The sequence below is a fragment of the Drosophila obscura genome, unplaced genomic scaffold (genome assembly GCF_018151105.1).
Source record: "Drosophila obscura isolate BZ-5 IFL unplaced genomic scaffold, ASM1815110v1 contig_186, whole genome shotgun sequence".
In the NCBI taxonomy this organism is placed as follows: domain Eukaryota; kingdom Metazoa; phylum Arthropoda; class Insecta; order Diptera; family Drosophilidae; genus Drosophila; species Drosophila obscura.
The window spans coordinates 9564366-9769722 of record NW_024542774.1 but is presented as its reverse complement, the minus strand read 5'-3'; the positions used below and the strand labels follow the sequence as shown (position 1 = coordinate 9769722).

Genomic DNA, 205357 nt, shown 5'->3' with positions numbered 1-205357 from the left:
GGGCGTGGGCCTGACGCTCAGCGGCGGCTCTGTGGCTCTGTGGCCCTGGGGCGTGGGTGGAAGTTGTCACAATTTTGATTTTGAGTCGGTCTGACAGGTTGCCCGACTGTGGACTGTGGAGCGGCATTAATTACGCTGCATTCGCGCTCTCGTGGGGCATGGCATTCTAATTCGCAATTACAATGCGGATATATCTATGGGGACAGCAGCAGCTCCAGCTCCAGCTCCAGCTCCAGCTCTAGCTCCACCTCCAATCCCTTATCTTGTGTAATATTTTCATGTACGTGCCAGAGATTCTTGCAGAGGCAGAGGCAGAGGCTTTACATGTTACACGTGTTCTGCAGCGCGGTCTCTGCGGTCTCTCTGCACTTGTGCTGCGGGCACAGGTTGTTCTTCAGTCCTTAGATTGTGCACTTAACATCGATGAGCACACCACACTTCCTGGGTAGAGGTTGGGGCAGGCCCTGCTGCCCCTGCCCCCAGGCAGGCTATGCAGTAATGGAGATTCGCGGGAAACGATCGTCGCCGCGTCGCAACTTGAGTAGCCATAGTTTAATTGATTTATTAAAATGCCTGCCATCTACCATTATTTATGATGTGAACTATGCTGCAGAGTCTTCGATTTCAGGGCCCCTCTTCTACGCCCAACGATCCTGCTCTCTGGCTCTCTGTCTGGCCCTCTGATCGGCCGCTGATTGGTTCTGAAATGTGTGTGGAAAATTAGAGCAAGTGCCAGTCGAGTGGCGGCACTCGGAATCAACCATGAAAACATTCCGCCCCACCCCCACTTGGCAGCGGCGTTAGCAATAAATTAAAGGCAATTTTAGCCAAATAAAATGCTAACGGTCCAACGGCCAGCAGCCGTTGCAAGCAGGCAGTCAGTCGTCTGTCGCTGTCGCTGTGGCTGTGGCATGCTTTGCCCTTTTTCAACTCGGTCTCGCAGCACCAGACCCACTCCCACTCCCACTCCGAGACCTGATATGATGGACAATGTTGTGTTAGTGCCTGTTGTTGGCAACACAAACATTTTGGCCAGCCTGAAATGCACTGAGGCGACCAAGCAGGCCATGCAGACAGGCCATGCAATGACTTGCGTTAGAAGTTCGATTCTAGATGGCATATTCTCGCAGTGTAGGGGCCAAATGCAGATGCCTTCTTGGTATTTGTCACGTTCATCCATTTTGAGAGGAACACGTACATGCCTGAGGCATTGTTAATAACTTTATTCGTCGTCGTCCGCGTTTGCGTTCGCGTCCGTGTCCGCGTCCTACTTGTTGCTGACAACTGCTGCCTCTCCTGGCCGCGGATCACGGGAGGCACAACCGTTATTTATGAGGCATGCTCAATTATTGGCATTCGATTTTGGGGGCCAGCCTCGTGGCGCCCGCATCACAGACGCAGCACCATGTTTCTCCTACTCCGACTCCGACTCCGACTGCGACTCCTCCTTGTTGCCAGATGCTCACCTAATCAGGCAATCAGCTGGGCCTGGGCCTGGGCCTGGGCCTCCTCGTCTCTGAGTTCTCGAACCTCCCAAATCGTCGACTTTTGGGCCGGCAATTAAGTCACCGTTTGCCGTTATGCAAATAGCAACAAGGTCAGACAGACCCACCAGGAGGGCTGGTGCGGAGTGGGAGCTGAGCTGGAATGCGCTGCATCATCATGGTCATGGACCCAACCAACGAAGCCACAGCCACAGCCACAGCCACAGCCATAGCCGCTGCCCCAATGGGGTTTCCTGTTTTGTGTGCAAAATTAGAACAAATTGTTCATGATCAATGCGGGGTCATTGTTGTGTACGAGAGAGTATTGGCAACACAACAACAAAAATCAACCATTCTGCTGTTGTAATCATTTGACTGCGACCTGATTCTGTGCGATTTAAAGCCACTAGCCCTGGGAAGTACACGAGGCGAGTCCACTCATTGAGTGGTTCTAACCACAAACCGTCAACAAGGCCACGTGAATACCCATTTAATTATGAGTTTTGCTCTGTGTATCTCCGTGTCTGAATCATCATCGCTTTTGAGGCCCGTGCTGGTGAAAGTTCTTATAAATATTTAACTTGCGATAAGCGACATCCCATCTAGATTTTGCATTATTCACAAGGTTCCGATTGGCCGAGGTACAGTGAAAACTCTACACAGAGATGAGGACGTAGAATGATTTTCTAGAATGCTTTTTGGAGACATTAAAGCCTCATTAAATGCCTTTTGAACCCACCCTTCCTTCAGTTTGAAGGACACTCCTGACACTCATCATTAACTTTTGTTTAAGGACAGGTTCGCGCTCAAAAATGCTATTGTTAGCCATCTTTTGGAGTGTTCGCCTGCGGGAACGTGCACTGTACATATTTTCAGTATTTTCAGCCTTTGTTAAGGTCGATTGTCAGCAGAAATCAAACCAATCTCTGACGCATTGATGCGTCCTTGGGCAGATGGAGAGCATAGTAGTGGTACAAGCACAGAATCACCACCAAGACAATGAAAAGTGAATGAAAAATTAAAGCATTATTAACACAAGTCGGGGAGCTAGGGGGAACTGCTGTGAGATCACACAAAGGCTGGCTAAACCATGCCATGCCATGCCATGCCATGCCAAGCTACGACTCGGACAAGCTGCCACAAGTGCAGCACACAAAAGCTGGCAAGCTCGGCCAGTAATTATTATTATTTGTGAATACATATATTCGTATATATTTCCGAGCTGTGGAGCTACTATTCCATTATTTTGCGCATGACTAACCAAATGCAATTTGAGATTCCATTCTATTTTTTCTTTTGCTATTTTTGATTTGGTTTTTTGTTTTGGTTTTTCCTTCTGGCACTTCTGTGCCATTGAATTCCTTTTGTTCCACTTGGTGGCATGGCAGCTCTTAGCTGCTGCTGCTGCTGCTGCTGCTGCTGGGCCTGTGGTGCTGTGGTGTTGCAATAAAAAAAAGCGCATTAAAAAAATAAACTCGGGCAAAATGAAACAAAAATCGACAGTAATCGTAAATTTGTAAATCGGTTGCAAGAACATGTGTTTACACAGTCACTGGGCCAGAGCCCATCCAATGCGGGTCATCAGTTAATTGAATCGTTCTTAAATGCTCCGAAGGGGGGCCTTTTAAAAATAATCTGACACACTTTGGCTGTTTACGCACTCTTCAGGTTCTTATTTACCATCCATATTCCGCCTTCGCCACTTGCATTCTTGGACTGATATTAGAAAGCGACAGGTCCCAGTCCGACGAAAGCGAAATGGAGGGCAGCTCTGGACAAGATCGTTCGAGTGGCTTGAGGATGAGTCTGAGTCTGAGTCTGAGAAGTGGTTCCAGGCCAATCGATGCATATAAAATAAAAAATGATCTTCAATAATCTTGAATTTATCGTGAGAGAAATCAGCTGTGCAGCAGGAGAATCAACTGGAATATATAAGGGCTCAAGGAAGGAAATGCTGAGTATTTAGTGGATGATTAATTCGATTGCAATCCCGTCGGATTACTTTACTTCATCGAATATATTTATCATAATTACTAAGTATCTCATGTTTGGTATATCGGTAGAATATTTTTTAAAACGATTCGTTAATCAATTTTCGATTCATTATATCTTCACTTACAATCTCCGAATGTTTTTTCTCTATTACTATACATAAATTTCAGACCATACTTGAACTGGTTTCTACAATCCACATTGGATTATAATGAACTATTTCACATTGAAGCACACTAAATACATGTAAAGATACCCTTTCCCTTTGTATATATTCCTGCACCCGTCAAGCGCACACACACCCAAAACAACAAACAAGTCCAATCCGATTAAGCTTCCCATTGCACACAAAATCGAGCCCCGCCTAAAACTATGCAAAGCTTAAAAGCCCGACCATGCGATCACCAGGTTACTTCTCGCGTGCAGCAATTAAACACACAAAAACAATTCACAAACTATATGCAGCGAGTGCAGTGAAGCTTAAGAGCGCGCGCAGCTGAAGAGAGAGAAGTAAAGTCAGAGAGAATGAGCGAGAGTGAGAGTGGAAGCTTTGGGCGTGCGCTGTTATATGGCTGGGGCCAAAGCTTTAGTTCCCGTTGTCGCCGACTCCACTTTACACTGCGCTGGATCTGCGCTTTGGCAGCTCGTTTTACCTGTTTCTGTTATGGGCCTTAACATTATCGATTTGATATTAATTTTTGCGTTTTTTTATTCGCTATTTCGTTTTGTGATTTTGCAATGCACATGCCACAGCAAACAGCCATAAACACAGCCACAGCCAGAGGCAGAGGCACCGCCAATGCTTGGCTCCGAGAAATTGTCTGCGCTGTAATTCCGTCTGGTCTGCGATCGCTAATTAAATGCCAAAACAAAGGCGAGTGCGGCAATTAATTGCCGCCCCTCGTTCTTGTGATTATATATGGTTGTCGCTAGCAAAGATATGCAGATATGTAGATAATACATAGCACAGCAGATAAATTAGCATAGCACTGATATGCCGCCTTGAACTTATGCTGCTTTGAGCTAGTTCCAGTGCGAGATAGATTGAAATTAAGACTAAAAGTAGTTCAAGAGATTAAATGAGGCTTAAAGTTATGGGACTAGAGCGAAGAGCTTAGCACGATTTAATTTTTGTATTCCCTTAGAACTGTCAACTCAATTCAAGATCAATCCTTAAAGTTTTTGTGGGTTTTTGTTAGTTTTATTTAGGTTTCCTCTCCTTAAAGGTCACCTTTGCTTGGTTCTGGAACTAGTTCCAGGTGAAGTCCGCTCAGCACTGATCCAACTCCACTCCACTCCAGCTGCAGCCCCTACCCCCAACCAAAGCTCACCCACCCAACCGCAGCAACGGGGTGACATGGGCTGACAGCCTGACAGTTGCCTGTGTGTGTGTTTGGACTCGCCCGCCACATCCCATTGACAGTCACCGATAGTGGCAGGTCAGCATGGCAAATGCTGCTGCTGCCCACGCTAACGACCCCCTGTCCACAGTCCCGCTGCGTCCCCCCGCTGATGGATTACTTGGTAGCCGAGTGCATCGGTGGCCTCACATGAATTCGACATTAGTCGGCGATTAATCACGCGGGGAGGCACAATCAAATTCCAGGGAAGCTCTCATTTCTTCCCAGGACACAGCAGCAACTGAGATGGCAAGCAACCGAAACCGCAGCCGTCGTAACCATCAAAGCGGAGACATTCGAACGAGTTCCATGGGATGGACTCAAGGTCAGGCAGCGGGAGATTTATGAGCCAGATGACACCCGCATTCACATGGAAACTGGAAACGGGTTTGTTGCCTCCTTTTGGTCGAGAGAACCTGCAGCTTCTCTTCAGCTCGGTTTTGGCTACGACTTGGTCGCTGCGACCGACACGTTTATCGGCATTAATTAAAGATGGGAGGGAGCGAGATTTGATTAATTTTAAATAGCAAATAGCGAACCTGTGTGTGTGTGTGTGGGGTATTCGTTAATTTATCTTCATTAGGATGCGCTGCAGCTCGAGCTAAAGCAAACAAATGGCAAAGTGTGCTGCAAGTCGCTCTAATTAACTAATTTGTTTGCGCAGAAACAAAAGACTTTGGCAACGAACTTGACTCTGACACGGACACAAGAGAAATATGTATATACGACGATTATGTTTGCAAAAAGCAAGAGATCAATCCACAGAGATCTGGCATCCATCAAGCTGTGTGAAATGAACACATCAATGACCATTTTCGGGTGGGTGCCTGAAAGGCCTGAAAGCCAGAGATCACCGCCCAAGCCAAAAAAAAAAAACCTTGGCGGCCGGCACAGAATAAATTAACAAAACTCCGCTGTCTGTGAACGCATTTCTGTGAGCGCGAAATTTTCACATGACGATGATGATTATACGATTACGCCATCGCCACATAAATTAGGCGACTATTTAGCTCAGATCTGGCCCCCGTCCCGATCTCTGGGGTCCGTCCTGTCCAGCTCTAATCAGAGACGAGATCAAGCGTGGCAAATTGGAGCAGACACAAGTGCCGATCGCTGCTAACCGCCAAGACGGTAACCACTAAGACGGCAACCACTAAGACGACGACGGACAGTTGGCTAGAAGCGAAAGCAAAAGTATTGCCGCTGAAAAGACCGCAACGAGAGGAAGGCAAACAGACAGACAGACAGACAGCTGCTGGACAGCTTTTTGTTTTTTTTTCTGGTTTTCTGTTTTATTTTGCACATGGTTTTTGTGTCTCTTTAAGGGGCCAATAATTGCGCAAAAATAACTGAACAAGGCGAGCTCCAATCCAGCACGGGTTAGTGGTAGTACATTATATATAGTCCAGTCCAGTTCAGTTCAGTCCACAATACCCAGTCCCCAGACCGGATCGAACCCCTGGCCGATCCATACCATGCCATACCCCGCCCTGACATATCCGCCAAGCAGCAGTTACGGCTCGTATCTCGTACTCGTGATGCCAGACAATGGAGCGGTGGATGGAAAATATTGAGTTTTATTTTGGGTCCGCAGTTGATTAAAGCAAAATTATTTGACTTTGGGGCTTCGAACTCCTGCGCTGCCTGCGCTGCCTGGGATTTTGGTTCGGATTGGGTCCGATGGGGTCGGGATTGGGTCAGCAGGTTAAATTTGATATAAATTGATTGTCCAAAGGCGGATATTTTGGGGCGATTTGCGGGGCCTACTACACTAAGGTCGGGTCGTCCATAACCATGTGGATTTACTTTCTAATTACAGACAAACAGCGGCAGTTAGGAGCTTTTGTTGCCTGCCTGCCTGCCTGGCTGGCTAATTTACGGCACGTCCAAAGTGCTCCGAATAGCAACTTTGGGGGCAGCCGACTCAATTTCAAATTAAATTTGTATTCAAATAGACCACAGACGCCTGCTGCTGCCTGCCTGCCTGCCACTGCCACTGCTGCTGCTGCTGCTGCTGCTCCCTCAACCACTCAACTGGGCAATGACAAGCAAATTAACCGCAACTGCCGCTGCCTGCCGCTCCATGTTGCACCATCGCACCCTGCTCTAAGTCTGGACAATCAGCAAACTGTCGGCTCTGGTGGCTGTCTCTACTGGCGCTGCCGCTGCCGCTGCTGCTGCTGCTGCTGCTGCTGGTTAACTACTTCTCGCGCCCAACCCAACTTCTGCCTCGTTGGGGCATATAATTTTCTTGCACACGTAACCTTGAGCAAAAAGAAATATACGAAAGAGATTCAAATTAATTTATCAGTGGAGTGCACTATGGGCATGCATGTATGTGCAAAGCTACAGTAAACATTCAATTCATGGCCAGCTGCTCCAACAGCTCCAACAGAGAGAGATCCCCCATAAAGGGAGTTCTATTATTTGCAGCTTTTCAATCAAAGATTAATGAAAGTCTGGCCACCCCAACAAAGCTCCCCAGAAACGCAGATCATAGAGTGGTACTTCCCTTCACCTGTTGCGGCCCCTTTAATGAGTGCCATTTCGTGGCAACAATTGGAGCTGCATAATTATTATTAAAAGCCATATTCGGTCGCTGATTATTGGCAAATTAATTGGCTTCGGCTTCGGCTTCGACATCAACATCGACTTGGACTGAAATTGGAACTGAAATTGCAGCTGCAGTGAGTCCATTGTGGTCTGTGGCAGGCACCCGCCACCCGCACATTGTTGTACGCCAAAATGTTAAATTCCAATAAAAATTTGTAGAAACTGGCGCCGCCGCCACATGGAATGGAATGGATCGGGTCATGCTGTCCCGTCTCGTCCCGTCCCGTCCGGCTGCCCGAGTTATTTCCCCTCCGGATTAGGTAATAGCTGGGGGTGCCTTTCACTCGCTGCCGCCACACACAAAAGACCAGCAGACACTCATTTTGGTCTGTAATTTATTTGTATAGGCCATAGAAATTAGTTCAACAAAACCAGCAGCACCAGCAGCAGCACCACCAGCAGAAAAAAAAGGCAAAGTAATTCCCGCCCACTGCCAAAATGTGAGTGCCAGGGCACTTGACTCCAGATCGGGGGGGTCTCTCTTTCCTTGCCCGATCTCCCCACTGCATCCAGAGGCAGTTGTGCAACAATTAGTGCAATTGCAGGTGAAAGGCAGTCGCACGGGCACAAATCCTGGCCCAAAATGCACGCGCTATATGCAGTCAATCATGCCCCCCTCTAACGCCAACTAGATACCCCTCTGATTGCGGCTTTAAATCTATTGAATATCACTTAACAAGGCGCAGCTGTCAGCGGTTTTTATAATGAATTGTTCCACAGCCGCATTGTCTCTCAAATTACATGATATCATTCCCCAAACGCAACAGCCAACGGACAACAGCATTTTTCGGGGGCACGTGACAAGGCTTTGGATCAGATAGCAATTTACATAGATACATATATTGAGATCTCTGACGTGCCACCAGCAATGTTTTTGGGCTGCCCAAAAACAGCAGTAGCCAGAGATCAGAGATCGGATACAGACACAATCCAAGCAGGAACTGAAAACTCGAAAGATTATCTATTGGTTGGACCCTGGAATGTTATAAATTAATTCTTCTCCAGACAGGTCTAACATTGCCTCTGCCCCAAAATAAAAAACAGGGAAAGTCTCTTCCGTTGAAGCCTCGAACTTTGTGGCCACAAGTTGCAGCCGCTTGTCAAAGGTCGCGGCAAGCGAAAGTAACTTTGCTACGCCCTGTATTTTTTTCTGCAGGCGAACCAAACCCGTTTCCTGCGGTTGCGGCATGCCACAGCTGCATCGAGAGGAATAAAAGAGAGAGAGAGAGAGAGAGAGAGAGAGAGAGATGCGCAGGCCACATTAGTAGGTTCGCACTGACCTACATCCCAGGCGTTCCCCGGCGGCATGGATTCAGCTGAAGGGGCGCAGTTCCAGGTTGCGCAATCTCGGCGAGAAATGTCAATAAAAATGTATGTGCAGAGTTAACCTTCGCATTGAGGCAGATACTCGTTCATGGGAGAGCCAATGAGATCAAGAAAAATAGCTACAAAATAGCGCACAATCATTTCGGTAAATGATTTAATTAAACTAAACAGTCGAACAACACATTTGTCCAAGAGCCAGAGCCCAAGCCCAGAGCCCAGTGCGGACTACAATTTCAATTCCAATTCCCATTCCGATTCGGAATTGTGGCTGAGCTCGATTCGAATTGGTTCGAGTGCTTTTCAAGTGTGTGACATATTGGCGTCAAGTTCATAATTCACAATTTATTTCATTCCGATTTGAACAAAAGGCGACCAAGTGGCGCTGATCGGGCGACATTGATTGCGATGATCTGGAGCCAAGAGACTTATGGCCACAGCAGAACTCTCCTCCACACAGGCCATTGGCCAATGGCAGGGCATTAGATTCCATTCGATTGTGCAGAAACTGGTCTGCTCTGCTCTCTGATCACTGATCTGCGAGTGTTTCCGTTTTGTTTCTCAAGTTTTTTGTTTGTTTTTGGTTCAAGAATAAAAAGGGAATTTTTTTTATGCCAATTGAATGATTATGCCATACACTTACGTATGGCTTGAATGAGTTTTGCGAATGAGTCAACAGCGAAGGTTAGCTGTTGTTTTGTAGACCAGGGCAGTACGCTGTACCTTTTCTGCCTTCTGGAAAGCTTCTCTGAATATCTCTCTCTCTCTGTCTCTCGCTGGGAAAAGCCTTTTCTTGGGCTTGATTTTATGCTTCCTTTGGCTCTCTTTTTGGGCATGGAAACCCAGCTGATTGCTTCCCTCCTAAGCATTTACCCTTTGTTTGTGTTTCATTGTTTGCTCTTCTCTGTTGTTTTTGTTTTCCACTCATCTTTCAGTTTCTTGTTCCATCCAAATCGTATCTTCTGTTGCCCCCTGGTTGGACTTGAACTTTGTGCGTGTGTTTTTTGTTTTGTTTTTTCTCATCGTTTTGTATACGAGTATTTCATGTTTCGTGTTTGTCAAGGCTCTGGCTCTCATCTCGGTTACCAAGCGATGTACAGTAACTACTCGTAGAGGCGGGAGGCTACAGTGAAACTTAAGTGGGATTGTCGCGGCCGCCCCCCTATATCAACAGGTGGTTTCGTATCCACAAAAAAAAATTGTTGACCCCAAGGCATTTTATCTGGTTAGCAAATTGGCAACGCTCGATTGGAGGCCCTAATAATTTTTAATTACCAAGCAAAAATACAAACACATGCCAGATGGAGGTGCGGCTGTGTGAACTTGACTTTAATTGGCTTTCCTTTCATTATAAAATAATGGTAATAAAATGCTCGTAAAACAGGGCACACGAGAGTACCAACAATGAAGATTGTGTTCTCTCTCTCTCTGTCCTTTTGGGCGTCTTTCACTTTTCATTAACGTGTCGAATGGCAGCTTCGTTATGCAATGCCGCATGCCACACATGCTTATGAGGGCTAATCTCCCCTCCCCACCATCTCATTGAATATGGATTACCAAACTGTAACAAGTGCAAAACGAAATCCCCCAACCCCCACATGGGCTGCATACTAAATTATTTTTTTTTGGGTGGGGGGAGTTTCCTCCCTCCTACGACAACAAAAGTCGACCTGCTACGCCCACGCCCACGCACTGTGGGACTGTTCGACTGTGGGGCCACCACTTGGCAGTGCCATCAGCTTTTATGATGCCATCTGCCCGGACAGTGGGCAAGTGTTCATAATTTGATAATGGCATCAATTAAACTTGATTGCTGGCTGCTTTGTTGCTCATAATTAGCACCCAACTGAAACTGAAATGTTTACAAGGCAGCAGTCAAAACTTCTAATGTACAGACAGACAGTGCCATTTAGTTGGGGGATGAGCTATGCGAATACTGAAATTTGGGCAACATTCTTCAAAGAAATGAAGTCATATTCGTTTCAACAAATTAAGTGGCGGATAATGCAGGAGATATACATAAACTATGGACTAGCGAAGTACGAATACTCTTCATAATACCATAATACCCTCTGCTCATTCATTTCGAATTAAACTGTACAGAATTGTGTGGATTTCTGATCAAAGAAAAACTAAATTTTCCCATAGAAATAGAAATTGTTAGTGTGCCTTGATCTGACTGATTTTTGTACATAATATGCCTGCATATAAAAGTACATAGCAAGTTACAGGCAGATATCTTTCAAGCTTATGCATTAAATCGCCTAAAAACAGACAAATTAGCATAGCTTTATGTATACTCTTCCTTCTGTACGTTCCAAAAATGTAACTAAAACTAGAATACCCTCTGAAAATTATCTCTCAATCATTCTCTATCTATTTGGATTGACAAGAGAACGTCAAAAAGTGTCAGAAGGTAACCAATTTTCGTACCAAACAAAAGACTTAGGCAACGAACTTTGCCTCAGTGGCCCGCACTGAGTCCATCATTTTACGCGCCGCAGATTTCTAGACAGCAGCATTCCCATCATTGTTGCTGGATGCGTCAATCATAATGCTGACGATGATGATGATCATCATCAACGGAGAGGAGCAGTGCGAACATTTTCATTTCATTTTGATGGAATCGGTGCACTTTTGCTTCGCTGTCAGTTTCGATTGCGGTTTCGGTTTCGGTTTCGCTTCGAGCCGGGGGGTGGGCGCGCATTTTTATTTGTGCAGTCAAACAGGTTCGGACATGTTCTTCGCCCCCGGAGTGGGGCGTGGCGTGCACTTGCTGCATTCAACATTCAAGCGTTATTTATTTCTTACACGTTTTTAATTGCCTGTCACATAAGTTTCCATGGACAGATCTCTGCGCAAATCGAGGTGGAAGCGGAGGCGGTGGCCTGCCCTGGCCTGGCCTGGCCTGGCCGGGCAGGCACTCTGACATTTGGCATGACCTTCAGAATGCCATTAGAATAAGCAGCGCATCGTCCATTAAAAAAATCAGCATCCAAATATAGACAGATAAAGCACCGTTATTCGGTTGGGATGTCTGTCGGCGAATCGAGCTTTCAAGCTACCAAATGATAAATAAAACCAAATTAATTTGTTTAAACGATCAAAAAAGGAAGACCCGGGAGAGATGTGTGCTGATGATGTAATTAAGGCGTAGAAAGCTAAGCTCATAAAAAGAGTTATGCAGAGAGAAAGAGACGTGAGAGAGAGAGAGAGAGAGATTGATGACCGCCGAAATGTAAATGAGATTCGATGAGAATTATGGCCTGTCAGTGTCAGTGGAAAAAGGTTCCTTGACCACAAGCACTGCACCACATACCGCTGCTTAAGAGAGCCGAAACGAAACGTAACGAAACGAAACGAAACGAAACGAAAAGAGAGCAAAAGCGAGAGACAGACCGACCACTCTTAAGCCCCACACCAAGAGCTTTCGATCGCAGCAAGCTTTGGACACGCTAAATGCTATTAAGCCAACTTAGCCATGAAGCGGCAAGGCGACGAAAAACCAGCAACAAAAGCACATACAGCACAGAGAAAAGAAATACCGAAGCTGGCAGCAGGCAGGCAGGCAGGCAGGGCACAGCAACGTAACCAAACTTACGGTTAGCTTGGAGCCAGTGCCAACTTCAGCTCCATTCAGGTCTTCAGTCGAGTCGCGACAGTCCCCGAGTGCGTTTGTGGGTTCCCCCGTTCGATCGATCGTCGTCGTCCGTCGGGCCAGCAGCAGCAAAGCAGCACTCTACCCCCACCCCTCTCTCTCTCTCACTCTCTCTACGTGTGGGCAAAGCAAAACAAAGTCAAAGAGCAGAAGAAGAAGGCCAAAACAAAGTCAAAGAGAAAGAAGTAGCAGATAAAAAGCAGAAGGTGAACAACAAAAACAAAAACAAGCAACCATCATTATCATAATCATCATCATCATCATCGCCATCGTCATTCCACATTCACGAAATCTTGTGCGCGATCGTTATGCAATTGAAGTGCGTTCAAACGAAAAAGCTTCGATAGCAACCATCAAAAACAAAAACAACAACGAAAAACCAACAAAACTTTTGATTTAATTAATATTTGGAAATTAGAAATTTTCGTGTTTGTGTGCGTTTGTGCCAGCCACGGATTCGAACTGCTCCAATCCGATCCGGGCAACGGTAAATAACGAACATCAGGCGGGTTTAATAGACCTATAAATACTGTTGGTAATTCGCGTTTCTGGCTGTCCAAAATTAAATGCCAAATTAAATATTAAAAATTATTGCAAACTCGTTTTTTTTTTGTCCAACAAAATTTCAAGCTAAAAGCTAAAGAAACGACAAACAGCAAAAAAAAAAAACAACAACAAAAAAAACAAAAACAACACGAGAAAAGTGAAATTAACAAAGTGAAAAGCAGAAACGCGTTTGGCATTATAAAATCGTTATAAAATGAAATTGTAGCAATATTACAAAATCGATATAAATAAAAATAAAAATAATAATAGCAAAATCATTATTACAGCAATATAAAAAATAAAAAATAAAATAAACTGCATACCAATAAGAGCAACTGTTGGGGGGCAAACACTTTTCCTCAAACTCATTTGGCAACGCAGCTCCCTCCTGTCCACCAGTCCGTCTCTGTCGTCTGTCTACCACGGCTACGTAATCATTGGGAAAATATCAGCAATTTTGCAACAGTTTCAACACAACAACAACAACAGCAGCAACGGCAACAGCAGCAGCGGCAGGGGCAGGGACAACAGCAACAAAAGTAATTGAGCAAAACAAAAAACAAAAAAGTAAGGTGAGTACAAGAGAGAGAAAGATCCCAAGATCCCAAGACCCACGACGACCCACGACACGCATGCAAAGCAGAGATCAGAAACCCTAGCCCTGGAACCACCTGCACACACCTGCACACACCTGCCCACCTTCACAGCCTTCGGTTCCCTCCTTCCGACCAACCAGGAAGAGCCAAGAGAGAATGCCATTCATAATCGCACTTTTTTCGCTCTCTCACTTTTAATGGTCTAACTGTTGTGCATGGCTCTGGACTTCCTGCTTACGCGTTTTTGTCTTTTCCATACCCTAGCAGCGGCCGATTCGAGAGTATTGAGACGCAGAAAGAGAAGCATATCCGAATCTAAAAAGCTTTTGATGCACAGTCAAATATCCAAATCGACTGACTATATCGTATAGTAATACCGGATCTGCCAGAGTATTCAAAGTTTCACCCCTTCCACTCTTTTCGAGCTGCTTCTGATACACTTCAGGCCATGTTTCAGACTCAGCCTGAGCCTCAGCCTCTGCTTCGGGGTTTCATTTTCATTTAAATGCGAACAGAAAACATAAAACAGAAACAGAGCCCTAAACTACAACTTAAAGCTGGCTCCCTCAAGGTTGACAACGTTTCTTTTTGTGTGTGTTTCGTGTTTCCTCGCTTTTGATTGCGTATTCTCATATTGTATTTGAATATGATAATGCTTTAAGCTTCCAAAATAGTTCCGATTTGCGACCAATTAAAACGATTAGTGCAGAATTAGCGGCACAATGTCATATGGACCTCGGCTCTATCTCTCTCTCCCTCTGTCGATCAGGAGATCTGTGATGTCTGGGGTGTCTCTCTGGTGTAGATGGCCCTGAATTTCAGCCAGACACATCCAGATGGATGAGCTGTCTTGTCTTGCAAGCAGTCAGCACGCCTTCGAAAGCGAATGCATTACAAAAATTCAGCTAAAAAGTGCAGTAGGTGTTGCCATTCCGATTTCGATTGCGACAATTGCCCCGACACTCGGCGGGGCTCGAAGCATGCAGCTTGCAGCTTGAAGCTCGAAGAAGGGAGGAAGGAAGTCGATGTCGGAATGAGTTGGCAGTTCCACATTGGCTTTTGGCTGCCTTCGGAGGCTTCAGTTACAGCTTCTCATCATCATCGTTGTATCTCTGTAGTTTTTGTTGTGGGAGTCAATTAGTGTGCAAAAACGATGGAGAAGAGGAGAGGAGAGGAGATGATGCTGCTGCTGCCGCTGCTGCTGCTGCCATGGCACCCAATTATGCAGCCATAAATGTAAACAATCGCGTAAAAGACCTCTAAAATGAGGTGTTTCTCGGATGCTGCTGGCCCCAAAGAATTGCTGAAATCTGTCTGGGCAAAAGTTCAGCAGAACCTGCAGACAATATAACCGTGATGGCATACCTAATGGGAAATGTCAGTCAGTCAGTCAGTCACTCATTCAGCCAGTCAGGCCAGAGACCAGACTAGACCAGACCATTCGCGTTCGCAGTTGACTTCATTTACATTTTCCCAACACCAGCAACCAGCAACAAACAAATGAATGAACAAATGAGTTTGAGCCGAAAACCCCCACCGAATAAGTAAAAAAAGGTCGCGCAATAGTAGATTTCATTTTGTGCAACTTTGTAAAAATCCAAAAAAAGAAGGGATTGTGCCCTACATCGATTAACCAACTCAATCTAGGGAACTATACGCTACATAGATTCGCCAAAATTCCGATCGGCAGTAATCAGAATTAGCATGTGACCGATTAACCGTTTCTACACTCTCTTTGTCGTCGCACCTCCACCGCCACTCAGCATTTCTTTTCACGCTGTGCATATTTCATGAGCAGAGCTGTCAATGGCTCTCTTCCATTGTTTTTCAATCTATTGGAATTCCCTTCCCCTTCCCCACTATTTATATTTATATTCCTATTTCCAAAATGGGAACTGTTCGTTAGCCGTAAAAGTGGGTTAATGTCATGCAGTCAACATTCTTTATAGAGGGAAAGAGAGACTTATGGCCACAAAAGTGTTTCGTTGGAGTGCTAATATTCAGCAACGATGGATGATGAGAATGAAGCACTATTTCCACCACATACGTATATTAAGCTAAGAGATCTATTACCCACAGTAAGGGCTAATAAACTCGTTAATGTTGTGGCGCCACAAAAGTGTGAAAGAAACATTAAAGTTGATACTGAGAGCACGTGTCGGTGCTTGTAGGTGATTAGCCAGGCAGACGGATAGACACAACGATGGATAGATATTCGTAGATAGATAGACAGATATATAGATACATCGGCGATGATGGCCTTTAACGCCTCGGCTGCAACCACACAGCGGCCCCAAAAGAGCCAGAGAGTGCCAAGCCAGAGCCCAAAGCAGACAAAGGCATCTATCTTTATTAAAACATTATTTCGTTTTGCCATTGTTGAAAATTGTTGGAAAATAAATTGCATTTTAAATACGGATAGATTTTTTTTCGTAGCCACTCTCGCGTAGGCAGTAGGCAGCTTCTATGGATGGATGGATGGATGAATGAATGGATGGATGGTATTGGGATGCCCTGACTCAATCATCTGAACAAAACACTTTAATGAAAATATTATGATCTTTCTGATTGTTGTAACACACAAAACTTCCGCTCGACATCATCATCATTATCATTATCATCATCATCAGAGCAGCAGCAGCAGCAGCAACGGCAGAAACGGCAGCTGAAAAGTGAAAACTTGGATGATTTGTTGATTGCAAACATTTGATAAGTCCTAAACTGAATGAAGAAAGAAATGGTAGAAAGGTTGAGAGACCACAGCGACTGAGTGGAGTGGTAGATAGAGTAAGAGCTTTTGTCGTTTATTAAGCCAACTAATGATGGTCAACGTAACGCAAGTACAACTCTCATTCTCTCCTCTCTCTCTCTCTCTCTCTCTCAGCCAGCTAGCTGGCTGCTAAAAGAAATCGAGTTTCAGTTTCATTTTCAGTTTCAGTTTCGGTTTCAGTTTCGGTTTCAAACTCACTCGCTTGTGGAAAATGTAGTGCAATGGCGCTGTCATAGGTCTGCCGCAAATTGCTTCGTTTACAGAGCAAGAGACCAGACTGACTTTTCTCCGCTCTCCTCCCACGGGTAGGTAGGCTTTTGGGGAGAGACAGAGAGCGAGAGGGGAAAGCATTTTGGAGCAGTTGAAGCGTGCAGGCGAAAACGAAAGCAGAAGCAAGCGGCGCAAAAAAAAAAGTTGCAGTTGCTTTGCTTCTTCTACTCCTTTTCTGTATGTTGGTAGAGGGTACTACACATCGGGGTATGTGCACTTTGATTATAAGTTTGTAATGGGGAGAACGAAAGCATCTGACGATATCTAAGTATAAATTTATTTTGGAGAATTAGTCCCTTAGTTGGGAGCCTAATAAAGCTTCCTATATACCTTAAAACAAATCAGACAGGTGCTGAAATATGAAAGATCGGTCGCAAAAAAGGTTTAATAATATTTTCTGGAACTTAAATTTACATCGATAAGCTTATATATTTTCAAGGGTATCGCATCTTTCGGCCACCCTGGAATAAGCCTTTCTTTCTTTGCCTTTTTTATTTGTTGAATTTCGTGTTTTTCCGTTGAATTTTTTTGGTTTTTGTTTTCAGTTGTTGTTGTTGTGTTGTTTGTTGCTGTCTCTTCTTTTCACTCCTCTAGTTGAAGCTGTACATGTTTTCTCCAGGCTGTTTTAGCCATGTTTTCGACCAGCGGAATTGTTGCACTGGTCTCGCATTTTGGTCAGGCCAACAAGTTGGAACGTAACGAAAACATGCGGAAAAAATGCACTAAAATTAAATGAAAGTGTCAACTTGTTTTTATCGCATTTTGCTCGAATGAAAACCGAAAACAAATTAGGATGGATTTGCCATACTATGGCATTATGGCCAACAAAATCAGGAAATAATCAAATTTTATAATCCATTTACAAGTCCTTATTCAACATTATTACATTATCTTTTCCCATTTATTTTACTACGATTTTTTTTCCCACATCTGTGCTGAAGAGTTTTCTGTTAATTTTCAGTGTACATTTTGGTTATATCGAATCATTTGATTTAATGCCCTAAGACGATTTCAAAAGGTGTCAAGCGATTTGTAAATTTACATTTTGAAAGTGCCTGCAACGGCAAGCAGCAACAGCCGCAGCTGTAAAAATCAATCAAAACCCACCAGAGAGAGAGAGAGAGAGAGAGACGAACAAAACTCAACATTCGAATATCTACCAAAATTGAAATGTTAATTTTTAGTTTTTTTTTTTGAGGCTTTTCGTCTCCATCCATCTATCCATCCATTCATGTATGCATCCGTTCGTTCGTTTGGTTTTTTTTTGGGATTGCGCAAAGCGCTGACAGTTACATGACTTTGAAAAGTATCTCATGAATGCATATACGATATGATTTAACATATTTTGGGTTCAATAATTGCCCGAATGATGAGCACGGCGCACAGATGTGATGTGCGTGCCATGGATGGGAAATATTTGCGAAATCGAAATGCAACAGGTGGCTGGTTATAAAGTTAAAGTTACTGTTGTGTTGTGTTGTTACCGTTGTGTTGTTGATGGTTTTTGATGATGATATTCCGATACTCAGGCGATGCGCTGAGGTGTTAAATGCCTGGCCAACAAGTTCCGCAATGCGATTCCAAAGTTAAGTGCTTTGATTTTTGCATTATTAGCTTCGCTTCCCGATTTGAGCAATTTTGCATAATTTGCATCGCAGCGCAGCGCAGCACATAATGAAAACCTTAACCCCAAACGAGGAACTGAACCGTGGCCGAGTGCACGGCACGGGTACGGCTCACTCCACGCCACTTTCACGGTATGCAAATTGAGGCATTGCCGCGTGCAGACAAGTGTTGAAGAAATATGATTAACTGCTTTGGGCGAAAAGGGTGTGTATACCATGATATATATATTGAAAGAAAAGTCTGGAAGCATATCATATTGAAATGTATGTGTATCTACTATGATATATGTATGTACATAAGTGCCGACACATTCCTTATGTAAAATTAAGCGGATCATGAGACTCTGTTGAAGTCTTCCCAGCATGGCTATTATTTCAACACACATATCGATTCCATTCCCCCCACAGAGCCAGAAGAACCGCAGCTCTGTCTTCGTCTCCTTTCCAGCCAAAAGTCAATGACTGCTTAATTTAATTTGGCCACAAATCAATGGCCAACGATATATATTTTTCAGTTCTCGCTTGACCCCTGTGAAAGCAATTTCGTTTTGGGCTCTATTCTCTGTTGGCCTCTCTGCCGCTTTGGCCAATCAATCAAGCCGCTCTACACGCATTCTTGGTCCGAAATCTTTGGTTCTTCGGGTCCTCTTCGCTTCATCTGCGAAAGTATCAAATGTTTTGTTATTTTTTCGTTGCTTCATTAGGTCTAGCGACTTTCATGTAGTTTCTGGTTACATAATGGGATCCATTAGGGGTGCCAAAAATACTTTCTAGCCTAAAAAAAAAAACAACAAAACACACACGCACAGAAAAAAGAAATAAAGGAAAGCAAATTTATCATGTCTGACCCTGACATTTGTGTGAGGCAGCTACAAAAAATTTGGCAAATGAATTTGCAGATCTGTGGCCCCACAGTCGTTGAGATAACATCAAACAAATCATCCACTAACGATTCACACTCTAACTACTGAAGCAGCTGCTGATGGGGGCCAGACACTTCATACAATATTTGCAGTTTCGTGACGCACTCGCCAATTGATGAACTCCACGGCTCGAACAATGCAATCGGCGGGGGGTAAACGAACTGAAAACTATTTGCACTCCGGAGACGTCTCAGACAGCAGCAGCAGCCAACGACCTCTTGACAGGCAATGCACACCGTTTGAGGCAGCCTAGAGCTGCATTAGAATTACCAGACCCCAGGGCCCAGGCCCAGGCCCACTTCCATTTCTATTTACATTCGATTCAATTAATATGCAACTAGCGTTCTCGGTGCGATTGTCATCATCAAAATTCTTTATTGATTGCGCCCGAGAGCCGTACCGACTCGAGTCGTAAAAACTACAATAATTCATGACGTTGACTTTCATTCATAAAGTGCGCTGTCTGTCGTTCCGTCTGGCTTGTAGTTGAATATGCAGTGAATGTTGCCATTAAGCTATGCATATTTTCATTTACTTACCACCTCGTGGAGGAAAGTTCTGTAGAAAGTTTTTGAAACGAGTTTTCCGCTTGTCAATCAGGGAAGCAGCAACAACAGAACACAACAGACATTATTACTCATCATTGATAGAAACGTAGGTGAGTTCTCTCACAGAGGTATGCATGTGAACATGCACATGCAAAGCCGCTGCTGGCTCGTTTAGTCAGTATTCAAGATACAGAGAGTGGGCATTGAGGGAGAGGAGCAACGGTTAAAGCATGCAGGCGGCACACTGCCTGTGTTCCTAAAGGTGAACAAGAAATAACAAATGTTATTGCTCATCAAAGCTGAGAGAGAGAGGGTGTGGGTGTGTGTGCGCTCTCACGCATGCGGTTGCAGCAGACGCAGAGAGAGATGCGGAAACACGTAAACTGCGTAAGGTGTATTTATACATATTAAATATGTATGTACATACACTAACGCTGCTGAGAGAGATCTGACAAGTAGAAGAGAGATCTTTTGCGTACTGGGAGTGGGAGAGTGTTCTCGCAAGTAGTATGTGAAGCAGTGTATTTGTAAAGGATGAAGAAAAAGCAGGGCGAGAGAGGCGACAACATTAGAGCGAGCGTGCATTCTTCAAGGTGACGCAAAGAAAAGAAAAATTAATGTCGCCTGTCGTCAGAGGTTCATAATTGGTGTTTAAGCAGCAACAAAAAATAATTTTCATCTAAAAACAAATTCTTATCACATAGGTACATATATATGTATATATATACATTTGTATATAACTTATGAGAACACCAAACAACAATTTTGAACGTATTGCGTCACCACAGAGATTATTTCTGCAGTGTGTGGGCAGCCTCAATGACGATCGTTTCGAAGATCTCGCAAGCAGAAGAGAGAAGCGATCTATTGTTGAAATACCTAATAGAGTTGTTTTGCGGGAAGTACACAAACATAGAAATAAAACAAATAATAATACTTCAACTTTGGTGAACTCCACTCTCAGTCAATAATGCTACTTAATTTGTGCAATTTGCTACGTTCCACAGATGTTTGGAATCCACTTATCCATCGAAATTATCGTAAATTTTACTTTCTACGGGTATTTTTCGTATTTCAATTCGTTTGGCAAAATGTCAAACGCAGGCCAAGTTATTGAACCCATCGGAAATCGTTGGAAAATCTCTGCTTATAATTCAATATCAATTTGTTGGACAATTGTGAAAGTTCAACGAATTTGAAATTTAAATTTGAGTTCATCGGATGATGCGCCCCTCCCCCTTCCCCATCTTCACAACGTTTGTAAGGTATTAAGAAATAATCATCAATTGGATTGGCATTATTTAAATGATTTCAAGTAGCAGTTTTCTGCCAGCAGATTGATATTTAGTTGTGTTTTGTTTTTTTCGTTGTTGTTCGTTGTTTTTGTGAAAGTTGTTGAACATTTTTGCGTGCGCGAGGGAAATATTTTATTAGTTTTGCTTGGAAAGTGAATGCTGGATGGCTGAAAATTGCTATACTAACGGTCACACACGCACACACACGCACACACACAGACATACAGTTTCTCACATCAGTCATCCAATCGTAGATTGATGTTTGCTTTGGCAAAGTGCCAACCTGCATAACTGTAAAAGATCATGGAAATTATCATGCAGACAAATCAGCAAAGTCAACACGCAGACAAATGCAGCAAGATACACTTGATGACTTTATTTTACGGCATCAAGTGGCATCCACAGACGGTGGACGGCCTCTCAGTCCCAGCCCCAGCTCCAGGGCACATCCACATCTGCAGCTCCATCTCCTTTTTCATCTTTGGCTACAGTCAACCAGGCAAACGGCAGTTGGTCTGTTTTCAAAAGTCCAGTAACGAAAACACAAAGCCTCATTCCGTCTCTGTCCCGTTCCATGGGCTATGAGTGTGCAGGATATTCGAGCACCACTTGGACGCCACTCCACACCACTGCACTCCACTTCAGCTGCAGTTTCAGCTGAGACTGTTTGTGGGCCGTTAATTGTCCATCATATAAAGAAACTTTCTTGATATGTCAGCGTTATTTAGCCAGAATTGTTCCGAGAACACTGAGAAATGCCGTTTAAGTGTTTTAATTTGACGTGCCCCATAAAGAATGCGCCGGCATAAGGGTTTCCTTTTCCTTTCTTTTTTTTTGGGTTTTCGTTTGGTATTTATAATTGGATAAAAGCATATCCGTGTGTGTGTGGGGGGGGGGGGGGGACTAATGCAATAATGAATATCCAGTGGATTAAGATGGCTGCCAGGAATGTTTTTAATTTACCTTTTTGTAAAGCAAAACTAATACTTTCTCTCAGCAACCAGACATTGATTGATCATTAGGTCTGGCTTTAGCTTATTCTAGCCTTAGGTATGCTGTTGCTTGCCCCAGGCACTCTCATACCTAAAGGAATCTTCTCTGCTTGCATACTCTGCTTGTCAGAGAGGCTCTTTTTTCGCATTCGCGCATCCGTGTGGATCATCCATGAGGCACTATCCCCATATGTGTGGCACTCAAAATGCACTACACGTAATTACGCGACTCCTCGCCTCCGAAGACCGAAGAACTAGAACACGTCTGTCTCCGAGGTACGTGCTGAGCCTAAGGAACTCTTCGTTTTGGGCGGGGGGTTAGGCGAGTACGTACATATGCTATGTGTTCTATATACACAGCAGATACACTGATTTCTGGGCTCGTTTTTGTGTCGCCCTTTGTTGGCTATAAATAACAATGCTCGTACTTACGGGGGGGGTGGGGGGCAGACACAAAAGAAAATGCAACTCAATAATGGCGACAAGGCGGACAGCAGCAGGAGAGTCGCGGTCTCAATCCCAGAGCTGATACTCTATACAATTTAACGGCTTTTGTTGCATAAACCGATCTGCAGCAAGAGGCACAAACATTTGTTATGCGATTGCAATCTTTTTGTTGGCAAGCAACAAAAAATGGCGTCGATCGTTGACAATTGTGCAAAAGGCGATGAATATTTATGGCCAGGCCCAGGCCCTTGCAGCAGCATCCCACCCCGCACTCCAGCACTCCAGCACTGCATGCCGGCAGTCAGTCAGTCAATCAGACACTCTGGCTGTCAATCAGTCATTCACACAGTTTCTGCCAAAAAGAAAGCCAACAATTATAGACACTAATAACACAAAATACAAAAAAAAACAAAGACGGCCAAAGATATGACAACAGGTTAGCGAACCTCCTACCGAAAACATTTGCATGCCAAGGCACACGAGCGACAAAGACAAAGAGATGTGAGGGAGAGTGAAAGACAGAAAGAAGGAAAGAGAGAGAGAGAGAGGGGGAGAGAGAGAGGGCACTTTCTTGTCGCTACACGCGTCGCCTGCCAAGCGTCCCCAGAGAGCGACAGAGCTCCATGGCCCCCTCCGCCCCAATAGATGTTTATTATGCAATGAGCGTTTTTTTTCCAACAACTTGACAAACTGAGCCGTGAAAAAACACAAACGACTTGAATCTGTACACACTTGCTGCCAAATAGGGTATATATACAGCTAGACAAGCAGTGTAAGCAGTAGAAAACAGAACTGCATCAAGGAAATTCATTTATTTTTATCATTATTATCATTACTATATTGGAGAATTTCTGCACTCGCGTTCTCAATAAGCGGAACAACTTTAGGTATAAATACAAGAGCATTTAGTGGACTAATATTACTACTCTTCAAAGTAAGGGTATTCAATGTGTCAGCTCAAGTCCAAGTTCCTTATTGCAGCTTTACAGGTGATTTTTTTTCATTATTTACCTTTATTGCGGCTCTTGTCAACGTGCTTTGGATGGTATCTCTTCCGCGCTCTCTCCCTCTCTCTCTCTCTCTCTCTCTGGCTCTTTGTCGAATCTGTGTCTGAATCATAGCCCCGTCCGAGTGATCGGATAGGAATGGGGATCTGAAACCACGATGCGTAGTTCACAAACAAGTAATTTCAATATAAATTGCATGTTTTACACATAAATTCGTACTCTAAAGCAACATCAATTTATGAATTTAGCGACATGGCCACGGATAACTGGCTTATACATACATATTGCATTCGTAAATGTCCGTTGAGGTGGGAATACGCAGAGATTTCTCTGCAGGCGGGATGACTTGTGAAAAGGAAGTCCAGGTCATAAACAATTTGGCAGGGGAATGAGCGGAGTGCGTTGAACCCTCCCATCATCGTTGGGTTACGAGGGATGCCATAATTCTGTTTGCTTTGCAATTTGGGGTTTTTTTTTTTAATTTTTATTTTGGGGCCTGTCAGAAACTGCTGATATGTTTGCCGTTACTTACAGTTAGGTGGCGGTTCCTTCAGAACTTTTGAGTTTCTTTCAAATAATGCGAGAATATTCACAACCTTTTATGACTCGAGATCTCTTCTCATTTTCTCTCTCTCTCTCTCTCTACCTTTGCAGAACCACAAAGATGGTATCGCGACGTAAAATTCTATCACGTTCACGCGACGATCTTAATCTTGACCAGACATTCACCCAGCAGGAGGAGGAGGAAGATGTCTGGTATCAGAAGGATAAACTCTACAAGGTAAGTCCACACAAATCACGCAAATCTTCAACTGAAAAGAACCCAAAAATATACCAAAAAAAAAAAAAAAAAAAAACAAAAAATAACAAAAACAAAAAGAGCTGCAACATACATTTGGCCCTGGCACGACCATCGCTGCTGACTGACTTCCGCCTGACAGTTGGGGCTTCTATGATTTGCTTCTATTTTCCTGTGGCTGCCTCATTCTCAACACGTGCGCGACGACGGCTGTCCAGCCCGTCGAAGCCACCGCATTGAGGTCAGCATGAAACGCACTATACTGCTGAGGTTTTGCCTTTGCTGTTGGCTTTGGTGTTTCTCGTTGTTTTTGTTTTTTTTTGTTGTTGTTGTATTGACCAATTGCATTAATTACCGTTAGGCCATCGCATTGCGTTGTGCATTTTTAATTTGCCTATGGGCCAAGGCAGTAAAAAACACAGCTAAAGGCGAACAGCTCACAGCAAATGGCCAACGGCCAACGGCAAACAGCTAACGGCCAGTGGGCTGTAGCAGCAGTAACTATAAAAAAAAAAAGTAGTTATGGGTAGCGTAGCCCTAATGTTGGGACAAGCCCAGCGCACGAGCTCAGCTCAGCGCCAGGCCCCACACACAGGCAGCTGAAAGCATTGCCAGCAGACACACCAAAGAGCCAGAGACAGATTCAGACAGACTATTGCCAGTAGGAAAAGATAAGAGAGAGGAGCATCAGATCAGGGTATTGCCAGCACAAGCCGAATAGGGATAGGACAGAGCACACAAAAAGAGCAACAAAAGGACTTCATAGTGCTGCCAGAACACCCCGTTAATGCATGTCCTGATGGAACTATTGCCAGCTGAAACAGAAGAGAGAGGATAGCACTTAGTTGAGAGGAAGATAGCAGGCCATAGCATTGCCAGCACGCACCGAAGAGAGAAGCTCTCGCTTCGATATCTCGCATCTTCGACTTCGACTACGACTACGATTACTAGGTCTTTTTATTATTACTTGATTTTGTTTTGTGTGTGGGAATTCCATTGATGAAACTTTTAACGTGTGTGTGAGTGAGCATAACAGTTTTCTGTCTGCGTGTGGGTTTTTGAGCCCAAGCCCATTTCCAGCAGGGAGAGATGCTTCTGCGCTCTCTTAGCCGTTTATTTTTACAGGCCAGAAGCAAGTTAACGTATTGAACCTTTTAATTTCCTAGTACCCAAAGCTTTATTGATAGTTTTGGCTATTTGGAAGCATTCTCAAATGATCTGTATACTCTTTATCCTAACTTTTAGCTATTTCGTTAGCGTTTCGTTATTTTCCAGCTGCATGTGAGTTTCGCTAACTGATTTGCTCTCTGATTTTCTTCGCTTTTTGGCAAGCAGTCACGGCCCACACACACACCATCCCATCATCGGGTTAGCTGCACTTTATTCACTCGAGCAGCAAGAAAAATACGAGAAAAAAAAAACACCCATCCAAAAGGCTGCCCATTAAATTGATGTTTTATTTCTAATGGAGATTTGCATAAATTTTGGTTGGCTTGCATCAGCGATTCCAGAGCCAGAGGTGGCCCCAGCCTCACCCCAAAAGTGAAAAGCGTGTGTCTGCTGCCTCATGCCTCTTGCATCTGTCTCACCATCTCTCTCTCTCTCTCTCTGTCTCTCTCGTGAAGTCTCTGTGTTGCAATTAGCGTGAGCGTGGCATCTATATAATTCCGTTTAGCCTGAGCCCCTGCCACACACACAAAGGCGTCTCACAAAATTTTGTATTTCCCATGATGGAAACGGCAACAAATTATGTCTGAATTTTCCTTTTGTCGTTGCTCCCCTTTCAAGAGGCAGCCCTTTTGATTTGGTTTTTGCTCGGGGGCACTTATTGGGCAATCCCCTGTATTTGTCGTTGTCGCTGTCGTTTCTTGTTGCTTGTTTCTCGTTTCGTTTCTGTGCTATTTTCAATATTGCTTACAAATTTATTATCTGGGAAATCCCCCCCCCCAGATCCCCCACTCCACCGACACTCGTACCGCCAATAGACATCTCCATAAGAAGACAAAACAAAAGACTTGGGCAACGAACTGCTGCCGCATGCTGCATGCTGCCGCCATGCAGAATAGAATTATCTGCGTCTGGGTCTTATTTTTTGTGAAAATGAAAGTTTTTCTTTGGCTGGTTTTCGCTTTTGTTTCCCCCACATTCACATTCACATCCACATCCACTTCCATGCCGCATGTTGGCTTTTCCTTTTGTTTTCCTTTTCCTTTGCGTTGTTTTGCTGCTGAACGGCACCCGTTCACCTGGTTTCGGTGTCGCTTTTGGCCAGGCCTGAACAACAGGATTTTTTTGTTGGCGTTGGCTCAACGCCTGAGCAGGAAAAACCACTAAAACGAGACACACACACACACACACACACACACTCTAATGTACATATGTGAGGCTTGAAATTCGAATAAATTCAATGGAAACGTTGCTGCTGCTGCTGTTTATTTGTTGTTGTAGTTTCTTTCTGGTTTCGGTTTTCTATGGATGGCCGCACTTCATCAATGTCCCAGGACCAATTGAATTTCCTGCTCAATTATTGATTGATTTACCTTTTGACGGAAGAGCCGCCTCTGGCAAAAAGCCATTCCAACTCTGCTTTTGCCTGCTTTGGCATGAAATTTGCATAAATTATATAAGGGTTTTTTTGGCTCTGTCCCCTCCCCCGCCAATTGACATTAGACATCGGGGGCGCCTATCAAGTGGCCAGGGGTGAAAATGTGGGTTAACCAAACAGAGACCCACAGTATGGGGGGTGGGGGAATAATAAACACATCAATGAACTTTCGGACATGATTCGTTCGGGCATGAAGATGCAACCTGTCACAAGTCAACAAAAAATGAATCTATCAAGACCATAATAATTTGAGGCGATTGTATCTATTAGTGCCCCGACACAAAGCGAACCGAACAGAGAGAAAAAAACCCCAACTATAGAAATCATTTTATTAAATGTCAACTCTGATCCACCAGCAGCAGCGGGTCTCGGAGACTCCGCTCGAGAGTCGTGACTGCAAAAGTTCAACAACATTTTACACGAAAAGGTGCAAGCAGCAAAACAAAACAAAAAACCACAAAGATTCTCAGCATCATCTTCTTCTTCGGTGGTGGTGTTGCACGTGTTGCAAGCCGATCAGTGCGATCCATTAGAGCTCTTGCAACAGAATAAATAGACTTTAATTACGCCCCAAAAAATAAAAATGCGGTCTGCCGTATTCAAACAAAAATTCTTCTACACACGAGTATGTATCATATTTATGAAGGGTATTTGTAGGGTATTTGCAGCCATAGGCTGGCTGGCATATCTCCGTAACGGGTAGCATACGCTCGATATATCTTCTACTTATGCGCGTATCTCGTTCTTGCTTGTTTCTGGCCTTAATCTCTTTCATATGCTAATGGGTACGCCCGAATAATGAATAATATGAATGCAAACCCGTTCGTTTGGGGTTCTCGCTTTAGATCATGAATCGAATGCCATACGAAACTTGTTCCCAGACTGTCCAAAAAATCAGCATTAAGTATACGTATAGGAGACCACGCGCTGGGCATGTGGCGTGGCGTGGCATGGCATGGCAGTGGCTGCCGCTGTTGCTGCAACTCAGGACTAATTAAAAGCCACAAACAACTTCAAATGAACTTCGGCATTTTGAGGTCGTCTGTTTTTTTGGGGGTGGGGAGCTCTGCACACTGCCTAGAAATATGAGCTTTAACCAGTTTGGCCGACACTTGAGCCTACAAGATTCTTGGCAAAGTGAAAACCTGAAGTGAATCTGCCCAAAGAACACAGCACAACGAAATGAAATCAAAAGTGCTTCCAAGCTCTGGCAGCAACAGCAGCAGCAGCAGCTCTCGTCTCAATCCAAGTACGCAAACGCAGAGCATCTGAAAAGGTTAACAAGTTTTACTACATGATTTATTTGCATTTTTAATGTGTGTGCGCGCCTCTGATCATGAAGCTCTGATGCTGCTGCTGCTGCTGCTGTTGCTGGATCTGACTCTCAAGAGACGCAGACGCAGACCAAAAGCCAAAGACTGAGCCGCAGCTCGAGAGCTGCCTAGACAAGTTTTGCCCAAAACAAATGAGTGCCTGTAGAATTGTGGCCAAAAGCCAAAGCCAAAGCCAAAAATTTGATGTTTACTTGTGCTTGGCTTTTCATATTTAATTTTTATTATAACCCAAAAAACCCCAACAACAAAAAAACACCGAAATTGTGGGCATGTTGGTTACTGGGCTAATGGCTTTGTTTATGACGGTTCTTTGTTCGGGTTAATTGAGCGTCAGCCAGGCCAGGCTGTTCGCTACAGAGAAAGGGGAAACCGCCAGCTGTTAGATTTGGCTTTTTCCTTTGAATATTGCATACAGTGCGTTTCAGCATCATATGTGTGGGACATACATATGTGGTAATGAAAGTGAAGGAACGCTGCTAAGTTTTCAACGCATTCAAAGAGTATCTGTCTATGTAGATGTTGATCAAGTTATTGGAATAGTATTCATGGAATTCAGTCACAAATACATGCTCTTTTATACATATTTCTAAGCCCGGTTTATACGAGTATATACACAGATCTAAAGCAGAAATGTAAAATATTTTCAAAGTGCACTTAAGCATGACGCAAGCCTGGAGGAGAGCATAGCCAGACAAAGCTGCAATCAAAAGCAGCTTGCAGCACTTGAAATATCTATGCATATATAGTAAGTACTCGACTCGACGATATTGTTGGGCTATACATATAAAAAGAGACTTCAAACAGAGCAGAGCAGAGCAAAGCAGAGCTGAGTTGAGCTGAACCAACCCAACCAACCACCTAACTAAAATGCAGTGCAGCGGCCACCAACGAAAAGCCGTATCGTTGTCTATAATTTTATATGTCTTACTGCAACACGAATCGAGCTATGGCTGGAGCTCTGGCTCTGGCTCTGGCTCTGGCTTGCTGTTCGTGTCAGCATTTGCTCCGATTTGATTTTAACTTTTATTTAACAAACTGCAAACACACACACAACCACAGCACAAAACGCAAACACAGACTGATGCTTGTAATGGCATGGCAGCCAGCGACAAAAGCAACAACAAAATAAGTAAAAGTAAAGTGAGTGCAAAATAACAACAACAACAACAACAACGACAAAATACAAACTTAAAACGCAAGCGCCCAACAAGGCCGTTCACTTTGGCAAACACACACAACGATAGACAGACAGACAGACAGACAGACAGACAAACAGACAGACAGAGAGAGAGATAGATCACGATGGAAAGTGAAAATTGGCAGCATTAGTGACTATCGGGCATGTTTTTCTTTCATTTTTTGAGTTTGCCGCTGCTCAAAAAGCTGTTAAAATTCCATTGGAAACAGTTTTTGGGGGATTTGCTGAAGGATTTGCTGTATCATTAATCGTCTTTAGTAGAATCCTTTGCGACATATTCCATTTCGTTTGTTGAAGAACTTTCATTAGAGCTTCTGTTCGATCCCTAACTATCGTTCTATCTTCTATACATGCATTTGTAATTTGTTCCCTACTTTACTTTCAGGAACACATACAGGAAGTGCTGGATAAATGGACCCAAATCGATGACGAGATCTGGGCCAAAGTAATTGTCTTTGAGCGGAATCGACGTGTGGCCAAGGCATACGCACGTGCCCCGGTGCTGACCATCAATGGGTCCGACGACGGTTTCGACGGCATGCGGTGAGTAGTCAGTCCACACCATTTGCCCATCCATATCCATAATTAACGGTCATTGCAAGGTGTACAAACAGGGGGGCACACACACACACACACACACACACAAGCCACAGTGCCACAGAGCAGTGACAGTGGCAGTGGCAGAAACAAAAACCAACAAAAACTCGCCAAAACGAAAACATATTAAACATGAGCATACTCGTACACAATGCCTTTGAACTTTGCTAAAAACAAAACAAAATGCGATGGGATGGAAAAATAAACATAAATAATTATGGAACTGGCCAAAGTATGTGACGCGTGCCCTTGACCCACTGGCAAAGAAAATCCCCCAGCAGGAGCCCTTGCTGCCGCCTCATCTTCTTTCTCTTTTACGGTGACTGAGTGGGTGAGGGTATGATGTGTTTGTTGCTTAGTTTGTCACTGATACGAGTAAAGAGATCCCGCCGCATATTGATGTAATTTGTAGGGCATGCACAGCTGCGATGCTTCGATGGTTTTGGCCTTCCCCTTTAGACTGCGATTTTTGCTGTAATACGCGTAAAGTAATTAATTGCTGTTGATGTGCTCTCGAATGAGCAATGAATGAAACGCCCATCAAATTGATGGGCATGCGATTAAAATTTAATTCCCCAGATGAACTTCACTTCACCGCCAAGATGCTGTCCGCTGGAGAAGAGAACCTTCAGGCATGGAGCATGGAGCATGGAGCATGGAGCACGGACAGGGGCATTGCAAAATGCCGACCTTAGTGGAAACAATTTGTAGCATGTGAAAAAGCAAAGTGAAAAAGCCGAGTGAAAATGCTATAATAATTGCACGGTTACTCCGTACTCCTCGTGGGGTTATTTCTTTTATTTTTCTTCTTCTCTTTTTTTTTTTTTGTTTGAAATGAGCGATTTCCGTTTTCGACCAAAAGCAATTTATGCCAAGAATTTGGGTTTTTTTTGTTTTGTTTTTGGTTGGAGGTCTTCCGAGTGGTTCTTCGAGGGGCGGTGGAGGGGGCATGCAATTGTCGGCGCTGCAGCAGCAAGGGGCCTAATTAACATATTCCGTTCAAAACAAAAAAAAAAAACCATATTGCTGTTGCGTGCCACCAAATGGCGGAAAATGCCAAATGCCGTACGCTCAATTGTGTCTGTGGCAATTTTGGGCTGTGCCACGGCCTCAACCACAGCCCACAGCTTCATCTTCGTCTCTGCGCCACGCCACAGCCCCCCAAAATAATCGCAAATGTCAAGAAGTTTTGGGAGCATAAACTCTATTGAATGGATCCTACGTATGCATAATGCATTGGGCCCCACATACATATGTGGCTCTGAATGTGCCGATTATACAGTGCACAAATATTGAGATCTAACAGGGCGGAGTGGAGTCTAAGAGACGCCACAAAGAGATGGGATGGCCAAAAAAGGGCATCAAGTGCCGGGCATCATGGCAGCGGCAGCGGCAGTGGCAGTGGCGGCTTCCTTTGTGGATTTGGCTGCCGCCAAACCAAATGTCAACCACACAAAAACCCCCCCCCAGAGGGGGTGGTGGCAAGAAGGGGCTGGAGGATTGGTTCGCCGGAGAGAAGAGAAGACAATGAAGATGGAGATGGCGATGGCGATGGAGAAGGGGGGGGGGGGGAAACAAATGAAATTGAAAATAATAACGAAAGTCATTCCATTCAATTCGTTTTCATTTGTTTTCATTCGTGACGAGGTCATCACAGATTGCCAATGCAAATTGCTCTTGTCATTGCACATCTTTCCAACGGTCTCTCTCTCTCTTGCTCCATCTATGGCTCTCCCACTCTTTTTGATTGCTCTCCCGCAAGGTGTTTAAAGGTGAGGTGAGACGTAACAGAAGATGGCTCTCTATGTTGCTTTGCCTCAAGACAGAGAGAGAGAGAGAGAGCGAAAGATATAATAAACTTTTAGTCTTCCTCTCGCATGGCTATGGTTGGATCCTTCTCTCTGGTCTCCCCTGCCTACTTTGCAAATGTTTTTGCTTGTTCATGTCAATTGGAGGTTAAATATGCCTGGAAAAATCACGAAAAACAGGCAGCAGCAGCAGCAGCAGGAAAATTGAAAAGTGCTTTTGCATGCTGCTGCTGCGGCTCGGCAGCGGCTAGTGGACAGAGTGTCAGGTTAATCAATTGTCGATTGCCGCCGAGACTTCAAACATCCCCACAGCATATACAAACAAACAAATAAACAGCACAGGCGAAAGATAATTTATGGCGATGCACAGGCCTGTGGTCCAACAGACCCGACCCTTGTAGTTGTCATTGCCATTGTCTTTGGTTTATCGCCTGTCCTGGGGGCCAACAGCAGTGGCAGTGGCAGTGGCAGTAGCAGCAGAAGCAGCATCTTGTTTGTTTAATTAGCCGCTGTCAGTGCTTGTTAGTTGGTGCCACTACCACTCGTATCTTTCGGTCTGCCCCAGCCCCAGCTCAGCTGCCATTTGAATGTGTCGACCGACTGGCAGGCAGGCAGGAGACATCATCTCCGCCATGCATACAGAATTTTAATTCACACGCAATGCTTTTCATTGGAAATCTAGCAGATATGCAAATGGATAGAAGGGTGAAAAGCACACAGAGGAGACGACCCTCGACACTCGACTCCGATGAGAAGTTGGAGTCGCTTGTGACTACTTGTGACACATAGAAAATAACCATAACAATGAGCATAAATTTTACTGTGAACAATGCCAAGCGTGGTTGGGCACTGCAAGGAGTTCTCCCATTCTCCCATTCTCCCCCTTCTTCCTCTCTCTTTTGCCCACAGAGTTACTTTTCCCCTTGCCGATAGCAATCACTTAACTTCAGTGAACCTGCTTGGGGCCTATCGATAGGATTGCAAATACTGATTGCTAATTAAACACGAGGCTTTGGTTATGTACTTCCATTTTTGTGTTGCATGCTGCACATAGACCAAAAATTACCATTTGCAGCCATCTATCGGCAGTTGCTGCTGCTGCTGCTGCTGCTGCTGCTACATGTAAATTAATTAATTAGACTGATGCTGGCACAGACTGCGGCTGTGGCTGTGGCTGGTTGGCGTGGGCTGCCATGTGGCGGAGAGAGACGAGACCGACCCCACACGCACAGACAATCCAGCGATCAATGAACACTTTGAGTTGGAACAAGCGCATTTAATTAATGGCCAATCCTTTGTGTAGTCATTGTCGGACCACTTAAGCACAACCCCCCCCAAGTCCCCTCCGACTGCACATTTTGGCCACAATTGAAATGGCGCCAATATACAATTTGCAGTTTATGACAGTTTCAGTTGGTTTTTGTATACTACCCTTATAGAGACGGGGTATACGTATTTTGAAGATCTATATGTAGAAGAATGTACTGTAATCGGGGAGCTGGCATAGGTCATTGATCCAGTCGAAAGGGTATTCAAAGCATCGGTGCCTTCCGGCCTTCCTTTCTTGCGAGTATAATATTTGTGTTGCTTTTATTTGCGAAACACTTTTGTGGCGTGGGCATGGCCAATCAAATTTGCATGTTGCTGGGAACTGCTGGCTGAGCGGGGTGGTGGTGGGGGCGTGAACCGGGCTGGACAAATGAAATGAAATCAAATGGAAATCAAATCATAACATCAAGCTGTGCTGTGCTGTGCTGTGCTGCTGCGCTGCTCCGATTGCAACATACACACACACTTTATTTGCTGTGCTGCCTGCATGTTTCGTGCAGAAAAAAAAGAAACTAAGGCAAAAAAAGGCGCGACCCGGAGGCGAGCCAAGGTTGGAGCGCACTCGGGAGAGCTTTTGATCGCTATTTTTTGTGGGGGCCCAGACAAAAGACAGTTTTCGGCTTGGCAGCAGTTGCACAACTAACAGTTTCCTAGTCATTGTAGCAGCAGTCGCACACGTGCCACATTTGTCAGTCCAGGGCAAAGAACAATAGTCAAATTGTGGCGGCCTTCGAAGTACAATTTAAGGTGTGACCGTAACTGGAGCTCTGAACTGAAACTGAAACTTAAACTGGAGCGGGAAATGATCGAGCTGTGGCTGTGGCTGGAGCTGTGGCTGGAGCTGTTGGCAGGGCAATGCCATAAATCTTGCCTATAATTAGCCATAATCTAATTAAAGCCAAATCGAGCCAAACTAGTTAGTCGATCGCTGGAAAGTGTCGATTGGTTGCTTGCTCAATGGTTGGCTTTGTCTTTCCTTTGGTTATTACTTTTACTAAAACATATCACAATATATGTACATACATATATCTACAAATATATAACTTGATCCATGCATACATATGTATGTAGTTATGTCTTTGCTATGGTATTTTTATCTGAACCGGTTGGACATTTTTTTTTTTGCTTACACTAGCCCCAGCCGCAGGTCAAAAGCTGTTACCAACGCTTTCAGTTCGAAACCAGTTGCCGTTAACTGCAGTTTGCTGCTGCTACAACAGTTACTGCAACGACATGGACATGGAAATGGAAATGGAGGATGGAGGATGGAGGATGGTTGGTGGTGGTTTTGCCGCTTCCTCGAAGAAGCCACAGCCACAGCTCGTCCTCCAGCTTGACCCACTGCACACGTTTAACTTGAACTCCAAACATCGAAACAGTTTCCAGTTTTGTTGGGTCCAACTCGACTCGTACTACCACTCTCGCTTTCAGGCGCCGCTGCCTTTCGCATTTTCAGCTCATTTAGGCGTGTCAAGTCAGGTCCAGTCCTGAGACCAGACGACCTTGCAACCGATATGTACTTACAATATATATACATACATACATACATACATAAGATATCAGCATGCATATAGACAATATCGAAGTGAATGTTGAACGGACAAGACATGCTCTGAATATATGTACATGCATACATACATATGTATGTATGGTACTGCTATATATATTTATTCAACTGACAGTGGGTTTGGCTCTAGTTCTGGTCTGATATTGGCATTCCTTATGCTTCTAGCCCCCCTTTTTTGGCATTCAATTTTAATAACATTTCGGTGTTTTTTGTTGTTGTTTTGTTTTTTGTTTGATGGCTTGAATTTAACGAAGCATTTACTAAACAAAGAACTGCAAATCCGCTTTTGGCAGATACTCGAACTGTGTGGCAGTCCACCACCACTGACTGGTGGTGGCAAGGCAACCTTGAAAGGCATACAACATACATCAGCAAGCGGTAAGCAGCAAGTAGTAAGAGGCAGCACCCAGCACAAGCACCAGCACCCGTCCATGTCGATTTCATTTCATGGAAAACTTTGACACACATTTCAACGGTTTTTACAAGCATTTAGCCAATAAATCAACGCCAGAGCGGCAGACGTTACGGGCAGAACTAAAGCACATGGCCAAATGCCAGCGTCAGTGCGCGATGCTAACGGCGATTGTTGCTGCCTGTTTTGTGGTTCTTACTGCTGCTGCTGCTGCTGCTGCTGCTGCTGCTGCTAGCTGCTTCTGATGTTGCGCTTTGCTGGCTTGGCAGCGCTTCATTATACAAATTAACATAAAACATAATAGTGACAGAGCGGCGTCAAGTGAGTTGGCCAGAAATAGAGGCAGAATAGAGGCAGCCACAGCAGCAGCAGCAGAAGCAGACAGGAGCAGCAGCAGCAGCATCATCATCATCATCTTCTTGCCGTGGCCTTTTATGCAAACGACAATTACAATTAGCTTGGTTTCATTGTCTTGCCGCTGGGGTCTGCCTGCTCCGTGCTGCCTGCTGCTGGGTTTACCTTTGCGGCTTCCTCTTGCCGCTTCTTGTTAGCATTTTCTGCCGACATTTTCGGCGACGCGACCTTAGGCAGGCAGCAAAGGAAAAAACAAAGATGAAGATAGGGGAGAGGTAAGCCAGAGCCAGTGCCAGAGCCAGAGCCAGTGCCAGAGCCAGGGCGACATTCATCATTCGGATTGGCAAAAGCTGCAGTTGGTGCAGTTCCAATACGATTCATACCAGTTAGAGAGGGATTCCATCATCATCATCATCAGCATCATCCTGAGAGGCGTCTATCGATCAGTGAACTATTGGTAAACCAATCCACTAATGACTCAGCTCTTTTTGTTGGCAGACAAAATTAGAAGAAAAGTTAAGGCCTTGGGGGGTACAGTACAAAATATGAAATGTTCATTATGAACATTTTCGGCAAGCAGCTGCCACACTTTGCAGCATGTACAAAGTACGAGTATGTGGCATAAATCATTGTCAGGCGATTGAACGTTCTGTTCGGGTCCCGGGCCAAGACCAGACCAGGCCAGACCAGGCCACACCAGACCCATGGCCAATTCAATGTTTTGTCAAACGTTTAATGGAACAAAATGCGGCACAGACACGACAGTGAGTCACCTCTTCAGCATGGGCCACCAACCAGCGAGCCAACCTCAATTCCAGAAAGTGAATGGCGCCGCAGCGCGTTGCCGCCGTAAAGTGGCAAGAGTTTTGGCAACATTTTGCTGCCTTGCCGCCTGCCACATGCCCATGCCGCCTGCTGGTTTTTAATTCTGTTTCGTGTGTGTGTGTGTGTGTTGTCTCTTGGCTAATGCGGCAGCTGATTGATTTGCAATTAATAAAATGTGGTTATGATTGTCTAATGATTGCCCAACTGGGTCTCCCCCTCCCCTCCCCTCCTCTCCCCACAGAATCGGCCTGTGCGGCTTCGACAATCCGATGCGGGACCAAAAGACGGACGAAATGAAGCGCGTCATCGGGCAGGTAAGAATGAAATGATATTTTACGGCACAATTAAGCGACAACGGCTTAATTAAATTAGCTTGTGCGATCGACCGATCGACCATAAACAAATAAACCAAATGTGTGACAAGAAACATCCATTAGCCGAAGATGGGAGAGTCAAGAATAAAGATTTCAAAAGTACTTAAGCAACTTTCGTTTCGTGGTTTTTCCTCTAATGCAGGGCGTTAAGATCAAAATGGACGACGCTGGCAACATACTCGTCCGCCGCTATGCCAAGAGCAATGTGTACGTCAAGAGCACCGCCAGCAGTCCCAATGAGGAGACCTCCATCGGTGCCGAAATCTTGAAGCTGCCCAATCAGGCGCTCGAATCCGAAAAAATAGTCAAGGTGAGGATCGGAGCCACTTACATGCCATAAATCCGTTTCATTTCGTTCATCTACGAGTGCAACAAACTGCAACGGCAAACTGCAACTGGCAAATGCTAATTTTGGTCTGTCTGCATTGTTTTGTATTTTCCAGCTCTTCGATATGAAGAAGTTCCAATCGAACGTAAATCGTGAGCTGCGCCGTGCCTATCCAGATCGACGACGCTTGGAGACGCAGTGCCTGTCGGCCGTGGCCTTTGTCAAATCGGAGAGCGATGTCTTGGAGTGCCCCATTTGGGTGCTCATTGTGAATGTGGTAGCCATGGATATGCTTAAGAGCAAGCTGCCACCAGGTGAGTGAACACACAATACACATTTACATACATATGCCGTAAGCACTCACACCACAAACTTTGCCGCCAAACACTATTTGCCCGCCGAGAACTCACTATTTTGCGCCGCGTCCTGCATTGTCAGTGCTAGGAAACTATTGAAGGCTTAGACTTGTGATTTAGCCATGTTGTTTCGGGATATGCAGCACATTTTCATTTACATTTAATAAGCCAACAACAAAAACAAAACAAAAAGTGAATCTTATATTGGTTCGCTCCTCAGAGGAAGAAGAACTAGTTCCGATACTCCTTGTGCTGAACGATAAGTTAAGTTCTATCAGCTGCTTGGTCCCGTTATAAACTGTTGCTGTGCGAAACACTCGGAACACTCTAACACTATTCTCCTTTTAATTACCCTCTAGTTCAACGCCCCATTGTGGACATTAAGAATCGCCCGCGCATACCCATACCCGATGAGGATCCCTACAGCGTGGCCGGCAATGGCAGCGGCGGCAGTTCGGGCAGCTCCGGATTTGGCAGCGGCCACCAGCAGCAGGCGCATGCACAGCAGCTGGGGAAGCACCTGAATAACGGCAATAACGGACATGTGGCAGCCACGCGGGAACAGCTGCTGCTGCAGACGCAACAATTGGCCCACAAACGCAGCGAGAAGCCGCCCAAGCTGCCGCCCAGGGACAATGTCTATGCACACGATTTGATTCCAAAGGTAAGAGAGGGATGGGATCCCCCAACTGATTGCCCAAGCAGAGTCGTTTGCTATCAAGTGTTGGGTACAAATTTGGCAGCGTTAAAACACAAATAAAGCAAACCGTAGAGAAGTGTGGCAACTTGGTTAGCAGTGGAACCGCGCCACAACGAGGCTAGTTAGCCAGCCAGCCAGTCAGCCACCCTGCCTGCCTGCCCCCATGCTTGGTTACATGCACAACGCGGCCACTTGCAAAATGGGTCTCCGATTCCACACAGCTCCCGCTACGGCTCCAGTTCTGTCCTCTGTCTGGTGTCCGGTGTCTGCTGGTCGGCGGGCAGGTGGTTAGACGTAGACATACCAGGCCACTGGCGAAGATTTCGCCGTTGAGCTTCACTGGCCAATGGCCGTTTCGTTGCATTCAATAATATTCGGATTTCAGCACTTGGGCTCCGTCGACCAACAAATAACTGCAAACGAATCGCGTGTAATTAATATGCGCGGAATGCTGTTGCCGCTGCTCGATTGCTCGCATTGCTCGACTGGTGGATTGCCAATCGGGCCCAACGACCGCGTCAGTGCCAACAGCAAAAGGGGCACGGAGTTATGCGGAGTTTTTGAGCCACCTTGCGCAATTTGGAGCTGCATTTGAGGTCTTTAGCCAGCGGAATATACATATGATTGTCTACATAATAACCGAAGTACCATGGAAAATATCATTCTGATTCTGATTCCACTTTCCATTCATTTCACAGCCGGACTATGATGACATTGATTTGGAGACACGCATCAAATTGTCGCGCGGCAAATCGGACAAGGGCAAGGACAACAAGAAATACGGTAAGAGCCCAGCACCCCCACTCCACGAATAGCAAACAAAACTGAGCCGCACTTTCCAATTCCACAGATGATCCCTACTATTGTGGACTGCGGGCACGAGTGCCCAACTTTGTCAAGTCGGGCAAGAAGGGCTCGGGCCAAGGACTCAAGGATCAACGGGATGGCAATGGCAACAACATTAACATCATTAACAATAACAACAACAGCAACGGAGGCATGAGCACGCTCAGCCAGAAGAAGACCTCGATGATACACAACCATTTGGCGGGCATGCATCCACATCACATACAGCAGCAGCAGCAACTGATGGCCGCCGCGGCAGCCGCCCATGCTGTGCACCACCATCCTGGTCATCAGCAGCAGCAGCAGCAGCAGAATCATCACCATCAGATCTGGCAGACGCGCAGCTATGAGAGTGGCATAGGTATTTATAAACAGGGCGTGGCTAGCACGCCGCACCACAAAACGCACGCAATGCAAATGCAACTGCAACTGCAACAACATCAGCAACAACAACAACAACCACAGTCACTGCCGACGGACCTAACAACAGCAACAACAGCCAAGACACAAAGCACACCCCACAAAGCACGTAGCCAGCAGCAGCAGCAGCACCACCACCACCACCAACACAACTTGCCACCGCAGACCCGCACTCCGCACTCGTATCCGCACGCACATCCGCATCATAAGCACCATCACAATCACAGTCACATGCATCAGTGCGAGCGGCATGCGCGCCACCTGCCGCCTAGCCAGCCCACCCTTCCACCCTTCTATGATAATCTGGAGGAGTCTGTGGGTCGCCGTCTCTCCACCCGCCGCCCGGTGGCTGAGAGCGCGGCCGGTGCACCCTGCAACTGTGTGAGCTGTTATGCATTGGCCCCGCTCTGCGGATCCGTGCCGCCGCCACGTCCCCAGCGAAGTCTCAGCCAGCAGCAGCTGCGCCGGCATCAGCAGCTGAGCGGCAGTCTGGTGGAGAAGCAGACCGGTGTGGTCAAGTGGTGCAGCGAGAGCGACATATCGGTGCTGGAGCATGTGCAGGAAGAAGACCCGGCGGCGACAATGACGGCCAACACACTGCTGACCCAGGACGAGCGGTACGATGACTGCTACGAGTACGACGACTTCGACATGGACTTTGACATTGACGACGACCTTACAGCTCGCATGGGCTACAGCCGGGGAACGGAGACGGTGGACATGTACGTGGATCGGGCACAACTGCGCCAGATCCAAGCGCCCGCCGTGCTGGCCAGCTCGCGCAACAAGTCCCAGTCCACCGAGAGCTTCTTCGAGCAGCCGAACGAAGAGGGCTCCCTTTATATGTACGGCGGACGCAAGCGCATTGTGGCCAAGGCACCGTCGGCAGCCAACATCTATGATCGGGTGCGCGGCTCAATGGATCCCGACAGGGGCTATGCGAATGGCAGGTTCAATTTGGCAGCCAGGACACAACAGTACCACAACAGGAGCAGCCACAAGGCGCCGGTACTGCCATCGCCCAGTTGGCGGGGCGGCAAGCGACAGCAGCAGGAGGCAAAACATTTTCAAAACTCTGACAAACGACGATATGACAATGCAACGAACAACAGCAGCAACAACAACAGCCACAACAACATCTGCAGCAGTAGCAGCAGCAGCAACAAGAACAAAAGACAGTTAACGAACAGCAACAAAAACAATGACGACATCTTGAAAAGCAAAAATAATTTCAATAGTAAAACCAAAAGTATAGCAACATCAGCATCAGCCCAAGCCCAAGCAGCGAAAGCGACCACAACAACAGCATCTAGCGGTGGAGCAGTAGCAGCAGCATCAGCATCAGCAACAATGACCACTAATGCCAGTGGAGGAGCAGTAGTTGCAGCAGTAGCAACAGCAGCATCAAAAAAAGCATCACCAATACATGACCCACCAACAATAGTGAACAATGCCCAGGCGGCGGCAAATGGACTGCATGGGCTGCCACCTCCCCCAGCTGCCAGAACTGGGCGCAGTGCCAGCCGCCTTGACATCAGCGACATGGAGTCCATTTATGGCTACCTGAAGCCACGCAAGCCGCGCAGTCTCAGCCTGAAGAAAATTCAAATACTCGACTATTGAACGAACGCATACGCATACGTTTACTGAAAGAAAAAACAAATGAGGTTATTTTGGCATAGACAACGTCGATTTCTCTTATTGTTTTTTGTGGGTTACCCCTTCGGATTGGTTGCTGTACATATAAATACCATACCATAGATAATATATAGTTTTTATGTTGCCCAATCAACCAACCTACCCACCAGAAACCTTGAGAACCCGGTGAACAGAACTAAACTGTACGAAATGTTTACTAACTCTTACCTGGACTCCTTGACTCCTGGACAGACACAGCTACAACCATTGTACATACACACACACACACACACAAACATTAATATCTGCTTAAATGATATAGGGAATGCTTATTATATTTGGTGTCTGTATCGCTTTGTAATATTTGATCTCTGTGCTTCTTGTAGATTCGGAGCTTGTTGAATCACCATACAATCACATCTATGGCCGCCATTTACCGCTGCCCACGCGCGGATATGTGCCCACACCACGCATGTTTATCGGGGAATGGGACTGATGCGATTTATGGCACCCGGCGAGAGACCGACACGACACACATTTGCACATGAGCAGCCGCCGCCGCCGTCTAGGAGTGGAGCAGCAGCAGACCCAGCACAAGGCACAAAAAAAAAAACATTTCGATTAGTTGTACAGCTAAGCAATCCGCTGGATGCCTGCCAGGCGGCGGCGACAGCAGCACTAATTTAAGTCAACCCAGCAACAAGGAGCAAAAATTATAATATACATTACATTAATTTAGCAAAATATTAATGGTAATACTTATAATATTAGCCTAGGCGTAAGCAAAGCAAACCAAGCACAAACCATTCTAATGTTTAGTTATGCAACAGACATTTCGCCGTATGTGTTTTTTCTGTAGATGTTTTGAGATTATGCACTTCACATTTAACATTTGCAATCAACAAAAACATAAATTGTTTTTCTTCATGATACGAAATGAATAGCCATTACATAGCGTGGAGATCGTGGAGAGAGAGAGATCTTGAGCAGCAGTCTTTAAGTTCAGTTAAGAATTTTGTACATTTTTCGTTTGCCAGCAATCAATTCAGAAATGAATTATTTGAATTTGCAGGCTGAATTGAATTTTATTCTATATCAAAATATTCTGTATTGTGTACTATGAACAATAATAAAATTATCTTCAAGAAAATAAAGGTCCATTTCATTCTGATTTTCATTCCAAATGTTTAAAGTGTGTGTACTATGGATTATAAAATATTGATATATCTGGCACTGCACTGCGACGACTTCATTTACAAATAGTAATCGGAGTCCCAGTTGGGTGGGCGCATGTGATCTGGATTGGGACCGCGGTTTGGTATGTTCGGATCGTTGGGCCCGAACGGATCGAAGCGCGGAAATGGCATACCATTTCCAGGCAGACCGGGACGCGAGGGAAACGTGAATAGATTACCAGGACCACCGCGACCGAGTGGGTCCAGGTCCCCGCGACCGATGTCCGGGAAGCCAAAAGGACGAGGCTCATATCCTCCGGGCGTAAATGATCTGAGGACGAGGACAGACATTGTAATACGACTGCGGGACATCCAGCTATTTGCCAGTGCCTTACCCGCCACGTCTTGGTTCCCCTATGCGCAATGGATCCGCTCCATTGGATCGCTGTGGCTCTGTGCTGGTCTGAGTCGTCACTTCGCACGAATTACCTGTAAAAACCGGGTCCAACAACTCCTTGCGGAAGCGTTCGACAATCTCCGAAGCAGTTGGCATCAATGTACTAATGTTTCCCTTCACAGCGGCAACCAAGTTTTCCGGGTCGATGCAAATATTGGACACCTTCTTGGTATTGATGTCCAATAAATTGAGAAGCAAGTCTTCTTCGGTTATGTGTGCGATAAGCAGATAGAGAACCTTCTCGTGCTCATAGCGCAATGAGTACTTGGTGTCATCGTCGTTCCAGTTGTCGGGAAGCAGCTCACTTCCCACATCCTCCTCTGATAGTGTTTTCTAAACGAATCAACAGGCATCAAAGAAGCATTCATCAGGGTGAATAATACTCACATCATCGCCAATTCCCACGCAGCGAAATTTGTAGTGCTTGGTCAGCAGAAAATGCACCAGAGCTATCAAGACGTCGGACTTCTTGTTGACATCAGCCCGGATCGTCTTAAACAATAGATCCCACCCATAGAAAAAGTCGCCTGTCATTGAAGCTGCTTTGGCCTCCGGAGTTTCCATATTGTTTGGTTGGGCTAGAGTTGAATTTATTTCACATCTGTTCGTATTGATTTAGTTTAGTCACAGCAGATAGATATTACCAAATGCCCCTTTCTTTATTTACAGGTAGAGACGCAATTTGTGAATACTGCTTTGTTTTTTTTATTAATAACAAAGTAAATGTGACCCTCCCCTCAGAAATATACCGAAAGATACCTTATAATGGCAAAAAATACCGTAAATACACCGAGGAAAAATCCGCTATTTATATGCTCGTTATTTCCAAAATGAAAATTAACCATGTATTTTTGGTATGAACATGAACTTCCTTCAAGTTTCATCATTTTCGTAAGAATACTAAATACCCCTCTGGGCCAAACTTTCAAGGTGTGTTACCTAGATAAATGAACTTTTTGCACAAAAATACAACAAAATTTACTAACGCGTCGAATATTCGACATACGTTCATACGGTTAACTTTCGAAACATTTTTGGAACGCAAAAACTCAGGTTTGTAAAATCGTAATTTCCAAAATATATATTTAAAACCAAATATTTGCAACTAACTATAGTTTATATAAAGTAACGTTAAAGAAATATGTCCAGTTTAAAGTGAAGTGTACATATGTTGAAAATGAAATGTGCCAAATAATCGAATACGTTTTGTTTAGGGCAGCAGTTCCACGATCCAGCTCTTACGATCCACACGGCTTTCGAGCTTACCTTAGCAGGTAAGCTGAAAGCTGGAATTAATTACGTTCTTACCACCGAAGTGTACTGTACATTCTGTGAATATAAGTGAAATAATAGAATTGAGGTATTATAATGTGAATATATATATATTGCACCAAAGACTTCTTTTTCTCGTTCTCATCGTTGAATTATTTTCTTAAATCAAATCCACCTTCCCTCCTCCTACTACTTAATATTCCGATCATATCAAGTACAGTGGAATCTCAACAATTACAACAAAGTGTTCCTCGGGTTGTTCTAATTTCTCATTGCTGGACTTTTTTTTTTCACAGAAAAAGATAAAATAACAATAACATTTATTAATTAATTTATTTATTAATATTTAAATAATTAAACATATTCATTTCATAGCAAAACTTTTAAAGTATTTATACATTTTTTAGTCTTCACTTTGAATTTGAGTCAACAACTAACGAAAAATTCGTACAAGCATATCAAATTTCATATGCATATAACCATATACACACCACGAATTACTCGGTGATTCCCGGTTCTATTTTTACTTCAATGAGCAAAATGAGCAATTTTCTGGGCAGTTGAAATTTTTGAGATTCCACTGTATAGGAAATATGTACATATATGTATGTATGTATATACATATGTAAATACATATTTCCCATCATACATTATCTATTAGAGTTGACAACGTGTCGTTGTCGTTGTGTCGTTTGGCATAGAAACTAAGTTCGATCATGATCATTTGTATTCTAAAGTCGTCTTTAAATGTATTAAAAAATACTCTAGGCCCAGTGGGTTAAATTCGGAAGCCGTTAATGTTTGATCGTTTTACCGCGGTCCTTTAACTGTCATGTGAAAAGGGTGGGGCTCGTGTTTATATCGTTTACACACGCGTATATCTACTATGTACTTAAAGAACACTTGGAAAAAACAGCAATAAATAAAGCACAATGAATAAGCTTTGTTTAGATTTCCACATACAAATTTATGTACATACCTGTGTACAAAAAACGCTATCTGCTTTCCAGTCTTCGCACGTACACATCGCAATTAAATCAGTCAAAATACATTTATTAATAAATAACATATATACCAGAAAGTACATGTATGTATATAGACTGTATGGTTAGTGCCAGAACTCAGTGCCATCATTGATCGCTGATCAAGTTGTTCTGGTGAACGCAGCCATTGAAATTTAAAAACTGCTTGAAAACTCAAATACAATAAGCTATGAGTTGCTCAAAATATATGTAAGTAGTAACGATAATAGCAACAATTAAGATACAGAGGAAAAAAATGAAGAAGATCGGAAATCGGGAAGTTCCCGGTAATTCGGCACGGCGAGAATTCGAGATTATCAAGTAAAGATAATGGAAAGAGGATCGTAATATTGTATAACCTTTATGAAATTTAATTTTTTTTGTTTCAAAGTTTTTCGGCTTTATATGTACAATTGTTATCATTGAAATAATAGTGCCGCACCTCATCACTTACAAAACTCTTTTTGAGATATTTCTGTTTATCCAAATTGAACAAGTGATACCTTTACAGAAAGCCTGGCATTAGAAACCCCGTTACATTTGCATTCCATCTTCTTGTTTTTCACGACTTTAGACAACTTCCCATGATATCTGTTGTTAAATGAAATAGTAGTGCTGGTTCATAAAATTTAAAAAAAATGAAAGAAAAAAGCAAACTAATTTAATTTAATGGTCGAAGGCAAGTTCGTAGACGGTCGATTAAACTTTTTTTGAATGCAAGAAGTCCCAGAAAGCTCCGCGTTTCGATCTGAGAGTACATAGGTGCACGACTTCAGTTTGGAAAAACGCATGTGGAATGGTCTGTGTCACAGTGACAAAAATACTTTTGACTGATGATAGTAAAGTTGTATTATATGGTAAGATAGACTCAAAAGATTATGTTTCGCATTCACAGAAATCCGATTACCACCTAAAATCATGAAAAAAAAAAAATAGCATTGGGCATACTATGCTGAGCCTTATGGGGACCAGCTCATATGAGCTAGTACTAGCCTGGCGTTGGAGCATAGTATGGTATTGAGCGAAACAGTGTATGTAGACATACTTAAAAATACATTACATTCATATTACAGTTGAAAAGTTCCTGTTAAAAGTATCTTTCAACCGGATAATGACTTGAAACACCCAAAAAAGCTCGCTAGGAATTGATTTTAATAGGAAAAGATCGACGTTTTACCATGGCCAACTGTTAATCTCATCCAAATCTTATGCTGGAATACCAAATATATTGTTGCAAATGGAAATCCGTCAACCAGAGCAAAGTTTCAGCAAGTGGCTCAAGGATTGGCCAAATCCTATTGAAGCGTTGGCAAAAGATTAATGACCCATGTCCGGCCGATGCAAGTTCGCAATGAAAACCAAATTGATTAAAACCTAAAACTTAAAAATTAAAGCTCAAGAAACATGAAGAGCATGAAATATATGTTTTTATATCAGTTTCCTTTTTTTTCCATTTTCTAAAAAAACACTACTATTTCATTGAACAGTATAATTTCACGGGTATTTCGGCTAACATGACGTAAACAAGAATATGGAATTGAATATGGATATTTCTTCGGTTTTCTAATGCTAACATTCCACTCTATTTAAAAAATTATCACTCGATTTGGATAACTGGAAGTGTCTCAAAAAGAGTTTTGAAAGTGATGAGGTGCGGCACTACTATTTCATTGAACACAAGTGTATATAAAGTATAAAATTGCTGAAGTTGAGTCGTTGAAGATTTTTTCGTTGGTACAATTTTATGTTTGCTGATCAGAGTCCGCGACCCCTGTAGCTACGCATGCATTTGCGATTGGTTATTTTATTAATCGTCTTTGATCTGTTTATTCTATTTCTATATCTATATCATCGATCTGGCAACCTTGTAGGATCATATGTTCTTAGATATGGCTTCAAAACTTGAAAAAGAACCGGCCGGCCAGGTACTAACGGTGAGAAGCAAGAGAACGCGGGCTTTAAAAATGCTTGGCGATTACATAGGTGAGTAAAGATCAATCAATTAATGCACTTGGCGATCAACTTGAATCATTTTAGACACCTCCATACGCATTGTCGGCACGCTATTCCTGGCGGATGTGATTACGCGCCTGGCCCACAGTGTAATTGAGTATTTCAAGTTCCCTCGATACTATTTGCCAGACGATCGTCTGTCGACTATATTGCGGCGTTCCTGTACATACGATAAAAGAATCGCCGTTACATTACTGGGCTTTTTTGTACTGGGACTCATTCGATTGTCTGCAACCGGGAATGGCAGAGCGCTAATTCCAACAGTTGCGTACTTGGCCCAAATGCCGCTGTACTGGCTATTCACGGGACTTGGCAGAAGTACACTAAGCTCTTCCCACTGGATAAGGGAACCACATGGGCTTGACTATGCCTCTGGAATGGCATCGAATTACTTTCATGGCTATTTGAACCTTTCACTGCCCGAACGCAACGGCGACGGCCTCAAGCACCGCATGGCAGTCTATGAGGTAATAGTAGTGCAATCGCTTTTAAATGAATGTGAAACTATTAAACAGATATTCCCTTGCAGGAAACACATAAGATTACGTTCGGACTGGACCGACTGATCATTCTCATGCCAGACGAAATGTTTGTGAAGGGCGTCATCGATAGCGATTTGCTGGAGGAAGTCACAGTAATATGACAAGATATACTGAATTTTCCAACACAAGCTGATCACCTATCTTTTTTGTATAACCTATAGCCATTGGAAACGGTTCATATTCAACGTGCTGGTGTCAACCGACCCTATAAACATGCTGTCTACAAACTTAAACGCGAAATCAATGGTCAATTCTATTACTTTGCCATTGAGGGTGCCACACCAATGTTGTCCTTCTTCGAATCGATGCAGTCGCATATATCGGCCACCTGGCAAATGCATGAAATGAAGCGTGAGATCTGGCTTAAGTTTTACAGGCATTTAAAAGGGCTTTTGGAAACTTGGCCAGAGACCCGCAACTTAGTGGAGCCAATCATCTATAATTGTACGACGATTTTCGTAATTCAATTAAACATTTAATTATAAAAGTCCCATTCATTACAGCACATGATGATAATGATGATCTTGTCGACGTTGGCGAAATTATCATCGCCCACATGGAGAACAAAAAAAAGATCTACAAAAAGTCCGATTGACATAAAGTAACGAAAATCTCTTAGTTTTTAGTTTATGACTGAGCAATGTATCGACGCTCTGGATGACAATTTTCAGCATTTAAAACTAAAGTGAAAAGTTTATAAAATAAATTACTTTACTAACAAGTAGTACAACTGGCTTTCACATGGATATAAAAAGTTCACTCGGGAGGCGAACCAGCAAGGAAACTGTTTATACCTCTACTGGTTGTTCATTTGGTGCCTCCAATTCTCTCAGCTTTGCCTGAGCCATTGCCAGCATTCTCGATTTCCATTTCTCATAATCTTCGATCTCAGGCTTCTGGGACTTCTTCGACTCGCTCGTGAGATTCTCCTTCTGGCTTGCCTTAAGCTTTCCATCCAAATCAGGTGGGGAGACCACTTTGGTCTCCTTGTAATGCTTGGCTATCATGCGCTCCCACTGCTGTTCCAGCTGTTGCCATTGGGTTGGGCGCAGGTTGCTGAAGGGCATTAGTTTTGGCTTTGATACCTTCTTCTTTAGCAGGCGGCAGGCAAGGAAAACGGCCATTGCCGCGTATTGTGGATGAGCAGTGTCAATGTCGGTATCTTCAGAAGAAACTAAGCCCCTGAAGAGATTCATCAACTCCTCGGCTTTGCGAGACACCTCGTTGAGGCTTAGCTGCACACAAATGTCATTTACGCTGACCAATTTATTTAGATCCAGTAGCTTCTCAAACATGCGCTTGTTGTTAAGGTAATGGCTCTTCCGCAGGCCGGACAGCTTCAACGCCTGCTCCTTGTCAAAGCCAATGCCCAGCAGGCAGGATGCTAGATCAGCGCACAGGACGATTTTCCCATACTCGTTTATTTGCAGGGGCACATTTGTCGAACGCAGTTCCAGTAGGCGCACCAACTCCGTGGTTTTCCTGTAAAGGACTCTTTCAGTATTTATTCACAATAAATTGTAATTCTAACTCACTCCAAGACATTCGGCTCTTCCCGCAAGCCCATCTTTCCAATCAACTGTTCAATTAGTGTAGTCATTGCAGTTTACAAAGCGTTTTAAATTTTGTTGTTTATGTTTTCAGTTTGGTCGTAAGATTAGAGATGGGTTAATATTTCGCGCCAGAAACTGACGTCGTAGTCGCACTACGACGAAGCGTATCATAATATTTGTATGGCCTATCGATATAAAACACGCATCTCTATGAAGGTTGCAAGGGGAGTTACCTACAGGGGAGACAAATCAAATAAATAAAACAATCTTGCAAATAAAAGACAAGTTTTAACCCAAATATGTGTATTCATTACGCGAATAGAGAATATAAAATTAATGTTACATTTTTTGGGCCTAGAATTAGATTCACTGCCATACAAAAATTAATGCGCCTCATCGCCGCTGTCATCTTCCTCATTAGCATTTACTCCGGCATTGATGGCCTCCTGGGTCAATCTCTTGGGATTGATTTGATAAATGCCCTCGGTTTCTCTGCCCACTATACCCATTTCGAAACGGAATTCCTTGTCCTTAACGTCATCATGAACGCGGTAGATTCTGGAAAGTTAAGAGCGGTCAATATTGAGCGTATGCGTTGAAGGAAACGAGCAAGTTCTTACATTTCACCGGCCTTTTTAACGAGCTCATCAGTGCTCATATCGACAAATCGTGACTTTTCCATCTCGGTCTTGGCCTGCTGCTTGGCCTTTCCACTGGCGCAGGCAAAGTACCCAAAGTACGAGCCGGATGGCTCAATTTTGTAGAGCTGGGGCCCATCATTTTCATCCCACGAGGCAAGGATAATAGACAGTCCAAAGGGACGGACTGCACTGTACAAAGTGTAGGCATGGACATAGGCGGACACGCGGTCGCATAGGTGCTTCAAAGGAATCACTTGCTCAAACTGCTGACGGTAGTTTGCTGCCTCCTGGCGGGCAATATCAGCCACATAGTTTCCATCGGCCACCAGCCCAGCCACGGCCATGCCAATGTTTTTCTCAATGATGAAAATGCGTCCAGCGGCATCGGGCTCATATAATTTGCTGGTTATTATCTTCTCAACGGCAAGAATGACGCAGTCCTTGCCACGGATTCCTACAACGGTGCCACTCTTCTCCACGGCTTTGGAAGCATAGTCAATTTGGAAGACGCGACCGTCCGGCGAAAACTGCGATGCCGACAAGTCGTACTGCAATACAAGTGCATAAAAATAGAATCTGTCCATTCTAGACGCCATCTTCTACTTACACCAGTTCCAATTGTACTCATTGTGTTGATTTAAATTTTATATGCAAAAAATTAAATTAGAGAATGATTTGACGGCTTTTGCTTTGAGTGTGACCGCGGATTTATCGATCAAACATACCGCCCGACCCTCAGAAACATACCGAAATATACATTGTCATTATCAAAATATACCGTAAATATACCGAGGAAAACTAAACATCTTTAAAACTATCGTTTCTGGGCGATATATGTGAAACTAGTTCGGTTCGTTCATAGATTCAGTGCGCACGCGGTTTTATTTATAAACAACTAAAAACCATGCTTGCGAATATTTGTGAAAAAAGGTAAGTGAAAACTGCAGTAAATCAATGAAAACGTACCAATAAATCTGTGCTTTAGCTACGCGGCTGAGGCCCACTACACAAACTTCTATGGCGGCGGCGACATTGCGTGGAGTTCGGATGGCCAGCACTTTTATTGTCTGAACGGTGTCGCTGTCAACCAAGTCGACGTCCAGACCTCGCAAATCTTGCAGAGCTTCGGGGTAAGCTCCACCACGCCAGCGGAGAACAAAAAGCCGGCCAACTTGGGAGACATCGATGTGGATGAGGATGCGATCACCTGCTTTGCCCTGTCGCACGAGCATTTGGTAACGGCCCATCGCAGTGGATTGCTGCGCCTATGGCTGCTGAGCACCTGCAAACTTGTGAAGCTGTGGAAGGCGCAACACAAGGGGCCAGTCATCAAAATTGAGTTTAGCCCATGTGGAGGGCTTGTATGCACCAGCGGTGGAGCTGATGCCACACTGAGACTGTGGGATTTCGCCAACAACAGCTGCCTGTGCGCCCTAAAAGACTTTCCTGGCCCATGCTGGCTTCTGCGCTTCCATCCAAATGTCTTGCGAAAGGAGATCTTTGCTGTGGGTTCGGATAACACGATTTACTGCTGGAACTATCAGTCCAGGACGCTGCTGCACAAAATGCGCGGACATCTGTCGCAGGTGACCGGCCTGAGCTTCAAGAGTAACGAAGCAGACTGCAATGAGCTGGCTACCGTGAGCCGCGATAAGGTTTTGATCGTTTGGCGGCTAGAAGATCAGGGGGAAAGCAAACAATTAAAGGTGCTGCCGCTGTTTGATGAGCTGGAAGGAGTCGTCTACGCAAACGAGGGCCGGGAGATAATAGTGGCCAGTGGCACAGGAAATCTTCAGCAGGTGGATGCCGAATCCTGGAAGATAAAGAACCTTTTGGCACAGTCTGACTTTCAAATCAGCCGTCTGCTACATTGCAGCGACCTCAAACAATTGGCTTTGGTCACCACAGAACAGAATATAATCGTCTATGATGCGTCCAGTATTGAGCCTGTTAAGCACTTGGTTGGCTACAACGATGAGATTCCTGGACATGTGCTTTTTGGGAGACAACGATCGCTACTTGGCCGTGGCCACCAACAGCAAACACTTTAAGCTATACGATACGGAAAACGATATGAACTGCAAACTGATTGTCGGCCATTCCGACACCGTCATGGCTCTGGCAGCCTCCCACAATCTGCTCATTTCGGTGGGCAAGGATTGTAGCATTCGATTGTGGAAGCTCGAGCATGACAAGGCCTGCTCCTTGGAAGCGCTAACCCAGCAAACCAACTGCCATACCTCCACGATTGGATGTGTGGCCATGACGCACAACGGAGCCACGGGCTTCGCATCCGTGTGCCAAGACGGCAGCATGAAGGTCTGGAACTTGACCAGGGATAAGCAGGAGCGCAACTCGTACACATTCAACCTGCGATATTCAGCTCTGGCCCATGACAAGGAAGTCAATTGTGTTGCGTATGCCGTGAACAACAAAATCTTGGCTACCGCATCGCAGGACAAGACGGCAAAGCTGTGGATGGCCGACTCCAATTCGTTGCTGGGAGTGCTACGTGGGCACACCCGCGGCGTGTGGAGTGTCCGCTTCTCACCCGTCGATCAGGTCGTACTCACATCGTCCTCCGACTGCACGCTGCGTCTTTGGGCGATCAGCAATTTCAGTTGCATAAAACGCTTCGATCAGGAGTGCACAATTCTGCGAGCAGAGTTCCTGGACCACGGAAAGTTTATCATCTCGGCCGCCTCGGATGGCCTGCTCAAGCTGTGGAACATCAAGACCAACACTTGCCTGCAGTCCCTCGATGAGCATACCGATCGTGTCTGGGCTTTGGCGGTCTCTGGTAGAAGCAATCGCTTCTTTTACACGGGAGGAGCTGACTCCAAGCTGATACGCTTTGGCGACGTAACGCAGGCAACGCGCAACGAGGCTCTCGATCAGCGTCAGGAGACCCTGGAGCAGGAACAGACCTTGCACTCGCTCCTCCATGCACAGAAGCAGCTGCACAAGGCCTTTGTCCTGGCCCTGAACTTGAACAAACCAAAAACCACCTTCGACATAATAGTCCACTTTGTGCGAGAGCGTGATGAAGCCGGTCTCCGTCAGCTAGTGGATCAACTGAATGTGGACCAGCGTGTGGCGCTGCTTCAGCACGTTAAGGCCTGGACCACAAACTCGCGAAACTCGCACGCTGGCAATGTAATCCTAAAGCATCTGATTGGAGATGCTCTGCTGGATCCTAAGGCACGATTCTACAACAACGGCAACATGGTGGAGGTTCTCACGCCCTACGTTCAGAGGCATTTCAAGAGGGTCACCGAATTGAACAAGGACCTGGCGTTTCTGGAGTTCATTGTCAAGTGCATGTAGAGCCTAGGATCGAGGATGTGGTTCATTGGATTATATTCAAAATTGAAACTAATTGTATAAACCTTTTTTAAACCATGTAATAATTGCTACTCTGCAATCTGTTGCGACATTCTAGAGAAATTTCGTATGATGTTCTTTAAATAGAGTAGCGAAAAATCGTAGCACATAAGTTAGTTGGTAATGAATTCTGTTTAATTATTTATAAGCAATGAGAATCAAGCAAATATATTTTTGTTTAACATTTATTTCAATATAGATATTAACATTTATAACCACTTACGTACGTATTGGAGGAGGGGAATTTCGACAAATCTTAAATTCAAAAAGTCGTACAAAAATTTCATTTAAACGAAACTAAAAGTGCGTGTGTTGTGTGTGTGTGTGTGTTGGGGGATCAAAGAACAAGATGGTCTTGACGTTCCAAGAACTATCATGAATATACATACAACATACTCGTACACTTGGAGCGCCTGTGCTCCCTAACTATAGTTTCTCAGATACAGATATACTAGATACACATATAAAAAATAGATACACAGTCAGGGCAATAGGTGGTTTGGTGGCAACTGACGAGAATCCCTAAGATTATCACTGTTCGACTTAATGTTACAATAGGTGTGCGCTGGCAGCATGGACAATGGACATTCTGAGCCCTGGGCATCGGGCGCGATGAGAGATGGGGGATGTTTACTCAATGATCATAAGCAGATCATCGCCCTCGAGCTTCATGCCGTTTGCGATCTCCAGTTTCTTGACAATGCCCGCCTGTGGTGCCTGAACAACCATCTCCATCTTCATGGCGGAGAGCACAACCAGGGGTTGACCCTTCTCGACCTTATCGCCGACCGCAACGCGAATGTCAATGACGGTGCCGGGCATGGGGGCTCCCACCTCGCTCTTGACCGCCTTATTGGCCTTGGGATGAACGTGGATTTCCTGAAAAATACAAAAAGAGGTAAAATTAGTAAGATTCCAATATCTATTGGAGTCTTTACAAACTCACCTTGACCGCCTCCTTGTCGAGAATGTGAACTGTGCGCAGCTGGCCGTTCATCTCGAAGAAGACCTCGCGATCTCCATTGGGCTTGAGATCGGCGGCCATGGCCATGGCCTTCAGACTCAGCGTCTTGCCGCGCTCCAGCGTCACCTCGAACTCCTCGCCCACCTTCGGTCCGGTGAGGAAAATGCGCGTGTCCAGTTTGTCGACGGGTCCGAACTTCTCGCGGAAGAACAGGTACTCGTTGGTCACCTGGGGATAGAGAGCCGCCGACATGACGTCGCGCTCGGTGATATTGGCGTGAGATTCCTTCAGGTCCTCCTTCAGCTTGTCAAAGTCCAGTGGTTCCAGCTCGGCGCCTGGACGTCCCTCGATGCGTGGCATATCCTTGAGCACGCGGGAGCGCAGTGGTTCGGGGAATCCGCCATGGGGAATGCCAATGTGGCCCTGCAGGAACTCCACCACCGACTTGGGGAACGACAGCTCCTCAGCCCTCTCCAGCACCTGATCGGCGGTGAGGTTGTTCTGAACCATAAACTGGGCCAAGTCACCGACCACCTTGGACGAGGGAGTGACCTTGATAATGTCACCCAACAGCAAATTCGCCTCGCGATACGCCTTCTTCACATCCTCGAAGAAGTCGCCCAGACCCAGAGAGAAGGCCTGGAACTGCAGGTTGGTGTACTGACCGCCGGGTATCTCGTTCAGGTACACATCGGCATTGCCCGACCGCATGGTCGTGGTGCACTCAAAGGGTGCGTAGAGGGTGCGGGTCTGCTCCCAGTAAGCGGAGTACTCCGACACATCGCGCAGATCCACTCCGGTGTCCAGAGTTGTGCCCTGCAGCGAGGCCACCACAGCACCCATGCTCGGCTGAGAGGTCATGCCACTCATCGAGTCAACGGCCACATCGACCACATCAGCGCCAGCCTTGGCACAGGCCAGCATGGATGCCACTCCCGCTCCGGAGGTGTCGTGGGTGTGGATGTGGATTGGCACATCGGGATGCTTGTCACGAATGGCAGTGATGAGCAGTCTGAAATGGAGCAAAAGATAGGTCAACGTCCATGACTCGGGAAGGTTCCTCGACTTACTTGGCCGCCTCGGGCTTCAGAAGACCCGCCATATCCTTGATGCAGAGCACATGGGTGCCGGCCTTGACGAGCTCGTCGGCCAGATTGGTGTAGTACTTGAGGTCGTACTTGGTGCGCTTGGGATCGCTCACATCGCCGGTGTAGGAGATGGCCGCCTCGACCACACCGCCAGCCTTGCCGGCCGCCTCCATGCCAAGGATCAAGTTGGGCAGATAGTTGAGGGAATCGAACACTCGGAAGATGTCCATGCCGGTTTGAACCTGCGGGCCAAAAACAAAGGGCAGGATTTAGGAACAGTTGTGGGAGAGCGTTCCCAGAGAATTCCAGAGCCTTACCGCCAGTTCACAGAACTTGTAGACCACGTTGTCCGGATAGCTGGTGTAGCCGACGGCATTGGCTCCGCGCAACAGCATCTGGAATGGAATGTTCGGGATGCGCTTGCGCATCTCCTCCAAACGCTCCCAGGGGCATTCGTGCAGGAAGCGCAGGGCCACATCGAAGGTGGCGCCGCCCCAGTTCTCCAGCGCATACAGATTGTGGAACTTGTGGGCCACATAGGGCGAGATCTTCAGGAGATCGTGGGAGCGAACACGCGTGGCCAGCAGCGACTGGTGGGCATCACGGAAGGTGGTGTCCATCAGCATCAGGTTCTTGCGGGAGCGAACCTCCTTCGCAAAGGCCTCTGGGCCCTGGCGCACCAGAATATCACGGAGGCCGCAAGGTGGTTCCGTAACTGTGAAAGAGACTCAAAACATTACTGAAAGAATCACAATTCCATAACGAATCTAGTCTCGCATTCGGTTCATCGAGATGTGATTAATAAGCTAATTAAATATTGGAACAAGCCCATACAAACAGGGACGCTATGGGGACAGCATAACTTGAGCTGAACAATAAATAGGTAATGGGTATAAGTAAAATTTGCATTTCAACGGTTTAAATTAAGCAAAATATAATTTTTTTTTGTATATTGCTGAAATAATAGCTCTATTAAATGCGTTGCGAATGGTATACACATATTTATGTATCCCAAAAGAGATGGTAAAACAATTAACTTAATGCTACAAAAAAAAAACAAAGCAATTAAAAGCGCACTAAAGCTATAAAGCCCAAACACTTAATGAAATATGATATAATAATATTTGAACCCACTGCCAATGTTATATATTTTTTTTGTACTTTGTATGTGGAACTCGGTTTGTTTGGATGTTCGGGATAACTTAGGACATACCTTTGGCCTCGCCACGCTCTTCACGTTCTAATGCCTCCGGCGACAAGTCTTCGGTTGGTTTATGAGGAGGATCATGAGAACGTTTCATTTATGAACGGGTGTGGGGCACACGAGTATTGAATCATTGTTGTAGTTGTTGTAGTTGTTGTTGTTGTTTGTTGGTGAGTGATATTTGTTTGGTGTTTTTGTTTGTCCAATTGTTTGGATTGCGATTACGAATTGCATTACGTGCGATTCGGTATTTGGTCGATTAATAACAGATGTAACACAACAGTTGCAGTGCAGTTTTTTGAAAGAGTAAAAACATAAAGCTTGATTAAAGCATATAGTAGTAGGAGCAGCAAAGAAAAACATTTTACAAGAGGATACATAAAAGAAACGAAGAAAAGAAAACCACTATGCATGCCTTTGTCATTGACTCAATTTAAAGTAATATTTTTTGTTTGATTTTGTTTTTTTTTTTTTTTGATTGAAATTGAATATCAATTGAGTGACTTTTACATGATGCATTTCTCAAAGTGCAACTCTGTGTGTCAAAGTGCAACCCTGCTGTGAAAATGCTTCATACAAAAGCCCCTCCGTTGGACTTTGATTCCCTGTGGTAGCCACAAAAGCAAGCGTTAAGCCGAATAAAGCACATGCAAAGACCCAATGACCAAAGGGTCTTCTAGGACAGATCAGGCTAGAACTTACCCAGCGGAACCTCGGGCACATGAGGAGTGACCTCGGCGGGCTTCAGGGTGGTGGCCAGTGGGGTCTGTGGACCGTTGACCAGCACTTCACCCAAGTAGTTGAGCAATTTCTGGGCACGATTCTGGGTGGGACGGAATTTGAAGAGCTGCGGATGCTCGTCAATGAAGTAGGTGTCCAGGACGCCGTGCAGGAACTTCTGGTTCTCCAGCACGTTCAGAAGGAAGGGTATGTTGGTCTTGACACCACGGATGCGGAACTCACGCAGGGCACGGTTCATCTTGGCGGCGGAACTCTGCAGATCGGCTGCGTGCGAGATCACCTTGACCAGCAGGGAGTCGTAGTACGGGGAGATGATGGCGCCGGCGTAGGCCGAGGCACTGTCCAGACGAATGCCCATACCCTCGCCCGATCGGAACACCTCCAGGCGTCCGGTGCTGGGCTGAAAATCGTTGGCGGGATCCTCGGTCGTGACACGGCACTGGATGGCATAGCCGCGGGGCTGGATATTCTCCTGGGTGTAGCCCAGCTCTGGGAGGGTCATGCCCTCGGCAATGCGGATCTGCGACTGCACCAGATCGATGCCGGTGATCTCTTCTGTGACCGTGTGCTCTACCTGAAGACGGGCGTTCACCTCAATGAAATAGAAGTTTCCTGACTCGTCGCCCAGGAACTCCACAGTGCCTGCGTTCTCGTAGCCCACGTGCTTGGCCAGACGCACGGCCGCCTCTGTCATCTTGTCGCGCAACTCAACGGGCAGGCGGGGAGCGGGAGCGATTTCCACAACCTTCTGGTGGCGACGCTGCACCGAGCAGTCTCGCTCGTACAGGTGCACCACATTACCTGCCTTGTCGCCCAGCAGCTGCACCTCGATGTGACGCGGACGCTCGATGAACTTTTCGATGAACATGGCTCCGTTTCCGAAGGCTGCCTTGGCCTCGGAGCTGGCGCGCTGGAAATTCTCCTCGACCTCCTCCATTTTGCGCACAACACGCATGCCACGTCCGCCTCCGCCGTAGGCCGCCTTAAAGATGACTGGCAATCCGTGCTTCTTACAGAACTCGAGGGCCTCCTCCTTGGTGGTGACGGGACCATCTGTGCCGGGGACAATGGGCACACCTGCCTCGATGGCTGCCACACGGGCTGCCACCTTGTCGCCCATGTTCTGGACAACCTTGGGCGAGGGGCCGATGAACCGAAGACCAGCATCGATCACGGCCTGGGCAAAGTCACTGCGCTCGGAGAGGAAGCCGTAGCCGGGATGCACTGCATCCACGTCGTTCTCCTTGCACACGCGAATGATCTCTGGAATGTTGAGGTAGGCCTCCACCGGGGGCAGGCCCTTGCCAACCAGATAAGACTCGTCCGCCTTCTGGCGATGCATGTGCATCTTGTCCTGCTCCGAGTACACGGCCACCGACTTGATGCCCAGCTCTGTGCAGGCGCGAAACACGCGAATGGCAATCTCCCCTCGATTGGCCACCAGCACCGATCGAATGGGCTTGTACTCCACCTGGCGAGGACATACATACATACATACATACAATGTTGGTGACTCATTTAGAGCTGTGACCCACGGGGGGTTGGGGTCCTTTACTCACCTGACTCGAGTAGGCATTCTTGTTGACAAAGTAGAGGCGCACGCGCGGCTGCGCATTGCGCAGCGCTTTGAAGGCGGACTGGGCTACAGGTATGAACATGATGATCCGAGTGTTGCTGCAGGGGCGAGAGGAGAACAGAGCAATGTATTCCACTTAGTACTCGTAGTCGTTGTAGTCTGTTGTATTTTACGATCGAGAGATTGCATTTGGCGCTTCAATTAACTGCTAATAAGCTGATTTCGTGTGCTCGATTGCCAAATGCCTTAAGGTTATCGACTTTACTTTCGAATGCGCGAACAAACAGAACAACAAGCGAACAGGGGAGGGGACGGTGTCTCGCCGAAAATTATTGCAAACTCAAACTCAATGCTGAGTTGCCTTTTCATTCCTTCTGATCTATGAACAGTATGTTTGCTCAAGCTCCCAGCTGCAGCTCCAGCCAAATGTTTGGCTCAAAGTCCGCTGCTGATTTCCAAGCTGTCGGCGTAGTAAGCCCAGCCAATAAGTAGATTGACTCACGTGATCAAAATCCAAAGCGAGTTCTAACAATTGGAATGACAAACTTGAATATGTTAACCCGATTGTATGGTTAGAATCGGATGAACAATTTCCAAACATTTCCCTAATTGATGCATTCAAACTGACTACTTATTTTCTATTGCGTGATATAGTGAGCATATTGTCGTAATAGATGGGTAAATATTTAATATATGTATCACTCGATACCTAAAGGGTATGCCCTTCGTGGGTTTGCCCCACAAGTGAAACTGTTGGCTGCAATCAAATTAATTTTTGTAGCGAAATCACAGGGTATATTACAGTCGAGAACTGAAACTCAGACTAGTATATTAATTTATTTAACATTTGCATTATATATTAACACTTATGGGGTATACAAATTAGCATAGAGAATAAAAATAGCCCCAAAATGCGCAACACCCACTCGAAAGGCAACGCTTTGAATTTCGTCTGACTGTTCTTCTAAAGAGTATCCACAGTGCGTTGCCTCTTTTGGTTCTGCTTCTCTCCGCACATGCCATAACATTTTTATTTTTACATTTCTTTTTCCATTAACTTTTAGCTGAAAGCTTGTTTTGCTCATTATCAACGATTCATATGGGCTTTGTAGACAGACTACGGGATGGGGACGTTTGGGCACAGGGGTGCGTCAGTGACCGGCTTTGCTGCTGCTGCTGCTGCTGCTGCTGCTGTCTGGCCCAGACGGCAAAACACAAGCTTTTCAATTTCAGATTCAGGTCTCAAACAAGTTCAAATAGCCGACCCTGTCTGTACTCTGTCTGGGTGTCTGCCTATATCTCTCTTTCTCTCTCTTGTGCTCTGATTCTTCAAGTGGATCGTGGGGGCTCGTCTGCGTCAGACTGAAAGTGGGCCTCGTATGGGTCGCCAAAATATATGTATATATATAGTATGTATGTATGTGCTTTGAAGTGCATTTCGAACTGGAACAACTTGGCGCTCGAATATGGGGAGCCAGATGGTCAGGTGATTCTAGCGAAATGGGATTAAACATTGAAGTTTGCCTCTGTAGCTCCCTGTGGTCTGAGTTAATCTGATAAAGTTCCAATCTACATATTGTATTGGGCAAACAAAAAATAAAAGGGTATTTTCATCTACGGAGCGGACTGTGCCCGCACGTGAAGTGCATGCCTACTGGGAGAGGCTCATTATTGGGGGAATGGAGTGGCAAGTGAGAGCTCCAGAGGTTCATAGATTATCTAGAACCAATGTTGACACATGTATTGACTGTTTGCATACACATGAGGGGCAACACAGGTGAAGATAATGAGCGGTAGATAAGACTTCTTTATTAACACATCGGAGGTCTGGCCATTCCATCCATTTTTATCATTCCCAGTGGGAGTGCACTCCTGGGGGCCCCTCAACTGCTGGCACCCTATAAACCGTCATGACGGACGTGATCCGATGTTGATTGACAGCTCTAATTTAATTTCATCTCTTAACATTAATTTAATTTGCTAATTCCATTCATTTGTAAAGAATTAATTCACGATTATGCTATTAAAAATAGAATTAACAAGCAAATAAGATCCCGACCAGTTCTGGAACTTCTGCCCCAACTATCATCCCCATACCACACCCAGATAAGCCTCAATGTCACCTTGTGCTCGGTAGAACGGAACAGCCACTCGACTGCCGTTTTTATTAATGCTATAAATTTTTAATGAACAAAATATGTTGCTGCAAGTGTTTTGTAATGTTTTCTAAATGTTTTCTTATCAATGCAATGATTTTTATATAAGTATAACGCTGTCCAGGATTGCGTGGTGGTAGTCATATACGAGCAATTATATTGAGCGCGATATTCGAACATATGGAAGCGGTTTTAAACAGCAATCAGATCCAGACAGAATTATTGGGGCAGTAATTTCATAGCACTCAATCATTTCTATCGTTCGATATCTCTATAAGCGTGTTTATAAAGCCAACAGGTAAATTGTCCGTCTTATCTCTGAGGTTTCTTTTTATTGTTGAGGCTAAGAGGAAGCCATAATCTGAATTTCTTTCGCTTGGACATTCAGAGGAAGTGTGATAAGGAGTTTAAATATCGATCTGTGATAAAAAGTATGTGCATACTAATACATATATTTACTCTGCAAGCACACTAAAGCACCGGATTCCTCGATATTCCTTTGAATACTAGAGTTTCAAACCATTTTATCATCAGAAATAAACGCATGCCCAACAAATGGTTTAACATGCCGTGACAAAATGGAAATCACCGTACAGTGATAGCTCCCTTTGGCGAACCACTCTCACTGTAATTGGTTTCACGTGTTCCTTGTCTCTATCAATTTTGTGCTCAACTGTTGGACAATGTTTGCAGGCAGTTTCAATTATCCTGTTGCTTCTGTTTGTTGTGTGTAAATTACCATCGACTGGGTGTGCCCTTACAATTCTCGCGGCTGCGACATTCCCTTGGCGAGCCCAATCTCAAGAAATTATACGAAAACGCTGTTGACATGGCACACATACTCGTATCGTACCATACCCGACGCACCGAATGTGTTTACTCGCCGCCTGCCCACGGAACGGTCATCACACGATTATGTAATAGTATAATGATAATACAACAAACTATCTGTGTGAATTATATAATAATATTAATAATAATAATAATAATAATAGAATGGGCCACCGCCACTCAAACGATTTGTTTTTGTATCCCCACCCCACCACTTTTTGCTCGTAAACGTGCGTGCTTTTTTTTTGCTGCTTGAACATACGATCTTGAACGACAGTCCGCTAAGGTCAAAGTCGTTTTGAATGTGGGCCGGCCGGGCAATGCATTGATTTTCCGCAAAATATAGCCGGGCCGTGACAATAATTGCGCATAGATGGATGAGCCGGAATACTTAGTTCATACTTCCGAGAGTTGATACTTCCTTCCACCCATCGATTACATTTAGTTTCAATCCCCATGCCGAACTCTTAGTTGTTGGACTGTAACACTCGAAAGCTTTTATATATTTACTTGTGGTAACCGTCTAGAGTCTAGACCTTATCAAGTCGTCTAGCTGATAGACGCTTTGACATTGACTGGCCGCAGGTCCAGCTTTCTGTTCATATTTGATAGAGAGGAAAACGAAACCCAATTAGATTTGAACAGCTTCCACTAGTGAATGCTTGATATAGTTTGCCTCTATGTTTTCCTTTGGAAGGAGTGGGTGTCCACTCAACGGAACAATCACTGTACGAGTATATCCTCATTCTTAATTGCTTTCGCGTTGCACATTCGAATTCATTTCGAATAGAAGCATGTCCATGTATATAAATTTATTATATGTATGCCTTTGTCTGTCTGCCTGTTTGTCAAACACGTTTCGCCTCAATAGCGAAACCATAAGAAGGTCATAAATATTGGGCAGAAAGTAAAAAGAGGACAAAAATAAAACACAGCCAGCGCCGCTGCGTGTGTCCCTCTCTCTTTCTCACTCTAGCTCTATCGCTGCGATTGTGACTGTGTGTGCGTGTGTGTATGGAATAGAATAAAATGTAATTAACACATGTCTGCCAGAGAGGAAAGGAAAGCAGAGGGCGCTCATGTAAATTAAAGCAGATGGGCGGCTAGTGAGAGCCGGAGGGGCGAAGGGACAAGGCGTGAAAGAAAATTAAGCAAAATAATTATGCAATTGAATAAGATCGAATACAATTAGAAAGTGAAAACCACATCGACAAGCACATCCCTGGAGAGGCACACTCCAGTGTGGGTGTGGGTGGGGATGGGCGGGATAGGTGCCTGTCTGTCTGGCAGCGTGATTGGGGCCAGTGACCTTTTGACTTACATTTCCAAAAAAAATGCACAAAAAGCGGCCTGCGCTTATCCTGGATATCCTTGGGACTCCAAAGGGGAATGAGACTGTCCAAAAATCGCCGCTTCAGCACTCAAAACAAATTAAATCCGTTGGACAGCCTTTGATTGAAGCTCTGGGGACACAAATGCACACGGTTGCTATATGTGTTTTTTGTACACTCTTCCTCTTATCCTATTCTATTGGTAGGTAGAACACCGCGAAGTCGAATTCACTGAACTTTACAACGGCCTGCTTTTTGATTTCTTTCCCAGGCGAACCGCTCACGTCAACGTTGCACGACCAACTCAGCGGGCCGGTTGAGCTTCTCGCCAAAACTTGAAAGTCTCGCAGCTTCGACATTGGGGACATGGTACAATTATGTGGGGTATGGACATCCCGCTCTTCGAGGGCCCTAAGCCGACGACATAAGCTCCCACAGAGAGAGGCGGCGCTACCTTAAATATTTATATACCTAGTTGGTGGGGTGTTTGTGCTTATCTTCTCTGCCAATCTCTCTCCCCAATCACGGCGCCTCTCGTGAGTTCTTCTCTGCCTGCGCGTGTGTGCTCCTAACCGGTAATGAAATTTGTTCTTCACCATAGACACAACAACAAATCAAATTCTGAACTTTGTCCTAGCGTCAAACTTTTGGGTTGTATTATGTTGTTGTCACCGGATGCCGGCCGCCATTGGCCGCAACAGCTGTTCTCACCAGCCCCCAAAGCTGGGCTGGTTGCAAGAAGAAGGCCGATGATGAGTGGATTCGCATGGGAGAGAGAGTCGAGGCTCACGGAGCAGACTTTCCAGTATTTACTCTAGTCTGCCGTTCTCTATCAGTCGTAGTGCTGAGTGGCTTATTCCATTCTCATTGCTCCACTAACACACATAAGTAGGAAATTGTACTCCACGGCCTTTCTAGAAGTTGGACCACCCGCCTTTAGCTCAAGAAAAAGCTCTCTTGACAGACATGATCTTAATTCAGAAAACAAATGTTTATTCCTCATTTATGAACATTACATATTCTTTCCCAGCCATACTGGCAGGGTCTAGGGTCTTGGGCTCCTGGATCCGTTCTGCTCTAGGATTTATGTTCCTAGTCAATCCTCTCTAGATCTATTTCCAACTATGTCGCAATCTAATAAAAACCATTGAGCATCGGCACTATAATGACGCTCCCGCTCATATCAGTTCGATGTTAATGGAAACTTTTTGTAGAAAGACCATTGAGCTGTTGTTGTTATTTTTTTTTTTTGTTGTGGACGCGACTAGAATGCTTTGGCCATTTGAACTCGGCGCGTGTAGTCTGCTGATATTCACGAAGCTGAAGCTTATTATATTACCAGCCGGTGGGTCTACATCTAGATCGGGGGACCCGGGATCCATTGGAACAGACAAACGAATCGTATGACTCCAAAATGATGTGGCGGGCTGAAGATTGGGGCACTGATTTGGAGGAACGAGCCCGCCGACAACGATTCCTCTCTCTGTTATCGTCGCTATCAGCTGGATTTTCTGATTGCCTCTCGCTCTTAAAAACTATGTAGCTTTAGGGCATACATACATATGTATGTATATTCGAATATATGTATGTATCAGAGGCTTTCAGATTTTTATTTTTATATTACGGAACGCGCGACTGTGGCAATAGAAGGGGGCGCGTTATCTACTATACATGTTGGACGTGTCCGAATTCTAGAGGCCCAACCAGAACCATGTTGCGTATTAAAGAGGATTGTTTGTCTGAATGTGCAATTGTTTAGTAAAAGTTTAGATTTAGTAAGTGTCTAGGGTAAAACAGTGGGTGGTACTAATATAAAAAATCAGTATACTTTCAGCTTACAATCCTATAGATTAGATTGTGGAATATACGTGAGAGAAATATAAAAACATATTGGGCTTATATATTAGTAAACTCCAGACATTCTCAATATATTTGGGCATACATACCCACATATGTACATATGTACATACATAAGTGTTGATAAGAACTGCCACGCCTCCGTCTGAAAGCTATGGAAATCTTTCATAGTATATATAATCCTCGCTATCAACTAAATTTATCAATATTGCCAGTCACTTCAAGACTTTCCATATCTTATCAACATTAGAAGGGAGCACAATAAGGTTCACTTCTCTTTCCTATGGGATTTGTAACACTTTGGAGGTAATTCATTAATTTTATCAAGATGCTAGAGCTAGAACTGCTTGTAGGGTATTTAAGCGTCAGTAAGTTTTCGTTTGTTTTTAGGGATTTTTGATTTGCCGTATCAAAAAATGATCGCAGTCTACAGTGCTACACGTGCCGCTGTTGTTCATAATCATGGCTATTCCCCAATCAAAAATTTGTTGTAATTTTATTTGTGTCATTGGGCCAAAGTTACCTGCTCTATTTACCTGAGTGCTAAGGATAACTTAAGTTTTTCAATTCTGTAAACCATACAAAAAAGGTTATTATACAAAATTATCGCCCACCCTGGATTATAACCACTTCTTTGAATAGCACCAGCGGTTGTTAATTAAAAACTCATCCAATTAAACCTTCCAAGCGATATATCAGTTTCTATGAATGAATGAATCGAAGTTCAAAGTACAATACGATATTGAGGATGCAATAAATCGAAGATAGTTTTAATTATATTTGAAAAATATTTTGAATTAGTTGACAATATATTAGTATGTACATATTTAGAATAAAGTATGAGTGATCTTTTTTCATGGCCCTGTGCCAACACTCTCCTTGCGTTGTCTCTCCCTAAATATGGTACATGTTTGCCATATGAATGTTGTAATGCTTTTACTTTGGGTTGGGTATTTTGATTCGTCATTTATTTTATGTCTGGGCATCTAAGAAATCATAAATCAATCTTTTCATTTATTTTTTTTGTAAAACCGTTAAATCAATTCTACATTTTGTAGTTTGTTTTTCTACATTAGAATGTAGTTAATGTAGCCACTGGCGACAAAAGAAATACATCGATAGTATCGATTGTTTTAGTAGGGGTACTAATCTTACGTTTTGTGATTTTACCTCTCTTGTTTGTTTGTTTTGTTAACGAGCCAATAACAAAGAGTCCTAAAACTAACATATCTTGTAGAAAATTGATTTATCAATTGGGTAAAATTATATGTTCAATGCTGAGAGTCCTAGATGCCTAGTAATGTCAAACCGAATTTAAAAATCGAGAAATATGATTTCCGATCATTAACATTGAACGATTAACCCACTGTCGAATTTTTAAAATAACCGCCAAACTCCATTTATCGCACACAAAAATATCGATATTATTCGCTCCCAAATCGTGGTGATTTTTCAAAATTGATCTCTTTTTGGTGATGAAGAGAGAGTTTTCGTGGTGTGAGACACATTTTCCTAACGGGAACACGTAATGGAATGAAGATTCATTGCTGCGACGTTCCATACGTCCCGTAAGGTACAATTGATTTGTATGGGAACAATTTCAGCAGCATGGGGAAATTATTTGGCAGCATTGTTCTGCAACTTTGGCACGAAATGAGGAACAATCTGCACACCCTGGGAAAATGGATATTATGGACTTGAGATATTGTTTGTAATTACAGGCTCCAATTAATGCAGAAACTACTCAGTCTCTGTTTCAAAGATATTAACGAATTTTTGCAGCTCACGGGTACAAATAATAGGTACCAGATCGGTATAAATGTATATATAAAACACAAAACATTGGCATTAATAGGTAAAAAACATGTCAATCTAGGAAAAAATCATTATTAATGTTACAATAGAGCTTGAAACAAAAAATTTGACATCAATTAAAGGAAATAAGGTATACAAAAGTACATACGCATAGATGCAACTTTGTTGACCAGCAACAATGACGTCATATTTAGTCAACATTTACGTTTCATGCTTTGGCCGTTTTTGTTTGAACCGTTTAATGTAAACAATGCAATAAAAATATCTTCTGAAAACTAGCAAATCCTGTAGAAAATTGATGTATCTATCGGATAAAATTATATCTTTAGGCATGAGAGGGCTAACTAGCTAGTAATATCAAACCGAATATCAAAGTCGGGGAATACGACTTCATTTAATAAAATACAACGGTATTTAAATATTTCCACGAAAATTATGAAACTTTGAACATATTGTTCGCATTTCAGGTGAAAGGTATCATGGTTAAATTTTTTTTTAAATAACTTGAAAAGTTCTAGCGCAATTTAGGTGAAACAAGAAGAATAGAATTTCCAAACAATATTATTTTCCGCAGGTTAAATCCATATATTCAACTGTTTATGCTGAGCAGGGTTAATTTTTCTTATCGATAGTTTATCGATAGCAGTACAACACTCAAAATTATTTGTTACTCAAAATTAAATTTATTTGTTATTGCCTGCTCGCTTGGTGTTTTACACGTTTTTCGCGATGTCTATCTATGCAAAAGTTGAAAAAGGACCTGCAATTGAGGTTTTTGCCTTAACGCAAGCATTTAAAGACGATTCCAACCAAAACAAAGTCAATCTATCTGTGGGCGGTAAGTAAATGTAAATTGCTCGCGCGTATTTGTGCCTTGTTGTCTTTAGCACTTACATATGTACACGCATACTTGTGCAATCAAAGTACTGTGTAGTTATGTGTGTAGCCTAGGAGCACTTGTCCAATTTGTTAGCTGCCGCCCTTGCAGCCCGCCCGCCCCCCGCCTGGTCGCATGACTTGGTTTTCCCCCCTCTGCTGGAGGTCATTTGGAAGTCACTTGGCATATGAATTGTTGTGATTCTCCATCCATAGGGTGGGTTGTAACTTCCGCTTGCAATGCAATTTGTCACCTACACTATTTTATATGTATATCGTTTACATATTTACGCCACATTCCTGCAACGCAACTGATTGAAAGATGATAATGGGGCTTGATAGGTCCCATCACTTTCCTTATTTTCTCTTCTAATTGACGTCAGCTAGTATAGTATTTAGTTATGTACTAGTATGCATAATGATAAGCCGCTTAGATTCGACCTTTCTTTCCATCAGCTATGCACAACAAGCGGCAATCTCATCGTCAAGCAAGAGCCGGCCGCTGCTGATTTGGATGGATGCCATTTCACATTTTTTCTGTTCATGTGTATATTTGTGGATGTTTTTGGCTGATCCAGCAGCTCCCAATTTTCATATTTTTGGATGTTGTTGCATAATTTAAATAACAATTCCCCCCAGCAAATTTTTTGCTTATTTTGACTTTGTTTTGTTTAAACTTGAAAGTCAATAACCTTTGGCTCGTGTATTCTTATTCTCATGTTAATGAGACCTGTAGACATACATACATATGTAGGCTTGGAGCTATTATAAAGCCATACATAAAACCTATTTATATACTTTTACAATGCTAAAAGCAATAAAAATAAATATAAAACCAGCCAAACTGGTTTTACTGTCTATTTCAAAAATTATTGGTCCATTCCATCAGCTGTTGTTTTTTTCAGACGCTTTTTTATCACGCGCCACTAAAACAAACAATTTCAGAGCAATTACTTAAATTGGTTTCAAGTAACCGAACGAGCGTATACAAAATGGCCTAGAAACAAGTGCTTTCCCACTATCGGATTTCGTTCGGCATTAACCATTGATTACGCATACGAAGTCCATTAAGATAAGATTTCAGATAGTCCGAAATTCAGCACTTAAACAGTCACTGGGCTTTCTGTTAATATTATTACTAAGAACCTCTTTTACTTTAACTACAGCTTACAGGACAGATACTGGGGCGCCTTGGGTCCTGCCGGTGGTGCGAAAAACCGAAATATTAATCGCCAGCGATGAGTCTATTAACCATGAGTATTTGCCAGTGACTGGTGAGTAACTAAAGGATTTGATTCCATCTATTGTATCATTTTAACAAGAAGATATCTCTTATTCTCAAAGGTCTTGAATCATTCACAAATGCGGCAACGGAATTGGTGCTGGGTGCTGATTCCATAGCCATCAAGGAGAATCGCGTAAGTTGAACAAACTTCCAGTGGAACTTCTAGTTGAATTACTATTATTATTTGCAGGCTTTTGGCGTGCAGACTATATCCGGAACTGGTGCTCTGCGTGTGGCTGCCGAGTTCCTGCACACACAGTTGAACAGAAATGAAGTCTTTTACTCGAATCCAACATGGGAGAATCATCACAAGATTTTTGCCGATACTGGTTTCACCTCGTTGAACTCCTACCGCTACTGGGATCAATGCAAGCGTCAGCTGGACTTCAAGGGCATGATGGCTGATCTTGACCAGGCTCCTCCCGGAGCAGTGATAATCTTGCATGCGTGCGCACACAATCCCACTGGCATTGACCCCACCCAGGAACAGTGGAAGGAAATCGCCGATCTGATGGAGCACAAGAAACTCTTCCCGCTGTTCGATTCGGCGTACCAGGGCTTTGCCAGCGGTGACCCCGATCGCGATGCTTGGGCTGTGCGGTATTTCGTGTCGCGTGGCTTTGAACTCCTAACTTGCCAGTCGTTTGCAAAGAACTTTGGCCTGTATTGCGAAAGAGCTGGCAACTTGACGGTGGTGCAACAGCACGCATCCACTAAGGCTGCGGTACACTCCCAATTGACTTTGATTATCCGCGGCATGTACTCCAACCCACCAGCCTATGGCGCTCGCATTGTATCGACCGTGTTGAACAACCCGGCATTGCGTCAAGAATGGATGGACTGCATCAAGCTAATGTCGAGTCGCATCCGGGAGATGCGTTCACTGCTGCGGGACAAGCTCGTTGCACTGGGAACGCCTGGCAACTGGGACCATATTGTCAATCAAATCGGCATGTTCTCGTACACGGGCCTCAATGAGAACCAAGTTCGATACCTAATCAAGGAGTACCACATCTATCTCCTAAAGACAGGTCGCATCAACATGTGTGGCCTCAATACGGGCAACATTGAGTATGTGGCCAAGGCCATTAATGCCGCCGCCACTGCTGGATCGAACGTTTCCTGCCCCTGTGACAACAAATTGTAAAATGTAAAATGTATCTTGAGTAATTGAATGTGCACCGCATATACCAAAATCCACTGAATTATGTTAACCATAGGCATGCAAATTATTTTTGTCTGCACAATTAGCATTTAAATCCAACTGTTGTCCCAACAACAATCCAACTACGAAACATTTAGACCCGGCCTTTATATACACAATGTATACTCTTTACCTAATTTGATTATACAATTTACACGATTTTGCACATTTAGAGTTCCTTATATATTGGTTAAACAATGTTTAGCATAATAACTACTCTTTATTGACTTGTGTGTAGTACTTAGTTACAACGACAATAACATTACAAAAGTATTCAAAATGCGCGTTTCTTTTAAAGTTAACAAACACATTGTTTCATCATCTGTGAAAGGACCTTCTCCTTGACCATGTAGAATCAAAGCTTTGCATGTTGGGTGGAAACAACAAATGATACGCGCCAACAGTTTGGAATATCATCGATAGTTAGTTTTATAGTTAGTACGATAGTAAGTTAGATCTATCGATAGATAGAACAGCTGTAGCTGACAATCAACAACACAACAAATCTGATTTCCCGAAATGTTTACCAGTTAAAAACATCCCCTTGTAGGTAAAAATAGAATAAAAATCTTAATGGCGGGTAAGTAATCAAATAAAACAGCATTGGTTCTTCAATTATAAAGTATTGCCTCTGGACAGACGACCCAAACCAGCCCTCAACCTCGGCGAAAGCGGATAAAACGCCGCTGTTTCCACCCGCCAAGCCTGGCAAACGGATTGACTACGGTACAAATGATACACTGGAGCTGCTGGAGCGCATCCCCAGCCAGGTGGTGGATCTCAAATTGGACGATGTGCTAACCGCCGTTAAGGAGGTGGACAACCTCTGCGACTATGCGCGCTGCAAGACCAAAACGAGCCTAATGGGTCAGGACTGTCCGCACTGCAAGAAGCGGTTCTGCTTCAAGCATGGTCTTCCCGAGGTTCATGGCTGTGGGGAGGAAATCAAGCGGGATGAGCGCAAGAAGTTTCTACACCCCAAGCCGGCGAAGACAGTGCGTCATGAGGAGGATGTGAAACATGCTAAAAAGAGACTGGATGCCAAGTTGAAAGATATGCAAGTGGGGCGCATGCAGAAGGCAACCGGCGGTGGCTCCAAAAAGAAAGGAAAATAGTCTTTAAATTGAAAGTGTCTCCCCATCGCACAATGCAACACACATACACTTACATTTAATCAGCTGATGAAATCAGCTGTTTTCGCGTTCTAAAATCTTACAGTTCTTAAAAATATGATTAAAATACAGCCTAGACATTTAATAAACCTGAAAAACTTCGGCTTTAATCTGCTGTCTACCCGTGATTTGCATTATATTCAGGGTCAGTCGCCAGAGCCAAAAATACGCGAATATTTCTATTACATAGATCATGAAGGAATGGTAAGGCGCACTAAACATTAGTTGGCATTTAATTATTTATGATTTGCCGCTTCTCAGGTCTTCTTGGACGATGCTAAAATGAAAAACTTCACCAGTTGCTACAAGGAGAAGGATTTCCTCAGGTTCTTCTTTTTTCGCCTCCGTATTAACAAAACGCAGCGATATCTCAGCGACTTTCCGTACATTTCACTGTGCGGACGCGAACGCAACTTTATACGTTGCGACGACACGCCGCTTGTATTCACTGAACAATTAAAAAAGGCAGACGGCGGCGAGGAGGTTCTTAGCTATGCCCACGCTGGACAAGTCCTAACTTTGCCCTATGAACCACACAAATTATACATGGACCCCAAGAATGGGCGGGTTTATCATCCAGCAACGCCACAAGTGGGCGGCATTGGCCTGGTTCGTTCAAAATTGGCCATTGAACTCAGTCAACACTTTGAGTTTTCAGTCGGTGATGCGTCTCCAACACATTTTAAATGGCACGGGGAGCGGTTAAAGCTGGAAAACGATTGGGTTACCGGTACTCAAAGATTTCCCATGAGCGAGGAATGTAAATAGTTAAATAATATAACATTAAACTTTAATGGAATATAATTGCGACAACATTTTAACTACGATTAGTTACAGGAGTAATATATGTACACATAATTTTACTCAATGCTCAACGGCTTGAATTCTCCCTCCTTCACCCATGAAAGGCCTGTGGCAGCGCCACCATTAGTCTGTTGCAGACTGGAGTCAGTCGCATTACTCCTGCCCGCTTTGATTCGCTCCAAGACAGGCCCATGCACATCTGGCTGAAACTTTTCAAATACTATGTAATGCGGATCCTCCGTAGGTTGAGGGTCATAGATGTGCGCCTTGCTGTCCTTGATGTTCTCCAGAACGCGGGCCGCAAACTCCTCTCGATTGTTGAGCAGCAGCTCGGCGGCCTCAGGGTTCTTTAATTTGTCAAATTCAATGCCCCGAATGCTGTAAATGGGATCCAAAAATATCGCCTGCATGTACTTGAAGAGCTGCCAGAGGTGATCTTCGCCGCATCGCCATTCTGGAAAGGCATGACTAATGTCCAAGCTGTTGGTATAGGGGCACACATGGGGATGCAAGATATTTTGCTGAAAAATTACGGTCTGAAAGGGATTGATAAGTGAAAAACTTTCTGGACATAGAGCTGGCAGAACTAACTGGAAGACTTTTATCGTCGGGAAAACGATCGGGCAGCAGAAGAGAGAAACGAAATACGCTTTCTGAATAAAATCCCTGGCGTCCAAAGAAGACGCCAAACCATTCTGCAAGAAGTAAATGAGAGGAAAATTAAAGATATATGTACTTATGTTTGTACGTAGAATAGCTATACTAACGCAAGGAATTGGCTAAACTGGGTATTGTATATATGCCACCCAACTTCTCGGACTCAATCATTTTGCTAGAAATGGAAATAGTTAGATGGTTTGCTATGGACGAAAAGCAGGAGCTTACTATTCAGCCAGGATTTTGTACTCCTGCTGGATGGGTGTTAACAAAATCTTCTCGTCCTTTTTATTTGCATCCAAATCGAGTGTCATCATGCGAAGAATTTGTATTATTATTTTATTTTATTATTATTGTTTTGTTTTTTTGTTTCAACGATGTATCGATATGTGCGAGACACTATCGATTTTACTATATTCATAGAGATGAGTAACTAAGCATAAACTGAATTCCATGATGATAATTTGAATTTATTATTATCGAATCAATGTTTTAAATACAAATATATATTCTATGTTTGTTGAGAAGCGGGTTGGGACATTTTGGGAGAAAGATGTACCCGAAAACAACGAGACGTTTTTAAGTAAAGTTTTCTATAGCCATAGCATTGGGCTCTTTTTCTTAGTATAGAACAGTCCTTCCGGCCTTCCACCAACAGCGTGTGCAATATCCTGCATCAGTTTTGCAGAGCATTCATAAATGAGAGGATCCCAGAGGATAGTCCACAAACCGAGTTGTGGTTTTGGTCGCTGGTTTTTTTAATTTCTCGTTTTTTCTTGTTTCTCTTTGTATTTCGTTGCTCTCTTTTTTCGATCTAATTTCTCTCATTTTCTGTTTCCACTTTCCACCGCTCAAATGGCAGAAAACCGTTTAATTCAAATCTGAGATACCAGGCGCACAGAAATCAGCAGAAGGTAGCTGGTTTTTTTTATTTCTCGTTTTTTCTTGTTTCTCTTTGTATTTCGTTGCTCTCTTTTATCGCTCTCATTTTTCTCATTTTCTGCCTCCACTTTCCACCGCTCAAATGGCAGAAAACCGTTAAATTCAAATCTGAGATACCAGGCGCACAGAAATCAGCAGAAGGTCGCTGCTTTTTTTAAATTCTCTTTGTATTTCGTTGCTCTCTTTTATCGCTCTCATTTTTATCATTTTCTGCCTCCACTTTCCACCGCTCAAATGGCAGAAAACCGTTAAATTCAAATCTGAGATACCAGGCGCACAGAAATCAGCAGAAGGTCGCTACTTTTTTTAAATTCTCTTGTTTTCTTGTTTCTCTTTGTATTTCGTTGGTCTCTATTTTCGCTCTCATTTTTCTCATTTTCTGCCTACCACTTTCCACCGCTCAAATGGCAGAAAACCGTTAAATTCAAATCTGAGATACCAGGCGCACAGAAATCAGCAGAGGGTCGCTGCTTTTTTTAAATTCTCTTTTTTTCTTGTTTCTCTTTGTATTTCTTTGCTCTCTTTTTTCGCTCTCATTTTTCTCATTTTCTGCCTTCCTTTCCACCGCTCAAATGGCAGGAAACCGTAACATTCAAATCTGAGATACCAGGCGCACAGAAATCAGCAGAAGGTCGCTGCTTTTTTTAAATTCTCTTTTTTTCTTGTTTCTCTTTGTATTTCGTTGCTCTCTTTTATCGCTCTCATTTTTCTCATTTTCTGCCTACCACTTTCCACCGCTCAAATGGCAGAAAACCGTTAAATTCAAATCTGAGATACCAGGCGCACAGAAATCAGCAGAAGGTCGCTTCTATTTTTAAATTCTATTTTTTCTTGTTTCTCTTTGTATTTCGTTGCTCTCTTTTATCGATCTTATTATTCTCATTTTCTGCCTACCACTTTCCACCGCTCAAATGGCAGAAAACCGATAAATTCAAATCTGAGATACCAGGCGCACAGAAATCAGCAGAAGGTCGCTGCTTTTTTTAAATTTTCTTTTTTTCTTGTTTCTCTTTGTATTTAGTTGCTCTCTTTTATCGCTCTCATTTTTATCATTTTCTGCCTACCAATTTCCACCGCTCAAATGGCAGAAAACCGTTAAATTCAAATCTGAGATACCAGGCGCACAGAAATCAGCAGAAGGTCGCTGCTTTTTTTAAATTCTCTTTGTATTTCGTTGCTCTCTTTTATCGCTCTCATTTTTATCATTTTCTGCCTCCACTTTCCACCGCTCAAATGGCAGAAAACCGTTAAATTCAAATCTGAGATACCAGGCGCACAGAAATCAGCAGAAGGTCGCTACTTTCTTTAAATTCTCTTGTTTTCTTGTTTCTCCTTGAATTTCGTTGGTCTCTATTTTCGCTCTCATTATTCTCATTTTCTGCCTACCACTTTCCACCGCTCAAATGGCAGAAAACCGTTAAATTCAAATCTGAGATACCAGGCGCACAGAAATCAGCAGAGGGTCGCTGCTTTTTTTAAATTCTCTTTTTTTCTTGTTTCTCTTTGTATTTCGTTGCTCTCTTTTTTCGCTCTCATTTTTATCATTTTCTGCCTCCACTTTCCACCGCTCAAATGGCAGAAAACCGTTAAATTCAAATCTGAGATACCAGGCGCACAGAAATCAGCAGAAGGTCGCTGCTTTTTAAAATTCTCTTTTTTACTTGTTTCTCTTTGTATTTAGTTGCTCTCTTTTTTCGCCCTCAATTTTTCTCATTTTCTGCCTACCTTTCCACCGCTCAAATGGCAGGAAACCGTAACATTCAAATCTGAGATACCAGGCGCAAAGAAATCAGCAGAGGGTCGCTGCTTTTTTTAAATTCTCTTTTTTTCTTGTTTCTCTTTGTATTTCGTTGCTCTCTTTTATCGCTCTCATTTTTCTCATTTTCTGCCTCCACTTTCCACCGCTCAAATGGCAGAAAACCGTTAAATTCAAATCTGAGATACCAGGCGTACAGAAATCAGCAGAAGGTCGCTGCTTTTTTAAAATTCTCTTTTTTCTTGTTTCTCTTTGTATTTTGTTGCTCTCTTTTATCGCCCTAATTTTTCTCATTTTCTGCCTCCACTTTCCACCGGTCAAATGGCAAAAAACCGTTAAATTCAAATCTGAGATACCAGGCGCACAGAAACCAGCAGAAGGTCGCTGCTTTTTTTTAGTTCTCTTTTTTTCTTGTTTCTCTTTGTATTTAGTTGCTCTCTTTTTTCGCCCTAATTTTTCTCATTTTCTGCCTCCACTTTCCACCGCTCAAATGGCAGAAAACCGTTAAATTCAAATCTGAGATACCAGGCGCACAGAAATCAGCAGAAGGTCGCTGCTTTTTTTAAATTCTCTTTTTTTCTTGTTTCTCTTTGTATTTCGTTGCTCTCTTTTATCGCTCTCATTTTTCTCATTCTCTGCCTCCACTTTCCACCGCTCAAATGGCAGAAAACCGTTAAATTCAAATCTGAGATACCAGGCGCACAGAAATCAGCAGAAGGTCGCTGCTTTTTTTAAATTCTCTTTTTTTCTTGTTTCTCTTTGTATTTCGTTGCTCTCTTTTATCGCTCTCATTTTTCTCATTTTCTGCCTCCACTTTCCACCGCTCAAATGGCAGAAAACCGTTAAATTCAAATCTGAGATACCAGGCGCACAGAAATCAGACAGAAGGTCGCTGCTTTTTTTAAATTCTCTTTTGTACTTGTTTCTCTTTGTATTTAGTTGCTCTCTTTTTTCGCCCTAATTTTTCTCATTTTCTGCCTCCACTTTCCACCGCTCAAATGGCAAAAAACCGTTAAATTCAAATCTGAGATACCAGGCGCACAGAAATCAGCAGAAGGTCGCTGCTTTTTTTTAATTCTCTTTTTTTCTTGTTTCTCTTTGTATTTAGTTGCTCTCTTTTTTCGCCCTAATTTTTCTCATTTTCTGCCTCCACTTTCCACCGCTCAAAAGGCAGCAAACCGTTAAATTCAAATCTGAGATACCAGGCGAACAGAAATCAGCAGAAGGTTGCTGGTTTTTTTAAATTCTCGTTTTTTCTTGTTTCTCTTTGTTTTTCGTTGCTCTCTTTCTTCGATCTAATTTCTCTCATTTTCTGCCTCCACTTTCCACCTCTCCAATGGCAGAAAACGGGTAAATTCAAATCTGAGATACCAGGCGAACAGAAATCAGCAGAAGGTCGCTGCTTTTTGTAATTTCTGTTTTTTTCTTGTTTCTCTTTGTATTTCGATGCTCTCTTTTTTCGATCTACTTTTCCTCATTTTCTGCCGCCACTTTCCACCTCTCCAATGGCAGAAAACGGCTAAATTCAAATCTGAGATACCAGGCGAACAGAAATCAGCAGAAGGTCGCTGGTTTTTTTTTTATTCTCGTTTTTTTCTTGTTTCTCTCTTTATTTCGTTGTTATTTTTTTTCGATATAATTTCTCTCATTTTCTGCCTCCACTTTCCATCGCTCAAATGGCAGAAAACCGTTAAATTCAAATCTGAGATACCAGGCGAACAGAAATCAGCAGATTTCGATAGTAGATTTATGATTTACATAATACAATAAGATTGATAAGTGAATGTGTATGTGGCAGCAGATATCCGATATTTGACCTCATTCGATATGTGACCTCAGTCGAGATACGATTGAATTACCATGAAGGGGCTATTGAGTTCCAGATAATCATACGATCCTTATCTTGTAAGATTCCACATCTTATCTGTGCTCTACTTCGAGTCAAGTGGCCCTCTAGATATCTAAAAGATTTCTTCTTGGTAGCCTTGTCTGGCTTATGAATGGTCAGGGAAAGCTGTTTAAACAGCTGATGTGCGCAACCTATGCGTCAAGATAGTGGATATTACTTGTATTACACACATACATATGTACATATATACGAAAGTATATAGATACTGTATCCACTGCGTACTCGCAGACGTAATACTTTTTAAGTGGTATGTATGTTATTTGGCCTGTTCTAAATTTGGCACTACGTCAGACCATACTATATGTACAATGCATTATACTATTTTTTTTTATTTTTGTTCGGTGTCTCTTTTTTTACCACGCACTTGATTTGAGTTTTTTTTTTGCCTTTTTGCGATTGCAAAACGATTCCGTTCCGTGACAAAAATAAGCAATCGAAAATGGTTATCTAACCCGAAAGAGTCCCAATGGGTATTGGCTCCACCCTTGGGTGGCGCTATTTTAATTGTTTCAGATAAGGAATTTTGATTAGAAACTGGGTTTATCTAGGGCTTTCAGTGGAATGGGTTGACCTAGACTAAAAGTTGGATCCGTCTAGAACTTCTGTTGAAATTTTAGGATTAGTTTGCGTAATTTTTGCTTCCGCTTTGGCACACATCTATGAAAATACACACGCACATGCACACCTCCCAACACACACACACACACCCCCTATTGTAACAGTAAAAACTTAATTTAGCTCAAAGGAACAAATTTAACGTTAATTAATCAAAATTGGTAGATCAACAAAACAATGCCACAATCAAACAATTCAAATAGTTCCCATATCCTCCAGTATTCGATGTCTGTATATCCTTCAATGCCGATCGGCATTAACCGTAAAATTCTACATGTCGAAAGTACCGCTAGCAGTGCCAGAACTGTTCCCAGGCGCACGCTCGCCACCGCCATTGATGACACGAACCTGCACGCAAATTGGGGTCGGACGGGACCGTTCCTTGTCCCCAGCATTCTCGAGTGGCTCCATCTGTGGCGAGCTTTTGGCAGCATCGGAGCTTGTTTGATTGTGGCTGCTTCTTGCACACACATACACGTACAAATGCACATAGCGCACTCTAGAATACACACGCACACCTACGCACCTTAATCGCACTTTATGTTTGTATGTAATATCGAACTATCGGCTGAGATGTATGTAGAATACTTCCCGAAGGAAACATCCCAGACGATAGTTTGATTTTTGGTTGTGGTCTTGGCTTTAAAATTTTGTGTGTGTTTCATTGTTGTTGTTGGTAAAACTGCTGTTGGCTTAGACTTAATTTGAACACTGATCAATCCAAACTAAACTAATTAATATATATTTTCCCTTGTTATGCAGTATGTAGTGGTGCCTACGCGTCGCTCCACAGCGGAGGCCTTCCAAATACTCATCTCACACGCCCTGGGCGATGCGGGCAGTCCCTATCTGGTGGGAGCGGTAAGTTATTGGATCTCAAATCTGTGGAAATCCATTTTTTATACATACATATATCTTTGTTTGTGCCCTACGCAGATGTCGGAGGTGATCATGAAGCATCTGCGCAACCATCCGGGCGCTTCGGGCTTGACAAATGAACTGCAAAGCATGTCTCAGGTGCTGGAGTCGCAACTCCTCAATGCCACGGATGTGGCCACAAAAGTGGCCTCGGAGGCTATCCATTCGTTCCAAACGAATTTAACAAAATCAGCTGAACAGCTGGAAGGACAGGTGAGTCTTGGGAGTATTTTCTATGCTCGCCAATCTTAACTTTTGTATTTCACGCAGTTTACGGAAATCGAGCAGTTTGAGGGCCTTCAATACGCGCTGTTCTCCACCAGCTTTGTGGAGGTGCTGGGCGGCATCTTCTTCCTGTTCACCGCCTGCTTCATACTCAAGGACAAATACAAGGCCGCGCGAAGTGTAGCTGGTAAGGATCATCCATGAGTCCGAGTGCTATAGCGCATCCCTCTATCTATCAATATACATATCTATCTATCTCGTTGGCAATCTTCTGTCAATTTCGGTTCTTTTGTTTGATTCTGTTGGTTTCGGCAGGCGATAAGAGACTGACGTCAGTGGCCGCGAAAGACGTTGAATCTGTCAATTCGGAATGTTTCGTCCTGTGCACGGACATTGCCCTGCGAGAACGCGCGTGATAAGTTTAGGCGCTCTCAAAAGATAACTATTTTGGCCTCAGATCCCGCAAGGTGGGTTCCTCAAAATTCTCGTTTCGTTATGTACGTTCTGTTATCCGTGCGTTTCATCGTTCAGCGTTGCGTTCTATTAATCTGACATGCTCGCATGGCCCGCCCTAACATCGAAATTGTCCTCAGTCCTCTCAGACATGGCTTTACATAATTAAAACTATATATGTTCCTTTGCTTAATGGGATATATCTAATGAATTGCGTTTCTTTTCGGATTTTACAGATGCTCAGGAACAGCACCAGCAGCGGGGCAACCAGATTGCCTAATACCAGCCTATACTTGAGGTTATGCTGCGCACTCAGAGCACTGATGGCATTTTGGGTGAACTCATACTGACTGAAAATCATCTTTAATTTAATCTCCACACACACACACACACGAGCCCCTTCGGATTGGTTTCTTTTGGAATTTGGATCATAGGGAGGCATAGGGCTGGATACATGCTCAAGTTTTTATCAGAATGGAAAGGATAGAATAGCCCCGATATCCATACATGCCTAAACAGTTCAGCTATGTAGATATATATACATACATACATACTTACACTCTCAATCACCCACTCCCAAACTCGCGAGTCATATACATATACATTTTAATCGGTTCATTTTACCTGTAAACGCTAATTTACATAGTCGTAGATAGACCTAGTTCTGGTATTTTAGGCTAAAGAAAAATTAAAATGGAGAAAAAAAAATAAAGCAAGCAAAAACACTTCATGCGTTTTCGAGGATGTTCTCCATTAGGCGGCCACTCCTCTACTCCACTTCACCGCTCTCCAATCAAGACCCAGACTGTTGTAAATAGTTAAAGAAATCCTATCTTCAGTGGCAGGAGCAACGCTCGGATTATCTCAGGCAACGCATGGAACGCATGGAGTGTCAATTGTTGCTACATTTATGTGTGTTTAGATACACATATAAAGTATGAATACATATATACAGTATGAATACATACATATAGACAGTATGAATACATATGATTTGTAAATATTAATAAGCATTGGGCCATTGTATAAGTTCATAGTCTCTATCCATAATCAATCTAATCGTAATTCTGTAATTTTATGTTAACTAGAACTTTAATCGTAATCTTAACTCTAGTTAGAATCGCGTAACAAATTGAATGAAATGTCTGCACCCTCAACTATTACTGAATATTACAAGTTAACTATTTAAACAAACGAAAAAGCTGTATACCCTTTATACCCTACAGCATTAATCTGCTGGCATCATCTATGTTTTTTATGTTAACTCTTAGTCCAATGTTAGCCCCTTCAAAAACTGAAATTGAAAGCGACAAAAAGACTGCAAATAATCAAAATCGATATTCGTCTTAGGAATAACCAAAATATAGGGCAAACAAATATATATGAATATGATTTGGCAATTGATGATTACTGGGGCAATAAAGAATTTTTAAAAATAATCTGCAATAATTCTTTTATTTCGTTCGATATTTTTCAACGGAGGGAATCGGAAACAACTTACCCGGCTGATAAGCGAATTAGTCTGAGATTACGTACATATATTACGCATTCATATTTATATGTAAGTATATTTAGAATTCATAGATAAGAAATATTTATTTGCAAATATTTCCTCTTGATATGAAAATTTCAAAAAGGGCATGACTCGATCGTCGGCTCAAAGGCCTAATGTCTAATACTCTTTCTAAATAGAAAAGCAGAGAGTTTTGGAAAAAAAAATGTCGGCAAAAGACAACACATTCTAAAATTACAAAGCAGGTACAGGTTGAGGGCCGCATAGGCCTGAACCAATTGTTGGGCCATAGTTCGTTTTTGCGTTACCTAAGACCATGATCATTTTCTGGAAAATTCCATATCAGTTATTTGCATAAAGATAGATGCACATGATAAGGCTTAAAAATCCCTTATGAGAAATACAGGCAATATTTTACTCCTTCACTACAGAGTAAACATCAATTTTAAATCTTATCGACGCATCTAATCAACGAAGTACATACATATGTACGTATGTGTATGTAGGTTTTGCACGTTTGTTTGTTTGTTTGAACGATAACGAGGAATTCGAATCGAATGCAAAGCTTCATTCCAGCTAAGAAACGCCATACCAGAAGCTGTACTTAAATTCATACATGCATGGATGTGTACAAATGTATATATGTACATATGTATTTAGGTACAAATGTGTATGTATGTATGCAGTCCACAAATAAAACGGAGTACAAAAGAAAGGTAAAGAAAATAATACATTTGTACTTAAGGAACAAAAAACCGTATAATAAAGGACCTAAAGAAAGAAAACCAAAAAAAGGTTAAGGAAAACCGAAGATAAGAACAGAGTGACAAAAGGAATGTAAAGAGAAGAGAACACAAACAACGCTAACGTGACGTTCACCAGATACACACACACTCTCGAATATTAGAGGAAGAAAGGCGACGGCTTGAACACACATTTCGACAGCTTAGTTTTCAATTCTACAACTAAAATGAAGTAGGAAAATAAAGTTGAAGAAATAACGCAAAGTAAGTAGAAGGACCTGCAAAGAGATAACAAAAAAAGGTTAAAGAAAACTGAAGTCAAGAACACAGAGAGAATAGAGAATAGGTAAGAGAAGAGAAAAAACAACCCTAACCCACACACACACACACGTGAGCACATCATGATAAGCGAATATTAGCACAAGAGAGACGGCGGCTTAAAAATTCATTTCGATTTCGTCAGTGGCCGTGCGCGCATGAATTATTCTTAAAAAAAGAAAACAATGGAGCAGGTGGAAAGTTTTTTAGCTGATAAAACTGTGGAAGCTTGTTCTCAACACAATCATGTCCCCAATAAATCGAAACCCACTGAAAACGCTGACAAAAGCGACAGCGATGTGGAAATAGTCGAATGCTTCGGTCTGGATGAGCCAAATTCACAAAAAATAGGCGAAAATACACTCTTTCCTCCAGCGAAGAGGAATGTGACGCAAATTCCGTTGCCGTTGGCCACGCCGCCGTGGTCGCCCACAGACACTGCAATGCCTATCCTCACGAACCTGCTGAGCGGGAACGGACCCATCCAAATTCCACCTGGCATGGTACTTTGCATTCCGTGCTATCTGTGCCAGAAGCAGTTCTACGACGTTGATCTTCTCAAGGAGCACCTAAACCAACATGTCATGGAAATGTACCAAAATAGTTCGCAGCCGCAAGTCACGGGTCAGCCAACCATGCCACAGCCTTTCTTAAAACCGATTAAAATCCACTTTTCAAGTGAACAATCAAAACTACCGCGCGATCCATCATTTAATAACACATATTTACAACATATAAAAAAAAATAAAGACTCCGCCGAATGTTCGATTTGCAAGATCGTGCTAAGCTCTCGCCAGTGCCTGGATTTACACCATAGGCGCTTCCATAAGGAGAAACCACGCAAAAGGGAGAAGCGTTTCGCATGCATGTACTGCAACTTGCAGTACGTACACAAAGGCCACTTAAATCGACATATAAAAAAAGTCCACAATTTTCATGGTTTTGATCTTCCAAAAGAACCAGCGTGTCGGATTCCGTCCCCCTGTTCATCTTCAGCGTCCACATCGGAGTCAAATTCAACAGAAACTAGCACTGAATTGTTTATTGCAGAGCCAGCCGTCGACTATAATCCGACCAGCGGAGAGTTCATAGCGCCCTGGGAATTGGGCAATGGGGAGCCAACCGCTGAATATTGTCCTCCCATATTGCCCTCAGTAGAAGCGAGCCCTCAAACGATTAAAGCGGAGCCTGGCGTCAATTCATGTGCGGCAAGCGAATCGACTGAAGAGCTGGCAGCGAAGGCAGCCGCCCACTACTGTCCGCCCGCCCAGTGGGCCGCCATGGGCCTCCCGTTTGCAAATGGTTACTTCATTCCCATGGATCCCAATAAAATTTATCCACCACGACGGGACGATTGCTTCTTTCCGTATGTGTTTCTAGTCTTATATGTATGTAGCATCCGAAATAATTTTGTTTTATTTTTTCTAGTGAATTTAGCAACTGGATCAGCGAAGAAGATATGGAGAAGTATGCCGGACGGGGCCAGACCTGAAATGCACTCTAAGAAGGAGACTGAAGCCTTAATGGATATATGCAATTCCACTTTTAATTTTTGTCATTAATTATCAGCAAAGCTGATAGTCCGCTTTAACCGTTTGAGTGAATTCCACTCGTATCTGTCGGCACTCGTACGTAATAGAAGTGGTACTGGAGACCCAATCCAATACCAAAAACTAATAAAGAACTGAAATCCAAGAAATATTATTCCGAGTGTTTACAAAAATAAATTTTGGCGTGTTATACAAAGTAGATTTTAAGAGAAGTGAGAGGGACACTGTCAAGTGTAAACAATCTTGCCACAGAACTGAAAGATCGAATTAACTCATACATATTTGGCAAGTTTTATTTATGAGTACCATCGGAAATGCAATCCAAACGAGAAGGAACGTGGGAGTCGCTTCTGGGGACGCGACTCTACTTATACCCGTACTCATTTTTAGCTTATGATTTTATAATGTTAGAATTAAAACATGTACATTTTACCTTTTTTTTTGCTGCATCTTATCTACATCTACAATGTATATTCTACATCTAACATGTAGATTCTACATGTAGCATTTAGATTCTACATCTTTTTCGCTTAAGGGCGCTCGCGCACTGAACGCGGCCGAGTTTGCGAGCGAGAAAGAGAATGAGTAGCGGGTCTCTGGCTGAAGTAGGTGGGGGAGCAACTGAAAATTAATTTCGTCATTCTGGCTATAATTATGATCCGATCTGATTCATATTCGGCAAGCAGGTAGATATGGTCATTCTCTACGATACTGCGATTTATTCAGTTTTATTTTATCTTTAAAATTGTGCCTGCCACAGATTTTCGTCCTTTGTGGGGGCGGGTCGATATATTGAAATACACTTGTAGCAGTGTGATATCACATGAGTCTGGAAACCAAATTTGGTTGCCCTAACTCTTATAGTCTCTGAGATCCAGGCGCTCAACAAGACGGACGGACGGATCAAGAATATGATGAAGAATATATATACTTTATGGGGTCGGAAACGTTTCCTTCTCTGCGTTACACACATCCACTTTTACCACAAATCTAATATACCCCTTAACTCTTTTTTGAGTACGGGTATAATAAGCAGAGTTACTGTTAGAACAGTTATTTTGTAACTAAAACTAGCTAAAACACGATACTTGATACAGCGTTTTTTACACCGTTATATGGCGATAGATATAGAAACGACATAAAATTCATTCGAAACATTTAACTATAAAAAGGAGAATTAATATGAGTATATCTGAAGGTCGAAAATTACTTTTAGGGGAACCTAAGAATTCATTCTGCAATTAAAACTATAAAAAGGAGAAATGCTCTGAGTGTACATACATATGTATGTACCTATCTGAATTGAGTTAAGTGCATTTTCCGTTTTTATGCTTCCATAAGCTTAGCTTCTTTTATAGTTAAAGGTATTATGAGAATTATTTGACTTGATTAAATATTGTCGTCGTCTGGCCAATCAGTAAACACATTTTATAATCAGAAGAGTAACAATATACGAAGCTGGAGTTATAGGCACCACACAATTAACACATGTGGCAACACAGATGCATTTGCAAATATTAATAGGAAAATAATTAAATAAATAAGTTGAAAATGCACTTATTATAAGTACAGTCCCAGGATTGCTGAGCAATAAATTGCTGGCTGCCTCCCAATACACACAGCCATACTCCAGTAGAACTCCAACAAGCTCCCAGCCAGATTCAAGCGACGACGATGCTAAAAAGATACCGGAAATGTAACAGGAAACAAAATGACTTAATGGTCACGATTGGCGAAATGGCGAGCTGACTCCTGACACTTGACTCCCGACCATCGACAACCATCGCCCACCATCCCCACTGCCTGACTCCTGGTTCAATGGCGTCACTGAATTTGCACTTAAAAAGGCTGCAGCTGCAGGTGTGAGACTTGTCTTTTGATCGTTCTTGTGCCTGCATGAAGAGGTTATCATTTGTTATATGTATTTGGCTTCTGCTTTAAATGTGGGACCATTTTTGTTCGATATACTTTCTCCTTGTAATGGTTATTAGCGAATATAACCATCATGCTCGTTCAATAATATTCGAATAAAACAGAAATCATCTGGAGAATACATTTAAGCATGAAAAAACTTCAGAAAAATGTGTTGCATTGAAAGTGATTTTTATTATTTTGCAGCATATACATACATACCCCACACCAACTAATATTTACACGTAGTTATGTAGTGGTTGTTACCACTTCGGTGGAAGTGTCATCTTCAGAGGTAGAGCTCCTTTCGGAAGAATCCTCGTCGGAGGAAGAGCTCCCGTCGGAAGAAGAGTCCTTGTCGGAGGAAGAGCTCTCATCGGAGGAAGAGCTGTCTTCGGAAGAAGAGCTCTTATCGGAGGAAGCTTCCCGATAGCGCTCAATGATCTCCTCCAGCTGGCGCTGCACACTGGGCTTTTCAAGAGCATATTCGGCCACGGTCTGGCCTACACAGCTACTGGCATCGAGACCCACGCCCAGTAGTTGCAAGCCCTGCAGCTTTAGGCTGAGTAGTGCTCTGGGTGCATCCCTTAGCTGGTCGATGGCCTTATTGATGCCCCTGTGGCATGAGATGCTTTCGGAAGTGCGATTCAGGCAGATGTTGATTTGTCCAAGCAGATCATTGGTGGCGTTTTGGAACTGGGTGATGGTTTCGTGGACCTTCTGCTCGTACTGGCCCTGGCGAGCTTGCAACTCCTCCAGGCAGCTGTGCAGATAGGCCGTATAGCGATTCTGCAACTCGTTGATGATGTCTTCGGCCTCGGCGCGAAGCGCTCCAGCTGTTCGGCTGCCCAGTCGTTCCACTGTTCCTTGATTTCCCCGGCATACTTTTGCCTCTGCTCTTCCAGCTGCTCGTTATTTCGGCAATCGAGGCCTCCAGCTCTACGGCCGAGGCACTGATTCTTTCGAGAGTTTTTAGGGCCTCTTGCAGGGCGTTGCGCTTAACTCGGTCGGACACATTCCGTATAACACCACGCAGATTCTGCAGCGCAGCCTGCACATTCGAGGAGAAGTCTGAGAGTGCATCAGCGAAAGCCTTGTGGAGAGCTTGGGCGAGCTGTTCTCCAAAATTGGCAGCATCCTGGGCGAACTGACTGGTGGAGTTCTTCAGGCTATCCAAGAAGTCCTCAGCAATGGCCGATCCGTTTTTCCCGACACCAATGATACCGTCAACGATGTGCTGGCTCGCATTTCCCAATCGGTCCACAGCCCCTCAAGGAGGTTTGGCTCCGGCTTGGCCAGAACACATCCAGCGCTGACGGTTAGGACGAGCAAGAGTAGCGTTGTCTTGTTCAAATGCATCTTCTCGATCGACTGTTGGCCAAATGAAACTCTCTTACCGACAGTTCTCCCACATTTTATACCATTTCTGGGAGCTTGGTAAATAGGATTGCCGTCTACTAATTCAATATTGGATTAAAGATTACATCTATTTAATTAGTTTAAATCTATTAAGTTAGTTAATATTTGAGCAGCTGATTGCCCATGCTGACGTGCAACGCGGGAAAGTGCATGCGGGTTGGCTAATGATATAACGGATATATATCATATCAAATCAGATATACATAGATGAGTATGAATGGAGTTTTTGAGTGATTCTTTCGTATATATATGTACATGGGACACATTTGAGATCCACAATAATCGTATGGACTAATTTCAATTGCTGTACTTTTTAAATTGAATAAGCAAATTATTCGATAACGCGAATTCCGAGCTGCCAAACTGCTTTGATGCGGGTTCAGCAAACATTCCTTTATGTATCGCATGATATCACATGAGTCTGGAAACCAAATTTGGTTTCTCTAGCTCTTATAGTCTCTGAGATCTAGGCGCTCATCGAGGCGGACAGACGGACATGGCTATATCGACTCGGCTATTGATGATGATCAAGAATATATATACATACATACTTTATTGGGTCGGAAACATTTCCGTTCACATCCACTTTTACCACAAATCTAATATACCCCTTAACTCTTTAATGAGTACGGGTATAAAAATGATGACTCTCAAGTAATTGAAGACGGCAAGCTCAAAGTGCGGGGACAGTAATACAATGTCGTAGAGGTTCGGATCTTAACTCAGAGAAAGGGAAGCCACATTTAATAACGATATTATATTATAAGTCTGACAAAAATACCAGAATGTGGTTACATTTTTTTGCCGTTAGCAGCGTCGTCTGTTGTCAATCCAATTTGTTGCTGCATCTCCGCATTTATAACAAATCCATATGTACATTCATACATACATATATGTATATGTTTATGTACATATATTTTTAGTATATTCGCGTAAATTCTGACTTTTCTAGTAAATATGTATGTAAATACATATATACATACATGCCTGTGCTATTCTTTTTGATATTTCCACACTCCCGCGTTGCTGCATAGAATATGGCAGACAAAACAAAAACATATTTTATGTAGGTTGTTTGATATGTAGGTTCACACATACATACAAATGCTTGTATGCGTTTTGCGGCAATATTTTATAGATCATCCCATTATAGAAGAAACAAGGAGCAGGCAAGGAAGACCGTTTTGTTATTTTCCTTATTTCTCTTCTCTTCTATTCTTAAGAACTCGGCGCACTTGACACACAACATACATACATACACATGTGCCCATGCATTGCCATCTCGTTCATATTACGCCCCTCTTTTTCTCTTTCTTCCTCTGCCTTTTGTTTCTGCTCAGTTGCGCAGTTATTTTAGATTCAGTTGCTCGAAGGGGTCTGCAAGGGGAAGTCGAAACGCAGGCGCGCCGTTACAAGACAATGCTAAACGAAATGAAATAAGTTGAACACAATAACAAAGGAGATTGGAAAGCGAAACCACAATAGAACCGTATATTAGTGGAGAATTTGTGTCAGCAAGTAAGTGGACAGCTGGACATTCGTTTACTTCAAGATGGTAATGGTGAAATTCAGTTTCAGTGGTCAACAATGGACAAAGCATCCTCAGAGATGGAGACAGACTTGACTGGCCTCCACTTGGGTTGCTTGCTGTGCGATAAATGTTTCGTCGGCATAGATGCGCTCCAGGAGCATCACCTGTCCCACTTTCCGTCGGTCACCCAACCGATCCCCAAGAGTCATTCCTGTGACCTGTGTGGGCGCGCGCTGCACTCGCTGCAGCAGCTGAAGAATCACTACAAGCAATACCACGAGGCCCTGGTCAGTACGGAATCGAAAACGGGAGAGTTTTTTGAGTGCAATCGTTGCGCCAAATACTTCGTCCTTAAGGACTATCTCACCCTCCACATAAAGCTTAAGCATTCCGAGTGGGAGATAAAGAAACCAAATGATTCGAATCATCTGCCACGGAACCCCCAGCATCAAAAATATCCACCGCGCTTTGATTTCATCAACGGCGGGTAAGTTGAGTGATTGATTTTTCGGTTTAATTGATTAACTCTAACCCACACTTTTCCTATCCAGGACTGTGTGCTTGGACGACGACTATTAAGTCTCGGAGCCCACATCTCAATATTGCTATTGTGGAATATTTTTTGATTTTTGTAAAAAATCGCCGTTATGGTTCATGAATTGGACATTGTTGGCTCTGAGAGCTGAATTGCCGAAGTAGCTGAAATTAACCACAGATGCTATATAAGGAGAAAGAAGCGTGCCTGCATTTCTTAAAAATAAATTTTTTACTAAATACAAATGTACATATTATGCAATATCACACAGTTGATTTAATATCGCTGCCAAGTGGACAAAATTGGTTTAATCTCTTATATATAGTATGTATGTAAATAAATACGATTGAAAAAGAAGAACGTTTCCGTTTCAAACTATCACTAATGCGCAACGCTGAAAGATCTGTTGGAATTTCATGGCAATGATAAGAAGTTGACGCCAGCTGGTGCAATAGCTGTAGGATAGGATATGGTGTGTACAAGGGCTGGTATCGCCGGCAAAACGTTTGTTCGTTTTCAAATAAAATTCAACCCAGGCACCCTGTATCCGCATATGTTCTCATTTCACGACTTTTCGCTGACATGCGCATTTTTAACCCCCCAGCCAATGTCCCGGTCGGTCACGTCGCTCGCTTGGTCTCTGGTCTCTTCTGGCTCTCTCCGCCATGCTGGTGGTGAGCCCACAGAGCGGCGGCCATCTCCGTCGATTTTTGTCCATCGCTTGCTGCAGTCGTGCTTTTCGTTGTTCTTAAAATTAATTTCCCGTTGGCGTGCCGTTCCGCGTAGTCTTCGTTTTGGCTTCGCTGCGTCGACCTGCTGGCCCCCGGGCCTGTCGTCTGTTCAATTTGCAACCAACAAATAAAAAAGGTTATTGTTGAAAGTATTCTATTCCCAGCAACTGGCCACCACGACGTGGATCTGCCTAAAAATAGCGAATCACAGACACTGCACAGTCCCGTCCCAGTGAATCGTCGTGCCTCACATGTTGTCGGTGTATGTGTCTGCGTCTGCGAGTGAAGTGGATATCTGTTTAAAAATAAAACAACGCCGATACGGAAGAACAGTGCCAAGTGACATCCATCAGCATCAACGATAACAAAGCCCGCAACTGCCTCCAGTGGACGCAATCGCCAGGTGAGGGAGGACAGATTTTGTTAATCAAATTCATAAGGATTGTTTCCAACTGTAAATACTCTCACGCGCTGCTCTCTTGATTTGACCACTCTCTTTTGCTCGCTCTCTCTCTCTCGCTCTTGCTCTCCCGTTCTTTTCCCGCCACGCTCAGTGTGACCAGACGGTCGATGGTTCCGAGCCTGTAAACTCATTTTGTTCGAGTGTAGTTGCAATTACTTGAAGTTTTGAATCAACCCCAAGACGGCGGTGGTGTGGTCCTAGGGGTGAGTGGGTGGGTGTACCTGCCTTATCTTACGCTCGGAATGACTGCTATTGTTAGAGTGAAGTGCACATTCACCCTTTCCCAGCCCCCAAAGACATGCTATTGAGGGCATGTCTTCCAGACCACTTGGCAGACTTCAGCCAGTACTGCCCGTAATTAGTGTAATTGCAGCATGGCTCGGCTCGGGTGGACTTCTGGCCGCACTGCATTGACAGCAATTGCAACACTACACGCCCCCACGGTACCCTCGCTGCACAAACGGAAAATGCTCTCCGTATCCCCGCAACCGCCTGCTGAAACACGAACACACCCACCCACGGCGCTGACGTTGCTATATTTCGTTGTTGCACCGACAGGACGCTGTTGCCATGCTGCTGCAGCTGGTGCGTACGCACAAGTATGTAGTTCAAGGTCATTTGCTGGCCTCCAAGCCCACGGTGAGGGTGCAAGATCTCGCTTATTAGCGGCAATCGCCTAGGGAAATATGAACCGTATTGCAAGTTGAAGGACCTTCGGATCATGCGAATGTTGGGCCATCAACTTGAGACGCTATTTCTGTCGTGGCACTAATTTGCCCCCCTCCTCCACTGCCTGTTTCGTGTGAGAATAACTGTAAACGTGGCACTAATGAGCGGCTGGCATGCAACGCACGAGCCAGGTGGCGCGGCGACCCCATTACATGGGCAACGTGTTAGTGAACTCTGGCCCCCGACCTGGCACTTGGCCAAGACTTGGTCCTACAGCTACAGCTGCAGCTGCAGCTCCAGCTCGCATCCCCTGTCATGGCAGTGCAACAGGAAGCAAAGTCATTGAACACTTAATGGAATGCAGTTGCAAAACAGAAATAGTCGCCAATATTCTGGGCCACTGGGCTGCCCTTCCTTCCCGCAGATGAAAGTGACCATAAATTTTCCACTTGCACTAATCTTCTGACATCTGCCCCGTGGCCAGTGGCCAAATAAAGGGGGCAACCTACTTGGCTCTGCTTATTGCCAGCTAATTGCATTTTGCAGCTGGGACATAGAAGATAGAGAGAAAGAGAGAGCTCCGATTAGACAGAGTGTCGTCAGTTAGTCGCCATCTTAATATCCATCGCCATAGCCATAGCCATAGCCGTTGCCTTTGCCTTTGCCTCACCATCCAAGTTCAATGGAGCGCAAATTGTTGTTATGGCAACGAAATTCTACTGGCAACATTCTCCAGTGTCTGGCGGCGTTCCTTGTGGCGGGCGAATGACGTAAAAGAAGTCGCTGGTGGGGGAGGCTAAGAGGGTGCCATTATCCTTGGGCCTGGAATCACCATACAGCCATCCCCCACCACCACCCCCTGTTGACATGTTTATGCGCCAATTTACAAACCGTTTCCTTCGTTCCGTTAAAGCCAGCTTCGAGTATTGATTTTTGTTAACTCGATTACAGTGACAGCGCCGTGCCGAAAGGATAGCCAGCGATAGTGGTAGTGCTCTGTCAGCGTTTGAGTAGCATGCTAGCTGCAGTTATGGCATCGGACATCAATTGGGATCCAGGTGAGTGGCGTGCCAAGGATTTCAGCTGGAGGGCCTGACGCAAACGTTCTCCTTTGTTCCAGCTTTGTCTAAATTGTTTACCACGCTCAAGGAGTCAGAGAATCTGTCCAATGACCAGGAGATTGACTTTCTAAAGGCCCTCCTCGAGTCCAAGGAGCTCAATGCTCTGGTCAATGTGCACACAAAGGTGGCCAAAGTGGGCCGGGACGATCGCCTCGCCCCAGTGCTCTCCACCTCTGCCCAGGTGCTGTACGAGGTGCTGGAGCAACTGTCGCAACGCTGCCATCTGAGCGATGACTGCAAGGAGGTCTTCCACCTGCTGCAGGATGCACATGTTCAGGTGAGTGTGTCTCCTCCCAAAAGGACTAAAGCATGGGAAATGCAATATGCTGACCTTTCCACTCGTTGCAGCATTTACTGTTCGCGCACGATGCCATTGCCCAGAAGGACTTCTATCCGCATCTGCCCGAGGCACCCTTTGAGATTGACGAGGACGAGGAGACCATTAAGATTGTGCAGTTGGTGAAGAGCAACGAGCCACTGGTGAGCGCCTCTGCCCACACATCTCTCTCTCTCTCGCTTTCTCTCATTCCGCCGCTCCATTCCACTGTTCATCTGTCCACCGGTGGTTCATCCATGTCCGGAATGGCCATCGCCACTCTCATTGTGATCGTGACAGTGGTCTGCTCTGTGTTTGTCTCTCATATCCATACCCATACCCGCCACACCCCCTGCCTGTGTCTGCTCCTCCTCTATGCGCCTCCATTCATGCGTTCGTCGTATCATTCGTCTCATCCGTCTCATCCGTCCCATCTACATATTTCAATTCTTCTCAAAGCTAATCAATTTTGTAAATTTTGCTTTCGACCAAAATCGAATACGATCGACTCGATATCTCATTAAAAAAAAAAACCAAAAACCAACTAAAAAACATTTGCTAACAAAAAATATAATAATAAAAAAAATAAACACAGACAGGAGCACAGAGTGCGGAGCCAATTGTTGTAAGTAAACGAATGTCCATAGCATAGCTGTAAAAAGTTCCACCATAAACTACAACAAAAGAATTCCCGTTCCAAGCACCACTACAAGATGGATACGATACGCGTATTCCGACATAGAAAACTATACAAAACAAAAAAACGCACACCACACCACACACATTCTCGAACACAATTTGTTGGTTGTGTGCCGCCGCCCCCATTTGGTTGTTGTTGTCGCACATCCATCAAAACACACACATACATATAAACACACACACACATCGGAAACCGCACTCTCTCACTCACACACACACACACACACAGACATAAGTCGACTTGGAATTGGCGGCATATTGAAATTATTTTGCCTACTTTTAGGGGGCCACCATAAAGACGGACGAGGAGACGGGCAAGATAATCATAGCTCGAATCATGCATGGCGGTGCCGCCGATCGCTCTGGCCTGATACACGTCGGCGACGAGGTCATCGAGGTCAACAGCATTAATGTGGAGGGCAAGACACCCGGCGATGTGCTCACCATACTGGTAAGTGCCCAGAGACACCATAAACACCATAGAATCCATCCATAACACATCCACTTTCTTTGGCAGCAAAACTCTGAGGGCACCATCACCTTTAAGCTGGTGCCTGCCGACGCCAAAGGCGCCCAGCGGGAGTCAAAGGTGCGGGTGAGGGCCCATTTCGACTACAATCCCGATGTGGATCCGTATATACCCTGCAAGGAGGCGGGCCTGGCCTTTCAGCGCGGCGATGTCCTTCACATTGTGGCCCAGGACGATGCCTACTGGTGGCAGGCACGCAGAGAGCACGAGCGCACAGCCCGCGCTGGTCTCATCCCGAGTCGGGCTCTGCAGGAGCGCCGCATCATCCACGAGCGCACACAGCGGGATGGCAACGACTTGGACTCGAAGCGTAAGCATCCCATATTCCAGCTGGTTCATGACCATGTCCCCATATCGCTGCATGCCCAAGCCCCGACTGAAATTGATCTACTTCCATGTCGCCCCTTAATCCGCTCATCCGCAATCTGACTAACAATTGGCCACCGCCACTGACACCGCCACCTCCATCAACCATCAATCAGCCGGTTCATGCGCCTCACTCTGCAACACCACCCCACCCGGCTCCCCGCGACTGCACACGAGCAGCAGCAGCTCCTCGTGCCGCCAGCCCAAGACTAAAAAGATCATGTACGACTTGACAGAGAACGATGACTTTGATCGCGAGCAGATCGCCACCTACGAGGAGGTGGCCAAGCTCTATCCCCGGCCAGGCATCTTCAGGCCATTGGTGCTCATAGGTGCCCCCGGCGTGGGTCGGAATGAGCTGCGCCGCCGCCTGATAGCCCGTGATCCCGAGAAGTTCCGTAGCCCAGTGCCATGTAAGTCGCCCCATTTGTGTCCACCCCATCCATCTTTACAGAGGCATTTACAGAGAGTTTCTTCTTACAGACACCACCCGACCCATGCGCACCGGCGAGGTGGCTGGACGCGAGTACATATTTGTGCCGCGCGAAAAAATGGACGCCGATATCGAGGCCGGAAAGTTTGTGGAGCATGGCGAGTACAAGGGACATCTGTACGGCACCTCGGCGGAGAGCGTCAAGTCGATAGTGAATGCTGGCTGCGTCTGTGTGCTGAGTCCCCACTACCAGGCCATCAAGACGCTGCGCACGGCCCAGCTGAAACCGTTCCTCATACATATTAAGCCACCAGAGTTGGATGAGCTCAAATCATCGCGCACCGAGGCGCGGGCCAAGTCAACGTTCGATGAGGCGAACGCCAGGAGCTTCACCGACGAGGAATTCGACGATATGATTAAGTCGGCCGAGCGCATTGACTTTCTGTACGGCCACTTCTTCGATGTGGAGATCGTCAACGGCGAACTGATCACCGCCTTCGAACAGCTGGTCCAGAACGTGCAGCGGCTGGAGAATGAGCCGCTCTGGGCACCCTCGATCTGGGTGCAGTAGAAAGCCAAGCCAAGTAAACCAAACCAAACCGTAGATGCCCATCTATAGGTGCATTTCATGCAATTTGTTAAACCAAACACCAAACACCAAAGTATTTTTGCCATACGAATTTAGCGAACAGCTAACAAACATGTAGTTGAATAGTAGTTGAGGAGCGAATAGGAAGGAACGTTAGAGAGCCACCACTGCTCTATGAACCCGTAGGCGCGGTCCTGATGCTGCTGCTGCTGGGCTGGGGACACTACTCCCGTCCAGCTTTAGTCCTTTCACGACAAGTACCTTTTTTTGCGTAACAGTGAAAACAATGAAAAGAAAACAATAAAAAAACAAAAATTGAAAGAACTTAGAAACCAGCAACTACAATTTAGAACGGAATTACACTTGCAATTACAATTACAAATTATAAATTATAAATTACAAATTAAATTATGTGAAATTGTTGTATGTACAAAAATTATTTGTGTTCACATGGATTAAAATTATAAAATATATAATGTATTTATTAAACATGTTGTTAAAATCAAAAGAGTTAATCCTTCCCTAGCCCTACCTTTACCCCACCCCACCCCCGTTTAACTATAACTGTAACATTGACGCTAACTGTATTATATCTCAATTGTATATACAGGAGATCTACGTTCCACAAATAATATGTGAAATTTCTCTAATTTCCCAACTAATTTCATTTAACGAAAGGGTTTTTTGTGCGGCGATTCATTGTTAAAAACAAGTGAGAAATTAATAAAAAAAAACAAAACCCAATTTTAAAAGGAAATTTTTGAGGATTCCAAAGGGCGAGGAAATGTTTAAATTTTTCGATCACAAATAAAAGAAGACATAAACACAGCTTTATTGGGCAGCACATTTGTAGGTATACATATCGACACGACACTCACATATTAATATATATATATATATATAGCAGTATATAATCCTTCATCTAAGCATAGCCTATGTGGTACATTGTATATCTTATCCATATGAAAGTCTATCCAGGATGCGTCATCAGTTTTCTTGATTGATTGCTAATTGCAGATTGCAGATAAATTGCTATTGTAATACGAAGACAAAGACTAACGCCCATCCATATCCATTGCACTGGAATCATTGTCAGGTATCGCAGTCGCCCCATCAGTTCGCCCCTTTCTCTCTCTCTCTCACTATAGCTAAAGCTGCGACTTTGTAGCGTTTCGGGAAGCGGTCTGCCCGTAGAAATCTGCCAGGCGTTTGGCCTCACGCCAGCCAGCTTCGACAGCGCCATGAACCGTGGAGTAGTAGTGCTCACTGGACGCCTCGCCGGCAAACTGAACAATGGGCTTGTCGCAGCGGCTCTGCTGCAGCTCCTCCCTCGGCTCGCGCTCCCGCTCCGGCGTGGTGGACACCACGGTGAGTGGATGGGCGAGCTCGCGGGCTCCTGTGCCCAAGTTCTCCGTTTCCATTGAACGGTAGGAGTATGAGCCGCGGAAGTTCTCGTTTGTGTGCCAGGCAGAGGCGCGGAAGCTGCTTGGCTCGGGGATGTTCCAGTGCAGGAAGCGGCGGAAGAGGTACATGCAGCCAGCCAGAATCTCATCCTCAGGCAGGGTCTCCATGTGCCGGCCATTCACATTGGTTATCCAACCGGCCAGGATACGGGGTTGGTAGCTCACGCGATAGAAACCGAAGACGTCCTCCAGCCATGCCCGCGACGTCCCCCGTATGTCCTCCAGATCCTCACTCCGCCAGAGCAGCGTGAAGCCCGTCCAGTCGTCAGGCCAGAAGGCCACCGGGAACTCCACAAAGATCTTGTTGACGGTGCCAAAGGCCAGTCCGTCGATGGCCCGCTGCTTTTCCACTGGGAGCTTGGGCTCGAACAGACGCCAGTGTTGCTCCTTGAGCACGCCCAGGGAGACGGTGACCACCACATGATCGGCGATGCAGTTCTCGCCGTTGCTCAGCTGCAACTCCACGCGTCCATCGTTGCGGTTCCAGTTGAGCTTCAGTGCGCGGGTGCCGAGGAGCAGGCGCTGTTCCAGGACCCCCAACTCCGACTTGAGTTCGCGGGCGCGCATCAGCAGCTTCAGCAGCTCCACATAGCCCTTGTCCTTCCAGTTGAGCAGAATGTCGCCATCGCACTCCCAGTAGTCCAGGTAACCACGGCCCGACACCTGGTCCAGCGTGTCGGAGGCCTCCACCGAGTTCTCGAACTTCTGATAGTTGTCAAAGAACTCTCTGGCCACCACCGCATCGATGTCGGCGTTCTCCGGGCGGCGCAGGGTGTCATAGAACTTGTTGGTCAGGTAGCTGCCAAGGGATCCGCTGCAGTGGCGCAGCTCCAGTTGCCGCGACACCAGTGAATCCCCGACGATCGCCTTCAGGCGGCTGGCCACGTTGTCGGGCACCACTTCCCGGTTGGAGCGCACACACTGATAGTTCTCGTAGACGGGACCGGTGGACTCCAGCAGCTCCTCCTCCTGCCGCCTGGTCAGCTCGTACACAATATTATCGCGCTCGCCGTGACACCACTGGGCGCCCAGATCGATCACATTGTCCCCAAAGGGTATGGTGTGTATGCGTCCGCCCACCCGCTCCTCGGCCTCCACCACGAGCACGTTCTGAAAGCCGTACTCCAGCAGCTTGGTGGCACACGCAATCCCCGAGGCTCCGGCTCCAATGACAACGATCTTGCGCTCGAGATTCCGCTGCGCCTCGCTCATTCTGTGTAACTAAATCTGGGAATGGAATGGAATGAATGCACAAAAGCAAATCAAGGGGGAGGTAAGTAAGAATACTCGTGCCAATTGCTGGAAAATGTGCAAATGCACACCCCATGCATATCTGAGTGTGGGAGGGACGGTACGGTGTCAGTTGTGGAGGCAACCAGGAAACAGAGACCACCGTTAGTTCATTTTCCTACGAAATTGTTTACATTTAAATAGCAGGCTGTGTTGTAGTGCAATTGAAGGCACTTGAGCTTTATCAATTCCATGCGGCTGCACAGGGGCCGACACCTATAATACCCTAACAGACGCCTTCTAGAAATATTTACATTCTGCTGTTCACCATACCCTTTCATAGGGTATACATTTTGCACACAACAAACACTTTGATTAGAAAGAAATTGAAGCGCGCGCGCGGCAAACGTAACGGCATTTCAGACTCTGATAAGAGTCTCAAAAAAGCTCCCCTCAGCAATACTTTCAGCCACAAGTAGCGAGGGGGATGTATGTATGTATGTATGTATGTACGTATGTTTGGCCTTTGGCTGCATGAATTTATTAATAGTCGCCACATAGAGAGTGTTGCGAAAAGTGGGCAGGGGCAGGGGCCGTAACATAGCCATAGGAGCCTGCCTAGAGGAACCAGTGGCCGCACCAACCGGACCAGCGGCTTTTACTGCGGCAACATACCTTTGGATCTCCTCGAAAATGAATGCTCAGGGCGCTCCGCCACTCACTTCCTGGTCGCGAAAAGAAAGTGTGTGTGTGTGAGAGAGAGAGCGAAGCATTGATTTTATATTTGGCCACAAATGTTCAAGGTTTTTGTTTCGGCCCGGCAGGCGGCAACAAACCAAAATACAGCCACCCATTGACACCCCACAAACATGTGTGCGGAAATATATTTAACCAAAACAAATTCGTGTGTCTATCCAACTCAATCCACCCAACTCCACTCCAATCGAGCACTCACCGAAAACTCGTGACTTTGTATTTCAAAATCCCCGAATATATTCACAATCAAACATTTTGACTGCAACTCTCGAGGATTATGTGGCTCCAGTCCTATGTTGAGAAGTGGAAATCAAAGGAAAATTCTGACTGAAGCGGCTGCTGCGGCGGCGGACACACAAACAAAACTGAAATGCCGAGGAGCAAATAGCATATGGAAACGTGCTTCTTTGGCCATGCTTATGCTGTGCTGCGCAGTGGCGCTGTGGGGTTCTCCGTGGGGGCGCTGTCGCCTAGCAGTCCCCGTCAGATTGTTGACAACGTCTCTGCGCTACGCTCTGCGCAGACTTTAAGCTTACGAATAGCTTTGAGTGAAAGCTGTGCCGCTACAGCTGACTGACTGCCTGAGGGAATGATGGAGGGAGAAAGGTGCAGGGCGAGTGAATGTTGAGTTCTTTTAGGTTGGGTGGGAGATTGAGAAAGAAGGAACGTAAGTGAATGGGTGGATGGGACCCTTTGAGCCGCTATGGATGCAATTGGCGCCATTAGAAAGTGTTTTGGGTTTTGGTTTGGAATGATTCAATATAGTATATATATATATATTTACTCAACTGCATACAAGTTTTTGCTATATTAGTGGAATTGGCTAAAACTCTTCATTAAATAACTCGCTTGATATATGTTTGTTTGTGTAGGTGTGTGTATACGATATATTCTTCGATGTATGTACATGTTCCTTTGGCCAAATTGGGGAAATTACAGACAGGAAAATCTTGATTAATTCGTATACATATATATATATTTCTTTTTTATTACATGATCATCGGTTCGGTCTTTGTCTTTAACTTTGGAAATGCATATGTATTCAGAAATCAGTATAGATATAGATGTATGTATGCATGTGTGTGTAGAGGCATGTACACTTTGATTTAAAAGTTATGGTACGTGTATATACAGCAAGGGAGTTAGTTTACTTGGATTCTGCTGATAGTTCATTTGAATATAAAATATAGCATTTACTTGCGAATATCCAAACAAAGTGGAATCCAAAGCATTAACTAATAAAACTAATTTACACTAAATACCATTAAAAATAAGTGACTTGGAAACAATCGAAACAAAACGCAATTACAAAATAATAAATAGAATTATCACAAACAATAACAGCCCCGTTAGGATGAGAATGGCAGCCCACTGACGTTTATCTGCAACAGAGAATTACATATGTATATTATTAAATCTTTTTGAATATCATCATTGCACTCACCATTATTCATGTGCAACACTTTGGCAACCTTCTTCATGGTCGTGTCCAGCTTGGACTCTGTTGTGTCGAACTCGTTACCAAAATCATCCAACATCACAGCCTGCTCATCCAACTCGACGCCGATCTGCCGCGATACAGTCTTCAGGGTGCCAATGGAATCACTGATCATGTCGAGCTGCTCATCCTGGCCCTGGATCATGCGCTGCTGTATGGACACTGTCTCGCCCACATACTTGTGGCCGGGACTGTCCAGGCTGCTGGCTTGATGCTGCTGCCCATAATGACTGGGACTGTCCAGGGCATTCTCCAGCTTCGAGTACTTGGTACCGCTGTGGCGGGAAGCAGCTGCTGCCGCTGCTGACATGGTGCCGGCAATGGTATTGGCCACCGCCTGACTGCCGCTGTTGATCAGTGAGTTGCCGTTCAGGGCGCTGGGGCACTCCACCAGGTAAGTGCGATCGTTGTGCGGATGGAGATGGTACTCGTTTGAGTTGGTGTTGGTATTGGAGATGGTGTGATGATTTGGTTGATTCTGATTGGGATTGTTGCGATCGTTGTCGAGGAGCGGCTGATGTGCGGTTATGTCTCTGTCCCTGTTCCGGTTCAGGCTCATCTTATCCTTCATCTGCTTGACCTCATCGCGGGTGTTGTCGATGAAGTGGCGCCGGCTGGAGAGTTCGCGGTTGTCGATCCGAAACTTGGTCGGATTCTTCTCGACAATGCGTGCTAGTCGGTTTCCCAGGGTTAAGAAAAACCTCATAAAAAATGCAAAATTGTGTGAGCTAAGAGGGAAAGGTTAGGCAAAGCGAATTGATTTTTCGCAAATGTGACGTGACGTCGTTTTTGTCATCGTCGTCATTCTACAACACATTTTTAATGCAGTTTAGGAAAAGGATATTGATAGTGTCTTCGAGGTCCTCGAGATCCCATTCGATGCTCCGCAGCGAGTTACGCAGCTCGGTGGTGGTCCATTCAACCTCCGCTCCGCCGTCCTCCCCCAGCTCGCGCCAACGCAGGTAAAGGCCTCGTGTTTTGTTCAGAGCTTTGAATACCTCGCTGCATAGAGAGAAAGAGAGAAAAGCGAGAGTAAGAAGGAGATGTGGTAAGATGGGGGGGTAAGCTGGAGCGTAATGACGATGAAATTGCATTGCAATAAACCAAGCGGCGGCACCTACTCCTTGACTACGAAAAACGGATCCTCCAGAGACATTTTCACGTTCCTTGGCTAAATGGAAATTTACGGTTGCGGCAAGGGTAACAACGGTTATTTTTCACGTACGAGTACGAGTGTAACGGCTAGCGCACTCGACTTTTATATTCATGGATTTTTCTTCCTCTTTTGCGCTGCTCCACGGACGCGCACAAACACTGAGACACACGGGGAAAACCACCCCCGAAATTGGGGAAACTGCAAGTTGGAAAATGTACGAACATTCGTTTCTGCGGGGACGAGCTTGGACGAGACCGTTACATCAAAAAAAAAACATGGAAGCTACTATTTTTTTTAGCAGTTATTTCACAATCAACTGCGATCTAATCAAGCCATATACTCGTATTGCGGGAAGTGATGTTTGAATTGCACGTTTATTGATTATTGCCCTTTGACGAGCTGCTTATCTGCCCCGCGTCAGAGTTTCGTTACGGTTTCGGCCAGGCAATTGCGATGGCCCAGAGTACACTGGCGCTATTTCGCGCTCTGCTCCGGAACGACGGCAGCTGCTGCAGGTCGGCGAGAGTGAAGGCGAAGGTGAAGGCATTTGTTTATGCCACTCCAGCGGCTGCGCACTGGACGCCACCCCCAAGACGCCAACAAACCGAATCAAACTATAGTTTTCCAGCAGAAAGTGCCCCTTTTTGACAACAACTGGCCAGCACTTTTATTGCAACAACAAGAAACAGCTAAAGTGCCACCTCTGACCACAATGACACTGACCAAAACAAAAGTTCAGCTCACTCAACTCACCTTCTGCACGTTTCGACGTCATTGAGCAAAGCGCTTGTAGCAAACACTGTGACAAAATTCTATAGCAAATTGCACTAAAAATTAATAGATTAATATTTTTTTATTTTGCAACCAGGTGTTCTGCCCGATTGTTGATGCACTATGTATATCGATGTAGACGATATTTTTATACAATAGTATTGGTTCGATATACCGATATATAAAAAAATTGAAAAATATGGTCACACACTACGGCAGGCTATCGTTTTGGCCGTTGAGGCTGATTTCGTGTTCCGAATTAATTTGAAAACTTCACTTAAAATGCTCCAAAATGATGCGGTGCGAACACTGCAATACGATAGCGAAATACGCGTGGCACAGCAGCCAAGTCCCACAGAACCCAGAGGTAAGTGAATGAGACAATTTAACCAAGAAATATCAACCAAAACATGAATCACCGTGGGTGGACATTGGTAAATTTTTATTAACTGATAAGTGGTTTTGCGCCTGTGTTCGCCAGCCGCTGCATTCGGATTAATTGTTGTTGGGCTTACACGGCCCCTGTGTGCGGGAGTGTGCTGTGTTGTGTTAGTGCTCCAGTCCAAGAAATATGCGACATAAAATTAGCTATATCTTATCAGCAGAAGTTTTGTTATGGTATCATTATGGCCAACGGCGTACCTGTGTTACCTGTTCGCAGCAGTCGCCCCAGTGCCTTTGTTTCCAATCAAACTGAGATATTGACCAAGTATCGGCAAATAAGCGTACACCTATTCAAAGATATATATTAATTAATACAGCCTTGGTTTACTTGCAGTTTATGATTCCCATATTAGCATAACGTCACAGCCACGACCGGGGTCGGAGGCTCCCAGGATACCACTGCCCACAGTGACTGGCAGTCGAACGTTTATGCCCCTCTCCGGCTACGATTGCCTGGCGGACTTGCCCTCGGTCCACATTGAACAGACGTTCGAGTTGAATGAGTGTATGTGTAATGTCCATTTGTATATTCCAAATCAGAGATCCTCCAAAGCCATTTTCTTTCCCTGATAGCCCTGACAGCCGTCTCATCGGAGAACCGCTATGTGGTCCGATCGCCCCTGGGCGATGCCGTCTTTGCCGCCAGCGAGAGCTCCACGGAGAATAATCGACTCATTTGGGGCGCCGGGCGACCCTTCCAGATGCACTTGCTGGACAAGACACACCAGGAGGCTCTGGTATTCCGCAAGAAATTCGCCCTCGGTTCGATGTGCTGCCAGGCAAAGAGTCTGGAGATCTGGATACCGCCGGGCAATGTCATGGGCCGGGTGGTGCAGTCGCCCACGTTTATGCAGCCCGAGTTCTTCATCGAGGATGGAAATACGGGCCAGCCCGTCTTCTGTGTAGAGGGTCCAGCGAATTCCGGTTTCTGCTGCTTCTGTCTGCCCAAAGAGTGCTACTTTAAGGTAGAACACTCGCTACCCTCTCTGCCCGATTATCTAATTAACGTTGATCCACATGCAGGTACATTCGGGAGGTAACCTAAGGGCCTCCATCGATCACAAGTGGATGTCCAGCAAGTCCCAGTACACCACAAATATCTACTTTAGCGATGCCAAACTGACGGCCAAGGAGCGTGCCCTGATTTTAGGCTCAGCATTTCTGCTGGTAAGATGTATCCTAAATCTTGCAAAGCATCTTCCAATTCTCATCTGTTTTCCCCTTTCCAGGAATACATGTACTTCCAAACGCGCTTCTAAATGACGCGCAATCCAATGACAAAATACTTTTATCTTTCACATTGATTTCTTTATTTTTGTATTTTTTTTTTTGTATAAGTTTTCAAGTTTGTTGGTTTTGTTGTTTTTTTTTCGTTCAGTTTTTTTTTGATATATTTTACAATAATGTAATAGATCACTTCATTTTCTTGTTTTTTTATAACCACATGCATACACATTCAAATATACATATCCATATGTATATAGATATATCTATGCATGTATATTTATATATATACGTTGCTATAGCTCTTGCGCTGGTTAGCAGTTTTTTTGTACAATAATTTTCATTTATCTCTATCAATTTTTGTGTAGTTTGTGTTGAGTGTTGACTAACCTACAGCTTATAGCATATATGACAACATAATGATTATTTACAATTAGATTTATATTCATCTTATTCTTCATCCTCCATTCTCTCTCTCTCTCGGCCCCTTCTTTTACCCTTCGGCACACCAATAAAAGTAATTAATAAACAAACAATTAAAAGAGTCTCGTGGTCTCGTTGTTTTACAAAATTAGAAACAAAACTAAGGATATCACCTATTCTAAATTTCTCTTTTCAATTATCTCGTTGGTGTATGCTTAACAATTTGAAATAAGGAAGAGCTGCGTGATCTGCAGAGGATTTCGATTTGGGTATTTGGAAAACATGGTTCATTAGGGGAGGGGTTGGGTTGGGTTGTGTTGGATGGGGCTGGCTAGGCCTTATAAATTAAATACTCATCTCTCGTTCACTTCGGCTTCTTCTTGTTACCTTTCTGTAGATGGACGACTCACAGCACTTCAGGGAGTTTCATGCAATGCATTCATGCATTTTCGAAAAATAATCCATGAATCTATGGATATAATAATCTACCTACCGCATAGTATCTGCCTACCTACAGTACTCGAAGATTGTGGCTTATAACTAGAGCTAGCGTACATGGTACCTGGGTGTATACATAGTATTCATATACATATATACTTTATGGGTACTATACATATAATCATATATATATTTTTTAGATCAGAGCTGATGACGATTCCTTAAACTAGATACCTAAGAGGCAAATCGATCTGTTTCGGGGCTGCCCAGAGTATATCTCATACAGATATAAGAACTCCCACAAAATGACCGAGTTTATTACACTGGAATTGCTAATCGATCGATTGCAGGATTACCAAAATTCATTTTGGGTTCATCTGCGAGTGTGGTGGGGTGTTGGGGTGGCGGGGGGTTGTTGGTCTCTTAGAAGCTAGTGCTAACGTAAGTGTTGTGTGCCCAAATGCGATATGCTTAGACATTTGATATGCGCTCGTTGGCGGTTTGGTCATGGCTGCCTCCAACTCCAACGGCAACTCCAACTCCATTGTCGCATCCGGAATTGCAGGGGAACTGTGAACGGATGTCGGTGCTGGCGATGGTGGGCATGTGGTATCCCTGGTAGTGTCGATACTGTTCAGAGGACAACAGTTTGGGCGCCGCTGCAGTATTGGGCCACACTCAGGTGGGCTGCAGCATGTACATGTACTGTCAGTTGCTGGCCGCTGCCGAGGCGACCACGGGAACGGCAACCGGAACGGTAACGGGCAGAGGCAGAGCAGCATCCTGGGATGGTCGGGCACGCTTCTCGTTTGTGGCTGTGGTGGTGCCACCCTCCGGTGGATTGTCGCTCTCCTCGCCGCCCGTGCTGCTAAAGCTGCCGGGCAGACGACGCTTCAGGTTGTGGGTGAGCCCATTGGCCACGGTCTCATCTTCGGACATGGAGCTGGCACGCTTGGGCGTGTTGCCATCACTGTCATTGTCCAGCCTGGCAATGGCCGAGGCGATGGCCGCACTAAACCCATCCTCAGAGGCGCTATCCTGCGAGGTGGGCGTATCCTGGGCCAGCTGCATCATGCCCGAGGGCGTGGTGTAGCCGCTCAGCTTATTGGGATCCTTTTCCAGCAGCTTCTGGGCGAGCAGCTTCAGGGAGATGAGCGAGTTGTCGCAGTCGCTGGTGTCGATCTCAGTTAGGCTGATGCCGGCGCGCTCGATCTCCGCGTAGGTGCCGAACGGCAGCTTCTGCAGGCACTCCAGCTTCTGGACGTGTGTCTTGGAGCGCAGATGCTTGGCCAGATGGCCGTGTATGCGGAAGGCGATCTTGCAGTCGGTGCACTCGAATGGCCGCGGATTGGAGGTGGTCGGCACCCCAAACGTCGACGTCATCATCACCTTATTCTTGTGCGCCTCGGAGCGTTCGTGCTTCTGCAGGTGGCCCTGGGTGCGGAAGGATATGCCGCAGGGCTCGCACTTGAATTTCCGCTCCATGTAGTGGATGTTCATATGCAGCGTCAGCTGGTGCTGGCGCTGGAACGTCTTCGAGCAGATCAGGCACGTGGGCCGCGCATCGCTGGCAGTGGGGGGCGGCGGAGGCACGCCCCTTGGATATGTGGACACAGCTCCAGACTGTAGTTCGTTGTTGTTGTTGTTGTTGCTGCTATTATTGTTGTTGTTGTTGTTCTTGCTGCTTGCCGAGGCACTTTTAAGCCATCTTCGCCCACGATCACAGTGCGGGTGGGCGGTTGCGGCTGCTGCTGCGGCTGCTGCTGCAAGGATGCTGTGGATGAAACTGAAGGAGTTGCAGATGGAGTTGCAGCTGGTGCGGTTGTGGCAGTGGGGGATACTGCCACTGCTGCCACTGGTGGTGTCGCTGCTTTTGGGGACGTACCCAGGACACCGCTGAAGTCTGTGGCATCCGGCTGCTGCACTGCAGCAGGGAGATTCGCATTGTGCGCCGGCTCGCTGGCCCTCTCCTGATCCGACAGCGCCTCACTCTCCTCGCTCTCATCGTTGGCCGTTGCCTTCGAGGGGAGGATGCTGTTCGCAGCCTGGGCAGCCGTGACGGCTATCGTGGATGTCGATGGAAGCGAAACCTCGACCGCCTCCGGGGTCTTCACCTCATGCACCTCGATGCTGGGCACCTCATTGATGCTCATGATGGGCCTGCTGCTCACGGAGAGGAGGCTGCTGCTGCCGCTGCTGCTAGTGCTAGTGCTAGTGGTCATGACGGAGGAGGTGGTGGCGGTGTTGCTGGTGCTGGAGAAGAGCGTGCTGATCAGGTAGCTGCGACTGAATTGGCTCTGCTTCATCTTGGCATGCTGCAGGGCATGCTCCTTGCGGTACGTCTGCATCAGCACATCCTCGCCCTCCGCCGCCTCGTGCATGTCCTGCTCCTCCTCCTCCTTCAGCTCGGTGGAGATGCGCACCTTGTCCGACACCGAGATGAGGGTCTTCATGAAGCCACTGCCACTGCTGCCGGCGCTGCCGAAGATCACATCGTGCATCTGCTGTGCCTGCGATTTGGGCAGGTCCTGTACTAGTGCCACCGGGCAGGGGGAGACGGAGCCGGCAGCTGCCATGGATGTGCTGGGGCATCGTGGCTTGGTGAGATCCATGGGCGCACTCTCCTCGCTGGCCACGCTCCGCTTGGGCTTGGACTCCTCGGGATTCGAGTAATACTGTTCCTGCTTCTGGTAGTCGAACGGCGGCTTTGGCGATGTAAAGGAGCACACCACGCCACGTGGCTTGGGCTGCGACGATCCCGACGAGCCAATGCTGTTGGCCGGACTGCCAGCCGGAGCCGGTGTCTCCTGAAGCTGCGGATATGGCGAAACGCTCTGCGGTATGGGCGGTGTCATCGACAGCGACAGCAGGCAGCGAGCGGCCTCGTGTTCCTTCAGTCGCGACTTGGATTCATCGGTGTCTGCCCAAGGGATAAAAGGACCATCAATTAGAGGGATGCTCAACACAAAGGAAATGATTCTATGGTCTTGTCCACTTACCACTGCTCTCGGATTCATTGTCACTGAAATCATCCGAATCTGATTCACCATCGGCCATCGAGGAGGTGCGTCCGCCCGCAGAGGTAGACGACTGCTGATCAAAGTCCATGTCCACGTCGAGGAACTCGCCATCGGCGGGCATGGGACCGGGATTGATGCCCAGCTCTATGCATTTCTTGAAGTGCGTCTTCGATTGCATGTGCTTGGTGAGATTCCCCTTGGTCTTGAAGCTGCATTGGGGTGTCACAATTAAATGCTGTCGCAGCTGCAGACAAAGAGAAACACTCACCTGAAGTTACAGTGGCTGCAGGTGAACGGACGCACGTCCGTGTGGGTGCGTATGTGCTTCTTCAGCATCGATGGCTTCTTGCAGCGGATGCCGCACTCGGAGCACACATATCGGCCGCGACCCCGTCCCCGGATGTAGGTGTAGTCCTCGTGCGACTCATAGCCGCCCACCAGGGGCTGTCCCGAGGGGCTCACCTCCATCTTCTTGTCCTCGGCCGCCTCCTCGCAGGCCTTGGCCGCCACATTGGCCTCGCTGAGTGCTCCCACGGCCACCACCGGCAGTGGAGCGAGCGGATTCTGATGCAGTGCACTGCTTGACATTGTGGAAACCGAGCAGATGGTCTGCTGCGCGTTGACCACTTTGTAGTTGAGCAGCTTCCCTGTGCCTGTGCCTGTCCCTGTGCTCGCCATCGAGGTGCAGCTCCCATTGCCGAACATCTTCTGGCGTGAGTCGTACAGAGCCATCACCTGCTTCAGCTTGAATCCGAGCGGATGCGGCTGGTTCTCCTCGCACACCTGCCACACGCTGTACATCGACAGCTTGTGCATGCCCGCCACATACGACGGCTGCGGGCAGTTCACGGTGCAGTAGAACATCTTCGTGCTGCACTTCAGCCCCAAATAGGTGTAGGCGTGGCCGTTGAGATACAGCTGGACACACGACTTGGACGGCCGTGGCGTTTCCGGCGAGATCAGCGGCAGGGTGTTGGCTGTCGGTGTGATTCCATGATGGCGCTTCGGCGTGAAGGTGCCCGGCTTCAGGGGCAGACTCGTGGGGCGCAGAAACTTTGATTTGGCGGCGGTTAGCGCCTCCTCTCCAGCAACAGCCGCAGTCACTGCGGCGTCAGCAGCTCCTGCTGCACTCCCATTGGGCGTATCCACGTGCAGGGGCGCCAAGGGTGCCGCCTCCTGTGTCGGCTGCTTGACAGCGATCACATTGTCCAGGTTGAAGTGCCGCACCTCCGGTTCCGATGCCTTCACATTGTCCGCCATTCGCAGAAAGTTAAAGGGCGCCTTCTTCGGTGTCTCCTTGCTGTTGTTGTTCCACTGCAGGGCTTTCCTCTGGGCAGGCGTCGGCGGCTGGCGGCTGAACTCACTCGGGAGATTCTGGACGCCACCGAAGGGCGACAGCGACTTGAGTGACTCTCCGGCGCCTGCTGCTGCTACTGCTCCGCCCAACAGCAGCAGCGGACTCGGCTGCTTGCGATTGGGACTGCGGCCGCGACTGGCGGGTACCAGTGGCAATTGCAGCTGCTGCGGTGGCGGCGGCAGCAGGGACATCTGTGGCGTCAGGCTGCCGGGACCCGGAATTCCCGGCACATACGGAATGGGCGTGACGGGTGCCGTTTTATCCCCACCACCGCCGCCACTCATCGGCAGAGTGAGTGGATTGAAGGCAGTTATCGAGTTGATGGGCGGAAATTGGAAATGCTGTGCCCCTTGGGCACTGCTGACACCGAGCAACGGGTGGCCACCAAGGCCAGCAGCCAGCAGCTTTCGCTCATTACTGGCCGACGACTCGTGGTTTTTGGGCAGCACGTCCTGGAAGCTGCCACCCGAGAGCAGCGGTGTGCGTATCATCCTGGGGCTGTTCTCCAGTTCGGGGCACTCCGAAATGGGTATCATGCTCCCGCCAGAGGAGGTAAGCCTGCGCAGGCGCTCCTCCTTGCTGCTGGACTGCTGCTGCAGCTCCTGGACCAAGCCCATGTTGTGGTTGTGGTTGTGATTGCCAAAGAATTTGAACGTTGGCGTGTCGGTGGTCTTCGCACGCTTCGCTGGCGGTGCAGGCTGTGCAGCGTCCATGCCAATGCCCATTGAAAACTGCCGATCCTCGTGCATTTTGGTGATCACCACCGAATCGTGTGCCTTGCGGGGTGCATTCTGCTGGGCAAAATCCACCAGTGCTGTCTTGCCAAGCAAAGGACCAGGCGATGGCAGTGGCGCGTCCACAAAACGCATCGCTTCTACGGGAACAGAAATGGATTGGGCCTGAATGGGCACGGGGGCCTGCACCTGCACCTGAACCTGAACCTGGACAGGAGCAGCTGGCGTTGGAGCCGTCACCGTCGATGTCCTTGCGGGTGATTGTGCGGCACTGAGGCGACTCAGCACCAGACTGCTGCGCTTCGTCTTCAGCTGCGACCAGGCGAGCTTGGCCAGCGACAGCGGATTCTTCGAGTTGGCCATGTGGCACTTGAGCTCTGGGAGGCTCATCGAGATCGAATTGGAACGAAAGTACTTGGAGCTGGGGGACGAGGCCGGACTCATCGGTGCACTGGAGCTGGCGTCCTGGCAGTAGGTGCTGTTGTGCAGCTTCAGTTCGTCCGCGCTGCGGAATTCGCTGGCACAGATGGGACATGAGTAGAAGGCATCGTCGCCCTCGCCAATGGGCACGGCCAATCCTCGTGCATTCAGCAGCAGATTCTTGATGATTGAATTATTTGGCGTTTGGGGTGCAGCGGCTGAGGCAGTCTTTGTAGAACTCCCTCCTCCTCCTCCTACTCCTCCAGCTGCTGCTGCTGCACTCGTCGAGGGAGTGTTGCCCATTGATGTGGGCGCAGAGGCGGACGTAGGCGTGAGCATGGCAGTGGCCTGGGGTGTCGGCTGTTGTTGCTTTGGCTTGGCAGAAAGATTCAATGGCATGGCATTGACAGCGGCCGCTGGCTGCTCCATTTTGGGCACTGGCGTGGCCGGGTCCTGGCGATACTGCAGCGTCTGCATGGGCAGCGGTGAGGGTGGCGGTGGCAATTGTTGTTGCTGCAGTTGTTGTTGTTGTTGGTGCTGCTTGGCGGCTGTAGGCATGGCGGCAGTTGGCATGGCCGGTGTTGGCTTGTAGCTATAGTTTTTCCGCTTCACCACACCATTTGGTGGTTCGAGTGGTTGTTGTTGCTGCTGTTGCTGCTGCTGCACTTGTTGTTGCATATACATTTGATAGTGTTGCTGCTGCTGTTGCTGTATCTGCTGCTGCTGCTGCTGCTGTTGTTGTTGCTGTATCTGCTGCTGCTGCTGCTGCTGTTTCTGTACAATTGCCTGGGCCAGATTCACTTTCGTCTCTCGTTCGCTGGCACCGATGCCCAACATCTGTGGACTATTACTGTTGATAGCCGCATTGCTGGCATTCGCATTGGCATTGTTGAAGCTGCGCGAACGATTCAGCTGCTTTGGGTACTTCTTCTGCAGCAGAATCTCCTTGTTCTCCACAATCGCCTCGTTCTGCGAAATCAGCTTCGATATGTGCTCCTGCACCTTTTCCACATTCTGCAAAACGAAATTTCCCCACTGAATTAGTCGACCATTTCGTGTGCAGCTTCCATTCAAAGTACTTACCACTTGCATGCCGCCACTGGCACTGGCAAAGCTGCTCAGATTGGTGGCTGGCGTGGGGGTTTGGGGTGCTCCTGCTGCTGCTGCTACTGGCACCACAATCGCTGCCTGGCTATTGGCTCGCACCAACTGAAACGAGAGAAACCCCAGGCAGAGTTTGGATTAAAGATTCGCATGGGGATGGATGCTTTCGCATTACTCACCTGTTGGGGAGGAATATTCGGTGGATGCGGCTGCTGTTGCATCGGTGGCGGAGGAGCCTTTACCAGTGGAGAGTGTTGCTGCTGCTGTTGCTGTTGCTGCTGCTGTTGCTGCTGCTGCTGCTGCTGGTGCAGATGAATCTGTTGCATTTGCAATTGTTGAAAGACCATGGCCTGCTGATGCATGGCCGCCGCCGCTGCCGCCGCATCCTGATTGTAATACGATGGCTGCCCCAGATAGTAGACACCTGCTCCCGGTGGCAAAGCCCCAGGATTGGCAGCCAGCAGCAGGGACTGCTGGGCGTGTAGCTGCTGCTGCAACTGCAGCTGCATCTTGTGCGAAGTGATGTGATTGTTCAGCTTCATCTGCGTGCTGGGCGACAGGGTGGGATGGGTCAGCGCTGGCTGCTGCTGCTGCTGCACCAGAGGCAGCTGAATGGAAAGCTTCTGCTGCTGCTGTTGCTGCTGCTGCTGGACGAGATGATGCTGCTGCTGTTGCTGTTGTTGTTGCAACTGCAGCTCATTGCTGCCGCCAGGCGGCACATAGAGAGCTGCATTATGGAACTTGGGCTTGTATGGCTTGTAGTCGATGGACTGACGATGCTGGGCCGTGGCCGAGTGCAGGGTATCCGCGGTGGCAGGTGGCAGGGTGCCCGCAGCCGGCGACCCCAGCGGCAGTTGTTGCATGTGCTGCGGCAGCGTTGGCTGGTGCTGGATGTAGGCGCTTTTCGCTGCCGACAAAGTGGAGGGAGATGGCGTGGGCGAGGCCATGGGCTCGTCGTACGGCGAACCCGACCGACTTGGCTGCAAAAAGAAAGAAAACTCATTAAGTGGAACTTCTCGAGGATTATTTGATTCAATTGCTTACCAATTCGGAGCTACTGTTGCTCAGATCGGCATCCTGGTCGGACAGGCCATCGTCCGCATCTGCGGGCACCTCCAGGCCGCGGACTCGTGCCGCATGCGACCGGGAGCGGCAGTGCTTGTACAGGTTGCTCTTCGTCTTGAAGGCAATGCCGCAGGTGTCGCAGGGATAGGGACGCTCATTGGTGTGCGCACGTATATGCTTCTCCAGCACCGATGGCTTGGCACAAATCAAACTGCAATACGGGCACACATATCTGCCAGATTTCTCTGCTATTAGTGCTCCGGCGGCTGCTGCTGCTGCTGCTGTTGGTTGCGTCTGTTGCTGATGCTGGGCAAATGTTGCAGGCGTCAGTGTGGCATTGGCCGCATAGTTGCTGCTGTGGCTGTGGCTGCTGCTCAACGGTGTACGGTTTCTGGCCACGCTCACATTGTTGGCCATCTTCCCGCTGCCGCTGCCGCTCCCACTCCCACTGTGGCTGTTATTGTGAATGTTGTTGTTGCTGCTGCTGCTGCCCTCCTCATGGCTGATGGCATTGACATGATTGCTATTTACAAAATTGGCACTGAATTCATTCGTCGTCGTCGTCTGCTGCTGCTGCTGGTTCTGCTGCTGTTGGGTCAAATGATGACCGTTGGCCACCGCCACCGCCACTGGCACTGCCACTGGCACCATTGGCTGCGGCGGCGGTGAAAGTGAGCTATTTGAGGATAGCGATGTGGTGCGGCCGGCATCCCCGGCTGCAATGTGGCTGCCACTGCCACTGGCACTTCCGTTGCCACCACCCTCCACTTCTGTGGTGCTCGCCAAACGCTTGAACTTCTTGTGCAAATAGCGCGAGATATTCGGCCAATCCGCAATGGCAACAGCAGCAGCCTCATCTGTGGTGGCTGTGATGGTGCTGCTACTGCTGCTGCTGCTGGCGGGGGTAATGCTGCTGCTGATGCTGCTGTTGCTTGTAACAGTAGTGGCTGTGGCTGTGGCCAGTGGTGAATCCTTGTGGCTGCCGACTGCAGTAGACATTTGCTGTAGCGTCATTTTGCTATCACTTAGATTTGCTTTATCTTTATCTCTATTCTTATACTCATAACTATTCTCATTAATACTATTATCACTGTGGTGGTGGTGGTGGTGGTTGTTGTTGTTGTTGTTGCTGCTGCTGATGCTATTGTTATTGTTGCCACTATTATTACTGCTGCTGTGGTCGTCGCTCAGCTTATCTCGTGTGCTGCTTGTACTGGGTTTGCTGCCAGCAACATCGGCAATTGTTGCTGCTGCTGTTGCTGTTGCTGCTGCTGCTTGCTGCTGCTGCTGCTGCTCTGCTAGCTTTACTGTTGGCTGCTGTCTTCTGTGTGGCTGTTGCTGCTGCTGCTGCTGTTGTGGCAGCTTCCCGATATGTCTGCTTCTTTGTTGCTGGTGTGATTGGGGCTGCTGTTGCTGCTGCCGCCGCTGCTGCTGCCGCCGCCGCTGCTGTGGCACGTCGCGTATTATTATTCACCTTACTGTTTGTCTTGTACTGTTTTCCCGCCGTCTTGTAATGCTTGCCCGCCGTTGTGGTGCTTGCATTTTCCATATTATCATCAAATTTATTATTAGCCTGCGAGGAATTGGCAGCGGACTCATCTAAAGGGTACACAAGAGAGAGAGAGAGAAGATTAAAATTTCAGTTAGTAAATTCATAATTTAATTCATATACTAATGCTAATTTTGGTAAACAAAATTCAATATTAGGGCAGAAGATCAAACACGGTGGCGACACCTAATGTGGGTCTGGAATCGATTAACTTCCACCTGGGAGTATTGCGAACTTTTCTGCTATCCCCCACCACCGCTGCTGTCCACTGTCCACTCACTAATCCCAGCAGGTGAATACTAATTTGCGCGTGAATTTCCCATTTAATAAATATGAATTTTCGTTTTACTTTTTATTAACTTTCTATTTCAATCCAATCAGAAAACACCCCACCCCCAATCACCATCAAAAAGTGACTCTGTTATGGCCCCACCTGTTGCAAACACACACACACACACATACACAGTCTGCATACCCATGCACACATACACGAGCAGACACGAGGCAGACGACAGGCGACCGAAACGAAACGAAACAACACGACACGAAAAACGGTACGAAAATCCAAAAGAAGTGACAAGTGAAATGTAATGACTTTTTGTTGCTGCTGCTGCCTTATCAGTGGAGTGTACACTGTGCACTGTACATGTGCCCCTTCCACATACAGTACGTTTCGAAAGTAAACATTGGATAAGTATAAATTACATTTCAATAAGGGATTTTCACGAGAATTTCTATCATGTAGAGGTTTCCACGAACAAAGAAAAGACTGTAATATCGACGCATCTGTTCTATAAAAGTATTATATGATTGGCACTTTTCGAAATGATTAGTAAGCATGGTTGGGCTGGGGCAGGGGCAGGGACAGGGGCAGGGGCAGGGCCAGTACTCAAATCACAATCGCAAAGAAATCCCCTCGGGCACTACGCCACCGACTTTGCGGCTGGCGGCGTTAATTGACACTCGACTGCGAATGGCGATGGCGACTGTTTAACATTCAACGCTATTATTATACACATTATACGCGGCATTATGCGATACGTATTTGTAAACGTATGTATGTACAGTATGTATGTATGTATGTACACATGTCTAACCGATCCACGTCTCGCTGCTCGCTCGCGTGTTTACTCAATTCGTTATCAGCGCTTATAAGGCTTTTCGACTAAGGAATCGCCTAAAAAAATTCCATTGATAATGCCAAGCTCTATATAAAGATACGTTCGTATGTGTATTAAATGTGTTGTGTGTTTGTGTTTTATTATCGGCCATCAGGTTATCAGTGGTGGGTACTATAACTATCGTGTGTGTGTGACTGACTCAGAGAATCTAAGCCCACCCCCTTCCACTGTAATTTGAGTGATTTAAGGCACAGACGCTTTGACGTCAACGATCAACTATCCGTCGGTCAATTGAGCCATTTTAAGTAAGTGGTGCCATTCGACAGGGATTAGGCTCTCAAATTGAAATCTTGATTGCCTGATTGCCTGATTGCATAATAACGTGTAATGCCACTACATAAAGGAATATTTGTATGTATGTATTAATAGCAGTGAGCAGCTATAGGGTAGGCGGCAGCCTCAGTAGGTCAATTACAAGGCGCCAAATGCGGCACAATTAAAATGTTTATTTAGTATACTGAACGACGACAAAGATCTAGTTAAATGATTACATGGAATTTCTGTGAGAGCGAGAATCACGTTTTTAGTTGTAAATATAAATAGAAACACGCACAGATCATCTATAGCCCTTGCACTTCTCGAAAGCAACTACTTTCTGACCAATAACTATAAGTTTTTTATGCTTATTTGTCCACCATCTACTAATTTGACTCTTTGGCAAGTTTTCTATGCAAACCCGTTGCTTATGCCCTCTAAAAAGATTGTATAAGATATATGCAGATAAACAGCATCACAAGTTGCTATTCTATACACCCTTGTTCTATCGTTGTAAAAATCCCCATAAAGTGTACCACTGTACCCCGTAGACAAAGCTCAGATTTGGGGCTCCATAAAAGCATAAACAAGAGGCCAAAGCCTACGCGCTACCATGGGACTTAATCACCCAACCAGAAGGCGATAAGCTGTAATCAGCCGTAGAAGCCCAAACAATAATGAAGCAGAATACTCATACGCTATGCATACCCTGCAGCAGAGCAGCCGAGTACACGGGGTGGCTTGGTTCAATGGAAAGGTTGAATACTAGAATAGTTTCATTTCGCTGACTTTTAATCCATTTGCTACAGCAGCAGAAAATAAAATGAAAACTAATATTTAAATGGCATTTTGTTATCACGAATTTTTGTTTAACATTTGCTGGCATTGTTGTTTTTAGTTTACTTTATAAGTGTGTGTGTGTTTGTGTGTGTGTCTATTGAAGGCGTGAAGTGTTGTTCGGGCTATTCAGTTTTATATATAGTATATACGAGTATAAATGTAAATATGTACTTTGTTTGCATTTGCATGCAGTTTCATAGAGCCAGGCGGACCCCGAAGGCAGAGCCAAAGTGCAATACATGAAAATATCAGGCATTTTATCAGGCATGAAACGAGTGCAGTTGCAAGCAGTGCAGGTAAGTATTAAGCACACGCTGCTTCCCCAACCACACCGAGCCTGAGTCCGAGTCCACGACGTCATCAGAGCGCGCTTCGCAAATGACAGACTGACTAACTGACAGACTGATGGGTGAGCACACATGCACCCAACCACCCACGCACACACATAGGCACACAAACACTTGTACTTGTACAGCCTCACACGCGCACCCTCGCATACACGAATAAAGTCCAAGGTGCGGCCAACGGCGCCACAAAGTCCGTCTGGCAGTCGTCTCTGTCTCTCTGTCAGTCGCTTTGACCGTGTCAACCGATTGCAGTGCATGACTAGCCCTGATACAACGTCATCACGAGAACATGCACGGCGTATGTATGTGGGGATGTAGGTGTAGGTGTACTTGGCTGCAGCTGTGAAACGGCTAAAAACAACTTAGACCGCGCCACTTGACAATTGTTTATAATTTATAGGCTCACTACAACGAGCAATGTTAACGCTTTAAGTGCTGCTAGCGCGTAAAAGTACGTCAAATTCGCGGAAATGATACGAAATTCCAGCGAAAAGAAAAACTCCCGATAAAAGCAACACTGCAAAATTAACAACGCACACACACATGGGGATATCAAACGGTAAAGTGAGACGACACATACCCGTCTAATTGTGGCTACGCATGCTCTTACACGCACACGCACACACACTCATATTTGCATTGAATATCGTTTGTAAAACGCAACAAATGAAACGTATAGCGACAAAAAACGGTCCAACAATAGTCGCACGCGCGTGTCGACAACAGGCGGGCTACAAGCGACAACGACAACGACCGAATCGCCTGAAACATTTAAGGCGACTACAACTAGACGAGGCGAGCGGCAAAATTCATTCAGAGAGGAGTGTGCAAAAAGAAAACGAAGAAGCGACCCCGCCGCCGAGCAGTGCAAAAACAAAAAGCACAACCACTGGTGGCGGCAGCGACGACGTAAGCAGAAGCAGAAGCAAAAGCAACAGAAAAAAAAAACGTACAATAATCAAATAATTGCGGCAACGCTTGCTCTTCCCTCCTCCCGGTAATGACCGATTCAACGATCTCTCTCCTCTCCCATCGCCACCACAGTAAACACTCTTTTGCACTCTCTCGCACACGCACACTCACACACACACACAGTGAAATTGTCAATCAAAAGTAAGCACAGGGTCGCTTCTGATTTAGCTGCTGCTGCTGCTCTGTCTCTGCATGCGCTGAGAAATGATCAAATCGGGCAAAAACGTAGGCCCCCCAACAGGTGACGTGAAGTGGGGTATATGACTGTCGCCAGCCCAGCCGCCAGCCAGCCGCTATTGTTGATTACGTACACACTCGCACACACTCAAACAAGTCGAGAGCTTTACAAGCACGCGCACGCATACCAGTGCACATCCCCAGCGACATACCTAGCCTCACCTCCCCACCACCCATCCTCCACCAAAACCATTCCCATGAGTATGCGAAATTTTGCTGACTAAGGAAGGTCTGGGGAGCACCAGGCAACGGCAACGGCAGCAGCGACAGCGACGATACGATAACAACAAAAGCATTTAAAACGTAAAAGCAACAGCACAAAACGTAGCAACGAAAAGAAAAAAAAGTGATAATAAAATAATAATTGCTACACATACAACAAAGCAAGGCACTGATCAAGAGGAAGAGAGTGAGAGAGGGGAGCGGAGGAAGAGAGAGAGAGAGCACCAGCTAGAGCTGCCGCAGCTGTCTATACACACAATCAAGCAATACGAATGATACGCTGCTCCCCATCCCCATTCCTCGGCTCCCACAAGCCTCCACGAGTGGAGCACGATTTGCCATGTGGCCCAGCCTGTTCGTTCTCTCACTCACACTCACACTCACATACGAACAACATGACTAACTTGACAACACTGTCGGTCTGTTCGGTTTAGTTCGGCTCGTTTCGGTCGCTGCTTTGCTGTCTGCCTCTCTTCTCCATCCCCCCACCGACCCCCTGCTCTACTCTTGCTCTGCTCTTGTGTATTATATTGAGTCAATTCATAAGAAACGAGGAAACCCGCCGCCATATCGCCGTTTGTTGCTGAATACGTGTTTACATTTCTGTATGTGTGTATGTATGGGAGTGTGCTTGTGTGTAAGCCTGCCTGTGTGCGAGTGGCATGAGCATGAATCAAGTTAAAAATTTTAATAATTTGCCCGATGTTGATGTTGTGCCTGAAAACGAGTTTAGCTTGTTGAGCCACCAACTGTGTGTGTGTGTGTGTGTGTGTGGTTTAGGCTCCCCTGCAGCTACTTGTTTTCTTTCGTTTGCGTCGTTGTCTCCATCGTCTTCTTCTTGAACGCAACAGCAAAAGCAGGCTGGCAGCAAAGCCACAAAACTTTTTATATTGAAGCAGAGAAGAGGAGCTTTCTAGAGCGCTTGATAAGCGGTTTACTTCGTCTCTCTCTGTCTCTCACTGACTCTCCATCTTGCAGTTGTGTCGGCTGCGTGGGGGATGGGGAGGCTATGACGTACCGTACCCACTCAGCCGTTTGTGAAGTGTTGTAGGAAATCAAATTAAGGCGATTAAAGAGCGCGCGCGAGCACTCGTGAGTTGCGTGAGTCGTGCATATCGCTTACAATGGGCAGAAAGAAAGTGTCGACCGTGGGATACCCTAAAGGTGTGTTGATGATCAGATAATAACACAACAAAATAGAACACAAGATTTAAATATTTCAAGTCTAAACTGCCCAGGACCCAAGGGTAGAGTACATGTTTGTGAATGATAAGGCCAGACAAAGATATCTGTCCATATATTCGCATTTGTTTATATCATTCTATTCTATAAACATTGCCGTGAAAAATAAACGAAATTCCCAATAAATAGAATTGCGATAATGATTTCCACAAATTCGTCTGACGTTCAACTTGTTGGCTAATCGCGGAGCAGAGGCCAACTTTCGTTATGGTCTTGAAATAGATTTGGGGGTTTGGGGCTTATCATGGGGACCAACCGGCTTTCTGGCTTCTTTGTCAAGAGTGAAAGGTCAAGGTACGGCTTTAGCTACTGATAAACAGATAAGATAGTCGTCACATGTCATGTGACAAGTATTGCTGGGGTATGAGGTCTGGAGGTACCCCATTCCAATCTTTATTGCTAATGATTTATACTGTTTGTATTCCCCATTCATTCTATTATCATCTTTGCAGGAGACACAAAGCGTTCATCAGCATCCAACGGATGAGTAAGCAGACTTTTGGATAATTTAGCAAACAAAACAAAGTTCTGGGGAAAATATATGCAAATAATCTTTTGGCACGGAAATTCCCAAATTTGTTTGACGTCAGCCAAAGAAATGTTGTAAATTTTCTTTCAGGGAGAATCGTTTTCCGTTTCTACATATACAAACGAACAAATATTCTTTGAGAGTGCCAAGGTTCCCTGGGTTTACTTTACATATGCATAGATCGGATATATGTATGTATAAACAAATATTGGTTTTTGGCACGGCACAGCAGAGCCGAATCGTATGTTATATGGTGGTCTATAGTACTTATAGGAGCTTTCCCCCATATGGCTTAATAGATTGATATTTCGGGGCCTGTAGTTTTCTGAAATTTATGGCATCAATTAAGTGTTGAAATGGGCGAAAAGGCAAATTGTAGATCAAATAAATAAAAACACAATTTGCTGTGCGTTGCAGAACTATTATATCTATAAGATTTCAGATCAAACAGGTAAAGCCATAGCCAGAGAAAGGCCAATCAATAGCTACATATCCCTATAGAATTATAGCATTTATGGAGGGGCTATATTATCCAAGAGTCATCCAACACATAAACATGAATCAAGTTCAGAGAAAATATTAGATCCTCGTTCAGTAATTTCTGTACATTATCGAAAAATACGAATGAAAAATGTATATAGGTATATAGAAGAATTTCGTGGCCGAAAAGTGTTAAATAATTGCCAGTCCCGCAAATTTCATTTTTGTTTACACACAAAATAAGAAAATCCGAGGAAAACACACGAAAATCATTCGATAATTTTGTTTTTCTTTTTCTTTCCGTTCTGTCTTTGACTTTTGCCAGAATGTGTCTGATTTTATCTGATTTTTTGTTGTCTTTTGGCGCTGCGCTAGAAATGTATTTTTAAATGATCCAACTACGTAAGACGACATTCAAGTGTTTTATTTTAGACAGCAGACAAGTAGACAGCTCAATACATCCACACATCCGTATATTCATATGGACAGACGTATGGCATGGGTAGTTTTGTATATATACATATACATACATATGTATGTACTCGTATATGTATGTATTTTTAGTTTCAGTTATTGGCCTTTTTCGTTAGCACATTTTGTGTTGGAAATCTATCTATTTGCATTTAATTTATGAGAAGAAAATGGGAATTTCACATTGAATCGAATTGATCATCATCATGATCATCATCATTTCAGGCTAGAAAAAATTCTTTCAATTCCGCATTTTTATGGCCCCGTGCAAGTCAAAAAAGTTAATGAAAGTTTTCTTTTAATGTCACGTTATGGGGGTCTCTTTCGGGGTCCAATTAAATGTTTTCTATATATATTTCATCTTCGTCAAAACAAACAATTAGAGAACGTAGAGAACGGAGAAGAATCTCTGCCACCAAATCGTGCATTCAAGCGCAAAAAAAAAAATGTACAAAAATCCAAAAGACATTTTATAATAAATTTTTCACAGATTTTGCTGTTCTTCTTTTTTCCGCTTGTCTTGGCATTTTTCTGGCAGCTGAAGGACGGAAATACGTTGGCGGCATTTAGGAATTTTTGCATATTAGCAAAAATTAAAGACAAAAACCAAAAAAAAGACACACAAAATTCATAAATAAACACTAGAGGAGAAGATAAGGCAACGCTGGGCCGAAGCATTTGATACCCTTGCAGATTGATTGTTTACATGGTAGGCTAGACTATGATCTGATTTCGTTGAGCTATAAAATAACACGTAAAACTAACAATGGGTACGTTTCCATGAAAGCTATATGTATCATATGCCAGCAGGCTGTGCCAACATATGTTGGAAATCAGAACACCCTCTACAGAGAGAGGGTATACTAAAAGTTTGATATATTCAAAGAGCTTACGGAGGCCCCTCTGCGCTCGTCTGCCACCACGAGCAGGTGTGAAGAAGAGGAAGCAGAGCCAGCAGCAGCAGCAGCGTAAGCAGGGGAGAAGGTGAAGAAGAAACTGATTTGATTGGGATTTGATGGAGATTCGATTCAAAATGAAAATCAGAGCTTGTGGTGAGAAAATGTCAATTGATTTTGTGGCTGATGGCATTTCAGGCTGCGCCCACGCATTCCGAAAAACAAAAAAGTATTTGTATCTGTATCTGTTGCTGCTCTTTCTGTTGTCAAGGTCAGGGCATGCTCTTCGGGGGTTGCCTCTAAGCGTCAGCAGCCGATAAACATGTGTCGTCATTTCCCAGGGAGGGCATTCCTCAACACGCACACACACAAAAAAAAGAGGGAGGGAGAGAGAGAAACACGAAACACACGGACATAAGCGGAACGTATGATAACTGTTGCATGTTTAATTGTTCATACCACACTTGAGAGTGGCCATAAACTGCCAGGGGATGAGATACAGATACACGAATTCCATCTACAAACACACAAACACACACACACACACACACTGAGAACCCCCACTGGTGTGGCGGCTTTTGTGTGCCTCCTAAGTGGATTTCCACCTTTCCTCCGCCCATTGTTTGTTCTTGCTCTCACTCTTGTTGTTGTTGCAATGGGAATGACGTTGCAAGCCTTTTGTTTCGCTCTGCACGAACGCTGATGCCGATGCCGCTGCTGCTGCTGGCTGCGGCAGGTATCCTGGCGCCGGCTTAATTTACGTTGCGTTCCTTTTTAGTGCAGGTAAACGCCTCAAAGTAGTTCAAGTCCAATGCGCTGCCCTCTTATTGCTGCCTCTGCCAGCAACCCAGCATGACACATGCTTGCTCTCTCGCACACACTTATGCCGAGATTATCTCTATGCCTGCGCTGCTCACACTCACCCGCACACATTCGTTCCAACTAACACGAACACATCCACACAAATCTGACACACACACCCGGCCGCGGGGTTGCCCAAAGTGTGTGTGTGTGTGTATGGTTGTTTTTGTTGTTGTTGGTGCTGCTTGCTCGCCTGCTCTGCCGCTCTCTATTTTGTTCCCCTCTTCGGTTGTCTGTGTCTGCTGCTTCTTGACCGTTTCTGACTTTGTTTATTTTGAATTTTCACAGTTTTTCTTGGAATTCCTTCCACACTCCACTCCACTCCACACCACTCTATTTCTTTTCCACTCACACTATTTCCTAGCCGCTTTTGGAATTGAAATAATAATAATATCTTCTCTCGACGGCGATTTTTGCACTTTGATTTTTGGATTTCGACCAATTCGATTCGCACCGCACTCAATTAGCATACTATGACATTCGCTTCTGCCGTAACCTTTGCATGCTCACTTGCTTAAGGTTTTCCTTTGCTTTGCCTATGATCTAATTTGATTAATACAAAACTTGTTGTGGCGACGGCTGCACTCGCACTTCGCCCACACATACACACACGCACACACTACAGACTCACTGACTATTCGCGTATTCCGTTCTTTTGTGGTTTCTTTGCCTTTTGTTTATGTTCGCTTCGAGAGGCTAGCGGTTTTGCTTTGCGTTTCGTTATTTATTCCGTTTCATCGTCACGAGCACGACACACGAAGCCAACCTAACAGCGCAAAGTATGATCGTGGAATGGCAGAGCAGAGCAGACCAAGAGCGTCAGCGTCGGTGTCAGACCGGACGGGCAGAGTAACTAACCCTTGGGCGCCCAAATGTGTGTGTGTGTGTGTGTGTAGTCTGGCAACTACATTTGTAAAAAGATCAATATGATTCCGTGAGATTTACGACCTGAGCTCTCATTTAATTAAAGTCTCTTTTTAACAGAATTGTGTACAACTTTTGTTAAACACTATTATTATTACCATTATTAAATTGACTTTGCGCATCATCCAATCAGCTGAAACTGCTCTTAGTTAACCGCGGCCGTTCTGAACCGGCCCTGTTCATATGATTAACAATAACGACAGCAACAACAACTACAGCAACTACTTGGCGTCGTCAAGTCGTCGGCTGTTGCGCGTCGATGTGTGTCTATGTGTGAGTGTGCGTTCCTGTTCTTATGCCCCGTCTGGCTGCACGAAAGAGGCCCCCCACCACAGCTCCAAACGGCAGACATATGGCGCTCAAACAAGCCCCTTGCCACTGCTCTGCCTCTGCCTCTGCCACTACCACTGCCACGCCTCTGACGTTGCCATCGTTTTCTCAGTATTTTATGCCGCCCGCGAAATGTGCTATTGTTGCTGTTGTTTTTTCGCTGCTGAATTCTTGGCTTATTAGATCAATTGGGTCTGTTGGTTTTATTTTTTTTTCTATTTCGTTGGGTTTATTTTTATTCTTTCTATTTTATTTTTCTCGGTATGCGCCATTTTCGTTGGGGTTTTCGTATTGTTTTAGTTCGCTTATATTAGCCATTTTATTTTTGCGCTTTTGCTGTAATTTTTGCGCCTTTGCGGCATTGATTGACTTTTGTTGTTGCGAGTGCTGACATTGCCGTTGCATTTTGCACCCTGGCAGGACAATAATATGTCTGTATCCTAACAAAGTTTTTGGGAGAGAATCGAAGTGCATCTTAGCTTACCGCCAAACGATTATCAGTTGCTGCAGATTAATTACAAATTAAAGACTTCCTCCGATCGAAAGATTGCTTATCGACGGTTTGGACTGTCGCTGAGAACACGATATTAATTTGTTGCGGCTGTAAAACGCTAACAGTGCCTAATAAATCACTTGCCCCAGCTCACGCTCATTAAAACTCGATCTTCGATAAGAGGCTATCAGAATCAGCAATGGGGATTTCTACATACGAGCTTGACAACCCCGATTCCGATGGGCCTCAAACTTCAACGCATTCAATGTACATATGTACATATGTATGTATGTATGTAAATGTTTCTGTGCCAAATCGAACGGAAGCGAATCGATAAGAAATATACTCCACATACATACATACGTACATACATACATATGTATGTTTGTATTTATGTACATAGAAATAGTTTCAATTTTCTATTTGCCTCAATGTGCTGTGCCGTCTGTGGCTGTTCATATATTTAGACAGTTGACGTACGATAACGTTCAACACTTTGTCGCCGCTGATGATATCACAGAAAAGGTAAACAATCTAATCAATAAACACAATCAAGCGAGGACGAGTGGTACGCACTCGTCTATTGGACGACACGACGTATCTACCACATCTGTACGACTAAGCCATATGCATATGTGTATACAATCCGACACATTCGAATACGTCACTTAAAGTAAATAAGCAAAATATCATATTCCTATGCCAATAAAGCTTTAAACGTTGAAACAGTAGTAATGTTTATTAAACGCGGTCTACCAACCATGTCGCGGTTATATGTATGCCTGTAAATATGTAACGCCAGTTGTATATATGTATGTATGTCCTATTCGTCTATCACGGAGTGTATCCCCACATGCTTATGCACGCTATCTGTGTGTAATACTCGTACCAGTTGTGTGTACGATTAATCGAACAGGCGACGCTGCTCTGCCCCGACTACACGCGACGATTGATTACAGCAATAAAACGTCTATCGCATCGATTGATTTAAAAATAAAACTCACACATAGGCACATGCTCATGCTCATGCCCATACCTCTCTGACTCTGTGTCTCCCAGCCATCGTCAAATGATCGGCACAGCCACAATTAACTGTCTCTCTCTCTATCTCGGTCTGCCTCTCGCTCTCGCAAACATAAATAGGCACAAGTGGCTGGCCCCAAACTGCAGGCAACAGCAGCCAGCGACTGCAGCGACTGCAGAAGCAACAGCGTACGTCGCCCCCAAAGAGTTCTTACTCATTCACGCATTGGGTAATCAATACAAATACAATACACACACACACACACACATGTACACACCGGTAGAGAGCGAGAGAGGGCCGCCCAATGAAACCATTAAGCGCTACATAAAACAGTCGTCGTCGTTTTTAGTCGATTGCAGGGGGAGACGTTACGGCGGGTATACATTGCAACCAGAAGCTACGATCGCCAGTGCCGCCAAAGTGGCGACAATTGCAGCAGCGACAGCGACTGCTGCGGCGGCAGAAACATCGACAGAGGCTCCAACTTCAGCGCAGACAACACAAACAATCAGTGGGAGAGAGAGAGAGATAGAGAGAGAGGGAGAGCCAACAACAATCGACAAAGCGACGGCGACGTGATCATGTCTGGGCCGTTCAGCAATGTTGGCGACGTCGTCGTTTATACCCTTGCCCCCTGCCTAAGGTACATTGATTTTGATCAGGTGTTTGCCACAAACAGAAGAAAGAGTTCTCTATACTTCAATCCATTTATCTGATTCTCTCTCTCTCTCTGTTTCTAACATGGAAACGATCGATCTGTAAGGGTATCACAAAACCATCTACTCTCAAAGCTTGCCTCAGTCTCTTTTGTTTTTGTTGCATTCGGCGGCTCCAACTTTGTTATTATTACCGCTCGTGCACATGCCCCCAACTGCCCACGATGCCAGGCTGTTTGTTGCTGCTGTGGCAGCCCCGAAACAGGTTTGACCATTCACTTGAACTGCTTTAGCAAGCAAAACAGACAGACAGACAGACAGAGAGTGACAGAGGAAGGGGGGTGGTGGTGCCTGGGGGCTAGGTGGCGTCGTCTCCCATCTCCGTCTTCGTCATCGATATTAAGCGTAATCAATCGAGCGAACTTCTTTAATTGAGGAGAGCAGCATCGTCGTCAACGGGCGGGAGACAAAAGGCAAAGCGACAATCAAAACTAATTGAATGCGCAGCGAACAAAAAAAAAAGAGCATGGCAAAAAAAAAGCATCAAAGAGGAGTGCGAGTATGCGAATATTGGAGTGAAGAAGAGAGAATCATAATCATGAAAACAGATACTAGTGTTACGTATTCCATTCCCGAAACTGATATGGAATATATGTACATATGTATGTGTGTATCCGCAGAATTCAAATTCCCCCAACGGCTGATTGAAAATCAATTTACAGCACAGCATCAATAATTGTTTGCTCTTTCTGCAGCTAATGTGATGGTAGGACAGGAGGCAAAATTAATTTGACCGATTTACCGCTTCACATAATTATGGTACATTATCTGTAGTCGCAAAGCAAATATTGCTTGGGGTCCACATAATTATGCATTGCATAGTTATGGGCGTATCGATTCTGAAACCTAATGACAGATGGTTGGAGCTCACAGCCAAGTAAAACAGACAATTTGTGGCTGAATAGTAAGTACTCGTACGAGCATTAAGTGGCTATTAAGGTGGGCTGGAAGTCTCAAATGGGAGTGCCCCACCCGCCGTATTATTGTGCCTGCTGATCGATAAGTATCAGATTTGTATTGGTATTTATCGAGGTGTGTTTCTATTTTCAGACCAAAGACCAAAGCCACTGCCACTAATCGATAATGGATAAATGAAGTTACTCCCCATTTCTTTATTTATTTCCGTGCAGTCGCTCTATCATTCTGGTTGGCCTTTTAAATAGTATGCGCGGGTTATCGCTGATTTCTAGAATTTCTCAGTCTCAGTCAGACAGCCTGGTGATGGTGGTGGCAGCAGCACTACTACTACTACTACTACTACTACTACTACTGCTGCATGCGTCAGCGTTGAATAAATAAACGTTAGACGCCTAGACCTTAGTCAACCGACGACCTACACGCTTTAGGCATTATGAATAACCGAGTGCCGAATCTCAAATACCGAAATCCGAATGTCGCCCCGCCGAGCGTTCTGGGTGTCGAGTGTTTCAGGCCGCTTAACTTGGCTATTATAATATTGTTGATTGCTCATTTGTTGACACGCAACGCTTGCTCTGGGGCAAGAGGCAGTCAACAAAAGCGTAGGGTGGTCAACAAAAGGTACATATAGCGCTGCAGGGGGTGGGGGGTGAGCGTTGTGGCCAACAAACTACAACTAAAACAACAACATCACAGCCGAACACAACCCAACAACAATCACGTGTTTGGTTTCAGTTATTTTAGTTTATTTGCACAATTCATCAACAACCACAAACAGGAGAAGAGGAAGAAGAGGCTGTGGCTATGACGAATGCTCCTAGTCTCATAGCCACAGCCATAGCCATAGTCATAGCTATGTGGCCACAACACAACCAAAACCAAAGCCAAAGACACTGTCTAAGCCGGGTTAAAACGGAATTGGTAGTAGTAGAATTTCCATATTTTGTAGATATATTCTGTGGCATATTTTATTCTATTATTCTTGTACTTGTACTTGTGATTTTTGCTGTCTTAATTCAGATACTGTACTTGCATTAAAGTATTTCCATATTTACAACTGCATTTAATCCTTTAAAGACCACACGGATATGAGACCGTTAAAAAGCTAATTTCGTGTTGGTGCAATTTCTAATGAGGATTTACATCATGTTTAACTCTAACTTTGAATCAATATAGCAGCATATCCCACAACTTACAGATACTCCTAGAGTATTTCGCATTCGTTTAGTCATTCAACCATTCGATTGTCGTACTCCGTGTGCTGTGTTTTGTGTGTAAATAAAACTGACGATGTCGATGCTGATGCCGATGCCGATGTCGACTCTATCCGCCTCTGGCTGCTTGCTGTGGCTGATTGGGAATCGCCAGTTTGGCGACTTTTGCACACAAACACACACACACAGACACACGGATACAGCAACAGTCAGAGCCAGAGCCAGAGCAAGAGCTACAGATGCGGAGATACAGCGAGCAGACACGCAGATACTTTTATACACATTCTTTGCCCCGACGTTGTCCGACGTGCGAGTGTACTTGTAGCTTCTATGAAATCGCTTTAAATTAAGCACAGCACAGCACAACACAGCACAGCAGAGCTGAGAGCGCCAGAGCAGTAAATAAAACGATCGCAGACGCAGACGGAGGTGACGCCAACGAAAATATGCCGTGGAATGTTCAGCTGCCTCTTCTACTCTACGGATTCTCTGATTGTGTATCTGTATCTGCATCTGCAACTATCTGAAACTATCTGCAAGTGCAAGCGCTCTGGTTGTTCTTTTGTTGGCCGTGATGGCCGCATATTTGCATACGCCAGCCCAGCCGCCAGAGCAGCTGTTTATAGCCTCAGATGTCAAGCTAATTGAAACGGCTCAGTGCTGCAGATCTCTGGTTCGTTCCGTTCTGGCCCAGACAGCAACGAGACAGCTTAATCACATGCGTCAATGGATTTGCGCGACTGTGCCTGTTACCTGTTCAGGCCAAAAAGAACAGAAAAACATCAAGCAGACGGAATGGCATCATTACACGTACATAGAATGAGCGACGATAGCTTTTCCCGGGTAAAACCCATAAAAACATCAATGCAAAGGGAACTCGAGGATTATCCTGGGCTTACACTGCCACTTGACTTGAGGCACTTGAGCCTGGCGCTAGGCGGCCAACCCATCAAGATGCAGGCAGGCAGATCCTCAGTCAGATCCTCAGGCTGTCGGCAATTAAAAGTGGCAACACTTAAACGATTTGGCCCAAACAGGTAGAGCAGAGCCCATTGGCCTGTGCTCACTTCTGGTGAAAATCCCCTGGCTGCGTAAATGTATCTTTGAGCTGGCAAATGCTGAAGCAGATACCCTTATAATTAGTGACAGAAATGAACCCTAAAATTGATATGAACAACGGCTGTAAAACAAGGGAAATTTTATTACGATATCACACGGATACATATGTAGGTGGGGTGGGGTATCTGCATACGTCACGTATCAGCTTATCGGAATGAAAGTGAAATGCGGCTGACTGCCAAAAGTACGAGTATCTACATATATGTATGTAAGTATGCCCAGAAGCTCGTAATCTTTTCCGATACGCTTTGCACACATACAGATAGATACTGAGCTTATTGTTGGTATATAATTTACTTTATATACTATTTATTTATTTATTGGAATGTATGTGTGTGGAACTCTGTGGACATGAATCACGCCATTTGGCCTTATCAAAATGAAGCAGCTCTCAGCGGTTCCATTTGATTCGTATGTACCGGACACGCACTTTATCTATATTGCCAACCACTCTGCTGTGGCACTGTGCTGTGCTGGAGCCAGCCAGCCATATTAGCCCCCATCTTTATTTCCATTTCACTTTTCTTCTTTTTTTTTGGTGTTCCACAGCCCCCTGAAGGTCATTTCTATGCGCGTACCTTTCACATGAGGCACAGCTGCGACTGTCAAATATTTTTTATATTTCGCTTAATCGATTATAAACTTAACCTTTTCTTTGTTTTATGGTCTGTGATAGCGGCGCACTGATTGCCAGTTCTGCTGTGACTCACGACGACTGATGTATGTATTGATTAAATTATTAGTGATATAAATATACACATACCTACAAACATACATATGTACATATACTCTATGCTCATAGGCGAGATTACAGAGATTGGAATTTCCCAGGGGTGGTAATGGGGCGATTTATAATGGCGATTCTCAGTGATTTGTGGAGGCTTTTTAGACTAGTAATCATCGCTACCGATAAGTGTTAATTTTGGTATGTTCAATTAAGAATATTAACTTATCTATTTCGATGAGATACCGATAAAAATCGATTTTGTGTTCCAATTTTTTGTTCAGTCACAGATGACTAGTTATTATAGCGAATAATTGGAAATTAATCACAGAATAATTATTTATCGGTGAATAATTTAATTTGATATTAATTCGATTACTCTCATCGATAACTAGTATTTTATCAACACTTCTTTTCAATGCTAGGACTAATACTTTTGGGGGCTTCCCCTGCGCTTTTCGACCACTTACCTTTCAGCTTTTCACGAGCCGTTTCCAGAGCACTCTTGCGTGAGTTTACTGTGGATTCTGAAAGAAAGCAACAATTTGTTTTAATTAATTTCGATTGTTTTGGGAAAATTGAGATAAAGATGTTTGGTGGCAGGGAAAATTACGAGTAATCGAGTAATGCAATTTGCTTCAAGATCAAACCTCTGCCCCCACCCACGCTCTGACACTGACATTTCATTTGATGACGCCAGAGCCGATGGCCAAGCGAAAGCAAAAGAAAATGGGCGAAAATACATAGAGCACACACCTCCTACATAGTAAATAAAGAATTCGAATGGCACACAAAATGCGGAGGGGGGACGGACGCTAAGAGCAGCCGAATGTTGCCAATTTTCATGGGCCATGGAATAGCCAAAGCAGCGTCAGACAGAGGCCATCAAACCAAGCTGAAAATTCATTTCCACAAGAATGTTTACAAGCCAATTTTGTTGCGCTCTTTGCTAAATTTAAAAAAGCTATATCTTTTGGAGGGGTGTATCTGTGTTTATATATTGAAATATTTGCGCAAAATGAACGTGAAAAACGCATTTGATGAGTGTCTAAAAATAGCCTCTAAATATGTTTCTTGCCAAATTGTGGCGAAATTCCCTTTCGGAAGGCACTAAAAATACCAAGTAATCTACCAAGGAATTGTGGAAAGCACTCCACTCGTATTATATATATATATATACGTACATATGTACGTGTAGGAGCGAAGAATATTGTGGCATATTCTGGGTGACCACACAGGCACTCGAATGACGCACTTTACCGCGATTGATAAGCCGCAGGCAGAGTGTGTGGCAATAACAACGAACCGAAATCAGTTGTATGGAGGGGGCAGTGACGAAGGGAATACCCTAACCAAATATAAACCGATGTAATGGTAACTTTATTTGGGATATAGTAATTTTTTAATGCCACAAATCGTACATCTAGGCTTAGACCTAATGTACGTCGCATGCTGTCCCTTGTAATAGGTAACACCCAATTATAGCTAGGGGAGTCGTATGACTATAAAACAAAGGCGATTAAGGGGCGCTCAATGGGGCCGGGGGATTCTTATCAACACTTGCCATGGTGGAAACAGTGAATAGTCAATTCGGTCGGTCAGCGAGATGTTGTAAAGCACTCGGGCTTAATCGCTTCGAGTGGCTGCACTTTGAACGAATCATCGATAAGCCGTGGCCCCTACACTGCTGCCCCAGCGCCCGCCTCTACCACGGGATGAAGTCGTCGAATAGGAGACGCCCCCAAGTATGCAATGAACGCGTGCGGCGGAACTCAGGCAGAACTCAAGAGAGAACGAGAGTTAGATTAGAGCGAGTGAGAGAGGAAAAAACCTGCATGCAAATTAAAGCAGCAACCAGGCAAACAGCAAAAGATGGAGGCAGGCAGCCACAGCGTCAGGCAGCTGGCCAACTGCTTGACTCAGCAGCAGCAGCAGCAGCCAACAGCCAACAGCATAAGCCGCAGCCATAGCCTGATGCCAAGTGCAGAAAAGAAGTTGCCACAGGTAGCCGAGAAGATGAGAACACGGCCCCGATTGCGCACGCACCGAGCCACGGCACTGGGGAGACACACCACACCACACCACCACCTCTGCGGCGGCTCCTTCACCTTCTCCTTGGCTCTGGTTTTTGTTATTTCTTACCACCTGCCGCACTTGTTTATGGCCGCGACTTGTTGGCGACCAACTTTGTCTGCTGCTTGCTCTTCCCAAAGCGGAAACATGCGCGCATCCAAGCCACAACCAGATTGAAATTGGCAATGTCGTCGTCGCCGTCATCATCAGGCCATCCCGCCAGGCCTATTCAGCCTCTTTCTTTGGGGTTTTGGCATCAGTAAAACTGGTTAGCAGAATGCCTCGCTGCAACCAGTTTATCTGCCCTCTCTTTCTGTGCGGGGAAGCCGCAATGTCGTTGTTGTTGTTGCTGTAGTTGTTGCTGTTGCCTTACTAATTGCTGGCTCGAATGTTTATAGAACAATTAACATTTGCGGCTCATTACGCATTCGCTCTCGGCATGAGCTCAGCTCGGAACTGCTGCTGCTGCTGATGCCATCATAGCGATCTACCCTGGCACCGGGGCGTATGAGTAATGTCTCTAGAGAGGGAGCCAATAAAATGATTCAGAAATTGCGCGCTTATTATTTTTAGAGATTTTGTTTGATGTAAACAAACTGGGAAGAGCGTTTCCAGATGATTTCATTTTTGTTTTCTTTTTGTTTTGTACGTTTGCGGTTTATTAGGCGTTTATCAACACTGCAATAATTTATAGGTAGATCGAAGACTGAGAATTAAAGGTAAACAGTTTATCCCTATGATTTAGAGACAAAGAAAGAATTAAGGGGAAGTGGACAGAGGAGGCACGTACAGAGAAGTTTATTGGGCAAACCTACCCCCAGGAGTTAAAAAAAAGAACCCCTCATGCCCGAAGATCGTCCACAAGTTGAGCCATGAAAAAAGCGTCGCAGACATAAATTTTAAAAGGAAGAAAAACCGTTAATCCACAATCTACATTCATTTGTATACAAACTCCGATATCTGCCCATTTTGTTGTACTTTGCCTGCCGTTTCTCGTTTTCGATTTCATTAGCAATTAAATTGTTTTTTTTTTTTTGGTGACGTATGCGGTCTGTTTTGTTGATTGCGTAATTACGATGCAGTTTCTTGATTTATTTTCGCCCAAAGTTTTTGGCAAATTGTTTCGGTTTGCTTGCGGCGGCACTTGTGCCCAAAAATAGCATGAACAATAAATAATTTGTTCTTTGTTTTATAAATATATGAGAAAGAAATAAATATTTAAAAAAAGGGTAAAAAATAAAAATGCATTCGGCGCATTTTTTTGTGGCAGCCAATTTTTGCAGCTGCTTGCACATTACATTAAGACACAAAAAATATGTGCAACACGAGCAAAGATTGAGGCAGAAATATGTGTGTGTGGATTTGGATTTGCATACAGGCTCTGTAGGCTGGCCTGGCTCTGACGCTGCTGGTTTCTGGCCAGCTGTTAAAGTCGGCTGTGCGACGGCCCACATGGCAGATACTGGCTGACACTACAAGCTATGCCAGGAATTTGGCCCCCTTTGGTGCGTGTAGGACTTTGCCAGAAGGCCATAGCCCCGTGGGGAAGCCTGACACTTGAACAGCTCTGAATTCTCAGGAGAAAGGGGCGAAAACTGGAGCAGAAGTTTTGAAATTCCAAAGGGGTGACTTTGGGGAGGTGGAAGTGGAAGTCAGCACAACAATGGTATCTCCGCTATCTGCCATTCAACACTCTTATCTCAGCGGCAATAAACGGAACTATTAAATGCTTATGGCATGAGCATAGATATGTATGTATATATGTATGTATATGTACATATAATGTATGTATGTATGTATATATAAATTTGTGGCTACGCTGATCCAGCTATCAGTTTAATAAGTGATACTAGCGTTGAAAAGCTTGAATGGTTATTTTCTGAGCAGGTTAAACCCAAGAGTACTTGTACTGGTGTACTGGTGGCGCCCCAAAGTTGCGTTCAGCCCCCCTAATCTGATACACGTACACATGCATGCATGAGTGTGTGTGTGTACAGTTGAATGAGCAGAAAATGGAATGCCAAAACGCTGACATGGCAATTATCAAAAGTTATTCACTTTTTATGCTTAATTTCCTTTGAACTGTACCCACTCACATAATCATGCTGCTTTCATTCTCTCTCTCTCTCTCTCTCTCACACACACGCACACATGCACCTGTAAAACTGCTTTCAATCGTTGGATTCAAAGTGCTTGTGCTCTTCAATCGGAGCGTTTAACATAAGAGAGGGAATTCCCTGTTAACAGCTCTGTCCCTGCCTTGCTGTTAACTCTCGTCTGCTTGTTGCTCTTACTCAGCGCACACACTTGCTTGCGCGCTCTCTTTCTCTCGCGACTGCTCTTTTATTTTGCGTTTCAATTGATTTGTTGTTTTTAGTCACATCGTTTAGGCTTTGATTGTTGTTGTTGTTGTCGTTTCGTTTTCGTTTTCGTTTGTCGATTATCATTAGCCGGGGCTTTTGGCTTGCTTGTTTGCTTGCTCCAGTGTTTTACTGCACTGCTTATATTTCTCTGCTATGCTTGTTGTTGCTGTTGTTGGTGTCACCTTAATTGCTCGGCATTTGTTTTTGGTCGCACTCCCCAACCCCCCTCGCCAAACACTCAGCAGCGATAAGATTTCACGGGTGCTTTTTTCCGCAGTTCAAGCAGTTCAAGAAGAGGAAGAAGAGGTGGATGGCAGTTCAAGTTCAAGGGGGAGAGAGGTGGTACGTCATAGAAGAAATGGAATTTTTATAAATGGAGCTCTATCCCGGGTCTATTTTATCCCTATGCTAAGCTTAAATGCGGAGATGCTGATTCGATTCCCCTCAGGGATCTCTCAACTGTGTAATCCCCAGAGACCTTATCGATGGATGCCCATCTCGCATGGCATCCCAGCGCTCGCTTTCGGTGCAACACAAACAAAACGAAGAGGAAGAACAATATATAAAGATTTATTTTTCGATCTGCGTAAACATAAATTACGAGCAAAACGCCACTGCGACACCACAGCACCAGCCACAGGCAAAGATGTTGGCTAAAACGTCTACGCTACGTCATAGTCGCGGCAACAATGTATCTGGGTTGGGTTGTATCTGTGGCAGACATTCCCCATTTCTTGTGTATACGTGTACATATGTATGTATGTACATATGTATCTTATGCTATGTGTTCCACCGAAAGATACAAAGATACAGACTCTCAGCGAAACATGAAAGTACGAGTATCTGTTGCTGTTGCAAAGTTCGAACACCGAAGCATCCTGGCAGCGGCAGCGGCAACAGCTGCCAACTTTCATGTTCCACCGAGGGGCAACACGAAAAAGGCGCAAAAACGAATGCTGTCTGTCCCGTGTCTGTGTGTGCCTTTGTGTGTGTGTGTCTGTGTATGCCTCGGCATCCGTGTGAATCCTCAATCAACTTCTTGCACACCTTCATGTAGCTGTATTTGTATCTGAAAGATACGAGTACGCATAGCACTTGCCGCTGCTGCTGCTGCCTTTGCTTTGCCTTTCTTTTTGGTTCTTCCACTTTGAAACTTTGTTCGAGAATCTGCTTCTGTCTCTCTCTCACTCTCTCTCTTTCTCTCGTTCTCTCTCTCTCTCTCTCTTTGTCTCGCTCTGATTGTATCTACAGCACGAGCTTGTCGCAAAAACGGGGCGAGATAGAACCGCCCGTCCGTCTGTCTGTCTGTCTTTCCTCGTCTGTCTGTCTGTCTGTCAGTGCGTCTGTCCGCCAGTGGGAGAGACTGTGCGTGGAGAGCGGTCTATAAACAGAATTCTGAAATGCTGGCGCCTCACCGACGTGCACAACGTGCTGTACGCTGTACGCTGTACGTGCCACATTTGTAACGTGACTTCCTTCAATAAATGGCCCACAGCAAGCAACAGAGATGAGATGAGATGAGATGAGAGAAGAGAGTGGCAAGGCGAACGAGTGGCATGGCTTTACGGTTCTGTTCTGTTCCTCTTCTTTTTCTTCTTCTTCTTCTAGTTGTTGTCTGTCTTTTAATACTTATTCAATTTTGTGGCAAGAGTAAGCTGAGCACACTTTCACCCTCCCCCACTTGTGCTGCCTTCCCAGTTCACAGGAACTTGTTCATTGTATTCCATTCCTTAGAATATACTCCTAGTACGAGCAGCAAAGAATTCAGTTAGCTGAAAAGCTCTCAAAAGGTTAAGTATTTTCCATGAACAAAGAAAGAAGTTTAAAACTTTTCAAGGCAAGAGTTCGAGTAGAATACATTTAAATTTAAAGTGGACTACTCGTATGCTGATACATATTGGATTTCCCCTCTAAACCTTGATAACATTTCATTTCCAATTTGCAATTGCATCTCCGGTGCGTTTCGCTTTGAAAATGCCGCCGCCATCGACCAGACAGCAAGACGACAACGTCGCCTGGCGACGGGCAGTCGTCGCAGTGGGGGCTGGCGGCACCAGTTGGCAGGTTGTAGGATGCGCAGAGGCAAGGAGTCCGTTTTCCATGCAATTGGTCTTTGAAACGGTCTCCAGACAACGAGAAGCGACAAAGAGAAGCAGTGGATAACACAGGAATAAGCTGTGCATCAGAGTTGCAGGCACACACGCTCCGCACCTATCCGTATCATCGGACTCAGGCGAGGCGAGTCCCTTTTGATCTTGGCTTGTTTATTGTCTTGCGCTTTCGGGCTGCGTTGAGTGGTCGTCGCTGTTGTGTTTTTGGGACTTCCAAAAAGGGGACTACCTGACGTAGTCACCTTGTTTTGTGTCGTGGTGTCTCCCCCTCCCCCATCCAATCACCATCTCCCTCTCCAACTTTGATGCTGCAACATATTCATATTTATGGTACGCATGGAGTGTTTGAACCTGCTTGGGCCCTTTTTGTGCGGCTTTGGCTTTTTGTTTTGTTTGTCTTTCGAGGCTTTTTTTTTTTATTTTATTGTGTTTGTTTGGGGGGGCACTTAACTTTTTATCGGAAATCACTTTTCGGTATTCTGCGAATTTCCCTTCGATGTTTCTGTCGGAATTTATATATAATTTTCAATACAAGGGTTGAAGGATGGATGGAAGACACTCCATGGCGGGGGTTGGGCTTATGGCACATCTTTCCCTTGTATATTAAATTCTGCCGAAATATCCATCATGCCACATGCATTAGCTGCGCGACATCCACGCGTCCGATTCGAGTCACATTTCCAGCCATCCAAATATATATAAAATGGTGCACAAAGGTCGCATAAGATAAGGTGCATAAGAGTCACGTTGCTTTTGTGGCAGTACCTATTCCTATTCCTACCATCAGCCTTGGCACACATTCGTGGGTAGGACTCGAGCTCCCCAGCCATACATTCATGTGATGTGGAAAATTCGAGCACAGCACCCAATGGGGGATGATTCGCCCCGCTGTCACATTGATGGCAAATGACAGGTTCAATTTTAATTTTAATTTGCCGAAAGGATTGATTTTGGTAGACAAACGACAAGAAATGTGCATTAAATGGTTAAATGGTTTCGGCCAGGCTAGAAATTGAAATTGGTATAAATTTGTTGGGGTGCTGATAATTTATTGATTACTACGATTAATCACTCAAGGGGCACACACATACAGGTGGGCAGGCGGCAGGCCACTGATGGAAATGAAATTAAATTCCAGGAAATTTTGTGCGATAATTTCAAGTCTTTCCAGAGTGTGTGTGTGTGTGTGTGTGTTTGAGCGGTGAGTAAGATAGAGCCCCACCATAAGATGATATAAAACTCGTTTGAAAACAGCAGAGTGGGAAAGAGAGAGAGCGAGAGAGAGAGAGAGCGAGAGGAGAACGAGCGGGGCGATAGAACAACTTGTCAGGTGAATCATCGGGAAGCACAAGAACCACAACAGCGGGGGTGCTGGGGCTGCCTGGGGCTCTCTCTCACACGCGATTATCAGCTAAAACTCGGGGCTTGCTCCGTGTGGTGTGGGAGCGGCCTATACAGAGTTCTAAACCGCAGCCAGCAGCACCGCAGAATACTACGAATTTGTTTTAAATACAAATAAAAATAAATATTGTATGTGCCAGGCTATCGCTGTGGTTCTTTCTTCGCAACTAGCCTCCTGCCTCTCTTAAGGCCCGATTCAAACACACACACACACACACACACACACACACTGAAACACCCAATCGAATGACGCCGAAACAGGTTAAGAGTCTGGGGCTGCCATTTGGTGCAAGAAGTGTGGTTTTATTAGTGCATTGCAAGGCAAAAAATGTTGGCGGCTCTTGGCTGTAGACCCGAGCCCCTGCCCCTGCCCCTTACCCCCCCCCACCCCACAACAATCCGGACCCAAGCCCCCGAGCTAAAATGCGCGCGTGTTTGTCTCTCTCGTTGTCTCGGACTTTGGGACTTTGCGACTTTGGATTGTGAGCTTCCCCCCTAGTTCTGTTTCGCCTTTTTCTTCTGGGATCTTCTGGCGCAACAAAAAACTGCTCGCAAAATGTTGGCTACCCTTTCAGAGATTCAAGTATAAATTTTGGACTCGTAAACAGCAGTGCAAAACACACGAGCATGATCCAAGTCGTAATACCCCTTGCGAGAGAGTGTATACCTGTAACAACAACAATAACAACAACAACAGCAGCCAAAAGCTGACGAAGCTGAAATTAAAAGAGAAACCGGTATGACGTGATGCCGTTGCCTGCTGATGGTTTGGTTCCTTCCTACTCTCATGTGTTGTTTGCCTATATTCAACACGTTCCCGTGATATCTCTCTCTTTCTCTCTCTCCCGCTCTCTCGCTGTGCGTCTGTGTTTGTGTTTGTGTTCTTTGCGTAGTCAAACAGAAATTAGATGAAAATAAAACCGAAATAAATGCCATGCCATACAATTATTTATTTATTTACTTTTCTTTTTTTTGGTGTCTGTCACAAAACTTGAGGCCGACTCTGTGACGCCGCTGCTGCCGCTCTGTTGCGGCGCTGTTGTGTCTCTGTTAAACATTTTCCATAGAATTTCTTTACTCTGCAACTTTTGGGCTGGGCGGGCACACAGGGGGAAACGACCCATGGGGCCATTCTGCGATAAGAATCTCTATAGAAATGATATTTGTTTGTCCAGCTGAAACGCATTTCAATTCATTTCAGATTACGGCGATTGTTTAATCTTAAAGTGCGAATATCGCAAGTTTTTCTTTGCAAACTAAGTTTTAGATCAAAACTTCAACCGTAAGTGATAGTAAGGAACAGAATAAACTCTTGAATAAATAAAATAAAATAAATAAAAAAACCCTTGATAACTTGCCAATTAGCTGGATTTCATAGTTCACAGAAAATTCTATTTCCATCTACGTATTTTATTGTAAAACTAAATTTTCAGAAATTGATATGTTGCCTGCCATTCAATTGAATTCCGATTTTAAGCTTATTTCCTGTGCAATCCATACAAATACGACTATATATGTATATATGTGTGCGCTTTCAGTTGCGTGGACACAATATTGTTATGTTAGATTCAATTTTCGTTCAATGATCTGCCGGACCGGACAGATTGCGTGTCCGGTAGGAGGTAGGACGGACGGACGGACGGACTGGCAAAACGAACGCATTGACCGCATTCAGCATTGAACTGGGGTAGGCACCGGGTAGGGTGCCGGTGCCGTGCCAGAGGTGGCATCAGAGGTTATCATCAATGGCAGCATTCGTTCGATCGAATGCGTACTCGAACGTACGAAGGAACGACTGAACACCATTCCATTCTGCCCGTAGATATACTCGTGTATTTTGATTCCTATTTTCATTTGAAATTGAAACCCAATTAGGGACTGAATTTTGTGGGAACTATCTCTCAGAGGCAAGCTTTTGTCGATTAATTGGGTTTTCCTTTTAATTATGATGGAGGGGATAATAAATGCCAGGGCCTGTCGAATGTCGAAAGTCGTCGTCGCCTGAGGACTGAATCCCTGCGAAAATCAGGCGCCCAAGTACTGACTCACTGGGGAAAATCAGTGTGGGGTTGAAAATGGTTGAAATGCGTTCACTGTGCTGTGCTTACAAATTTAATCAACCGCTTTCCATAGCCCTTCATTTTTTGGTAGATGGTTAGTGCCCCCTCCCCCCGTCGAAGGCAAATACAAGAAAATGCAGCGGAGAGTGTAAATATTATTTTTCTTGTTAATTCTACAGTTCAATCGCAGGAGAAACATTTCGCCAGCAGCTGTTCTAACATCAGGCCAGGCCAGGCCAGGTCCTGGGTCCGGGCTGCAAAAAGGGGTGCCAAGTGGTTCTGCCCACCCACCCATAGGAAATGCTACTTTGCCCCGTTTCTCCATCCATTCCAGGCCCAGTTCTACGGCAATCGAGAGATACACGAACAAGTTCCTGCACGTCCTCAGGCAACAAAAACAGAAATTGTATTGGGCTATCCTTGCACACATAGATACTCACCCACACACATACACCCACACACACACACACACACACACACAAAGGAATAAGGCAAATGGCCTTTCACGGTCGTTGCCGTCACTCATTCGTCGTTGTTGCCTGCCTCTGCTGCCTGCCGCTGTTGCCTCTGCTGTTGAACAGCTTTCTGGCCCGGCAACAACACGAGAAGGCAGCATTGGGTGGCCATAGCCAACAAGGCTCTTTCTCTTCCCCCGCCACCCGTCACCCGCCACCCCATTCCGTGGCACGAAGCAGCGAGAAGGCAGGTCGGGCCAAACGGGTGGGTGGTGGCCGAGCGCACGTTTTCCACTCTCTGTCTCAACGCCTCCTCTCTCTCTCTCTTAAGCCTTCGCTTTCGCCCACTCTCCCTCTCTGTTGCTTGCCTACTCATTTGTGTGAAACTTGTCGCTACCCCGCATCCTGCCACACGGCTGAGGGATGCCCCATGCCACGCAATCTATGGTACTATGGCACAACACTCCCCCCCCTGAACTGTAATTGAAAAGAGTCGAATGCGCCCACCTGTATTTAACGCTTACTGAAGCCCCAACGTGCGGGAGTGGGCTGAGATGCTTGTGCAGCCCTCTGACTTAATTCAGTTATAATAACGTTGCATTGCGTGCCAGCCGTGTTGCCACGGTTGCCCTGGCCCTTGGGTGCCTCATCGAATTGCATCTTCGGAATGAAGCTGCTGGCTTATTCTTTGTTGTTTTGTCCTTACTCCTTGGTAGCTTTGGGCTACACCTACAATATATGTATATTTCCGGTAAAGCTTACAGCTAACCTACGCTCCAGCCTGCTCCTGGACACGCACTTATTTACAGGATATCCCTGGGTCCAGTCTGCTGTGGCACATTTGCTTTGGATGGGTCGCTTGACTTGGTTTAATGCTCGCTTTTCTGACGACCGAGGAGCGAGGAGACGGCGACGGCGACAACATCATCATCATCATCATCTGTATCATCAGTATCAACCCCACCATCCACCATTCACCATATGGCCCCCACACACATCCCCACCCTGCTACACCCTCTGCGTTCAAAGTTCGTTTTATTATGGTTGAGTGCTGCCACTGCTACTGCCACTGCCACTGGCTCTGCTTCGGTCGCTGTCTCTGCAGGCGCCACTGCCACAGTCTGCTGCTGCTGCTGCTGCTGCCCCACAAAAATTCAATGTGCGCCCGCAAAAGCAAAAGCAAATAAAACTTTATCATTTGGGGAAGCCCTGCGCTTTCATAGACTCTCTCCCTCTCCACACAAACACACACACACACACTCTTTGTATCTGTGTGTGTGTCTGATGAAGAGGTTTGGCAACACACACACACACACACACACATGCATGCAGGCATACATATGGCAGACACACACAGAGATACACTACACGTGTACTTTTTCACGTTGCCTTGTTCTACCACCCACACAACCCCCCACCAGCGCCCTCCCTATTTTTCGCCTGCTCTTAACTTTTCCCTTAATTTCTTGTTTTCATTCTTTTTTTGTTGTTGCTGCTTTTGTTTTTGTTTTTTGTATTGCTTTGTGTACATATTTTGCTCGCTCTTACCGTGCCCTGCCCTGCCCTGCCTCATGCCTCTTGTGGCAGGTTCCACAGGGCGGTCGGGTCTGCTACAGGTACTCCTCCTCGTACTCCTCGTATATGGATGGCATGGGCATGGCATGGTTTGGGGTTTTATTTTGGCCATACTCTCCGCAGAATTTTCTGGGGCCTGGATTTCGTTTTACGTTTATTTATTTATTTTCCTTTCCTTTCGTTTGCTTTCTGTTGCTGCCACCCCCTTAACTACTTGTTTTTGTTGCTCCTTGCCACTTTTGGGCCACTCTGCCCTGACCTTTTTAGTGGCTCTAGCGGGGGGCGGTGAGGTACGAGCGTTGGCGTTGGCGTTGGCTTTGGCGATGGGGTGAATTTTCTGGGCGTGGCTGCTGCTGCCCAGAGCTAGAGTCGGGGCGAGGAGTGGCAACCAGTGGAGTGTTTTGTTTATGGCTATGATACCGGGCCGGGGCAAAAGGAAACCTTTCTTTATGCCACCTGAAGTGTGGGCCACAAGTTGGGCTTTAAGCAAAGTTGAGGAAGGCAAGCGGATTAACCATGGCTGAAACTTCTTCGATAGACAACTGGCTGACTCTTCTTGTTCATTTAATAATAGAAACAATCCCAAATCAGTCTCAAGCAGTTTAATTTCCGCGAACTAAAATTAATTCCAAGCTAAAATGCCAAATTAAATGAAAATGAAAATGCAAAACGAAATCCGAGCAATCAGCAAATGGAAACGGTTTCTGGGAGGGACATTGTGGCCACACCTAGACCTACATACATACACAAGCAGCTACATTTGTGGCACTTAAGGACGCTGCACCTTCCAGCCTTTCCCCCTCTCTATCCCATTTCAAGGAAAAACTATAACCAACCAAAAGCCTTTTTTCATTCGAAATGGAATTGGAATGCGAATGAAACACAAAAGTTGCCAAAGGGAAAACAGGGAAGCAGAAAACAAGAGGAGAGAAAAAGAGAACAGAAAACAAAGGTAGCGATGAAATGAAAATACACAGAAATAACAGTACCCAGAAGGCAGCAGCAAAGTAGTGCAAGGGCTGGGGTGGTGGGCGCTTCCTTTGCTCCACAACTCTCGAGTTTTCCCCCCCCATAAATTATCTGCACAATGGCCAAGAGCAAAGAGCCAGGGCCAGGCAAAGGCAAAAGGCTTCCAAGAGGGCGGCAATAAAAAGGAAAAACCTCGAGCTAAACCAAATAGGTATAGCCAAACGAAATGGAACCCAGGAAGAGTCTATTTCAATTTTCACGTAGTTGGTGACACACAGAACGCAGCTAGAAAGGGGGGGCCGGGGCCGGGGCCGGGGCTGGCCAAGGATGAGGCACCAAAGTCAAAGGCAAACTCGGCTTAAGTGCTGCCTACCTACCTGCCACACAGTTGCAAAGGCAAAGCTCCACCCTGCCTGCCACACAGTGTGGCAGTCACGGAGCAGCCAAGTCGAGCCGTAGCCAAGTGAGACGCGGAGCGGAGCGCTCTGTACATGTTGCGCTTGTCAGTCAGCGCCACAGTGGCACCTGGCTAAGGCGTCCAAGAGGCCATTCGATTTGAAGTTACTGGCATGTTACCCCCCATGAGCAGGTGCCCACTGTACTTGTGCGACGAACTGAAATACTTGGCACATATCAAAGGCAAGGCGTACTTGTATCTCATTTGGCAAAAGTATCTGTGGAAGGGAGCGTGCTTTAGGAGGATGGGGGAGGGGGCAGAGGAAAGAGCCAGAAGCGTGTGGGCAGAAGAGGTACGAGCATGAGAGGCAGCCCCCGCCAGGCCCCACCAGCACTGCAACAAAGTATCAGAGTATCAGAGAACGCAGTGGCTGTCTTTTTAATAAGTTCAAGCTGTGGCATGAGGGCACAAGCAGTGGCAGGGGTAGGGGCAGGGGCAGCGGCAGCGGCAGGGGCAGCGGCAGAGGCAACAGCAGCAGAGGCAACAACCGAGGCAACATGTCTAACAGGCAGAGCAAAGTGACGCAAAGTATCTGCGACTGTGGCTGTGCCTGAATTCCAAGTATCTGTGTATCTGTATCTGTGGCTTTGGCTGTCTGCCTGTTGACTACAAGTTTGTATCTGTGTGTGTGTGTGAGGGTACACACTAACACACACACACACATGCAAACAGCAGAGAGTTCATGCCGCTTGGTGAGCTTGATTTTGAGGCCATTACACGGGGGCGACACTCCCCGACACTCCCCGACACAACGACTACGACTACGACTACGTCAGCGTCGATGACTTGCTGCCTTGTTTGTGTCTCTTTTACCCCCCCTTTCGCTTACCCTGTTTCTGCCCTAGCCCCAGCCCCTGCCTCTTCCACGTTCTTTTAACCATTTTTGTTTTGTTTGCTGCTTCTCTTTGAAAGAGCTTCCCAGCTGCAGCGCTCTCTCTCTCTCTGTCTCTCTCGCCCGCTCGCTCTCACCGTGTTTGTTTGCTTGCCTTTTGTGTGCGCTTGGGGATTACGTAAGGGAATCCCCAACATTTTGCAGCGCGCACGCCACGCAACCGAAATGATAAGGGGGGAAAGCACCAACAGTGGTGGGGCATGGAACACTGCCTGTGGGCTGGGTGGCTAGGTGGGTGGATGGGTGTTCCCCCATCGTGGCCGTTGTTTAATGTTTTATGCAAGCTCTCCCTCCCTCCCTCTCGCTCACTCGTTCGCTCTTCCGCTCTTTCGCTTGTTGAGCAAGTGCGCGGCGGCGGCCTGTTCAAGTAGTCGTGGCACAAATAATAATGCAAAAAACATGTATCTTATGGATACAATTCGCTCACAGGCAGATGGGTTGAAGCGGGGGGGCGTGGCACACACAAAACTGAATGCTGAATTTTTCACTTTTGCATATTTCGCATCGCACTTCAGCGGGCCGGAGGGGGCGTGGGTTGGGGTAGGTTTCAGGGGGGTATATGTATGTACATAGATTGATATCCCGCCATATGGCGGCTACAGTTGCTAAGGAGACCCTTGACTCTGCCGTAATTGAAAGCCCCTGCCGTGACTTTGGTTCGAGTGCCTGAGGATATCTCTTGGGTCGAAAACTTTCCTGCAAAAGCCGTTCAAGTTTTGTCGTCCTTGAACGAATGTATCAAATTCCAGCAAAGATTTCCAAAGAAGTTCGCAGCAGCAGTCGAAGATGGGTTGTCTTTTGTTTCGGGGAGGGGGCGATCAGTTTTTTTGTGCTTAATGAATAACATGAAAAGATACTTACTGCCTCGGCCGCTGCCCCTGCGTCGCGCCATTTTTCCTGCTCCCAGATATGTGCGTGGGTGTGGCTGTGGCTGTGTCCTTGTTGCGCTCCTCCTTGTGCTTTTCCTATCTTGGCTATCACATGGGACAACTGTTGGCCACTAGGAGTATTTCCTTACGCCTGATTGATGTATATTTAATAGGACCAGTCGACTGGGTTGTGTGCCCCGTGTGTGTGTGTGTGTGTGTGTGTGAATGTCCTTGACGCACACACCACAACAATGGCTACCCCGCTAATGTCCTTGCTGTTGTCCTCGTCCTCGGCTGTAAGTTCGGTTGTGTGTGTGTGTGTGTGTGTGTGTGTGGCCTGGTTCCTGCCTCGCTTTTATTTGCCCACTAGACAAATGGGTGAAGGGGCCCTGCCAGTGTCCATGTCCCTCGCTGTCGTCGTGTCCTGCTAAATGTCCTGATATGCCTCTAGCCGGATGACGTAGCTCGCTCTCTCATCGCTGGCCGCCTCGCCGCTTGCCTCTCTCCGCCCCAGTACCTTTCGCCTACAGTCCTTGGCCTGCGATTAGGGGGTTTCCCAATTTTAGTTGCTGTTGCTTCTGTTGCTTCTGGTTGCTTTGGTCTGTTCTCCCCTTCTCTTTTTGTTGATGTTGCTATTGTTGTAAATATGTTTGCTCTGGTGTATAGATCCATATACATAAATGTATGTGTGGGTGTGTCTCTTGTATGTGTGTGTGCTGTATATATTTATTTAATTCATTTTGCGATATCTTCTGGTGGCTCTACTTTTGATTATTGTAAATACTCGAAAATGTTTATTGGTTTCTCTATTTGATATGCCTTTTTGTCGGTTTTTTGTTGCTGTTTTGATTCCCTCGTTTTGTAGATCTTGTTTCTGTTTCTGCTGTTTCTGCTGTTGCTTTGTTTGCTGTTTCACCATCAGATTGTTGCTGTTGCACAAGCCTGTTGTCGTAGGCCGCCGCGTTTTTAATGCATTTATTAGCACTACGTTTCGTTTCGTTTTCCGCACGCAGGACTACGTCACCGTTCTCTACCGATTACCGTTTACCGTTTATCGTTTATCGTTAATCGTTGACCGTTGACCGTTACCGACGTTGACTAGCGATCGAAGTTTCGGCACCACCACGGGGCGTATACGCAACACAATAACACTCGATAGCACAATGTTGCAACTTGCATCCAAAGCAAATGAAACTAAATCGCGTTTAAAAAACAGGCGCGCAAATTCTTTCAGCAATTCTTCTCTTTGCTCTCCTTCTCTCACACCATTTGCACTATGAAGATTTTTCTTATCATCTGATGGCATGCCTACGCGCGTGTGTGTGTGTGTGTGTGTGCGTGTGCGTGAGTATCTCACTTTTTAATATATGCTTTATATGGCGAATTCTATAAATAATCTGCTTGAATATATATACTTATTTCGCTTTTATTCCAATATTATTTGTTGTTTTTTTTTTTTGTTGCGCATTTACCGTTCTGCGAGAAGCGCGCCTAACGAGATGCTTGCGTCTCGGCGTTCGCGGTAAAACAGAGCCCCCCACAGAAAGCAGACCCCAACCGAAAGCCCCAATTTCACGTTTAAGAGAGAGAGAGAGAGAGAGAGTCATGCAATGAGAGGCGGCACTTAAGAGACTTGAAAGCTGAAGAGCACAAACAGTAAAATATAAACGAGCTTTTAAGCTAGTCAGTTAGTTCCAAAAATGGCCGCTGTTATATGTGGTGCGCCGGTAAAACCGTTGAGATTCGAAATTCTCTATACTGTCATGTACAAATCGTGTAGAGCGCGTGCCTCAAAGGCCTTTTGCTTAAAGGCCTAAAAGAAGACTAACTAACTGTTCGACTTTAAAAGGCTTAAACTGAGGTACATATGCACTGTATTATTATCACTCCTGCTGATATTATGCATAAATACATAAATAGTATTGTGAGTCCTACCACTAAGCAAACAACACATAGAGATAGAGGCGTCAAATCGACTAAAAACTGCCTGCATAAAATTGTTGTGTTGTTTGCTTAGTGGTCCTACATTGGACAAGTTTTCTCTCCACTTGTTTTTTTTTTGTTTGCTGCCTTACTCAATGCTAAACAGAACACAAATTCCAAAGAACTGTTTGCCGATAATAGCTTTGACACAACCTGCCCCGGTCGAAAGCTGTTCTCTCTGCCTGGTGTCAAGGGGCACAACAATGCGGTGTCAGTGGAAATTAATGTATGGGAAAAATGGGTAAACATCTGCGTCAGTGTCTGGGTGCGTTGGGGTGGCGGGGTTTAATGAACCATCGACACTGGCAGCTGTGAGTGGTCTCAACCGTTGTGACATGTGAAAGGCGTGGCCTTGAGCTCGTTAACCGGCAGCCATCTCATCCGCCCCATTGCAACCCAGCACAAGCCCAATTCCCTGTGAGAGGAGATTATGTTGTGCTGAAAAGGACTGTCATAATTTTCTTAACATATTTCATATGAAGTAAATGCACAAATCATCGAAATTGATTGGAGCTGCAGCCCACTCAAGCCCACTTCCCATCCAACATACTCCCACCCAAAAAAAAAAACACAGAGCCCACTACAATGTTCAACAAATCATCAATGAAAGTGCGGCACGAAAGTGTTTCGGACAAGCAGCTGACGTTTGTTTACGTGTTGCCACGCGCCGGCGCCATTTTGCCGGGGAAATTCGAGTGCGAAAAATATAATTTGGCGCCAACGCTCCTCAGCGTTTGTAGTCGGCAAAGAACAGAGCGCGCGAGCGGATCATACGCGCGGAAAACGACGGATAATTTTACGGAAAATTCTGAATTAGTAGTGGTGCAAATCACACTCAAACCTAATTGTTTTCGGCAAGTGCTTTTCCAAAACAAAAACAAACAACTTTTCAAGTGTGAAATGGTTTTTAAGATTAAATAAAGTCCTGTTAGGACTTGAGGGTGGTTTTCTGACTCATACTCGTGTCATCTTTATTAGAGCAATCAGAAGGGTGAGCACTACTCAATACACCCACTACAATCTTCTACTGAAAATACGGAATTCTGCACGATCTTCTGTACACAATCGTAAATAATGGACCCATATTTCTGCCCATATTTCAACCTTGCGCTGTGGAGCCTTCGTCGAGCTTCTCGCGAGATATATGTATATTTTTTTTTAAATTGCTTCTCTTTAAGCAATAGAGCCGCCAAGAGCGATACAAAATCCAATCCAAATCAAATTAAGTTACATTACAAATATAAAATTATTATTTAATGCGATATTTATTTAACATTCAAAGTTTTTTATAGTTTTTTTTTTTTTTTTGTATAAAAATGTATAATTTTACGTAGGTAAATTGCCTTGGCAACCAAGTTCAACTTTGACAGTTTATTGTTAAATTTCTAGACCTCAAAGTACCGTGTACTCATGCAGACCATATTTTGGAATATTTTTCTTTTAGATTCAGTTTATTTCATGATTCATTTCATTTGAAGGTTATTAACTTAGCAAGCTGAAATGGCGGAAGGGCCCAATGCTCGTCGCTTAACTACATTTCCGAATTTCTCGTTTTTTAAGAATTTCATACATACATAAACATATACATATATGTATATGAACATATGTATTTATTATCTTTGTATCCGCTCGGTTGCTTCCATCTAACCAGAAAAAATGATTGAAGTAAAGTAATTTTTTTTTAAATTGTAACCATTGAACCACAAAAATGATCAACTTTTTACATATTAATTAATGGCATCAGCGAATCATAAAGCTCTGCAAATTGAGAAACAAAAAAATTCTGTTTTGCTAACAGGAATTTGTTATGGATTCCACTCAAAACGAGTATGTATGTATATACATATGCATACATATGCATGTGTGATGGAAAAATTGAAATAATATTTGTATGGCAAATACGCATCGTAATGATGGTTACCAAAATTGCCAAAACTACAAACATGATCTACATACATGCATGTATGCACATATTTACATATATGTATTTTAATGTATCATTTATAGGGGTAGAAAATGTGAGAATTTCAGTTAGTTTAATAATATGCTGTAAAGGAAGGAGAATGCAGTGACAGTGCCTCAATATTGTGTACAAAGAAGGATTGTAGGTCATTGTACTGGGATGCAAGATGTTAACCATTGTTCCTTTATATCCTTCGCACATTCAAGGTCTGAGCCACCAAGCAAAACCCTACCCATGTTGTTCAATGTCCTGAATGTAATCAAACATCTGCATAAATCAATGGAGTACTTGGCCGAGCTGGAATATTTGACCATGTTCAATCATTCGGAAGCACAATGTAGGTAATACGGATGCCCAAACTATCTACGTAACTTAAATCTAAGCATCGTGGAATTTTTTGGAATGTAATGGAAGCATCTAGGTTATGTCAAACACATACCACATACACTGGCTGACTCTATCTCGCGATGCATAATTCAGAAATAATAATATGGAATGCATTTGAGCTACTCGTCCTTATGACAAATCAAGCTGGAATTTGGTTCTTTTCAAAGAGAAAGAATTTAATTAAAAAAACAATGAAAATTCGGTTGTTTTTTTTTGTCTATTTTATGGCATGGCGTCAGCTTCTATCATTCGCCCCGCCAGGAGGGATCTGTTGCTATCGCTGCTGGATGCTTTTTAATATACCAGTTTCAATGGCAAGCGGTATGGGTCATTTTAATAAAAAAAAATAAGGCGACTCTGGGAATGGCAGTGGAATAGAGATGCTGTCATGTCCATTATCACAGTTCATTATCTCAAATTGCCAGCAATATTCTGGGCCAAGCCAGAGCCAAGCGAATAATGTTTCCATGCCGCATGTACTTAAAGGGAATGCGAATAAATCCTCATTTAAAGGCCTTCAAGTTTCGCCCCAGACATCTGACATTAGAATGACTTCAGAATTAATGGCAGTTAATTAGTTGGCTCATGGTGAGTCTCATTTCCTAACCGAAACGAACCTACAACGGTTTGATTCGTTGGCCTCTGGCCATAGGAAAGGATTTTTCTCAATTCAAGGACTTCCAGCTGTGTTCCTTGTCGAAACCGGAATAGCCATCCACTTGACAATGTTAAGCAATCAGTTTTCTGAGCTTTGTCGAACTAATTGTCATTTCGAAATAATGGGAGGAATATTTTGGTTCACAGTCAAAGAGCAAAGACATATTTTGCTCAATCAAAAATACACTTCACTTCGTGTGTATTCCATAAGTCGCCTTGGCAAGCGGATTGAATGACAAATAGCTTGCAATCAATACATAAATTCACCTTTGAGTTCCTCCGAGTGGATGGGTTGGAAAATGGATGCCACTTGAAACGTAAAACGAGAGGCATTAAAACGAGGCGGGTGACCCATTTCATGCCCCAGATCATTGCCATCGTCATCAACATTATAATATGGATTGGTATTGACATCCCTTTTTGCATTAATATATTGCCACAATTATATTAAATATGTGGGAAGCTTGCAAACGGTTAACGTCAGGTGCTTTTCCGGCTAAAAGATACAGTGTACATACAATGCTGCTCCTGTTATTATGTACTGTGATTTCCTGTTATTGTACATATACTGCAAACATATCGTCCTCAGAAGAGACCAGGTTTCGCAATGACCATATATTGCTGCAGCAAGCTTCCAGTGAAAGTCGACCAAAGACGACAATTTGGATATTCTGATGCATTGACATACATACATATGTACACTGGATGGCTGGTGATTCTGTGAAAGGGATTTTAATTAAAGTAGTGTAGCGAACAGGAAACCAAATAAAGAGCATTCTGCGATATTTTTGCGATAGCACACCCACACACAAAAAACCCACCCATACATCTTTATGGCTGTGGCTTTCAACAGGTCATTAATGCAAATAACAAACAATAAACAATTCTCGAGGCTCTCTGGCTCTCTGGCTGTCGATAGATGTCTGTATACTCAAACTTGAACACACAAACACAACCGGACAGCCCCAATTGGAAAGCCCCAATTGGAGAACCCCTCCCCACCACAAATATATTGTATGAAAACTTCTGCTTGGAAATTTACATTTCATGGTTCTGCCTTTGGCCCGGTCCGAACGATTCTCGGTTCTCGACCCGAGACCCTGCTTCGTTTGTTGGCCATGGCCATGTCTGTGTTGTGGTCCAGCTTCTTTCCTTTTCCATCGCCTGCTTCTGAAGGAAGCAACAATTTTGGCATCCCTTTAAAAACGAGATTTAATGTGTATTTATGTAAATGCAAAAATAATTGCCATTCCTTGGGAGGAGTGAAGGCCTGTTAAACGGCCTGGGCCGAGGGCCAATTTACCTGGTAAAACGCAGGAGAAACATAAAAAATGAATACTCTCAGCAATAGATCGACTGGTTGATACCCAGTAGAGTGGTTGCGGGTAGATACTCATCGCAGCGCAGGATCCAGTATACGTAAAAATCATTTTTATCCAATTAAAATATTGCCCATCAACCATAAGAACATAAAGGAACAAAACGATTGTTCGCCTGTACTTCCAGGCTGGCACTTTATTTATTTTTTTTTTCATTTCAGATGCTCACCTTTGTTCGTGCATTTGAACTTTGAATTACATTTGTATGTGTGTGTGTTTTTATTTTTTGGCGCTTTTCCCCGTGGTTTTTTCTTTCTTTCTGTGTTTCTTTCGGTGTTTTATTGGTGCGTGCTGGTATTCATTAGCATCGAATGTCTAGCCGTCTGACGTTTGAATATAAATTGTCTAATGGGGCCATTGGGCATTGATAATTGTATTTGATGTCACTGGGATGTGGCAGCGGACGGGAACGTGCTCCAATGGTCAATCAGCGAAAGCGGATGGTTGGATACTTGACTTGGTCAAAAAGAACATTACTACAAGTCCATTGCTCAGCAGTCCCCCCACCCAACAAAGTTTTTTTCCAATTGACTTTTCAGCTTTACATCTACCCATCATCTACCCACCAATTAGTAGTCGTGGAATCCACTTCCATTTCTATTTAGAGCTATAGGCATTCAGGATTGAGCGCCAATGGCGGCCTTTGTTTGTCGCTTTCATTGCGTATACGCATTGTGAGCATTGAAATGGCTTTTCGAAGCCGTCATCACACTGAGTGCATGTCATTGTCGGGGGATTTGCTCAACCCAAAAATGCCAGTCAAACAAAATGGTTCACTTGGGGACCGGGTAAGCTCCATTTCATAAATCCAATGGTGGTTTTTACGTATGTACATATGTACATACATATATGTAGTAAACTGTTGGTTTGTGGAGTATATGGAGTATCCATCCAAAAAGATTCTGTTTTATTTTTACGAGCATGTTACATGTTACGACGTGACTGAAATTTGAAATTCTAAGCTAAAAGGATACAAAACTAAAAGTCAAAAGGAAACTAGGGCAAACGACGATAGGAGGGGCCTGACTTCAGACGGTTGCACTCTCAAATACTCTGGCTGCCCAGGGTATACAAGTATTTCGATCAAATGTGCATCGAATTGAAGGTTGCACTTCAACCACAAAGCAACATTATTTTTAATGGGATTCACTTGCATATATTGAAAGTCTGTTCGAAACATAAGCTGTCAGTGCAAAGGCTTCAACAAGTGAGTCAACACAACACACAAACAATGCCAGACAGCCAGTTGTCAATATTTTCCTAGAGATCACAAATATGTCTGCTTCCTTCTTCCTGTGTGAAGACTTCGGCATTGTGCTTCTAGGGTATTTACAGACGGCATTTACTTAGTTTTTGGGCAAAGAATGTTGCTTTTGAACAACAAGTCGTTTGTTTGCCACATAACGAAGCTCACAAAGAGTTGCCATCTTGCCGTCGGGACGGAACTGTGCTGGGAGCGGGTGCTGGCCCGAGGATGCCTGGTAGCCAGGCAACTTGATTTATGTCTGTGTGTTACGAGCACGTGCCCCATGGCATGTCCGTGGAGCGAGACAGAAAGACATGCACCCTACGGCCAACGCACAGCCTCGGGTCTATGCTGGTCTGGGTCCTGGCTTGGCAATGAAGATAAATTGTAAGAGTAAGCGACAAAAGCGGGGAAAATCGCGAAAAGTAAACGATGGCAAATGCTTATTGCGATTTGTGATCAGTTATATTTCACAATTGAATTTCCTTTCCATCAGCGGCAGCTGTTCTGGGATTTTTGCACACTTTCAGGAAGCTCTTTGAGGCTTATTTCAATGATAGAAAGCCTCATTGAGGCTAAGTGAATTAATTTTGTCTATTTCTTGATTAAACACTGTACAAGCGTTAGGGAATTCTGGCCAGAGTTAGACTCAGAGTCAGAGTCAGACTCAGCGTCTAAGCTGTTTACGTCCAATCGGTTTTCTTTAAAGCTTACTGAACGCAGAGATTTTTTGCATCTCGTTCTCAGAAAAACATCTGGCATCTGAAGGAGCGGATGACAGAAAACGGTAATAGAAGAGACAAGAGAAGTTTAGATGTAGTCGTTATCCGTATTCTGTTTATGTCGTTTTTGTGGTTGAATGCCACATCCACGTGTAACAGCTGCTGCCAGGACCAGCAGCAGGCCCAGTACTAAGCACAATGCAACACAGACATTGTTTTCGTCTGAATTCTTTACGGTGTAAACCATATTCAAGTGCTGACAACTCTGATTTGACACAAAAATAATATTTGCCTGACCTACGTCCATTTTAATTACAAAAAAAAGCGAAAGCCCTTCCATTTAAATGTCACCGGCTGTCGAGATATACATATTTACAAACCAAGCCCTGAACACACAGGGGACACAAATGTGTGCAAATACTAGTCAGTTTTCTATTAACAACTAACCCTCATTCGCACATTTGCCGTGCTGGCTCAGTCGGCTTATCGGATATGTAATCGAAATGGAGTGGAGTCTGGCTGCACTTCTAAAGGTTTTCCCCTCCCCATGAATCCCCACAAAGTCTGTCTGGCTCAAAGGAGACCAAACTCAATTACCATTTCCCCCGCCATTCCAATTGGAGTCTTGGAGCATCCGAAAATCAATCATTTGAGTACGAAAAGCTACTTGCTTCATTCATTTCATTTCATTAAATCTGCTCCTATAGCATCACAAAATGCCAAAAATGCCATAAAATTATTGTGGTTTTGGATTCCTGGCAAAATTTTGTGCTTGCACCGGATTTTCTATGTTTACCGAGATAATTTCACCTTAATTACTGCTCTAGGGAACTGCTCTGGCCGCCCAAACTGCTCATATAATTTTGTGACACCGCAGGGCTATTTATTTAATGTCGGTGCCAGTTGCTGTCCGCCAATTAAATGCCAAAGGAATTTCAATTTATTCCGTAACCAACAAAGCGGCACTTTGAAGAGTGCTGTGGACTCCATTAATCACTTGGTGGCTTGAAGGAAGAACTAAGTGTAGTTCGACGTTAGTTCTTCAGCAAATTTCGGTAACGGATGTCAGAAGCAGAAACCACAACGAAATTTAAGGTGGAATGGCCAAACACCAAAGACCAAATGTCAGCTTCGGTGTTCTTCCTCCCCAAATGGAAGCTTATTTTTCAGTGAACTTTGTCCAAAAGTCATTATAAAACTCCAATTAAATTATATCTTGAGCAATTAATTAGGCAAAAAAGTGCGTGCCCGTGTTAAAGTAAACACTCGACCACTTATTGTATGCCCGAAGGATAAATCGACAAAGTTTGGCCACTGCACGTGCGGAAGCTGCTCTGGTAAAACATTTTTAAACAAATATATACAATGTATGTATAAAATTCAATTATAGTGTGAATTTAACACTAAATTCACGCGCCGGGCAGACAGGCAGACAGGCAGAGAGTCAGACGAGCGGCAGCCTGTCAAAATATGCGTGGAACATGTGAACATACATACATATATTAAAGGAGAATTCTGAAAAATATTAAAATTAGAAATACTGTTTGGCTACTAACAAGCCGATGGAAATAAATAAATACTTTAATTGCCACTTGATGGAAACATTAATGGCGCATCATTGAAGATGAGCTTTAAAGTGACTATAATTCAAATGGAACATAAAAGAAAGGGGCAAATTCCGATGCCTTAATGAATGAGTTGGTTCAATTGAAGTGCAAAAATATTTCCGTCCGTCCACCCGTTGCTCTCAGTGCGCACAACTTAATTTGAATCAAGAATTTCAGCAATTTCGGGAAACAAGTGTAAACAAACTTATAAATATATCTCGCCAATTTGCTGTACATGCGAGAATACATGCATATACATACATATACGTAAATATGTTTACAAACAGACCGTCCGAGTAAAATGAATAAAGTTTCATACGAAACAATTGTGGTACGCTCTGATGGAAAACTTTTTATTGTTCGCTTGTTGCACAACATGTTGGGAAAACGACTTGTGATAAGCGTAAATAATCGTAGTAATCGTACTCATTTGAGCACAGTGTAAAGCTTTTTTGTATGTTTATTCTATCCATTTTATTAAAGAGTGAACTCTTTAGACCAAAAGGACGTTGGAGAAGTACATACATAAAATAAAAATAAAATAAATAAAATTAAATAAATAAAAAAACATCGTGCATAGTGCAGTGTGCAGTGTGCATAATTACCAAAAGGTGAGCTAAAAAGTAAAAAAAAAAAAAAGTTTTTCTTTTTTTTAGAGGGCTACGGTTTCCACTGCATAAGTTGGCAATCAATTGAAATTGTCTGGACTTTAATTAAATTTCCTGCAATAGCGGTAGTGGTAGTAACCTGGTGGATTTGGAAGGATATGAATGTGAAAGGAATGTTGTACGCCAGCCACTCACCAGATTCTGCCAACGGAATCGCATTCCTATTTACTATACATATTGCGAGCAGTCCTCAGGTCGGCAAAAGGCAAGCCCAGCTCCGCACTAACGCAACAAGCCACAGCAAAGCGCAAAGCCATTCTCCGCATCGTGGAAAAAAACACTTGAACATAATGAAATACCGCACAAAAAAAGCCAAGCAAGCGTTGAGGTTCGAATCTGGAAATACCCAGCAGATCAGATAATTAAGATTAAGTTTCTCTGGGAAAGTACAATTATTTGTAGCTTTTGTGGCCGGAAAATCTATTGGAAAGCTTCTAGTCGAACGTGGTTAGTGGTTAGAAAAAAAAACATTCTTTGCGTATAAAAATCATAAGACCCTTCCAACAGTTGCCTAGGGTATGAATGTCGCAAAGTGTTGAGCTCACAATAATGTCAACTGTAATAGTGAAGTGGCTTGGGAAACTCTTAGACTAAGGAAAAAGTTGATAGCTCGGATAGTTTCTCGAGTGTCAATGAGTTTCCCTTGACACAGTTCAAAGGACTCGGCATATTTTGCATTTTGTTCATGGTTGTAAAATTTACAGGTGCCTTTGACGAGTACTCGTAGCAATGGCTTTAAATATTTAGCTGGCTTTCCTTAAGTCATTGATGGATATTTAAGCTGTTAAGCTCTCCAGACAGCGTGCTAAATTTTGCATACAATCAATGAACAATATAAATAAAATCAGCAGGGCGAGGAGACTGTGAGCGACAGCAATGAAATGGATTACTCTGTCGTAATGATATGAATGTACGTACATATGCATACATTATACATACATAGACATACATATACATATGTGTATAAGCATTACGCATCATTAACTGTCTGTGTGCTTCAGTAATTGTGTTAGATCGTTGCATTTCATTCCGCCCAATGGAGTCAATTTCGATTAAATTTGCGTCAACCCTTCTGCCAAGTTATGACAAAGGGCAACTAACGCCTGAAGAGAGCTGCCAGCTGGAGATGTTTTGTTTCAAAGGAATGGAAACTGGTCGAACAACCTACCATTTCGATTAATTACAATGTAATAATAAATGGCAGTTCAATTAATTGACCATTGCCATGACATGGCCAGAATGTCGGAAGAGGGACACTGTTCGCATGCCTTGAGTTGGTCTGACATGCAAATTGTTAAACCTTCTTCGGTTCGTCCTTTGTTTTCGTCTATTATTTATTGAGGCTTGCCCGCCTCCCCGTTTGGGTAACGCCTTAAATACCGTTTTCCATGAGTTTACATAATGCAAGGTCATTGGGCAGATGAAAATATAACCGGCCATGCCATGGAATAGTTGGTTTGGATGAACCGCAGTTGTGCAATGAAAATGTCTGAACTTTAAGTAAAGAGAATTGAATTAATCTCGGGTTTGTCCCCCCTCCCACGGGTTGGAAATCTGATGCTGTGACTGTGCACATAAAAGGGAATTTATTTCCAGGAATCAAAAAGCGATTGCGTAAGCTAATACCATAATTGTAATTGGGCTGTTGTATCTGAATCTGATTAATATTTTATGGTGGCTAGCTATTCCCGGATTTTTGACAAAATCAATATTGGTTGTCCCGTCTGCTGAGCTGCTGGTTGCAGGGAAATGTAAATTCGCTGATAGTAGTCAAACACATGTTGCATCGAGCGGAAACCAAATTGCCACTCCCTGTTGAACAACAACATGGAACATGCTAGAATATCGATGAAGAGTAGATATATGTATATAGACATCCATATGATTAATCGGTATCCATTCCTGCGGCAGTGTGTCGCACTTATGGTACAACACGCTCTTTGACATGCGGCGTCTGGTTGTCGCCAAGGAAAACTAAACTAAACCAAGCCAAACCAAACCCTAACCGCAGACCATCAACGTTGAGAGGACTCTATGAACCTTGCTCCGCTCCCCTTAATTTATCACGGAATATATATCACAAGTGTCCATTCATGCCACACCCACGGACTCTGTAAAGCCAATAAGTGTACCGTTTTGTATTCTGGTATATTCTCGTGCAAATAAATTGGATGAGGAGCGAGCGTATCGTATTCTATTATTCACATTAGGAGAGCACTTTAATTTGACTCGGGTTGGCTCGGGTTTTTTTTCAGCTTGAAAAGCAAAGGGAGTCCTGAAACTTTTAAGAAGAAGGTAAATATATACATTAATGGTGCATAAACCCTGCCAGTCGTGATTGCAGCACATAACCAGCAGTAGGTTGACCAAATTACCATAATCCATAATGCCAGACAATTGCCAGTAAAACCAACTGTAGCAGCATTTCAATTACAGTTCTCTGACCCCACGATACAGTTGTTCTCCGACTCGAACCGTGAGCAATCCAGGATTATGCTAATAACCTGCACTCGGCCATTGATGCTTCTTAATGAGGCTGCCGATGACCTCCTCATTCCATAGCATTCAATGTACACTCACAGATTCACTCAGACGGGTTCACTTCGGTTGAATTTTGTGTATCATTTGAGTAGTGTACGTGTACTCGTACTTCGCATGACTGTTGATTTTCCTTTTATTTGCTATTCCAACGTTCTCTGCTGTCGTTAGGGCCAAGAACGTTGGCTATAGTGTCGACTCGGCAACAGTTTCGTTTATGACTTTAACTTACCGGTCTCCGTGAGCCATCAATTTTGATGGAAGCGACACGCAGCCACAGTCAGCTTCTTGGAATTCTTTAGCTGGAGCTGATGCTGGAGCTGAAGCTGGAGCTTGGGACTCATATGCCGGAAAAACTGTCAGCCTGTCATCTTTTCAGTCAACGTCCTTTCATCCAGCAACCAGGGATCGTTATTCCGCATCAATATTCAAAGACTCAGCACAATCTGTCACAGTGTTTGGCCCCAGACTTTCGCCGCGATTTACCCCAACTTTTCCATTAGAAAAGTTAATGCCGAGCATCGAACAAATTTAAAGAAATTCCAATGAGCGATACAAGCTTCTTCTGCGGATACTGCGGCAAGGCATTCACCGCTTTTTGTGGCTGTTATTTTTGGGCGGTTCCTTTGTTTACTTACCACGAATACTTTCGCTGGTTCAGTGCGCCGCTTTCTGGTTCCATACACCTTGGATTCTTGCATACATAATTTTAAAAAAGTTTTAAAATAATCAATAACCTTGTTCATTGGAACATCAAGTGAATGAACGAATAACAATCACATACGGCACTCATTGGCCTCGTTTTAATCTTAGTACTGCGATGGCTAATGAAATTTTTATTTGCGAGGAATATATGGCAATCCAATTTTAGAGCAAAAATCAATGGATCTTTTTTAGCTGGACAAAATCGCTTTGTGACTTTTTCAGTTTGACGTGAAAAATGTGTGACGAAAAAAAAATATGTTTATTCAGTTTATTATTTTATAAATTTTCGATTAATTCATTTACGTTTCTCTACCAACTTTTAATGCATTTTTGTTTTTTCTTCTAAAGCTCTAGTTTCCAGAAATCCAAAAACCATTCTGGCAGTGTTAAATTACATTACGGTGTTTTACTCTATAGAACTTGTATTAAATTGACTTTTTGATATCCGATTTCCAACGATGCTGTCTCCACACTCTGGTGTACCATATGTAAATGTATTTATTTTTTTTATTTTGTTTATTTTTTAGCACGATCTGGTGGCGCCAGTATTTTGAATAATTAAATCTGTCACAGCAGATGCTGGACGCGATACGCGTACTATGAAGTCGCTCGGTTGAAGGGAGGAGGTAAGTCACGGTCTATTTATAATGGTAATGGGGCTCTGGCGGTTGAATTTGCATTGCAAATCAATCTGTTCCTAGCCACGGATGTATTTTAAAAGCGGCTAACAAATTTATGCGCCCGACGCATGCGAGAAATCTTTCGCTGTCCATCATGAAATGGGAAATGGGTTGGTGCTTTGGGTTTTTTTGTTATTGCCGGCGCATTCCATTGGGGAATTCCTGATCAAAATAAACACTCAATATAATATAACAAAGCGCTCACAAAAAATACTCGTAAACTCCTAAACGGATACTCTTAAACACTAGTGGGCGAATAAAAGCTCGTAAAATCACATGGGCAGGGCCATAAAATACCAAAGAGCCCCACACACTCGTACATACATATACTAATTAGCAGCCAGAGTCTGTCAACTAACTAACAAAAGGAGAAACTGCAATTATAGACCAATTAAGAGCATAAACAAGGAGGCAAGGTTTGCCCGAGGACCAGAACAGCTTTTTATACTTCTGGCTGGTTTTACGTTAGGCTCGCTACACAATTTGTGGTTTGAGGTTCTCGTTTATTATTGTATTGTTTTTCCTTTTTGCTGTTGTGGTACATTTCGGAATTGCAATATATATTCCAATCTGCTGCCTGCAAAACTTTGCTCCGGAAATATTTTGCATAATTAATTTTGTACTTAATTAACTGGGATTACCTGCGTGCTGCAGTGACATTTGTGCAATGTCAACATTCATTTAAAAAGAAATTCGAATTACTAGTACCGAGTATGAAAGTTAAAAATACAAATAATAAATTTATATGGAATATATTCGAGCACTATTCATTTAATGCTAAATCAATCAGCAATCAATACTAAACGAGGTCTGTGGTGTCTGCTACGTGCTACGTGCCAAAGAGTATGCATATTGAGTTTCACTTTAATTTCAGATGTCCTTCACATTACCCGCCCCATGAATATTTAAGCAGCACCCGCTCCATGAGTGTAGGGTAGGTGTAGACAGGCAACTTTGCCACACAAACGCCAGCAATATGGTGATAGCCAGTAGACGTAGACGGCATCTATCAAGTGCACACAAAATCCCAGAGCGTAGACAAGGGCTCTGAAGGCCGCCCCTGGTTTGTGGCTGAAAAAGTCCATATTTCTAGCCAAGAGCTGGATAAACACAGCAGCGCCAGATGGAGAGCTCCCTGAACTTTGTCCAATGCCTAGCGAATCCACTTTCTGTCAAACTATTCCCCCCTATTCCCTATCAGTTTCATGCAAGTAAATCAGCCAAAAAAAATGTTTGAAATTTTTTCGAATAAAAAGTTTTTCACGTCCGAACTTTACAAAGCCAACAAAAAACTTTTTGATGCGAACTATTCGTTGCAAAACGTGTAATCCTCTTTGGACCAGAGGCCGGCCAAACGTTGAAATGGAATATTCATTAGGTGTCTTTCATTAGGTTTTCCTCATATACATTATGGTCCGCAATGTTTGGAAAATAGCAAAAGAGTTTGTCTAGCCCAATGCTATTATAAATAAATATATATGTCCATATATGTATATATATGCATGTAAATTTGCACACATAAAATGTTTAATATTTTAACGTAAATAAATTTAATTTCTGGATAATTTTCCCCTTGGTTGGTTGTATTATGTGTAGCCTCTCAGTTTTGAGTTATCGCTCGCTCACACAACCCACACAACCATTCCGCAACATATTTTATTTTAACTATCAAATATCGGGCCCCAAACCATTTTATATAATAGAGACATATGATTTATTTATACACATTTTATAAATTGGATTAAGTAGCGTAAAACTCAATCAGACCAATTTTTATTACAACTTAATTTGATTAAATGATGATAAGCAAACCACGATACAATGAAATAATATGTTATTATGATATTGTAGTGCGTGCAACCCACTGCCACCCTGTTTTCGAAGAGACATTTCGACCAATTCTACCCTACATACATTGATGATTATTTTTGAATATTTTAACGGCTCTCGAAATTTGCATTGAGAATGAGGTGGAGCAACAAGTTATTTGGATATTACCAGGATATTAAAATTGAATTAAAAACTCGATAATTCGATAATTCCCCCATGCATGCGAATCAGGTATTGGCATAACTATTGCGAATACGTATAAAATAAATATCATGGTTTAGTTAGTTAATTTTTTTAATAGTTTTCAATAGTCGGAGCAATGGAGATATAATTTGTACAAGTTGTCATGGCACAGAGAGTCCTTTCAATAGTTAGCCACAAAAGTGTTTGGATCAATCACGGTGGCCACCTCCCAGGGGTGGACGATAGACCGTCCTGGAATGCGATTGTAAGCAGCTGCAAAGAAGGATGGCAATCAGTTTTATATGCTCTAAATGGATAAGACAGTTTACGCCCACATACCAATTATCTTCTGGATGGCTGTCTGCGCATCCAGCAGCTGTGTGGCAGGTGCTGGGGCAGCAGTGGCAAGGATCAGGCAGACGGCGGCAAATGCCAGGGCAACCATTGCGAATTTCGACATACTTGTGGTTTTGGTTTTTGTTTTGGGTTGGGGTTAAGCTTGGATGCTCTTTCTTGAGTGCTGCTTGGAATCTATTTGGTTCTGCACGAGCCACAGCTGCTATTTATACTCGTCTTCAAGTGGAAGACAACGACAACAGCAAAGAGCGGGATGAATGAAAGCCTCTCCGCCTAGATAGGGGGAGAGGCACATAGATAATAAGAGAGAAAGAGTGAGAGCTTCTTCTAAAGGCAGCTGTTTATAAATTAAATTTCTTGTTTTGGTTTTCGATTCGGTTTCAGTCAAACCGACTAATTTCTTGTGGCGTCTGAATATCTGACACTCGTATACTTAATCCGAGGAATGTCCGCACTGGAAGCGGGTAAACAAGTTTCGCAAAAGAAGAAACGATTCGAATTTGGGGAATTCTAAGAGCCACTCGTAGGAAAGCCGAACAATGCACAGCAAATGTGGCAAAAATAAAAAGCGACAAATAAATAATATTAGATACCGCTTAGATGTCAAAAAGTTCTGAATCAGGTGCTGCCACCTCTGTCCATCTGTCTTCCAATGCTTAAACAACTTTAGGCGGTAAAACAGATCTATGCATACATGAACTAAATATTTGCAGCAGTAGTTCTAGTTAATTGTACGAGTAAAATCAGATCAGTCCGTCACTATATACTCTCCTTTGCTGCATTTCATTATCAACATTCGAGGGTAGTTGTCCCCGCCGATTGCCAGGCATTCACTAGTCGTTACCACTTTCAAGTTGTGTCCAAATGTTTTCATATATTTGCCATTTGGTACATATGAAGATGTTTTGCATACGATTTGTTTTTCGAGTATCGGCGACAGTTCATTGTACGACTGCCCTGTTCTATAGACATTCTGGGCATTTCCCATCGTCACCATATCAGCGATACCGGCCAGATGAAAGAGCTTTGGGGAGGAATCGTTTGATTATTTGTCGGCTTTTGTTTTACTGATTTATAAACAAACCGGTTGGCTTAATTTTGCCGCTCCGGTCAGGCGCCAAAAGAAAGTAAAATTTGTGGTATGTATGTATGATTCTATTTGTTCCATAAATTACGTCAGCTGAAGAATTTCTTTCGGTGCGGCACATTAAATTCAAGCAAAAATTTATGCAAAATTCTTGAGACCCTTTTGGGACTATGTCATCCGGCTGCGTGTGTACAAAAGATGATTGGAATTTCCACTTACTCAAGGATGTGCCTTTCATGTTATTCAATCAACAATATCATCCTGTGTGTGTGTGTGTGCGTGACTTGTAATGCTAATGCAGAGATGTGCCTCATTGACACATTTGTCAGCAAACAGTCGCGAGCAGATGGTGATACACTTATAAGTACCTGAGGAAGACACCCAGGCTTCAGACCCCCAACTCCCCATAGGGATTGAGCCTGTGCACATGGCAATCGTTTGGGGAAATAATAATCATGTGTGTGTGTGTGTGTGTGGGTTGGTAATGAGCCAAGCGCTAAGCTTCTTATCGCAATCTTTATGGCCCTGTCATTTGCCGCCAATAATTGTAATCTATGACCCCGTCCTGTCCTGTTTGGCCCAGAGCTAGAGAGCTAGCAATTTCATATTAATAATGAACTCCCTCATGGAGCTCTGCACCCATTTCGTATTTGTATATTTTTATCAGCATTGCTACTCGTTTATTTTGGGCCGTGTGCAAATTTGTTACACTCATAGATATGTACGAGTATATGTATGTGGATACTCTATGGTATTTATGGATATAAATTGGCTTTTGGGCTTTAAAGATCAGAAAAACGAAACAAAGCGCAACACACTGTGGAGGCGGCTGCTGAGTGGCAGCTAAGCATAAACATGTTACCCCAGGGCTTTTTTAAATTATATGATTATAAATTATTATTTGCTGCCATAGCCTAGTACATATATGTATATGTATGTACATATATAAATGGGCAAGAAGTTTGCAGTGCACAAGATGAAACGGATGGCATATAGATTCTTAATTGTAATGGAGGGGATGTTGTTTTTCTCTTAGACTAAACTTTATATATTATGTTCAGATATTATGAAAAACTTCTCACAGGCTTGACTTCTTCAAAGAAGAAAAGTCTTTTAAGATCATTGAAGACCTATTTAAGTAACCGCAACTTTAATTAGCTCGAAGCCTTCCACTCGAGGCTCTGCAAGGATATTTATTAGAATTTTTGACCCATATAACCCGTTTCATGAATTTTATTTACTTAGTCAGTTACTCCTGCGTATGCGTAATGTGCGGCTAAAGCATTAAGTCGCATTAATTATCATAAGCATTACCATTACCACATACATACATACTCGTAATATCCGCATCAAGATTCTCAAATTAAATGCGACAAATTTAACGAATGGCCCATTATGGCACATGTACGAGTAAAAGCACACACAGTCTGTAGCAAAAGCATGTTCACGGTATGATACGATGCTATGATAATGATAATGAGGCCTAATTAAGAGCTACGTTCAGGCTTTATGATTATTATTTTTAATTAATTAACAATATTATTAATGTTGTATGTCTTTTGTTCACAGTTTGTGGTCCATTTATTTGAGTAGCCAGTTGTGACTATACAAAAAATCGATTGCCCAGTGGAAGCATTGAACTGTTTTTGTTACTTTCTAATATGCTGCAGGAGAGAGAAGAAGCTCACCCAAAGGGATGCTTCATCATCATATTTTGGGACGCGCACAACACATAAAAACTCACATCAAGAGCACGTGTCGAATCAGCAGTGTCTGTAAATTAGATTTATTACCTTGGCTGTGGCGTTCATAGCATCGTTTTGATGGATAAGACTTAGCCCGTCACGTGGTAAATCATATTATGCGAAGCTAATTTCCATAGCTGGTAAAGTTCCAGTAGCTACAACGATTTTTCTTTGGAGTGCGGGAAAACTTCTTAATACTCAGTATAACAAAATCAAAGCCGCTAAGTTGAACAAAATCCTTCACCTTTAAGTTCATGGCCGAACAAAACTTGCTAAAAGCTTGACTAACTGAAAGATAATATTTTGACCAAGCTGATAGGGATCTTAAATGTGGAATGCCTGGGCGAGCAATTTGCGGGGGAGCAGAGAAGACAGCACAGAGCCTGCCAAAACCCCCAAAGTCACAGATTTTCCCTTCTTTATAATTTTTGTTGAAAAGTATTTCAGCCGCGTATTGTAGGAACCATGGAAGCAACAGAGCCCAAAAGGATTTTTAAAGTTGTGGATGCTGCAAAATTAACTACGAACATCAGTGTGTGCATCAAGTAACCTTTAATGCGGAATCTTGCTTACTGAATTTATTTACTATGAATTATCAAGATTAGCACTCTGTACTCGAATTGTGCATATTAAGTTTCGCTACGTACATATGTATTACATAACATGTTAAATAGGCAGCAATTTTAGATTCCATTTCATGCATAATTTAATTAACTGAACTTCTATCAAGGAATTAATTGTGTGGAAGTTCAAGCTCAAACAGCGTTAATTTCGCCAAGAACAAAGTGAAACTTAATTTCGCCCACAGCTCCTGACTCCTAGCGGATGCTTTTACGAGTAAAAGTACTTGTAAAAATAGATGGTGGTTCGAGTTGAGAGCATCATCCACTGCTGAGGAATTTTGTCGGATGTGGATGTGGTTGCAAAAAAGGGGGCTCTGAGAGTCTGGTGACGTTTAAGCCTTCAACAGGCAGCATACAGCATATGGTGGCTGTTTGTCTTTGGGATGGCGGCAATTGTGCATAATTAATCATGTCCTGAAGCCGCTGGGAGTTGGATGCGCATGTCAGTTAACATGGCCGTGCTTTTTATCACTGCCAGTTCCAACGTAAATGCTATGTTTATCTTGTTATTTATACCAAGACGCAATCGCCATCGGATGTTGTGTGTTTTTTTTTTGTGCCATAAGCGGGTTTGGTCCTTTGAAGCTAAACCATCGTCACCGTTGTCAGGAGAATGGGCCCAAGCCTGCCACAGTTACCATCGCAGCCACGGCGAAAACAAAGAGCAAAGAGCAACATGAACAGCACTAACATCAAGGAGCCGTGTCGAGTCGAGTCGAAACGATGATGTTTATGTGAAGCAGGAACCTCTGCACGTTTCACTGCGATAATTGTTGACGTAAATCAGGCACAAGAGGAAAATAAATGAGGAGGATGAGGACACAAGCACATACATTACACGTGTGAGAGTGACAGGACTTTTTATCGTTGAAGGCGCCCGAATCAGTAGGTGCCAGTCTGAATATCGGGCACATTTCTTGTCAACATTTCTCTCTTGGCGACCGCATCACAAATTGAAATAAATATTCAACTCCGTTGCCGGCCGGCAGAAAGGAGAGGAATGTTACTCAATGTGAATGGGAATGGCGATGGGGAGGGGTCACTTTATTCAATTGTGTCTGGTGAGCGGAACACAGGGAAAACTTGTCCTGGGAAATATTTACATTTTCGTATTGTAAAAGCCATTTTGGGGGCTTAGCAATTGGAAATCTTAAAAGCCATACTAAGTGCCCACAAACACACATTTTTTTCGGTGCGGGGAAATTGTGCGGTAAAAAGCAGTATTGTTGTTGTTTTTATTGGCAAAGTACGAGTGAACACATTTCTCAAATTAATGTGCACCACAAAAAAAAAGAAAAGAACATTATGCAAATCACGTTTCTGTTTTTTGTTTTTATTTTTGTGTTGTTGCGCATCTACATCTACGTGTTGAAAAGTCAAAGGGCCACGGTTTTGTTTCAACACAAGATGTGTTTTTTTTTTGTGTGGCATGGCCCTGGGGTGAACGTGTTCTTTATTCCGTTTTATGGCCAACACCCGCTCGAAAATGGAATTTGAAAGCAACATCCGTTAGAATTAGGCTGATTACATTTAATTGCGATAAAATGCAGGGCATCCATAAATATTCAGGTCACACCAAAACTTTCTTAAATTTATTCCCCTGGAACGCATTCACATGAGTGTCGTGTCTTTCATTCGCTTTCAAATAATTCCATTTTCGCGCGCAGCTCTAGCGATACTCTTCAGTCGATAGTATGCGTCGTTAGCATCGATAGCCATGCTTTCGCTGTGTATACTTTTTCAATATGGCTGCGAGAAACGCTCTCAACATGGGTATTATCGAATTGATGTAATGTTTGTAATTTCAGACTCCAATTAATGACTCAGGATCTGTTTTAAAGATATTAATGAAATTTTGCAGCTTACGGGTACCAATATAAGGTTACGGGACAGGGATACACTATATACAGAAAACAAGTCAAATGCATGAAAGGTAAAAAACATGTCAATCTAAAAAAATTCCATATTAAAGTTTCAAGCAGCTTGGGACAACAAATTGAACATTAATCAAAGGAAATAAGGTATACAAATGTCCATACGCATAGCAGACACTGGTTGCCCAGAGGTTTTTGAGGTCACTCGACAAAACAAATCAAGTTATTTTTCCAAATATTAAGACACATTTCAAATTGACCGCCAAACTCAATTTAGCGCACCAAAAATACTGACATTTTTTGCTCTCAATTCGTGGAGAGTTTGCAAAACTCGCTCTCAATTCGTGGAGAGTGATCTCTTTTCAGTGGAGAATAGAGTGTTTTTGTGGAGACTTTCCCCTCATATTCGTGGTGTGGCAGCATGTTGCTGAAATTTTTCCCATACAAAATCAAATGTATCTTACGGGAACGCGTATGGAATAAAGATTCATTGTTGCGTCATTCCATACACGTTCCCGTATGATACATTTGATTTGTATGGGAAAAATTTCAGCAACATGGGGAAATGAAGTAGCAGCATTGTTGTGCAACTTTGGCACGGAATGAGCAACAATCTGCATACCTTGGGAAAATGGATATTATGGACTTGAGATATTGTTTGAATTTTCAGGCTCCAATTAATGCAAAAACTACTCAGTCTCTGTTCTAAAGATTTTAACAAATTTTTGCAGCTCACGACTACCAATAATAGGTATCAGAACCGGGATAAATGTATTTATAACACACAAACATGTGCATTAATATGTAAAAAACATGTCAATCTAGGATAAAATCATAAATAATGTTTCAATGGAGCTTGGAACAAAACATTTAACACCAATTAAAAGAAATAAGGTATACAAAAGTACATACGCATAGAAGATACTTGGTTGACCAGCCACACTGACGTCACATTTAGTCAACATTTTCGTTTTATGCTTTGGCCGTTTTTTTTTGAACCCTATTATCTAAACAATCCCATTAAAAATAGTTCTGAAAACTAACCAATCCCAAACAAAATTCATTGAGGAATTGGATAAAATTATTTTTTTAGGGCTGAGTGGGTCAACTATCTAGTAATATTAAACTGAATATCAAAATTGACGAATTTCATATCACAAAATATCACGAGTCTGCCAGCGCCACAAAACGATGACACATTAGTTTTATGCTGTTTTTGTTTTAACCTTAATATGTAAATAATCCAATAAAAAGGACTTCTAAAAACTAACCAATCCTAAACAAAATTCATTGAGAAATTGGATAAAATTATTTGTTTAGGGCTGAGAGTCCCAGCTAGCTAGTAATATTAAACGGAATAGCAAAATCGAGGAATATCAACGTTGAATGTTTTGAAAAAACAATCGATACTATCGTAATAGTATCGGGCTCAAATAATTATTAAAAAACCATTGAAACCTTTTAGGAACTTGTCCATTGTAAAAATTAGATGCCATCTGTCGATTTGTTTACAAATTTGTCTTCGTATTTTATAGCAGCCAATCCAAACATATCAAAAGCGCAACGACTGCAGCTCAATACTATCATGATAGTCGCAAAACCGTCGATAGTAGAGACTAGCAATAAAATATCGATACTATCGATAGTGCCCTCGATGGTTTGACACCTCTATGTTACTGAAATTGTTGTTAAACAAATTAAACAATTAACAAAGAAATACAGTGAAAAAAGCCAGTGCGCGTCAATATAAAGACACTACCAAAGTGCGCGTTGGAAAATCTATAAACGAAAACCAGAAATAGTTCGACAAAGACCGCCGGTAGGCCGCGCCAAAAAAGCAGAAAAAACCTCGGGGTATACGTACAAACTCAAACACGCGCAGAAAAAATGGAAGCAGACATTGCGCCTGTGGTAACCGCCAATGGCACTGAAGAGATTAGCACGCAGAGTGTAGCGCCACAAGAGTATCAGGAACTGCACCCACATAACGAACAGCAGCAGAACAAGCCGATAGAAGCCTCTGCAGCAGTAGTGGGCGAGATTATGGATTACCTGGAAGAGGTAGTTTAATCCAAAGCCCAAGCCACAAAACCTCTTTTTCATCACAAGGTTTCATTTTAGGGAGACGCCACCGCTGGTACAGCCGGTCATGCAACAGCGACAGAGGAGGGTGCCACACCAGAGACGGCAACAGAAAATGTTGCTGAGCCAGAGCAATTGGGGGAGGCAGAATTTTTGGACGATGAAATGCCCGACGTGGATGTGCATAAGCTCATTGAGGAGGTGGACAACGCCAACACATCTCCCACAGAGCCGAGCATCGATGCGGGCGCAGGAAACGACGTCGACGATGCAGCCGACGTTGGTGCGCAAGAAGATGTCGCTGCAGTGGACGAGGCGGATGTTGCCGGTGGTGGTGCCGCTGAAGACAATTTTGAGACAGCATCCGAGGAGGAAGCTGAACTAATCACCGGTGACGAGCCCAACGAGCAGGCCGAGGGCACTGAGCCTGTGCCCGCTGTCAGGGAGCGCAAGAAGGAGGAGGAAGTTGACGAGAACCAGTGCCGTGTCTGCACCAGCAAGGAAGATCTAGTCACACTCTTCAAAAAGACAGACGACGCCACACCTGCCGACATGCTGGTGGACCTCTGTCCCAACTTGTCCATTGCCGTCAAGGATTTCATGCCGCAGTTTATTTGTAAGACGTGCTTGAACAGTCTCACCATTGCCATACAGTTCCGGAAGCAGCTGGAAACAACAGAACGAGATCTACGCAAGCGCCTGTCGCGCAGCAAGAACAAGGTGCGTCGTCCCCGAGGGTATGTGGTCATTGACGCCCCCGTTTCCGACTCGGCCAGCGACGATGATGAGGACGACGATGTGGAGTTCAAGGTCTCGGACGTGGCGGGCTCCACCAGTGCAGAGAGCGACTCGGCCGATTCGGACATCAGCGAGAGACGTAAACGTCCGATGGGACGCGGGCGTGGACGCAAGAAGGCCACAAAACGCGGCAGTGAGGACAACGATGAAGAATCGGTCACTGTCCCCAAGAAGAGGGCACATGGCTCACCCTCGATGACCGGTCCCTTTGAGTGCAATCAATGCGACCTGACCTTCTCGCGCAAGCAGTCGTACGTGCTGCACCGCAAGTCGCACGACCCCCGCAGTGTTTTCACCTGCGAGATTTGCGAGAAGACGTTCAAAGTGCAATGGGCCTACAAGACCCACATGGAACGGCACGCCCAGGAGCGTGCCCACTTCCGTTGCGAACTCTGTACGCAGGTCTTCAAGCTGCGGGCCGAGCTCAAGCGTCATATGGCCGTGCGTCACGACGAGCATGGCTTCATCTATGAATGCAAGCGATGCCAGCGCACCTTCCTCACTCAGCAGCGCCTGCAACGCCATCAGAGCACCAGCTGCCTGCGTCATGGCGAGGAGCGGAGCAGCCACAACAACAAGCGCAGGTCCACGGAGGGACAGCCCCAGGGCAGGGATCTCTTCAAGTCGGTGGCCCCGCTCACCACCACCTACTGGAGCGACAGCTTCTCGGACTAAACGGTGTGCCCCAGTGCCGGGCAGAGCTCGCGCTTGGATATTTCGGACATGTGGATTTATGTTTCTATGAAAAGATTTTAAGTTTATTTAGCTTTAAGATGAAATTAGTGCAAACAAATACAGCTGCAAATGTGTGTAATGAATGCGAATGGAAAGTACTGACATATACTTGAGCATGTGTGTATTCTCTGCTCCTAAGCTGCCATTTAAGGGTCATTAAAATGGAGAATAGAATAGAAATGATTTTACCCATAAATTTACAAAATTAAACCCAAGAAGTCACCAAATGAAAGGCTCAAATTGGGTCAAGAAGACCCTTCAGAGCACTGAAACAATACGGAGCATTATTATGTAATGTGCAACACAAAACTGTCTACTTCAAAAGCCCCTAGACTGAGGGCCAGAACGTGCTGCAAAATTGCAGCATTTATTGGTAGTCTGCACTCACTTCAGCTCCAGTGCGCTCAAACCAGTGCACGCAAGCATAATTCAGCTGAAGCTAATGTTTATAGTATGGCAGGCTGGTTGGTTGCCGCTAACAATGAGTATCTAACTGCTGGGATTACGTCTGTCAGCCGCCTCACCACACCCCTGCTGCTGCACTGCGAGTGGCATAAATGCTGCCACGGGCAAATAGCAACCGCCACAACAAGCAAACTTGACTGTAGCCACACTCAGATATTAAGTTGTTTTTCCTTCTTGTTTGTGGTAAGAGCTCAGTCACACAGAATCTGGATTGTTTTTTTAGCAGAAGTTGCGAACGCGCTTAAATGGAGATGGAGTGGGACTGGTTCAACACATGTATTTATTTTTACGATTATGTACAAAAGCAGGTCATTAGGGAAAGCCAGAAAGGGAGTCCAATCCAAGTACAAATCGTGCTAATGCCAAGAAGAACTGTGGTCTCTGCTGCTCCTTATGCTGCTGCTGTTACTGCTGGTGTCGTTTCTGTTGGTGCCTTTGCTTCTGCTCGTTCACATCTCTGGGGTTCATTAGAAGTGATGGTAGGAGTGGAGGGAGTGGATGGAGTGGTAGCTGGGCAGGTGATACGACACCGGGTGATGGGCGATGAGCGGGGCGTGCGAGATGAGCGGTGCATGCGAGATGAGCGGTGCATGCGAAATTAATGGTGCGTGGTGTACAAGAGTCGGTGCGGCTACGTAATGCGCGGATGTCACCAATGGGGCGTGGTAGCCCAGACCGAGCGACAGGCCGCGCTTCGCCTTGACAGAGCCCTCCTCTTGTTGCTGTTCTTCGGCCAGAGGTGCGGGCGCGGCCAAGATGCAGCTGGCGCAGGCTATTAGCAAAATTAAGAGCTTTGCGATGTTTTTCCAAGAATTTTTCATTAACAAATACCAAGAATGAAAATGGATGGAAATTCCAGCAAGTTTGTAAAGAAAACCAATTTCATTACTTACAGTGAAATTCATGATTAATGACTGACTCGCAAAGGGTACGGACGCTGGACACTAGACACTCGAAACTGCGGCACCGATTCGACGGGGTTCTCTCTAAAAATTCAACTAACATCGATGACAGTCAGAACGTCTGTATTTATACGATTTTCCGATGTGCGTAGACGCATGGAAACTCACTCAAAACTAAACCAAATGCACTCATTAGGAAGAAACTATTTGGGCCCAAAAATAAAAATCAAATAAAACATTGACCAGAAAAATACATATCATGCCCACATCGATCCAAAATCGCACAAACAAGTTGCAGCAGCAGCGGCAGCAGTCTTTGCCACACAACCAGTGTGTGTGTGTGTGCATAGTATCTGTGTGAATGCGTTTGTACGAGTATCCGACAGAACGCCAGAGCGACTGTCTGACAGCATACGCAGTTTTTTGTTTGGTTTTGTTTTGTTTAATTCAGCAAATTATTTGGAGTAACCACACGCTCAAAGTCACTCACTCACGAGTGTCAATGGTGACGGAGACCCATAGATTATCGGCAGCTATAATGGATAATCGGCATTACGTTCTTCTTAATAATTGCGTCAATTAAATGCCAAGAGCATTGGTGACGTTCATCTGAATCTCAATTATCAGACGGGCCATCAACAAATTGAATTTAATCCTCTGATGTGATTATCACAGTCCCTGATTGACAGTTTCACTCTCGCCCAGACTGACATTTAAATAACATCACAAAGCAAGCTAAGTAAGTAGAAAAAATGCACAGAGAATACAAATTCCGGTTCGTTTAACTTGGCTAATTGGAAATGGGACTCTAGCTTTACTGCTAAATGGCTTCTGATAAGTTGACTTTCATCGCACGGTGATAAACGAGTCTCGTTGTGTGTACTGATGTACATACATAAGTATCTCTGTATACTTATTAACAGCTAACAACTAACAGCGTTTAAGTGATAGCTATGCTCTTTAAGAGCCAAGGTAATACGAGTACTTGTGCCTGTTTAATGGACAACATGTGCATATAGGGGATCAGGAGAATCAGATAATTGGCCCAGCGGGTCAGATGACCCATTTGCAATCAAAAAAATGGGGATAACAAACGCCCACTTAATACACAATCAACCACAGACCGGCGTTAATTAACGACTTAGGGAAACGGTAAAAGCAGAAAAAAAAAAAACAACATCCTGGAGCTGCTTTTGGTGCTTGAGTACTGTTGATTTTCTGTTGATGGCGCCATTTTGTTTTGCTCTGTGTGTGTGTGTGTGGGTGAATTTCCGTGCCACCTGTTAGTTTTCTATGTAATTTTCCAGATGCACCCCAGTTACGGCCATCATCCGGCCGGCTGTGATGAAAAACAATCTAACGAAAGGCGAAGGTCACAGTAGCCAACAAGATTATTTTTTTGCAAGGAAATCTGAAATTATAGGAACTGTTCTCAGAGAAACCTGGCAGGATTTGTCACCGGAAGACGTAATAAGGATGCTCGTTAGAGTGTGTTAGAATAAAGTCTCTGACTACATGGGATGAGCAGCTCTTGCCTTGAAGCACGAATGACATGCGTTCTCGTATTCAGGTCATAAAGATTTTTCTGTTGAAATGTTGCGTATTTATAGCGTCTGTGAATCTGCAAGAAGCAACAAACTAAACATAATTGAATTGGATGCTCGTTGAACGTCCTTGCTTGATGGCCGTTTTCATTTTGATGGAATATCCAATCGTTAAGAATAATTACCCGCCACAGATGTAGTCGTAAGTTGAGGCTTAAAATGTTGACAAAATCGAAAGGCCAATCCATCAGCATCAAATCGCTGACAAGCAACAAATGACAGTCCCAGCCCCAGCCGCAGCCCCAGCCCCAGCCCCACTCAGCATACGGCATACGGCTCAACTAATTCAAAAATTATGCATACCTGATGAGGCAATACTGTCGACTGGCATGGACAGGCAGGGGGTGGAACAGCGTGGTGTGGTGGTCGGAGATTGCGAAACAGCATTGCAGCGAACAGGATTCGATTCAGATTCGATTTTGGGGCCATTAGCCAAATGCAACACCTTCGACGACGTGTGGACATGTCGACTTTGATTTGCACCACTCACACAGCACAGCACAGCACAGCCGAGTGTCAAATGCTAACCGTCAAATAAGTACCACTTATTATGGCTCATAGTATTGGTTGCCCATTGGTTGGCATGGTTTGCCTGTTGTTGCCAATTAATTTCGTGGCTACGCCCAGGCAGTGCTTGATTCCAGACCAGACAGTTGCAATGCATTCGTATACTCGTGCCATTAATTATGCTGCACAGTTGCAGTGGTCATTCTTGTTCGTGGTGGCACGTTGTGAACGGGAAAATGGCAGGGCAGGCAGGATGGTACAGGTGGAAAGTCAATAAATATTGTTGAATATGAATGTGCGTTGGATGTGCGTGGGATCTGCGTGGGATGTGTGGGATTTCCTTTGTGTGAAACCCGATCCATTGGTACATATAGCGCCTTATTGTATATGCACTGTATGAGTGTTTACCTTTGAATGGATTTTCACAGGAACAGGCTTTGGTTGTCAATTCGCTTGCCCAGGCCAACATAATCGGGCTTTATTTGGACTAATTGGGACCATGTAATGTGATTTTTGCCCACTTAAGTTGTGATTCAACTGGAATAAAAATGCACGTCAATTGGTTGTTTTCAGCACTCGCTTTGTGTTACCAAAAGGTAACGGGACCCATTGATTACAGCCACATCAAAATGCAAATAACGAGCAACATGCCGCAGTCGCATCTGCAGCAATCGGCGCCGTTCAATGCCACCATACTCAAGGACTTTAAGATAACCAGTAGCGAAATGGAGGATTTCGTGAAGCTGATGTTCGACTTCCAGCGAAAGAACCAGTCGATGCAGAACGACGAATGCCAGGGTTATTGCCAGGGTGAAATCTACAACTGGCTGAGGGCCTACAACAGCATTCATGGCTATGTCTCCCTAATGGTAAGTACTGACCCCCCACCCTCCCCAAACATCCTCACAGCAACAAGACTAATGATCAACCATAAAATAAAATGAATGCTAAAGGGTTGCGACAAGGCTGGAGGCTAGCGTCAAGGAAATTCAAGAAAGGAAAAATTGTACAAAAAGCTGAGAAAATTACTTCACTCCGACTGTCTATCCGTCAGCTTTGCTTTTGATGAATCTTTGCGGCTCTGGCACCTTTGAACTTTTGCCGAGCCCATGAAACTGTTATCTCTTTTGTTGTGCTGCTCGGATGAATAAGAGTAATACGTTTATCACGATTCACAAATCATTGCCATTCAGTGTGTCAGTCCGTCATTCTCTCAGTCTTTTATTTCTGCTTTAGGTCTCTCCTTTGAATGGATGTGAATTACGCTTTGATGTGGTTTAGAAGTAAATGAGCTTAAAATACATATATATACGAAATATTCAGCCATAGCCAAATTATGGAATGTATGTGGAAAGTGGGGAATTTGGCAAGCATTAATTACACATTTATCTCATACGAATAAACTCTAGCAACACTATTTAATGAGTTTCATTAAATATTTTTATTGAGTAAAAAGTTAGTGAAAAGCTTTTCATACATGTGTATGTATGTACAACTGTGTGCATCATGGCAAGAATTAACAGAGAAAAACCTCGACAAGGAACCACATAATGAGTTTAAAATTATTTTCGGAGTTAGTGAAATTTATTTTAGGGTTTTCTGGTTTAAATTGTGGCAAGGATTAATATATTTTTTCATACGAATTCTGTTTGGGATAATGGAAAAAGCTTATAGAAAATATTAAAGCTTAATCTCCCAACAGCAATTCAATGAAAAACATAAAATTTTCACAGCAAAGGCAAAAGGAAAATTCGAAGGACATTTGAATAATGAATAATATATTCCATCTTGCTGGGCAGTTGAGTGCGGTATGTGGCAGCGGCAGAGGCGGAAAGCCAGAAAGCCAGAAAGAAAAGATTGTATGGAGATTGGGCGATGTGGCAGAAGTGAGTGAGTGACGAGTGAGGAAAGAAAGCGTATAGGGCTGATAACATATTCCTCCCCCATTGTCATGAATTACTCATCCCCTGGTTGGTTTTGTTTTTGATTTTTGTTTTTGTTCTCCCCTTTGTTGTTACCCCAACCACACATAGATTTGCATTTTCGGAACGATAGCAAACATATTGAACATAATGGTGTTGACCAGAAAGGAAATGGCCAAGGCGCCAATCAACAACATACTGAAGTGGTTGGCCGTCGCTGATATGTTTGTGATGCTCGAGTATATACCCTATACATCCTACCAGTATATCTACATGGAGCCGGGTAAGCGTGGTTTCCCCCAGCCCAGCCCATCGCTTGCTGCTGTCTTAATGAACCATTGTTTGCAGGTGAAAAGGATTTGAGCTATGGTTGGGCCGTCTATCTGCTGGTGCACATGCACTTCACTCAGATCCTACACACAATTTCCATTGGCCTCACCGTGACATTGGCCGTATGGCGCTACGTGGCAATCAGGTGAGTGGACGAGCACTGACTCGGCAATTGTTTCTCTGCTGAAACGTGCGCTACGCTTTCGGCTACTATCATTCATTCTGATAAATTCTTTTCGAGCAGAATCATCCGTCTCATCTAACCCACATCGACCCCGACCCCGATATCGAAATCCTTTTCCATATCCATATCGGGATCTGAATAGACATAGACATCTGTCTGATTTGATTAACATGGCGGCATTGTGTCTGTTTCTGTTCTTCTTCCCGTCTTTTGTTTATAGCCAAATGTTACCATCTATCTTTCACAGACATCCAAACGGGAGCTGTGCCAATTTTCTGCTCGCACATTCCAGGGAGGCCATACTCTTTCCGTTCATCATTTCGCCGATTCTCTGCTTGCCCACGTACTTTGTGTTTCAGGTGCGCGAAACGCACGATGTGGACACTGTCGATCACGAGGCCCTCTATCATGTGTACTTTGATGCGGATTCTGTGCTGTACAGGTGGGTGCGGCTGTGCAGATCAACCATGTTCAGCCCGTTATATTCTCTCCCATATACTCTGACAGGTTCAATTTCTGGATACATTCCGTGATTATCAAGCTGTTGCCGTGCATCGCCCTGACCGTCATCAGTGTGGTTCTAATGAATGTCCTGTGCGAGGCGTCGCGTCGCCGCCTAAAACTGAAGGACTACGCAATTGACAACAAATACGCCGTTCAGCTCAGCCTCAATGACAGCAAGTCCAAGAGGTGGGTACAGTGGTTCCGTTTTTAATGCTGCCACAAGCTAACCTTTTGTTTAGGCCACCGCGCTGCGATCGCCGCAACGATCGCACCACGCTTCTTTTGGTGGGCGTGCTGGTACTCTTTCTGGTCACCGAATTTCCCCAGGGGCTGCTGGGTCTGCTGTCCGGGATGATGGAGAAGTGCTTCTTCGCCCACTGCTATCCGCCCTTTGGGGAGCTGATGGATCTCCTGGCCCTGATCAATGCTGCAGTGGGTTTCGTGCTCTATGGTCTGATGTCGAAACAGTTCCGCACCACCTTCCGATCACTGTTCTTCAAGCGGCACATTGGCAGCACTGAGTTGAGCCGATTGACTCGCGTCACCACCACATGCGTCTAAGGAGGATCTGGAACTGGAGCAGGGTAGGAGAAGGTCCGCCTGGATATGGCATCTCAAAGATGCTCTTGGGCTTCTCTCCATTGGAATTTCTAAACTATAAACTTTTTAAAAGTGGTATAAGCTGTGAGCTGAAAATTGATAAGCGTTTTGAACGGCTAACCGATTGATTGATTGGCTGTTTGAGCAAGTGCCAGTTCCCTTCCCACTTAGTTGCTGATAAAAGAAATTGGATTTAAGATTAAATACTAAAGGAATATATATATATCTATGTGTATCCATTATCCATTTGATGTTCCAGATTGATGTGCGTTTTGATAGGCTAAGCAACATCCCAATCCCAGTACGTAGTTTTTAACATATAAGAAATTCAACACACACTACAGTCTATTCCAGTGTTTCGTATACTATAAGTCTAAGAGATTTGCATACGTATGTGTATCCAAATCTGTTTGTGTAACTAAAGCTGTGACCAGAGCTAAATCCACATGCCAGGCGGGCAGGAACTCGAGAGCCCACGCGTTACATTGCCCCCCTGGCATGGGGTGGTACCACCCCATTCAGTCCCTGCAGTTTATTCGGATTATCGTATTTATTCATCTTGCGGTTACAGCTTACTCCATAATATTAGGTAACGATGCATTTGACGAGTATCATTCAAGTTCTATATAAGTGTAAACACGTTCAAATAAATGTTTGATGTGAGTTAAGCATCTTTGATGCCAGTAAATTGCATTTCTTTCATTCGTAAATGGTACACAATCGTATGTGTAGTATGTGTACGACATTCAAAGAGATTTCCGCTTCAGTTCCTGCTGACAACTGCATTCACCTCAAGTGGCAGCTCATCTGGCCGCATGTCCGGCGCCGTTCCCAGCGCAGTCTCATTCGAATCGGATGCATCGAGCAGCATTCCATGGCCATGATTCGATATACGAAGCAGGGACTTGAGCTTGGTTGCCTGAAACTTGTACTGCGAGAAAGCGAGAATGTTAAAGCGTTTAAAGAACGAAGCCACAGCGGTAGGCGAGACGAGGCGAGGCGACTTACTTCCGTGGGCAGCATTAGGTCCTGCGACTGGCTTATGAATCGATTGTACTGCTCTGCGGCCATAGTCAGGCGTCCCGTCTCGTAACAGAAGAGGGCAAAGTTCAGGAACACCAAAGGATTCCGTCCGGCCGCCTGCTGACAAGTGGCCATGCTGCTGGACCTTTCAAGGGCCACGAATGCGTTATCCACATCGTCCAGTTTGCGCAGACAGACTGTGAATGGGGCGGATGGGGGGTGAGGACAGATCAACTTGGCAACGAAATGGGCATACAAATGGCTGGGGTTCTACTTACGACCCAGCAGCATGTAGCACTCGGCATTGTCCTTGCGCAGGTTTATGGCTGCGGCCAGCGTGTGAAAAGCGCTGGCGTATTGTTCAGCTGCGTCCGAGAGACGGGTAAAGATAGAACAAATGCCCAGCTTTTCATATTCAAAACTCAACAGGAAGGGTTAAACTCAAAAAACAATGGGGAGCAGGCAGCGCAGTCTCCCAGTTCGGATTTTGGTTGGACATTTTTGAATTCAAGAAAGTCCCCTGATGTGGCTCCTCTGGCACATCCATTGTCCGGCTTTGGCCTAGAAGCGCTTATTAATTAGCTGTGTTCCTCCGACAACAATGGCAAAAAATCTGAGGATTTGTAAAACAATGGTATTGATTTCCAACTTCATGCATTTTTAGTGCACTGCATAAATGTGGCTATGTATGAGCTCTGCAATTGTACGGAAACCAGAATCCAATGCCATGGCTTGACCCAATTTGTCTGTAGGGCAAAAGGGCAAGCCAGTGAGGTTCGTTCCCTATGTAAACATCAGAATGGAATGCAAACAAATGCGGGAAAAACTGATTAAGCCTGGACTGTGGAATTGCAATTGAATCAAATTATTTAATGCATGCCATGAAACATGCATATGAATACCCTTCCTGCTGGCCTATTGGGTATTGTGGTACACCCATAACAATCAATTGCTAATCAAATTTTCTTGTACCATTGCCGCTACCACCCCACTACTCACAGGCTATGTAGATGAGGCTCAAGTTGTAGAGGGCATTGTAATTAAGCGGCGAGAGCCAAACGGATTTGCGCAGCGATGAAACCGCCTGGAAAAAGATTCAATATTCAATATTCAAATTCAAATTCAATCAGAATTCCATCAGTGTGATTCGCTCCTCACCGCAATGAATTTTTGCTTCTTGAAGAAGCACAAACCAATGTTGTTCCACAGTTCGGCAATTTCCGGCTCAGCGTTTGCGATTTGGCTGTACTTGCTCAAGGCGCCATCGACATCGTTGCGCGACTGTCAAAGAGCACACACACAGCATAACAGTGGATTGGGTTAGGGGGTAGGCTGCCGCAATTATGTTACCTGAAGTATGGCGCCAAAGGCCAGCAGGCCCTTGGGCATGTGCGAGCATTTCCGTTCAATGTTGACGACTTCCGCCAAGCGATCGTAGGCCTTTTGGGTCTCATTGATTTTCAAGTACAAAACGCTGATTTCAATCAGCACCTCCGCATTTTCCGGCGTCAAACTGAAATCAAATGGTTGTTAAGAGGCCACAGCAGATGTCATTAGCATCGCAAACGGATACGCGACTCACTGCAGACAGTTCTCGAGAACATCGATGGCTTGCTGGTATTGCTTGTCCTTGCGATAGAGCTCTGCCAGCCGGACGTGGCTCTCCATCTTCCTGCCCGTCTGCACGGCCAGCTCGAAGTATGCGCGTGCCTCGTCCTGCTGCTTTTTGGCCAACTCCAGCTGGGTCTGAGTGGTCGCCGCCCGGTACAGCAGCTCGCCCAGATAGTGATATATTTCGTGGTCCTTGCGGGGACTGCGCTGCTCGGCCTCCCGGAACACGCCAAGCGCTTGACTAAAGCGACCCATCACGTACCTGGGTGGCGGATGAGTATGAGTATGAGTGGACATCAGATTAATGCCGCTTGGTGTGGGATAATCGACTCACAGAGTACGTCCGATTTCCTTGTACGTCTCGATGTTCTGCGGATTGAGCTCCACGGATCTTTGCAGGTGTCGCAGCGCCTCGATGTGGTTGCCCTCTTCGCGGTCAATTAGGCCCTGGCAATGACGATGGCGATGGCGATGGCGACAGCAATAAATTAGAAAATATACCCGGCATTAGCATCGCAACTAACCTGGACAAAGTACAGATACTCGGCATTCAGATGACGATTCAGCTCACGTTCGATGAGTCGGCGACAGCGGGTGAACTCGCGCCGCGTAAAGTAAATGTGGAGCAGCCAATCAATGTTGGCATCGCTGGGCATTTTGGGTGCTGCTCCAACACGAAACACACAACTGTATGTAAATCTGCATTGTTTGCGAACTGAATGGAAAGCAGTACCCACCTGGACGCACCACCTCCAGGCTGGGCAATTCAATGATTCTGCCGTTGCAATTGATCTGCTCCGCGCCGGCTTCGTACATGAGTAGATATATGTATATTTTGTTGTTGTTGGTGCTCTCTGAAATATAAAGTTTTCGGACAATGAAAATTGTAATTTTGTGTTTCGGCTGGCAGCTACAGGGCAATATGTTGTGCGCCCTTTGCGTTGCCATGGCGGCCTGGATAGTTGTTGGGGAGGGAGAGGTTCTCGTCGCATTGGGACTGCCAATGTCGACCCACTAGAATACCAAAATTAGCCTGTTGGCTGGCCAAGAGTTGTGTTATTGGCCAAAATCGGGCCTGTGCAAATTCCATGGCTTGTATTTTTAATCAGCTGCGACGGAAACTCATTCAGTTTTGGAAACTAATCGAAGTGCAATAAAAAAAATCTATAAATGCACTGGGCCAGGTAAGGTAAATAATTGCCGGGCCAAAGATACGAGAGCTTTTGTAAACAAGCAAATATTTCGGTATCTCCAACAAGTTTCCGTACACCTCGCGGTGTGTCGGTTTGCCGTCCCCCAGCTGGTGTCCACGGTACGCTCTTTGTTGTCCAAGCTCCAGACCAGACACCGAAACCGCCTAATTACTCAATTTAATTCACACCGACAAAAGTGGCAAATGGTCTCTGTCAGCGTTCGTTTCCTTTTTCGGCTGCGAGTATCGTGGTAAACATGTGATCGTGAGCTACATTTCAAATGCTCACCTGGCCAAAACCAGCGCAAATTCAAAATCAATTAATGCACCAAATATCGTACAAGATCACCAAGATAGCCATCGCATCGCATCGCATTGCATGATCGCGGCTTTATCTCAAAGTGAAGCGTTTTTTTTTCAAAAAAGGCTGCCCACGGAAAGGGAAACAATCGATCGGCTCTCGCAGTCAGGCACAGTCTGTGTCTCAGACTGCCAGTAGCTCTCCAAATTCCTGTCCTGCTAAGGTATTTGGCAAGCGATCCGAACATATTTTTTGTTTATTTTATTTTTCACGGTAAACCTAGGGATTGATTTTAGGCTTTTCCTTGGATCACGTGGACACTATATTCCCGAAAAATTGTAAAATAGCTTGGAGGGTAATACAAACTATTTTATTTATTTAGCTTTTGGTAAAGTATAAGGTAAAATCGCACCGCGGAACGCCGCCCATAAACCAAGTGCTATTGAAATAATATCGCCCATCCGGCACGACATTCTGGATCATCTTGTTTATATGCTGAACAGGAAGCTTATCCACGATAATATCATGCTAGAATTGGGGAAACCAAAAGACATTTTTCGCTGTAGAATTCAAGGATTGCACTCACGTTGTAGGGACAGGTGTGGTTGAGATTCGAGTAGTCGGCATAGGTTTGGTAAAACCAGTTGACAATGACGTTGTTGCGCTCGCGCATGAACTTGCATCCGTCGAAGCGGACATCGAAGTTGTACAGGATTCTCTTGTTCTCCCGCAGCCTTAACTGCATACTGACCTGTAAAAATCGACAGTTACGAGGCTTAGCATCTCTGAAGATCACCCTTACCGACACCGTGTTAATCGGAAGCTTGTGCATTTTGGTTTTCAGCGACAAGTATTTGTAGGAGCGATTCACGGATCTCAGATAGCAGTAGTCAAAGTCCATGAAGTTCCGATCCCGCACCAAGCAGCGAACATTGTTGAACTCAAAGTGTCCGCGGATCTGTTCGGATACAACTCAGCTCCTTAGCTCACATTACAATAACATTTTGGTTCCTTACTGCTATCGGTCCAATGGCAATTAATATCAAAAACCACAAGGTATTCATTCTGGAGTTAAACTGAGAATGAAACTCGAATAAAAACAGCAATTGGCAGTACAACAATTATAATTATTCGCTCCATTGACGCATCTAACTCTTCCTATACAAAATATCGATTTCCGAAATGATAAAGGCCATTATCTTAGTAGGTTTTTGTTTTTAAAAGCCATTAATTGCGACCAATACGAGGCTCCTGATCCCACAAAGTCAGAACAATTAATACCGAACAGTACCAAAGAGTACCGACATTGGTAACGTTGACAGCTTAAATAGCGGCAATGCTAAATTAGATTATAATTAAGGTTATTACTATTATTTAAATTCAGCAACAAATGTAGTAAAAATCAGATAAGCAGGAAGAATAACATATTTTCTGTTTATTTTATTTTTTGCGGTGAGACTTTCATATTGAAATACAACATAATAATATCGATATATGATTCGGTTCATGGGTTCTCTGGAACCAACGAACCGAAGTAAACAGAGCTATGTTATTGAACTGTTAAATTCAAATTCGACCGATAGATTTCGCGCCATTTTATGGTTAAAATGTTCAAATTTTGAAATGTGGCGCCAAATTTCCATCCCTAATAATAAATGTATTTAAAATATAATATGGTTAAGGAGATTTAAAATTCTTCATATCGGACCCGTGCGCTCTCGTTTAATTTATTTAGCTTTTGGTAAAGTATATAGTTAAATCGCACCGTGGTACGCCGTCCGTAAACCAAGTGCTATTGAAATAATATCGCCCATCCGGCACGACATTCTGGATCATCTTGTTTATATGCTGAACTGGAAGCTTATCGAAGATAATATCATGCTAGAATTGGGGAAACCAAAAGACATTTTTCGCTGTAGAATTGAAGGGTTGCACTCACGTTGTAGGGACAGGTGTGGTTCAAATTCGTGTAGTCGACAATGGTTTGGTAAAACCAGTTGACAATGACGTTGTTGCGCTCGCGCATGAACTTGCATCCGTCGAAGCGGACATTGAAGTTGTACAGGATTCTCTTGTTCTCCCGCAGCCGTATCTCCATTCTGACCTGCAAAGATAGAAAGTTACGAGGCTCAGAATCACTGAAGATAACCCTTACCGCAGTGTTTGTAATAGGAAGATGGTGAATTTTGGTTTTCAACGACAAGTATTTGTAGGTGCGATTCACGGATCTCAGATAGCAGTAGTCAAATTCCATGAAGTTCCGATCCCGCATCAAGCAGCGAACATTGTTGAACTCAAAGTGTCCGCGGATCTGTTCGGATACAACTCACCTCCTTAGCTCAAATTACAATATACATTTTGGTTTCTTACTGCGATCAGTCCAATGGCAAATAATATGATAAACCACAAGGTATTCATTCTGGAACTAGACTGAGAATGAAACTCGAATAAAAACAGCGATTGGCAGTACCACGATTATAATTATTTGCTCCATTAACGTATCTAACTACCCTATACAAAATATCGGTTTCCGAAATAATAAAGCCCATTATTTTACTAAGTTTTTGTTTTTAAATGCCATAAATTGGGACCATTACGAGGCTGCTGAACTTTTATTGAACTTTGAAAATTCAAATTCAACCGATAGCGCATTTAACAGCCCGCACTATTTGGAACCATTTTATTGTTAAAATATTCAAATTTCAAATGAGGCGCCAAATTTCAAACATCCCTAATAACAAATGTATTTTAATAAATAAATTAAATTATACATTAATTAACTCGTACCCGTGCCCTCTCGTTTTATTTATTTAGCTTTTGGTAAAGTATAAAGTAATATCGCACCGCGGAACGCCGCCCATAACCCAGGTGCTATTGAAATAATATCGCCCATCCGGCACGACATTCTGCATCATCTTGTTTACATACTGAACAGGAAGCTTATCCACGAAAACATCATGCTAGAATTGGGAAAACCAAAAGACATTTTTCGCTGTTGAATTGAAGGGTTGCACTCACGTTGTAGGGACAGGTGTGGTTGATATTCGTGTAGTCGACAATGGTTTGGTAAAACCAGTTGACAATGACGTTGTTGCGCTCGCGCATGAACTTGCAAGCGTCGAAGCGGACATCGAAGTTGTACAGGATTCTCTTGTTCTCCCGCAGCCTTAACTGCATACTGACCTGCAAAGATCGAAAGTTACGAGGCTCAGCACCACTGAAGATAACCCATAAATAACCCTTACCGACACCGTGTTAATCGGAAGCTTGTGATATTTGGTTTTCAACGAAAAGTATTTGTAGGTGCGATTCACGGATCTCAGATAGCAGTAGTCAAATTCCATGAAGTTCCGATCCCGCATCAAGCAGCGAACATTGTTGAACTCAAAGTGTCCGCGGATCTGTTCGGATACAACTCACCTCCTTAGCTCAAATTACAATATACATTTTGGTTTCTTACTGCGATCAGTCCAATGGCAAATAATATGATAAACCACAAGGTATTCATTCTGGAACTAGACTGAGAATGAAACTCGAATAAAAACAGCGATTGGCAGTACCACGATTATAATTATTTGCTCCATTAACGTATCTAACTACCCTATACAAAATATCGGTTTCCGAAATAATAAAGCCCATTATTTTACTGGGTTTTTGTTTTTAAATGCCATAAATTGGGACCATTACGAGGCTGCTGAACTTTTATTGAACTTTGAAAATTCAAATTCAACCGATAGATTTCGCATTTAACAGCACTTATTTGGAACCATTTTATTGTTAAAATATTCAAATTTCAAATGAGGCGCCAAATTTCAAACATCCCTAATAACAAATGTATTTTAATAAATAAATTAAATTATGCATTAATTAACTCGTACCCGTGCCCTCTCGTTTTATTTATTTAGCTTTTGGTAAAGTATAAAGTAATATCGCACCGCGGAACGCCGCCCATAACCCAGGTGCTATTGAAATAATATCGCCCATCCGGCACGACATTCTGCATCATCTTGTTTACATACTGAACAGGAAGCTTATCCACGAAAACATCATGCTAGAATTGGGAAAACCAAAAGACATTTTTCGCTGTTGAATTGAAGGGTTGCACTCACGTTGTAGGGACAGGTGTGGTTGATATTCGTGTAGTCGACAATGGTTTGGTAAAACCAGTTGACAATGACGTTGTTGCGCTCGCGCATGAACTTGCAAGCGTCGAAGCGGACATCGAAGTTGTACAGGATTCTCTTGTTCTCCCGCAGCCTTAACTGCATACTGACCTGCAAAGATCGAAAGTTACGAGGCTCAGCATCACTGAAGATAACCCATAAATAACCCTTACCGACACCGTGTTAATCGGAAGCTTGTGATATTTGGTTTTCAACGAAAAGTATTTGTAGGTGCGATTCACAGATCTCAGATAGCAGTAGTCAAACTCCATGAAGCTCCGATCCCGCACCAAGCAGCGAACATTGTTGAACTCGAAGTGTCCGCGGATCTGTTCGGATACAATTCAGCTCTTTAGCTAAAATTACAACATACATTTTGGTTCCTTACTGCGATCGGTCCAATGGCAAATAATATCAAAAACCACAAGGTATTCATTCTGGAACTAGACTGAGAATAAAACTCAAATAAAATCAGCGATTGGCAGTACCACAATTATAACGAGAAGGAACGTGCGAGTCGCTTCTGGTGACGCGACTCTACTTATACCCGTACTCAGTCAGTACATATTTTTCATTTTGATTTAATTTTTTCGAATTTTAGAATTTAAAACAAGTTAACATTTTACTTTTTTTTGCTACATCTACTATATACATCTACAATGTATATTATACATATAGCATGTAGATTATAGATGTACCATTTATATTCTACATCTCCTCCGCTAGGGGTTGTTCGCGCACTGAACGCGGCAGAGTGTGCGAGCGAGAAAGAGTAGAATGAGTAGCGGTTCCTGGCTGGCGGAGGCGGGCGAACCAACAGAAAATTAGTCCGATCTAATAAAGATTCAGCAATCTGGTAGATATGGTCATTTTCTACGATACTTTTTAGTTTTTATCGTATCTTTAAAATTGTGGCTGCCACAGATTTTCGTCCTTTGTGGGGGCGGAAGGGGGCGGGGCGAAATTTTGAAATACACTTGTAGCAGTGTGATATCACATGAGCCTGGAAACCAAATGTGGTTGCCTTAGCTTTTATAGTCTTTGAGATCTAGGTGCTCAACAAGACGGACAGACAGACGGACAGACAGACATGGCTCTATCGACTCGGCTATTGATGTTGATCGAGAATATATATACTTTATGGGGTCGGAAACGTTTCCTTCTCTGTGTTGCACACATCCACTTTTACCACAAATCTATTATACCCCTTAACTCTTTTTTGAGTACGGGTATAATTATTCGCTCCATTACCTTACCCAAATATCGATGAAATGATACTGAAATAATCAATACGAGACTGCCAAAAAGTCAGAACAATTAATTCCGAATACCGAATAGTAGCGTTCAGTATACTAATTTTGGTAACGTTGACAACATTGAAGATTAACAAAATTTCCAATTATATTTATACCCGTACTCAAAAAAGAGTTAAGGGGTATATTAGATTTGTGGTAAAAGTGGATGTGTGTAACGCAGAGAAGGAAACGTTTCCGACCCCATAAAGTATATATATTCTTGATCAGCATCAATAGCCGAGTCGATATAGCCATGTCTGTCTGTCCGTCTGTCCGTCTGTCTGTCTGTCTGTCCGTCTTGTTGAGCGCCTAGATCTCAGAGACTATAAGAGCTAGGGCAACCAAATTTGGTTTCCAGACTCATGTGATATCACACTGCTACAAGATTTCAAAATTTCGCCCCGCCTCCTTCCGCCCCCACAAAGGACGAAAATCTGTGGCAGGCACAATTTTAAAGAAACGATAAAACTAAAAACGCAGTATCATAGAGAATGACCATATCTACCAGACTGCCGAATCTGAATCAGATCGGATCATAATTATAGCCAGAATGAAGAAATTAATTTTCAGTTGCTTCCCCTCCCCCTCCCGCTGAGACAACACAACTCATTTTCCTTCTCGCTCGCACACTCTGCCGCGTTCAGTGCGCGAGCAACCCCTAGCGGAGGAGATGTAGAATATGAATGGAACATGTACAATCTACATGTTAGATGTATAATAGACATTTTATATGTAGATGTAGATAGCTATGTAGCAAAAAAATGTAAAATGTAAAATTTTTTTTTTTTCTAAAATTCTAAAAAATCATAAGCTCAAAAGTGTATGTATATACTGACTGAGTACGGGTATAAGTAGAGTCGTGTCCCCAGAAACGACTCACACGTTCCTTCTCGTTTTTTTTTGGCGCCAAACTCCAAGTTCCATGCCGCCCAGCCGTTGTCAGAATGCAAAAGAAACTAAACGATAAATTTCTGGGCAGTATTTTCGCAATTGTAATTTAGTGTAACTTACGTGTTAACATACATTTAAAGTCGCAGTGGCGCCATCAGTGCTAATAAAAAAAAGAAGAAAAAGCGTCAGCTGTACGGCACATCGAAATGCACAGATGGCGCCACTGCAATTATTTAGTGGCAGCCCGGATGGTGGCCCTCTGGCAGCGCCAGCAACAACCCCTAGACGATATGGCAGCGCCAGCAACGGTCTCTCGACAAATTAGCAGCTTCAGCAACGACGACGACAGGCGATAAGTAATTGTAAGCAAATAATAAGAAATAAAGAGTTATTATAAATAACCGATAGAGCGTTCATTAGCCAAGCCGACAAACATTTAAAGTTTAAAATTTAAACACATTTTTTTTTTATATTTATAAGGTTGGCTCTTTTTTAATGTTATTACTATTTTTGGAATATATATATGTATGTAAATGCCTTGATTGCCCACATTCCTATGCTATATGCTGAGTTATGCCAGCGCATTGTGTCAATTCGAAATAAGATACTTTTACCAAGAAACAACAAAGGGCGATGCGTTACCAGAGAGAAGGTCAAATGCTCTTTTATGCTTAATTAAATTTCCTTTTGTCTTCTCGTTTGATATCTGCGACTGTCGTGTCGTGTGGCGGGAAGTGGTGGGGCGGCCTAATTCAATTATTGTACCACTGTAAATATAATTTACACCCGGACCCGACGACACATCAGCCCTGTCCTGCCTTGTCTTGTCCGCATGGAGGTGGTTGGTTCGCCACCTCCCCGTTTCGTACGCACATTTGTGCGGCTAAAGGTCATAAAAAAGCGACTTATACAGCCAGCCATTCAGCATTCAGGATCTGGAGCAAAGTCAGATGCTGCTTGGGGGGCCACATCAGCCTGCAGGCTGGCAATCATTCATGTGAATTGCAAGACACAGCAGGAGGAGGAGGAGGAAGAGTCGTCGTGGCGTGAGCCTGGGCCAAGTCGTAAAGTAGCAGCAAAGATATGGCCTGCAACAAATACGAGTACGCGTACTCGTACGCGGATCGGACCAAATCTGGCTTTGGTTCCAGTCTCGCCCGGCCAGCTGTGGCGCTTCCCAATTTACGCCATCCCAACGAGAACAGGCCCTTTGTTCGAGTGTCCAGTTTATTATTTGTTCACGCCAGACATCTAAATATAGTCAGCGGGCAAGAAAGCGGCATCGACTTGTTTACCAAATGGCCAATCTGTGCAGACACAACGACAACACTCTCAATGGAAAGAAAAACAACAAAAACAACAACAGAAATAGAGGGCTGCAGATATTTGGGTATGCGTGAGTGAACCAAATAAGTGTGCTTTGTTTCTCCCTCTGAAGATGTCCGAACTGGGGGCAGGGATTCCCATTTATGGCGCCTGCGATAATATTTAATCGCAAATTGGTGTTTACACTTTCGCTGGGGGAATATAACAACCCAGTCCGAATGTTTTGCTGGTGAGGCGGGGGCAAAGATTGACAGAGCTCTTCCTGGGCTTAGTTCGGCACGGCGCTGTTTGCCATGCACTTGGCTGTGGTTCTGGCCAAGAAGCTATGCCCCGGCCTGCACGTCCTGCCACAAACTGCTGCTGAAAATCTTTTGACACATTTTCAGTAGAGAGCTAAAGGTGCGATGGGCATTAGCATATAACTATGCAGTGTCAGGGACAACAGAAAGCAACAGAAAATGGTCAATTCTTGGCACTGCCACTGCCACTGCGACTGCGACTACAACTGGCAGAAAGTGGCTGTGTGGCTGTGTGGCAGGATCCTCTGGATCCTTCGAAAACTCTGCAGCTGGAAAATATGCGTGCTGTTATTTGTTTGCTGTCGCTGTAATTTATGTCAGTCCAAAATGAAAAACAATGAAAATGTTGTGGCATTCAAGCAAGACCAACACTTGCCACACACAGAAATACAGAGACAGAGAGAGACAGAGAGAGAGAGAAAGAGAGAGAAAGAGAGAGTGACATCCATATACAGATACAGTTGCATAGAAATAAACAAAAATGTCAACAGAAATTGAAATAGAAACAGAGATACACAGATACAGAGATACTCGCACTCGTACGCACAGGGAGTTGAATGCGGCGATGCGGAATGTTTATTTGCTGTAAAATTTGAGGCATGCCCTGCAACGCTTATGAAATAGAATTTTTGCCACAGCATTGGAATTTGTTCCCATTCATGCATCAGGCAGCAGAACACAGGAAAACACAACGAGCTATGGCGTGGCGTGGCATGGAACAGCAGACCAAACCACTTTATGTAATAACTCCATTTGATACGTTGGACAGCAGTGGCAGCAGCGGCAGCAGCGGCATCCCAACATTTTCGAGGGCATAAATGCAAATTGCCTTAAATGGCAAAATATGAAATGGGAAATGTGATAGCCGGTCCATACCGTTCGAGTAGCAGCAAACATCAAAGCAAAATGCCCATTAAACATTCACCAGTTGAATTTTGTGGCATCAACGAGGGGTCTGAACGGAACAGAGAAAGGGATAGTATGTGTCTGTGTGTGTGTGTGTGTGTGTGTGTGTGTGTGTGTGTGTGTGGGCCTGTGATGTTGACGCATTTGGTTGCCCTGCTAATTTGACTTTAATAAAACACATAATGCAATTAAACTGTTGCCCCAAGAAGCGGCAGCCCACATCGAATGCGATGCTCGGAGTCGGGTTCAATAGGTTCATCGAAGGGTTATTTGGGCGCCTGCGGGCCCTCCAATGATTGATGGAAAACCACCAGCAACAGCAACAGTAACGGGGGGAGTGTGAGGCATAGAGGGAGGTTTAGAGTGTGAGGAAACTGTGGCTTTTTCGGTTAATGAATTATAATCAGGGGTAGGGCCAGGGCCAGGGCCAAGGGGCAAGCCAATGTGTTGAGTTGTGGTGTCTCCTATGTTGCTTCCTGTCTCCCTGCCACATGTGGAAAAGTGAATTCTGAGTCGTTAATTAATTAAATTGTCATAGCCCCTTGGGTGCCTTGGCGACAATTGAGAAATCTTTAGCTAGGCTGCCATCTGAACTCGAAAATCTCTCTCGAAACTCCGAGTTTTGAGTGCCACTTGTGGTGGCAGGGAGGCCACCCCAAGTTGCATGGGGTGGCTGGGGGCTGGGGTCTGGCTTTGCTCCAAAAATTAATGAGTTCGGTTCGCCAGAGTGGAGTGGAGCCGTACCTTAATTTGAACCGGAATACACTGGCAGAAGCCGGCCCGCAGACATATCGTAAATAATCGTTTATTGAATGAACTACAGATACTACAGGCACATCTTTATATGTCCACATATTCACACCCATATACTCGTATTGTATGCCGACTGCTCAAGTGAATCATGCACGAGCGATTCATTCACAAAAGCGAGTAAATAATTCAATTTAGATCGAATGCGTCATCTTCTGATAATTAAAAAAACAAACAATCGAACAACAAGAGGAGCATAATACATGGAGCACAGTACCGACTGGCAGGTACCCTAAAGGCACGGGCAGCTGTCTAAAAATTCCTCATATTGTAATAATTATTATTAAATATAAATATATTTCCCATATAAATTAATATTTAAAAACATTTCATATATGCCACAAATTAAATTTAATAAAATTGTAATAAATTGAATATAATTACCCCTACTTAACAGGACTAAAGGCTCTCCAGGAGGTTCTGTAATAATAAAATTCTTTAATTTAACAAGATTTCCCATGGTCTGAGGTTTCATTTGATTGCAGGGTATGCGGGCAGCGCATAAAATACCGCGGAAAGAGTTGACAACCAAACTCAAACGCACCCCAATGAATGCATCTCACACAGCTGCACACGAGACTGTGTGTGTGTGTGAGTGTGTGTGCAAGCGACGTCATGAAGGTCAACAAACAAACAATCCATTGAGATCCCCCCAGCCACCCAATGGGTGACTGGTCAATTGAAGAGGTTAAATTTGTGTGTGCCTCTCCCTCGCTCGCTCACTCACTCACTCTCTCTCTGTTTGGGGTCAGGCTTAGTCATGTCCCCAGGGTGTTAATGCTAAGGCCCCAAAATACCAGGGTGTGTGTGTGTGTGTGTGGTGCAGTTATGGCTGGCAATTATAATTTGAACAAATTATAAATTAATGCGTGCTGGTCATACGCCGGTCATCAAAGCATAATTGTAATTGTTGACTTACGGCATACGGCATACGGGGGGGGCATAGCCCAAATAGGGGAGGAATGTGGCTTGAGGTCGAGGCGGGGTTAAGAGCTCTGAAGAGTCGGTCTGATTATTAAAATTTAATCAGCAAATGCATTGTATGGTGTGCGGCAAGGAGAAGTCAACTATGCGGGCCATCGTTATATATACATACATATATATGTATATTTTTTTTGGTTTTTCTGTTTGCTGTTTGTGAGCCAACTCAAACACCGCCAAACTACCACAATTCATTAATTAGGCGCGGTCAATCAGGCAAGCCATTGAAGGGTAAATGTATCTTAACCGTTCGCCATTTAGCGGTTGAATCGGCTGACGAATGGTTGGGGCAGGGGAAGGGGAAGGGGTTTATGTGTTTGCCTAACAAGCAACAATGGCTGATGAAACTAATGCCCGGAACGAACCCCGACTCTGTAGCCGCAACATCAGCCGAATTGATCCTAGAAGTTGGCTGGCATTTTGAGGGGCAAGCTCTGCCTGGGATTTGCTCTAATTATGCATTTTCCTGCACTCTTGCCACAGAGTAATCCATACAGTTATGAGATGCTTGGAACCAAAGCCCAAATTGCCGCATCCCATTCAATCTGTTGTTCTTGGCTCAAGGCTCAAGCCCCACACATAGGCAACAATTATTCAGCAAGGAAAGGAGATATCAAATTAGTGAGCAAATCCATAAGCCGAATCGGAATCGATATCGAATTCAAATTATGTCCGTGCTGCTACTCCAGCCGAGGCTACTATATACTCGTATTTATTTATTCCAGTTTTTGTATTCTAGATTCACACACAGACACCCGAGACATAGTTTCCTGCTGCATTAGTGTGTGTGTGTGTGTTTGTGCGGCTGGTCAGGTTGTCTGGGAAATCTTGCGGTTGCTTTGCTCAGTTGGTGGCCTGCTGACAGCTCATTAGGCCAGGTGCCGTGCAACCACCCATCTTTAGTGCACAGCAGACCACTCCTCTATCCTCGTCTCTTGTCATCTTCCCCACCTGAAAGTGTGAAAGTGAGGCCCGCTGCCAGTGTTGCTCCTCCTACTCTCCCCAACTCTTGTGCTTGGCATTTGGGGGCAGGGGCAACTGACGGATTTTGACAATGTGCGTCGGTCTGTGGATGGATGCCTTTGCACTTGATGCCGGTGCTTGGACCTCCACTCCTGCCTGCCTGCCTGCCTCACTGCCCTACCCCCCGTTCGGGCAACCGCATCCGAGCACGGAGAGTTGTCAACCATTGGACATGACATGGAAAAACAGCGTTAACCACATGTCCTGCCTAGTCTTAAGAGCCTTCCCTTTCCCTCTACATTCTCTCTCCTCTCTCTCTCTCTCTCTGCGTGTGTGTGTGTGTGTGTGTGTCTTTGCTTCTGTGGCAGTGGCAATCACTTGATTTGATGGCACACAAGAGCAGCAGCAGCAGCCACATGAAACTGCATTTCATTTTTGTGGAAATTTGTGTTGCATAAAACTCTGTGCTGTGCTGTGCTGCACCACCCCCCTTACACCCACAAGAGTTGTTGCATTTTTCAAGCAAATTAAGTTAATTAAAAAGTTGCAAGATTTGTGAAGTAATTATCATAAACAAGGAAACTGTGTGCCGCATCTTTTGCCAGGGGATTGGGATTCAACGTTACCTACGTCCCTCCTGTTCTGTGGTACCTCCGCCTCCGCCTCCGCCTGCGCTTCCTCCTGTTCTGTGGCTCATCTTCTCCTGTTGCTGTTGATGGTTCTGTCCTAATTCTCCTCCTGGTTTTTGCTGTTGGTGGCGATGTGTGCGTGTGGATAAAGTTTGCTGCCATGGCATATAAACACTTCAAGACGTTGCGCCTGATGCGTTCAGCCTGGCTTCAAGACGCCAGCCACACGTAAGAGATTCAAAACGAATGAGAGTGGAGCTGGTGGTGGTGTTGGTGGTGTTGCTGGTGCCACTTGCCAAAGGCAACTTCAAGGATGCTCCAGTCCAAATTTAAAAACCTTTCACCAGAGAACGAAAGAGAGTGGGAGAAACAAGAGGAAAGCTGAAACAGAATGGAATGAATGGAGAATGGAATCAAGAGATATGTCAGATGGCAGTTGGCTGTTGGCAGTTGGCAGTTTGCAGTAGCTGTAGCTGCCCCTATGCTGTGGCAGTGTGGCAGTGTGGGAGCTGTGAGAAAAATGAGCAACTACGAGACAGAAGAACACACTCGGAACAGAGCTAAAGAGGGGACACACACACATGTTGAGAACAGGTACACAAGTGGAGCTAGAGGAACACATATACGTCAGCTGCAGCTCGTACCCATCCCATCCACCCATCCCTTGCAGCTGGCAAAAAAGAAGTCATTGGAGCTCGTTGAGCCGACATTTTGTTATTGCCGACAGTTGCGGCCAGCGCTGGTGACACTTGAACATAACTGGGTTCTGGTTTCTGGTTTCTGGTCTCCGAGCGCCTTTTGTGCCCCGCCTGAGTGCACTGATTATGCACCAGGGAGGGCAAGCCTCTCTACCAGTAGGTGGGGTGGGGGATTTGCAGAGCTAGCAAGCGGAGAATGGAGAGCCCTAACAATGCGCGTTAAGATTTACAGCCTCTTATATTTGTTGGATATGCAGCAAGGGGGCCCAGCCTTTGGCTTAGTTTTGTCGTGAATTGTAGCGATTTGTGCTTTTATTTTACAGGTTTCCCACAGCATCAAATGGGAATTAAATACAATTTTGAGCTCGTAGATGATTTTTTAGCTCAGCTTTGATTTGATTTAGCTTTGGTTTTAGCTGATTCAACCAACAGGTTTTCCTTTAATGGCTTAAAGCTAATAATAAACTGTATAGAAAACATTACGAGTATTTGCATTAATTATTATTCATCTCTGTAGAGCTCGCAACCAACAGAAATCAGTGGCAGTTTCTGCTCTCTTTAGAGCTCTCTCAACTGCTCTCGAACTTAAATCTTTAGCTGTTTTTTGTATACCCTATGGACTGTAATATTCTATGTGTTTGGTGCTATGTCTACTGTCGATTTAGCAATTTTTAATCACATCAATTACGTAGCTACGTTTGCTTCTCTTTCTCTTCTCGATCTCTTTAGTTTTTGCTTGCAAACCAAATCGATTCTTTATACCACCAATGAAGTACACTAAAGGCTTCTATGTGTTCAAGTTTTAGTTGTTTTTCCCAGTGAAAAGTGCCTTGTTTGGCTGCTCTGGCAATTTGTGAGCTGCTGATCACGGTGAGCGAGGCGTATACTTGATAAGAGGCCCCCCCAAAGCAGCAAGTCATCATTGTTGGCAGTTTGGGTCTGCGTTTGTTTTGCTTTTGTGTTTCGCTTTGATTTCGGCTCTCTCATTATCTGTTGTGCTCCATAGATAAGGTGATTCTATAAGAACGCTGACACCAGGCCACAGCGATTCAGTTGTTTGCCGAGTGGCGATACGAGAATGAATGCTTGGCAGAGTCTGACACGACGCCTGGCCGTTGCCACAGGCCCCATTCGATCACTGGGAAGCGCCTCGGCACAGGCACAGACCCAAACGAGTGCCGAGGATGTGGAGGCACGTCCCTACAGCGATGTGCCGCGTCCCGGCAAGCTGCAGTTCATGCGGAGCTTCATGCCCGGTGGAGAGTTCAGCGACGCCTCCATTGTGGACTTCTCGGTGGCTATGCGGCAGCGGTATGGCGACATCTTCGTCCTGCCCGGCATGTTTGGCAGCAAGGATCGTGTGGTGACGTTCAGCACCAGTGACATTGCCACTGTGTTCCGGAATGAGGGAGCCTGGCCACGTCGCGAAAGCTTCGATTCGGTTACGTACTTCCGCCAGCACATTCGTCCAGATGTCTATGGGAATAGCCTCGGCCTGACGGTTTCGTAAGTAGGTTCCAAAGTGCTGCCGGCTAAGGTGAACTAATGGCAATGGAAAATCTGCAGGCAGTCGGAGGACTGGGGCAAGATGCGCTCCGCCGTCAATCCGATCTTCATGCAGCCCAAGGGCCTCCGGATGTACTTCGAGCCGCTGTCCAACATCAACAACGAGTTCATCGAGCGGTAAGGCTTGCTCTTGCTCTTCTGATGGTTTTGGTCAAGGGGGTAATGTGATATCTTCGCTAGCATCAAGGAGATACGCGATCCGAGGACGCTGGAGGTGCCCGAAAACTTCATAGATGAGCTGCAGCGCCTGATCTTCGAGTCTCTGGCTCTGGTGGCATTCGATCGACAGATGGGAATCATCAGGAAGCACAGGGACAATCCCGACGCTCTGGCACTCTTCCGCACCTCGAGGGACATCTTCCGCTACGCCTTCAAGCTGGACATGAGGCCATCCATATGGAAGATCGTCTCCACGCCCACCTACCGTAAGATGATGCGCACCCTCAGCGAGGGCCTGGACGTGGCCCAGCGCATCCTCGCTGACTCGCAGCAAGCCCTGGAGCAGCGTCGCCAGGCCGGCGAGCAGGTGAATAGCCACAGCATTATGCAGCGGCTGCTGGAGATCAGCCCCAACGTGGCCCTCGTCATGGGCATGGATATGCTTTTCGCCGGAGTGGATGCCACATCCACACTGCTCTCCGCCGTGCTGCTCACCCTGGCCAAGCATCCGGATAAGCAGCAGAAGCTGCGCGAGGAGCTGACAAAAATCATGCCCACCAAAGACTCACTGCTCAACGAGGAGACGATGAAGGACATGCCCTACCTGCGGGCCGTGATCAAGGAGACGTTGCGCTTCTATCCCAACGGCCTGGGCACCCTGCGCAGCTGCCCCGAGAACGTGACTCTCTCGGGCTACGAGGTGCCAAGCGGTACCCCCGTCCTAGTCGCCGCCAACGCCCTGATGAAGGACCCCGCCTACTATGCACGGCCCGACGAGTTCATGCCCGAGCGCTGGCTGCGCGATCCGCAGTCCGGCAAGAAGTTGCAGGTCAGCCCCTTCACCTTCCTGCCCTTTGGCTTTGGGCCGCGCATGTGCATCGGCAAGCGGCTGGTGGATCTCGAGGTGGAGACCAGCGTGGCCAAGCTCATCCGCAACTTCCACGTGGAGTTCCTGCACGATGCCAGCAAGCCCTACAAAACTCTCTTCGTGATGGAGCCGGCCATAGACTTTCGCTTCAAGTTTACAGATCTTAAAGATTAAAGAATTGCAGAAGTGCAGTCTGTGGTGTGACTTCCCCCCCTGTTAGATAAGATTAGAGTACATACTTTAATTAAATTAAGCCCTCCAATTGATAAGGTTCGAGTGGAGCTCCCACTCGAAATGATAAAATGGATTTCTAATTGCCAGGCGGGCCAAAACCAAAAGTCGAACAACATTTAAATGTTGCCTCTAAATGTTTGGCGGTTATTGAGTGCGGAAAAGGGGTGGCTGCAGGAAGAGAGGTGAGAGCAGGGGGTTGTGCTGGCCCGAGGGGTGTGCAGACATAGCTGTGTCTGTTTTCTGGTCAGCTGCAGCCACAAAACTCTGCATTTGGCCAATTGGAAAATGCAAATTTAATTACCGTAAAATTGAAAATCTACTAGTCAAATCTCCTTCTATGGGGGGGTGGAGGGGGGAGCATGTACATATTTGGGGCATCGAACTGTTGCAGCTTTGTATGGATGTTTTTATTAATTGTATGGCTCTCAGGGCAAGTGGCAAAATACAAGTGGTTTAACGGCTATAAATTGAATGCAACGCAAATAAGTAGTCTCTAAAATCTGGATAATAGAACCATCTATCTATAGCGCTATAAGCTACAAAACTGACAGCTCTCTTTCGCTCCGGCCAAGGACACTCTTTGCGCTGCTGCTTGTGCTGGGTGTCGGGTGAGGTCTGTGCGGCAGGTTGTTTCCAGTGGAGTGGATGCTTGTCGCTTACCTTTGCGCAAATATTTCTAACCAACAACAATAGCAGGGGGTGGCAACAGCAGCAGGAGCACACCAAGCGGTGTGGAGCGGTGTGGAGCGGTGGCCAGAGCAAAGTGCAGACATATCGCCTGCGGCAAGCGGAGTTATGCTAACTGGCACTCTCAAAGCCAAGCAAAGCGCGGCATGGTGGCGGCGGCGGCGATGGCGGCAGCTCTGGTGGAAGTCGAGTGCCAGCTTGTAACAATAATTTAAGCGATTTTGCGCTTTTTGCGAGTGGGTTAATGGTAGGCAAGAACGCCAGCCCATACCGGGATCGTGGGATCCTTTGCCGTGGCTGAAATTCCCTACTTTTTGTGTGCTATTTTTTGGTTGCTTCAGCCCCAGCTGCAGAGCGACTCCTGGGCGAACGCACATAGCTCATGAATTCCGCAATTCTGCTGCGGTGCGGATGCCGGCTGTAAAGGGGGCGCACGGGGGCTCCGGTCCGGCACAAAGTAAAAATGCAGAACATGTGATTGGTGTTGCTAGTGGTAGGGGCAAGGGGCAGGGGCAAACATGAAGTTGTTCCATGGAAAGCCGACTGCAAAGGACAAAGGATGGGTCCAGTTTTCAGATGTCTATCGTGCCGCCACAGATCCATCTCCAGTTGCACTCCCTCCCTCGCTCTGCCATGCCCAGTGGCTACTCCATATTAAAATTGAATTTAAGCAGAGGCCACGCACAACGTGACGTATGCGTAATGCGGCATGCAATCTTTTGTGTGCGCCTTCGCTTGGAAATGCCTTTGGCCATAACTAATCTGAAGAGCCTCTGCTTCCGCTGCTCCCAGGCCCCCCACCCCCCCCCCCTGACGTTTAATATTTCTAGCTGGTCGCACTTCACCCCCCGCCCTAACCCCCCTGGGCTAACCTAACCCTTTCCCCTGCACGAGTTTTCCGTTTCTCTTTGTTTTATTCTATTTTTTTTTCTTCTAAAAAATTTCATACTCATCAAGTTGACAAAGAAAAAGTTTTTCATTATTACATTTCGCTGTCATTTGGGCGCAGAAATAGCTTGGAAAAGTTCTCATCCTCTGCTGCCGCTGCCGCTGCTGCTGCTGTAACTCGAGTGCAGCGCGTAAATGAGCCAGCCACTCCCACTCCCACTCCCTCCCTGCGTTGGCCACCCGCAGCAGCAGTCAGCTCTCATCATCAGATTTCTACGCAGCAGAAGGGGTGACGGTGACGATGACAATGGCAGTGGCAGTGGCAGTGGAGCGACAGGCAGCGGCGGCCCAGTGCGTAGCTGATGTAATTTTCTTGGTCTGAACTGACGAGTCGCATCCTTGCACATTAATCCATTGGTCCCTGGTCCCTGGTCTTGGTCCTGGTCCTGGTCTTCTTTTGGGTCCTTGGTCCCTCGTCTTGAACCCTGCCTTTGCTGCTGCTGCACGCAAATGAGGGTATGGTCAAATCACTCACTGTCAGCCTGTGTCCCAAGGAATGCGTTCAGCGTGTCCTTTAATTTTTAGCTCGACTCGACTCCACTCCCTCCCCCACCTGCCCCGGAGGCCAGGGTGGCAGGCAGTCAGCTCGAGCAATTTCTATAACTTGACGTTTGCCCGCCCACCTACCAGCGCCCTCAACTCGTTTGTCCAGCCTGTACTTGTGTTTCGCCCGCTTGCCTTTGCCTGCCGCCCGATGCCTGCTGGTTGCCGCTTTGCTGCCTGTCAGCGGAGCTTAAGATAAAAACTTTCCTTTCCACCGAAAAGCGAGGAACAGGCGAGAGCAACAACCAGCACCAGCACCAGCACCAGCAACGGCAACAGGGCGACGGCAGATGGACAAGAAAGGGTTGACGCTGACATTTAGCTTTCGCATATTTGCACACACAGCCAACGACGCTGGAGGCTGGAGGCTGGCTACTGGCCATATATTTGATAGACTAAGGCGAAGACATGACAAATTCTCAAATAGAAATTCTTCAGCCAGGATTCTTGGCCGAAACTTAAGTTCATTTTTTGGTCGATTGTTCTGGTACTTTTTTTGTTTTTTTTTTGGTGCGGCTTTTGTTGTAGATACCAAAAGAATTCAAATTAAATTTCAATTGTGCGCCTGCTGGCTGGCTCTTTGATTTTTGTTTTTGTTTTTGTTGTTTGTGTGTGTGCTCTGACACGTGCTGTCAATGGGTGTTGCAACTACTTCTGTGACATTCGAAAATTCTGGCATTACGAGGCCCCACCCCACACTCAACAGACCCACTGACGTTTCTCTTTGGTCATGCTTGCCCGAAGGGGGTTGGGTTCTTTCTGGCTGCTCGTTTTGGTAATTGCTTGGACAATCTGTTCCCAAAATGTATGCATGTCCCCCCCCCCCTGCAGCTGGGGTAATGGTGTGGTTCAGGGTCTGTGTTGTCCAATCGAGCCTCCACTCGAGGGAGGCCCGATTTCATTCATCAAGTGTAGCGCACACGCATTGCCAAATTTACACAGCTACACATACACACCTACACCTACGCCTTCCCTCATACACACATGAGACATGAACTGGCTGCAGCTGGCATGGCCAGGCCACCCGCACAACCCACTCACCCATTCATATATTTTATGTTTTGTTTACACTGTTACCGGCTTTCGCATCAACAGCAAGAAGTACACGAGGAAACAGAGAGAGAGAGACACAGCGTAGAGAGAATTGGGTTTGTGAGTGACGTCACTGGCATACGTGCTATAAAAAGCCCCACAGTTCCTATAAAGCAGCAAAAGAGAGCGCATAAAGATTGTAAAGAGCGGAAGGACCCGAAAGCGAGTCAGAGAGAGAGACAAGGGTGAGGGTGTTGGTGTTGGTGTTGGTGTGGGTCGGTGGATGGTTGTGTGTGCGCAATTAAGGAAGGAACTCGCAATTTGGCTGCTCATTTCGTACATTTTGCGGTGAGTAGAAGTTTCCGCAGAGCAACTACAGCTAAATACGTGCAAAAGAGAAAGAGAGACAGAGAGAGAGAAAGCTAACGATGTGCAACGAACAACGAGCAACGTCATCGGCTTAAAGCATCCAGCAAACAGCTACAACATCGTTCTGGACCACGAACTCTGGCTCTGGCGCTGGCTCTGGCTCCGGCTCAACGTCGTCATCATCGCCATAGCCATCGTCATCGTCATCGTCCTCGTCAGGAGCTGCAGCAGGAGGCAGGCAGCGAGCAGAGTTGTCGTTGTCATTGGCCAAACAGAAACGAGTCAACGTTCGAGTACGTCGGTCGGGTCATGTCATTGCGCTGTGTGTTGCACTTTGTGTCGTCGGGCAGCGGCAACCAACCAAAAGCTATAGCGAGAGACAGAGACACTAACGCAAAGAGCGGACAAAACTAAAGCCCAGCATCAGGCGCAGCACATGGCGACTGTTTTGGCCATGCTGTCTATATTCACGTGTGTATGTATTTGAAGTGTGTGTGTGTGTGTGTGTGTGTGTTTGTGTGGATAACCGGCCTTTGTGTTTGTGATATGTAAGCGGTTTCAACGCGTGACGACAGCCGCCGCCATGTGGAAGGCCCAAAACTAGACGAAGAAATTGCTTTTAAAACAGCTTTAAACCAAAAGCAAAGTGAATTTGTGCCAAAGAAAAGAAAACACCGAACTCTGTTATCCTGCTAACCAAATGGACAAGTTACACTTTTCCAGCATGAATTTTTAGAGTAAGTTTCAGCCTTTGTGGCACACAAAACCGATGTACCGCTCTGCTCCCTCGCACACAGCTACAGATGCCTCCTCCGGCATTTTTTATTTTATTTTATTTTTTTTTTTTTTTTCTATTTTTGCCGGTTTTTGCTTAAAGCACGCTCTCTCTCTCCCTCTTTCTCTTTCCCACTGTCGCTCTGTTCCGGCATTGCTCTTGTACTGCTCTCTGGGATATTTCGCCTGCGCCGCTAGAGAATGTGATTGTGGAACAAAAAAAGAGCGCGCCAAAAGCTCCACAAATCGTAGTAAGCGGCGAAGTTCAAGTGCCGGTTGTACTACGCGGGGTGGCGCCACTATGGGGCAGAGGGACAACAGACTAGCCCCCTTTTACCTGCTTTTTTGATGGAGCCACGTTCCATGTTCCTTTCTCATATCATTAAAATTCCATTTTGTCTCGTCTCGACTTTTTGGGATCTCTCTGCCTTTTTACTCCCTGCCTTGCTCTCTCTCTTTGTCGCCTTTTTGTTGTGGCATTATTGTTATTTGCGTGTGCGTGTGTGTGTGTGTGTCTCGCCCAGTCTCCACTTCCTCTTTGAGTTGCTGCTGCTGGTGCTGCTGCACGTGTAGCTGTTGCTGCTGCTACTGTGTGAAATTTCCGCACCGGCAACAAAAGTGCGAAATAATGACCGACTGCCTGTCACATGGCTGACTGCCTGCCAGCCGCCTGCCAGCCTGGTACTGTGACTCCTGGTCCTGCCGCAGCCTCAGCCTCAGCCTCTGGTGGTGCCACAACAGCAAACAGAAGCAACTTGCAACAACTGTGGCATCGACTGTTACTGCTACGGCCATTGTTGTGCCCAGTGCAGTGCGCGGATGTTGTCTGTAAAGTTGGTTAAACAATTTATTTGCCCAAGAGTACACACACACACACACACACACACACACAGTCGTACTCGCAGTCTCATGGATGTGCAGTTCTTTGACCTTTGACACTGCCTTGGCCTGCTGACTGGCCCGGGGCGCGCTCCTGCTTTCAATAGTCTTGCATAATTAATACCTGATTATTGCATTGCATGGCAGCCTCTCGAATGAGCCTCTCGAATGAAGCCACCATTCCACCTGGTTGCCATTAATCTCCTCGACGATTGCCCTCATCAGCAAGAGTTCTCCTCTCTCTCTCTCGCTTGCTACTGGATTTTATTAAAAATTCTTGAGCATCATTACCAACAAATTCCGCTGACAAATAAAATAATATGAGAAACTGAAGAAGCGCTTGAGCCCAACTGCATATAAAAGACCATAAACTCTAGAGCCAAAAGCCAGGGCCAAGCCCAGCCAAAGATATTGTCGAGTAAACCAAAAGGATATGGCAAGGATATGCCGTGTATATGTGAGTACGAACTTATGCACATGCGAGTATGTGTGGGTTCTACCTATGGCCTCTGATGGCTGGCAACGTCAACAGGCGCCCATCGCAGCCAGCAAACCGAAACCGAAACCAGAACGTGGCCTGGCAACTTTTAGGAGCCTGGGAACAGCAACAGCAACAGCAGCAGCAACAGCAACAACGATTGCAGACAGGAAGCACAGTGCCACAGGCCGTGGCAACTACAAAAGGTAGCAGCAGCAGCCACAGCAGCAGCAGTGATAACAGCAGCAGCAAAAGAGGATGAGGCCACAGTGTCTGTGTGTGTCCTCTGTCTAGATAAATGGCAAAATCAAATCAAATTCAAGCGACTAAAGTTGAATGGAAGCGAGTTAGTGTGGCAGACAGTGGGAGATAGCACTTTGTACACACTCCATTCCGGGCTTTAAGCGTTGTCCAGGTGCTGGCTGCTGGCTGCCTTTTCGTCCTGTAAGAGCCACACAAACAGAGCAGAAACAGGAGGGAAGACAGACCAGACAGCTCCTTCATTTGCAGCCAACTAATTGTTTTAATTTATGCTGCATATTAGCAGGAATTAGCAGCTTTGAGCAGTGCTAATTAATCAGCATGTGTAAGGCATCTCCGAAAACCAATTTCTAATGGCTGAATAAATAAATCTCCCAACAACAAATTGTTGCTTGATCCGAGTTAAGTGCTCTACTCAATGGAGTACAATAATTGTTGCAAAGCAGAATCAGAACGGGTGTTAGCAACTACAATGGAAACCAAGAAATATGCTGAAAATAAGCCTGACTCTGAGATATACTTTCATAGCTTTCAATTGAGCCAAAACGGTTGCTAGTTATTCATGTTAGAAACGGCTTTAAATCCCTTATAAAAAATTTAAAATTTAATACTGATAAATCAGCAGGATTTGGTATCAAAAGTGGCCTTATAGCCATACCAGGCAACACCATTAATCGATGCCTGTATTTTTTATGGGCGTATCTGATTCACTTACTATATGTCCGGCATCTTCTTGTGTGTGTGTGGTGTGTTTTGGGCGTGTTGCAAATGCAATAAATGAACGGCCATTAAGCATCGCGAAAAAGGTTTTTAAATTATGCGTGAATATAAATTTCATGTACATCAACTGCATAAAGTGTCTGCTGCCATTTGGGGGCGTTCTGCTGCCTGGCTGCCAGGGCGTGGCATACATAATGATGTTCCCTGCCCACCATACAAAACACCTTTCCACCAGAAACAGAGACAGAGCCAGAGAGAAAGCGAGAGAGAGAGGAAGAGAGGCGGCCAAAGGCTAATTGAATAAAATCATGGAACGTTGAACGCAAATTGTTACATTCAACTTGTTGCAAGCGATTAAGCATCATTCGTTAGCCATGTTGTAATAAAAAATTGAATTAAATAAGAGTTGCACATGATTATCAGAAGCAGTGGCATGCGGTCAGACTGTCAGACTGTCAACCTGCTATTTGAATATTGGATTATGGATACTAATATTAGATGTTCATTTCTATTAAAAAAGTGCAAAAAAGAATGTTGAAAGCATTTATATATTTGGCTTCTATTAGAAGAGATATAAGAGATATTTGAGATGTAGCGGAATATAAACTATACTTATTCCTCCGGTTGGAATTCCAAATATTAATCTGGTTCAATTGTGAGAGAGTTCCAGCAGAAGTTTCATAATTTATGCCCAGCATCGTTTTTTTCAATTAGAAAGAGAATTAATGTTTTTCTTTAAGTATTATTATTCCATTCTACCGAAAATGACGAACAGAAGGCGAAGACAACAGCAATTCAGCATTTTTTAATTCAATTAGCATTAAAATAATTTTTTATTTGGCATATTGTTGGAAATTCTTTAAAGTTGATGTCAGAAGGAACATACTCTATCCACTGCCAACAGAGTGGACGACCCATACAGGAATAATGTCACTATTCGAGGACTTTCCCCCAGAGATTTATTTATAAGGAAATTAACAGTTGAATTTTCTTTTCATTTGAAAATCGTTGCAAATTCGATCAGGAAAATCCGATTTCAAGTGTATAAAAGTTTCGACGTTTGCCGAAAATTGCTGCCCATTTTAATTTGTTGTTTAATTGAATCAGCAGCAGCAGACAAAAGTTGTGCCGCCCAAGTTGAAACATTACTGTCAACGGC

The 205357-nt window shown here is 44.7% G+C and overlaps 30 protein-coding genes and 2 long non-coding RNA genes across 46 annotated transcripts; 15 read left to right on the top strand and 17 right to left on the bottom strand.

Moving 5' to 3' along the window:
• The first annotated feature begins 12392 nt into the window (after positions 1–12392).
• On the top strand, positions 12393–42135 carry LOC111074269. Of its 3 annotated transcripts, none has more exons than XM_022366998.2 (10): positions 12393–12676; positions 24144–24270; positions 29811–29968; positions 36559–36631; positions 36834–37001; positions 37135–37333; positions 37735–38039; positions 38774–38858; positions 38926–39917; positions 39951–41081. In XM_022366998.2, exons 2-10 carry the CDS (start codon positions 24154–24156, stop codon positions 40962–40964), a joined length of 3111 nt encoding a protein of 1036 aa, XP_022222690.2. In that variant the 5' UTR covers positions 12393–12676; positions 24144–24153; the 3' UTR covers positions 40965–41081. The 3 variants fall into 3 exon arrangements, with proteins under 3 accessions (XP_022222690.2, XP_022222689.2, XP_022222688.2); XM_022366997.2 differs by lacking the exon at positions 39951–41081 and adding an exon at positions 41366–42135 and having other exon boundaries at positions 12632–12676; positions 38926–39282; XM_022366996.2 differs by lacking the exons at positions 12393–12676; positions 39951–41081 and adding exons at positions 13548–13588; positions 41366–42135 and having other exon boundaries at positions 38926–39282.
• On the bottom strand, positions 42045–43360 carry LOC111074270 (proteasome inhibitor PI31 subunit). Of its 2 annotated transcripts, XM_022366999.2 has the most exons (4): positions 43256–43360; positions 42999–43189; positions 42550–42944; positions 42045–42485 (listed from the first exon to the last, which is right to left on the bottom strand). In XM_022366999.2, the coding sequence occupies exons 2-4, from the start codon at positions 43173–43175 to the stop codon at positions 42233–42235; spliced, it is 825 nt and encodes a 274-aa protein (XP_022222691.1). In that variant the 5' UTR covers positions 43176–43189; positions 43256–43360; the 3' UTR covers positions 42045–42232. The 2 variants fall into 2 exon arrangements, with proteins under 2 accessions (XP_022222691.1, XP_041448932.1); XM_041592998.1 differs by having other exon boundaries at positions 42999–43306.
• Positions 43361–43892: 532 nt separating this feature from the next.
• Positions 43893–48177, top strand: LOC111074266. The gene is made up of 6 exons (XM_022366992.2): positions 43893–43971; positions 46777–46888; positions 46943–47385; positions 47448–47552; positions 47622–47904; positions 47964–48177. Exons 2-6 carry the CDS (start codon positions 46783–46785, stop codon positions 48053–48055), a joined length of 1029 nt encoding a protein of 342 aa, XP_022222684.2. The 5' UTR covers positions 43893–43971; positions 46777–46782; the 3' UTR covers positions 48056–48177.
• LOC111074268 (origin recognition complex subunit 6) lies at positions 48139–49141 on the bottom strand. Its single transcript, XM_022366994.2, has 2 exons — positions 48996–49141; positions 48139–48942 (listed from the first exon to the last, which is right to left on the bottom strand). Exons 1-2 carry the CDS (start codon positions 49058–49060, stop codon positions 48249–48251), a joined length of 759 nt encoding a protein of 252 aa, XP_022222686.2. The 5' UTR covers positions 49061–49141; the 3' UTR covers positions 48139–48248.
• A 158-nt stretch (positions 49142–49299) lies between these two features.
• Positions 49300–50373, bottom strand: LOC111074267 (proteasome subunit alpha type-3). Its single transcript, XM_022366993.1, has 3 exons — positions 50262–50373; positions 49634–50202; positions 49300–49571 (listed from the first exon to the last, which is right to left on the bottom strand). Exons 1-3 carry the CDS (start codon positions 50280–50282, stop codon positions 49397–49399), a joined length of 765 nt encoding a protein of 254 aa, XP_022222685.1. The 5' UTR covers positions 50283–50373; the 3' UTR covers positions 49300–49396.
• A 105-nt stretch (positions 50374–50478) lies between these two features.
• LOC111074264 (transducin beta-like protein 3) lies at positions 50479–53229 on the top strand. Its single transcript, XM_022366991.2, is given in 3 exon segments — positions 50479–50584; positions 50640–51636; positions 51638–53229. Coding segments are annotated over 3 exon segments (2367 nt in total). The 5' UTR covers positions 50479–50558; the 3' UTR covers positions 52982–53229.
• LOC111074263 (pyruvate carboxylase, mitochondrial) lies at positions 53206–63244 on the bottom strand. Of its 2 annotated transcripts, XM_022366989.2 has the most exons (8): positions 62920–63244; positions 58595–58709; positions 56997–58506; positions 56304–56351; positions 55408–55805; positions 55073–55332; positions 53985–55014; positions 53206–53917 (listed from the first exon to the last, which is right to left on the bottom strand). In XM_022366989.2, the coding sequence occupies exons 2-8, from the start codon at positions 58691–58693 to the stop codon at positions 53669–53671; spliced, it is 3594 nt and encodes a 1197-aa protein (XP_022222681.2). In that variant the 5' UTR covers positions 58694–58709; positions 62920–63244; the 3' UTR covers positions 53206–53668. The 2 variants fall into 2 exon arrangements, with proteins under 2 accessions (XP_022222681.2, XP_022222682.2); XM_022366990.2 differs by lacking the exon at positions 56304–56351.
• A 1972-nt stretch (positions 63245–65216) lies between these two features.
• On the top strand, positions 65217–65662 carry LOC111074310. Its single transcript, XR_002607806.2, has 2 exons — positions 65217–65375; positions 65429–65662. It is a non-coding gene; the product is annotated as an uncharacterized LOC111074310 (long non-coding RNA).
• Positions 65663–67244: 1582 nt separating this feature from the next.
• Positions 67245–70132, top strand: LOC111074271 (aspartate aminotransferase, cytoplasmic). The gene is made up of 4 exons (XM_022367000.2): positions 67245–67439; positions 68644–68751; positions 68822–68895; positions 68953–70132. Exons 1-4 carry the CDS (start codon positions 67331–67333, stop codon positions 69907–69909), a joined length of 1248 nt encoding a protein of 415 aa, XP_022222692.2. The 5' UTR covers positions 67245–67330; the 3' UTR covers positions 69910–70132.
• Positions 70133–70435: 303 nt separating this feature from the next.
• On the top strand, positions 70436–71248 carry LOC111074275 (DNA-binding protein SMUBP-2). The gene is made up of 2 exons (XM_022367003.2): positions 70436–70546; positions 70606–71248. Exons 1-2 carry the CDS (start codon positions 70540–70542, stop codon positions 71079–71081), a joined length of 483 nt encoding a protein of 160 aa, XP_022222695.2. The 5' UTR covers positions 70436–70539; the 3' UTR covers positions 71082–71248.
• On the top strand, positions 71191–71965 carry LOC111074273 (UPF0598 protein CG30010). The gene is made up of 2 exons (XM_022367002.2): positions 71191–71342; positions 71400–71965. Exons 1-2 carry the CDS (start codon positions 71196–71198, stop codon positions 71904–71906), a joined length of 654 nt encoding a protein of 217 aa, XP_022222694.2. The 5' UTR covers positions 71191–71195; the 3' UTR covers positions 71907–71965.
• On the bottom strand, positions 71922–72997 carry LOC111074272 (protein crossbronx). Its single transcript, XM_022367001.2, has 4 exons — positions 72828–72997; positions 72710–72774; positions 72534–72637; positions 71922–72478 (listed from the first exon to the last, which is right to left on the bottom strand). The coding sequence occupies exons 1-4, from the start codon at positions 72914–72916 to the stop codon at positions 71999–72001; spliced, it is 738 nt and encodes a 245-aa protein (XP_022222693.1). The 5' UTR covers positions 72917–72997; the 3' UTR covers positions 71922–71998.
• Positions 72998–78543: 5546 nt separating this feature from the next.
• LOC121404128 (protein spinster-like) lies at positions 78544–79807 on the top strand. Its single transcript, XM_041593010.1, has 5 exons — positions 78544–78682; positions 78758–78952; positions 79010–79151; positions 79280–79431; positions 79654–79807. The coding sequence occupies exons 1-4, from the start codon at positions 78578–78580 to the stop codon at positions 79378–79380; spliced, it is 543 nt and encodes a 180-aa protein (XP_041448944.1). The 5' UTR covers positions 78544–78577; the 3' UTR covers positions 79381–79431; positions 79654–79807.
• Positions 79808–82054: 2247 nt separating this feature from the next.
• LOC111074682 lies at positions 82055–83715 on the top strand. Its single transcript, XM_022367565.2, has 2 exons — positions 82055–83357; positions 83420–83715. Exons 1-2 carry the CDS (start codon positions 82177–82179, stop codon positions 83481–83483), a joined length of 1245 nt encoding a protein of 414 aa, XP_022223257.2. The 5' UTR covers positions 82055–82176; the 3' UTR covers positions 83484–83715.
• Positions 83716–85701: 1986 nt separating this feature from the next.
• On the bottom strand, positions 85702–86811 carry LOC111074708. The gene is made up of 3 exons (XM_041593183.1): positions 86717–86811; positions 86338–86621; positions 85702–86288 (listed from the first exon to the last, which is right to left on the bottom strand). The coding sequence occupies exons 1-3, from the start codon at positions 86809–86811 to the stop codon at positions 85702–85704; spliced, it is 966 nt and encodes a 321-aa protein (XP_041449117.1).
• A 1414-nt stretch (positions 86812–88225) lies between these two features.
• On the top strand, positions 88226–89295 carry LOC111074700 (uncharacterized zinc finger protein CG12744). Its single transcript, XM_022367590.2, has 3 exons — positions 88226–88389; positions 88444–88889; positions 88954–89295. The coding sequence occupies exons 2-3, from the start codon at positions 88459–88461 to the stop codon at positions 88979–88981; spliced, it is 459 nt and encodes a 152-aa protein (XP_022223282.1). The 5' UTR covers positions 88226–88389; positions 88444–88458; the 3' UTR covers positions 88982–89295.
• A 307-nt stretch (positions 89296–89602) lies between these two features.
• Positions 89603–95276, top strand: LOC111074699 (MAGUK p55 subfamily member 7). 4 transcript variants are annotated; one of them, XM_022367585.2, is made up of 9 exons: positions 89603–90071; positions 91752–91858; positions 91921–92198; positions 92270–92401; positions 92833–92862; positions 93220–93387; positions 93454–93775; positions 93948–94244; positions 94315–95276. In XM_022367585.2, the coding sequence occupies exons 2-9, from the start codon at positions 91816–91818 to the stop codon at positions 94833–94835; spliced, it is 1791 nt and encodes a 596-aa protein (XP_022223277.2). In that variant the 5' UTR covers positions 89603–90071; positions 91752–91815; the 3' UTR covers positions 94836–95276. The 4 variants fall into 4 exon arrangements, with proteins under 4 accessions (XP_022223277.2, XP_022223278.2, XP_022223279.2 ...); XM_022367587.2 differs by having other exon boundaries at positions 89605–90071; positions 94068–94244; positions 94315–95275; XM_022367586.2 differs by lacking the exon at positions 92833–92862 and having other exon boundaries at positions 89604–90071; positions 94315–95275.
• A 384-nt stretch (positions 95277–95660) lies between these two features.
• Positions 95661–98672, bottom strand: LOC111074703 (spermine oxidase). 2 transcript variants are annotated; one of them, XM_022367593.2, is made up of 2 exons: positions 98502–98672; positions 95661–97543 (listed from the first exon to the last, which is right to left on the bottom strand). In XM_022367593.2, the coding sequence occupies exon 2, from the start codon at positions 97526–97528 to the stop codon at positions 96002–96004; it is 1527 nt and encodes a 508-aa protein (XP_022223285.2). In that variant the 5' UTR covers positions 97529–97543; positions 98502–98672; the 3' UTR covers positions 95661–96001. The 2 variants fall into 2 exon arrangements, with proteins under 2 accessions (XP_022223285.2, XP_022223286.2); XM_022367594.2 differs by lacking the exon at positions 98502–98672 and adding an exon at positions 97604–97622.
• A 413-nt stretch (positions 98673–99085) lies between these two features.
• LOC111074704 (syntaxin-6) lies at positions 99086–101445 on the bottom strand. The gene is made up of 4 exons (XM_022367595.2): positions 100922–101445; positions 100645–100802; positions 99747–100469; positions 99086–99684 (listed from the first exon to the last, which is right to left on the bottom strand). The coding sequence occupies exons 1-4, from the start codon at positions 100954–100956 to the stop codon at positions 99608–99610; spliced, it is 993 nt and encodes a 330-aa protein (XP_022223287.2). The 5' UTR covers positions 100957–101445; the 3' UTR covers positions 99086–99607.
• A 480-nt stretch (positions 101446–101925) lies between these two features.
• On the top strand, positions 101926–103942 carry LOC111074705 (phospholipid scramblase 3). Its single transcript, XM_022367597.2, has 5 exons — positions 101926–102094; positions 102506–102676; positions 102745–103136; positions 103195–103338; positions 103401–103942. Exons 1-5 carry the CDS (start codon positions 102010–102012, stop codon positions 103428–103430), a joined length of 822 nt encoding a protein of 273 aa, XP_022223289.2. The 5' UTR covers positions 101926–102009; the 3' UTR covers positions 103431–103942.
• Positions 103932–146209, bottom strand: LOC111074702. Its single transcript, XM_041592927.1, is given in 11 exon segments — positions 103932–105907; positions 105946–106004; positions 106044–107176; positions 107256–107485; positions 107545–110801; positions 110871–110996; positions 111071–111871; positions 111936–113272; positions 113274–113555; positions 129971–130027; positions 144718–146209. Coding segments are annotated over 11 exon segments (8256 nt in total). The 5' UTR covers positions 144749–146209; the 3' UTR covers positions 103932–104964.
• A 1253-nt stretch (positions 146210–147462) lies between these two features.
• On the top strand, positions 147463–178270 carry LOC111074685 (G-protein coupled receptor dmsr-1). 3 transcript variants are annotated; one of them, XM_022367571.2, is made up of 8 exons: positions 147463–147699; positions 159108–159206; positions 174626–174921; positions 176086–176257; positions 176323–176449; positions 176736–176930; positions 176996–177178; positions 177232–178270. In XM_022367571.2, exons 3-8 carry the CDS (start codon positions 174682–174684, stop codon positions 177551–177553), a joined length of 1239 nt encoding a protein of 412 aa, XP_022223263.2. In that variant the 5' UTR covers positions 147463–147699; positions 159108–159206; positions 174626–174681; the 3' UTR covers positions 177554–178270. The 3 variants fall into 3 exon arrangements, with proteins under 3 accessions (XP_022223263.2, XP_022223262.2, XP_041448888.1); XM_022367570.2 differs by having other exon boundaries at positions 176709–176930; XM_041592954.1 differs by lacking the exon at positions 159108–159206 and having other exon boundaries at positions 176709–176930.
• On the bottom strand, positions 155281–159196 carry LOC111082206. 3 transcript variants are annotated; one of them, XR_005967715.1, is made up of 5 exons: positions 158514–159196; positions 158108–158366; positions 157713–158036; positions 155473–155673; positions 155281–155416 (listed from the first exon to the last, which is right to left on the bottom strand). It is a non-coding gene; the product is annotated as an uncharacterized LOC111082206 (long non-coding RNA). The 3 variants fall into 3 exon arrangements; XR_005967714.1 differs by having other exon boundaries at positions 155281–155391; XR_005967716.1 differs by having other exon boundaries at positions 155281–155391; positions 157713–158033.
• Positions 161367–161823, bottom strand: LOC111074687. Its single transcript, XM_022367574.2, has 2 exons — positions 161613–161823; positions 161367–161546 (listed from the first exon to the last, which is right to left on the bottom strand). Exons 1-2 carry the CDS (start codon positions 161731–161733, stop codon positions 161455–161457), a joined length of 213 nt encoding a protein of 70 aa, XP_022223266.1. The 5' UTR covers positions 161734–161823; the 3' UTR covers positions 161367–161454.
• On the top strand, positions 168608–170669 carry LOC111074683 (uncharacterized zinc finger protein CG2678). Its single transcript, XM_022367566.2, has 2 exons — positions 168608–169020; positions 169081–170669. Exons 1-2 carry the CDS (start codon positions 168847–168849, stop codon positions 170512–170514), a joined length of 1608 nt encoding a protein of 535 aa, XP_022223258.2. The 5' UTR covers positions 168608–168846; the 3' UTR covers positions 170515–170669.
• Positions 171314–172165, bottom strand: LOC111074686. The gene is made up of 2 exons (XM_022367573.2): positions 171933–172165; positions 171314–171830 (listed from the first exon to the last, which is right to left on the bottom strand). Exons 1-2 carry the CDS (start codon positions 171942–171944, stop codon positions 171507–171509), a joined length of 336 nt encoding a protein of 111 aa, XP_022223265.1. The 5' UTR covers positions 171945–172165; the 3' UTR covers positions 171314–171506.
• Positions 177997–181109, bottom strand: LOC111074684 (Bardet-Biedl syndrome 4 protein homolog). Of its 3 annotated transcripts, XM_022367567.2 has the most exons (10): positions 180964–181109; positions 180751–180890; positions 180561–180673; positions 180198–180488; positions 179966–180128; positions 179774–179896; positions 179615–179699; positions 178894–178980; positions 178601–178812; positions 178000–178523 (listed from the first exon to the last, which is right to left on the bottom strand). In XM_022367567.2, the coding sequence occupies exons 1-10, from the start codon at positions 181040–181042 to the stop codon at positions 178356–178358; spliced, it is 1461 nt and encodes a 486-aa protein (XP_022223259.1). In that variant the 5' UTR covers positions 181043–181109; the 3' UTR covers positions 178000–178355. The 3 variants fall into 3 exon arrangements, with proteins under 3 accessions (XP_022223260.1, XP_022223259.1, XP_022223261.1); XM_022367568.2 differs by lacking the exon at positions 178894–178980 and having other exon boundaries at positions 177997–178523; XM_022367569.2 differs by lacking the exons at positions 178000–178523; positions 178601–178812 and having other exon boundaries at positions 178932–179228.
• Positions 181110–182097: 988 nt separating this feature from the next.
• LOC111074715 lies at positions 182098–182783 on the bottom strand. The gene is made up of 4 exons (XM_022367614.2): positions 182736–182783; positions 182522–182677; positions 182306–182470; positions 182098–182247 (listed from the first exon to the last, which is right to left on the bottom strand). The coding sequence occupies exons 1-4, from the start codon at positions 182781–182783 to the stop codon at positions 182098–182100; spliced, it is 519 nt and encodes a 172-aa protein (XP_022223306.2).
• A 728-nt stretch (positions 182784–183511) lies between these two features.
• Positions 183512–184137, bottom strand: LOC121404139. The gene is made up of 4 exons (XM_041593146.1): positions 184090–184137; positions 183875–184030; positions 183659–183823; positions 183512–183572 (listed from the first exon to the last, which is right to left on the bottom strand). The coding sequence occupies exons 1-4, from the start codon at positions 184135–184137 to the stop codon at positions 183561–183563; spliced, it is 381 nt and encodes a 126-aa protein (XP_041449080.1). The 3' UTR covers positions 183512–183560.
• Positions 184138–184529: 392 nt separating this feature from the next.
• LOC121404148 lies at positions 184530–185227 on the bottom strand. Its single transcript, XM_041593182.1, has 4 exons — positions 185180–185227; positions 184965–185120; positions 184738–184902; positions 184530–184679 (listed from the first exon to the last, which is right to left on the bottom strand). Exons 1-4 carry the CDS (start codon positions 185225–185227, stop codon positions 184530–184532), a joined length of 519 nt encoding a protein of 172 aa, XP_041449116.1.
• Positions 185228–185615: 388 nt separating this feature from the next.
• Positions 185616–186319, bottom strand: LOC111074709. Its single transcript, XM_022367602.1, has 4 exons — positions 186271–186319; positions 186056–186211; positions 185829–185993; positions 185616–185770 (listed from the first exon to the last, which is right to left on the bottom strand). Exons 1-4 carry the CDS (start codon positions 186316–186318, stop codon positions 185621–185623), a joined length of 519 nt encoding a protein of 172 aa, XP_022223294.1. The 5' UTR covers position 186319; the 3' UTR covers positions 185616–185620.
• A 9405-nt stretch (positions 186320–195724) lies between these two features.
• On the top strand, positions 195725–197568 carry LOC111074672 (probable cytochrome P450 12d1 proximal, mitochondrial). Its single transcript, XM_022367553.2, has 3 exons — positions 195725–196186; positions 196247–196363; positions 196427–197568. Exons 1-3 carry the CDS (start codon positions 195759–195761, stop codon positions 197445–197447), a joined length of 1566 nt encoding a protein of 521 aa, XP_022223245.2. The 5' UTR covers positions 195725–195758; the 3' UTR covers positions 197448–197568.
• The last annotated feature ends 7789 nt before the right edge of the window (positions 197569–205357 follow it).

Excerpts from the sequence above, each read along its gene's own strand:
- LOC111074269 (XM_022366998.2), top strand. The coding sequence starts at position 24,154 with ATGGTATCGCGACGTAAAATTCTATCACGTTCACGCGACGATCTTAAT. Across the intron at positions 24,271-29,810 it reads AGAAGGATAAACTCTACAAG|GAACACATACAGGAAGTGCT; the intron begins GTAAGTCCACAC and ends CTTTACTTTCAG. Across the intron at positions 38,040-38,773 it reads CACACGATTTGATTCCAAAG|CCGGACTATGATGACATTGA; the intron begins GTAAGAGAGGGA and ends TTCATTTCACAG.
- LOC111074270 (XM_022366999.2), bottom strand. The coding sequence starts at position 43,175 with ATGGAAACTCCGGAGGCCAAAGCAGCTTCAATGACAGGCGACTTTTTC. Across the intron at positions 42,945-42,998 it reads GCGTGGGAATTGGCGATGAT|AAAACACTATCAGAGGAGGA; the intron begins GTGAGTATTATT and ends TGATTCGTTTAG. Across the intron at positions 42,486-42,549 it reads GGGGAACCAAGACGTGGCGG|ATCATTTACGCCCGGAGGAT; the intron begins GTAAGGCACTGG and ends CCTCGTCCTCAG.
- LOC111074266 (XM_022366992.2), top strand. The coding sequence starts at position 46,783 with ATGTTCTTAGATATGGCTTCAAAACTTGAAAAAGAACCGGCCGGCCAG. Across the intron at positions 46,889-46,942 it reads AATGCTTGGCGATTACATAG|ACACCTCCATACGCATTGTC; the intron begins GTGAGTAAAGAT and ends GAATCATTTTAG. Across the intron at positions 47,553-47,621 it reads ATTTGCTGGAGGAAGTCACA|CCATTGGAAACGGTTCATAT; the intron begins GTAATATGACAA and ends TATAACCTATAG.
- LOC111074268 (XM_022366994.2), bottom strand. The coding sequence starts at position 49,060 with ATGACTACACTAATTGAACAGTTGATTGGAAAGATGGGCTTGCGGGAA. Across the intron at positions 48,943-48,995 it reads GAAGAGCCGAATGTCTTGGA|GAAAACCACGGAGTTGGTGC; the intron begins GTGAGTTAGAAT and ends AGTCCTTTACAG.
- LOC111074267 (XM_022366993.1), bottom strand. The coding sequence starts at position 50,282 with ATGAGTACAATTGGAACTGGT. Across the intron at positions 50,203-50,261 it reads TGAGTACAATTGGAACTGGT|TACGACTTGTCGGCATCGCA; the intron begins GTAAGTAGAAGA and ends CTTGTATTGCAG. Across the intron at positions 49,572-49,633 it reads GTTAAAAAGGCCGGTGAAAT|AATCTACCGCGTTCATGATG; the intron begins GTAAGAACTTGC and ends TTAACTTTCCAG.
- LOC111074263 (XM_022366989.2), bottom strand. The coding sequence starts at position 58,693 with ATGTTCATACCTGTAGCCCAGTCCGCCTTCAAAGCGCTGCGCAATGCG. Across the intron at positions 56,352-56,996 it reads TGTGCCCGAGGTTCCGCTGG|ACTTGTCGCCGGAGGCATTA; the intron begins GTAAGTTCTAGC and ends AACCAACCGAAG. Across the intron at positions 53,918-53,984 it reads TCGACAAGGAGGCGGTCAAG|GAAATCCACGTTCATCCCAA; the intron begins GTGAGTTTGTAA and ends TGTATTTTTCAG.
- LOC111074271 (XM_022367000.2), top strand. The coding sequence starts at position 67,331 with ATGTCTATCTATGCAAAAGTTGAAAAAGGACCTGCAATTGAGGTTTTT. Across the intron at positions 68,752-68,821 it reads TGAGTATTTGCCAGTGACTG|GTCTTGAATCATTCACAAAT; the intron begins GTGAGTAACTAA and ends TTATTCTCAAAG. Across the intron at positions 68,896-68,952 it reads TAGCCATCAAGGAGAATCGC|GCTTTTGGCGTGCAGACTAT; the intron begins GTAAGTTGAACA and ends TATTATTTGCAG.
- LOC111074273 (XM_022367002.2), top strand. The coding sequence starts at position 71,196 with ATGATTAAAATACAGCCTAGACATTTAATAAACCTGAAAAACTTCGGC. Across the intron at positions 71,343-71,399 it reads ACATAGATCATGAAGGAATG|GTCTTCTTGGACGATGCTAA; the intron begins GTAAGGCGCACT and ends GCCGCTTCTCAG.
- LOC111074272 (XM_022367001.2), bottom strand. The coding sequence starts at position 72,916 with ATGATGACACTCGATTTGGATGCAAATAAAAAGGACGAGAAGATTTTG. Across the intron at positions 72,775-72,827 it reads TACAAAATCCTGGCTGAATA|CAAAATGATTGAGTCCGAGA; the intron begins GTAAGCTCCTGC and ends TTCCATTTCTAG. Across the intron at positions 72,638-72,709 it reads CAGTTTAGCCAATTCCTTGC|AATGGTTTGGCGTCTTCTTT; the intron begins GTTAGTATAGCT and ends TACTTCTTGCAG.
- LOC121404128 (XM_041593010.1), top strand. The coding sequence starts at position 78,578 with ATGCAGTATGTAGTGGTGCCTACGCGTCGCTCCACAGCGGAGGCCTTC. Across the intron at positions 78,953-79,009 it reads CTGAACAGCTGGAAGGACAG|TTTACGGAAATCGAGCAGTT; the intron begins GTGAGTCTTGGG and ends TATTTCACGCAG. Across the intron at positions 79,152-79,279 it reads GGCCGCGCGAAGTGTAGCTG|GCGATAAGAGACTGACGTCA; the intron begins GTAAGGATCATC and ends TGGTTTCGGCAG.
- LOC111074682 (XM_022367565.2), top strand. The coding sequence starts at position 82,177 with ATGGAGCAGGTGGAAAGTTTTTTAGCTGATAAAACTGTGGAAGCTTGT. Across the intron at positions 83,358-83,419 it reads CGGGACGATTGCTTCTTTCC|TGAATTTAGCAACTGGATCA; the intron begins GTATGTGTTTCT and ends TATTTTTTCTAG.
- LOC111074708 (XM_041593183.1), bottom strand. The coding sequence starts at position 86,811 with ATGCATTTGAACAAGACAACGCTACTCTTGCTCGTCCTAACCGTCAGC. Across the intron at positions 86,622-86,716 it reads CCAAACCTCCTTGAGGGGCT|CCTGAAGAACTCCACCAGTC; the intron begins GTGGACCGATTG and ends CTTCTTGGATAG. Across the intron at positions 86,289-86,337 it reads CTGGAAGAGCAGAGGCAAAA|CTGGAGCGCTTCGCGCCGAG; the intron begins GTATGCCGGGGA and ends GCAGCCGAACAG.
- LOC111074700 (XM_022367590.2), top strand. The coding sequence starts at position 88,459 with ATGGACAAAGCATCCTCAGAGATGGAGACAGACTTGACTGGCCTCCAC. Across the intron at positions 88,890-88,953 it reads TTTGATTTCATCAACGGCGG|GACTGTGTGCTTGGACGACG; the intron begins GTAAGTTGAGTG and ends TTTCCTATCCAG.
- LOC111074699 (XM_022367585.2), top strand. The coding sequence starts at position 91,816 with ATGCTAGCTGCAGTTATGGCATCGGACATCAATTGGGATCCAG. Across the intron at positions 91,859-91,920 it reads GGACATCAATTGGGATCCAG|CTTTGTCTAAATTGTTTACC; the intron begins GTGAGTGGCGTG and ends CCTTTGTTCCAG. Across the intron at positions 93,776-93,947 it reads CAACGACTTGGACTCGAAGC|CCGGTTCATGCGCCTCACTC; the intron begins GTAAGCATCCCA and ends ACCATCAATCAG.
- LOC111074703 (XM_022367593.2), bottom strand. The coding sequence starts at position 97,528 with ATGAGCGAGGCGCAGCGGAATCTCGAGCGCAAGATCGTTGTCATTGGA.
- LOC111074704 (XM_022367595.2), bottom strand. The coding sequence starts at position 100,956 with ATGTCTCTGGAGGATCCGTTTTTCGTAGTCAAGGA. Across the intron at positions 100,803-100,921 it reads CCGTTTTTCGTAGTCAAGGA|CGAGGTATTCAAAGCTCTGA; the intron begins GTAGGTGCCGCC and ends CTCTCTATGCAG. Across the intron at positions 100,470-100,644 it reads GGACCTCGAAGACACTATCA|GCATTGTCGAGAAGAATCCG; the intron begins ATATCCTTTTCC and ends ACCGACTAGCAC.
- LOC111074705 (XM_022367597.2), top strand. The coding sequence starts at position 102,010 with ATGCTCCAAAATGATGCGGTGCGAACACTGCAATACGATAGCGAAATA. Across the intron at positions 102,095-102,505 it reads AAGTCCCACAGAACCCAGAG|TTTATGATTCCCATATTAGC; the intron begins GTAAGTGAATGA and ends GTTTACTTGCAG. Across the intron at positions 102,677-102,744 it reads GACGTTCGAGTTGAATGAGT|CCCTGACAGCCGTCTCATCG; the intron begins GTATGTGTAATG and ends TTTCCCTGATAG.
- LOC111074687 (XM_022367574.2), bottom strand. The coding sequence starts at position 161,733 with ATGTCGAAATTCGCAATGGTTGCCCTGGCATTTGCCGCCGTCTGCCTG. Across the intron at positions 161,547-161,612 it reads AGCCATCCAGAAGATAATTG|CTGCTTACAATCGCATTCCA; the intron begins GTATGTGGGCGT and ends CCTTCTTTGCAG.
- LOC111074683 (XM_022367566.2), top strand. The coding sequence starts at position 168,847 with ATGGAAGCAGACATTGCGCCTGTGGTAACCGCCAATGGCACTGAAGAG. Across the intron at positions 169,021-169,080 it reads TTATGGATTACCTGGAAGAG|GGAGACGCCACCGCTGGTAC; the intron begins GTAGTTTAATCC and ends GTTTCATTTTAG.
- LOC111074685 (XM_041592954.1), top strand. The coding sequence starts at position 174,682 with ATGCAAATAACGAGCAACATGCCGCAGTCGCATCTGCAGCAATCGGCG. Across the intron at positions 176,450-176,708 it reads TGGCGCTACGTGGCAATCAG|CCAAATGTTACCATCTATCT; the intron begins GTGAGTGGACGA and ends TTTTGTTTATAG. Across the intron at positions 176,931-176,995 it reads GCGGATTCTGTGCTGTACAG|GTTCAATTTCTGGATACATT; the intron begins GTGGGTGCGGCT and ends ATACTCTGACAG.
- LOC111074684 (XM_022367567.2), bottom strand. The coding sequence starts at position 181,042 with ATGTACGAAGCCGGCGCGGAGCAGATCAATTGCAACGGCAGAATCATT. Across the intron at positions 180,674-180,750 it reads AGTATCTGTACTTTGTCCAG|GGCCTAATTGACCGCGAAGA; the intron begins GTTAGTTGCGAT and ends CGTCATTGCCAG. Across the intron at positions 178,524-178,600 it reads ACCTAATGCTGCCCACGGAA|TACAAGTTTCAGGCAACCAA; the intron begins GTAAGTCGCCTC and ends GCTTTCTCGCAG.
- LOC111074715 (XM_022367614.2), bottom strand. The coding sequence starts at position 182,783 with ATGAATACCTTGTGGTTTTTGATATTAATTGCCATTGGACCGATAGCA. Across the intron at positions 182,678-182,735 it reads TTGCCATTGGACCGATAGCA|ATCCGCGGACACTTTGAGTT; the intron begins GTAAGGAACCAA and ends GTATCCGAACAG. Across the intron at positions 182,471-182,521 it reads TTCCGATTAACACGGTGTCG|GTCAGTATGCAGTTAAGGCT; the intron begins GTAAGGGTGATC and ends CGATTTTTACAG.
- LOC121404139 (XM_041593146.1), bottom strand. The coding sequence starts at position 184,137 with ATGAATACCTTGTGGTTTATCATATTATTTGCCATTGGACTGATCGCA. Across the intron at positions 184,031-184,089 it reads TTGCCATTGGACTGATCGCA|ATCCGCGGACACTTTGAGTT; the intron begins GTAAGAAACCAA and ends GTATCCGAACAG. Across the intron at positions 183,824-183,874 it reads TTCCTATTACAAACACTGCG|GTCAGAATGGAGATACGGCT; the intron begins GTAAGGGTTATC and ends CTATCTTTGCAG.
- LOC121404148 (XM_041593182.1), bottom strand. The coding sequence starts at position 185,227 with ATGAATACCTTGTGGTTTATCATATTATTTGCCATTGGACTGATCGCA. Across the intron at positions 185,121-185,179 it reads TTGCCATTGGACTGATCGCA|ATCCGCGGACACTTTGAGTT; the intron begins GTAAGAAACCAA and ends GTATCCGAACAG. Across the intron at positions 184,680-184,737 it reads ACCACACCTGTCCCTACAAC|CATGATGTTTTCGTGGATAA; the intron begins GTGAGTGCAACC and ends TCCCAATTCTAG.
- LOC111074709 (XM_022367602.1), bottom strand. The coding sequence starts at position 186,318 with ATGAATACCTTGTGGTTTTTGATATTATTTGCCATTGGACCGATCGCA. Across the intron at positions 186,212-186,270 it reads TTGCCATTGGACCGATCGCA|ATCCGCGGACACTTCGAGTT; the intron begins GTAAGGAACCAA and ends GTATCCGAACAG. Across the intron at positions 185,994-186,055 it reads TTCCGATTAACACGGTGTCG|GTCAGTATGCAGTTAAGGCT; the intron begins GTAAGGGTTATT and ends CGATCTTTGCAG.
- LOC111074672 (XM_022367553.2), top strand. The coding sequence starts at position 195,759 with ATGAATGCTTGGCAGAGTCTGACACGACGCCTGGCCGTTGCCACAGGC. Across the intron at positions 196,187-196,246 it reads AGCCTCGGCCTGACGGTTTC|GCAGTCGGAGGACTGGGGCA; the intron begins GTAAGTAGGTTC and ends GAAAATCTGCAG. Across the intron at positions 196,364-196,426 it reads AACAACGAGTTCATCGAGCG|CATCAAGGAGATACGCGATC; the intron begins GTAAGGCTTGCT and ends TATCTTCGCTAG.